General features: G+C 39.0%; 1 protein-coding gene and 1 pseudogene across 4 annotated transcripts; both read left to right on the top strand.

Annotated features, from left to right (window-relative positions):
• The first annotated feature begins 57,413 nt into the window (after window positions 1–57,413).
• Window positions 57,414–213,161, top strand: ST8SIA1 (ST8 alpha-N-acetyl-neuraminide alpha-2,8-sialyltransferase 1). Of its 4 annotated transcripts, none has more exons than XM_004270924.3 (5): window positions 57,414–58,141; window positions 114,745–114,889; window positions 146,449–146,558; window positions 153,173–153,265; window positions 204,078–213,161. In XM_004270924.3, exons 1-5 carry the CDS (start codon window positions 57,906–57,908, stop codon window positions 204,562–204,564), a joined length of 1,071 nt encoding a protein of 356 aa, XP_004270972.1. In that variant the 5' UTR covers window positions 57,414–57,905; the 3' UTR covers window positions 204,565–213,161. The 4 variants fall into 4 exon arrangements, with proteins under 4 accessions (XP_004270972.1, XP_033286142.1, XP_033286141.1 ...); XM_033430251.2 differs by lacking the exon at window positions 204,078–213,161 and adding an exon at window positions 179,342–181,006 and having other exon boundaries at window positions 57,467–58,141; XM_033430250.2 differs by lacking the exon at window positions 204,078–213,161 and adding an exon at window positions 173,336–175,919 and having other exon boundaries at window positions 57,467–58,141.
• On the top strand, window positions 209,906–229,604 carry LOC101276936 (28S ribosomal protein S24, mitochondrial-like; annotated as a pseudogene).
• Window positions 229,605–265,604: the final 36,000 nt, after the last annotated feature.

The raw sequence follows: 265,604 nt of genomic DNA, 5'->3' as shown, positions 1-265,604 counted from the left end.
TCAAGTTCTTTGCTCACTGACTTTCATTTTGGAGGCTCACCATGTTCAAATTCTACGTGGTTTTCTTTGGCTTCTGCACGTGTCATGCACTTCACTTGGAGTGCTCTTCTTCTGAGGAAATACGCATTCTTCATTTTTGTTCCCTAACGTAACTCAAAATCTCTTTTGAGACTATAGGGACTATTGCTATTCTCTTTATTCTGCATATCCCTACACACAATGATCTCCTATAGACTGTATTTTCATTCATGTTTGTTTTGTTTTTCTTTCTCTTTGCTTTCTCCCACAGAGTCAAGTCCTGAATATTGTGAATATTCAATTAGACTGCTAATGACTGGAATTTACCGGAGGGGCTGTGTGGTGTTGTAGGTTAAGAGCATTGGTTCCAGACCCAAACCACCCAGGTCAGGATAGTGGCTCTACCACTTGCCAGCAGTGTGCCTAGAATAAGCTACCTACTATCTGTATCAGTCAGGGTTCTACTAGAGAAACAGAACCACTAGGAGATATACACCCACACCCCCACACACAGAGATTTCTTTCAAGGAATTACACAACTGTGTGGTTTTGGCTGGGCAAGCCCAAAGTCTGTTTTCTTGCCACACCAGCTGACCAGATCCCAATCCTAGGCCACTCTAGCCATTTACCCTTTTCTTGCAAATTGGTGCCGGAACAATCTCTGTTTGACAGTAAGCCATGTGTAGGAGGCCTCATCCAGTCTCGGGTCTGCTCTCTCTCCCCTTCCTCCCAGTAGCTATTTTCAACCTTGTCTCCTCCTCTCTACTTTGTCAGAGGAAGGGAAATCCCGTCTCTTTTTCTCAGGCTAGTTTCTGTAACACAGTTTTAAGTCACATCTGTGCAGTTTCCCCCTAAAACTTCTCCAAATTCTAGTCCATCTCTTATTTTCAAGCTCTTCACTCTGCTTGTTCTTAAAATATAAACGTGTTCCTACTCTTCCCTACATCGGACTTTAGCTACTGGGCCTTCCTTTGTCAAACAAAGTTCTTTTTTCTCCCAGCTTTATTGAGCTACAACTGACATATAACATTAACATGAGGTAAGTTTAAGGTATACACATGTTGACTTGATACATTGAAAAATGATTACCACCAGGGGTTAGCCTACACTTTCATCATGTTACCTAATTACTATTCTTTCTTCCAGTGAGAACATTTAAGATTTCCTCTCTTAGCAGCTTTCAAGTATTTAATACAGTATTGACTATAATCACTATGCTGTACTTCAATCCCCAGAAATTATTCATCTTATAATTCAAAGTTCTTGAGAAAGGCATATGATTTGCTCTTTTTGCATCCTCACTTGTCATTCACTCTTCCATGCACTAAAATCTGACTTCTACCTCAACCTTTCCATTGAAACTGCAGTCACAAGGTTGATGACCTAAAGCGTGGCTCCAAGAGATGACTAGAAAGCATCTTCAGCAATTTTGTTCAAATCTCTGTAGCTCTAGACAGTGCTCACCACTCTACTCTGCTTGAACCCCTCTCTTCTCTTGGCGTCCATGACACTCTTCTTATAACGCATATCCCGTTAATATTTATAATTTCTCAGTCATCCATTTGCTCATATCAATAAGACTTTATGTATTTTTCTCATGTTCTCCAATCAAATGTGGAAGAACCTGCAGTTAGTCCAAAGGGGCCAGTCCCATGAAGTGTCAGGTGAAAAAGGAACTAAAGACTCTGATCAACCCATTGGGAAACCAGTTTTTCAGCTGCTATTATGTCTGTCACTTCCTCTCAGCGTTAGTGTGGAAAACCCATGAGATGTGAAGCCTTCAGTTCTCTTCTGTGAACAAAGAAAATGCTGACCTAGTTGAACAGGTGGGTTTACCTAGGCATAAAAGAGGTTGGGAACTTATATATGGCCAATTAAAAAAAAAAAAATCTTGCCTAACTGGGCATCATCACATTTCATGTAGAAGTTATTTTTCAATTATATGAAAATATAAATATTTCTCAGAATTTAGTCACTTCATGTAGGTTGGACATATAAAATCTATGTTATTTTATATATTTTGGGGGGGCAAACTAATTCTATTAGCATTAACTCCTTTGTTTATTATTTATTGACTGTGATTTCAACAGTTCCTGGCTTATACAGTGTTATTGGTGTTAAATTTGTGGGCTGTAAGCTTAGGGGATACATTTTGTAATCCACCATCTGCTATGAAAATGTGTGATAGTTTAGGGATGTCAAACTATCAAGTATAGAGGAAGCTAAGGGGCTATATAACCACTGCCTCAACTGGCTAATGGGTAGCTGTAAAGAAAATGCGATCAACAAAAGGGGGTGTGAATGCCTCGAGGTAAATAGGATGAGCCAGTAGATTTCCTGAAGACCAAACAGGAAGAAATACACTGAAATCATAAGAGAAGGTAGGACACCAGCTCCATCTGTGTTGTTCTTCATTTCCACTTGAACAAACCACAATAAAAACAGCTGACATTTCTAGCATGCTTCTTATATACAGATACTACTTCGAAAGCTTTACATCTATTAACTTTTTAATCTTCATGCAACAATCCTGTGAAGGACAAATTTTACTCTCCTCATTTTTTATTTTGTGGACTCCATGAAACACAGAATAATGAACTCTTTTCCCCAAAGTTACACAGCTAGCAGTGGCAAAACTGTCATTTCAATTTAAACTCTCGGAGCACAACATTGCAATAAACCTGGACAAAACTCTCTGAATCCATTTCCCCAATATGAGCGACGACCGCTGTTTCTGTTTTTCTTTTAATATTTTTTTATATCACTTCCTCTTTTGCCACAAGAGAAGAACAAAAAGGGCAAGTGATACTCTAGAACAAGGAAGTGCTTCTCCCCTTTGTACTTCTTATGATCCCCAAAGACAATAAAAACAAGAAATTCCTGCTGCTACTCCAGGGGCATCAAGGAGGTGCTGGAGGGCAGCGGGATGGCGGGCCTGGGAGCCAGGGGAGGGGCATGTGAGAGGGTCGGAGTGTTTTGAGGGCTTCTCCCAAGTCAGCGGTATTTTGGGTATTTATAATCCTTAGAAAAAGAAAGATGCACGTCTTCTTCTATTCCACTCTAGATTATTGGAAGCTGCTAAAATAGAAATAACTGCAAATGCTCAGCAAATGTTGAAAAAGAATCTTCTGATGGCCTTTTACTGGCTACATATAAAGTCATGTCTTGCTGATACTCCTTGTGGAGACTGAGGTGCTTTGATATTTATGTTGTTGAGGTTATAAAAATAAAGAAGTGGAAGAACTGTTGAAGTGAATCAACAAGACCACTTCCTAATATGGAACATATTCCCATTCTTATGGACAAAACTTTTTTTTTTTTTCGGTACGCGGGCCTCTCACTGTTGTGGCCTCTCCCCTTGCGGAGCGCAGGCTCCGGACGCACAGGCTCAGCGGCCATGGCTCACGGGCCCAGCCGCCCCGCGGCATGTGGGGTCTTCCCGGACCGGGGCATGAACCCGTGTCCCCTGCATCGGCATGCGGACTCTCAACCATTGCACCACCAGGGAAGCCCCAAAACTGTTTTTTGAATGACATGATTTTTCTTCCGCAGATCCAAAAGACTTATTTTTGTCTTTTTGCTCTTTGGACTGTAGATCTTGGAAAAAGGGAATCTATTTTCACATTTCAATCTATTTTCACATTTCAATAATAAGCCTCACCAGCCTCTGTTTAAATACTTCCTGTGACAAGAATGGTACTACTCACAAGACAGCTTATTCTATTTTAAGAAATACAACTCAGAGTATGAGAACATTGATATTGACAATCAGTAATTGTCAGAAAATGTTTTCATGATGTGTAAGTACAAAATATTCCTCATGGTCTGTGGCTGAGAAAAAGTCCATCTGACAGAGGTGTAGTCAGAACGTTGTTTGGGGTCTTTACCAGTTTAAAAGACTCCTCAACTCTTCCTTATCTCCCCAATCCGTGTCTGGCCCCGTGGTTGCCCCCGAATGCTAGTGTTCATTCTCCATGCTCACCCCAAGCTGGGACCTGAATCTAGGGACACGTTTTACTGCAGTCCCGTACTCGGCGGCACCACCCGGCTGAGTTCTGGCACAGAGCAATCCTCCCAGGAGAATTTTTAGAATAGCAAACCTCTGCGATTCTATTTCCTAATTTTCAACTTGAGACAGCTTTTAATTTTTCTGACTTGAAGAGCCAGACCTCTAGCACAAAGAGCAACGTTGTTTCAAAATAGCATTGAAAAACTGTACTGGTAAACAAGAAAATTTCCCCTTTTAATTATATACTGACATGAACAAGTTAAAACTCGAATGAGACAAGAGTTATCTTTCTAAAAATAAAATAGCCACATTGAAGTTCCCAGTGTGGCTCCATGACAATGGATACTACTCAACACTCGTCTGGGAAAAAGAGTCGGAGAAGTAATTACTAGAAGTTGATTGTGTAATATTGGATTTGAAAATCATCCAAGATGTGAGTGTTGTCCTGGAATGGAAAGTTATGATAGCCCCAAACACCACACGGTAATATTTGTTACAAGTGGTCCTGAAAGAATATGTATTGGAAGGAAACATTATCAATATTTTTAGCTGTTTTCCTTCAAGAGTGAGAGTGTAACAGATACACACTTGAAACAGTAAAGTGATGTATTTTTCTTCCCTTTAAATTGTGGTGTCCTGGGACTTTCCACCCAATGAACCAGTGGGTTTCAGTGCTTTGGAGAAAGGACAGAACACACTATTTATTGCTCAGATGCATTTAGGACTCAGGATCTTTAGAAGCAAGTTTTAAAGAGAGAGAGAGAGACAGAGAGAGCCTTTCTACATTTGCAAACTCCTTAAAGCTTGGTCGTGTGAACTTCAGCTTTTACTAGGAATTACAGGAAGAGGGAGCAGACAGACTGTGATATAGGAAGGATGTTGATCTCATAGGGAAGAATGGGAGATCTCCAGGGGTGAACAGAGAAGAGGAAACAAAGAGTACATGGTCAGATCTATAACTTCTTCCTCCCTGCTTCACATCAAGGCTTGAGAGTGAGGCGTTAAAAACAACCAGACAAGGTTTGGGCATATGGGAGGAGGGAGGCTTTCTCTCCATTTTCCTGGGCACAGGCTGGAATTTCAAGTCCCCTTACGGAAGGAGAGCAACTAGAAAGGTACATCCAGGTGACAGGTTAGAACAGTTGAGGGGAGCTCTGTTGACTTCTCTTCTGTCCAACCAAGGCCAAGTTCAGTCATCGTGGAGACAGCAGCACAAGGATCTGGCCAGGAAAGAGAAAAGACTGCACGTTTTCCTCCCTGTGACTTTTAACAGAAGATACCAGAAAAATGCCCAGTGTCCAGGCAGGATGAGAAACAGCCTCACCGAAGTCAAAGAGGGCCAGGGGCACAGTGCAGGACCCACTCCCAGACCCCAGGATCCTTTTCTCCTCACCTCCACACCCATGCATCCTCTGATAGGGGAGACACTCTGAATGCCTGAGCAATTACCTGAAATAAAAGAAGTTAAACCCAAGTAGACTTTTAAAAATTAGGGGAGCCCAAGTTATCTTTAACTGGCGAGTTTAATTGTCCTTTGGTTTCAAGGCTTTGCAGATCAAGATGGGAAAGCCTTCTTCATTCTCTAGAAAAATAGTGAATGCTACACCTTTCTTGTTTCTTTCCCTCATTTGACAGTAATGTAGAAATGCTGATTCCTCCACACACAAAATACAAAGCTCTAGATGTAATTGTTAACCTTATATGGTCCAGGCACTAACTCCAATTGAGTAAATTCTAAAATTCCAAAAATGATTTCTATTTTTCATTATCACACCAGACTGGTGGACTCTGACAAGCAGATCCCTATATCCTTTCCAAGACCTGTTTCCTTTTTCTCCTGAGCACACAGTTAAATAATTCTCAGCTTCCTGTTAATAAGATGGGGTCATACGACTACACCTGAGTCAATGGAATGTGGATGGAAGTGATTTATGCTGCTTCCAGGCCTGGGCCCTAGAACCTCCTATGTAGTCCCTCTTGGTCCTTCCCTCACCTGTCAGTTAGATGCTGAATAGGTGGGTGAGGACTCTGGCTGGAAGAGCTAATAGCTAGTATAAGCCTGGATCCCTGAATGATTTTGTGGAACAGAGCCCCAACTTCCACCTGTCAAGAATTATGAAGGATCTGGGATTTTACTCTACTCATAAGATAACATGTGCACCTGTTACGGTTTCATGGACCTTGGAAGAAGACACAAAACTCCTGAGTCAGAAACAGAAGACTTTATTATTCCTGACAAAAGTGGTAGCCAGAGCTTCATGTTGGTTTGCATCTATTCGTCTTGTCTCCCAAGTTCCATTCAGTCAACTCAGGACACAGGAGAGATGTCTCCACAGGCAGTGGGCTATATTACAGGAGAGGACCACTGAGCTTGGGGAATTCACCACTTTTATTGTAAGCAGAAGCAAGCCTGTCCTTGCCCATGGGGAAGACGTTACTTCATCCTTCAAGGCTGATCACAGTAACTATAACCCTGGGAATGGCCCTGGTAAAGAATGTCAGGGTCTTGACATGACTAGCTGAAACTTGCAATGATTCTCACAGTCCAGGCAGGACTGGGTAGTAAACAAACTTCTGCAAGGTTAAGCCACTGAGATCTTGGGTTGCTGTTGCAGTTAGCCTATTCTACTTGATACATGGATTCACTTGGAAGGAACCTTCCTTGCTCATCCCAGAAATTTAGCAGTAATTCCTCTTTTTCTGCCTCTTTCCATATGCTTCATTTTCTCTATCTACATTTGATAAGCAGCCAGGGGCTATATTTTTTAGACTAAAGAAAGTATCCATTTTTTCTAAGGTAATTTTTTTTCCTCAAAAATTATGACTAGAATACAAGTATCAAGGTTTCAGTTTAATTAGATTCAGTGTTCATTTTTTAATTTAAACATCTACATTTGAAAATTTTGATTGGTAGCAATTTGGACAAATTGGCAAAGGTCTTCAAGGTATCCCAGTTAATGAGCCATCACTAAAGAGAATAAATAAATACTATTACTTTTATTATACTGATATTTATATACTAGTGGTAATAGTATTTACACTATTACTATTATTATTAAATTTTTTGTTATTAACTTTTTAATAGTTATTTCTTTAACTCACAAAGGAAAAGTCAAATGCTAAAAATATTGTAATGACGAGTTATAGAAAAGTACAGACAGAATGACATTTTGTAATATCAAGGGCAAAATCATTAGAATATATTTCTTCTCCATGAGCTACTATGGTGAGTTCCTTTAATGTTTAATGTTGAGCTAGGGAAATTCCAAAGAATACACAGTTTTCGGTGTGAGTTAAATTGTTACTAGTTTCCACATGACATATTGGGTTGGCCAAAGCCTTCAATCGTTTTTTTTTTCCATAACATGGCTCTAGTAGCACTTAGTTGTCTTTAACCTCATTTGAAACAATTTTGTTAGATTGTATTGTGACAGTTGTCATATCAGCATTAATTTTAAAAAACATCAAAATTGGTGAATTTTTGTGTAGCCATTTTAATATTGAAGATAGAAGAAAAAAGCAACATTTTCAGCATATTATGCTTTATTATTTCAAGAAAGGTAAAAACCCAAATGAAATGCAAAAGATTTGTTCAGTGTATGGAGAAGGTGCTGTGACTGATCAAACGTGACAAAAGTGGATTGCGAAGTTTTGTGGTGGAGATTTCTTGCTGGACGACGCTCCACAATTGGGTAGACCAGTTCAAGTTGATAGTGATCAAATTGACACATTAACTGAGAACAGTCAATGTTATATCACACAAGAGATAGCCGACATACTCAAAATATCCAAATCAAGTGTTGAAAATCATTTGCACCTGCGTGATTATGTTAATCGCTTTGATGTTTAGGTTCCACATAAGTTAAGCAAAAAAAACCTTCTTGACCATGTTTCCACATGAGATTCTCTACTTAAACATAACAAAAACGTTCCCTTTTTAAAACAAATTGTGATGGGTGATGAAAAGTGGATACTGTACAATAATGTGGAATGAAAGAGATCATGGGACAAGTGAAATGAACCACCACCAACTACACAAAAAGCCAGTCTTTATCCAAAGAACGTGATGTGTAAATGGTGGGATTGGAAGGGAGTCCTCTATTATGAGCTCTTTCCGGAAAACCAAATGATTCATTCCAACAAGTACTGCTCCCAATTAGACCAACTGAAACAGCACTAGACAAAAAGCATCTGGAATTAGTCAACTGAAAATGCATAATCTTCCATTGGGAAAATGCAAGACTGCATGCTTCTTTGATGACCAGGCAAAAAATGTGACAGCTTGGCTGGGAAGTTCTGATTCATCCACCATATTCACCAGACATTGTACCTTCGGATTTCCATTGATTTCGGTCTTGACAAAATTATCTTAATGGAAAAATTTTCAATTCCCTGGAAGACTGTAAAAGGCACCTGGAACAGTTCTTGCTCAAAAAGATAAAAGGTTTTGGGAAGATGGAATTATGAAGTTGCCTGAAAGATGGCAGAAGGTAGTGGAACAAAATGGTAAATATGTTGTTCAATAAAGATCTTGGTGAAAATGAAAAATGTGTCTTTTATTTTTACTTAAAAACTGAAGGAACATTTTCGCCAATCCAATAAAAGTACCTTGTCTCATATCAAAAGTAAAAGTTATATTTCTTGAAATAATATTTAACATTTTCCAACACTTATATGAGTTACAAGTATCTGCTGTGTTCATGATTGGTTCTCGCTTGTTTTAAAGGTGAGTCTGCAGACCTGCCACCTGCAGAGTAAGCCATTTGAATAGCTTTCCAGGAATAGAGGTAGATTCTTACATTCCCAGTGCCCTCCCTTTTTGGTCCTATTTAAGGGCAAATTGCACAATGTAGACTGAAAACAAAGAAAATTGGCCCACCAGGGATTGAACACAGAACTTTGACCTCAATTCTTGTACATTACCACCATTTTCTACTCAAAAGTGCAACCCTTGTCACAGATTCAAGGTCCCTGCCACTGTAACAAGTATATTCTTTATCAATTTTCTGTTTCCACAGGGTTCCATGAAGGCTGCACTATGACTCTATCACACTGAGTTATATTTCTGTTCAAATATAGAGGCATAATATATATATTTTTTTCTCCTAGAATTGATCATTCTGGGACTTGATGTATTATGAAGATAGGAATTCCCTACCTGTATTTCTGGATGACTTAATTTATGATGATCTAACCAACTTCCATGGCAGATAAGTGCTGTGGCAAAACTAGTGACTGTCTGTACTGATGTATGGATGGATGCTATTTCCTGAAGTGATTGGTTGATGTTTGTTTCCCCAGAAGATTTATGTTGTCTATTAAGTCTTCCACCACCATCTGGTATAATTAACGATTTGTGAAACTTGTCTCTTTTAGCACAAAATCCATTGCTTGGCAGATAAGGCAGGTGGGCATTCCATGAGATGAGCCAAGGTTTTGAACATAAAGTCTTCCTCAGCCAGCTGAGAGCAGATATATGAAGAGCCCTTGCCACCTGGAATTTATTCTTCTCCATTCATTGTCCTGGAACACAGGGCAACAGCTAGAATTTAACTATAACTGAAACTGAAACTTAGCAGCAGTATAAGCCCAGCCCAACCTATGTCATCATCCAAATGTTGACGTCAGACTTTATTGTTATTTGGTAGAACCTTTGTTTTCTTGTTCTTTATTCAGAGCTCTTTCCATTGCTCTGTGCTCTATTCCTTTTATCTCTTCCCTGACCTGACAAATCACCATTTTCTTCTTTCCATCTCATTTTTTTTTCAGAAATAATACATGCCCATGATAAAAAACATTCAAACATTAGAAAAGTATTATAAAGCAAAAGCCTGATATTATGCAAAAGAAGTAAATATTGATAATAATTTCTTTTATTTCCTTGGATAAATTTTCTATGCATATTACAGTGTAAATAATACATACATGTTTTGTTTTCTACAAACAGAATCATACTCTATGTACTATTTTGTATTATTTCCCTACTTAAAATATGTTTCATGATCTCTTTGAATTAATATATATAATATTACCCCATTTTTATACAATGAGGGACGTTTATTATGTTAGGCAAACCAGAAATCCTGAGATAAGAAATCTCCAAGGCTTTACTCAGCTATCATTGGCAAGTTGGCTTTCCCCTCCAGGTTACACAATGGCAGTAGTAGTAGCTGGAAATGTATTCTGATATAGCAAAGCAGAGAATTAGAAGAGGGACTGTCTTTTCTTGTCTTTTTTAAGAGTGAAGAAATTACCTGTACTTCAGTTAAAAAAAAAAGAGTGAAGAAACTTTTCACCCAAAGCCTGTAGTAGGTTCCCCCTCATACATCTTTGTCCAGATCACACCAAATGCCCACATCTAAGCAAAAAGAGTGGGACCACAGTGATTGCCTAAGACCATTTACAATGTGCCCTAGGAATGACATGAGAATGGGGCATTCCTTCAGTCACATAGAAGGAGGTGAACACAATTGGAGCTCTGCTAATAAGAAAGAATGGGGAAATGGTTGCTGTGTAGACCACTAAATATGTCAGTTATATTTTTACCCTCCTTTTTTCAAAATTGTGTCAGTTATCCTTAAACGTTTATTCCTTCACTTAAATTTGAGAATCTGTTTGTCATATTTTCTCAAAGTCCACCTGAATTTTGTTTGGGACCACGAGGAATTTATGGATTATTTTTCTTTATGTGTTTGTGTGTAAGGAAAAATATCTTTGCAATCTCATGTTTTTCAAGATGAACTTGGTTATCTCTTCATTTATTTAGTTCCTTTTCTAAGTCCTTAATAGAGTTTAAAGTTGTTCTTCATGTAATTCTATATATTCTTTGTTAGATTTATTCTTTGCTAGACATCTTATAGTTTTATTGTTATTGTTTAGGGTATCATATTTCCTCTTACATTTTCTAGTTGTTTATTGCTGCTGTAGAGGAATGTTGTTGATTCTTATTTGTTGACCTTGTGTTGAGCAAACTGGCTTCCTTATTCTAATGAGATTCTCTGTATCAATATTGGTTATTTTGTCTCTTTCCTTCCAATTCTTATACCTACTATTTATTTTTCTTGTCTCATTATGTTGGCCAGGACTTCTAATACCATTTTAACGAATAGATGGGATAGTAGATGGTGTCTTAGTCACAATTTTAAACAGAATGTATCTAAAGTTTCTTCATGAAATCATATGATTGCTGTGGCATTGCAGTAGGCAGATTCTGTTAAATTAAGGAAGTTCCTTTTCTTAGTTTTCTAAGAGAAGCACACTTATTAATGGCTGCCTACCATTCTTTTGCAAAAATACATCATAATCCATTTAAGCAATCTCTTACTGAGAAACGTTTGGATTATTTTCAGAATTTTATTTTTTCTATTACAAAAAAAAAGCCACATCAAAAATATTTGTACATATTTCTTTCCAGAATTGTATATGTGTAGAAAAAATTTCTAGAGGCATAATTGCTGAGTAGAAAGATATGTTCCTTAAACTTTTTGATAAATGTTATCAAAGAGAGAAAGAGTTAAGCATTTATTCATCTTGTTCTGTGCACCATTTCAAGCTAATTAAAGAGCCTTAGTTGTTGAGAGTGTAACAGAGAAAAACAAACCTGACTCATATTGTATCTATTCCTTTATCTCTAACCTTTGAGCTCTGCTGCCTGTGCTTAGTCATGCTGGCTTTGCACCTTCTGCAAAAGAATGTTGTCTATAGCCTGAAATATACATGATAGCCCATTCTCAAGACTCTGACATTTAAATGTAAACACTTTTCCATTCATATAGTGATAAAAAGTTGCAGAACAGAAAATAACAATTATCTTGTTGAAGGTTTACAGGAACATTGTGACCAAACCTACATGGACAGCTGCAAGAACAACACCAAAGAGTTTGCAGCAACCAGCCACACCCACTCCCTCTTTAGTATAAAAGACGCCTGAATTCTAACTTGGGTAAGATGGGTATTTGGGACGCTAGTCCATCATCTTCTCAGTCTGCTGGCTTTCCAAATAAAGTCACTATTCCTTGCCCCAACAATTCATCTCTCAATTTATTGGCCTGTTGTGCAGTGAGCAGTACAAGTTTGGACTTGGTAACAAAAGTAGTTGGTTTTACAGAAGAATTCCAGATGAAAACATAAGAAGGATGATAGCATTATAAATGCACCATTATATGACTTCTAAAGTAATAACTGATTCAAACAGTAATCATTAATGGATGTCAAAACATCAAGAGGAATGTTGATGATTATAATAGAAGGATCAGACAGCCACTCTTGAATTTACTTGTTAGTCTTAACAGCAACACAGCTAAACAAGCAGACATTATGAAGTATTGTACACAGCCCAAAATATGAAGTATTCTTGCAAAAAAGCTTGAACCTGACTGTAACCGAGGTTATCAATCTAACTTCCAGTTTAATGGAAGGAGAAGAATAGGGGAAAAGTTAAATCGCACCAGGGGGAAGCAATTAGGCACATTCAGAAGGGGGGCATTCTACAGAAGAACCATCTTATTTCATCCATAAGTCAATGAGATGAATATAGAAGGGAGGGGTGACTGTTCTAAACTAACAGAGACCTAAGAGATGTAATGTAACCATCAAATGCCATGTGTGGACTTTGTTTTGTTCCTGTTTCAAATGAATCTGCAAAAGATATTTTTAAGAAAATTGAGGAAATATTATTACAAACAAGGTATTAGATAATACCAAAGAGTTATTATTAATTCTGTTACAAAAGAAAATAGGATTGTGGTTATGTAAGACAATGCTCCTATTTTTTTTTTTTTTTTTTTTTTTGCGGTACGCGGGCCTCTCACTGTTGTGGCCTTTCCCGTTGCAGAGCACAGGCTCCGGACGCGCAGGCTCAGTGGCCATGGCTCACGGGCCCAGCTGCTCCGCGGCATGTGGGATCTTCCCGGACCGGGGCACGAACCTGTGTCCCCTGCATCGGCAGGCGGACTCTCAACCACTGCGCCACCAGGGAAGCCCGCTCCTATTTTTTAGTGACACCTATGGACGTACCTGTGATTTTAAATAAAGTAATACCAGGGATTTTCTCAAAAATACTAAAGCACCAACTCCATCCCCCCCAGCCCCTGGCCAAACCAAAACAAAATGTTTGGTTTGGCCAAACCAAACCAAAACAAAACAAAACAAAGAGGAAGGAAAGAAAGAAGAAAAGAAAGATCAGTTGAAAAGAATATCTTTTAAAATGTTGATAATTGTTTAGTCTGAGGAATATGCAGGTCAGTTATACTATTATCTGTACTTTTGTGTATGCTTGAGAAATTTCATCTTAACAGGTTTTTCTTTTAATTGTTGCAAGTTACTTAAGTCCAAGGGATTTAAAATCTGAAACCAAATTATTTTGCTTTTGTGAGTTATAAATTAAAAAAAATTAAGTCCTAATCAAATTTTCTTGATCTTTGAAAGTCCAAAGAAATTATAATCCAAATTTCTTAAATTAAACCCCCAAATTTCCCAGTCGTTTTTCTGCTTAGTCTCAGCCAGGTGAATCTCACTCCAATTGCTTAAGTAGATATAGCATTTTTTGTTTTTTTTTTTAATACAGTGGTCCTTAATCTGATGTTCAGGTTTCTCCTCCAGAATTTCTAATTTCATTTGCTTGAGATGAGCTAGGGCAGTGGTTCTCACACCTTTGTGTGCCTTAGAATCCCCTGAAAGGCTTAGTAAAACAGAGATTGCTGCACCCTACCCCCTGGTTTGCTTTTCTAGCAAGTTCCCAGGTGATGTTGATGATTCTGGTAGTGGTCTGGGAACCACACTCTGATAATCACTGGGCTGCGGAACTAGCAGTTTTTAAAAGCTCTGAGTTGATTTTAATGCCAGCCAAGGCTGAGAACCACTGAAAAATCTTCAGCAGGTACTGTCTTTAGCAGATATGGGTGTGGTTCTTTCAGGATCTCAGAAAGTTACATATGCCTCATGTTTAAATAACAGGCTACACAAGATAATCACAGTTTCAGCCCCCCACACTTACCACACCATAAAATTTTTTAAAAATCCCAAGTTCCTAGAGAAGAGCTATCCCAAGCAAAATGATGTTCCCCAAACCTAGTACTTGGTAAACTCCCAAAATGGGACCTCTGTGGTAATTGAATGAAAGACATCAGTGGAGAAGAGAAAACCTTGATTTCGGGCTCATCAGGATGCCGGTCCATCCAAGTAAGTTGTTTGTATTCCATGGTTTGTCAATGTCAAGTCACCAGAGGTTATCATTGCTAATGTGTGTTTGCACCTGAGGGGAAAAAATCCACCTGTGTATATTATGTTCTCTCTCAAGAATGCAGGCATTTCAATGGTTGCAATCCCAGTTACCAGGTCTTTTGTGGATCTCTATTTTTGCCTCAACAAGAATATCAAAAACCTCTTCATTTCCACTGACCCTTTGAATGTGGGCATTTTGCACTGCCTGGGCTTTTTAGGGCTACCCTTAAGGATGTGACTTCCAGGAGCTTAACTATCCTAAATTATTTGTTTGGAGCTCGTAATTATTAGTTTCTTGTTTTGCACGTAAATAGCACATGTCTGCAGATAGAGTAACATTACATAAGGTTTAAGTGATCTCATCTCTAAGCCTCATCCTATCAATTTCAGGAAGGGCCACTTTGTCTTTCTAGGTGAATGAGGAAGACCCCTGGTCTTACTGTCCATCTACCTGCAGGAGAGATGATCTGTTTTTCCATGAGGCTAATCACAATTACTCGTTCTAGCCTGCATCTGCCTCTCTCACTCTTGGGCACTGCTTTGTTTCTTCAGTTTTTCTCTGACGCTCTCTTTTTAAATTGGTTCTCCCAGCTTGGCTGTGTACAGGCTCTGTACGTGCAGGGATGTGGGAACCTCACAGTTTTGCTGGAGTTTGGGTATCACGCATCAACTTTCAGTTTGAAGATCACTCTCTCACCCCTCACTTCTTCCAGACTCCTGGTATCTGAGCTTCTGATGCATGTTGACTAACTGAAAATATATATTTTTCTTTGATTAGTATCACTCATTTAATATCCCTCTCTCCTTTTATGAAAGAATGTAGGAGAGGAGAATTCAAACTTCAATTTTTTGCTAAACAATTCAGAAGCTACAGAAGATGTGGCCTCAAGCCAAACTACCTAAGCCATATTATTTTTCCTCATTGCTTGAAATGTCAGTGAGGTCTGGGTATGATGCCAGATTATTTCTGTTTTTTAATTTTTAATTTAATTTTTATTTTATATTGGAGTATAGATGATTTACAACGTTGTGTTAGTTTCAGGTATACAGCAAATGGATTCAATTACACATATACATATATCCATTCTTTTTCAGATTCTTTTCCTGTATAGATTATTACAGAATATTGAGTAGAGTTCCCTGTGCTATATGGTACATCCTTGTTGATTACCTATTTTATATATAGTAGTGTGTATGTGTTAATCTCAAACTCCTAATTAATCCCCCCCCCTCACCTTTCCCCTTTGGTACCCATAAATTCGTTTTCGAAGTCTGAGTCTGTTTTTGTTTTGTAAATAAGTTCATTCAGATGGTTTCTGTTATAGTTTATGAAGACCATCCTTACATAACCAGATTTATACCTGAAATAGAAAAGCAATAAAATAGAAATATTTGAAATAATAAAAGAGTAAAATAATAGAAAAATTTAACACTTTAGTGTCTCAGTATCATTTTTTAATTTAGTAAGATGGATCTCCCTGCAAATGATGAAGCTTATAAATGTCTCAAAGACATTTAATCAGATAATATACTATTTTGCTTGGCCCAGATAATGTAAAAGCAAAGTATTAAAAGGAAATTATGTTCTGTACACGATGGCAATGAAAGTTTCAGGGATCTATTTAATATCTAGTTCAAAGAGAGAAATATTTCTAAGGCTCTGTGTTTAAGCAACAGATTTTTCTTTGAATCTAATTTGGTTGTTTAAATCTTAGTGACTCAAGCCAAGATTGCCAGTAAGGAGAACAATTTTAGTACACATTTGAAAGAAGTTAGTTGAAAATATGAATTTATGAACCAGCATTTGAACTAAACTATTTTCCCCATAATTAGCCTTTTTTCATTATTTTCAGATATATAATATGTATTTATCATTTAACATTTTAAAGTAGAAAGACTACTTTTTTCATAGTAAGAGGCAGTATTCCTCTTGGAGGCAGATTTCTGGTGTGACCTGACCCTTTTCCTCTCCCTGACATGTATACACCTTGGGAAGTCACTTAGCTTTCTTTGTGCCTGGGTTTCCTCATCTACAAATTGGGTTAAATAACAGTAATCCATTTCCTAGTGTTGTGAATGCTAAGAGAGCTAACATACGTAAAGCATTTGGAACAGCTCTTGGTATAGTAAGCATTGTGTTACCTGCTACAATTATTAACATAAAAAAGCATTTTATTAACCTTATTGTTTCATATAAGCAAGTTATTATTACTGTAATAAAAGTAATTTTAAAAATGTTATATTCTATGGCTACCACAGGGGATAGTGAGGTGAGGTGAGGAGATAAATTAGGAGTTTGGGATTAACATATACACACTACTATACATAAAACAGATAACCAACAAGGACCTCCTGTATAGCACAGGGAACTATATTCAATAACTTGTAATAAACTGTAATGGAAATGAATCTGAAAAAAGAATATATATATGTATAACTGAATCACTTTGCTGTATACTTGAAACTAAAACAACATTGTAAATTAACTGTACTTTAATAAAAAATATATGTTATACACTCAGAGCCACAGGTCTCAGCCTTTTTGGTGACGTCTCTGTCACTGTCCTGGGAAAGCTTCTCAACTTCCCAGTGTGTAGCTTCTTCATTCACAAAAATGGAAATCACACTAGTGCCCACTTACAAGGATGTTCTGAGGACCAGTTGAGTGAACATGAGTGAACAAATACCCAAAAGAGGGTGTGGTGTACAGTAAGCATCCAACAAATGAGAACCATCCCCACATCTTTGCCACCATCACTGTGAATGTCCGTATGTCTCCTTTCATTCTAAATTTTATCTCATTCTGATCCAGTCAGTTATTAAACAGAACTCATTGATATATCTTATGTTCTATTTTCAACCCTGTACATTTTGTATTTGTGAAATGCACTATTAGAACATTTTACTAAAAGTAACAGTATGTTTCTTTCACAGTTTGGTGAAGTTAAATAAATACTTTGAAAATTTTTTGGCCAGTTTTCCTTCTGATTTTTGGGATTGGGTCTCAAATGTAAAAATAATCAAACAACAACAGCAACAACAAACCCCTGACAATTCTAGGAGACAGGGAGAAAGTTTACAGTGTTTCGAGTAATATAATAATGCTATCCATCTTTCATGTATTATGCCCAGTCCTTAAAAATGTTATCTCATTCTATCCTCATAGTAACCCTATAGGGTAGCTTCTATTGTTATTCCCATTTACAAATGAATAAACTGAGTCAGAGAATGGTTGAATAAGTTAAATAATTTGTCCAAGGTGACACCGCTGTTAAATGGCTGAGCCACAGGAGTTGAATCCATGAAGTCTGGTTCTCAAACATGGACTCTTAAACGTACTGTTATGATTTGGAGGAGGGATTTTATAATGGGGTAATTTAATCTTTCCTGACAGGTGCTTTCTCTCAGTGGGTTTTCTCTTCTTATGACATTATAATCAGAGAGACCTAAAGTAAGGGCAGACAGATACCAAGTGATAATTTGGGAAGTGAGCAGTTTTCGGGAGGGCTTTTCATGTATGTAGAGGAAACTTCACTTTTATTTGTATGTCATTTAATGTTTGTTTAATCCTTAACACAAAATTCTCCAAATATTCATAAACTTTTTTTACAACCAAAAATAGAAACTTATTTATGTAGTCAATTAAAATTTCCAAATACTTAAACATAGATTGTAATTGTAATGTTTTCATAAGTCTAACACAGCAGATTTTCTTAAATCTTTTAAAGTCTTTTAAAAATGCACTTAAAACAACAAAATGATGACAAATTTTTTCTTTGTTTTCATACCCAAATCAGCTTTTAAATATCAATATCGTGGCTCAAAATGTAGCTTTATCTTTTGACTCTTACAGAGAGGATTTGCTACATGCAAACTAGAGAATTTTTCAGCTTTAACTCCCTCCCCCATACTGTAGCTCTTTTGTTAGAGTAAAAGTTTTGTTTATTTAGACTTTCTCAGTTTAAAAAAATGAAGATTTTTCTCTGATTTATTTCATATATAAATCATCTGTCCACTTGTCAGGGTGAACCTAAGTTTTGTACTTTCAGTGCCTCTCAGAGATGAACAGTATTACCTGAGTCTGAAGATCCATTTAAGAGTAAATTGAATTTGCTAACTTACTATCATTCCTGGTAAAGAAGTACCCATTTTCCAAGCATTTGAAAATATGCTGGTATTTCACACCTAAAGCTAGTGTCTATTTTTTCTCCCTTTTGCTATTATTTTTAAGAAGCGCCACAGGAATATTATTCCTTCCCGAGCGGAGGCCAGCTGCGCAGTCTTCAGAACTGTGGGAGTTTCCATTCCCAGCCACAGGATCTGTTCCTCTTCAGAATTTATGTGGCTACATAAATCAGGGCTCTGCCGCTCGAGTCAGAAACTGACTGCCAATGGTCAATAGTACTGAAAACATCTTTTCTTAAGGTCTCTGAAAAGTCTGCTAATGGATCCTGTGGTCTCTTATCCAGAACAAGCGATGCTTATCAGAAAACCCCAAACATCCAAAGCTACAAAAGCCACCAGAAACCCAAACAAGTACTCGGTCTAAAAATAGATAAGGATGTAGATGTTGGTAGATATAGATGAGAGTTTTCCAACATTGGAACTCTTGATATTTTGGACTGGATAATTTTTTATTTTGGAAGGTGGTCCTGTGCATTGTAGAATATTTAGCAGCATCCCTGTTCCTGGCCTCCACCACTAGATGTTAGTAGCCCCCTTCTCTCAATTATCATAGCCAAAAATGTCTCCATCCAGACATCGCCCAGTGTCACCTGGAGAATAAAATCTCCTTGGTTGAAGACTACTGATATACATATGTCATAATCCAATGTAGGCTGCTGAAGGGAGAATCAGATCCAAGTAGAAGCTTTTTAAAAATCTTCTCTCAGCTTGATATAGCTGATGGGAGGTGAGGAACAGAGGCTCTCCATACTCTTCTTGTCTCTTTCCCTACTCACTTTTGCAATTAGCTGCCCTATCTACTGGCCCTTCACTCTTCCTGCTGGTTTTACTGGTTGGTTTTTGTTTGTTTTTTCAGGAATTTGAATGATAAATGGAGAGAAAAACTAGTTTATAAACTTTATTAGCCTGGGTGCTTTCCATGAGACTTGGCAGATCCTTAACTCAAACGGTCTAATAAACATAGTACATTTATTCTCTCAAAAACTGAAAGGTTCAAAGGTAGAGCTACAGAAATAGATCCAGAGCCATACGTGATACCGTCAGGGCCTCAGTTTCCACATATTATATATCTGGAATCTCTGCTTTCTCTGTGTTGGCTTCTCTCTCAACCCTCTCCATATGGTAGTCAGATGGATACCAATATCTTAAGATGTATACTCTACTAGTTCCACTTTAGTAGAAAAAGAGCTTCACTTTCCCAACAATTTTTTTTTAAAGTCCTAAAATACAGTCTTGTTGCCTCTGGTTGGCCCGGGTTGGGTCAGGTGCCCATTCTTGAACCAATCCCCATAGTAAGGGGAGCCTCCTACTGTCCATACTTACTTCACAAGCCTAATCCTGAAACTGGGAGAGTCAGCTTCACTGCAGTTACATGGACAGATATTAAAGAATGTTTGGCTCTCACTGTGCTAGGACCAGAAGAAGGGGAATTAGAGGCTGGCAAGGCAAAAAACCTAAGATGTCCATTCTAATTGTGCTCACTGGAAATGCCAGGAAGAAGGTTCTGATGTGTTTGGGTCCAAGGTTCAAGACTTTTAATAATTCATCCTGATAGACAATGTATTTAGTAGAACTTCTCAGAATTTGATATATTTCTTCTCTTAGCTTTAATTTATAGTGCTCTTGGCAGTCTCTCTGTATACATTTTCATTGGCATTTTAATGAATGAATACAATTTGATTGCTTTGTAAGGGCTTGATGTTTTATTTTAAGGAAAGGGGTTATTCCCTTATGCCATGAAGATATCCATGCCACATTGCACTACTGTAAATGTTAAAACACCACATAGTTTATTGATAACTTTGGCAGTCTTATAAGTTGATTTTAATGTTGTTTTCAACTTAACATCTACGGAGAAAGCAGTTTTCCTATGTTTAAAGAATACGAGAACCGGCAACAGAGATACTCATAAGAGAACAGTAAGACAATTTCATTTTCTGAGAAACACAGTGATATTTTACACACCAACTCTAAGGCAGAATAATTGACAATATTTTTATAAAAAAGAAGACTTTTAGCAATTACTTTTAGTGTGTGAGAAGATTAATTCAAAGCCAAAAATCAGTAACACTTTGTACCCAATTGATGTTTTTGCTTTTGTATCTACATTATGGGAAATGTATTCTGCATAAGAAAGATATAAAGATCTCATACACTCCCTATTCCATTTTATTTTCCCCCCTTATCTTGTCTTCCCTTTCCAACTCTACCTCTTCTCCCTTTTTACACTGCCTTGTACTTTTCATTTCCTTTCTGCCTATTTCCTTTGGCTTAGTTTCTTCATCTCTTAATAGTTTATTGAACAGCCTGCAATGGCTTTACTGAGTTTCTATATGGATGAGAGAAATGCAGTAATTGTTCAATTCTACTGTCTGCAAATTTTTAATCCTCTCATCATTTCTTTTTAGGGTCTGTACAAAAAGGTTTTTCACTAGCGAAGAATTCCATGCAGAATTAAACTTTCTATGGTGGACACTACTGATTGTGCACGGAAGTCTGTTCTCCCCTTATAACAATTATTGCTAGAAACAAGCACCCAGGCATAATAAAAGATACTTGGAGATGGGATCTAACAAGGTTTTATTTTAAAATTTATTTTTATTGTAATTTTTTGATTTTACATACAGCAAAATTTACACTTCTTTGTGTACAGTTCTATGTGTTGTGAAACATGCATGAAGTTGTATAATCACCACCATCACAATCAAGAAACATAACAGTTTCATCACCTAAAAAAAGGTTTCTCATGCTACCCCTTTGTAATCAAGCACTCTCCAGTCCCCAAACCTGCAACCACTGGTTTGTTCTCTACCCCTACGGCTCTGTCTTTCCTACAATATCATATATTTCGCATTGTACAGTGTGCAGCCTCTTGAGTATGGTGTTTTAAACCTAGCACGATGCATTTGAGGTTCACTCCTGTTTTTGTGTATCAATAGCCCTCTTTAAAAAATTGCTGAGTAATATTCCTTTTTATAGATGTAACAGAGTTTATCACTCACCAGTTAAAGGACTTCTGGATTCTTTCCAGCTCTTGGCAGTTATAAATTAAACTGCTATAAACATACTGTACAGATTTTGAGTGAACATAAGTTTTTATATTTCTTGGATAAATATCTAGGAATGGGATTGCTGAATCATACAGTAAGTATATATTTAGCATTATAAGAAACTGCAAGCTGTTTTCCCAAGGAACAGTATCATTTTGCATTCCCATCAGTCATGTATGAAACTTTTCATTGCTGTGCATCCTCAAAAGCATTTAGTATTGTTAATGGCTATTAATTAAATTTTATTAGTTAATTAATCAATTAACATATTTTAATAGATGTGCAGTGATATTTACAATAGTTTTAAATAGTTACTCATTATTCATAATACATGACAGACACCTATTCACGTGTTTATTGTCCATTTGTATATTTATTTTTCTTCTTAACATTTTACAGGAGTATACTTGCTTTACAATGTTGTGTTAACGTCTGCTGTATAACAAAGTGAATCAGCTATACGTATACATATATCACCATATCCCCTCCCTCTTGCGTCTCCCTCCCACCCTCCCTATCCCATCCCACTAGGTCGTCGCAAAGCACCGAGCTCATCTCCTTGTGCTGTGCAGCTGCTTCTCACTAGCTATCTACTTTACATTTGGTAGGGTATATATTTCCATGCCACTCTCTCACTTCATCCCAGCTTACCCTTCCCCCTGCCCATGTCCTCAAGTCCATTCTCTACATCTGCGTCTTTATTCCTGTCCTGAACCTACTTTGTTAGAAGCTTTTTTTAAATTTTAGATTCCATATATATGTGCTAGCATATGGTATTTGTTTTTCTCTTTCTGACTTACTTCACTCTGTATGACAGACTCTAGGTCCATCAGCCTCACTACAAATAACTCAATTTCATTTCTTTTCATGGCTGAGTAGTATTCCATTGTATATATGGGCCACATCTTCTTTATCCATTCATCTGTCCATGGACACTTAGGTTGCTTCCATGTCCTGGTTATTGTAAACAGTGCTGCAATGAACATTGTGGTGGTACATGTCTCTTTTAGAATTATGGTTTTCTCAGGGTATATGCCCAGTAGTAGGATTGCTGGGTCGTTTGGTAGTTCTATTTTTAGTTTTTTAAGGAACATCCATAATGTCCTCCATAGTGGCTGTATTAATTTACATTCCCACCAACAGTGCAGGGGGGTTCTTTCTTCTCCACACCCTCTCCAGCATTTATTGTTTGTAGATTTTTTGATGATGGCCATTCTGACTGGTGTGAGGTGATACCTCATTGTGGTTTTGATTTGCACTTCTCTAATGATTAGTGATGTTGAGCATCCTTTCATGTGTTTGTTGGCAATCTGTATATCTTCTTTGGAGAAATGTCTATTTAGGTCTTCTGCCCATTTTGGGATTGGATTGTTTGTTTTTTTGATATTGAGCTGTATGAGCTGCGTGTATATTTTGGAGATTAATCCTTTCTCTGTTGCTTCGCTTCCAAATATTTTCTCCCATCCTGAGGATTGTCTTTTCATCTTGTTTATGGTTTCCTTTGCTGTGCAAAAGCTTTTAAGTTTCATTTGGTCCCATTTGTTTATTTTTGTTTTTATTTCCATTTCTGTAGGAGGTGGGTCAAAAAGGATCTTGCTGTGACTTATGTCATAGAGTGTTCTGCCTATGTTCTGGAGCTGTCCAGTTATCCGAGCACAACTTATTGAAGAGGCTGTCTTTTCTCCATTGTATATTCTTGCCTCCTTTATCAAAGGTAAGGTGACCATAGATGCATGGGTTTATCTCTGGGCTTTCTATCCTGTTCCATTGATCTATATTTCTGTTTTTGTGCAAGTACTATACTGCCTTGATTACTGTAGCTTTGTAGTATAGTCTGAAATACGGGAGCCTGATTCCTCCAGCTCCGTTTTTCTTTCTCAAGATTGCTTTGGCCATTCGGGGTCTTTTGTGTTTCCACACAAATTCTGAAATCTTTTGTTCTAGTTCTGTGAAAAATGCCAGTGGTAGTTTGATGAGGATTGCATTGAATCTATAGATTGCTTTGGGTAGTATAATCATTTTCACAGTGTTGATCCTCCCAATCCAAGAACATGGTATATCTCTCCATCTGTTTGTATCATCTTTAATTTCTTTCATCAGTGTCTTCTGCATACAGGTTTTTTGTCTCCTTAAGTAGGTTTATTCCTAGGTGTATTATTCTTTTTTGTGGCAATGGTAAATGCGACAGTTTCCTTAATTTCTCTTTCAGATTTTTCATCATTAGTGTATAGGAAGGCAAGAGATTTCTGTACATTAATTTTTTATCTTGCTACTTTACCAGATTCATTGATTAGCTCTAGTAGTTTTCTGGTAGCATCTTTAGGATTCTCTGTGTATAGTATCATGTCATCTGCAAACAGTGACAGCTTTAGTTCTTCTTTTCTGATTTAGATTCCTTTCATTTCTTTTTCTTCTCTGATTGCCATGGCTAAAACTTCCAAAACTATGTTGAATAATAGTGGTGAGAGTGGGCAACCTTGTCTTGTTCCTGATCTTAGAGGAAATGGTTTCAGTTTTTCACCATTGAGAACGAAGTTGGCTGTGGGTTTGTCATATATGGCCTTTATTATGTTGAGGAAAGTTCCCTCTATGCCTACTTTCTGGAGACTTTTTTTTTTTATTATCATAAATAGGTGTTGAATTTTGTCAAAAGCTTTTTCTGCATCTATTGAGATGATCATATGGTTTTTCTCCTTCAATTTGTTAATATGGTTTATCACATTGATTGATTTGTGTATATTGATGAATCCTTGCATTCCTGGGATGAAACCCACTTGGTCATGGTGTATGATCCTTTTAATGTGCTGTTGGATTCTGTTTGCTAGTATTTTGTTGAGGATTTTTGCATCTCTGTTTATCAGAGATATTGGCCTGTAGTTTTCTTTCTTTGTGACATCTTTGTCTGGTTTTGGTATCAGGGTGATGGTGGCCTCGTAGAATGCATTTGGGAGTGTTCCTCCCCCTGCTATATTTTGGAAGAGTTTGAGAAAGATAGGTGTTGGCTCTTCTCTAAATGTTTGATAGAATTCGCCTGTGAAGCCATCTGGTCCTGGGCTTTTGTTTGTTGGAAGATTTTAAATCACAGGGTCAATTTCAGTGCTTGTGATTGGTCTGTTCATATTTTATATTTCTTCCTGGTTCAGTCTAGGAAGGTTGTGTTTTTCTAAGAATTTGTCCATTTCTTCCAGGTTGTCCATTTTATTGGCATATAATTGCTTGCAGTAATCTCTCATGATCCCTTGTGTTTCTGCAGTGTCAGTTGTTACTTCTCCTTTTTCATTTCTAATTCTCTTGATTTGAGTCTTCTCCCTTGTTTTCTTGATGAGTCTGGCTAATGGTTTATCAATTTTGTTCATCTTCTCAAAGAACTAGCTTTTAGTTGTATTGATGTTTGCTATCATTTCCTTCATTTCTCTTTCATTTATTTCTGATCTGATCTTTATGATTTCTTTCCTTCTGCTAGCTTTGGAGTTTTTGTTCTTCTTTCTCTAATTGCTTTTGGTGTAAGGTTATGTCGTTTATTTGAGATTTTTCTTGTTTCCTGACATAGGATAGTATTGTTATAAACTTCCCTCTTAGAACTGCTTTTGTTGCATCCCATAGATTTTGGGTCATCGTGTTTTCACTGTCATTTGTTTTTAGGTTTTTTTAATTTCACCTTTGATTTATTCAGTGATGTCTTGGTTTTTAAGTAGTGTATTGTTTAGCCTCCATGTGATTGTATTTTTTACAGTTTTTTTTTTCCTGCAATTGATATCTAGTCTCATAGCATTGTGGTTGGAGAAGATGCTTGATATGATTTCAATTTTTTTAAATTTACCAAGGCTTGATTTTTGACTCAAGCTATGATCTATCCTGGAGAATGTTCCATGGGCACTTGAGAAGAAAGTGTATACTGTTGTTTATGGTTGGAATGTCCTATAAATATCAATTAAGTCCATCTTGTTTAATATGTCATTTAAAGCTTGTGTTTCCGTATTTATTTTCATTTTGGATGATCTGTCCATTGGTGAAAGCAGGGTCTTAAAGTCCCGTACTATTATTGTGTTACTGTAGATTTTCCCTTTTATGGCTCTTAGCATTCACATTATGTATTGAGGTGTTCCTATGCTGGGTGTGTAATTATTTACAATTATTATATCTTCTTCTTGGATTGATCCCTTGATCATTATGTAGTGTCCTTCTTTGTCTCTTGTTATAGTCTTTATTTTAAAGTCTATTTTGTCTGATATGAGAATTGCTATTCCAGCTTTCTTTTGATTTCCATTTGCATGCAATACCTTTTTTCATCTCCTCACTTTCAGTCTGTATGTGTCCCTAGGTCTGAAGTGGGTCTCTTGGACACAGCATATATACAGGTCTTGTTTTTGTATCCATTCAGCCAGTCTATCTTTTGGTTGGAGCATTTAATCCATTTACATTTAAGGTAGTTATTGATATGTATGTTCCTACTGCCTTTTTCTTGATTGTTTAGGGTTTGTTATTGTAGGTCTTTTCCTTCTTTTATGTTTCCTGTCTAGAGAAGTTCCTTTAGCATTTGTTGTAAAGCTGGTTTGGTGGTGCTGAATTCTGTTAGTTTTTGCTTGTCTGTAAAATTTTTAATTTCTCCATCAAATATGAATGAGATCCTTGCTGGGTAGAGTAATGTTGGTTGTAGTTTTTTCCCTTTCATCACTTTAAATATGTCTTGCCACTCCCTTCTGGCTTGCAGAGTTTCTGCTGAAGGATCAGCTGTTAACCTTAAGGGGATTCCCTTGTATGTTATTTGTTGTTTTTCCCTTGCTGCTTTTAATATTTTTTCTTTGTATTTAATTTTTGATAGTTTGATTAACATGTGTCTTGGCGTGTTTCTCCTTGGAGTTATCCTGTATGGTACTCTCTTCACTTCCTGGACTTGATTGACTATTTCCTTTCCCATGTTAGGGAAGTTTTCAAGTATAATCTCTTCAAATATTTTCTCAGTTCCTTTCTTTTTCTCTCCTTCTCTGGGACCCCTATAATTCGAATGTTGGTGCATTTAATGTTGTCCCAGAGGCCTCTGAGACTGTCCTCAATTCTTTCATTCTTTTTTCTTTATTCTGCTCTGTGGCAGTTAATTCCACTATTTTATCTTCCAGGTCACTTATCCGTTCTTCTGCCTCAGTTGTTCTGCTATTGATTTCTCCTAGATAATTTTTAATTTCATTTATGGTGTTGTTCATCACGGTTTGTTTGCTCTTTAGTTTTTCTAGGTCCTTATTAAACGTTTCTTGTATTTTCTCCATTCTGTTTCCAAGATTTTGGATCATACTCACTATCATTACTCTGAATTCTTTTTCAGGCAGACTGCCTATTTCCTCTTCATTTGTTTGGTCTGGTGGGTTTTTGCCTTTCTCCTTCATCTGCTCTGTGTTTCTCTGTCTTCTCATTTTGCTTAACTTACTGTGTTTAGGGTCTCCTTTTTGCAGGCTGCAGGTTCATAGTTCCTGTTGTTTTTGGTGTCTGCGCCCAGTGGCTAAGTTTGGTCCAGTGGGTTGTGTAGGCTTCCTGGTGCAGGGGACTGGTACCTGAGTTCTGGTGGTTGAGGCTGTATCTTGTCTTTCTGGTGAGCAGGACCACGTCCAGTGGTGTGTTTTGGGGTGTCTGTGACCTCATTATGATTTTAGGCAGCCTCTCTGCTAATGGCTGGGGCTATGTTCCTGTCTTGCTATTTGCTTGACATAGGGTGTCTAGGACTGTAGCTTGCTGGTCATTGAGTGGAGCTGGGTCTTAGCATTGAGATGGAGATCTCCTGGAGAGCTTTCCCTTTTGATAGTATGTGGAGTTGGGAGGTCTCTGGTGGACCAATGTCTTGAACTTGGCTCTCCCACCTCAGAGGCACAGGGCTGATACCCGGCTGGAGCACCAAGACCCTGTCAGCCACACGGCTCAGAAGAAAAGGGAGAGAAAAAGAAAGAAAGAAAGAATAAAATAAAATTATTAAAATAAAAAATTGCAAAAATTATTAAAAATAAAAAAATTTAAAAGTAATAAAAAAAGAAAGAAAGAAGAGAGCAACCAAACGAAAAAACAAATCTACCAATGATAACAAGTGCTAAATCTCTACTAAAAAAAAAAGAGACAGAACCCTGGGACAAATGGTAAAAGCAAAGCTATACAGACAAAATCACACGAAGAAGCATACACATACATGCTCACAAAAAGAGAAAAAGAAAAAGATATATATCTATCTATATATAAGTAAAAAAGGAAGAGAGCAACCAAATCACTGAACAAATCTACCAATGATAATAAACTCTAAATACTAAACTAAGATAAACATAAAACCATAAACAAATTAGATGTAGAGAGCAAACCCAGAGTCTACAGTTGCTCCCAACGTCCACCACCTCAATTTTGGGATGATTCATTGTCTATTCAGGTATTCCTGAGAGATGCAGGGTACATCAAGTTGATTGTGGAGATTTAATCTGCTGCTCCTGAGGCTGCTAGGAGAAATTTCCCTTTCTCTTCTTTGTTCACAAATCTCCTGGGGTTCATCTTTGGATATGGCCCTGCCTCTGTATGTAGGTCGCCTGAAGGCATCTGTTCCCCGTCCAGACAGGACGGGGTTAAAGTAGCAGCTGATTGGGGGCTCTGGCTCACTCAGGCTGGGGGGAGGGAGGGGTATGGAATGCGGGGCGAGTCTGCGGTGGCAGAGGCTGGTGTGACGTTGCAACAGCCTGAGGCGTGCCGTGTGTTCTCCCAGGGAAGTTGTCCCTGGATCATGGGACCCCAGAAGTGGCGGGCTGCACAGGCTCCCGGGAGGGGAGGTGTGGATAGTGACCTGTGCTTACACACAGGCTTCTTGGTGGCTGCACCAGCAGCCTTAGCATTTCATGCCCATCTCTGGTGTCTGCGCTGATAGCCATGGCTCGCGTCCATTGCTTCAGCTTGTTTAGACAGTGCTCTGAATCCCCTCTCCTGTGCACCCCGAAACAGTGGTACCTTACCTCTTAGGCAGTTCCAGACTTTTTCCTGGACTCCTTCCCAGCTAGCTGTGACGCAGAAGACCCCTTCAGTCTGTGTTCACGCAGCCAACCCCAGTCCTCTCCCTGGAATCTGACCTCCGAAGCCCAAGCCTCAGCACCCAGCCCCTACCCACCCCAGCATGTGAGCAGACAAGCCTCTCAGGCTGGTGAGTGCTGGTCTGCACTGATCCTCTGTGCAGGAATCTCTCCACTTTGCCCTCTGCACCCCTGTTGCTGCACTCTCCTCCATGGCTCCAAAGCTTCCCCCCGCCCACCCACCCCCGTCTCCACCAGTGAAGGGGCTTCCTAGTGTGTGGAAACTTTTCCTCCTTCACAGCTCCCTCCCGGATGTGCAGGCCCTGCCCCTGTTCTTTTGTCTCTGTTTTTTCCTTTTTCTTTTGCCCTACCCATGTACGTGGAGAGTTTCTTGCCTTTTGGGAAATCTGAGGTCTTCTGCCAGCGTTCAGTAGGTGTTTTGTAAGAGTTGTTCCACATGTAGATGTATTTCTGATGTATTTGTGGGGAGGAAGGTGATCTCCATGTTTTCCTCCTCCGCCATCTTGAAGGTCTCCTTGGTAGTGTTTTCTTATTACCTTTTTAGTGTCTACATGGTCTGTAGTAATATCCCTTTTTCTTTCCTTATGTTAGCAATGTGTATCTTCTCTCTTTTTTTTTTCCTGACCAGACTCGTGAGAAGTCTATCAATTTTATTATTTTATTCAAGTAACTGGCTTTGGTTTCATTTATTTTCTCTTAAAAAAAACCCGAAACAACTATGTCATCGATTTCTGCTTTTTGTTGTTGTTGCTGTTATTTTCTTTGTTTTGAATTCAGTTTGCTCTTCTTTTTTTAGTTTCTTAAAGTGGAATCTTAAATGACTGATTTGAGTCCTTTCTTCTTTTCTAATACAAATTTTAAATTAATTAATTAATTATATATACATCAAATGTTAATAATATAAGCAAATTGTGTATGTATATATTTTCCCCTAATCCCTGATTTAGCAGCCCGCTACAGATTTTCATATGTTGCATTCTCATTTTTATTCAGTTTAAATGACTTTTAAACTTTCCCACAACTTCTTCTTTGACCCATATGGCATTTAGAAGCAAGTTGTTTAATTTCTAAATATATGAGGAAATTTTCCATATATCTTTCTATTATTGACTTACAATTTAATTCTGTTATGTCAGAGAACATATTTTGTATAATGTAACTTCTTTCAAGTATGTTAATGTTTGTTTTATGACCAAATATATGGTCTTTCTTGGTGAATGCACATGTAAACTTGAAATGAATGTGTTGTGTAGAATATTCTATATTCTTTTGTTGGGCAGAATATTCTATAGTCTGTAAATGTCTATAAATGTAAATTAGGTCAAGTGGTTGGTAGTTTGTTTAAGTCTTTTATATTCTTGCTGTTTGTCTGTCTTCTTGTTATATCAGTTACTAAAACAGGACTTTTAAAGTCTCCAAGTATAATTGTGGATTTGTTTACTTCTCCTTTAAGTTTTACAAGTGTTCATATATTTTGAAGCTCTATTAATAGATGCAAAACAATTTAGGATTGTTATATATTTTTGAAGAACTGACCTTTTATCTTTATGTAATGGCCCTCTTTATCCACACTTTCCTTCTTTATATGAAATATACTTTGTCTCATATTAATATAATAATTCTAGTTTTCTGTTGATTAATATTTGCATGGTATATAATTTTTCATCCTTTCACTTTTAAAGTATCTATATCATTATGGTTAAAGTGAATTTCTTGTAAACAACATTATAGTTGGGCCTCATTTTCTTAATCCAATATGAAATTTTTTATATTTTAACTGATATGCTTTTATTATTTATGTTTGATGTACATATTAATATGCTTGGGGTTTTTTTTTTTTTCCTTTGTTTCCCATTTTCTGCCTTCTTTTGGATTGTTTCATTTTTTAACATTCCATTAATTTTATTTTATTATTTGATATATATCTTGGATACCATATTGTTATTGGATATATATCGTGTGTGTGTGTGTGTGTGTGTGTGTGTGTGTGCGTGCACTCTAGGGATTACAGTATACCTACCTACCCTGTCACAGTCTACTTAGAGTTAATATTTTAGCACTTCAAGCAAAGGAACTCTCTCTTCCTTTTATGTTATAGTTGTCATACGTTTTACATTTAATTAAGTGAAAGCCCACCACTAGAAAATGTAACAATTTTTTTTTTGCTTTCAATGGCTATATATATTTTAAAAACTTAGGATGAGAAAATATTTATCTAGATATATACCTATTTATGTTTCTCTTCCTCTATTCCAGTAGTTCCAAATATTTCTCTGGTATTATTTTCCTTCATCCAGAAGAACATCTTTTACTATTTATTTTAAGCAAGTCTGCTAACAACAGATTCTCTTAGCTTTCCTTCATTTGAGAATAGATTTATTTTGCCATCACTTCTGGAGGATATTTTCACTGGACATTGAATTGTGGATTGACAGTTCTTTTCTTTCAGGACTTTAAAGATATTGTTCCACTGCCTTCTGGCCTCTGTAGTTTCTGATGAGAAATCCATAGTCATTCAAATTGTTGTTTCCTTATATGCAATGTGTCCTTTTTTTAATGGCTCCTTTTAAAGCTTTTCTTAATTTTTGGTTTTCAGCAGTTTTATTACGATGCATTTGGGCTTGGTTTTTCTTTGAGTTTACTTGTGTGTTGTTTGCTGAGGTACTTAAATATATAGATTCAGGCCTTCAAATTTGGGAAGTTTTCAGTGTAATTTATTTAGATATTTTTTCCTTTAATAATTGTTTCTTGTCTTCCTCTGTGACACCAATGATATGAATACTAGACCATTTAATACTGTTTCACAAGTCCCTAAGACTCTGTTAATGTACTTTCCATCCCTTTTTCCTTCTGTTTTCTTCAAATTAGATAATTTCCCTAAATTTATCTTCTAATTCACTCTTCCTTCTGTCATCTCCATTCTGCTATTGAGCACATCCACTGATATTTTTATTCCCAACATTGTGGTTTTTGGTTACAAAATTTTTATTTGGTTTGTTCTTATAGTTTCTATTTCTCTGCTGAAAACTTCTGTCTTTCCATTTATTTCAAGAATTTTTACCTTAACCTCATAGAGCATAGTTATAATGGTTACATTAATGTATTTTTCTGATAATTCCAATATCTAAGTTATCTCAGGGTTGTCATATGTTGATTGTCTTTCCCCTCAGTAATTAGGCACATTTTCCTGGATTTTGGTACTTTGAGTAATTATAGATTGTACCCTGGACATTTTGAAAATTATGTTATGGAATCCTGAGTCCTGTTAAAATTCTCCAGAGAAACTTGATTGTTCTGTTTTAAAAGACAACTAGGTTTCCTCTGGTGGTAAGATAATATGGAGGGAACAAACTTCACCCTAGTCTTTCTAATAAGTACAGCTAAAAATCCTAGACAGTATATCTAAATCAAACATAGAAGACTTTGAAAGATAGAGAGAAAGAAGAAAAACTAGGGAGTTGGCAGAGTCCCTGGCAGAGTTCCCTTTTGTTATTGTTATTGTCATTGTTGATTTATACACCCTGGACTGGGCGCTGAAAGAGGCAACCTGGAAACATCAATTGGCATAGCCAAAAACATCCCAAGAAAAACTGACTCTCTCTAGCTACAGGACCAGGAAAGTGGAAGCCTAGCAAGAAAGAAGTCTTTTAGACACTAACCACCCTAATGCAACCACTAGAACTCATAATAAATAGTGGCCATATCCCCTTTCTCAAAGGCTGAGGAGGCTAGTCTTCACCATTATCCAGATGTAATGACACTCCCTCTTCCCTCCACTCCCAGTGGTATCAGTAGAGAACATGGGGAATGTGGACTTCAATGCCCACCTGGGACTAATGGGAAAGTTCCCCCTCTCTCCAACTGGCATGGTGTCAGATAATGTCTGCTAAATAAGATTTAAATAAGAGTCTCATGACAACACTCAAAAGGTCCAGGATACTATCAGAATCACCCATCATCCTAAGAATCAGGAAAATCTTAACTTGAATGAGAAAAGACAATTAACCAATGCCAACACCAAGCTGATACAGATATTGGGATTATCTGACAAGGAACTTGAAGCAGCCATCATACAAAGTCTTCAACAAACAATTACAAACATGTTTGAAATAAATGAAAAAATAGAAAGTCTGAGAAAGAAATAGGCGGTATAAGTAAAGGTCTATTTTTCTGGTCCTCTGGCAAGAAAAAGAGGATTTCTCTTTGAGTTTCTGTTATCTTCCCTGATGTGCTGTGGGCCAGCCTTGGGTCAAAGTATGGTGATAAAGGAGAGGAAAACATCAGAAAATTCACTACCATACTGATTATTTGATTTCTCTTCCCAATCTCCCTGCTACTTTTTAATTTTCAAAGCTCTCAGGTGCTTTTGTATCTTGTCCAGAGTTGTAATTAGGTTAAAGTAGACTTACACCCTCCTGGCCAGAATGGAAATCTAACAACATTTTGAAGCTAGGGTGTTAGTCAACCCACCCTAGGTTTGAAGTTGTGAAAGATCTGTGACAAATTACCAGGGACAAATGTTATCAATGGAATTTGGATGCTAAAACTTTGACTTTTGAGGAATTGGCAAAATGCGTTGAGAAGGAGAGGTAAAATGAGGAAGACGTGGCCAGGAATACAATCCTCTGGTTACAGCAAACTGCTTTCGTAAAAATTAAATCACTGATGGGGCTAAGGAAAAATAATATCAGACCACATAAAGTAGGTATCTGGAAACAAAAGAAAAATGTGTCGACTTTGCACATTACCAGATTGCACATTATTGCTAGTTGGGAGGAAGAAAAACTCCTTCAGTACAGGTGACCACCTTGCCTAAACGGTCTTGTCAAATTTTACTTTATTTATTCCAGCTTGGATGAATTTAAATCCAGTAGTACTGATGGGGAGTAGAAGAAGGATGTGTGAGGAGGGTGCTGAGTTTACTCCATCTGTTAAGATGGTGAAAGAAAAGATGATTGACTTGAATCCCATGGGTGGGGGATTGAAGGCTATATGCTATGTCTAAACTGAATAGCCTTGGGGTGATGGAGTTATAGCATACTGGTGAACAATGTACTGCAACACCTGCCATAGAGTGGTAGGAAAACTCAGGAGACCTAAAGCAAATCTTCAGGGGTATGGTGATGTTATGATGTGAAGTACTAGCGTTATGGCAAAACCATTATTTGGAAAGTGAGAAGGTAAAGAACAATATCAAAAAAACCCCAATAAAGCCTCCCAAATGCAAAAAACTTGTAGTGGCATTACCTATAATACCTGAGTGCATAGTTGGAATACATGTGATTGTGAATGGAGTGCTTTGCCATTGTGGGCAATATCTTTTGCTTGATTTTAATTGGTCATATCAATTAGGAATTTTTAGAATTGCCTGCCCCCTCCTCCCTACCGAATACTAAACAGTACCAAGTCCCAAGAAAATAACAAGAAATTTTAGTTTTAATTTTTTTTAATTTAATTTAAATATTTAAAAGGATACTAATTCCCAGCAGCTTGCTCTGCAACCATCCTCTCTGGCCTGTGGGGAAAAAGTAGGTGATTCATGGAAATGAAATGCTATTTATTGTGGTTAAATCGAGTAGTTCCACTGATCACTCCTACCATGTCACACATGGGGACAGCGGTTCAGAAAATCCAGTAAGCTAAGATGACTGGGATGCTGTGATAGTCTTGGCTAATACTTTCTATACTGCCCCAATCTTAGAAGCAAGTCAGGCAGAATTTTCCTTTTTCGTGGGAATGACTGGTAAACCTTCACCATCCTCTCCTAAGGGTAGTTGAGTTTTCCAGTGTCTTTTGACAACCTGGTGAGGTTTAGACCGGATCACAGTCAAATGCAAAGTTAACATATGCGTTAATGATAGTATGAAAGTTTCCCTCTCAGAGGAGGAAGCCCCCAAGATTTGAAAGCAACACTGGTCCATATGACTAGTTGATGATGGTTTATATGTATGGCTAAGATAAAGAGCTGAGTTCAGTCAGCTAAATGCTTGGGAATTACTTGGGTTGGGGACCATGAGAGACAGGCCACCCAAAGCAGGGAATAAACTGATGTATTTGCCACGCCCTTTTAATAAGAGAGATACAACTTGTGGGGCATTTGGGGTTTAGGAGACACCATACACCATTCCTGGGCATCTTGCAAGCACTAATATATTGAGTGACAAGAAAAAAATCTGAACTTGAATGAGATCCAAAACAAAAACGGGCTTTGAGAGACTTGCAGAGGGCTGTAGCTTCAAATAGTACCACTTAGGTTGGCCTAATGCATAAATTATTGTGAAGCCTTTTGCTAACTGGACACACAGACTGGAGTCTCTTGAAGAAGTGTTTAACACTATCCTTCCCTCCCCAAGGAGCAGCTGTTGGAATATTGGATTCAAAGTTCCCTGATGTTGAGAAGAGATATGACCCCTTTGAAAAACAATTACTGGCCTTTTACTGGGCTTCAGTAGATACTGCTCCCACTGCTCAGGGATTTAAAATAATTCTGAGATCCATAATACCTTTATGTCTTGGGCAATGTCAGATTCATTCATTCCCATAAGGAAGGAGCAGCTCAGAAGACCTCTGTGTAAAAGTGGAAATTATACATATATATGAATGTACCACAGGCTGTGGCCCTGGAGATGTATATTGTATCCATAGTTATAGCTCCACCCTGCCCTTAGGGCCAACCACAGGAACCCCCCAAACTGGCAGCTCTTAGTGCTAAATGGTTTGAATCATAGATTCCTCTCCTTATTAAAGCAAAGTAAGTTTCCTGGTTTACTGATAGAAGTTCCCAAACTGAGAATGCTTTACAGTCTAGAAGTTTACCCCATTTGATCCGTGGGTCATAAAACCTTGGCTGAAGAAGCAAGGGTGAGTTTGAACAATGGTCAATATTGAGGGCAGTGTATCTATAGTACAGCAAGAACTTGACCTAAGTTCTTAATGCATAGTCAGGCAACGCTTCACAGAGAATGCAATTATAGAAAAACCTGTAGGAATTCCAAGGATGAATTGAAGTGAGCTATGTAATGCCAACCAGAGAAGCCCAGTGGGTGGCTCAGAAGGGGACTGGGAATGTAGAGACTGTCCTTGTCCAGCCACTGGAAATAGTTACCCAGGTACTTGAACTGAGCTGCATGAAGATGCTCAAATTATGAAACGCTGGTGAAAAAACGACAGATTCCTTTGCCTCCTGCTGAAGCTGCTAATGAGGTAAAAGACTGTAGACAATGTCAAGAAGAAAAGAATCACTAAAGATGGCTTTGCATAAGGGTCTTCAAGTTTAAGAGCCAGCATTTAGCCGGCAAGTGGATAATATGAGTAGCCCTAGCTGGCTTCCAATGAGTCCTGCCTGGAGTAGACATGTAATTTACTTTGGTCTGTGCTTCCCCAGTGACCTCAACAATGGCTGAGAAGATCATTTAAGGTATGAGGCACGAGTTGTCCATTAATTGGTCCCCCAGATTTCACTGGACCAAGGTATGCATTTAGCTGCTGGTTAGGTACAAAACTGGACTAAAGAGAGTAATAACATATGGACAAATATCCCTAACCACATGCAGAGGAGAAGTTTGGTTACTAGCTACAATGAGCAATTAAAGTACCTATCAATAAGCCTGGGGGATGATAAGGCAGGAGATGATGGCTGACTCACTTGGGTGAATGCAAGTTTCATCTGATTATATGGGTAGTAGAGGGGACACATCTTTGGACAGGTTTCTGGAATGGGGATTGCGAAGAAAGGAGTGGGGTTTGATGCAATCACAGCAATTCTGTATTCTTCCTATCTCCCATAATTTTTCTTTTGTTTTCCCACGTTCAGATGTGCTGGTTCTGGGGCTGCCCTTGTGTGTCTGGAAGAGGAAAACAGTGTTCAGAACACTATTTTAATTCTTCTGAATTTGACTCAGTGTATTCTTAAGGGAACAGTGAGTTGGATGACATGTCATGTGCCTAAACTAGGTTTGACGGTCAGTGCTGTCTCACTGCCTAGTGGTGGAAACAGTCTCATCGTCCTTAATCTTTCAAAATGCTAGTCTTGTCTCCTGGGCAGGGACAGAAGAGGAAACTCTGGCAAGGCTGGGCCTGAAGCTTGCTCTGTGGTTAGGCAGAGACTCTCAGCCTGGAAGTCTGAAACAAGGTAATAAATGGAAGCAAGTGGAAACTGTGGGAGATGGGAAGGGAGTATGTAACTGGGTGATGGTGCTAGGAAAGGGCACCATCCCATTTTCCTGAGAGAACATCTCAGAACAAGAGAATCAATACTTTAGGCTGTTTCAGACGTGATGTTGAGTTATAGCCAATGCTAGGCAAAGCCCCCAGATTTGTTTTCCCCTGAGAAGGAGAACTGGATTGAAGCCCTACTATAAGATTCATCTGAAAAATGTACTTGGGAAACTTAGAGAAAAGATATTAATCAACAGCATTTCATGATGACTCACTTGAATAAGAGCAGGTTGCAATTGCCATTTGGGTAATGTTTTGTTGGTTGTGCTTATCGTATTGATTCTTCTGCAGTTTCTAGAAGAATCCTAGCTTTGAACTGGAGGGGAGATTGCAGATTTGGCATCTGTAGCTGATACTGTGCCTTGCTGTGAACCAAGATGACAGCCTGCTAAGGCAACTGGGTGTGATGGGAGATGATTTGCTGCAATGCTGCCTGCCTTGGATGTCAGGATCTACTTTGCTCTTTTGACAATGCCAGATGTGAATGAGATCAAGTGCTTTACAAGCCCGTCTTGATGGAATCAGGATGGTGCTCCAGAGGTTGAATACTGGCTTGATATGATTATCATATATGATTGGTAATTCATGTCTGGAACTTCAAAAAGAAAAATTATGGGAAGTTTTACGGCTTACTCAAAATGAACTGCATCTAGGAGTTTCATAGTCTCAACTAGCACAACTTCTGAATTTCACTCAAGCCACAAATACACAGTGAGAACATCTGTTGTGCCTTGATCAACATTGGCCACAATATACTAAGAGGGACTTGGCGCGTCTGGGGAGTTGGACTTGGTATATGAAGACAAGCGGAGATAGATAGCTTTTTTGGAGTCTCACCATCATGGTGGAAAAGACCTGTTAAACCAGAAAAGGACAACTAGTGAGATAGCTGCAGACTTGTTGGTGTGTCTGGAAAGATGATGAAGTAATAGGAGAATGGACTTAACCTATTACTAAACTGATAGAGGATTGGGCTTGCTAACATCTCTGAGGAAAGGCATGAGCCCTGACATATTGCTTGCAACAGAATCTGATATACTTTAAAGGGCAGTGCCCAGGTACAATGGAGGCTCAGGCTAGGAGTGTGCATTTGTGGAAAAACTGAAGCCAGCCTAAAATGTGGCTGAAGCCAGACTATGGCAAAATGTCGCTGGTAAGTGGGTTCTTTGTTTTGGTTCCATAACACCCACAGTGCCATAAATTAAAAAGATATTTATAGGGCTTCCCTGGTGGCGCAGTGGTTGAGAGTCCGCCTGCCGATGCAGGGGACACAGGTTCGTGCCCCGGTCTGGGAGGATCCCACATGCCGTGGAGCGGCTGCGTCCGTGAGCCACGGCCGCTGGGCCTGCGCGTCCGGAGCCTGTGCTCCACAACGGGAGAGGCCACAACAGTGAGAGGCCCGCGTACCACAAAAAAAAAAAAAAAAAGGTATTTATATTCCCTATGGCACAAATTGGTTAGGTTTTGACACGTCAAGGATCATTGCTTGCCATATAGAACAGCAGGCCCCGAATCAGAATCTGCATTTTAACGAGATTGCCAGGTGAGCCGTATGTACAATAAAGTTTGGGAAACACTGGAATAGGCTTTCTTTATCCTTCTCATGGTGCAGGATTGCCTCTATTTCTGTCAGTAGATCTGAAAGAATAACTAGGGACTTTGCCTGGTTTTGATATTTACAAATATATTATCTTGCATAAAAGACATTTGTCAAATGCCAAATGTTTACCCGCAACCCCCAGGTTAAGTTTTTGTTGCTTCATTTGCACCCAAACATTTCTATCAGTAGGTGGCTGGGGGCAGCTCTAGTAAGGATAATAGGAGCTACATCTAAATCCCCCTCTTGGCCCCTTTGACCTCATCTTCCCGCGTCTCATTTTCATTTTACAACCTGTATTAGTTAGAGCTCTCCAGAGACATGGAACCAGTAGGAAATACATGCATACATATATAAATATATATAAAATGAGGAATTGGCTCACGTGATTATGGAGGCTGAGACGTCCCGCGATCTGCCATCTGCAAGCTGGGGATACAGGAAAGTTGGTGGTGTAATGCCAGTTCGAATCTGAAGGCTTGAGAACCAGGGGAGTTGATGGTATAAATACCACTGCAAGGGCAGGAGAAGACGAATGTTTCAGTTCGAGCAAGTAGGCAGGAAGAAAAAGGGACAAATTCCTCTTTTTTCTGCTTCCTGTTCTATTCAGGCCCTCAGTGGATTGCACGATGCTTACCCATACTGCGGAGGGCAATATATACACTTTCCTGAGTCTGCTGATTCAAATGCTAATCTCATGGAGAAAAACCCTCACAGACACACTCAGAAATAAAGTTTAACCTGGGCACCCTGTTGGCAACAGTCAGGTTGACAAGGAAAATTAACCATCACACAACTAAAGAAATTTTTTTGTTTCCCATCCTTTTTTACATTCATCACTCTGATTCTAACTCTAGGTGGTGTGTATGTAAGAATAATTGTAGAATTTTATAATTGGAGGGAACTTCAAGATTATCAAGCATAATTCTCTAATTTTAGGAGAGAGAAATACGTGGCCTAGAAAAATTAAGTGACTTTGTAGTCTACTGTGGGTGGAATTTCGTACAGTATACATATTGACATTTGGGAAAAATAAATATATTATGCCAGATGGAGTGGGCTTTTAGTCTCCACTGGGTCTCATAAAATAGATTATTTTACAAAGTACACAAAGAATTTATTTGAACATGGCTCTATGATAAAAATCACCCTGGGCCACTGAAACCGGATTCAATACAGGTTTGCTTCTGGATATTTTTACTGACAGGAGCAAAGGTGTTTGACTGTGGAAGGCAGCTATGCTCACTACTATACCACCAACGCTGTAAGGTATTTGACTGTGAAAGACAGGAAATTTCTTTGCTTTAGGCTGTGAATTTGGGAATACAGACTTGTCTTGATAAGCTTTTTATTTCATGTTCCATGGGCACTTTGTACGACATAAAAGTCTGTTTTGTGATATGCTAGAGGAATTATGGGTAGGCATAGTCATTAAATACAGTTTTATCTCCATTAATACACAAAAGACGATTAGTGCAAAAAAGGATGGGCTTTAAGCAATGTGTGAACTGGGACTGCGTCTGTCTCGCCCATAGTTGTATTTTTATACCTACATAGTGGTTTGGCTTTAAAAGATGGCCTTTTAGTTGTATTTGATGGTGCCTGCTCTAAGTAGTTTAAAATCTAACTTAGAAGGCAAATCATGTAAATTCAATATACAGAGAGGAAAACAAAGTAAAAGTTCAAACCCTGTTGCAATCATTCTATAAGCTCTGCTAAAAGAGGTCTATAGATACTGGCATAAAATCAACGAGGGGAGATATGACCATGGCTTGGAATGTTGTGGGGAAAAATAAGCATTCACAAAAAGGATGGGATTTGAAGATGGGTGAGATCAGTACAGGCAGAGTGTCAAACGAAGGCTTATATAAATGAAGCAAGCACAAGAAAGGTAGGGTCATGAACTAGAATGACTTGGTTGGAGGCATGGCTTGTATGGGGATATAAGCTTGAGAAGAAGGATTGGTGAGACTGTGGTACATCCTGCCTGACAGACTATGGATTTAGTCACACATATGTGGGAAACTGGGAGTCCTTGTTTAACGGCAAGATGATGCAATTAAAAGAGTTTCTTAGAAAGGTAAATATGTCAGTGGTACACAAAATGGATGAGCAAAAGGATTTCAGGCAAGGAGTATGTTCGGAGATAAAAGAAAATCAGAAGCAGACTTGAGATGGTAGCAACACAGGAAGATTGCATTCTAAAGACACAAAAAGAATTGGCTGAACTTAGCACTCATTAGATGGGATACATTCACTAATGCTTCATGCTTTCTTCCCATAACCTATGGACTTAGGATTTTCTTCATTTAAAGTAAAGATGGATATTTACCGTACGTAAAGTTAAACAATAATATAGTCTTTTCAGTGTGAACAGATTAACACGTTTTATTAAGCAATCTCTGAATATATGTAGGAAGAATAATACCCCAAGACACTTCAGTTCTGCTGCTTAGGGTTACTCCACGAGGGAACGACCCATTCTTTTTTTTTTTTTTTTGCGGTACGCGGGCCTCTCACTGTTGTGGCCTCTCCTGTTGCGGAGCACAGGCTCCGGACGCGCAGGCCCAGCGGCCATGGCTCACGGGCCCAGCCGCTCCGCGGCATGTGGGATCTTCCCGGACCGGGGCACGAACCCGTGTCCCCTGCATTGGCAGGCGGACTCTCAACCACTGCACCACCAGGGAAGCCCATGACCCATTCTTTAAAAGTTTTTCTCAAGATATTTCTAGGCAGAACTTGAAAAAGAATAAAATGTTGTAAATCGTTGACCCTCTACACGCGTCAGATTGCTCCTTTGAAAAATGGGGATAACAACACACAGGGGCTGTCGAGTATTAAATGAGTTAAAACATGTGAAGTGTCACACAAAGTGTCTCAGGAAGTCTTAGCTCCCCTCCCATGCTCTTCCTCCTTCTTATGTTTAATGCATCTGAAATAGCCATTTTTGAAACCACGCAACTGTTGCTGTACACCAAAGTGGACATTTCCTCCCAAATATAATCTGCTAAAATTGTATAGTTTCAAAAGGATTAACTATCAATACACAAAATATTGATATTCCATGACCAGATTTCTTGGACCACCTCAAAAGGACTTACCACGTGAAGGAAAATGTATTCTTTTTTTGTACACTACTGATCAGGTCTTCCTCTATTCGCATACTTTATTCTCCTATACCAGACTCTCTGGGGTTTCATTGCACCTCTCTGGCCGATCCTTTTCTAACTCTTTTACACACTCTCTTCTATCGGCCGCCTGAATGCAGAGTATTCATCACTCAATCCTGGACACAGTTCTCTCCTTCCTGTGTTTTCCTTCACTAAACAGTTTCATCTATGTCAGCGTCTACAGGTCCATGATTCCCAAGTATATATCATGCCCAAACCTCTCCTCTGAATTCCAGATACAAATGGGTCCCTGCCTAGATGATATTTCTCCTTGGATTTCTCAAAGGCACCACAAATCCACATGTCCAAAACAAAACATGTCCTCAGACTCAACTTGCTCCTCTTCTAGTATCTGCTGTCTTTAAAAAGAGCACCTTTTATTATTTAGCCAGAAACCTATGAGCTGCCCTCAACACTTACATCGCTTTCATGTCTGTTTTCAAATTCATTGCCAACTGCCATCGATTTTATCTCCTAAATGTTTCTCTAATCAGCTCTCTTAATCTCTGCTGCACGCATCCCGGACTCAATGATCTCCCTGAACATCCTTTGGCTCCTCTACTATTTATCTTCTTTCTTTTAAAAATTTATTTTCCACTTTACAAAATGAATAAAAACATACTTTAAAACATCAGGTAGTAGCTTAAAACAGTAAATAATTTTAAAAAACAAATAAACAAGCAAATAAATAAATAGTGCTCCATGCTCAGTCTGTTATTCCTTACTCCACAGAGTAAGTCACTTTCAACTTTTTTTGGTTGTGTCTTTAGATAGTTACTCCATAATTCTAAATAACGTACTTATGTTGCCTTTTCTTGATCTTAAAAAAAATGGTATATATTGTATTCTCTCTAAGAAAGATGAGGATTTTGTTATCTTACATCCCCCATTTTACCTCAACCTTAATATCATTGTACCACTTTTTGGGTTAAATTAGTATTTACTATTTATTTTATTAAGATTATGGATTGAATGTATCAAAATATTTCTTTTCCTGTGTAACTTTTTGTTTTCATCAGGAGTTAGTTATTGCCTTATTTTCACATTGATTTAGTTTTTTACATACCTGTTAGTATTTCAGTCCCAAACTAGTTAACACAAGTGTCTAACCTCAACACATTCAAACGTAACAGAAGGTCTCTCAGTTTCTTTTTCTCTTTCTTTCTTTCTTTTTTTTTTTGAGAACTCCTTTCTCAGGCCCTCTGTCTTCCTACTCCAGTATAGATTGACTGCTCTCTTTCCTTCTCTTTTCCAGCCCTCTGTGGTTATAATTGAGCATTTTCTCTCCTCTCTTAGCATGTCAGTTATATTTCTTTCTAAAAATTCTTTAGTTGTTACCCCAGAGACACAATATACATTTTTGGTTAGTCTCAGTCCACCTTTAAATAATGCTATGATGCTTCATGTGTAGTGCAGGTACCCTATACCAGTTCCTGCCTCCTGATCCTTCTTATGACATTGCTGTCATTCATTTTGCATATCTATTGGCTATAATTACCTTATGTATTGTTACTGCTCTTACTTTTACAATTATCTTTTAGATAAATTAAGAATAAGAAAATAAAAGATTTTTACTGTACCTTCATTTATTCCTTCTCTGATGCTCTTCCTTTCTTTATGTAGCTCTGAGTTTCTGACCTATACCATTTCCTTCTCTCAAAGAACTCTTTTTAATATTTTTTGCAGGGTAGATCGGCAAAAAATATTATGAATTTTCTCAGTTTTTGTCTGGGAAAGTCTCTCCTTTTTTTTTACTTTTCAAGAATACTTTCACTGGATATGCAATTCTAGGTGAGCGATTTTTTTCTCTCTCAACACTTTAAATATTTCACTACATTATCTTCTTGCTTTCATAGTTTCTGATGAGGAATTGGTTGTAATTCTTATCCTTTTACCTCTTTGGATAAGGCAATTTTTCCCCTCACTGGCTTCTTTCAAGATTTTATAAGAAAATGTCTTTGATTTCTGTAGTTTGATTATGATAAGCTTATGTGCAGGGTTTTTTTTTTTTTGTATTTATCTTGCTTGGTGTTCGCTGAGCTTTCTGGATCTGTGGTTTGGTGTCTATTATTACTTTGGAAAATTCTAAGCTATTATTACTGCAAATATTTCTCCTGTTCCTTTCTCTCTTAATTTTCTTTTTGGTATTCCAATTAAACATACATAACATCTTTTTAAAAGTTGTTTTTGGTTGTTTGTTTTTTCTTCTGTTTTTATTGAGATACAATTGACATACAGCACTGTATAAGTTTAAGGTGTACAGCATAATGATTTGACTTACATGCATCATGAAATGATTATCACGGTAAGCTTAGTGAACATCCATCATCTTGTACAGAAACAAAATTAAAGATATAGAAAAAAAACTTTTCCTTGTGATAAGAACTCAGGATTTACTCTTTAAACAACTTTCATATATAACTTACAGAAGTGTTAATTATATTTATCATGTTGTACATTATATCCCTAGTATACTTACTCATCTTATAACTAGAAGTTTGTTCATTTTTGACCAGCTTCATCTAATTTTTCTCCCCCCTACCCCCGCATCTGGTAACCACAAATCTGATCTCTTTTTCTGTGAGTTTGTTTGTTTTTGAGGTATAGTTGACCTACAACACTGTTAGTTCCTGTTATACAACATAATGGTTTGATATTTCTATACATTTCTATACAAAATGATCACCTTGATGAATCTAGTTACATATGTCTCCATACAAAGATAACATAATTATTGACTATAATTACCACACTGTACATTTCATACTGGTGACTCATATATTTTGCAACTGGAAGTTTATACCTCTTAATCTCCCTCACCTATTTCTTTCCTCCCCCACCCACCTCCCCTCTGGCAATGACCTGTTTGTTCTCCTTATCTATAAGTCTGTTTCTGTTTTGTTACATTTGTTCATTTATTTCGTTTTATAGTGAAATAATACAGTATTTGTATTTCTTTTCTGATTGTTTTCACTTAGCATAATACTCTCTAGGTCCATCCATGTTGTTGTAAATGGCAAGATTTCCTTCTTTTTTATGGCTAAATGGTATTCCATTGTGTATATGCATATTATATATATAGATATATATATAGATATATGACATCTTCTTTATCCTTTCATCTATCAGTAGACACTTAGGTTGCTTCCATATCTTGGCTCTTGTAAATAATGTTGCAATGAACATAGGTAAGCATATATCTTATCTAATTACTGTTTTGGTTTTCTTCGGATATATACCCAGATGTGGATTTGCTGGATCAGATGGTAGTTATATTTTTAATATTTTTGAGGAATCTCCATAGTGTTTTCCATTGTGACTGCATCAATTTACAGTTCCACCAATGGTACACGAGGGTTTTCTTTTCGCCACATCCTTGCCAACACTTGTTATTTGTAGACTTTTTGATAATAGCCATTTTGACAGGTGTGAGTTGATATCTCATTGTGGTTTTGGTTTGCATTTCCCTGATGATTAGTGATACTGAGCATCTTTTCATATATTTGTGGGTCATCTCTATGTCGTCTTTGGATCCTCTGCCCATTTTTTTAACTGAGTTTTTTATTTTTTTGGTGTTGGGTTGTATGGGTCCTTTGGATATTAACCCATTGTCAGATACATTGTTTGCAAATATCTTCTCCTATTCAGTAGACTGCCTTTTCATTTTGTTGATAGTTTCCTTTGCTGTGTAAAGCTTTTTAGTTCGATGTAGTCCATTTGCTTATTTTTGCTTTTGTTTCCCTTGCATGAGGAAACATATCCAAAATATATTGCTTAAGACTGATGTCAAAGACCATACTGCTTATGTTTTTCTAGAAGTTTTATGTTTGTGTCTTACATTTTAGGTCTTTAATACATTTTGAGTTTACTTTTGTATATGGTGTGAGAAGGTAGTGCAGTCTGATTCTTTTGCATGTAGTGGTCCAGTTTTCCTAGTCTCACTTATTGAAGATACTGTCTTTTCCTCATTTTGTAGTCTTTGCCTCCTTTGCCATAGATTAATTGCCTATATTAGTGTAGGCTCATTTCTGGGCTTTCTATTCTGTTCCATTGGTCTATGTGTGTGTTTTTGTGCCAGTACTATACTGTTTTGATTACTGTAGCTTTGTAGGACTGTTTGAAATCAGGGAGCACGATACCTCCAGCTTTCTCAAGATTGTTTTGACTGTTTGGGGTCTTTGTGCTTCCATACAAATTTTAGAATTATTTCTTCTAGTTTTGTGAAAAATGTCATTGGTATTTTGATAAGGATTGCATTGAATCTGTATATTGCCTTAGGGAGTATGGCCATTTTAACAGAATTAATTCTTCCAATCCAAAAACACAGTATATCTTTCCATCTGTTTGTCCATTTCTTCTAGATTGTCAATTTTATTGGCATATAATTGTTTGTAGTAATCTCTCATGATCCTTTGTATTTCTGTGGTGTTGGTTGTAACTTCTTTCATTTCTGATTTTATTGATTCAGGCCTTCTCTCTCTTTTTCTTGATGAGTCTGCTAACAGTTTATCAATTTTGTTTACCTTTTCAAAGAAGAAGCTCTTAGTTTCATTGATCTTTTCTAATTTTTTTGTCTCTGTTTCACTTATTTCTTCTCTGATCTTTATGCTTTCTTTCCCTTTACTAACTTTGGGTTTTGTTTGTTCCTCCTTTTCTAGTTCCTCTAGGTATATGGTTAGGTTTTTATTTGAGATTTTTCTGTTTCCTGAGGTAAGCTTGTATTGCTATAAACTTCCCTGTTAGAACTGCTTTAGCTGCATCCTTTAGATTTTGCATCATTATGTTTTTGTTTTCATTTGCTTCCAGGAATTTTTAAATTTTTCTTTGATTTCTTCAGTGATCCATTTGTTGTTTAGTTGTGTACTGTTTAGCCTCCACTTTCTTGTGTTTTTTACAGTTTTTTTCTTGTAGGTGATTTCTTGTGCCATAAGGTTGTCAGAAAAGATTCTTCTTTTTTTTTTTTGGCCATGTGGCATGTGGGATCTTAGTTCCCTGACCAGGGATTGAACCTGTGCCCCCTGCATTGGAAGCATGGAGTCTTAACCACTGGACCACTAGGGAAGTCCCAAGATTCTTGATATGATTTCAATTTCCTTAAATTTACTGAGACTTGTTCAGTGTCCTAGCATATGATCTATCCTGGAGAATGTTCCGTGTGCCCATGAAAATGTTGTGTATTCTGCTGCTTTTGGATAGAATAATATATATATGTGATATATATATAAAATGATATATATATATCATATATCTCATATAAATTATATATATATAAAGTTATTCTGGTCTAATGTGTCATTTAAGGCCAGTGTTTCCTTGTTGATTTTCTGTTTGAATGATCTGTCCATTAATGGGATGTTAAAGTCCCGTATTATTGTTGTGTTACTCTTAATTTCTCCTTTTATGCTTGTTAATATTTGCTTTATATATTTAGGTACTCCTATGTTGGGTGCCTATATATTTATAATTCTTATATCTTCTTGGATTGATCCTTTGATCATTACACAATGTCCTTCTTTGTCTCTTATAACAGTCTTTGTTTTATAGTCTATTTTGTCTTATGTAAGTACTGCTACCCTACGTTTCTTTTGATTTCCATTTGCATGGAATAACTTTTCCCAACCCCTCACTTTCAGTCTGTGCTGTGTCTTTAGATCTGAAGGGAGTCTCTTTTATGGGTCTTGTCTTGGTATCCATTCAGCCAGTCTATGTCTTTTTATTGGAACATCTAACCTATTTAAACTTAGAGTTATTATTGAAAGGTATGTACTTATCGCCATTTTTGTTAATTTTTTTCGGCTTGTTTTTGTAGCTCTTTTTTATTCCTTTCTTGTTCTTTTGCTCTCTTCCTTTGTGACTTGATGACTATCTTTAGAGTTATGTTCAATTTCTTTTCTTTTTTTTGTGTGTTATCTAATATAGATTTTTGGTTTGTGGTTACCATGAGGTTTATATATAGCAATCTCTACATATGCATGATTATTTTAAGTTCTTGATCTTTTTTTTTGTTGTTGTTTGTTTGTTTTTTGCGGTACGTGGGCCTCTCACTGTTGTGGCCTATCCCGTTGCAGAGCAACAGGCTCCGGACGCCGAGGCTCGGAGGCCATGGCTCACGGGCCCAGCTGCTCCGTGGCATGTGGGATCTTCCCAGACCGGGGCACAAACCCGTGTCCCCTGCATTGGCAGGTGGACTCTCAACCACTGCGCCACCAGGGAAGCCCTAAGTTCTTGATCTTTTAAGTTCAAATGCATTTTTAAAATTCTGTATTTTTACTTCTTCACCCATGTTTACTGTTTTTGACATCATATTTTACATCCTGTTGTTTTGTGTATTCCTTAACTACTTGTTGTGGGTATAGATGCTTTTACTACTTTTGTCTTTTGACCTTCCTACCAGCTATATAGGTGGTTGACTTACTACCTTTTCTGTATATTTGCCTTTACCAGTGAGTTTTTCTTCATGTAATTTTCATATTTCTAATTTTGGCCTTTTCTTTTTTTTTGCTTAGGGAAGTCCCTTTTAACATTTCTTGTAAAGCTGGTTTGGTGGTGCTGAACTCTTTTAACTTTTGCCTGTTTGTAAAACTTGTGATTTCTCCATCAAATCTGAATGAAAGCCTTGCCAAGTATTCTTAGCTGTAGGCTTTTCCCTTTCATCATTTTCAATATATCCTGCCACTCCCTTCTTGCCTGCAGGGTTCTGCTGAGAAGTCCGCTGATAGCCTTATGGGAGTTCATTTGTATATAACTTATTGTCTTTACCTGGTTGCTTTTAATATTCTCTCTTATCTTTAACTTTTGCCATTTTAATTACAATGTGTCTTGGTGCAGTCCTCTTTGGGTTGATCCTGTTTGGGACTCTCTGTGCTTATTGGACCTGGATATTGCTTTCCCAGGTTAAGGAAATTTTCAGTTACTACTTCTTCAAATATATTCTCAGCCCTTTTCTCCCATCTTTTCCTTCTGGTACTACTATAATATGAATGTTAGACTGCTTGATGTTGTCTTTGAGATCTACTAAACCATCCTCATTTCTTTTTTCTGTTCAGCTTCAGTGATTTCCACTACTCTCTCTTCCAGTTTGTTGATCCATTCCTCTGTATCATCTAATTTACTGTTGATTCCTTCTAGTGTACTTTATATTTCAGTGATTATATTCTTTATCTCTTGTGTTTCCTCTTTATATTTTCTAACTCTTTGTTAAAAACTTTTAACTTCTCATTCTCTTCATCTAATCTTCTTCTGAGTTCTTTGAGTATCTTTATGATAATTACCTTGAACCCTTTATTGGGTAGATTGCTTATCTCCACTTCACAGTTCTTCTGGGATTTTATCTTGTTCCTTGTTTTGGAATATATTCCTCTGTTGCCTCATTTTGCCTAATTTGCTGTTTTTATTTTTATGTATCTGGTAGGTTGGCTATGTTTCCCGACCTTGGAGAAGTGGTTTTTTGTGGGAGACATCCTATACACCCCAGCAGTGTACTCCCCTCTGGTCATCAAAAGTATATGCTCTAGAGGTGCTCTCTGTGTGGTCTGTGTGTGTGTGTCCCTCTTTTGTGGTGGGCTGACTACCATGAGCTGTCTGATACATGTGGCTGGCTCTGGTTCAGTTGATTGCCAGGTCCCATCTTGTGCAGAGGCTGCTGGACCCTGGTGGGTGGTGCTGGGGCACAAGGTGGCTTGCTGCAGAGCCCTATAGCATCTCAGGGCTAGTGCTGGCTCACTGGTGGTTGGAGCCAGGTTCTGCAGTAAGTAGCTGTGGGGTCAGGAGTTCTGGATTTAATTTTGTCCTGCTGGTGGATGGGTCAAGCTCATGATATATATAAATATATATATGTGGCATCTGGGGTATCCCAAAGCTTGTGTTCCTCTCCTGGTGGTTGGGGTCAGATCCCAAGGTGGGTGGTTGAGGAACCCAAGGTATCCCAGAGCTGGTGTTGACCTATTAGTAGGTGGGCTGGATCCTAACATGGCAGGCTGCAGGGCTGCCATAGTCCTGGGGCTGATGTCTGCCTGTTGGTGGTGATGTCTGCCTGTTGGTGGTGGGGCTATGTCCCCACCTACCTAGTTGCTTGGCCATAGGAGGTTCAGTGCTGGTACCAATAGGGCAGTGCGTGGGACCATGTCTTGGCAGAAAAAAGCTAGAGGGAAGATTCCAAAATGGTGGTTCACAGCAACATTTTTCTCATGGTAGAACAAGCTGCCCAAAATTGCTGTCACCAGTGTCCTTGTCCCCAGGATGAGCTTCAGTATCTTCTTGCCTCTCTGGGAGGCTCTCCAAAATCATCATGTGGGTCTGACCCAGGCTCCTTTCAAATGACTACTTCTGACTTGGGTCCTGGACCATGTGAGATTTTGTGTGTGCTTTTTAAAAGTGGAGTCTGTATTTCCCACAGCCCTCTGGGTCTCCCCTCCCAGGAGTAAGAACTACTAACTTTCAAAGCAAAATGTGCTGGTGGCTCATCTTCCCAGTGCAGGAGCCACAGGCTAGGGAGCCTGATGTGGGGCTTGGGCCCCTCTTTCCTTGGGAAGAACCTCTGCAATTGTAATCATCCTCCTGTTTTTGGGTCACCCATCTGGGGTATGTGTCTTGACTATATTGTGTCTCCACTCCTTCTACCCATCTTGTCGTGGTTCCCTCATTATACCTTTAGTTATAGAAGATCTTTTCTGCTAGTCTTCTAGTCTTTATTATCAATAGAATATTGTGTATAGTTTTAATATATGTATATATATATGTATATAATATTGTATATAGTTGTAAATTTGGTATGAGTATGGGAGGAGCTGAGCTCAGTCTTCTTACTCCTCAGTCTTGGCCATCCTCTAGGAAGCTCTGTTAACACCTTTTGAATTAACTATTTACTGCCCCACATTTTAGCTTGGGAATTTTCTATTGACCTGTTTTCTAGCTTGCTGATTCTCTCCTCAGCCATATGCAGTACTGATGAGTTCATCAAATACATTCTTTATTTTCATTATGGTTTCTGTTTTCCAGCATTTCCATTTGATTCTTTATTAGAGTTTCTATTGCTCTTCTTACATTAGCAATCTGTTCTTGCGTGTTGTCTACCTTTTTCATTAAAGCCTTTAACATATTAATCACAGTGATTTTAAATTCTGTCTGATAATTCCTACACTTGGGTCATATGTTCTTTGCTGTGTCTGGTTCTGATCCTTGCTCTGTCAATTCACACAGTTTTTTTTTCTTGTCTTACAATTTTTTGTTGAAAGCCAGACATGATGTATTGAGTAATAGAAATAAAGATAATTAGGCCTTTAGTGTAAAGTTTTATGTTAATTTGTCTGGGTGTTTGCCTGTGTTTAATGCTCATAGTAGCTCCAAATTTCCATAGGCTTCAAATTTCTCTAATATCACTTGTTTTGACTCATCTATTGACTTTGGGCTTCCTAAGTGCTTTCCTCAGAGAGAATATGCATCTTGTAAATTTTCAGCTGTAATCCTCTGTTATTACATTGGAAACTTATTAGCCTGGAGGTAATGTGTGTAAGAAGAGAAGTGTTCCATGATACTATGGTTAAATTTCAGACTTTTAGAAGGCCTGTGTCCCTGGGCTGTGAACTTCATAGGTGTTTCATAGTTTTATTTTCTCAAATTAATTGAGGCAGGAAGACACCTGTGGGTTAAAATAGGAGAAATGCCCTTCCTCCAGATGGGATAAGGCTATTATAAGGTCTTTTTCCTTAGAAAGTAGGACTTTGCTATGCAGGATCTTCTGAGCATATTTTACAATGATTTCTCTTCTTTACCCTAACCAGAGCCCTAAAAGGATCTTTCTCAGTTTGTCACCCTGAGAACCTGGTGGGACTCCAGGTTACTCTGAACTGTTCCTACCAGTTTATGGCTCCACATCTTCTGCTCCAAATAAACAGATCTCAGCTCTGGCTCTGGATCAGACTATGTTTCAAGATTGGTGGTTCACCTTGTGACCTCAGTTCTCTGATGGTGCAAGAAAAGTTGTTGATTTACAGCTTGCTCAGTTTTCCTGGAAGGATGGGAGTTACAATTTTCAATTAATATTGAGCTAAAATCAGAAGTTATTGATTATTCTTTTGATCTGAGTCTAAGCTGTTTCCTTAGGAATTTCCTTTGTCCCTCTCCTGCATGAGAGCCTTGAATTCCTGGATCCTTCATTCATTTTTTCTTGGTAAACTTCTTATTTTAGTGGAGTCTTCCAGTATTTTCCCAGGAAAAGTGCATGGGAGTAAAGTTTTTAAGACTTTGCTTTTGAAAAGTATATTCTACCTTCAGGTTTGAGTCATATTTTGACTGGACATAGAATTTTTTTTTAACATCTTTATTGGAATATAATTGCTTTACAATGGTATGTTAGTTTCTGCTTTATAATAAAGTGAATCAGCTATATGTATACATATATCCCCATATCTCCTCCCTCTTGTGTCTCCTCCCACCGTCCCTAGCCCACCCCTCTAGGTGGTCACAAAGCACTGAGCTGATCTCCCTGTGCTATGCAGCTCCTTCCCACTAGCTATCTATTTTACATTTGGTAGTATATATAAGTCCATGCCACTCTCTCACTTTGTCCCAGCTTACCCTTGCCCCTCTCTGTGTCCTCAAGTCCATTCTCTGCATCTGCGTCTTTATTCCTGTCCTGCCCCTAGGTTCTTCATAACTTTTTTTTTTTTTAGATTCCATATATATGTGTTAGCATATGGTATATGTTTTTCTCTTTCTGACTTACTTCACTCTGTATGACAGACTCTAGGTCCATCCACCTCACTACAAATAACTCAATTTCGTTTCTTTTTCTGGCTGAGTAATATTCCATTGTATATATGTGCCACATCTTCTTTTCCATTCATCTGTCGTTGGACACTTAGGTTGCTTCCATGTCTTGGTTATTGTAAACAGTGCTGCAATGAACATTGTGGTACATGACTCTTTGTGAATTATGGTTTTCTCAGGGTATATGCCCAGTAGTGGGATTGCTGGGTCGTTTGGTAGTTCTATTTTTGGTTTTTTTAAGGAACCTCCATACTGTTCTCCATAGTGGCTGTATCAATTTACATTGCTACCAACAGTGCAAGAGGGTTCCCTTTTCTCCACACCTCACCAACATTTATTGTTTGTAGATTTTTTTGTTGATGGCCATTCTGACTGGTGTGAGGTGATGCCTCACTGTAGTTTTGATTTGCACTTTTCTAATGATTAGTGATGTTGAGCATCCTTTCATGTGTTTGTTGGCAATCTGTATTTCTTCTTTGGAGAAATGTCTATTTAGGTCTTCTGCCCATTTTGGGATTGGCTTGTTTGTTTTTTTAATATTGAGCTGCATGAACTGTTTATATATTTTGTAAATTAATCCTTTGTCCGTTGATTTGTTTGCAAATATTTTCTCCCATTCTGAGGGTTGTCTTTTCGTCTTGTTTATGGTTTCCTTTGCTGTGAAAAAGCTTTGAAGTTTCATTAGGTCCCATTTGTTCATTTTTGTTTTTATTTCCATTACTCTAGGGGGTGGATCAAAAAAGGTCTTGCTGTAATTTATGTCAAAGACTGTTCTTCCTATGTTTTCCTCTAAGAGTTTTATAGTGTCTGGCCTTACATTTAGGCCTTTAATCCATTTTGAGTTTATTTTTGTGTATGGTGTCAGGGAGTGTTCTAATTTCATTCTTCTACATGTAGCTGTCCAGTTTTCCCAGCACCACGTACTGAAGAGACTGTCTTTTCTCCATTGTATATCCTTGCCTCCTTTGTCATAGATTAGTTGACCATAAGTGCGTAGGTTTATCTCACTGTGGCTTCTGCTTTGTCTTTGGATGTGGGGTATCTTCTGTGGTGAGCTCCAGTTTCTTTCTGTCCATGATTGTTCAGCAGTTAGTTGTGATTGCGGTGCTCTCGCAAGAGGGAGTGAGAGCCCATCCTTGTACTCTGCCATGTTGAACCAATCTCCTCATTATAATTTTTATTCAAGATACCTTATGTTTTCTGCATTATTCTTTCCCCATCTGGGTTTATTTTTTTTGCAATTTTTTGTTTGCTTGTTTTTTCTTTGCTTTCATGTTGAAGATTCTTCAACTGTCTGGGATCCTTGACTCCCCACTCTTATTTAAGACTGAGGCCTAAAAAACAGGCCAGTGGGTCTGTGTGAGTAGAACTTGTCACTGATGGGCTTCACCATAGGGTGTGACGCAGGGATATGGCTGTTTGGATGGAGACCTCCTGCATATATCACAATCTGTAGGTTTTCTCCTTTGTGCTGGTCAGTCTCTCTAGAGAGGTAATCTCATATGTGAAGCCAGGCTAGAGGATAACACTGTTCTTAGAGATATCACTGTTCCTTCTAAAGACTTTCAGACAAACCTCTTATTTTCTTTCATCCATCACCTCCATCTTCAGAGGAACCAGATACTTCTAAATTCTGAGCCTTTCGAGAGCTCCATAGTGCAAATTAGCTTGATTCTTGTTGGCTTCAATTTATACTACCCCATCCTGTGTGAGTGCGTGCACACACACACACGCACAAACACACAATATCACCTGAAGGCCCAGGGGTTTCTCCATTCTGATCAATCAGTTATCACTCTTCAGTTACTTACCTGCTTGTGCACTTTTTGACATAACTTGCCTGCTTATGCGTGCTTTCCTTTTCTCTTGTTCTTTTGAGTTTTTGCCTCTTTTTTTCCTTTACTGTCCTTTAAGTGGGGTCATAAGAGGGAGTGGAGATAAGCAAATGCATTTATTCAGATAATCTATATTCAGAGTCTTTCTCATTTTACAACCCTATTGCTTTAGTATTGTAACTGGTTGTGAAAAGGGCATGGTTTTTTTCTTCTTCACCTCTCAATTCCAAGTCATTCTGACAACAAGAACTTGAGAGGAGACTGAAGAAAGGGTGATATTTTTGAATTTTGTAATCTCAACTCATTGACAATTCTCTTTAGTCTTCTAATGAGAAACTTCTACGTGACTATTAATATTTGTCTACACACTGTCAGCATCCTAGCTAGCTTGTAAATTGCGTGTGACCCATTCACTCTGATCATCTCCCTGCATCTTGGTTTCTCTCAACTTTTCAGTGTGAGGGGCTCCTTTTCCTTTCTTTTCCAAAGCTTCAGTTCTGTGGTGTCTTCATCTCTTAGATGAGCTTTCCCCACAACTCTGATGTCACAAAAGTGCTGCCCATCGAATTTACTTATGGTATCAAGTAGTTTTGCACATCATGTTGACTGGTCCGGCAAAAGACATTTATAGAGCAAACCCTGCTTGTGTACTCAGATGCAGAACTATAAAACAATACCTAAACTACCTACTAAAAGTTGTATAAACCAGAGAGCTAAATATCAGGTAACATATTTTATTTAAAACATTAAACACGGGGGTATATACGTGTCCTTAGCAGTGCTGCCTGAGCAACAGCCCAAATAAATTTGAGACGCTCAAATTCTCAAGCAAACAACCAAGCAACAATTGTTTGTTGAGTACGTATGTACTCTAGCCTGAGATTGTACCTGGAGGAATATGAAAAAAACATAAAATATTGTTCCTGCTCTTCCCCCAGGCATGGAGGCACGTCATGTGGAGTCCTCCATTGGATCAAAAGCACAGGCTTGTCATTTGACATATGGGACGAAATACTCTTACTGCCCCATTGCTGAGGCAAAGCTACATGTAAAAAATGCTAGCAACATAGCACTGCACATCTAAATGTTTAATTATCTGTCAGAGCCAGCAAATACTATAGACATTCAGATCAGGAGGTCAAAGGGAATAGAAGCAGAAACCGGAAACATTTACTGAGTTCCTACCTATGAAGCCTATGTTTTAGGTGGTCTGGGAACACATGGAGGGAGAAATTCCTAGCCACTTGGTTTGGCCTTGAATCATGTGCTGGATTTGTATGGAGGGAGAAAAAAGGTATCTCATGAAAGAAAAACGTGGACCACAAAACACAGTGACAAAAGTGATGCCTGTGTGACTTGGAAGGGGAAGGGCAATGGTCTGACTGGATTCGGTGTTCATGCTCCAGAGAAGCAGGGAATGAAGTTGGATTGTAGGGTAGGGCAGGAGTCAACAAGGTAAGAGAATCTTAGTTTTCAGAAGAAGGAAAAACAGCACATTGCATCACAGAAAACCCTTGGTTTAAGGCACAACTTTGCTGCATTTTTTTATGACATTAAATGGGGAAACATTTATATAACCCCTTCCTAACTGCAATATTTTTGGTTGTTGTTTTATTTATTTGTATCTCTTGGACTGGGACAGGAGTACCCCTTGGACTAGGGGAATAAAAGAGAAATTAGATAGTTTGTGTTCTATTTAAATGACTGGAACAAAGGAGGCAGATGATTTATCCACAGCCTGGCAACTATGGGAAAGATTTCCCTGGCCTCTTGCACCCCTCCCCCCCACTCCCCCACCCCTCGTCCCTAACAATCCTCTTCCCAGAACAGAAGAAGGTGGTTTGGGTACTTTGCAGGACTACTTTGCAGGTAACCATTATTTCAAAGAATCTCAATTAAGCTCCACTGTATAGGATGTAACTTTGGGATTTTATGCTTTCTCATCTCCCCTGATTCACCCAAGTAGGAGGGATTCCTGGGGCATGCTTGCAGGCCGGAGGGCAGTGGGCCGTTCTCCTAAGAGGGAGGAATGAGACTTTGGTGGTCTTTTTTGGTAAATAACTTTCCATCAACTTCTCAAGTCCCATCTCTCAGTGGAGAAAGATGCACCAGGCCACATAAAACTCAGTGTAGGTCCGAGGGAGCTGCAGCTTGGTCGGCTGAGCAACTGAAGTTATGGCCCTAAATTTTGGTTTCGTGATGATGAAGGCGACCTGGTTAGTAGGCTGCTGGATTTCTTTGTCCCTGCACACATCATGCTTGACGAGACGCTTAAACAAATAGACTAGGCAACCGCTAGGAGGTAGCCGAGCTATTCGCCGGCCGCCGGGGTAGCAGAAATGGCTAACTGTGTGTCCCTGGGCTCGGCCGGTCCAGGCGGGTGGCGCTTTTCCAAGGTCGGGGTTGCGATAAGCTGGTCGGTGGAGAGAGAAGGACGTCGAAGAACAAACGGCCCTTGCATCTAAAAGGCAGAGGAGGCTACAGCGCCTCCAAGGCATTGTCACGTCCCGAGGTCTGTTTGCTGGGCCACCAGCTGCCTGCACATCTGGATGCAGCAGCGCCTTTCCCTGCAGGGCGGAGGCGAGGCGGAGGACCCCGGTGTGCACGCACCTCCTCGTGCGCGCGCGTGCGGGCCCGCGAGCGTGTGTGCCCGTGTGTGTCTGCGTGTGTGCCCGCGAGCGCGCGCGCGCACGGGTGTCGCTGGAGCCGCGGCTCCGGGACCGGGGAATGGGGGTGGGGGCCCAGGAAGGAATCAATCTCCGCCGGCCTCCTCGCGCCTCACTGCGGGTTAATAACCAACCAGTTAGAGAGAGCCGAGGGTGACGGCGGCAGGGTGACAGCCCCGGCGCGCCGGCTGCGTGTCGGAGGGTCAGGCTTTCAGCCAGTCTCGGCCACACTCAGGGATTTGTGTATACACATTTTAGGGGAGGGTTATTTTCATTATTGTATTGTTTGCCTCTGTCTCCGGGGGACCAGGGCGGGAGAGAGGGGCGCGCTCTCCAGCCGAGCGTCGCGCATCTGAACGGGTCGAAGGAGGCAATTTCGCGGGTGGGGGAGGGAGGGGAGACCTTGATTTCCACCAATCCCCGGGCGTTTGTCTGCGAAGTCCCGGGCGCCGCGGAAGGCTGCGGCGCGTCGCTGAATTAACTGATGAAAGCGAGTTCTTTTCTTCTCCGGGAGGGGTGGGAAGCAGGGGTCCTGGCGGGGGAGGCGGAGAAGCCCGGGGCGGGCTAGCGGTCCCGGGCCGCCGTGGAAATTTCCAGGGACTTGGCGCGGCGCGGGGAGCGCGTCTGGCGGGGGGGGGGGGTGCCTGGCAGCGCAGTAGCGCGGGAGGCGGGGAGAGGGGGCGAAGGGCGCAGGAGCATCGCTCAGAAGGGGGCGTCGCGGACCAGATGTCTGCGAGGGAGCTGAGACTCTCCCCGGCCCCACGCCGAGGGCGACGGTAACGCTGCAGAACCGGCGGGAGCGACTCGCCGCCGCCGCTCCCCGCGCTCTCGGAGACCCCGGCGCCCGCCTTCTTCAGGGGGAGAGACCATGGCTGTAGCTTGTGACTTGCTCCCGGGGCACTTCCCCTAGAAAGAAATCCTCGAAAAAGTTGCATTGGAAAAAATCCTTGCGCCGACCTTTGAAGCTGTGGGCGCCGAAGGAGCGTGCGTGCGAGTGCGAGCACGAAAGCGAAAGGTGTGTGTGCATGGGGGGCCGGCGGTGGGGGGATCCTCCGCTGCCCCTGCGCCTAGCCTAGTGCTGAGGCTCCGGCCCTCGACCGCCACCCTGGGCCCCGGGGGCTGCAATGAGCCCCTGCGGGCGGGCCCGGCGACACACGTCCAGAGGGGCCATGGCCGTCCTGGCGTGGAAGTTCCCGCGGACCCGGCTGCCCGTGGGAGCCAGTGCCCTCTGCGTCGTGGTCCTCTGTTGGCTCTACATCTTTCCCGTCTACCGACTGCCCAACGAGAAGGAGATTGTGCAGGGGGTGCTGCAACAAGGCACGGCGTGGAGGAGGAACCAGACGGCGGCCAGAGTCTTCAGGTACTCCTGCCCTCGCGGCTCCACCCAGCTCGTGTCCTTTCTTCCCGGGACGCCGAGGACAGGGTCACCAGCGAGGACCGCCTTGCAGAGGCCCTTTCATCCCGTCCTTCTTGTCCTATTCCCTTTCTTTGTCGTTCCCAACCTGGAGACATTAGTCAGGGGCCCTTCCCCAGCCCTTACCCCGGGAGATGTGCAGACACCTGCTTTGGCCGTGGAAAGTCTGTACGCATTTCTTCCCAAGCCTGAGTTGTATTCAACGATTTGCCGATAACCGGTGGGAAGAAGAATCTAGGCTAACTTTGTCCCTTAACTTAATGAGAATTTATCTCGGGCTCTGCAGACATTCGAAGCTGTAGAGAACTAGAAGCAGGTACTAGGCGTCTTCCTGGGGTTTGGTGCATGGCTGGTAACATAAGTCACTAATGAGGGAGTCATGGGCAGTGAAAACATGGACATCCAGCCTGGCTCCCGCTGCTCTGTGCAGTATGCCCATAACAAACGCAAGGCACTTACTGATGCCCTCCTAAAGAGCCGGGGACTGAGTGATTTTTACTGGAGTTTCACCGACTTTCTAATAACAGACATTAATATCCCCATCTTACCAACCACAAACTGAATCTTCAGAGGAGAAGTTACTTCCCCAAGGTCATGTACCTTTGCAGGGTCGGAGCTGGGCTTTTGGTCACATAAAGCTCTAAAGCTCCCAGCTCTTTTGCTGGGCTTACAGTGGATGCCTTCTGGAGGCTGGGAGATGTACTTTAGGTGGGGACTTGAAATCAGAAAACAAACAAAAAAACCAAAACCAGGTTGGAAATCAACCTCTGAGCATCACTCAGAGGTTGTAGTTTCCCTTCTTTTCTGGGAATTTCAGTTTAAGGGTCTAAAGATGAGTTCTTGGCAGGGGTTGTGCGGTGAGATTGGAGGTGAGGCAAAGCTGCTTCCGCTTCTTCTCTGCCTTCCTGATCGTGCTGAAGGGGCGCCCTGGTGCTTCTCCCGCTGTCAGGAGCCCCTTTCACCTTCAGTCCCTTCAGCTGAAGATGCTGCGGTTGGCGCTTCCTGTGATGGTTGTGGTCTGGAGGTGCAGAGGGGGTACGGAGTGCTTTCCTTTGCCCTGCATAGGATCTTTCCAAGCTGTATATGGCCAGGTGAGAGCCAACTTCACTACTGTTAGTTACAAATGTTCAGAAATATCTGTAAATTAAAAAAACAAACTTTTAAAACATATGGTTTCCTTCCCTTTCTCAGGCCTGCTCTTGGAAAGGTCAAAGAGATAATAGCCAAACCTTGCAGGGAAAGGCAGCTGAATTCGCCTTTAAACTGCGAGGGAAGACGTTCCTTCTGTCTCTCTGTTTAGAATTCTGCTATCATTAAGTTTAAAAATAACCCCACTCCACTTAAAAGTATATAAGAGCTAATTTTCTCTTACCTTCATGGTATTGATTTTTCTACTCAAAAGGCATAGCGTGCAGCCATTCTTTTCTCTAGAGACAGAAGGTACTTTCATTTCAAGTAATGTAAGGAAATGAGTTAAGAGCTTCCCATTGGTTTGCAATGAAAGAGTACATTTTTTTTTTTATAGGAGGAGCAATCATGAAGCTCTTTTAGAGAATAGATTTCTTTTGGAGGACATAATTGAGTGGAAAATGCTTCACATTCTGAGAAGCCCAGGCTGGTTGTTTCTGAGACACACTTGCCTCTTGTTGTCTATAGCCTGGGGGTAATCTTCAGTGTGCTTGGCTGGCGTTTGGTCTAGTCTCTCCGTGCAGAGAAATACTTATGAAAATCCCCAAACTGCCTAAACACATACCCCTCAAAGTTAGTGTCCGTAAGACTGTGTGAGTGGCACCATTGCGCATGGAAAAGAGTTTGGGCTTTGGAGGAGAATCCTGAATTTTTAGACTGACCGTGCCATGACTACGGAAACAGCAGAGGATCTTTGGCAAGTTACTCTATCTCTTTGAGTCTGAGTTTCCTTATGTATAGATAGAGATAATAGCATCTACCTTGTAGGGTTGGTGCAAAGTTTAAATAAAAAAACTGATGCCAAGTGTCTGGCACATATAACTAGTCAGTGGTGTCATTCTAATTGTTAGACAGTGTAAATGATAAGTTAATATACGTTACAACTTTAATAAGGACCTTTGACCAGGCCATAGGAATTTGGAATGTTTCACTTGCCAGATTTGCAGCTAATCATTAGTGGTTCAAATTCGCCCGTCCGCACGCCTCCCCACTGAAGCTAATGAACAGGGATGAGGATTTTAAAAGATAGTCAAAGTATCATGGTTTGTTGAGGATTTTAAAAGATAGTCAAAGTATCATGGTTTGTTAAGTCAAAAATCGTTTTTTACTCTGCATGCTTAATTGTTTTTTAACATCTAGATTGTTAGTATGTGGGTAACAGAGTATGATTGTTAGCTATTAGGTCAGCCAGAGGCCTTTATTGTGTTAAGGAGACACAACTTTGGCAAACAGGTATTTGTGTTTGCCAGTCTGAAATATCTTCTGCACAAATACAAACACACATACATAAATGTACAATATGCACTTACGTGTGGGGATGTATACACACTTACCCATAAACCACGGAATGATGTATGTATATGTATAAATATATGTATATTCATACATACATACATACAAATAATTGCAGCTAGTCAGTCAGCCCATATTTAATGAGTGACTACAATGTACCAGGTATGAGTTAGGCCCTGGGGGATAGCAGTAAACAGGATGCATGGATTGCTTCCCCTGAGACAGCTTACCTCCTCCTAGGGCGTGACTGACAAAAACCTATGAGTTAAGGAAATGTGATGGTTTAAAGTCTTGTAAAATCCTGTGAGGACAAAAGAAAGTGTTTCACTAGGTTTATAAGCATCAGAATTTCAGATTCCGTTTTGCCCTCAGTGCTTCCTTTTACTTTTGTGATTTTCTTCTTCTCCAACCTTAGAACTTAAGTGCTGACTTCTCAGAGGGGAATTTTGACAGATTGCTTGGGGTGGGGGTGGGGGCAGCAAGAAAGTAACAAAGTTGCAAGGGTTTTGCTAAATAGGAAGTTTCCCTATCACCCACATAGTCTAAGAAAGATAAAGAAGTCAATTCACCCTATCATAGAAACTTAAAATTATTATAAAACTCTTGCTGCTTCTGATTGAGTAATCAAGTAGTACAAGGAAATGCCAAACCAAAGTGGCATTTGTCTCTTCCGTCAGGTCCTTCCCCATTTTGGTTGTTCCTCAGAAATAAACTCCTGTTCACAGTTTATGTGCAAGGCACCTGACATGGTAGCAACAACAAAACCAACAAATTATTAGGCTCTTGTTATGTGCATGGCACTATGCTAAGTGTTTTAAATGTACTGTCTGATTTAATTCTTCTAAGAACGTTGTATGGGTACCTTGTTATCCGCGTTTACAAAGATGACTATGCCCTGGTCCCTGTGACAAGTGTATATGTATGTAATCAACTAACCACCTGGCAATAGGGTCGTTAAATAGAGGCAGCACAACAGAGTGAAAAACTTAGGAATTGGAGACCTGTCAGTACATGGTTGGAGTTCCCTTTCTAGTTGTGTGACCATTGGCAAGTTCGACTCTCAGAGCTTCACCTTCCCCATTTGTAAAATGGGGTTTGTTATCATTTTTTACAGGTTTATAGTGAAAATCATATGGTAGCATACAGATAGCATTTAAAAGGATGCTTGCTTCGTACCTCTGTTTAATATGTGGCCCTTAAACAACTGAACCACAAACAGAGGCCTGGGGAGATTCATAGAACGTGGCACTTGATTCTGGGGAAGGAGGGAAGTTGGAGAGGAGGTGGTATTTGTACTCAGCCTTGAAGGATGGTAAGATGGGGGAGTAGTGAGAGGGGAGTGCAAAGGATGTTCCAGGCAGACAGGACAGCAACAGCCAAGACAGGGAGGTGGGCAAGGGTCTGGTGTGCTTCCTGTGGGAAAGTTCTTAAGTCGCCCACAGCGAGCACAGCAGTAAGCAGACTGGGAGGCAGGGGGGAGCCAGGTCACAAGCTCTGAATGGGCTTAAGGTGCAGCTCATGAGAAATGAACAGACATCAAGTATCCAAGGGCACTGGCCATGTGTCGACATCAGCAGAGGTGGCGCATCACTGTTCCTGGTGGATCTGGAGAAAGGGGATAACACCGAATGCTGTGAGCATCCTGTCTGTTCACTGGCTGGGGGCCATCAGTCTAAGTAGTCCTGTTTCTCTTTCCCTTTCTAAATTCTGAACGAAAAACACTCCTCTAAGCAGTTCTAGTTTTATGTAGCTTCCTTTCTGTCCCTATTTTAAATCTGTGGTTACCAGAAGCTTCGGGTGTTTCCACAGCTGCCCTGGTGGCTGCAGAAGGGCGCTGGGTGCGGGGGGGAGGGGGAGCGGTGCAGCCATCTGTGTATATGGGATGTAAGTTTTATGTTTGTTAAGTGGGGAATTTGTGGAATTCACTGTAAAAGTAGTTTAGGAAAAAGCTGGTTTAATGTGGTGCTTACGAAAATAAGCTACCATTATGCTGCAGATTTACACATGTGAAAAAACTCCACCAGCAATAATGCAGTAAAAAAAGTAAGTCATTAACATTGCTTGGACTCATGACACGTACCAGGTCCAGTTCTTAGTGCTTGTATTAGTTACGTTTGTTCCCACAGCTATTTTATAAAGTACATATTTGTATGTTCTTTGTCTTACAGTTGAGGAAATGGAGGTTCAGAGAGAACCACTAACAAAGTGATTGGGTTGAGTTTCCACCCACAGCTGTTAGACTCGAAGCCTTACACTCATTCCCTGACCATCTCGGGGAAATGAGGCATTGCTGATGTCTCTTATGATCTGGCCATGATTACTTTTCCACCATCATCTTTCATCAGTGTTCCTCCTTATGCTTTAGTCGTATTGGTAAAAGTTACCTGAAATAAGTTACCTGAAAATAGTCCCTGAAATAAGCCAGGCTGTGTTGGCTCTGCTTGCGCCATTCCCTCTGCCCGAATGCTTTTCCTTCAAGGCCACAGGGCCCGCCCTTCACGGGGTCAATCCTTGCTCATCTCTCCACAGTGCAGTTGCAGTGGTTAAGAACAAAGTTTCCAAAGTTAGCTGTCCTCAAACCCTACTACCACTATTTGTTGTGTTCTGGAGAAAATCAGACTTCATATCCTCGTATGTAAAATGTGGCTTCTTCTAGGAGTGTTGTGAGCATTAGAATAGGTAATACGTTGAAAATGCTGAGAACCGTTTCTGGCACATAGAGTCGGCCCTCCGAATCTGTGGTTTCCGCATCCGCGGATTCAACTAGCCTAGGAGGGAAATTCGAGATCCGCAGTTGGTTGACTCCTCGGAGGCAGAACCCACGGATATGGAGGGCATCCTGTACTAGCCATTTTATATAAGGGACTTGAGCATCCGGGAATTTTGGTGTCTGTGCGGGGTGGGAGGGTGGGGAGATGGGGTGGAGTCCTGCAACCATTCCCTCAGGGACACCGAGGGCCAAGCGTAATTAGTGCTTAATCCGCATTAGCTTTCCTCAAGGCAGCTTTCCTTCCTTCCTCCCCAGGATGTGTTAGAATCTCCTCCTTCAGGGAAAAAAAAAAAAAAAAAAGCCTTGTGCATGTTATTTCATTTTTTCATTGATCCAAAATATCTACTACTGTATCTACCACTATTATCGTAAAAGGGGCTGGAACCATAACAGTGAACTTAACAAAACCCTTACTTTCTTGCAATTTATAGGCTAACGAGGGGAGACATAATAAACAGGTAAATATAGAAATAGCTGGTAATGACAGGTGCATTTCTCAAGCTGTGTTAAAAGTACCGGTTTACTTGTCTGCCTTTCATGCCGACTCATTCATATTTGCATCCCCGGAGCTGAGCTGTGGTTCCTGGCACACTCATTTTTGTTGAGTTACTGCGTGACTGCACGTTTTAGAATGGAGTGGGACCAGTTAGCTAGTGAGCCAGCAAGGACTTATCGAGGTCCAGCACTCTGCTTGGCTGTTTGGGGACCGAAGGAGTAAATGGCATCCTCTCCAAGAGTTCCTACTCTAGGACAGAGTCTCCTCACCTCAGCACCACTGACATCCTGGGCTGGATAATTCTTTGTTGTGAAGGGTTGTCCTGTACATTGTAGAGTATTCAGCAACACCCATGGCCTTTGTCCAGTGACCATCCACAGAATGAAACAACCATATATGTCCCCAGATATATCTCCCAGGGGGCAAAGTAGCTGCTGGTTGAGAATCACTGCTTTAGAGAAACAAAATCAGTCCAATTGACAGGATTTAAAACACCCAGAAAATATCATGCCATTAACAGCTACATTTGGAAACGACAAACTGTAAATGCTTTGATGACTGGAAGAGGAGTGAATGAATTGACTTTGATAGATGGCCAGGTCTTGGTTCTAGGGAAGGGTAGGGAGAGGGGATGCATTTGGAGAGATTTATGATAAGTTTCTATTGAAAGCTTGTGTGTGAGCTGATCAGTGCCCCCCCCCCCTTAGACCTTGGCAAGAGAAGCCCATGCTTTGTGTCCTGTGTTTTAGGGGGGAGCTCACTTTGCTCCTCCTCTGGTCTCACCCCTTGTCAATCAGGCAAGGCTCAATGGGGCCTTTGTAGACCCTGGACTTCCCAGCCCAGATGACTCAAGCCCACTCCGTAGCCTGCCTGCCTTTATGTAGTGTTCCCCCAATTCCTCCTCCTGGGGGTGGCTTGTCCCACTGCTGTGTGCACTCCTAGGCCCAAGGGTTGGCCAAGGAACAGCTCTTTGCGAGAATGGGAGGCAGTGAGAGGAAATTGGGTGTGGGATTGGGTGGATTTCACGTGTACACATGGGGAGGGGTGGCTCTTTCTGCGTTGCCATGTTCTAGTACCAAACTTGCTGGAATTTGAGAAGCCTCAGTTTGAATCAGGCATTCCAGATTGTTATACAGGTCTGTTTGTCCAGGGAAAAGGATAGGAGGAGAGAACATATATTTTATCTGTTTGTTAATTTGCACTTTTGTCTTCTGCCTTGCCAGTAGGGTTTTTTTTTTTTTTTTTTTTTTTTTTTTTTTTACCATGTGGGAGCCTATTTGACTTTGTTTTGTAGAGGAGTGTTAAGGCAGCTAGTTGGATCAACTGAATAATTACATATGTTAGTGTAGAGTATGGCCACTTTGTCTTTTGACAAAGTTCTGTTAGGAAGCCAGAGCTGTTATATCAAACTAAAAACATGCTGAATCAGGAGACCCAAGCTCCCCACTGTGGGGATAGGTACCTCCCTCAGCGTCCAGTGTCCACTTTGGGGAGGTCAAACCCGTGGTCGTATTGATTGAAGACTCGGTTTTAATACACTCATACAAAAGAAGTGGAGTCTAGGATTTGTTACTTACAGATCCCAGAAGCAAGGGGGAACAGTGAGTTTGGGGAGGGGCACCCTCTGTCCCAGGCCAGGAGCTCAAGAGTGGGAGACAGGAAGTAAGGTAACAAACGCCTATTACTTATAAGGTGGTTGGGGCAGAGGTCTGGAACTTTTTGTTGGCTTAACTCTAAGTTGTTATTTTAAAAGGTGCCTGGGGAAAAGCAAAGAGGGAACTTAGGGCGGGCGTCCTAAATGCGAGTCCTCAGCAAAATGTCCGGACTCTGGGTGTGAGCAGGGTTATCATACTGTAAAATGCCTAGGCAGCAACTCAGTAAAGCAAGCTTTTTTCTCAAAGCTTGTTTTTTCTCATCGTAGTTGTGAATCATTTCGGAAGTGATGCTGACTGTGTATCATTAATGCAGTCCCTTATGGTGAAGTTGATAGATTTCTAGTCAAATACTTTCTAGCTTTTCATTCTATTTTGGCTCTTTTGGGAGCTCTGTGACCTTGGGCAAGCTGCTTAACCTCTCTGTTCCTTTGTTTTGTCATCTGAAACATGGTATAATATGCCAACTCACTTCCTAGGTTTATGATGATGATTAAGGGAGATGATTAGTGTGCAAGCCATCGTCATTCTCAGGCTGGATTGGTGAGATGACAAGATGATTGTTCCCACCTAGGAAGAGCCTGGACTTCAGGGCCCCATAGAATCAGGTGTTAATACGGGTTCTGTCATTTATTAACTTCGTGACCTTGAAAAATTTACCTGGCTTTTCTGAGCCTTAGCTATGGGTGGCATTTCTTACCTTGGGAGGATTAGGTGCTGAATAATTGCTAATTATTAAGCCATAATGATGAGAAAAGCTGCTTCCTGGGACACATCCTATGCCTATTATTGCACTTTTAGTAATGGAATGTATGACAATGAAATGTGACCTTATGACACACTTCTTCCTCCACAGTGTTAGTACTAAGGATGCTGTAAAATGGCCAGCAGAATTTTAAGGAAGAGAGCAGACCCCAGTCATAAATCACCCATTCATTCATTCATTCAGTCAGTCATTCATGTATCTACATTTAGTAAATGCCTCTTGTATGCCAGTTAGGTGCTGGGATACAGTGATGAAAGTTAGACATGGTTCATGATTTTATAGAATTTATTGTCGAGTCTAGTGTCATTAGTTGAGTCGATAAGAAACTGAGTTCTGTGTTCCAAGGGTGAGAGTTTGTTTTAGATAATCATGCTGAGTTTCGAAGCAACCGATTTTCCCCCTTTCTGTTGGACCGTCTCCTAGCAATGGCACTGCATGAGAGGGAAGCTGCCAAAGCCATAAGAGTTGTGCCACTCCTTTAATTAGGTGCCAGAAGGAAGCTGAAATGAATTCAGAGTTCCACGGTCTCCATTATTCAGGGCTTGAGTAACAGACCAAAAACCAGAGATTTATTTCCAAGTGAGTGTGATGAGAAAGGGCTTGTTTTGAACAAAGTGCTTGTTTCAATTATTGATAAAACAAATATGTACGTGATTTTATGTCCCTCACGCTTATTTAAAAAATATATAGTGTTTATTATTTGTCTGATTTTGGAAGTAATAGATACCTATTATAGGAAAATTTTAAATGTAGGAAAAAGGAGAAAAAAAATATCACTCATAATTCCGCTCCTCAGAAGTGCTCATTGTAACTGTTTCTTTTTGTGTATTTGTTTGCATGTGTATTATTACTAAATTTTATGTATTTTGTGTATTTAGTTTTATATCCTTTTTAATCATTCAACATTATAGCTTTAACATTTTCTCATATAATTAATTTTTAACTTACAAGCTTGTGATAAAATAGATTTATGATTTTCATTTTGGAAAAAAAATTATTTACCATGAGTTTCTTTTTTAAAAAAAAAATGTTACCCCATTGGAACAAATTACTTTCTTCAAAAGGATCCTTAAAAAGGATATTGAAAAGATATGTTGGCCAAAAGGTTCATTCGTTTTTTCCCATAAGATGGCTCTAGTAGCACTTAGTTGCCTTTAACCTCATTCAAAGCAATTTTATTAGATTGTATATGACAGCTGTCATATCAGCATGCATTTTAAAAAAGACTTATAAAAACTGGTGAATTTTTGTGTAGCCATTTTAATACTGAAAATGGAAGAAAAAAAGCAACACTTCCGGCATATTATGCTTCATTATTTCAAGAAAGGTAAAAATCCAACCGAAACGCAAAAAAAGATTTGTGCCGTGCATGGAGAAGGTGCTGTGACTGATTGAACGTGTCTTAAGTGGTTTGCGGGGTTTCGTGCTGGAGATTTCTCATGGGACGATGCTCCACGATCGGGTGCACCAGTTGAAGTTGATAGTGATCAAATCGAGACATTAATTGAGAACCGTCAACGTTACACCACATGGGAGATAGCTGGCATACTCAGAATACCCAGCTCAAGCGCTGAAAATCATTTGCACCAGCTTGGTTATGTTCATTGCTTTGATGTTTGGGTTCCACATAAGTTAAGCAGAAGAAACCTTTTTGACCATATTTCTGCCTGCGATCCTCTACTTAAATGCAATGAAATTATTCCGTTTTTAAAACATTGTGACGGGCGATGAAAAATGGATACTGTACAATAATCTGAAAGGGAAGAGATCGTGGGGCAAGCGATATGAACCACCACCAACCACACCTAAGGCTGGTCTTCATCCAAAGAAGGTGGTGATGTGTATATGGTAGGATTGGAATGGAGTCCTCTATCATGAGCTGCTTCCGGAAAACCAAATGATTCATTCCAACAAGTACTGCTTCCAGTTAGACCAACTGAAAGCAGCACTCCATGAAAAGCGTCCAGAATTAGTCAACAGAAAACTCATAATCTTCCATCAGGATAATGCAAGACTGCATGTTTCTTTGATGACCAGGCAAAAACTGTTACAGCTTGGCTGGAAAGTTCTGATTCACCCACTGTATTCACCAGACATTGCACCTTCGGATTTCCATTTATTTCAGTCTTTACAAAATTCCCTTAATGGAACAAAGTTCAATTCCCTGGAAGATTGTAAAAGGCACCTGGAACAGTTCTTTGCTCAAAAAGATAAAAAGTTTTGGGAAGATGGAATTATGAAGTTGCCTAAAAAATGGCAGAAGGTAGTGGAGCAAAAGGGTGAATACGTTGTTCAAAGAAGTTCTTGGTGAAAATGAAAAAATGTGTCTTTTATTTTTACTTAAAAACCGAAGGCACTTTTTGGCCAACCCAATATTTGGCAAATACTGAATAAGAGAAATCAAAGAGCTTCTTTAAAGAGTTCTTTTCTCAAAGTTGGCATTTAATATAAGACCAATACTGTTTTCATTTGTAAAAGTGACTGACATTTATTCACCCAGAGAGAAACATTGCTAATATTTTGGTATGTATTCTTCCAGACCATTCAATGCCTCCGTGTTTGTATATAATGAATTTGACAGTATGTCGTGAATATTTTTGTAGTAACAATATATGTAGATCTACATCATCGCTTTTTTTTAACGTCTTTATTGGAGTATAATTGCTTTACAATGGTGTGTTAGTTTCTGCTTTAAAACAAAGTGAATCAGCTATACATATACATATATCCCCATATCTCTTCCCTCTTGCATCTCCCTCCCTCCCACCCTCCCTATCCCAGCCCTCTAGGTGGTCACCAAGCACCGAGCTGATCTCCCTGTGCTATGTGGCTGCTTCCCACTAGCTATCTACCTTACGTTTGGTAGTGTATATATGTCCATGCCTCTCTCTCGCTTTGACACAGCTTACCCTTCCCCCTCCCCATATCCTCAAGTCCATTCTCTAGTAGGTCTGTGTCTTTATTCCTGTCTTACTCCTAGGTTCTTCATGACATTTTTTTCCTTAAATTCCATATGTGTTAGCACACGGTATTTGTCTTTCTCTTTCTGACTTACTTCACTCTGTATGACAGACTTTAGGTCTATCCACCTCACTACAAATAGCTCAATTTTGTTTCTTTTTATGGCTGAGTAATGTTCCATTGTATATATGTGCCACATCTTCTTTATCCATTCATCTGTTGATGGACACTTAGGTTGCTTCCATGTCCTGGCTATTGTAAATAGAGCTGCAATGAACATTGTGGTACATGACTCTCTTTGAATTATGGTTTTCTCAGGGTATATTCCCAGTAGTGGGATTGCTGGGTTGTTTGGTAGTTCTATTTTTAGTTTTTTAAGGAACCTCCATGCTGTTCTCCATAGTGGCTGTATCAAGTTACGTTCCCACCAACAGTGCAAGAGGGTTCCCTTTTCTCCATACCCTCTCCAGCATTTATTGTTTGTAGGTTTTTTGATGATGGCCATTCTGACTGGTGTGAGGTGATACCTCATTGTAGTTTTGATTTGCATTTCTCTAATGATTAGTGATGTTGAGCATCCTTTCATGTGTTGTTGGCAATCTGTATATCTTCTTTGGAGAAATGTCTATTTAGGTCATCTGCCCATTTTGGGATTGGGTTGTTTGTTTTTTGATATTGAGCTGCATGAGCTGTTTGTAAATTTTGGAGATTAATCCTTTATCAGTTGCTTCATTTGCAAATATTTTCTCCCATTCTGAGGGTGGTCTTTTCGCCTTGTTTATGGTTTCCTTTGCTGTGCAAAAGGTTTTAAGTTTCATTAGGTCCCATTTGTTTATTTTTGTTTTTATTTCCACTTCTCTAGGAGGTGGGTCAAAAATGATCTTGCTGTACATCATCGCTTTTTAATGGCTATAAGATTTTCCTTTTTCAGGATAGTTAATAATTTATTTAAGTAATCCACTGTTATTGGATATTCACGTTGCAGTTTCTTACCTTTAGAAATAATGCTTTTATGAACATACTTGTGTATACATCTTAAGCATTTGTCCGTTTATTTTCTTAGTATAAATTTCCAAAAGTAGTTTCTTGATGGTTTTTTTTTCCCCACCATCAGTTCTTTATAACAGGTTTCTTTGGTTGTTCATAGAAAATCTTTGACTTTGGCTGAGGGCAGATTTGAGGTTTCCTCCATTGCAGTGCAGATAGCGGTTGCGTAAATAGTCAGACATACAATGATTGTTAGCATTAAATGATGAAATTGGTCAAGAAGCCAAAACAACTAAGAAAGATTCCCATAAAACTGGATATGTACAGTGGCAGTCTCCCCTCAATTTCAGAGACCTAGCTATGAGGAATTTACTTAGTGCTATGTAACATGTACCTTTATCTGTGACGGTTATCTTCCCCATTAGCATGGTCTGTCATCTACATTTAAAAGGCAGTGCCGGGCTTCCCTGGTGGCGCAGTGGTTGGGAGTCCGCCTGCCGATGCAGGGGACACGGGTTCGTGCCCCGGTCTGGGAAGATCCCACATGCCGCAGAGCGGCTGGGCCCGTGAGCCATGGCTGCTGAGCCTGCGCGTCCGGAGCCTGTGCTCCGCAGCGGGAGAGGCCACAGCAGTGAGAGGCCCGCGTACCGCAAAAAAAAAAAAAAAAAAAGGCAGTGTCTTATTTTGTAAATAAGTTCATTTGGGTTATTTTTTTCAGATTCCCTAGATAAGTGATATAATATTTGTCTTTCTCTGTGTGACTTCACTTAGTATGATAATCTCTGGGTCCATCCATGTTGCTGAAAATGGCAATGTTTCATCCTTTTTATGGCTAAGTAATATTCCTGTATATATGTGCCACATCTTCTTTATCCGGTCATCTGTCGATGGGCACTTAGTTTGCTTCCACATCTTGGGTAGTGTAAATAGTGCTACTGTGAACATTGGGGTTCATGTATCTTTTTCAGTTAGAGTTTTCGTATTTTCAAGCAAATGGACTCACAGACATAGAAAACAAACTTATGGTTACCAAAGGGGGAAGGTGGGAGGAGGGATAAATTAGGAGTATGGGATTAACAGATGCATGCTACTGTGTGTAAAATAGATAACCAACAAGAACTTATTGTACAGCACAGGGAACTATATTCAATATCTTGTAATAACCTATAATGGAAAAGAATCTGAAAAAGAATATATCTATATATTTATATATATCTGAATCACTTTGCTGTACACCTGAAACTAACACAAGATCATAAATCAACTATACTTCAGTTTTTAAAAAAAAACAGTGCCTTTATGGAACCATTTGCATCATTTTCCCAGGACTTAAGCAATTAAATAAAACTGTAATTTAAAAGGGAAAATGAACTATGCTTCACTATAAGGTAGAGATTTCAAGGAAAACTACAACTGTCTTAAATTTAAAAATTGTGTTTTCTGACTCTGTTAAGAGTCTTTTTCCTGTTTACTGAAATTAAAACTCTTGAACTTGACTCTGGAACAGATTGTACCCACTGAGTGGGGGGTGAAGGTGCAATAAAAAGGCACAAAAATCCCATGATGATATTTTGTTGGGTTGGGTTTTTGGAGGTTGGGTGTTGGTGATTGTGTTGACATTGGCCTATGTCATTTCTTCCTATGTCCTTCTCCCCTTGTAGCTGTTTGAAGCAGCTTATACATACTGTTGCTTTGGTGCTTTAGGGTCAAAGATTCAGTCTTGTTTTTGTCTGTTTTAGATCCCTCATCACAGTCTTATTACTAAGTGTTTAAGGAGTATTTGTTGTCTGAATAAAGACACTGGATTATCTGAAAGGCCTGTCCACAGCTGTTGGAATACCTTTCAGGGGTAGTTTCTTTTGTTGCCTAATATTAAGACTCCATGCCATAAATATTCACTCCCAATTCATTCATTCCCTCCTCCACTCATTCCTTCATTCAGCAAATATCTCTTCAGTGCCTTCTATGTGCCAGACACTGTTGCTAGGCCCTGGGAATAAAGCGGGTAGCCAGGAGGACACGGGCCTTCCTGCAGAGAACATAGAAGCACACAGTATTTATAGGAACAGTTATGTGCTCCAAAAAGCCTCTCAGCTCCTTTTTATGGAGGAAAACCAAGCACAGGTTGACCTTCACTTTCAGAACTGAGCTGTGTGTGTCTGTATTTGGTGGAGTCCAGAGAGGGCCCAGGTCCCTCCTTTGGTCCATTGAGGTTTTGGCCTGCACGGGGACTCCACGCAGCTCAGTGGTATAATATCTTTCGACTCTGGGTAACCTGTGCAATATGTGAGATATTAGAGAGAAAAAGCCCTTTAAAGCATTGCTAAAAGATACATGAGTCCTTGGGGGAAAGCAAAACTCAATTACCAGTGGAATAAAAGAGATGGAGAAGCCAGCCCGGTTTGGAGGGGGATCTCTCACTTGGTGAGCTACTGCTCTGCACTCCCCCAGCCAGGCTGCCATAGTGAGAGGGAGCTCAACAGGAAGCAGAGAGGCGGGAAATAGGACGCATCCACCGGGAATTGGGGAGCCTCAATTTTGGGGTAAAAATGCAGTCATTTTATTTCTTCCTGGTAACTGCTCCAACTATGCCTTGTCAAACCTACCTCCTGACCCTCACCCCTTACTCCCCTTTATTGATACTAATGGGTCTGTGACCAACTTGGCCAGATTTTATCGATTTACCTCCACCTTGATTATTGGGATAGTCTTATCTTGGTACTTAGCTCAGTTGTGTTGATTTTAAAGCACAGTGAAAACTCTCGTGTGTGACCCCGCATGCATCTCCAGCACCTGGGCTGGAAGTGTGAAGGGCGCCTGCTCCTTCCCCACTGGGCAGGGAGGAAGGAGATCATTCACAGTCTTTCCCTTGGTGACTACTGCTTCTCAGGTGAACCCTGACAGCCTGCCCACATTTCCTAAGAGCAAATTGTCCTAGTTCCTTGGCCTGCTGGACAGCCTTCTCAGGTGGAGGAAAGATGCTGTCCTTGCCTCACCAAAGGGAATTTCACTGCCCATCGCCTCAGCCTCACCATCTCTTTCCACGTCTGTTTCTTCTTCCCAGACAGTGCAGGGCCAGCACAGCAAAGCACCAGAGGATTCAATAACTGTTTCTCTTTAATGCAGACCCTCAGCGCTTTTATAAGTGGGTTCTTTTGGAACTTCCCCCATCCCCCTTCTTCCCTAGTTGGCAGGGCGGGAGAGCACTGTCTCCTCTCTCCGCAGGATGGAGAAGCAATAGCATCGCGGCAAAAACAGGGCACTCCCGGGGATGCTCATTCCTCCCAGGCCTTCTTAGTATGGATCAGCTGTATGGTGGTGGGGGACTGTTCCTCGGGTCGCGTACCACCACTTAGAAGACTTGCAGAGAGGTGGCTGGCTCCAACTTCTGGCAGCTTTCTGAACTTAAAAGATGGGGTACTTAGCACATATTGGTCTCAATTTGGGGCTATGACCACAGTTCCCAGATGTAAGAAAAAAAGCCTCATATTTTGTTATACTTATCCCCTGGAAGAGTTTTTGTATCCTTCTAAGACTGTCATTGTGCACTGTTTCTTAAAGGATCCCTATGGGCCCTAGGATCAGTGAAATGCTCAACTGAGTCAGTTCACTTTCATCTTGAGCAGGTGATCAAGGTCTTACATCCCCAAAAGTCATCCATACTCCCCACAACCCCATTTTGGGGGTTTACCATGAGTGTCTGCAACTGTTGCCTCATCATTTAGGGTCACTTTCCTACTGCTGATTCATTCTCATTTCCTTTTCTTTCCACTTAGGAAGCTTGGGGGACAGACCGACAAGGGTGGTGCCTTAAGCCAACCATATGGAAGGATACCCTGCTGGCCAGGTACCCCCAGTCTTAATTCTGTTGGGTTCTCCCTCTTCTTTGGGGAAGGGGAGAATCCCCACTCCTCAACAGACTTCTCCAGCTCCCAGTTTTCTCTCTCTCTCGTTTTTTTCTTTTTGTTTTTTTGTTTTTTTTTTTCGCGGTACGCGGGCCTCTCACTGTTGTGGCTTCTCCCGTTGCAGAGCACAGGCTTTGGACGCGCAGGCTCAGTGGCCATGGCTCATGGGCCCAGCCGCTCCGCAGCATGTGGGATCTTCCCGGACCGGGGCATGAACCCATGTCCCCTGCATCGGCAGGCGGACTCTCAACCACTGCGCCACCAGGGAAGCCCTCTTTTTTTTCTTGAAGTATAGTTGATTTACAATGTTGTGTTAGTTTCAGGTGCACAGCAAAGTGATTCAGTTATATATACATATATATATATATTCTTTTTTCAGATTCTTTTCCCTTATAGGTCATTATAAAATATCGAATACTGTACTGCTATACAGTACACAGTATACAACAAGTACAGGTCCTTGTATATATACATATATATATATATTCTTTTTTCAGATTCTTTTCCCTTATAGGTCATTATAAAATATCGAATACTGTACTGCTATACAGTACACAGTATACAACAAGTACAGGTCCTTGTTGGTTATCTATTTTATATATAGTAGTGTGTATATGTTAATCCCAAACTCCTAATTTATTCCCCCCCACCAGTTTTCTCTTTTTATGACCATGATTGGGGGATAGTAGTGGTGGTGGGGTCTCGATTGCTAATGAACCTCCCTCAAGCCCTCCTGGGGGACTGACCGCATATCCAGTGCCTCTCTCAACTCAGAATATGATGTACTTAGCATCTTTGTCTCCAACTTTGGACTTCAACCGTAATTCCAGCATATAATCCCACTGAAAATCCTGTTACAAAAGGAAAGGACCTGTGGAGAAGCCAGAAGATTGCTCCTGGCATATCAGATTTCAGGATTTATAACTTTTAAGCATTCTGAAAAATGTTCTTTACATTTTGAAAATAGAGATGCAATACGGAAAATTAAGTTTATATTTAATTAGCATTTATTGAGCACCAGTTACCTGCAAGCACTGTGCTAGATGGTCTCCATGTGCAATATATCCATCTAACCCTGGATTTTAACATCAGCTCCATTTTTCAAACAATAATGATGATATTTTTAGTAGTATAGTTATTTATTTTGTGTCTGCCATATGCCAAGCCCTGTTTTAAGCACTTTACGCCGTGTTATGATTTAACATTCACAAGTGCTCTGTGAGGGAGATATTATTATCCTTATTTTATAAAGAAACAGGCTGTGAGTAATTATTTGCCTAAGGCCGCTTAGGTTGTAGGTGGTTCTGAGAGCTAGCATTTAATGAATGCTTACTATGTGTCAGATCCTCTTTTAAATACTCTGATGGATGTTACCATCATCACAGGAGTTTTGTAAGATAGTCCTTCCCCACCCCCAAACAACACAACTGTATTATTTCACATTTCTGCAGAATAGAAGTCTAACGTGGGCTTCATCTCAGTGGGCTGAAATCAAAGTGTCTGCAGGCTGCATCCCTTTCTGGAGGTTCTAGGGGAGGGTCCGTTTCTTTCCTCATCCGTGTTGTTGGCAGCATTCACTCCCGTGTGGCTGAAGGATGGAGGTCACCGTTTCTTTGCTGGCTGCCAACTGAACGCCGTCCTCAGCTTCCGGAGGCCACCCTCATTCCTTAGCTCATGTTTCCCGTCTTCCTCCTTAAAAGCTCCCAAGGGCCGGTTAGGCCCCTCACCGTACCTCTGCCTCCCTGTGCCTTTTTTAAGACTTTATTTTTAAGAGCAGTTTTAGGTTCACAGCAAAACGGAGAGGAAGGTTACAGAGATTTCCTATATACCCTCTGCCCCACACATATGCAGAGCCTCCCTCATTGTCAACATCGCCCCCTAGAGTGGTACATTTGTTGCAATTGATGAACCTACCTTGACATAATTACCCAAAGTCCATAGTTTATCTTATTAGGGTTCACTCTTGGTGTTGTACATCCTATGGGTTTGAATAAATGTATAATCGCACATATCCATCATTATAGTGTTATACAACGTGTTTTCAGTACCCTTAAAATCCTCTGCCTGTTCATCCCTGCCCTTTTCCCTAACCCTGGCAACCGCTGATCCTTTACTGAATCCATAGTTCTGCCTTTCCCAGAATGTCCTATAGGTGGAATCCTACAGTATATAGCCTTTTCAGATTGGCTTGTTTCCCTTAGTAATATGCATTTAAGGTTCCTCCATGTCTTTTCACAGCTTGATAGCTCATTTCTTTTTAGCACTGAGTAATAGTCCGTTGTGAGAATCTACCACAGTTTATCCATTCACCTATTGAAGGACATCGTGGTTGCTTCTGAGTTTTGGCAGTTATGAGTAAAACTGCTGTAAACATGTGCATGCAGGTTTTTTATGTGGACATAGGTTTTAAACTTTCAGGGATTAAATACTAAGGAGTGTGATTGCTGGATTGTATGGTAAGAGCATGTTTAGTTTCGTAAGAAACTACCAAATTATCTTACAAGGTGGCTGCACCGTTCTGCATTCCCATCAGCCATGAATGAGAGTTCCTGTTGCTCCACATCCTCACCAGCATTTGGTGTTGTCCGTGTTCCAGATTTTGGCCATTCTAATAGGTGTGTAATGATATCTCATTTGTCGTTTTGATTTGCATTTCCCCTATGACATGATGTAGAGCATCTTTTCATATGCTTATTTGCCATCTGCTGAGGTGTCTGTTAAGGTCTTTGGCCCATTTTTTTTAACGTGCAATCTAATTGACATATACCATTATATTAGTTTTAAGTATATAAAATAATGATTCAATATTTATGTATATTGTGAAATGATCACCACAGTAAGTCTAGTTAACACCCAACACCATACATAGTGACAAAGATTTTTTTCTTGTGATGAGAACTTTTAAGCTCTACTCTCTTAGCAACTTTCAGATGTACAATACAGTATTACTAACTGTAGTCACCATGCTGTCCCTTACATCCCCAGGCCTTATTTATTTTAAAACTGGGCATTTGTACCTTTTGACCACGTTCACCCATTTGACCCACCTCCACCCCCCAGCCTTTGGCAAACACCAATCAGTTCTCTGTATCTATGAGTTGATTTTTATTTTTATTTTTTTTAGTTAAAAGTTGGGTTATTATTTTCTTATTGTTGAGTTTTAAGAGTTCTTGGTATATTTTGGACAATAGTCCTTTATCAACTGTGTCTTTGCAGATATTTCCTCCCAGTCTGTGGCTTATCTTCTCATTCTCTTGACATTGTCTTTCACAGAGCAGAAATTTTTAATTTTAATGGAGTCCAGTCAATTAGTTGATAATGTCTATCAGTTATTTCTTTCATGGATTGTGCCTTTGGTGTTGTATGTAAAACATCATTGCCATATCCAGGGTCATCTGTGTTTTCTCCTGTGCTATCTTCTAGGAGTTTTATAGTTTTGCATTTTACATTTAGGTTTGTGATCCATTTTGAGTTATTTTTTGTGAAAGGTATAAGGTTTGTGCCTAGATTAATTTTTTTGCAGGTGTATTGTCCAGTTGTTTCAGCACCATTTGTTGAATAGACTAAGATAGTCCAGTTTTCTGATGGAGAAACTGAAACAAAGAGAGCTTACGGACCTCGCTCAGGCTTATGAAGTTAGTAAAAAATCTGTCCGGCTCTAGGGTTCATGGGATCTAGGGCTCTAAGCCTCCTTATTATGGTGGACTGCTCCCTTTGCTGTAGGACCAACATTGACTTTCAGGGCTTCAAGTTAAAGCCTGCTACCTTTTTTAACACAAAGGAAAGAATCTCAAATGGTAAAATTTCAGTCTGTGAAGGTGAATTAACACTTGCTGTATTTTTAGTTATCCAAGTATCCAAGGCTGTTTTTACCACCCACCCCTCAAAGATCCTGCAAATCAAGCAAAGATCTTGGGTTCAAGTCAGTGGGAAGGTGTCTCCATCCTTTCTGTCTCTGCCTTACATCTCTTATTCACCCCAGGGGCTTAGCTTTAGGGTTGTTTGTTTTTTTTCCCTCTCCTATCTAGCTGTCGTAACACACTTTCTTAATTCTCATTTATACCTGCGAGATGGATGCTAAGAAATGATACCAACTGTGGGGTATCAGGAGACTGAAGTCTGTAAAACTGCGAGAAACCAGAGTGGAACAGCTAACTGCATGGTGACCTTTCCTGTGTCACCTGAAAAGGGAAGTTATTCTCTCTCTTCTCTCCATAGCTGAAATCCCCAGAGGCTTTTCTTTCGGCGTCAGTCTCTGTGCCTGAAATGGAAGCCATGTGATAATATTTTGAGTTATTCCAAAAGATCATATAGAGATCTAATGTGTAATTTCTGTTTCTTGAAAAGTCTTCATCAAGGTAATGCATTTTTAGTGTAAAAGTTAAAACTTACAAGTGTGTATTAAGCAAACATAGAAGTCTTCTCAATTTCATTCCCTCTAAGAGGTAAACAGTGTTAATGTTTTGATGTGTATCCTTTCAGATGTTTCTTCTATTCAGAGTATAATTTAGTATTCAAACTGGGATACTTGAAGTAAAATACTATCATTACTCCAAGGCAGCAGCAATAAAATAGAACTATTTCAAACAAACTGGATGTATTGATACAATCCCCCTACTTTATAAGTGTTTTTATCCATATCTATATAAACATCTAGACATACTCCATATATATATATATATATATTTATAGTATAGTGATGGCTTCTAAGATGGCCCCCAATGGTCCCCACCTCCTGGTATTCATGTGCCATCCCCTCCGTTTGAGTGTAGGCTGGGTTTAGTGACTCACTTCTAGAATAGAATCAATTACTGCAGGAGTGATGTTATATCATTTCAGAGATTAAGTTATAAAGACGATGGCTTTCATTTTGGGTGTTCTTTTTCTCTCTCCACTGGGTCACTTGCTCTGGGAGAAACCAGATGCCATGTTATAAGGAACTTGGGCAGTTCATGGAACTGAGGTAAGAAAGTGGTAAAGGACACATGGCAAGGAACCAAGGTGCTTTGTCAACAGCCAGTGAGGAACCAAGGCCCCTGACAACCACAGAAGTGAGCTAGGAAGTGGATCCTCCAGCTTTAGGTGACAGTAGCCAACAGCTTGACTGCAAGTTCATCTGAGACCCTGAGCCAGACCAATCCAGTTCAGACACTCCTGACCCTCAGAAACTGTGTGAGAAGTATGTCTTTGTTGTTTGAAACTGCTGAGTTTTGGAGTAATTTGTTAATGTAGTAATAAATAGCTAACATTTATCAAGTAATTATCAAATCACATAAAAAGTATTCTTAACAACATCCGTCTTTTCCTACTCACAACATATCTGTCAGTAGATACCTCATTTAGTGTGTGTAGCACAAAGCAGTACTATCTCATTAAACAAAAAAGATGGAGAGAATATAAAATTGCATTTTAGAATTGACCATGGTGAGTTTTTTCCTTTGTTTTTTAAACCAAAACTGCCTTAACAAACATCCTGGAAATAGAGGTTTCTGCTTCTGCAATTATCTCCACAGGATAGCTTCTTAAACTGAAAATTTCAGGGTCATGAAGCAACACATTTGATTTTAGACAGATTGATATTTACAAATTATCTTCCAATGGAAGTCATCTGTTTTGTGACTAAAAGGAGACTGTTGGTCTGTCCAAAACTGAATAGTATTAACTTTAAAACATTTTGCGATATGTGGGTGAAAAATTATAATTTTAATGACTAGTGAGACTGAGCTTCATTTTACTGTTTTTTAAAAATTTTTTAAATTTATTCCTGAGGATTTCCTTTCCAGGGAAGGGTACTTCATGTATTTTGCCTACTTTCTTCTTGAGGTGGTCATTTTTTCTTTTTGACTTTGCTTATGTTAATGTTTTAAAAAGGTTTTAAAATCTGCTGTAATAAAAGTCTACCTTTTGCAAAAAAAGAAATAGGTAAAAGTTTTTTTTTTCTGTAAAGACTTAAAGAATAATCAGGCAATCAACTTCATCAGTTTTTTCTTTTATGGCTTTTGAACCTTTGTGTCATGAATCCTGCAGCCCAAGATATTTTCATTTGGTATTTTCTTTTAATTATTCCTGAGATATATATTTTAAAGTAATAACTAGAATTAAGACTTATAACATTATACCAGAACATATAAGATTTTTAGAAATTTCATGTAATGTCTGAAACATTTTTATTAACATATTTCCATACAAATAACCCAAAGAAAGTTTAGTATTAGTTGTTGTTTGTTTGTTTGTTTGTTTATACAGCAGGTTCTTATTAGTCATCAATTTTATACACATCAGTGTATACATGTCAATCCCAATTGCCTAATTCAGCACACCACCATCCCCACCCCACCGCGGTTTTCCCCCCTTGGTGTCCATACGTTTGTTCTCTACATCTGTGTCTCAACTTTGGCCTTACAAACCAGTTCATCTGTACCATTTTTCTAGGTTCCACATACATGCAATAATATACGATATTTATTTTTCTCTTTCTGACTTACTTCACTCTGTATGACAGTCTCTAGATCCATCCACATCTCAACAAATGACTCAATTTCATTCCTTTTTATGGCTGAGTAATATTCCATTGTATATATGTACCACAAGTTCTTTATCCATTTGTCTGTCGATGGGCATTTAGGTTGCTTCCATGACCTGGCTATTGTAAACAGTGCTGCAGTGAACATTGTGGTACATGTATCTTTTTGAATTATTGTTTGCTCGGGGTATATGCCCAGTAGTGGGATTGCTGGATCATATGGTAATTCTATTTTTAGTTTTTTAAGGAACCTCCATACTGTTCTCCATAGTGGCTGTATCAATTTACATTCCCACCAACAATGCAAGAGGGTTCCCTTTTTTCCACACCCTCTCCAGCATTTGTTGTTTGTAGATTTTCTGATGATGTCCATTCTACTGGTGTGAGGTGATACCTCATTGTAGTTTTGATTTGCATTTCTCTAATAATTAGTGATGTTGAGCAGCTTTTCATGTGCTTCTTGGCCATCTGTATGTCTTCTCTGGAGAAATGTCTAGGTCTTCTGCCCATTTTGGGATTGGGTTGTTTGTTTCTTTAATATTGAGCTGCATGAGCTGTTTATATATTTTGGAGATTAATCCTTTGTCCATTGATTCATTTGCAAATATTTTCTCCCATTCTGAGGGTTTCTTGTTTATGGTCTCCTCTGCTGTGCAAAGGTTTTGAAGTTTCATTAGGTCCCATTTGTTTATTTTTGTTTTTATTTCCATTACTCTAGGAGGTGGATCAAAAAAGATCTTGCTGTGATTTATGTCAAACAGTATTCTTCCTATGTTTTCCTCTAAGAGTTTTATAGTGTCCTGTCTTACATTTAGGTCTTGGATCCATTTTCAGTTTATTTTTGTGTATGGTGTTAGGGAGTGTTCTAATTTCATTCTTTTACATGTAGCTGTCCAGTTTTCCCAGCACCACTTATTGAAGAGACTGTCTTTTCTCCATTGTATATCTGTGCCTCCTTTGTCATAGATTAGTTGACAGTAGGTGCGTGGGTTTATCTCTGGGCTTTCTATCTTGTTCCTTTGATCTAAGTGTCTGTTTTTGTGCAAGTACCGTATTGTCTTGATTACTGTAGCTTTGTAGTATAGTCTGAAGTCAGGGAGTCTGATTCCTCCAGCTCCGATTTTTTCCCTCAAGACTGCTTTGGTTAGTTGGGGTCCTTTGTGTCTCCATACAAATTTTAAGATGATTTGTTCTAGTTCTGTAAAAAATGCCATTGGTAATTTGATAGGGATTGCATTGAATCTATGGATTGCTTTGGGTAGTATAGTCATTTTCACAATATTGATTCTTCCAATCCAAGAACATGGTATATCTCTCCATCTGTTGGTATCATCTTTAATTTCTTTCATCAGTGTCGTATAGTTTTCTGCATACAGGTCTTTTGTCTCCCTAGGTAGGTTTATTCCTAGGTATTTTATTCTTTTTGTTGCAGTGGTACATGGGAGTGTTTCCATAATTTCTCTTTCAGATTGTTCATCATTAGCGTATAGGAATGCAAGAGATTTCTGTGCATTAATTTTGTATCCTGCAGCATTACCAAATTCATTCATTAGCTCTAGTAGTTTTCTGGTGGCATTTTTAGGATTCTCTATGTATAGTATCATGTCATCTGCAAACAGTGACAGTTTTACTTCTTTTCCAATTTGTATTCCTTTTATTTTTTTTCTTTTCTGATTGCCATGGCAAGGACTTCCAAACCTACTTCCAAACCTATGTTGAATAATAGTGGTGAGAGTGGACATCCTTGTCTTGTTCGTGATCTTGGAGGAAATGCTTTCAGTTTTCCACTATTTGAGAATGATGTTTGCTGTGGGTTTGTCGTATATGGCCTTTATTATGTTGAGGTAGGTTCCCTCTATGCCCACTTTCTGGAGAGTTTTTATCATAAATGGGTGTTGAATTTTTCAAAAGCTTTTTCTGCATCTATTGAGATGATCATATGGTTTTTATTCTTCAGTTTGTTAATATGGTGTATCACATTGATTGATTTGTGTATATTGAAGAATCCTTCCATCCCTGGGATAAATCCCACTTGATTGTGGTGTATGATCCTTTTAATGTGTTGTTGGATTCTGTTTACTAGTATTTTGTTGAGGATTTCTGCATCTATATTCATCAGTGATATTGGTCTATAATTTTTTTTTTTATAGTATCTTTGTCTGGTTTTGGTATCAGGGTGATGGTGGCCTCATAGAATGAGTTTAGGAGTGTTCCTTCCTCTGCAATTTTTTGGAGGAGTTTGAGAAGGATGGGTGTTAGCTCTTCTCTAAATGTTTGATAGAATTCACCTGTGAAGCCATCTGGTCCTGGACTTTTGTTTGTTGGAAGATTTTTAATCACAGTTTCAATTTCATTACTTGTGATTTGTCTGTTTGTATTTTCTTTTCTTCCTAGTTCAGTCTTGGAAGGCTATACCTTTGTAAGAATTTGTCCATTTCTTCCAGGTTGTCCATTTTATTGGCATAAAGTTGCTTGTAGTAGTCTCTTAGGATGCTTTGTATTTCCACATGTCTGTTGTAACTTCTCCGTTTTCATTTCTAAGTTTATTTATTTGAGTCCTCTCCCTCTTTTTCTTGATGAGTCTGGCTAATGGTTTATCAATTTTGTTTATCTTCTCAAAGAACCAGCTCTTAGTTTTATTGATCTTTGCTGTTTTTTCTTTGTTTCTATTTCATTTATTTCTGCTCTGATCTTTACGTTTTCTTTCCTTCTGCTAACTTTCGGTTTTGTTTGTTCTTCTTTCTCTAGTTCCTTTAGGTGTAAGGTTAGATTGTTTACTTGAGGTTTTTCTTGTTTCTTGAGGTAGGCTTGTATAGGTATAAACTTCCCTCTTAGAACTGCTTTTGCTGCATCCCATAGGTTTTGGATTGTCGTGTTTTCATTGTCATTTGTCTCTAGGTAGTTTTTGATTTCCTCTTTGATTTCTTCAGTGATCTCTTGGTTATTTAGTACCGTATTGTTTAGCCTCCATGTGTTTGTGTATTTTACATTTTTTTCCCGTAATTCATTTCTAATCTCATAGCGTTGTGATCAGAAAAGATGCTTGAGATGATTTCAATTTTCTTAAATTTACTGAGACTTGATTTGTGACCAAAGCTGTGATCTATCCTGGAGAATGTTCCGTGTGCACTTGAGAAGAAAGTGTCATCTGCTGTTTTTGGATGGAATGTCCTATAAATATCAATTAAATCTATCTGGTCTCTTGTGTCATTTAAAGCTTCTGTTTCCTTATTTATTTTCATTTTGGATGATCTGTCCATTGGTGTAAGTGAGGTGTTAAAGTCTCCCACTATTATTGTGTTACTGTCGATTTCCTCTTTTAGAGCTGTTAGCAGTTGCCTTATGTATTGAGGTGCTCCTATGTTGGGTGCATATATATTTCTAATTGTTATATCTTCTTCTTGGATCAATCCCTTGATCATTATGTAGTGTCCTTCCTTGTCTCTTGTACTGTTCTTTATTTTAAAGTCTATTTTATCTGCTATGAGTATAGCTACTCCAGCCTTCTTTTGGTTTTCATTTGCATGGAATATCTTTTTCCATCCCCTCACTCTTAGTCTGTATGTGTCCCTAGGTCTGAAGTGGGTCTCTTGTAGACAGTGTATATATGGGTCTTGTCTTTGTATCCATTCAGCAAGCCTCTGTCTTTTGGTTGGAGCATTTAATCCATTCACATTTAAGGTAATTATCAATATGTATGTTCCTATGACCATTTTCTTAATTGTTTTGGGTTTGTTTTTGTAGGTCCTTTTCTTCTCTCGTGTTTCCCACTTAGAGAAGTTCCTTTAGCATTTGTTGTAGAGCTGGTTTGGTGGTGCTGAATTCTCTTAGCTTTTGCTTGTCTGTAAAGCTTTTGATTTCTCCATCGAATCTGAATGAGATCCTTACCGGGTAGAGTAATCTTGGTTGTAGGTTCTTCCCTTTCATCACTTTAAGTATATCATGCCACTCCTTTCTGGCTTGTAGAGTTTCTGCTGAGAAATCAGCTGTTAACCTTATGGGAGTTCCCTTGTATGTTATTTGTTGTCTTTCCCTTGCTGCTTTCAATAATTTGTCTTTGTTTTTAATTTTTGCCAGTTTGATTACTTGTGTCTTGCTGTGTTTCTCCTCGGGTTTATCCTGTATGGGACTTGCTGTGCTTCCTGGACTTGGGTGGCTATTTCATTTCCCATGTTAGGGAAGTTTTCGACTATAACCTCTCCAAATATTTTCTCTGGTCCTTTCTCTCTCTCTTCTCCTTCTGGCACCCCTATAATATGAATGTTGTTGCGTTCAGTGTTGTCCCAGAGGTATCTTAGGCTGTCTTCATTTCTTTTCATTCTTTTTTCTTTAGTCTGTTCCTCACCAGTGAATTCCACCATTCTGTCTTCCAGGTCAGTTATCTGTTTTTCTGCCTCAGTTATTCTGCTATTGATTCCTTCTAGTATATTTTTCATTTCAATTATTGTATTGTTCATCTCTGTTTGTCTGTTCTTTAATTCTTCTAGGTCTTTGTTAAACATTTCTTGCATCTTCTCGATCTTTGCCTCCATTCTTTTTCCGAGGGTCCTGGAACATCTTCACTATCATTATTCTGAAATCTTTTTCTGGAAGGTTGCCTATCTCCACTTCATTTAGTTGTTTTTCTGGGGTTTTATCTTGTTCCTTCATCGGTATATATCCCTCTGCCTTTTCATCTTGTCTGTCTTTCTGTGAATGTGGTTTTTGTTCCACAGGCTGCAGGATTGTACTTCTTCGTGCTTCTGCTGTCTGCCCTCTGGTGGATGAAGCTATCTAAGAGGCTTGATGGGAGGGACTGGTGGTGGGTAGAGCTGACTGTTACTCTGGTGGGCAGAGCTCAGTAAAACTTTAATCCACTTGACTGTTGATGGGTGGGCCTGGGTTCCCTCCCTGTTGCTTGTTTGGCCTGAGGCAACCCAACACTGGAGCCTACCTGGGCTCTTTGGTGGGGCTAATGACAGACTCTGGGAGGGCTCACGCCAAGGAGTACTTCCCAGAACTTCTGCTGCCACTGTCCTTGTCCCCAGGATGAAACAGAACCACCCCCCGCCTCTGTAGGAGACCCTCCAACACTAGCAGGTAGATCTGGTTCAGTCACCCCCCGGGGTCACTGATCCTTCCCCTGGGTCCCGATACGCACACTACTTTATGTGTGCCCTCCAAGAATGGAGTCTCTGTTTCCCCCAGTCCTGTCGAAGTCCTGCAGTCAATTCCCACTAGGCTTCAAAGTCTGATTCTCTAAGAATTCCTCCTCCCGTTGCTGGACCCCCAGGTTGGGAAACTTGATGTGGGGCTCAGAACCTTCACTCTAGTGGGTGGACTTCTGTGGTATAAGTGTTCCCCAGTCTGTGAGTCACCCACCCACCAGTGATTTGATTTTATTGTGATTGCACCCCTCCTACCGTCTCATTGTGGCTTCTCCTTTGTCTTTGGATGTGGGGTATTTTTTCAGTGAGTTCCAGTGTCTTCCTGTCAATAATTGTCCAACAGCCAGTTGTGATTCTGTTGTTCTTGCAAGAGGGAGTGAGAGCACGTCCTTCTACTCTGCCATCTTGGTTCCTCCTCCTAATCTGGTATTTTCTGATTTAACTTTTTGCTTTAAATTTTAGATCTGTCTTTGACTTATTTTAGTATAATGAGGTAGAGAGCCTGTATTTTCCCCATATGTTCTAGCATCACTACTTAAAAACAAAACAAAAAACTTACCTCACTGCATGGATTTGAAATGTCAAGTTTATCCATGCTAGATAATTCTGTATATTCAGGTCTATTTTGGAAGTTCCACTTTCTTTGCATAGCTTTGTCTCAGTAGTTCTGTTCTATAAACATACTGTCTCAAATACTGTAGCTTTTTAGTAAATTTTAGTATCTTGAAAGGCTAGTCACCATTTCTGTGTCAGAATTTTCTTTGCAGTTCTTTCATATTTTTCTCTTAGGTGTAATTGAGATTGCTTTTCAAGTTCAAGTGATTCCTGTTGATATTTTCATTTGAATTTCATTAATTGATATATTGTTACAAAACTGACATTTTCTATCAAAGAATAAGATATATTTACTTATAAATTCAATCCTTATTTTATTTCCCAAAACAGAGTATTTAGTTGTTTTCTCTTAGATTCTATACATTTCTTATTGAGATTGCTCCTAGTTATTTTATGTTTTTGATGCTTCTTTTTTCTGCCTAGTAGTATTTTCTTTTCATAATTATTTCTGTGATTATTGTTCATATATAGGAAAGTTATTAATTTTTATTTATAATAATCCACCTTATTTAAATTTCTTAGTGTGTGTTATTTATTTATTTTTTTGGTTTATCCTCTTGGGTTTTCCATATATGCACTTGCATTTTTATATATCTTATAAATAATGATAGTTTTGCTCTCATTTTTAATATTTACTTCTTGTGATTGGTGTTCTTTAATGGGCCTGCTTTCAGTGTTTATTTAATGAGTTCAGGGCTGGACTTCTTTATCGTTCCTCTCCTCTTTCTCTCTCTTTCTCTTCATTTCAATCTTACCCCTCATCAGTTTCGAGCTCTGTGACCTTGGGCAAGTTTCTGATGTGTGAAGACAGTGGGGCTCAGAGGGGTAGTGAGTGGCTGAGCCAGGATGCAGACTCAGGAATCTGACTTCAGGACTACTCTCTAAGACTATCCCTATACATGGCCTCAGAAATGATTTTGGAAGCTTGTTTGCTGCCTGTCTGTCTCTTCTCTTCCCCTTCCCTCTCCCCTCCCCCACCGCCCCTCCCCCCACCGCCCCTCCCCCCTCCCCTTCCCTTCCCTCCCCTCCCCTCTCCCTCCTCCTTGTCATCCTCCTTCTTCCTTTTTTTTTTTTTTTTTGTGGTACGCGGGCCTCTCACTGCTGCGGCCTCTCCCGTTGTGGAGCACAGGCTCCAGACACGCAGGCTCAGCAGCCATGGCTCACGGGCCCAGCAACTCCACGGCATGTGGGATCTTCCTGGACAGGGGCACGAACCTATGTCCCCTGCATCGGCAGGCGGACTATCAACCACTGCGCCACCAGGGAAACCCCTTCTTCCTTCTTTTTTTCCTCTCCTCCTCCTTCTTCTTCCCCCTCCTCCTCCTTCTCCTCCTCTCATTCCTCCCTCTCCCTCTCTCTCTCTCCCTTTCTCCCTCTCACTCTTCCACTGTCCCTCCCTCCCCCCTGCTTATTTGCTTATAGATCCTCTAAATATAGTCACCAAACCTCATCCCAGATTGCATTCTGTTGGAATAATTGTGGTGGAAATCTGCATTTGATATAATAAATCTGCATTTGCTATAATAAATCTGCATTTGATAAACCATTATGGTGACTGGAAACAAGGTAAGATGGACCTCTGGCTTGAAGAAACAGCAGATTTCATCATATACCATTGCCTCTCTGTGAAGGTCTCTTTGGAGGGGGGTTCTGAGTTGGTTGGTTTGTTTGCCATAACCAGTTTCGTCTTTTCCAGATTATTCAAAGTCCTTATTTCTTCACTCCTTCAAGGACTCTTGCTGCATATTCTCCTCTCAGCCTTCACTACAGTAAGGTCCTCAGTTTGAGAGGGAAACACAGCTCACTGTGAGAGGCTTAAATGAATCTGGTTTCTGGAAATGTCATTATTTTAGGAGGGCACATAGGAGGGCGGGCAGGAAAATAGTTTAAATTTTTGTGGGGAAATGGAAAGCAAGAGCCAAAACAGAAGTTCTGTTCAGAAGAGAGGAAATTGATGATAGGTTTTAAAAATTGGTGTGTGTTAATTTTGCTATATTTTCTCTGCCTGTATCTTACTTCAGAGACAGATTGTCTGCTGTAAACCAAGTTTTTTGTTAGTGGAGCTCAGGTCTATCATGGGTGGTTAGGATGGGGCTGGGGTAGGAAAAATGGCAAAAATACAAACTTCTTGCTTTCAAGTGAGAGAATTTCAACTCTGCATAGTCCATCTTCTTTTATCCATTAAATCATTGTGGAGCTCTTACTATAATGACGGCTTTGAGGCGGGATACAGAGAAAGGGAATGGCATAGTCCCAGACCTCCAGGTGCTTGTAGGCAATGGGTCAGACAACTAAGTAATGATGTTTAGGAGAAGAGAAGAGTGCTGAACTTATGCCTGAAGGATGAGTGGGATTTGAAGTGCCAGAGAAATAGTAATGGCACATTCTGAGGCTGAGAAATGGTTTCTGGTTGTGAGCTAGTGCTGAATGGTTGGTTTCAGCAGAATTATGTGAGCGTGAGAATGGAAGAAAATCTCAAGCAGTTCGGACAAGGTTCAGTAGGAGTTTGAGAGCCACTGTAAGCTCCTGGGTGTGGAAGTAACTCGGTAACTGTGACTAGGAGCCGGCGTCTGGTAGAGGGGTGGGGGCGGATTGTCAGAGGCAGGGATGTGAGTTAAGAGACCGCCGTGCCAAGAGCCCAACGTTGAGTGCAGAGGATGGGGCTGGAGTAGAAGAGGCAGATCTAAGACACCTAGCAGAAAACCCCCCAGTGAAAAAATGATGTAGTAGAGCTAATGGAAGAGGGGGAAGATACACGATAAATCAGGTTGGAGCCTCAGGTGCTGCTGTTTAAAACTGGACCGACAGGCCAATTTGGCATTAGCTACACACTCTCATCCTGAGTCATGGAGTCTGTGCTGGAATCGAGTTTTCTTCTGCCCATTGAGCCAGTTATCATTTCATTTTTCTTCTTTAACTCTTTGCCCCGTTCATTGTTCGATGGGATTCTCAATGCATTCCCATAGCTCTTTCATGGGTTATGTGTTGACTTGTCCTCAAGTGATCCTCCAGAAGATGCCCCAGGGAGTGAAAAGTCAGAGCTCTCACTATGATGGAATAACAGAGGGGGAGTTAGGAACTTCTATTAGGAGACACACGGGCTGGTTTCCTTTTCTTCTTTGATACTATGGGGTAACTGCGTTTGAGAGCTCTTTGATGACTGAAAATCTACAATGAATGCTGATACCTCAGTGATCACGGAGGAGGGAAGGGAAGAGTGTAAGGCTAGACCAGTTCCACATTAGTCACTTGGTCAGTTGCTTGCTTCTGGTCCGTGTGCAGTGGGTGTTTGTGCACCAGGTGGGACCGAGCTAGCAGGGGTCTGGATGGATGGCAGAGGCAGACATCCTGACATATTTATTCCCTTCTTTTATCTCTCTTCAGATAAACCAACTCAGTGCTTGAAGGATCACAAAGCACTTATTCCAAATGCACCCCTTGCCTTGCAGCATACCCAGACATAGGCGGGTGCGCGCACACACACACACACACACACACACACACGAAGCAAATACAGCAAAAATATCTTTTCACTAGACAAACATTTAATAAAAATGAAAATCTTTAGATTTGCATTGTGAGCAAATACCAAGGCATAAATAGAGCATGTCTGCTGGTGCCAGGTGTCTGACCATTAATTGGTCAGCCCATATGGCCTAGGACCTTCCTGCTGGCAACACATGCCCTTGGCTTCATGGACATCCCTAGCATATTCTGGATATAAAAGCACCTGTGTGAGAAGTTTAAAGTATTTTCCATAAAAATTGAGAATTTGCGCTTAGATATACATTCATCAATTTTGGTACAATTTAGTGTACATTTCAGTAATTCTATTTTGTTGTTGATCATCAGGGGTATCTGGCTTAGTTGTCTATATTCACTGGAATAGGGTGACATTTGTGGACAAGTGTTTACCCAAGCCCTTTGGCACAGGCTGGAATTCTCTTGCTTCTCATTTTCTCCTCCCTTGGATATTATCCCATTTTCTATTCCTGATGGTTTCTGTGTGGAAATAACTCCTCCATCATTTGTTCTGCATTTTTCCTGTTTTCTTTGTTGGCAAAACTCAAGTGTGTTTATTTGGTCGCTTTAATGCATGAAGTCTTCTTGTCCTTCTTTATAACCTAGTTTTACTTTATGTAGAAAAGTGAATTAAAATAGTAATAATAATAATGGCTAACTTTGAGCAATGTGACAGGTTCCATGCAAAGGAATTTCTATGATTGATCTTATTTCATTTTCTCTACTAAGCTATCAGGTAGATACTGTTTTACTCCTATTTCCAGTTGAGAAAAATGAAGCTGAGAGAGTTTACGGAATATAGCCAAGGTCTCATATGTATTAAGAGGTAGGACCAGAATTCAAATTCAGGTTAGCTTGCTCCCAAAGCTTACTAACCACGAGCTATGCCTATACCAGCACATTGATGGATGGTTCATATTTGAACTGTAAATAATACAGATATGTCTCAAATTAAAGTTACTCGAAAATTATGCAACATTCTTAATGTAAATACTCATCACTTACCTGCCAAAGAGTTAGTCTAATAATGCATAAGAAACTAAAATTGTTTGTGAAATTAATCAAAAGTTCTGCTTAAAACTTTTAGAGGCTGTAACCATTGAAAAGAATATGGGATACTTGGTTTAGCAAAGTTTTTTGAATTTGCCCATGATGATTATTTCAATGCTTTATAGGAATTCAAGTATCAAGTTATTAAAAAATTTTTTTTTTCCATTTCTGTGATGCCCTTACTTGGTTGTCACACCATATACAAATATATCTGCCTTTTGGTGAATCCAGCAATGACTAAAGTAATTTATATGTACAAACAAGAGCAGTAGCGGTTGAAAATCACAACCAGTTCCCCACAACACTGACGATGCGCTGATACAACACGTCTTTTCTAACAATTGTGGGAACTTCAAAACTGCATGTGTCAGGCACAAAGGAAGCATTGTCCTGTAGCCAAGTGTGACACAGCAGCCAGGCTTCTTTGTAGAATGTTGAGTGGGAATTCTTGGTAAACTCTAAAAATGTTGTAATTCTAGTATTTGAATACTAAATTTTTCATAACTCTAAAAAATTAACTTGGTAGATTGTTAAGAGGTGGTCCTTTGTCACACATAAAAATCAGAGTCTGTGCAGAGACGTGTCATCCGTCAGTTAGAACTCAAGAAGTGTCTTACCGCTTTTGACACTTCATGTCCTATCAGTAAGACCTGTTGGTTCAAAACCTCGGCCAAAAGTGATGGGGGTAGGGGTGGGAGTTTAAAACTGGTTAGTTTAAATATTTATTTAGAGAAGAGGGAGGATCTTATTAATATTAACCCTTTACCTTTGGAATATACCCTGGAATTTATGGAGTATTTCATCAACTTGTCTTATTTTGATTTAAGCACCCATGAATCTGGTAGGTGTGGTGTGGTTACCAGCATCAGCATTTTCCAAATAAGCAACAGAGAAGGAGAGTAAGTGACTTGTCCAGCATCACACTTGCTAATTCCTTTCTCTTTTGAATGTCACTCCCCTCCTTTTTGCCTATGGGATAACGTCTAAACTTATTAACCAGCTGTATAAAGCCCTTCATAATCTGGTCCTCGCCTACGTTTTGAATTCAAATCTCCTCTGGAAACAAATTCATGCTTATTTGCCATGTATGTTTTGCCTCCTCATCATGCCAAGTACTTGTGGCTCTGTTCATCGTGTTCCTGCTTTCCCAAATTTAGGATCTAACGGGCTAGAAAATTACCAAAGAAATTAAGAAATGGACATTAATAAATGGATAATTTTGTATTGTGGCAAGAAAGGAAATTATAAGATACCACCATTTCATTAAAGACTTTACACGTTACCATCAAAATGTAGGAAGGACATAATCTCAGGAAAAAAGGCTACTAATTAAAATAAAATATGAAAGCCTCACTCATTGCCTGCATTCTCCTCATTTTACCAGAGATGGTTGAAAAAAATTGTTCTGGACTGGCCCTGGCCTGTGGGATTTGGGAACTTGGTGCCTTTGTACCCGCTGTTTTCTTGGTCAGGAATTCTTTATTTTTCTCATGCCTCTAGCTTTTGGCCTGTCTGGCTAAATCCTCTTAGTCCTTCCATTCTCAGTTTACATGTTGACTTTAGAAAATCTTTTCCCATCTCCCTCCACCTGTTCTCTCCCACCCGAGCCAGTCCTCCAATTATCTCCCCTCGGTGGCGTTCTGTGCCTCTTCCTCCAGACACTGATAAATGGTGACAAGGTTGTTTATTTGCTGCTCTCTCTTACCACAAGACCATGAGATTTTAGAAGACAGAGACCCATCTTATTCACCCGCATTCCTAAGGTTTAGCATAAGTCTTTTGCACAGTGTGTAATACGCATTTAATCGATGAATGAATGTATGAATGAATAAATATCTGGGTCCCCTTCATGACCTTGGCTTGTGTCTTGTTCGTCTTCTGTGGCCTGCAGTTTCAAGCACAGAGGATTTATTCAAACAAACACAAGCGCTCATTGAATTGAATTAATTTATGGATTTTTGACCTCATTGGTTCTTCTATTTTTCTTTGTCAAGGAAAACTAATTGTGTTCTCCATTATCAGAGTGTCTGGGAGCAGTCTGCAGCTGCTGTCTGAAATACTTCCATGGGCTATAATGCTTCTCTCAGCTTTTGTGGTCAGTTTGTCTTTTTCTTGTAGTCTGTTCGCTTTTGGTTTACCAGGTTGATCATCACATTTTTATGTATTTTTATGGCAAAGGAATGTTAAGGCATGCTATAAAGGAGGTATGGAGAATATTCAGCATTTATTGTAGTCTGATATTTCTAACTCCACAGGGGCTTATGATGCTTTTCCTTTTTGTTATTGTTCCTTTAAAAAATACATACCTTTTTTTTTTAAAAAATTTTGTCAAAACGATTTATCCAGAAAGGATAGCCACAGCTTGTCGTAAGATTTATTAGTGATGCGAGCACTCTCTTTTGGGGGCATATGATCTCTAGTCAGTAGGAGATCCTAGGTCGAGCATTTTTCCAGCTCACAAAATGACTTTGACTCGTGTTATTTCACTGATTCTTGCTCAGTCACAGTGGGACCCACTTCTTGGCGCTGCTCACAGAGACGCTCTCTGTTGATGGCGAATTGCTGAGATCTCTTCTCTAAAACTGTGCAGCCATGAGAAACCTAGAGTTCCGTCTGGGCTTGGGTCTATGCTTTAGAAAAAACATTACCTCTTCTTCTTGAAACTCTCTTCCTTTGCTTCCCATTGCATTCTCTTTTGTTATAAAAATATCCCGTCTTTATAATAGAGTCAGAATAATAATAACCACAACTACTTACGAGCACTTCCTATGTACTAAGTACCTTATACATCTTATTTACAATCCTTTCATTAGTCATCAACTAAGTTTGTCCCCATTTTGTAAATGAGAAACCTGAAAGCCAGAGTGTTAAGTGGTTTGGGTAAAACCACATGGCAGTAAGCGGTGGAGTTAAAGCCATGTGACCCCAGAGTCTCTGTTCTTTACATTACACTGTGCTTCTTTCCTCATCAGACGACCTGGATCATAGCTATGTGGTTTTTGTGCCCCTGCTTAATTCTTGTAAAGAGAAATAAAGTACGTGACTCACGGGATTGTGTCAAGAACTAAATGGGGCAGCATATATTTGAAAGGACCTGGCATTGTGTCTTGTGCATTGCAAGAACTGAGTGTTTTTCTTAATTCCTTCTTTTTTCTCCGTATCCTCCTTTTTCCATTAGCCCAACCCTGGCCACTCAGTTTTAGATATCTCCTGATGGTCTGTTCTAGGTTTTTTCTCTTTTGTATCTCTATACGAGATATTATTAGTTTTTTTGGTTGAGCGTAAGGAATGTGACTGTGACTCAATGTTTCATTACTATTAGCATGAGAAAAAAATACTGCGAACCAAAGTTGAGCCTCGGGACATAACCACATTTAGGTGACGGGAGGAAGAACTGCTGTTTTGTCAGGAAAGAGAGAAAAAGCAAATAGGAGGTGGTTAGGTGGGTTGATACACTGCCATGGATATCCAGGGCAGAGAAGCTTATAAGAAGGAAACAGTTGGTCAACAATGCCGAAGGCCAGAGTGGTCATTTGGATGAGTAAGAAATGAGGAAAGGCCATCTGATTTGATTTGGTCATTTGGATGTATTTGAAGCCCTTGGAGAGGGCTGTTTCAGTGAAGGTGATGAACTGGAAGCAAGTAGAAAAGTTAATGAGGAAATAGAAGCAATAAGTGCTTTGAGATGTTTTGTTTGTAAAAGTCCTCAGAGAGATTTTAGCATATCTTAAAGAAGGTGGCATTTTTGAGGAAATTTTTCTTTGGCTTAGGATAAATATAAGTATTTTTATGGTCAGAAATTAAGGATTTAGATAAAAAGGAGACTTTCAGGATGCTGGAGAGAAGGGGTGTTTAGTAAGTGTAAATTAATTTTAAAGAAAGCCCGAGATTATGGCATTAAGATCACTGGGAGAAAAAAATATTAATTGTACTTTTCTCAGTGTGGTTGTATTGCTTTTTAACTTTTAATTTCTCCTCTGTCCTTTTAAATATTTATCAGATTTTCTATAACAAGCATTTATTACATTAAGTTTTTAATAGTGCTAAAAAATTTATCAAATTTAATATGATAAAGTAATAAAATGGTAAATATAAATACATAATATGAATGAATGAATAAAAATAAATATGACAAGTGATAAATTGATAAAATAATAAAAATGATAACTTTCACAGCACTAAAAAGGTATAGAAACATATAAGATGAATATTAAAATCCCTACATATCCTAATACCCTCCATTTCCATTTCTTTAAAGCAGCCATCATCAGAATCGTTTTTCCTGGCAGCCTTTTAGTTTTACACACATATGTTTTCAAATCAGAAAACATTATTGAAAATCACCAGTAAAGAAGTTAAACTGGAAAAGGATAATACCACCTGGCTTCTGGTTTTCTGACTCCTCTTGAAAGACTAATAAATAATAATAGAGGAATATAAATAAGAATGAACTTGTAACAACGAAGAAAATGGAAGAGGCTACAATAGCAGACAAAAGACATCAACAGAATTTTAGGAGATGAAAAGCAGATGGCTCAGTCACGTCTGACAACATGTAGAGTACAGAAGTTGGAAACTTGAGTGTTTGCAACAGGGTAAGCCAGCAAGAAGGAAGCCAGTTTATGTTGCAGAATTCCCAAAAGACGCAGCAATTAGAGGTGAGTGCTGATGACACTAAAAGCAGGAAGATTGGTTGGAAGTGTTCCCGATCTCCCCTTACCCACAGACACAAGGAGTTGTCTTTGTCCACGTGTTAGAAGACTGGAGATGACACAGAGTGACTCTGGACTTGGGACATCAACTGAAAACAGGGAAATTAAGAGAAAGGTTATATTCTGAAGAGTGAGACCTCAGCCTTCTCTTTTCACTTAGCTCCCAGAATGTTATCAACCAGGCTTATACCTTATCAAGAAATTGGAAGATTCCTCAATGGGAAAACTGACTAGTACAAGAGAAAAAGATGTGGATACTGACATTTGGGGATCCTGTCATGAAATGGCTGTTGGATTACACTCTGATGAGGCCCAGCAGTTGGTAATTACTACCCAAGCACAGAGCTTTTATTCATCTGTTTAGTACCGCATTCTTAAACATAAACAGAGAGCTATAGAACTTTATTTAGAAATAAAAATATTTCTAAAATATTTTTAGAAAGCCTCTAACATGAAAGACAGAGACCAAAGTAAACCAATAGAAAAAACACACATGAAATGGACAATAAGAAAGCAGAAAAATATATAACAAATTATATGGCTACGATTCTCACAAAAAATTATATTGCATTCACAAAAGTTAGGAAGCTATGAATATAAAACTTTTTGAAAATAAGATAATCAGAAATAGAGACACAGACGTAGAGAACAAACGTATGGACACCAAGAGGGGAAGGGGGGAGTGGGATGAATTGAGAGATTGGGATCGACATATATACACTATTGATACTATGTATAAAATAGATAACTAATGAGAACCTACTGTATAGCTCAGGGAACTCTACTCAGTGCTCTGTGGTGACCTAAATGGGAAGGAAATCCAAAAAAAGAGAGGATATATATATATGTATAGCTGATTCACTCTGCTGTGCAGTAGAAACTAACACAAAATTGTAAACCAACTATACTCCAATAAAAATTAATAAAAAGATTTTTTTGAAGATCAGAAAGAACTTTTTGATATTAAAAATATGGTAGTGGAAATTAAAAGTTCAATAGGTGGATTTGTAAAATAATGTTTAGGAAATCATTCCTCCCAAAATAGAAAAGAAAAATAAAACAGTGAAAAAATGGAAAAAAAGGTGAGAAGTTTGGATAATAAGAATTTCAGAAAGAGAAATATAGAAGAAAAGGAAGTTATTAAAGAAATAATAGAAGGTTGTTTCCAGAACTGAAGGACCTGTTTCCTGGTTACAAGGGACCACCAAGTGTCTAGCACAGTGAATGCAAAAGACCTATTCAAGCCATATGATTGTGAAATTTCAGAATCCTTAATTTAAGATCTTAAAAACCTTTTATGATGAAAAATGATTAAAATCAAATGATTAGAAATAAGAATGATGCCAGATTTCTCAACAAAACACTGGCAGCTAGAAAGCAATGGATAATGCCTTCAAAATCTGAGAAAATTTATCTTTTTTTTGAGAAAAATCATTTTTAAATTAGAATTTTATACCCAGCCAAACTGAGAGTATTTTCAACATTCAAAGACTCAAAAAATGTACTTTGCTTGCACCCTTTCTCGAGAAGAAAATAGAGTATATGCTGTACCCAAATGAGAATACTAAGAAAGAGACAATATGGATAAAGGAAACTGAGTAATACAATACAGAAAAGAGGTGAAGGCAGTTCCCAAGATGACAGGTGTTCATCAAGGCTAGAGAGAAGGCAGCCCAGATTATAGCCAGAGGACAAAGGCTCCAGAAGAGATGTTTCCAAGAAAAAAAATCAAACTGATTAATCTCTTGATGTGTTTGACCACACTGAGAAAATTTTACAGTTACTTGAAGAATTAGAAGGGGAATTATTGGAAGGCACATGATAAATGAAGCAAATGAAAATAGGCAATAGTTAACTCCAGGAAGAGCAAATTTTAGAAAGCCTACAAGAAAGGAAATACAGTGATAGTACTCAGCTATGAAATCATACTTAGGACTCATAATACTAAAATAATGTTGGTTCAACTACAATTTTTTATGTAATTCTTTGGGGAATGTGGAATGAAGAAAAGTCTGTGCGTGTCTGTTTGGGGTAGGATTGGATAGTGATATCTTCATCTTCCTTAGTAGTAAGTCAATTGATAGTACAAATAGTTGGAAAATAAAAATAGTGCTATTTGAATGAATGAAACCATTGCCTTTTGGTCTAGACATGGGTGTGGGGAATATGAAAGGAAACAGTAGTTTAAACTCTGTTTGTATTTTGTATAACATACTTTTTTGAAGCAAGAGGAACCTCATTAGTATATACCCTTTAATTCAGGAAATACTTCTAAAACTTTATCCCAGGAAAACAATCATGAATATGTTCACAAATCTAAGCATGAGAATGTTTACCACAGTGTTGTTTGTAGCATCAACAAATTGTAAACAGACTAAATTCCCATTTCAAGAGGGCAAGCGCTGAGCTCATTTTGTTTACTGCTGTGTCTTCAGTCTCTGACACATACTAGGTACTCAATAAATATTTACTGACTAAGGGAATAATTGAATTAATGCATAGGAAAAATACACACCAAACAATCTATTAACAATGGTTATCTCTGTGTGGAGGGATTATCTGTGATATTTATTTTTGCCTATTTTTCTAGTTTGTATTTTTGAAAATTTCTAAGATTAACATTTTTAAATTATAAATTTCTATAATTTAAAAATATAGTACATTTTAAAAAACAACCATTAATATTTTAAAAATAACCACCAATCAAGAGAGCAGTTCATAGGCTTGAGGCTGAAATGGTCTTATAACTGCACTGTATTTGCTTCTGAACTTCCTGATGACTCAGTCCAAAGGACCACTTGATGGGTCAAAGTAATTCTTATTGTTTGATAAGTAGAAACATAACATTTTTATGTAATTAGAAAAAAAATTTCCTGACACTAAATTCAAGGAGAAAATTATCACATAAATAAACGAGACCATGAATATAACAGGCATTACCTTCAACTTCAGTTTTAAAGAAAGTTGGATGCTATTCTTTTTTATTTTAATTAATTAATTTATTTTTGGCTACTTTGGTTCTTTGTTGCTGTACATGGCTTTCTCTAGTTGCGGAGAGCAGGGGCTACTCTTTGTTGTGGTACGTGGGCTTCTCATTGTGGTGGCTTCTCTTGTTGTGGAGCACGGGCTTCAGGCGCACGGGTTCAGTAGTTGTGGCTCGAGGGCTCTAGAGCACAGGCTCAGTAGTTGTGGCGCACAGGCTTAGTTGCCCTGTGGCATGTGGGTTCTTCCCGGACCAGGGCTCGAACCCGTGTCCCCTGCACTGGCAGGCGGATTCTTAACCACTGCGCCACCAGGGAAGCCCTGGATGCTATTCTTGATGTAACTGTTTCTTATACTGACCCTCAATAAAGGCATAGCTTTGTAATGTAACTTGGTTGAAGGCGTTTCTACAGGATGGTTAGTTTATTCAGAGACCTCTCTACTTTTCACAGGTTACTGTTCCAAAAGTTGTTTTCAAGTCCAAAATGACCAAGAGAATTTTTGACCTTGCATTCCTCAATACATTTCTACCAAGTAGAGTGTGAGTCTGTCCTTTGAAAGTATGTTATTCTGCTTTTTGGTTTTATAGCCAATTAAGTTACAGTTTCCCCAAATGGTTAGGTTTTGTCTGCACTGAAGGGTTTTGAGGTAACTAAGCATTTTCCTTGATCTCTTCTGATGTTGTGAGGGATTCCTTAGCAGGTAACCCATAAACACTTGCCTTTGTCCCCTTTAATGGGCAGATTCAGAGTGGCCTTGAACATCAGGAAACATACATTTTTGTATTTCCCCCAGTTGAATGCAGTCTTGTTTATCTCTAAGCACTGAAGACATCATAGTAGGCTTATCAGGTCTCTAGTTTTCAGCTTCTGTTTATCCTTTATTGACAAACTAAAAACAAAAAAAAATTCCCTTTCATCTATTATTTTCTTCTCTTTTTTCAATTGTTTCTTTATTCACTCTGTCAAATGACTCATTCCATCTACACTTGTAATATCCTTTATTTTCTCAATGCTTTCAGTTTTTAAAATTCATCTCCACTTTTGTTTCCTTTTTAAGCCTACTCTTCTCCTTAATTGTTGCTGTCAACTGTCTCAATACTTTTCTATCTGGATGGGATCAGTGATATTCACAAAACAATTCAAAATTAAGTACAAATGTAGCGAACATAACAAACAGGGTGAGGGATGATAGATGGATGAACTGAGAATACCTTCCTGATTGTTTTCACAACATGTTGGGGGTAAACTGAATTGACACATTTGACCTGGAGAATAAGCTGTGTTCTCATCTATGGAAGTTTATAGGATGGGCATTTAAAAATAGCTACTAGTTATGCGAATAGCTGAGTTGTTCCTGGTTTGATTTGATACAGAGAAAGAAAATAAAGAGTCGAACTCCTAGGAGAAAATCCACTAAGACATCCGTTTGTCTCTCCCAAATACCCGTTCCTTTAACCACACATTTAATGGGAACTAGATGACAGTAAATTAAAGGTTATTGACAACCTGAATGGCTGATACTCTGTGCTGAGTAAAGAGAGACCCATATGTTTTAGACAAGCAGGTGGCACAGTTAATATTCTGGTAAGAAAATTGAGAATCCCTGGTTTGTTTTGTTGCACAGAATTCTATCCTGTGAAAATGGGTCATAAGGAAATGCCAAAATTTTTCCCAGAAAATAATTTTGAGTATGTTGAAATACTGGAATGGTTACTCACATAAATACCAGAAGTGTGTGCCATACATCATGGAAGAGACAAAAAAATTTCAGGACTAATGCTCCAGTCCTGCATTGAGTAGGCAGTAGAGCTGAGTTGAATCCAACAAACTTGACTCCTGGGTTTGAACCTCTAAAATTTACCACTTAGGTCATCTTATGTTTGTTGGTTCAGTTTCCTAGTTTAGAGAAATCTGTATAGTTTGGAAAACCCATGTGGTTTCTATCACATTTGTCTCCTTTTTGTTTGTTTTGCTTTCCACTAACTTCTCATCTTCCACAGAAATAATCTCACACCTAGGTGTTATTAGAACAAGAAAAGAAAAAATCGTTCTAAAGAGAGTTCTTTTTTTCTTAATTTTTTTCAGCATAGTGACTTACATACATCATGAAATGATTATCACAAGAAGTTTAGTGAGCATCTGTCCTCTCATAGAGACACAACATTAAAGAAACAGAAAAAATATTTTTCCTTGTGATGAGAACTCAGGATTTACTCTCTTAAAAGCTTTTATATATAACATATATCAGTGTTAATTATCATGTTGTACATTACATCCCTTATAACTGGAGCTTTGTACATTTTGACAACTTTCATCCAGTTCCCCCCTCCCCCTACTCCATCACCTATGGAAACTACAAATCTTATCTCTTCTTATATGACTTTGTTTGTTTGCTTGTTTTTGAAGTATAATTGACCTACAATGCTATGTTAGTTCCTGTTACACAGCATAGTGATGTGATATTTCTATACATTTAAAAATGATCACCGTGGTAAGTCTTGTTACCATCTGTCACTATACAAAGATATTACATAATTATTGACTATATTCTCCACACTGTACATTATTTTAAAATTTTTTTTAATTGAAGTATAGTTGATTTACAATGTTGTTTTAGTTTCAGGTGTACAGCAAGCTGATTCAGATATATATATATATTCTTTTTCAAATTCTTTTCCCTCATACGTTATTACAAAATATTGAGTATAGTTCCCTGTGCTGTACAGTAGGTCCTTGTTGGTTATCTATTTTATGTATAGTAGCCCCACACTGTACATTTCATACCTGTGACATTTATTTTGTAACTGAAAGTGTGTACATCTTAATCTCCCTCACCTATTTCTCTCTTCTGCTGACCACCTTTCCCCTCTGGCAACCACCTGTTTGTTCTCCATATCTATGAGTCTGTTTCTATTTAGTTATGTTTGTTCATTTGTTTTGTTTTTTATATTCCATATATAATTGAAATAATACAGTATTGTCTTTCTCTGTCTGACTGGTTTCACTTAGCATAATACCCTCTAGGTTCATCCATGTTCTCACTAATGGCAAGATTTCATTCTCTTTTATGGCTGAGTAATATTCCATTGTATAAATACAGCATATCTTCTTCATCCATTTATCCATCAATGGGAACTTAGTTGCTTCCATATCTTGGCTACTGTAAATAAGACTGCAGTGAACATAAGGGTGCATATATCTTTTAGAATTAGTGTTTTCATTTTCTTCGAATAAATGCCCAGGAGTGGAATTGCTGGATCATATGGTAGTTCTACTTTTAATTTTTTGAGGAATCTCCATACTGTTTTCCATATTGGCTGCACCAATTTATATCCCCATCAACAGTGCACGAGGGTTCCATTTTCTTCATATCCTTGCCAGCACTTGCTATTTGTTGTATCTTTGATGATAGCCATCCTGACGGGTTTGAGGTGATATCACATTGTGGTTTTGATTTGCATTTCCCTGACAATTAGTGATGTTGAGCATCTTTTCATGTGCCTGTTGGCCATCTGTATGTCTTCTTTGTCAAAATGTCTATTTGGGTCCTTTGCCCATTTTTTAATTGGGTTTTTTTTTTTTTGATGTTGAGTTGTATGTGTTCTTTGTGTACTTTGGATATCAACCCCTTATTAAATATATTGTTTGAAAATATCTTCTACCATTCAATAGGCTGACTTTTTGTTTCACTGATAGTTTCCTTTGCTATGCAAAGCTTTTTTTTTTTTTTTTTTAGTGTGCTGTAGTTCCATTTGCTTATTTTGGCTTTTGTTTCCCTTGTGTGAGGAAATACTGCTCAAGACTGGTATCAAAGTGTTTACTCCTGTTTTCTTCTAGTTGTTTTTTGGTTTTGAGTCTTACATTTAAGTCTTTAATCCATTTGTACTTTATTTTTATATATGGTGTGAGAAAATAGTCCAGTTTGATTCTTTTACGTGTAACTGTCCAGTTTTCCCAACACCATTTAATGAAGAGGCTGTCTTTTCCCCATTGTATATTCTTGCCTCCTTTGTCATGACTAATTGATGATATAACTGTGGGTTAATGTTTGAGCTCTCTATTCTGTTCCATAGATCTATGTGCCTGTTTTTGTGTCAGTGCAAAACAGTTTTGATTACTGCAGCTTTGTAGTATAGTTTGAAGTGAGGGAGTGTGATACCTCCAGCTTTGTTCTCTTTTCTCAAGATTGCATTGGCTGTTCAGGATCTTTTGTATTTCCATACAAATTTTAGAGGTATTTGTTCTAGTTCTGTGAAAAATGCCATTGGTGTTTTGTTAGGGGTTACATTAAGTCTGTAGATTGCCTTGGGGTGTATGGTCATTTTAACATTATGAATTCTTCCAATCCATGAACATGGTATATCTCTTAATTTGTGTCATCTTCAACTTCTTTCATCAGAGTCTTATAATTTTCCAAGTACAGGTCGTTTATCTCCGTAGCTAGATTTATTCTCAGGTATTTTATTCTTTTTGATATGATTGTAAATGGGACTTTTTTCTTAATTTCTCTTTCTGATAATTTATTGTTAGTTTTTAGAAACCCAACAGATTTTCGTATATTACTTTTGTATCCTGCAACTTTGCCGAATTCTTTGATGAGTTCTATTAGTTTTTTGGTGATGTCTTTAGGATTTTTTATGTATAGTATCATGTCCTCTGCAAACAGTGACAGTTTTACTTCTTCCTTTTCAACTTGGATTCCTTTGATTTTCTTTTTTTCTTGTCTGATTGCTGTGGCTAGGACTTCCAATACTGTGTTGACTAAAGGTGGCAAGAGTGGACATTCTTGTTCCTGATCTTAGGGGAAATGCTTTCAGCTGTTCACCATTGAGTGTGATGTTAACAGTGGTTTTGTCATATATGGCCTTTATTATTTTGAGATATGTTCCTTCCATACCCACTTTGTGGAGAGTTTTTATCACAAATAAATGTTGAATTTTGTCAAAAGCATCTATTGAGATGATCATATGATTTTTATTCTTCAGTTTGTTAGTGTGGTGTATCACATTGATTGATTTGTAGATATTGAACCATCCTTGCATCCCTGGGATAAATCCCAACTGATACATTAAAAGGAGTATGATCCTTTTAATGTATTGTTGGATTCAGTTTGCTAATATTTTGTTGAAGATTTTTGCACCTACATTCATCAGTGATATTAAAAATCGGCAATTTCTTTATTTGTGATATCTTTGGTTTCAGTATCAGGGTGATGCTGGCTTCATAGGATGAGTTTGAAAGTGTTCTTCTGTAATTTTTTTGGAACAGTTTAAGAAGAATAGGTGTTAACTCTTCCATAAATGTTTGGTAGAATTCAACAAACAATCTGGTCCTGGACTTTTGTTTGTTGGGGTTTTAAAATTACTGATTCAGTTTCAGTACTGTTAATTGGTCTGTTCATATTTTTTATTTCTTCCAGGTTTAGTCTTGGGAGATTGTACATTTCTAGGCATTTTTCTATTTCTTCTAGGTTGTCCATTTTACTGGCCTATAATTGTTCATAGTAATCTCTTATGATCCTTTGTATTTCTGTGGTGTCAGTTGTAACTTCTTTTTCATTTCTAATTTTAATTGTTTGGTCCTTCTTTTTTTCTTGATGAGTCTGGCTAAATATTTATTAATTTTGTTTATCTTTCCAAGAGTCAGCTCTTAGTTTCATTGATCTTTTCTGTTTTTATTTTTTAGTCCCCAGTTCATTTATTTCTGCTGTGATCTTTATGACTTATTTCCTTCCACTAACTTTGCATTTTGTTTATTCTTCTTTTTCTTGTTCCCTTAGGTGTAAGATTAAGTTGTTTATTTGAGGTTTTTCTCATTTCCTCACGTAGGCTTTATTGCTATAAACTTCCTCTTAAAACTGCTTTTTCTGTGTCCCATAGATTTTGAAAATCATTGTTTTTTTGTTTTCATTTGTCTCCAGGCACTTTTTTATTTCCTCTTTGATTTTTTCAGTGACCAATTGCTTGTTTAATAGTATATTGTTTAGCCTCCAACTGTTTGTGTTTTTTGCAGTGTTTTTCTTGTAGTTGATTTCTAGTTTCATAGTTGTTGGGAAAGATACATGATATAATCCCAATCTTCTTAAATTTACTAAGACTTGTTATGTGGCATAGCATGTGATCTATCCTGGAGAATGTTCCATTTTCACTTGAAAACGATGTTTATTCTGCTGCTTTTGGATGGAATGTTCTATGTATATCTGTTAAGTTCATCTGGTCTAATGTGTGGTTCAGCTGAATAGAGTTCCCATATTTAAAACATAATTTCTCTTAGTGCTATTCAGGAACACCATTAACCATGATTACATAAAGAAATCCCTGCTGCATCCCCCTTTACCGTGTAAACTTGTGCATTGGAGAAACAGCTCAATTGTAAATCAGTGTAACTCGTGATTTGAGTGGCAGATTTGGCATCTGCCACTTGGGCAGAAGTTTAACACTCAGTATACTGAGTGTGGTGGTTTACGTGGGTACTGGTGCTTCTGATCTAGACCTCATTTTCAAAACCTCATGTTCTCATGGATGACTGCCCACTTATTTCTCTGAGGGGATGCACTTGCCCCTTCCCTATGCTCCTACCCAAGCTTCCAAAAGTGAATTTGTTGCATTCCTCCAAACCCATGTTTTTAAGTTTCATACCACTAAAAATATATTATCCAAATTTGGTATATATCCATTTAGCTGTTTTGTCATGATCCTGGTAAGAGACCAAGAGAGAAATATCTTTATTCATAAAATTAAACATATACAACAGGAAAATTTTCTTTGTCTTTCAAATCCTTCCATTCTTCAAAAGAGAGAAAAAAAATCCAAAAAGAGTATGTATAATAGGTCTTTTCATACCTAAGTTTGATGTTAAATGATTAGAAAGGGAGTCAAAATTAGAGGGCTTCATCAAGTGAAGTTTCTCTGGATAAGAGAGAGAGGTGATGGAGAAAAGGCTGGCTTTGGGGATGGTTAGAGGAAATGATAGAATTGTATCCAGGGAAAAGACAGATACTCACTGGGAGACTTTAAGAAGTTTTTGTGGTGTGGTGACCCAACCCCCTCCATTACAATTTCAGGAAAATCCAAATGTCTTTGTGTGATTTTGGAGTTGGATTTATCCTTGAGGGTCTATGGATGATGCCACAAGAAGTTTGATGGTGAGGGCAGATTCTACTCTTTTCACTGGAGTAAAAACCACATGTGCACAGCCCTGCATGATCCTCTCCCTGCGACCCGCCTTCCCCGCACCATGCCACACTCTCCTTACTCTAGCTTCGCTGGTTTTCTCCATGTCCTTTGAACATACCAGGGTCACTCCTGCCTTAAGGCTTTTGTACTTGTTTGTTCTCCCTGAATGCTTTTCTCTGGAATAGCCTGGATATCTACATTGCTTACTTCCTTACCTCCTTCTGAGTAAACTCAAACGTCACCTACCCCGTGAGGACTTACCCAGCCTCCTGTTGAAAATTACACCCCCACCCCTTACTCACATACTTCATCTTTTGTCTGTCTTCTCCATTAGAATTTAAGAGGGCAAAGTATTCCAGGCTCTCCTTCTCCTGGCCCCCATTCTGTCCCTAGTGCCTGGAACAACACTGGGCACATAGAAAGTTCTCAATAAATATTTATTGAGTGAATCAAATAATGAGTGCTGTTCAAAGGAGCCCAGTCAGTTTCAGTTACCAAAAAAGCAAACCGGTGATTCTCAAAGGATAACACTAGAGCTTTTCTAGTTGTATAGACAGATAAGCATAAGTAGGAAGACTGCAGGTAAGTGCTTATTGAAATCCTTCCTGGAAAAATGTACGCTCTTCAATTCAAATAATCAAGTGTACTTGTTAAGTACACTACAAAACAAATATGTGTTAGGGAAAACCAGATCATCTTTGAAATACTTGTTTTCCAAAAGTTTCTCCTGTAAGTCTGCTCTGCCTGTGGTAGAGAAATGCAAATTACACGGGGCACATATCGACCTCTCTTTGGAATACTTTTTCCTTATAATACAGTCATTTCAAATGTGAAGAATAAAATGCCACTAAATAAAAGATTACTTGCTGTCTTAAGTAGTATGCAAGAGTTGTTTTTCTCCGTTTCTGTAGTCCTGGCAAATGATCCAGAGATTAATCTTTGAAAAGCCTTTTTTATTATATCTGTAGAAAACATTATTTTAAGTGATAATCTCATGAAACTAATTCTCCTCCATACCATTCAAGGGAGTTTTACAGAGAAATAAGATGAATACAAATCTCTACCCTGAATCGAGTGTGTATTTTGAATCTCTTAGGTCAGGGATGTAAGCCATTGAGGGGACAATACTGTGGACAGAAGGTGTGGCCTTTGCCACAGAGATGGTATTGTCACCACCTGCTCCCAAGTCTCCTACAGGCAGGGCCCTGCTGTTCATTCACTTCAGAGCAGCTTCTGCTAGTGCTTGTTCTAGATCCTGGGCCCTCAGTCAACTGTGACTCCTGACTTTTATACTTGCTTCAAAATGGGTGATTTAAGACAAAGATTCCTTTAAGTTAGGGTGAAAACCAACTTCAGGATGGTACAAACCCTACCTGCCATAATCTCTGTGAAATCTGCCGTTTCCATATTTAGAATAAGGAATTTCTCACCAGAGTCTTCACTTAAAGAAGAGCCCTCTGTTTATCTTCTACTCTTAATGGAGTGAACATATAATTTATCATCCAAATAGGGACATGTTTGGGAATGGAAGGGGGGAGGTAACTATTAATAGTTGTATCTGGGCAACAGTCATAACCTAGGATGGTGGGAGGCAAGCAGAATCGAATGGTGCCTGAATATGAAGGAGAATGAAATGAATACTTATTGAAACCATATAATGTGCTAAGGACTTTATATATATTATCCTCTGATGTGGTATGTGGGCATGTTTTCAACAGTGAATCTGGAGTTACATTAACCAAGGAGTTGACATATACCAGTCTAACAGGAATTTTAGGAACTTAACTCAGGACGGTTTACAACAAGAGCTATCGATTGAACTGTCTGGAGGAAACGCGTTAGATACACATTTTGGCCAAAAGTCAAATGTTAAAATCGGTACTTGACTGAAGTCAGGCATCGCTAGACTAGAAGGAATCTTTTGGAGGCAAGATGAAATCTGAAAACTTGTCTAAAATTTTATAAGTTAAACTTTGAAAGTTTGGCACTGGTGAAGGAAACAGAATTTATCAGTGCCATCCGCTGGTGGACCGCTCCTGTGGTGCCTGTGCTGCAGGCCTGCGATCCAAAAGGGAGGCTCGTTTTAATCACACTAATGTTTAGTGCACAGTGTAAGGAACTTGGGATTCACCACTCAGCACATCTTCAAAATCCTGGATCTGCTACTACTGAAAATGTTTACCCACCTATAGCAGTTATTTTGACAAGAGTCTTTTGTCTTTTGGTGTCCATAGACTGCAAGTGTAAGGAATTTACTTCTTCAATTTGAATTTTGATGAGTGAGGACAAAATGTGCGTTGAGGTTCTGTAACATGTTCTTCTTTTCTTCCAACTTGTAATTTGTTCATCCAGTTGATCAACATTTATTAAGCACCAATTCAGTGTCTTAGCCACCATTTAAGGGGATGGGGACAGAGCAGTGAACAGAAGACAAAGGTCTTTGCCCTCATGGAGTTTAAATTCTGGGACTTGGGGAGACAGACAATAAAAGTATAGATAAAACGTATAGCATATAAATAGCATAAGTGCTATTAAGAAGAATAAAGCAGTTAAGGATATGAGGAACTTTCTATTATGACTGGGTCATGATGATTTTTCATGGTGTTGTTTATAGGGTTTTTTATTCTCATGAAATTTTTAGGGGCAGATTTGGTGTTTAACTATTAATCCCACATATGAAGAGTTCCCAACTAGGACTTTTTTTTCCCCCTGAGCAACTCATTGTCTAAATGGAATTAAATAACTGAAAATTAAATAAAGTTCTTAAGGGTTATGTGTTTAATATTTTTAATGCTAGTATATCAACTAATTCTACAAAGATTAGAATTTTCATGTAATCTCAACTCTGTTATTCTTCCTTATATTATTGCTTAAAATTTTATATATATTGGTAAAAAAATGACGCAGTATTTTTCCTAAGGTTTTATGCTAAGCACACTTAATATTTCCTTTAACTGACAATTTATTCTCCTCTGTAGTTGAAGATCCTTCATAATTTTTATACATAAAATTAATAGCTTTCACAATAAGTTTATTATTGCAACATTTTCCTTTTGAAGTATTAAAGATACATTTATACTTCACCTGATGGATAGAAATTCAACATAGAAAGCATATAAGGAGATTTTTCACTCCATCTACTTCTAGGCTACTTATCAGAATTTTAAATTACACATTCAGTTGTAAACAGCAAACTTTAGTGACATTCCCTGTCTATGTTACTAACATCAACACCCTATTTAGATACGATGGTGAAGGAAACGATCACACAAGCGTTTGTCACATACGTGTACAAGGAGGCCAGAAATGGCATTGAATTGGATGTTTAGCTGAGTCTAAAGCTGGAGTGTGACAGCAGAGTTTGGCCAAATACTGAGACCAAAGTGAAACTCTCCTTCACCTCTGCTTTCTCAAATTCAGTTCTTCCTCAGAAGGGGCACGATAGTGTCAGTCACTGGAGTGACAGCCTCCCAACCTCCTTCATGTCTGGTGACCAAAGTGATGAACATGGCATCCAAGAGAGTTTCAGCAAGGTTCATGCTGATACTGGGCATTATTAACTGAGTGGTTGGGTTTCCACCCTTATTTGTCTGTTTCGTTTCACCAGAACCTCAGTCTTCCTGGCACAATAAGCCAGTGAGGTCTTCTTGGCTTAGTTGATATGCATGGCTTTCACTGGGAGGGGATGAGAACCTGAGTGAGTTTTTAGCAAGTGGCTCCCAGGCTTCCTAAATACTTACCTTCATGATGCAATTATAGCATCATTTAGCAGGAGCTCTGCTGAAGCTTGAATTCAAATAATAAAAAGCATTTACATCTTAACTCCAATACTCAACTCACATTTAACTGAAACATAATAACCTGCAGATTTAAACTTGAATTTAAAAATGGGTTTACTTTTTTAACTCTGTGATTTTATTGCCTGCCACAAATAATGGGCAGCATTAATGCAAAGCATGAGAAAGGGGGTGGGAACCAAATTTTCTAAACATTCTAAAAGCTGGTATGTGTCTTCTCTCCAGGGTCACCTGCAGGTTGGATGGAGGTGAAATTCAATTTTATATCTCCCAAACCTAGCACAGTGTTAGGCAAGCACTCTGTAAAAACCATTGCTACTGCTACTACCACGATTACCACTTCTACTGCTGGGAGTGCTATTTCCACTACTGCTTTTGCTTCTGTGGTTGTAGCCCATACAGCTGGTGAGCTCGTGTGGGCCCTTCTCAGGCACGGGGGGTGAACATACTTCTACGTTGTGGTCCCTTTTCAGCCACCCTCCAGACATGCGCATGGCAGAAAGGAGATGGGAAGGCACTCTGGATGGAGGGAAAAGTCCAAAAGTTTATAAGAAAAGCACTCCCATATTGCAAATGGTGCTATGATTATTTTGAATTTGCTGTAACTCTTAGATTTTTAAAAGTCTTTGTACACATGTGACACTTTCTATTCTCTGTCGAGTATTTGGTTTTCCCACTCAGGGTATGATTGCCCTGAGCAGGATGATGCTGAGGGAAAACATGTGAATTTGAGTCCATCTAACACACATTTAATCAATAATTAAGCAAACATTTATTAACCTCATGAACTTTTTTCCCCACATCTTTATTGCAGTATAATTGCTTTACAATGTTGTATTCGTGTCTGCTGTACAACAAAGTGAATCAGCTCTATGTATACGTATATCCCCATATCCCCTTCCTCTTGAGCCTCCCTCCCCGCCCACCATCCCATCCCTCTAGGTGGTCACAAGCATCGAGTTGATCTCCCTATGCTATGCGGCTGCTTCCCACTAGCTATCTATTTTACATTTGGTAGTGTATATATGTCAATGCTACTCTCTCACTTCGTCCCAGCTTCCCCTTCCCGCCCTGTCCTCAAGTCTGTTCTCTACGTCTGCATCTTTATTCCTGCCCTGCCACTAGGTTCATCAGTACTGTTTTTTTATAGATTCCATATATATGCGTTAGCATATGGTATTTGTTTTTCTCTTTCTGACTTACTTCACTCTGTATGACAGACTCTAGGTCCATCCACCTCACTACAAATAACTCAATTTCGTTCCTTTTTATGGCTGAGTAGTAGTCCATTGTATATATGTGCCACACCTTGTTTATCCATTCATCTGCTGATGGACACTTAGGTTGCTTCCATGTCCTGGCTATTGTAAACAGTGCTGCAATGAACATTGTGGTACATGTATCTTTTTGAATTATGGTTTTCTCAGGGTATATGCCCAGTAGTGGGATTGCTGGATCATATGGTAATTCTATTTTTAGTTTTTTAAGGAACCTCCATATTGTTCTACATAGAGGCTGTAATCAGTTTACATTCCCACCAACAGTGCAGGAACCTCATGAACTTGACTTGAACAGGTCTCTTGCTCTGAGCTTCAGTTCCATTGTCTGTAAGTTTAAGGTAATGTAATCAGCTCTATCTTAGTTTTTTTGGGGATGAATAGAGGAAGCCAGTGCAAAGTGATATGTAAGCTGCTAGCTTAATAAAGATTAAATGGGGTGTCATTATATGGCTGGGACAAATTTTTCTTCTGAATTTCATGTAGCACTTTGTGCTCAATAGCAAGTTTAGTTTGGTTTGGAGCTGAGAGCTGTGGTCCGGCTGGAAGTAAGTACCAGATATGAAGTAAAAAGACCTGGGAGCAAAATCATGCCCCACCACCTCACTAGTGATGTGCCCCAAGTTAAATTACTGAAAAAAAGAATCCTAAAGCTGTGTAGCTCCAAGGTCACTCACTGTGAGAATTAAGTGGGAAAAGATCTAGGAAGGCACCTGGTGTGTTGCAGGTGTTTGGCTGGTGTTTGGAAAGCATTCCTTCAGGAAAGAGAAAGGTAAGGGTGAGTCAAAATGGTCCTGAACAGGCAGCATGCAGAGAGGAAAAAGCATGTCCCGTGGTGGCCCTAATACATTTCCTCAGATGTGAATTAGGAATAATAATGATAATAATTCCCTTAATTATCTCTTAGGGTTACTGTAAGGACTAAAAGTGGTAAGATATCACCAGAAATGGAATAGGGGCTCAAAAATTGACTCACCCCCAAAAGTTGAGAGTCATGCTTAAGATAATTCTCCTCGTTTTTAAAGACAGTCTTAAGCCATGTCTAGTTCTATGTTGACTGACTGTAGTACCTAGGATGTTTTTTTGAGAAAATGTAGGCAATTCACTGTAAAACTTTCCTGCCTCTGTTCAGGCTGCCTTTTGGGTAATGAAACACAATAAAAATTACCAAAGATGGAGGAGGCAAGGAAAGAGCAGCTGATGGAATCATGACGTAGAAGCAAGAGGGACGCACACTCTAGCAGCTTTGAAAGATGAAGGCCATTTTCCCGAGCCCCTCTCCCCTGTCCTTTCTGCTGAAACTTTTGTGAAGGGGAAGCCAGCCAGAAAGCACCAGGTGTTGGGAAGAGTTCCCGGCACTGACCCGATTTATTCATCTCTGCAATGAGGTCAGACTTGTACTACATGCTTCACCTGTGCATTCTCAGGGAATTCTCAAGAACAGTCTCTGAGGCCGTTTCTGAAGCCCAGTAACATTCCTGGGTTATGGAGTCAGTACGTGGCAGAGCCAATAGTTGAACCCAAGTACAGTTGCCCCCAAATCCTCATCCTCAGATTCTGCCTCTGAGGATTCAACCAATGGGTAGATGGAAAGTATTTGGAAAAATGAAAACTTCCAGAAAGTTCTAAAAAGCAAAACTTGAATTTGCCTCACACTGGCCACTATTTACATGGCATTTGCATTGTAGTTATAGCTATTTACATAACACACTGCATTAGGTAGTGCACTAAAAAGTAATCTAGAGATGATTTAAGGTACACGGGAGAAATTGTATAGGTTGTCTGCAAACACTGTGCCATTTTATATAAGGGACTGAGCATCTATAGGATTTGGTATGGGGGGGTGTCCTGGAACCAACCTCGAGGAGACCAGGGATGACTGTACTCTAGTTCCTCATCCCGTCAGCTCTAAGCTTGGGTACCACTCGTGGCCAAAGATATCTGAGCAAGCAGGTCTATTTAGGGGCGCCATTCAGAAGTGGTTTATGTCAGCCATTTGTCTCATTGGTCCTTCTAGACGTGGGACTGGGCAATGAGTTCTTTTACTCCTGAAGGCTCAGTGAGGAAATGGAATTGGTTTCTGACAGGTTTTGAATTCGAGGAGAATGTGAAGCTTAGCCTATAGAATAGTAACATGGCCACCATGTGAGGGGCAAGCAGAGGAGCGCCAGCGAGCCAGCCCAGGACAAGGGGAGGAGACCCAGGAGACCCTGGTGTTTCAGACACAAAGAGAGTGAGGAGACCTTCGCCAAGTCCCGGTGCTCAGCTGTGTCCCACACTTCTGAGAGATCAGACAAAACGAGAACCGGAAAGGCCCGCAATTTGCCAGTTGAAAGGCAGGTTGCTTCACTGGTGCCTGAAATCACATCCTTCCTCTCATTCTGTTTCTACTTAAAAGGATTTCCCAGGGGTGGTTCTTTGATCATGCCCTCAGTTTGGGGGGACGTGCACCCTCTTTGGGGCTCCTCTGTGTATTCCCTACTCCGTACAGGTCACGTAAAGTCCGTGGTCCCCAAATGTAACCATCTGATTGTTAAATCACCATGAAGATGCATTAGCCATCCAAGCCTTTTCTGCTCCTGGACGTTTAAATCCATCAATCTGTAATTATAATGATTATTTTTGTCTTTGGACATATTTCAACTGCATGTGAGAGCTGATGTTTTCCTTTCTTTTTGTTTAGTTATATCAGTTTCAGGAGTACAGCATTATAATTTAACATCTGCATACACTACAAATTGATCACCACCATGTGTCTAGTTACCATCCATCAGCAGACAGTTGACCTCTTCACCCAATTTCTCCCACCCCCCAACCTCCTTCCCTTCTGGTAACCACTCGTCTGGTCTCTGCAACTATGAGTTTGTTTTTGTTTTGCTTTGTTTTGTTTTCTTAGATTCTGCATATGAGTGAAATCAGACAGTCTTTCTCATCTGATTTATGTCACTTAGCATAATACCTTCAAGGGTCATCCACGTTGTCAAAAATGGCAGGATTTCATCCTTTTTCATGCCTGAGTAGTATTCCGTGGTGTATATATACCACATCTTCTTTACCATTCATTCATAAATGGACACTTAAGTTGATTTTATATCTTGGCTAGTGTAAATACAGTTGACCTTTGAACAACATGGGCTTGAACTGCACAGGTTCACTTATACATGGACTTTTTCAATAAATACATACAGTACTGCACAATCTGAGGTTCGTTGAATCCGTGGAGGCAGAACTTCAGATACAGAGGGTCGATTATGGGACTTGAGCCTCTGTGGATTTTGGTATCTGAGGCAGGTCCTGGAACCAATTCCCTGCAGATACCCAGGGACAACTGTAATGCTGCCGTGAACATGGGGGTGCATATACCTTTTCCAATGAGTGTTTTTGTGTTCTTGTGATAAATACCCAGAAGTGGAATAGCTGGGTCACATGATGGTTCTAGTCTTAATTTTTTGAGGGGTCTCCATACTGTTTTCCATAGTGCCTGAACCAATTTACAGTCCTACCAGCTGATGTATTTTTTTTTAACTTTTTAAAAATTATGAAATATTCCAGTCATGCATTCTGATGGCTGAAAGAATGAATTAATAGTAGTCTAATCACCCTGGAGACACAGATGCTTTTGTGAGCTGGCACTGAAGTAAGGCTGCACATCTCTGTGGGAATGACAAGTGAATGAGTCTGCTGCTCACTTAACCTGCTGTTCTTTTCTCTCTCTGTTTTCTCTCCTAGGAAACAGATGGAAGACTGCTGTGACCCCGCCCATCTCTTTGCTATGACTAAAATGAATTCCCCCATGGGGAAGAGCATGTGGTACGATGGGGAGTTTTTATACTCATTCACCATTGACAATTCAACTTATTCTCTCTTCCCCCAGGTTAGTACAGAGTTTGTTGCCTTTCAATATAGTCTCTTCTATGTCTTGATATCATAGGAAAGGGATAATTGATTTTGCCTAACTAATCAGATCTACTTCTTTTCATCTTCTTACTTTTCTGAATTAGAAATGCTTCCCTTTATACTGTCATTTTTTCGTGAAGAAATCAAATAATGTTGTGATGCAGGGGCAGCAGTAGGATATTACAGAGTAACAGATTTCCTAGCCCTTCTGATTTGAGTCATGTGAGACTGAAGAAAGCAAGCAGAGAAGGAAGCAAGATCAGGGAATTGTGGAATTCCAGTGCTTTGAGGTTGGCTCTGGTATGATCTTGAAGATTTGCAACACTGGAATGTTTTCTTAGGGCTGATACTCAGGGAGTGGGGACCATATGGTCAGAAGTTGCTTCTTAGAGCTTGTGAGTCTTAACCCTGTGGTTAGATTACTGCTATAAAGTGTAGGAGTGGTGGAGATGGAGAGAAAGTATTTGACCACTTTTGAAGTGGTCTGAATCAAGCTTTGCTTCCTTAGTGTTTTTCTTTGTGGTTTCCTAAGCATTGAAATCAAATGTTTTACTAAAATATATCTATGTAGCTAGTGGGGGGGAGAAGGAAGTCTTTATTTCTAGGGAGCCGTAGTTGGAGATGGGAAGTGGATCTTAGGTGAAATTGCCGTTAGGGAGAAATTGAGAAATGAATGTCGGCTTCCCCAAGTCTTCACGCTACTCTTGGTTTGGCCAGATGATTGTGCAGAAAGAGAATTCATGGTCAGAGGTGGAAAACATATGTCTGTATTAATAGCAAAGATTCTACAGAGGAGGCATCTTATAAAGTTGGAGGCACAGGCAGTACCAGATCCAAAGTCACATGCTCTGTGAGATAGCTCCCATTTGCTAGCTCATTCTTAGGTGTTTTCATCCAATTTAACGGTTTTAGAGTATGTGCAATGATACAGTTGAAAAACTTTATTTTAAAATAGGAAATAGAAGGTTGAATTCATGGCCAGCATCCTTGTGCTTTTTCTCTCTTCTTCATTTGCCCTTGGGAGCCTTCCCTATGTCAAAGCAAATGATTAACAGTCATAAAATGTAGAATTGAATTTTGTCTCCATCTCTTCCTAACTAAATGCCTTGCTAAGTCACCCAACTCTTCTGAGGTTCAGCTTTCTCATTTGTGCAGTGGCGAGAGCAGTCCCTGTCCACTCACAGAGTTGAGGTCAAGGACATGTCATATAATGCATGTCCAGGTATGCTGCAAACTACAAAGCATTATGTAAATGTTTTAGGTTGATTAATGTTGTCCTGGTTCATATACTGCATCTTTAGACTGAGGAATGAAGAGTATAATTGCATTAGTCAGAAATCTTCCTAGGCGTTTTTTTTTTTTTTTTTTTTCGGTACGCGGGCTTCTCACTGTTGTGGCCTCTCCCGTTACAGAGCACAGGCTCCGGATGTGCAGGCTCAGCAGTCATGGCTCACGGGCTCAGACGCTCCATGGCATGTGGGATCCTCCCGGACCGGGGCACAAACCCGTGTCCCCTGCATCGGCAGGCGGACTCTCAACCATTGTGCCACCAGGGAAGCCCTTCCTAGGTGTTTTTAGCAGAAGGATATTTCATGTTGGGCATTAGGCACTTAAAAAATCGTTAGGCGAATAGAGGAGTTGGAGTCAAGAGGTGGCTCCTGGAATTACTTAGCCCAAGAACTTTACTGCCATAACTGTGGTTTAGGGATTAGAAAACCACCGTGGCCACTGCCATTGGCAGAAACAGGGCCAGGAAGATGGGTTTCAACTCACCTCCTCCCTCCAAACCTCCCTCAAGTGCATCTAGTGGGTAAGATTAATTTACATCCAGAACACTAGTTGCAAAGAAGTCCAGGAGGGGCAGTTTTTAAAGCAATCAAGCTTTAGCAGGAAGCTACAAAAAGGGTGGAATTGAGGTTGAGTAAGCCAATTCACAGCATCTTCTTTGTACAAATACTGATATCAACTTGCTATGAAATGAAGAAGAGATAAGGAAGCAATCTCCTTTAACAGCTCATCAAATAGAAAAGATTTTAAAGAAACCCAAAATAGGATTTTATAGATGAGGACTTTCAATCATACTAACTGACTTTGTGCTAGAAAATAGGTTTGAAGAGAAGAAATGATTAAAGAAATACAAACTAACTTCCCATCTTATCCGGTAAGTTGCAGCAGTAAGATAGCAGGAAACATTTTCTTTTTCAAGTGTGTGCACATGAATTTTGCGTCTCTGTGTACCAGCTGCAAGACCAAGGAACCATCCCTGAATAATAAAGGAAAAATGCTTTTTTCTTAGAAAGTGAAAGTCATCACATCACTCTGTGTGTGCACAGTCATTACAAAGGGCTGAACCAGTTCAATGGGTAGACTTGAAAAAAGGTTACCTGTGTATTCTTCTGAAGAGATTCTGAAATGACTAACTAATTTATAGAAATCCTGGAGAATCAGTTTGCATCAAAGGGTGTCTATACCCGGGCCCTCTTATTTCTCAGTGAAAGATTTCTAGCTTGTTATCAGGAAGCTAAGTTGTCCGTTAATTGTTAGGCTTCATTCATGCTCCCTGTGGGAAGAAAGTGGTGTGTGTTGATTGGGCAGAAATGCAGGTGAGTGAGCTGGGCTCTGTGTTGTCAGTTGAACAAAGCATCCCTCCACTCCCTGTTTCAGCAAGATAATGCTAAATCACTCCTTTGCTAACTCAGATGTATAACTTTATATCACACTTTTAATTATATATTTTAATGTATTTAGTTTAATTATATATTACACTTCTCCCCTAAATGCTCCATATATGTCAGCTGTCATTATTATTGGTATTACTCCTTTGCCTATTTTAATCACTGCTTTTGTTGTTGTTGCCAAGATGCAATCCAAGATTCTCTGTGTGATGTGGAAAGTTAACAGGTCCTGAATCAAGGCTGGAGGGTCCACAAGGGCCCTAGTGAGATGCTGTATACTTTGTAATTACAGTCAGTTGCTTCTTATTTGGACCTCCTATGACTTCCCATGGCTTTATTATCAAATTTATTCAGTTCTGCCTCCTATGCAGTTATTTGCCTAACCACCTATCACAGTTTTCTAAAAGTCTGTATCTGCTGATCTCAATACCATCTTGTGAGCTTTTGAGGAAACTCATTTTTGTGCCTCGTGCAGTGCTTCACACTTAATATAGATGCTCATTTCCAGCTGCTCTCCCTGCCTATGTATGTCCCACCTGGGCTCGACCACTGTTGTGCCCTGGCTTGAACTATAGGAGACCAAGCAGGACAGTTTGATGCAGCTGTTTTCAAATGGCTCTATAAATGTATTTTGGTGAAATATTTGTTGAATATTACTAGGCATGAAGGGCCGAATTTGAATCCTCATGGAGGTTTTCTAGAATATGCAGTGCATGTGTGTGTGTGTTTGGAGGGGGCAGTGTGATGGTAGGTGTTCCCACTTTGAGAATACTTGAGGATACCTCCATCCCCTAGGCTGGGATCAGCTCTTTCCTGCTCTGCCTCTCCCTTGGAAGCCTACATGGTCCCACATTTGTATATAATACCGAATAAATGCTATTTTGGCCTAAGACATATTTTTACCCAGAAAGAGCATAAATTTCCTTGGCAATGAGTGAGGGAGTAGCAGGAATGTTAGAAACCACAACTGTGTTGATATAATTTAATAAATATTTTCTTTGGTGTAATAAATACATGGTCGGCCCACCATTCTCTTACATTGTGCTGGATAGTCACGTGAAATACATCACAAACTAGACGAGTCATTTTTCCTCAAAATATCTACCCAAGGCCATATGTAAAGAATCACAAAATATCATTAATGCACCACAGACAGACATTTCCAGCTGCTCTGGTCGCCATAAACTCCCTGACATCTTCCACTTGGCGTGGGCCCACAATGCCCTTGGCCCAGGGGAAACCCAGCAGGATATTTTGAAGTAGTTTTGTCAAAATGACTTTGTTAGAATGAAAATACACATTTTTTTTTCACAGTAATGTGCTTAATAGAATCCTCTGAGCTCCTGGGTATTCCCGAGTCTCAGAGCAGTTTTTTTCTCCTAACGAAATTTAGATTCTACTATATAATCTACATCATTTGGTAGCTTGCTTTTTTACTTAACAATATGATTGTAATCATTTTCCAAACATATACCTTTTCAACTAGAAGGAAACTGAGGGGACTGTTTGGTGGGCATAGATCTTTGCCAAGCCTGTGTTGGTTCATGTTGTCAGACTTGTGTTTGGCTGAGACCTGACACAGGAGCTTAACCAAACAGGTATTTATTTATCTCAAGCAATAGTTAGGAATTAGGAGGTGAGTAGCTTAGAGCTAGATGGTGGCTACACAGCGCCATCAAGTTCCCAGGCTCCTGCTTGAACGTCTTTAGCTGGTGGCCAAGGAACCTTCTAGTTTTGATCCAGGATCCCAGTAGGACAGAGAGGAAACAGAAGAGGAAATCTGGACAGACTCCTGCTGATGTGTCAGTGGCCAGGACTGAATCTCATGGCTGTGTCTAGCTTCAAGAGAGGCTGGGATATTTCAGTATTTCAGCTGTAAGGCAAATGCACTCCATGTGCTGACCTGGACAACTGCCTGCCTTAGTTTCTTCACAGGTTATCTCACTCTGTTCTTATAGCAACTCTGTGTGGTTGTTACTCTGGTCTTCATTTCATGGGTGAAACTGAGACTGAAGAGGGTTAAATATCTTATTCAAGGCTCTAGAGCTCGCAAGTGGAGGGCTGGCATGTAAAACGTGGCCTGTCTGATTTCCAAAGTATTATTATTCTTATTTTAAATTAATTAATTAATTTTTGACTGCGTTGGGTCTTTGTTGCTGCGTGCGGGCTTTCTCTAGTTGTGGCGACTGAGAGCTACTCTTCGTTGCAGTATGTGGGCTTCTCATTGTGGTAGCTTCTCTTGTGGAACACGGGCTCTAAGTGTGTGGGCTTCAGTAGTTGTGGCACTTGGGCTCAATAGTTGTGGCGCACGGGCTTAGTTGCTCTGTGGCATGTGGGATCTTCCCGGACCAGAGCTTGAACCTGTGTCCCCTGCAATGGCAGGAGGATTCTTAACCACTGCGCCACAAGGGAAGTCCCCCAAAGTGTCATTGTTTATTATCTTGTTTCTATATTTTTCTTAAAAAGTCATGGGTTCTGGGGCTTCCCTGGTGGCGCAGTGGTTGAGAGTCCGCCTGCCATTGCAGGGGACACGGGTTCGTACCCCGGTCCGGGAAGATCCCACATGCCACGGAGCGGCTGGGCCCGTGAGCCATGGCCGCTGAGCTTGCGTGTCCGGAGCCTGTGCTCCGCAACGGGAGAGGCCACAACAGCGAGAGGCCCGCGTAGCACAAAAAAAAAAAAAAAAAAAAAAAAGTCATGGGTTCTGGTGGATTCATTGTTAATTTTTATCACGCAATCACCTTGAAACCATTTTAAGGTTTTTGCTTCCCTTATATAAATACTCTTAGAGGAAATGGAGAAATTCTTCCGTAGCTATCTGAGAGGAAAAAAAGTAGAGTACAGATATGCAGGCTCTAGGATCCTATACAGCACTGTAGTTGCCCTTTGACTTTGAGTGCCCTAGTGGCCCACTTTGGAAGGAGAAATAAGACCAGTTCCAACTGGTTTCTATTTTGGTTTCTATTAAATGGGTTCTGGACCCAAATCCAATGTGTGTGTGTGTGGAGACTATGTGGAGACTTTCCCATACCACCAAGCACTTCTCACACACCAGCTGGGAGTCTTACAATTCAACTCAATTTTGACACTACCTACCCGGAGTTAGCATCAGATTCCACAGGTAAAGGACTCAGTCCCACAAGACCACACTCCACTTCAGACATCACTCATGAGCCCAGGTTATTACTTGTACTTTTGACCAACCGGCTACAAATGGGAAGTTCCAGTGACTCCCCCCAACTCAGGATGCCAATCGCAAATCCGAGTTGTCACCTGTACTTCTGACCGAATCAGAGGTTTCCACGACCTCCTTCTTGGGTTCTATTAGTTTGCTAGAATGGCTTACAGAACTCAGGAAACCCGTTTACTCACTAGATTACTGATTTATTACAAAGGATATTAAAGGATACAGATCAACAGCCTGATGAAGAGGCACATAGGGCGAGGTCCCCAACAAAGGAGCTTCTGTTCTCCTGGACCTTGGGGCCCTGCTTCGTGGCAAGTGGAAGCGCCCTGTTTCCCCAACCTGGAAGCTCTCTGAACCCCATCCTTTGGGTGTTTTAGGGAGGCTTCATTATGTCAGCATGATGGATTAACTCCTTGACCATTGGTGCTTGATTCAACCTGTAACCCCTCTCCCCTCCCTGGAGATCAGGGGGGTGGGACTGAAAGTTCCAACCCTCTGTTCATGATTGGTTCCCCTGACAACGAGCCCCCATCCTTAGATGGTTTCCAAAGTCACTTACATTAACATCAACCCAGATGTGGTGTGAAGGGGCTTGTTATCCGTAACAAGACACCATTTTCACCTTTATGGCTCTGAAGGATTTTCAGGAACTGAGGACAAGAGACCAAATGTTATAAAAGATGTTCCCTTTGCTCTTACTGTTCAGGAAACTCCAAGGGTTTTGGGAGCTGTAAGTCAGGAACTGGGCATGAAGACCAAATATATTTGGGAAACATATTTTTGTCATCTGAATGTTCCTTATAAATCACAGCATCGCCTCCGTGATAGAGAAATCCAGGTTCTCAAAGGAAAGCAAATTATTCTTTGCACACTGGTTCTGTATTATAGAAATCCAGAACATGATCCCACTACCATTAAATAATTCAGAGCATTTACTCCTATCGTCCTTGGTTAAATGGCAACGTTAGAGAAATATGTAGGGAATGGAGTCTACAGATCTGGGTTTTAGACCTGGCTTTCTATGATGACATTTATGATCCCAGGCAAATCATGTAACTATTCTCAGCCTGAATTTATAATTTTCAGTTCGGGACTAATAATACCTGGTGTTTGTATTTCAGTGTTATTATGAGACACCAAGTTAAAATGAGATTGGGGTGTAAAAGTGCTTTGTAATGAATGCACTGTGCAAACATATAATAATGTTGCTTTTTTTATCTGCTTAAGCATTTATGGCATGTAAGCATTTCTTAGGCATTTTGGGAACCAATGGGGGGGGAAACTCTAGAAAAGTGGTCAAATCAATTTTCCATGCTGGTGAGTGGTGAGAAGAGATAAATCTGTTGAGTCTGGGATTTAGGGAAGTATAAATTAGTTATGGAGAATGCCTCAGGCTGTGCCAATTGGACATTTGTATCATTATAGTTGGATAATAATTATGATACGCTGAAAGTGCAATGTAAGATACATTATTAATTTCTAGTGAATTAAGATTGTGTAGCTTGACAATGGATTAGTAGCGTCTGTTCCTCTCATTGTCCTGTAACTGAGCAGCAGATGAGGAGAGTGGGTCATCACAGGACTTGCAAATACCTGTTATCCTCGGAGGAAAGGAAGGCACACGATTAGAAGTTAGTTGCCCCACGGAGTAGTTGAGAGTAAACTGTAAGACGCCTTTGTCTTTCAAACTTAGAAATAATTACAAATTAAGACCTTTCTCTAAAGAAAATTATCACAGGTTGTCTATGGTTGAGAACAAAATGAAAATGAGTTGTAAGGAATGGTGTGTCTCGCCACGGTGTGGACCTTTCTAACATATGTGACAGTGTGTAAAATTTAGTACAAAGGCTGATTATGGCTCAGGCTTAAAGCTTGCTGGGAACAACTGAAAAGGTTGCATGACACCAATTACCACTGAGTCAAGTCTCATCCCGTAGGTCTGATGGGAGTGATAACTCTTTTCAGGAGGTGTTAATGTTCCACAGAACATTTTCTTCTTAGATTTGGTTCACATGACAGGGTGTTTTCCTGGAGAAAAAGCTGGTATATCTTTGTTTTTCTTCAGTTGGTTTCTTCATCTTGGTCCTTCTTACTGGCAAATGTCCAAGTGTAGAAAGGCATTTCTATCTGATTTTGACTTCGTTTTGAGCTTTTGTTTTCATACCAGGAGGCCTCTGCTCTTGATATGCTCATTTGTACTCCTTAAGTCTATTAGAGATCTCTTAACTGCATAAAGATACATTTGATTAACTTAGATCATATCAACACTGAATTTTCTCTGGCTTAATTAGTTTGGTCAGGGAATAAAAAGATACAAAATGAGTACAGAGAACATTTTCTTAATGTTTGTATTTGTTCAAATCAGTTTACTCTCCTTCTGCTAATTGGCCTGTAACCTTTAGACCCCATGGGAGCTGGCACAATATTCTTGACATCCCTCATGGCCTGACATATCCTCTTATCTGTAGGGTCAGAACTTCTGGGTGAAGAAAGGTTGGGGTGGGGATAGAATAGGGAAGCTAATTTGGCTGTGGAGGGTAAAAGGCGGTCCAGCTAGTAGCCAGAAAGGGTTATTAAGATTCTCACCCTAGGTAACTGTTTCCAGTAACCAGAAGATAATAAGGAGTAAAAGAAAGATAACTACCATATGGGATCACTTATATGTGGAATCTGAAATATGACACAAATGAACTTATCTACGAAACAGGAACAGACTCACAGGCATAGAGAACAGACTTGTGGCTGTCACAGGCGGGGGGAGTGGGGGAGGGATGGAGTGGGAGTTTGGGATTAGAAGATGCAAACTATTATTATATATAGGGTAGATAAACAACAAGATCCTACTGGATAGCACAGGGAGCTATACACAATATCCTGTGATAAACCATAATGGAAAAGAATATGAAAAAGAATGTATAACAGAATCACTTTGCTCTACAGTAGAGATTAACACAACATTGTAAATCAACTGTACTTCAATAAAATAAATTAAAAAGAAAAGAAAACAAACTTATGGTTACCAAAGGGGAAAGGGGGGAGGGAGGGATAAGTTAGGAGTTTCGGATTAACGTATACACACTACTATATATAAAATAGGTAAACAACAAGGACCTATTGTATAACATAGGGAACTATATTTAATATCTTATGATAACCTATAATGAAAAGAATCTGAGAAAGAATAGATATAGATGTATGTGTATAACTGCATCCATTTGCTGTACACCTGAAAGTAACAAAACACTGTAAAGCAACTCCTTCAATTAAAAAAAAGAAAAAAAAAACGATGTGCCAGTAGTGTGCAAAGCTCAGGCATGAAGATTGGGGGAGGGTGGAGCTATACCCAGAGAGCCAGGTTAAACAGTCATTGATTTCAGGTTCCCAGCCACTAGGCGGGGGGTTTTGGCGACTGGCAGCTTTGGGGAGGTACTGGCCAGAGGAAGGCAGGGTTCCATCCTTCTAGAGGCTTGGAAAGCTGATCATTTAATCCAGGCAGGGACTCAAGGGAACAAGGTGGAAGTTTCCAGCCTGGGGGTCAAAATCAGGCACCATTTTTGAGAACAAGGCTGAAGCACCTTTCTGGAAGTGAGTCTGAGCTGGGCACCAGGAATCTGGAAGGGCAACCTGGGGCTGTGTTTTGAAAATAAGACAGAAGCCGAGTTCCCAGAGCCATCCCCGAAGGCCAGGGTCAGAAGACTGCAGGTGTAACTTGACGGTGATACCCACAGCTTTGGGTGGCCACTCCCCCAAATCATCCCCCTGAAGCCAGAGCTGCTCCACATTTCCCAGGGCTCAGGCCGAATCTGCAGTGGCCCCGATGTGGGTTCAGGCTGAGAATTAGGCCTGATAAAGAAGAATTTTTAAGACAAAAATGTTAGGTTCTTATCCTTTCCTGTGTCACCTCTATGGAGGCTGACAGGACAGAGGACGCAGAAGCTAAGTGAAGGAGAGAATCTGGGCAAATTGTGAATTAAGGCAATATGTTAGCAGCTTGACAGAAAGATAGGTGAGGGGATAAGTGTGCTGGAGAAATTCAGGATAGCGTGTGGGTGTGCTGTCTATAATGGAAACAGAAGTGCTTTTTGAGGATAACCAACGTTTTATACTCTGAAAACTATTTTTCATAAAATTTTTCTTGCCGAATTTTATTTTTCCTGTTTACCGAGACTCAGACCTTCTAACTCTTTACGAAGAAAAAAAAAGGTGCTGAGAAAAAGACAATAGCAAATTAAATTCACTCAGTAGTGTCTTTACTTGAGGTGGTCTGCTGTTAATAAAGCACGGGCTAGCAGCTCCTTATATGATTATTTTGCTTAAATTTTTCTCTCTCTAGGGTTTGGTCTACTCTGCTTTTATATACATTTTGGGTCTTATCTACTATTCAGATGATAGCACATTCACAAAGTATTGTTAATTTTGGAGCCATAAAACGTATACATTTCCTAATTGCTTTTTCTTGTTAAAGCCTGACATAGACTTTGACTGTAACGCACAAGGTCATTAAGAACTGAAGTAACTACAGTTGGCAGGCGCTTCCAGATGAGATGGGGATTATTGGAGGACTTCTTCAAACCCAAAGGCCAGTGATATGTATGGACTCAAGAAAAAATATAGTACTTCTTTTTGTTTTTATAAAATAAGCTTTAATCGTAATTTTATTTGTATTTACTTGTTTATTTACAAGTATCTATTGGTCCTGTTCAAATGTGATTTTTTAAATTGAGGTATAGTTGATTTACAATATCATGTTAGTTACAGGTATATAGCACAGAGATTCAGTTATACATACATATATATACATACACATATTCTTTTTCAGATTCTTTTCCCTTATTACAAAACATTGAGTATAGTTCCTTTTGCTATACAGTAGGTCCTTGTTGGTTATTTAAAAAATATAGTACTTCTATATGATCCGTAAAATTTAGTACAAATCAAGAATCAATAAAATATAGTCAGAGTTGAGTTAAAATTTAAAATAAGGCTCTGATGCACCAGAAATTCCCTTTCACATGTGTTGGACTTGCCGCCAAAATAAATATGCCCTGCAGCCAGCGAAACTATGCTTTCCTAAAATTTTGGTGATTCTGTATAAAATGAGTTCACCCATTCATTCATCAAGCATTTATTAAGCACTTTGTGCTGTGTACTAGGGACAGTGCTAATTCTGGGGAGGTAGTGGTGAGTAAAGACAGACCCATTCTCTCCCCCCAGCGGGTACTGTCTTCAGTGTCCCAGAGGTTCCTTACCTTCCACATGTTCAAAATTAAATGCCCTCTCTCCCCAGCTGGCTTCTCTTCTCTGTTTCCTGCCTCAGGTAATGATACTATAGCCCACGAATCACTAGAGCTGACACCTGGGTCTTATGTTTGAATCTGTCCTCTGTACTAACCACTTACCCAATGTAGTTTTATTTTGTAAATATCTCTTGACTCCATCCCCTCTTCCCTGACCTCTCTGCCACTGTGGTAGTTCAGGGTTTATCCTCTGTTATATGGGCTCATTCATGAACTTTCTGACAGGTTTCACTCTTATGAACTTGCCTCCCTGCAACGCCCTCCACCCTGCTGCCAACGGCTGTCATTATAAAACGTACATCCGGGCTTCCCTGGTGGCACAGTGGTTGAGAGTCCGCCTGCCGATGCAGGGGACACGGGTTCGTGCCCCGGTCCGGGAAGATCCCACATGCCGCGGAGCGGCTGGGCCCGTGAGCCATGGCCGCTGAGCGTGTCCGGAGCCTGTGCTCCGCAACGGGAGAGGCCACAACAGTGAGAGGCCCGCGTACAGCAAAAAAAAAAAAAAACCTTAAATCTGTTTGTGTAACTTCCCTTAGGTCGCTCCTCTCTGCCCGCCGTGCACACAAGAGCAAGTGGCCTAACGGCGCACTCACCACGTCTGCTGGAGCAGTGTCAGTGGAGGAAGCTCACAGAGAAGGCCAAGTAGCGGCTGGCAGATACTCTGCTGCCTTTCCATAATTACAAATTATGAGATCCTAGACTTTCTGGACTCCAGGAGAGGGACCCTTAAACTAGGCTGACATATTAGTCGTCTAACTAGGTGTGTGTGATTCAAAGACTGTGATATTAAAGTATTAAGATACGGCAGAGCCTTGGCTTTGGTCTGTTTTATCAGCTCAGTGCTTGTGGGTGATGGAAAGCCCTCTGCAGTCATGATTGGCAGCTAGAGGACAAGCCTTGCAGACACAGGTGAGTGACATAGCTTGCCAGAAAAGGATTTATCAATCAGCTCATGGTTCGGCAAGAGCTAGCCTCTTCCCTGGCATGATGGGAGGGCCAGGGATCCCGGTCTTGCTATTGGCCAGGATTGAGGGAGAGGCCACTTTTCTTTTCTGCACCACGGGGGATCAGTCTTGGTCAAGTTAACCCTGCCTGATTACCACCTACAGGATAAAGTTCAAACTTCATATGGGGGCACACAGGCCTTCAATATCTGAACTCTCAGAGAATGTAAAATAATATAAGCTTAGTAATAGCCATCCACCTTCTTTCTCCTGCTTCTCATTGCTTTATACAGTTGATCCTTAAACAACATGGGTTTAAGGATGGGTCCACTTATACGCAGATTTTTTCCAGAGGTAAGTACTAAAGCACTGTCCCATCTGCTGTGGGTTGAATCATGGGTTCAGAACCATGAATACAGAGGAACGAGTATAAGAAGGGCTGATTATAAGTTAACAGGAGAATTTTTGACTGTGCGGAGAGTCGGGGTCCCTCATCCCCCCACTGTTCAAAGGTCAACTGTACTCTGTAATTACCACATGACTTGCATTTCCCCCCAAAAGTTGTGCTTTTTTTATTCCCTCTGCCCGGAATATTCTTCCTTTCCTTGTCTGATGAATTCTTATTTTTCAAGATCCAGCTGAAGCATCTTCATGTCTCAATAACCGTCCCAGTTCCCTCTCCCAAATCTCCATTGCCTGCCATATCAACTAAATATCTGTCCCCTGCCCCCCCACGCCACGCAAATTTGTATATATATCTGTCACCATACTATCGAATAGCAGTGATTGGTTCACGTGCTTTCTGCGCGCCAGACTGTGAGCTCCTTGAAGGCAGCACCTAGACAGGGCCTGGCGCATAGCATAGCAGGCGGTAAATGAAAACGAGCTGAATGAACAATAGAATGGATAGCTATTCTTCCAAAGCCTTTGCAACCACATGACAGCAGCCTCCTTCTTTTGGAAGGAGATGCTGCCTGTGCTAGAAGGACCCAAGATCATTCCCATGAAGGCTACAGCACTGGGAGAAGGAAAGGGTGTGGGATGGTGTGTCTGAGACCACCTTCTTAGCGTTCAGAACTTCATCCTAGTCTCGAGATGAAATGATCATACAGTTTTAAAGTGAGCCACAGTATTGGTGCCGGACATGTATGTAGTTGTTATTTTGGTTTTGTTTGTTTTGCTATTATTATTAATCACTTTTCAAACACATTATTCTTGAGAAATTGTTACCGGGTATTGCTGAAGGACATTTTGATGTTTGTGAAGATCGTTTCTCTCTCTTTATCTCTATTCCTTATTTTCCACCATTGCCTCTGCCATCCTCTTCCAGATGACAGTGGCCTCTTGCCTAGCATTTTACGGTAGTCTCTTGTTGGCCTTCTTGTATCTAATCTGGCCTCCTCACCGGTCTGTTTCCACATTGCAGCCTGAGTTATTGTTTTAGAATGCAGATCAGATTATGCCATCACATTGCTTAAAATCCTTGATTAGCTTCCCATTGATTTCAGGATAAGACAGCCTTCTTAGGCCCACAAGAAGACCCTGGTCTGGTCCCTGCCTGGGGCTCCAGCATCAGTTTCCATAGTGTTCCCTTTCACCCTTTACACTGCTTTCAGTTCCTCATAAACACTAAGCTCTGTCTTTCTATAGAGCTTCTTGACTCTCCCTTTCCCCGGGAGACTCTTGTCTCCTCTTTTCTAGTTCACTTATGTTAATACCTTGGATCCTGTTTGAGTATCATTTCCTCTCAGATTAAGTAATCAACCACAGAATGATTATAACACAATAAAGTCTCTCCCTTGGTATGTCTGAAATAGCTGTGAGAGTATATAAGGAGATTTCCACTCTGTTTTTCTTATGGAAATGGATGAATACTTACTCAGTTGCTAACTTTTATTGATATGACCCAAGTTGTTAGGGCACACTGGGGTCAGTGAACCTGGTACAGTTTTTCTGGTGAGAAATTTTGCAGTGCATATCAAAAGCCTTAAATATGTGCTTCTTATCTGACCCAGCGATTCCACATCTAAGGATTTACCTTAAAATAACTGATCAGGTTCTCAAGGTTGTATGTATCAGGTCAGTAACAGCATGAGGAATTCTGCGTGGAATGGGTTAGGGATGGAGTCTTGCTGAAAGTGGTCTTGAAGAGGCTCTTGCACGGAACTTTACATAAAATTAAGCCAACCTGATTGTTTATACCAAAGGAGAAAATAGAGTGGGTTCATCCCTCCCTCCCTCCCCATCCACCTTCCTGGATTTGCCACAATCCAAAGATGTTTATAACAGTGTTGTTTATCATAGTGAAAAATTGGGAACCACCTAAAATATTCACAGTAAGGAATCGATTAAAGTATGAGCCACCTATCCAGTCAAATAGAATGAGGGTATTAAAACAACGGTGGAAAGATGCGCATCATATCTTGTTAAATAAACATGCATGTTGCAACAGCAAGGATAAGATGATCCCATTTTGGTTAGAAAACAAACAACTGTTTAGGATGAGACTATCTGAATATGACTTAATATTATTTTAAACTGATATTAGGGAGACTTTTCAAAAAACCTTTGATCTGTTCTTTGTCTCTTTGAATCCTGAATTTTTCACAAACTGCCTTCTAAAAGGACCTCTTTCTTTAGGTCCTGGAAAGGGAAGGAGAGTCTTCCCCAGTCTTTGGCTAAAACTTCCCTAAAACATGCATTTTCCTATATCTTTCTGGATAATTGAAGATTCACACTCATCTCTTACCTCCTACTCTTTGGGTTTTTTTTAAGATTATATAAATATATCTTTTAAATTTATGTATTTATTAATTTTGGTTGCGATGGGTCTTCATTACTGCGCACGGGCTTTCTCTAGTTGTGGCGAACAGGGTCTACTGCTTCATTGCAGTGCGTGGGCTTCTCATTGTAGTGGCTTCTCTTGTTGCAGAGCACGGGCTCTAGGTGTGTGGGCTTCAGTAGTTGCAGCACATGGGTTCAGAAGTTGTGGCACACGAGCTTAGTTGCTCCGCGGCATGTGGGATCCTCCCAGACCAGGGCTCGAACCCGTGTCCCCTGCATTGGCAGGTGGATTCCCAACCTCTGCACCACCAGGGAAGTCCCTAACCTCCTACCCTTTGAATAAATATAAGTCTGCTAGGGCCCTGCCTGGGTTCTAGAGGAGAAAATGCTATCAGCAAGCCAAACCTGGCCCTCAAATGTCTTTTGTTTGGCTTCTACTGTTTAAAGAAAAAAGTCATCTGAACTATATTGCCAACATTAAAAACTAGATCTCATATAAAAATCTGGATTTTTAGTATTGCTTAGAAAAAAAAAATCAGTATATCTGGCAGCAGTGGGTCCCAGTGCTCATAACAGGGTATGGATCAGTTCCTGCTCTTTTTGGTTTGGTCAGGTGGCCTCTGTTTACCATAGTTCTTAGCACTCCCTGTTGTCTTCCCTCCACTCTGCTTGTGCTTCCTGCCTGGATTCTGTAGGCATTTGATTTTGTAACTCTTGTGTGCTAGGCTCTTTTAGCTCAGCTGAGTATCCTTAACCTCTATACCAGTAGTCTGGAAAAGTTAACAGATTTGCTTTATTGGCTTATATTCCTAGCATCTCTGGGTAAGTCAGTCAATGAATGAATGAAAACTTTTATGTACTTGTCGCGGTCAGTATATAATGTCTGAGGACATAAGGAGTTACAAGACATGCTTTATACTCTGGGGCAGCTTATTCTCTGTTTGTGGAGGATGGGTATATACACAAAATGGAGGCTAGCAATTGGTGCGAAATGCTAAGTGTCTAGAGTGTTTGGTTAGAGGGAGTGACAGTCGGCACTGTAGCTCTTTGGTGGCAGTGGGCAGGATGGTGGATGACGATCCCAGAAGATGAGATTGGTCAGGGAAAGTTCTAAGGAAGGAAGACCTTAGGTTGTATCTGAGGGTTGGTAGGATCTGGTGGGTCACAGACTTTATTGTGCACGTGAATTGTGTAGGAGAACTTTAGCTTTTCGTGCTCTACTCAGAGATTGTGATTCGAGAGGGCAGAAGTGGGACCAAGAATACTCATCTTTAATATGCACATCAGGGTGATTCTGATATACGTGGGTCACACTGAAAAAAGGGGAGAAGTTGGTAGGGTGAAATAGGTAGAAGTAGGGGTGTGAGTGGGGACTTCAGAGGCTATAAAATTTAGCTGATTGGAGGTTTGTATGCTGGGAGGTTTGTATGGCGGTGCCCTGGGAGATGATGAAGGGAGCAATGCTGGGAAGAAAGGGGTGCTCTGGAAACAACTTCTTTTCCTTTTTTTTCTCACAAGAAAGGATGACAGATAATTTATTATAAAGTTGGGGGGAGGTGGGAAGCCTCAGGAACCAGTTAATCTCAAAAAGAATAGTCTCTGATTTCTGCATTAAAAAAATTTATTTTTTAAATTGGAGTATAGTTGATTTACAATGTTGTGTTAGTTTCTGAGTACAGCAGGGTGAATCAGTTATATATATACATACATCCACTCTTTTTTAGATTCTATTCCCATATAGGTCATTACACAGTACTGAGTAGAGTTCCCTGTGCTATACAGTAGGTTCTTACTAGTTATCTGTTTTATATATAGTAGTGTGTGTATGTCAATCCCAATCTCCCAATGTATCCCTCCCCCATGATTTCTTCACTTTTTAATGGAATAGTTATATGTGGGACAGTACTGGGTTTGCTTTCTTTAAACTTAATAATTAATTTAATAGTTAATTAGCAGGCACTTGATCTGGTTCTGCTAGTTCAGGTACTTAATCAGTTAAATTGGATTAACAGTTTAACAATCTGCTCCATTACTGAGTAATTGCACACTATTTATAATTGAAAACAAAACAGATGTCTTAATTCCCACCACATTTTAGTGGGATAAACATAGAGCCAGGGGGTCAGGCTTTTTGCCCCAATATGTTGTATAGTGACTGGTGTATGATGGGTTGTCACTCAGTAAATACTTGCCAAATGTCCTTAGCTGAAATGTGTTTGATGTTTGTGGTTTTTCATTTCTGGGAAAAAAGAAGGGAATTTGATTAGGTTAGTAGTTTTCTACACCATCAAATTCCTTGGGGTGTCTCAGTGTCAGTTTCAGGAATGAGAGAGACCAAGAGGTCGGGGAGGGGAGGGCGCCCACTTTGACCTCAAACAACATCTTCTCTTTTGTTTTCCTATTTTTGTTTCTTTTTACGGGTTTTTTCTGCATACAGCCTTGTTCAAAAAACAAGAGACTTCCATTTCCAAGCACGCAGAATAATGACATCAACAGTAATAAGTTTAAAAGTCTCTGACGTATTGAAGAAATGATTTGATTCAATTCCACATATACTTACAAGCCACCGTGCACAGCTTTAATACCTAATTCTCATGACTCATTGAGCATAAATGAATCCTAACGTTCCTCTGATCTGCTTCAGTTTTTGAGCATTTCCTTGAATTTGTATGGGATCTTACTGGACACAATACCTGCAGACACTTCATAAATCTTAAGAGCGAAAAACAATTTGGTTGGTGGATAATTGAGTAGGGAAGGGGGGAGGGGAAGAGGCACTATAGCAGCCTCAACAAAAATATAGGAAGACAAGAAATTTAGGTTGTATTGGAGGCCAACCGTTGTAAACAAAATGGTGTGGAGAGAATATTGGGTGTGAGCATAGATGATGTGGTTTGAGAAAAGGATGAGCAGAGAGTTTGGGATGTTGGTGGGTCCTGAGTGCCTCTGTGAAGATCTCAAACGTTTTTGTCGGCAGACAACATAGTACATTTTGTACTTTTCTGGTAGGGGAGTGACTTGCATTAGCCTTTGTTTGTTTATTTAATGATTTATTGAGGGATAATTGATACATGTATTTAATGAGCATTATTTGACCACTTGGACATACTGCAAACACCTGTGATACCATCACCTTTGTCTTAGAATAATAATTAGTATATGAGAGTGAAGGAGGGATGGGGGATAAGAACTAGAAGCCGACTAATAGTAACCAGCCATTGTAAAAATATTTACAATGAAAGTGGAAAGAGAAAAAGCATAGAAGAGCTTTTGAAGAGGTAGATGTTAGGGTGATATTGAGAGATGAGCAAACATGACTCCAAGGTTTCTAGGCTTGTTGCTGAGAAAATCTGGGTCCATTAAAAATAAAAATAACAGTTACTGATCACTTAGCTTGTGCCAGACAGAACTCATTTAATCCTCGCAACAGCTGTACAAGGTGGATACCATTATGACGAGTGAGAAGAGTAAGGCACCGAGGTTAAGTAACTTGCCGGCGGTTATGGAAGAAACGTTAAGCCAGGACTCAGGTGCAGGCAGGCAGGCTCTAGGGTAAGGCTCATCAGCAGGAAGAGGAACTGTGCATATTTGCAGAAAAAGAATCCTTCGGTGGTTTTTCCACCTTGGGAGCTGAGAAGACAAAGTCTCGCCATGACATGAGGTATAGTTTCTGCTGCTGCGGCTGCCACTTTCTGCTTCACTACTAAGAATCACTGGCCATTACCTTTGCAATGTGCATGCCCTTCATATTTCCTTTCCTTTCCACCATAAAAAGCCCCCCAGTTTTGAGAATTTTTGAAATGTGGTCAACCTCTGGCTTAAAGCACAGGCTCAGCCTTCCTACGGCTTTATTTATTTTAAAAAAATATTTTATTTATTATTTATTAATTTAGGCTGCGCCAGGTCTTAGTTGCAGCATGCGGGATCTAGCTCCCCGAGCAGGGATCAAACCCAGGCGCCCTGCATTGGGAGCTCGGAGTCTTACCCACTGGACCACCAGGGAAGTCCCCCTTATGGCTTTAGCATCCGTGGGTCAGAAACAAAATCAGTAACTAACTTCAGTTAACCAGGAATTGAATATGAAATATTCAATAAATCTGATGAATGGTCATCTTGTTACTGACAGCAAGTTTGTGTGCCTGACACACAGTGAGGCCAAACAAACTGAAACATTGGTGCTTGGAACAGAAAAAGGTTTATTGCAGGGCCATGCAAGGGGACGGGTGGCTCTGTGCCCAAAAAACGTGAACTCCTCAAAGGGCTTCAGCAAAGCACTTTTTTTTTTTAACATCTCTGTTGGAGTATAATTGCTTTACAATGGTGTGTTAGTTTCTGCTGTATAACAAAGTGAATCAGCTATACATATACATATATCCCCATATCTCCTCCCTCTTGCATCTCTCTCCCTCCCACCCTCCCTATCCCACCCCTCTAGGTGGTCACAAAGCACCGAGCTGATCTCCCTGTGCTATGCGGCTACTTCCCACTAGCTAGCTATTTTACATTTCGTAGTGTATATATGACCATGCCACTCTCTCACTTTGTCTCAGCTTCCCTTTCCCCGTCCCCGTGTCCTCAACTCCATTCTCTAGTAGGTCTGCGTCTTTATTCCCATCCTAGGTTCTTCATGACCATTTTTTTTTTTAGATTCCATATATATGTGTTAGCATACGGTATTTGTCTTTCTCTTTCTGACTTACTTCACTCTGTATGACAGACTCTAGGTCCACCTCACTACAAATAGCTCAATTTCGTTTCTTTTTATGGCTGAGGTGAGTGAGAGGCTTGGTTAGTTGTTGCAGACTTCTTGGGGTCGGAATCCTTTGTTCTTGCAGCTGTCCACATAGGTCATGATGTTCTTGCCAACTTCCAGCAAGATAAAAATTATTCTCTGTTCTGCATCTTTTTATCTCTGTATGAATGGACTCTTAAAGATTAGAGCCCTGAGAATAGGCCATCCTGTATATTTCAGGCTATAGGCAACATTCTTTTACAAAAGGTGCAGAGTCAGCATGACTAAGCACAGGAAAAGGAACAGATCTAATAAGGAGTCAGATTTGTTCTTACAGTCTGAACTGATGTTTTATTTTTGGCTTCCAGAAGTTATGTCCAGAATAATAGATATGTGAAAAATATATAATATTCCTTGGAATGCTTAAGTGTTATTTTTTTTATAATGGATTGAGTCAGAAAGTTTAATAGGGAAACAGTACCCAATATATAAATATTCACATCATTCAATTTCCAGAGATGCGTCCTATGTAGAAAGACTATTAATACTGAACTAATCTTTTTTAAAATCATAATTTTATTAGTGGAATGGGGAATACGGATTTAACAACAACTTTCTGGAAATTCATTTTGTATAATTGAAGAACAGTTAACCTTTTTTGAGTGGTAGGGATGTGCAAATATTCTGTAATTAGTATTTATAAATATATATCCCCAGGTAAAGTTTTGGGTAATATCTTTTTAAAGGGTTCAATAATTAAATATCTGTAATGAGAAGCATTTGTCTCTGAAATAAATTAATTGCTAGATATTTTCATCATAAAAATGCTTAAACATGCAAAATAAGAAAACATCTGAAATTTTAATTTGGACTTCCAGTGGGGCTGGTTAAATAACCAAAAAAGCAACTATTGGAAAAAGCTTATTTACTGGAAAGGACCAAAGCTGCTTTTGATTCAGCTGCATCTTGTCATTATTTTGCCTGTTTTGTTGGGCGCCATACTTACTAGGAACTTGCTTGTGGGAACTTGCCAGTCTTTAGTTGAAATAATAAAGTGGGATACAGAGATAAAGAGATGTGCATCTGAAGAATATGGTTGAAGGGCTGGGGGCTTCACTGATTCACTGGTTAGAATGTAATTAGGTCCTTGAGCAGGGCAGTGCAACTAAATAGTCCAGGACGGCATAATTAGATGGGTGGCTGAATGGTGTAATTACATTCAGAAGAGGGGTGCTGTAATTAGATGTGAGGCGGAGGGGGGGTGTATTTAGATGCCTAGGTTGAGGATACAATTAACATATGGGCGAGAAATTAAATTATGTGTGTGGGTGAAGCATAATTATGTGTGGGAGTCCATGCGGATACATGGGTGAGGGTACATAGAAATGAATGGGTTAGATGCAATTAGATGTGTGAGCTCATGTTCTTATGGACAAAAACTTGATATTTTCATCAATAAGGGCGAGCATATGTTTTGACTTCATCACTAATGGCAACTGGCATAGAGTGACAGCCTTTCAGGCCTATCTAAAGGGTTGCAAATCAAAATCCCTGCTTTTCTGTTAGGACTTGAGACCCACATCTAACATTGACATTGATTCCTCTTCTTAATCATGGCACTTGGTGGTGTTCTAAGTACTGAAAGGTTTGGTAATTTTTCTAGCTTGAAAACTGCATGACAAGGAAGACTTACTCCTCCTTCCTATAAAAGAGAAGTCTGGAGGGAGTAGCAGAGCAAGACAAAGATTTTTCCTTTGAATTGTGAAGCGTGAAAATAGAATTGCCAACTCTTCCAGCTTAAAGTATCAGCATAAAGTTACATGTGTAACAAAACCAGCAAAACTTAGCTTGACAGACTCACTTTTTTTTTAGTTTATGAAACCATGTTTATTCAGCAATATTTATGGCATTTCTCCCCTTCCTCCCAAGTATAAAATTAGGAAGGCGAGGAATGTAGTTTATGGGTACAGTGGAAACAGAATGATAGAAAGGAGCTAGAGGAAGAAGAATCTAGAACAAGTTAGGTCCAAAAATCACCCAGTGCATCTGAGAAACATATTGAATTAGTGAAGTATGGTGAGAGTTGTAATAATCTGATATGTCCTGTATTAAATTTAAAACAATGGAGTCTTTTGTTACCATCTTCAAAAGCAGGAGAGCATTTTAAAATACAAATTCACTGCTTACAGAAATTCTTGATCTTAAAGTTATTTAATTGGCCACTCGTCTGCTTAATCTGATTCAGTCTGTTACTCAGTTCTCCTAATGCTGGACACCTTAGAACCTCCTCTCATCTGTTTGGGGCTTAGGTTGTATCTGGTGGAGCTTCACCGTGGATAGAATCCAAGTGGGTCGCTTCCAGGATTTCAAACTTTTTGGCTTCCTGGTGCTCCCAAGAAACCTAGATTTAAGGTGAGTTATTTTTATTACCTGGATGTAGGGACATTACCGCCTTCTCCCTCATCTCCAGTTTTGTCCTACAGTGATTCTGCAGAACATTTTTTGTTCTTTGGTTCTGATGCTAAGTTTTTACATTGTTAGACATGCCTAAAAGATACCCTCTCTCTCCAAGAATATTGGAACTTCGTTTTTTCAGGCAAGGCTTTATTGGGGCCCCTGCTGCAGCAGGGTGGGGAGTGAGAACAAACAACAGGTTCCCTTGCTTGCTTGCTTCCCCAAGGCGGGGCGAGCTTGTTCCTTACATGGGGTGAGGGTAGGGGTGTGTCCAGGCGTTGGGCCGGAGTGGTGGCTTCGGTGGTCTGCCCACCCCCTTGTGGTGTTTTGTTCAGGGCGCATGCGCACTACTCTGCTTTTGCTCCAGGCTCTTCAGGAGTGGCAGTTGCGTTTTTTGGTCTCTTTTTTGTCCATAATTTTGCCCCAACTGGGCGTGTACACAGTTATTTTTAGTCCCATACAGTTTCTTTGTATTTTGTTGCTGGAGGAGAGGTGTGTCCAGGTACAAGCTCTGCAGCACTGCAGCAAAGGGTCCCAGGTCCCAGCCTGTTTCATTCCCCCCTGAGAGACTCTACACCCTCATTCTTTTTTTTTTTTTTTTTTTTTTTGCGGTACGTGGGCCCCCCACTGCTGTGGCCTCTCCCGTTGTGGAGCACAGGCTCCAGACGCGCAGGTTTAGCGGCCATGACTCACCGGCCCAGCTGCTCCGCGGCATGTGGGATCCTCCCGGACCGGGGCACGAACCCGTGTCCCCTGCATCGGCAGGCGGACTCTCAACCACTGCGCCACCAGGCAAGCCCTACACCCTTATTCTTAAGGGGTAAAGGGCCGAAAGTCTCTTCTTCTGAAACGTCCTCCTGCTGGACAGGGGCCGCAGACCCTAGCCAGAGGTGTAGCACTCCCTTGCTGACTTATGCACTTCTAATTTGTGATCAGAGGTGCTGTTACTAAAATGTTGTGTATTCCTGTGAAAATAGTTACCACAACTTTGTTTAATCCAGTTCTTTATTTACTAAATGGTTCGCACGTTTCTTTTTTCCCCACACCTGTCCTTCCTCCCTCCCTGCAAGGCCAGCCCAAACTCTAAGAATTAGAGATTGACGGTGGTTAACTCAGTCGCTCATAGAGGTAGTGTAACTATCATTGAGGACATCTAGTTATGTCTATGTGATGGAAGATGAGTAGGTGATCAAGGTCACTGGGTCTTACTACTTTGTTGTCTTGTGTGGATTGCCCATGAAAAGGAAAAGGAAGTGAGGTGTTTGGCTTTGGAAATGACTTGGTAAATAGGTCTTTATTCACTTAATTATGAGAGCCATTCTGGGACGCTTTGGAGCTATTTACATAAGACAGAAAGAACAGGGTTTAAGTTCTTCAGTTTTTAATAGCCTTCTTCAAGGCATATTCTCAGCCAGGAATATTTTCACAGTTGGCATTTGTAGTTTGTTTCTGAAAAAGTCTTCCAACCTGTAACAAGTCTTTTCACTTTCATTCGTTCCATAAAACATCAAAGACTCTAATTTTTGTCTTTTTTTCCTCAATCTTCCTAAGATGATCTATTAGGCCGAAATCTCAACTACCTTTCTTATGCCTAAAAACTTCAGATCTCAGGTCCCAGTGTCAGTTCCTCAGAGAGATTTTTCCTAACCTTATAGCATTCTGTACTTTCCTATTTGTTAAACTCTGTTTTTCCTGCTTCCGGGAGCAGAGTATCTGTCTATTTTGTTCCCCAGTACATTTCCAGCATCCACAGCAGCTCCTGGCGCATATCAGGGCTCAACAAATAATTGTTGAATGAAAAGGGAAGTCAGGCATCAGGGCTATTTAAGAAGAGGCACAGGCAGTGCAGGCTGTGGACCATAATAAGGGTAAGGGTGTCTCAGAAGCAAGATTCTGAATGGCTTCGTTAATCGGCTCATGTTTAGAGAGTGGTGGGTCTCATGTTTGTTCTTGAAGTTTGGAGATTATATATCCATTATGGCAGAAGACCTAAATAGACATTTCTCCAGAGAAGACATACAGATGGCCAAGAGGCACATGAAAAGATGTTCAACATCGCTAATTACAGTAAGTCCCCTATGAACGAGTTCCATTCTGAGAGCTCATTCGTAAGTCCAATTTGTTCGTAAGTCCAATAAAGTTAGCCTAGGTACCCAACTAACACAATCGGCTAAGTAGTACTCTACTATAATAGGTTCATAATACTTTTCACACAAGTAATACATAAAAAACAAACACGAAAAATAAAACATTTTTAATCTTACAGTACCGTACCTTGAAAAGTACAGTAGTACAGAACAGTAGCTGGTATACAGGCTGGCATCGAGTGAACAGGCAAGAAGCGTTACTGACTGGAGGAGCGAGAGGACATGGGAGATGGTAGAGCTGAAGGATCATCAGCAACAGGAGATGGAGGGCAGGCTGCAATTTCACTCACGCCTGACGTTCATGACACAGGGTCTGGTTCCTTGCTGGATTCAATTCTATCTACCCTCTTGAAAAAACGATCTAGTGATGTCTGGGTAGTAGCTGTTTTTTTCTCGTCATAGATGACACGGTAGCACTGGATTGCATTCTGAACGGCTGCTGCAACCTTCGTGTACCATTCTATGTTCCAGTCCTGTGCTTCAAATACTAACAGTGCCTCCTCAAATAAAGAAAATCCCCTTGCCATTTCCTGCATCGTGAATCTCTTCGGTTCTTCAGTTACTTCTTCTTCCTCTTGTCACTCTACCCTCTCAATTATTGTCACTTCTGTTTCCATCGTTATCTCTTGGTGCTTCTTAGCAGCACTAGCTACATCACCGCTGCTTTTACGCCTGCTGCCAGACATCCTGGGCTTGAAATAAAGGTACTGTACTACTGTGCTCTATACAGTACAATACAGTAAAGTACACAAAAGCACAACCACTCGTAAAGGATGCACGTACGTGACAATGTACACCAGACACGTGAACTAACTTATGTGATTGGACGTGCGAACGCATGTTCGCATCTTTGAAAGTTCACAATTTGAAGGTTCGTATGTAGGGGACTTACTGTATTAGAGAAAGGCAAATCAAAACTACAGTGAAGTATCACCTCTCACCAGTCAGAATGGCCATCATAAAAAAGTCTACAAATAACAAATGCTGGAGAGGGTGTGGAGAAAAGGGAACCCTCCTACACTGTTGGTGGGAATGTAAATTGGTGCAGCCACTATGGAAAACAGTATGGACGTTCCTCAAAAAACTAAAAATAGAGTTGCCATATGATCCAGCAATCCCACTCTTGGGCATATATCTGGACAAAACTTAAAAAAGATACATGCAGCCCTATATTCACAGCAGCACTATTCACAATAGCCAAGATGTGGAAACAACCTAAATGTCCATTAACAGTTGAATAGGTAAAGAAGATGTGGTGTATATATAGAATGGAATACCGCTCAGCCATAAAAAAGAATGAAATAATGCCATTTGCAGCAACATGGATGGACCTAGAGAATTATCATACTGAGAGAAGTAAGTCAGACAAAGACACATACATGATATCACTTTATGTGGAATCTAAAATATGACACAAATGAACTTATCTACAAAACAGAAACAGACTCATGGGCATCATCAGAAAATCTACAAACAACAAGTGCTGGAGAGGGTGTGGAGAAAAGGGAACCCTCTGACACTACTGGTGGGAATATAAATTGATACAGCCACTATGGAGAACAGTATGGAGGTTCCTTAAAAAACTAAAAATAGAATTACCATATGACCCAGCTGTCCCACTACTGGGCATATACCCCGAGAAAACCATAATTCAAAAAGACACATGCACCCCAATGTTCATTGCAGCACTGTTTATAATAGCCAGGTGATGGAAGCAACCTAAATGCCCATCGACAGATGAATGGATAAAGAAGTTGTGGTACATATATACAATAGAATATTACTCAGCCATAAGAAGGAACGAAATTGGGTCATTTGTAGAGACGTGGATGGTCCTAGACTCTGTCATACAGAGTGAAGTAAGTCAGAAAGAGAAAAACAAATATCGTATATTAACACATATATGTGGAATCTAGAAAAATGGTAGAGATGAACGGTTTGCAGGGAAGAAATAGAGACACAGATGTAGAGAACAAACGTATGGACACCAAGGGGGGAAAGCCGGGTGGGGGGGTGGTGGTGTGATGAATTGGGAGATTGGGATTGTCATACATACACTAATATGTATAAAATGGATAACTAATAAGAGCCTCCTTACAAAAAAAATAAAATAAAATTCAAAACAAAAGCAGAAACAGACTCACAGACATAGAGAACAGACTTGCGGTTGCCAAGGGGGAAGGGGGTGGGGAAAGGGTGGATTGGGAGTTTGGGATTAGCAGATGCAAACTATTATATACAGAATGAATAAAGAACAAAGCCCTACTGTATAGCATAGGGAACTATATTCAGTATCCCATGGTAAACCACAATGGAAAAGAATATAAAAAAAGAATGTATATATGTGTATAACTGAATCACTTTGCTGTACAGCAGAAATTAACACAATATTGTAAATCAACTCTATGTCAATAAATTTTAAAAATAAATAAACGAATAATATATCCATTATAACATTAAGAAAATACCTTTAGGTCAGACACTGCTTAAGATAGATTGGATGCTCAATAGAAATCTGCAAATTAAATAATTATTGAACAAATTGTTGATTATCTGATCTGTTCTTAGTTTGCATATAGAACAGTGAGCAAAAAAGATATGATACGTGGATTGATTCATATAAAAATGTGCATTTAAAAATGCATTGATTGATCAGAGTAGTAGATATACCCTCTAAGGGCCAATGATTAGAAAATATTCTGTTCAAAATCTATGTAAACCTTTGAAATTGCAAGTATCTCACACAAAGGTAAACTGTATGTAATAGTAGTGCTTTAGCAATGTAATGATAATTTATCCCCAGATAATTTAATTCTTTTAGTATTTAATAATGTACTAGTCTCATATATTTATATGGGACTTCAGAGCTTTCTGATAATGTTCAACACAGCTGATTTTAATTCTCATAATCATACTGGGAGACAGATGGGATAGTTATTATCATGCCTGACTTCCAGTGAGGCACTGAGAGTTTGCAGGGCCTGGTAAACCATAATCTGAATCCAGATGGTTAATATAATAGAGTCATTAAGAAGATGGCCATTAATAGATGGAACAATGATAGGTGAAAAAACCTGGACGATGATTTATAAGGTGAACTGGTGGTCAAGCAATATTTTGAGACCATGGCTGTAGTCAATCTGCCTAATCCAGCCTTTCATTTAGACTAGTATTTTTTAAGGTTAACAGGAAGAGTGTTATAGTATAGTACTATATTCTAAGACCCAGCAGATATTTTCTTACATGGGTGCAAGGAGATACCTTTGAAAAGAAAGGATGCAGTTAGTGCCTTAATAAAAATACTCCTTGACAGAATCATAATATTTCTGTGGAAATGAATGACCAAAATTCTTTCTATGTAATATACACCAAAAGGAGGACGCCTTGTTCACAGATCATTCTGGTAAGCATCGACCATTGCCAAATTAAAATATTTTGTGCCTAGAATAGAATAATGATAGTATTATCTCAATTAGTTAAAAAAATTCCGCAGTATTTTCTCAATTAAGTTTCTTCTCTGTAAAACTTTGGTCAGCTCCTTTGTTCACTGGCATATTACCAATGCCCAGAAGAATGCACCCAGATACCAGAGAAACAGTTATTGAAATGAAGTTGCTTGTGTGAGGGCTAGCATTGACCAAATGAAGAGGAAATAAGCAAATATTACCAGCACAGAGTCAGAAATGGCTTCCTCCTCAACTGGGCTTTTGTTCAAAGGCTTAAAAAAGTGTAACGGTGTGTGTGTGTGTGTGTGTGTGTGTGTGTGTGTGTATAAAACATATATACACATATGTTGTATATGACATATGTATATATAATGTAAGAACAGGTAAATACCATATAAAGTAGGTAAATTTTCTGCTAATAAAATTATTCCAGTTGTTAAGATAGAGTGTGATAAATCACTATCTTACCATGTTTCTCCCAGACGCATGGAATCTAAGGATTTTGTGGCTTGAGCAAATCAGTGGACTCTGCTAGAAGGAGGAAAGAGATGAAAGAAGAGGGGAAGGATAATGGGAGGACCACCATGCTAGTGGCTCAGTGAGATGCTCTATGTACATCATCTCATATAATCTCATATAGTCCTGGGCAGCATTATCCCTCTTTAGAGACAGGAAGCGGAACGCCCACGGGTCCCACAATCTGGAAGTTAGGAGGTAGTATTTGTACCCAGGTTTATGCTGCTACTGCTGCTGCCACTTCCCAGCTCTGCTTGTTCTGTGCCCAGATTCTTGCTTGGAAAACTGGTATTGTCAGTCGATGTGGTCCAGGGACTTTCCTTTAACAACAATGAGCGGGGGTTAAGCTGGCTTTTACAAATAGAACTAAATATTAGTAGAGCATGAGTGAGCCCACACTTCTGACATAAACTGTATACAGATAGTCGTATAACTCACTGAACTCAGATCAGGCTTCCATCCTCACTCCTGAAGCAGGTCTGTCCTGAGGAAGGTTACCAGTGACCTCCATGTTGCAAAATCCCGTGGCAATTTTCCGCACTTATCTTACACAATCTATCAATAGCGTTTGCTGCAATTTTTCACCATCCTTCTTGAGTATCTTGAGATATTTTTTTTTTAAACTTTGCTTGCAAGATACTCTACTTTCCTGTTTTTCTCTCCCATTCCATTGGCCACTCCTTCTCTCTCCTTTACCGATTTCTCATCAGTCTCCTGACTTCTTGTTGAAGCCTCCCAGAATTCAGTTCTTAGACCTCCTCTCTTTCCTGTCTGCACTCATTCACCAGCTAGTCCCCTGGTTTTAAATACCTCCTATATGCTGATCACCTCCATCATTCTGTCTCCAGGAGAGACCAGTTCCCTGACTGTATTCTCATATATTCAGCTGCCTGCTTGACATTGCCACTTAAATGTCTAATGGGGATCTCACACTTGACATATTTAAAATTGATTATCCCCCCCAAATTATCCCCCCCCCCACCAAAACCTGCTTCTCTGTCATCTTCCATGTCTCAGTAAATGGCAAGTCCGTCTTCACAGTTGTCCAAGCCCCAGACTTTGGCATCGTTCTTGATTCCTCTCTTTTTCTCTTATCCTATTTCCATTGCATCAGCAAATCCGGTCAGCTCTTCCTCCAAAACATCTCCAGAATCTGATTACTTCTGACCACCCCCACTGCTCTCACTCTAGCCCAGGCCACCAAAATCTCTAGTCTGCTGTTTCAGGAGACTGGTCTCTTTCTTTCTGTGCATGACATCTTACAGCCTATTCACACAGCAGCAGAGTGATTGTTCCAAAACATGTTATAGCATCGCTCCTTTGCTCACCCTACTCCTACCTAATCTCCCCTCCTCCTCTGTCCCTTGCTTACTCATCTCCAGACACACTGGGCTCTTTCCTCTTCATTTCACACCCCAGGAGTGTCCCCTCCCGGTGGTTCCCACAGGTACCTGTAAGGTTCACTACCCCCTGTCCTTCAGGGATTTGCTTCCATGTCTCCTGACCACCCTATTTCAATGGCAAGTCCTCTTCAAAAGTATTTCCTCATCTTCTCATGCCAATGATTTTCTTTCTCTCCACAGCCCATGTCACCATCTGATACTCTGTTTATTTACTCATTTGTCTTATTTATCATCCATTTCCCCGCTAGGATGTAAGCTCCTTGTGAACAGGGATTATTATGTCCCTGTCACCCAGGACAGTGCCTGGGACATAGTAGGTGTTTAATAAATACTCGTGGAATAAAAGAACAGTTAATTTGAGCATAAAGACTTAAATCTACATCTAAAAAATTACAGATCTAGCCCATGTGTTTGTTGATTTCAAAACTGCCTCCCAGGAGTGACTGAGAAAAATGCCACGTGTCATCCTGGGTTATCCTGGGCGTGTTGGGATGCTGGCCTTTGCCTGACACTCCTCTCTCTATCCTGATCTAGAGGTCACTGGACAGTCTCTGCTGTAGTGTTACGAAGGGAAGTCTTTCCCATCTGCAAATGCTTAGACGCTACAGTTTCAGTACTGTATCTTCATCAGCTATATTGTCATAGCTCTGGCTAGTCCTTTTACAAAATAGAAATCAAGGAAGTGCGATTCCCTTCTTGTGCTACAGTGAGTGCCCCTCACCTACCAGTGATCACTCACACCCCTGGAATTTCATTTTTCTGCTTTAATTAATTAATGTGCACATATTCGGGTATTCATTTATTCTTTTGGTGTAATCCATATTATGCCCTTCAGATTCATCAAGGATGGCTGACTTAATATCGGCGTGGTTATTGTATGTCCCAGTTATGCAGATGTAAGGTGTTCCCCCAGAGAACACCAACCGCTGTGCTCGGTTTCAGCAAGCAGGAAATGCTGTGTCTGGTGGTTCCTGCTGACCCAGCTAAAAGAGACCGAATGTCGCATTTCACTTCCAGGGGCTAGTGCTGGGTTTTGATATTCCCTGGTACTATAAATAGCACCCCAGGGAATGTTCAGGTACACGGAACATTTTCTTTGCAGTCCAGTTCAATGTCTGCAGAAAGTCATATGCTGTCTGGATGGACACACGTCACTTGTCCCTTAGTGCCTCCTAAGTTCTAGACAGACCCGCCCAGAGTGTTCATGTGCTCATAAACACAGCGTTTGCTCTCAGCGTACTTCTGTGCCTCTGTTTATGCTGCTCCCTCTGCCTGGCAAAATCTTACTCATCCTTAAAGATTCATCTCGAGTAAGAAAGCGTTCCCTGAATCAGCTTGACAGACGTGTCTTCTTGCCCCTCTCTGGATTCTCCACAGCATGTGAAACATACCTCTTCTACAACAAGTTCAGCATTACAGTAGGGTCTGTTACGTAAGTTTCTGTGTTCACACTCTCCTCACATCCCAAACTGTGAATTCTGAGACCTGTGGTTTCTCTGTCTTCTGTTTATCCCCAAAAATTAGCATAGGAAGCACCAGCAACGTTGAGTGAATGACTGATTGTATGAATGAATGAAATTGCATCCAAACAGGGGAATAGAATTCATTTGAGTTTGTTCCCAGCTTAATGCCTTTAAAAAGAATCCTAAGAATGTTTAGTGGGGATTTTTCCATTTTCTTTAGCCGTCACTCCCCACTGTGTGCACGGCCAGTTTGATACCAAAAAATGTTATATTGAAATACACTTCAGGGAGCTAAAAAAACCCCGTTTATTTCAAAGGAATAGGCTTGTTTGTTCCTTGCAAACTTCCTGGCATCTTTCTTTCTACATGCGCTTTTCCCTCTGCCCCGTCTTCAGCCAAATTCTCTGGCCGGGTCTGCTGTAAACAATGATTTTGTGAGTGGTTGTGTGTTCTCTGCAGTGAAAACCCGCCTTGTTTTCTGTTGCTAGGCAACCCCATTCCAGCTGCCCTTGAAGAAATGCGCGGTGGTGGGAAATGGTGGGATTCTGAAGAAGAGTGACTGTGGCCGTCAAATAGATGAAGCAAATTTTGTCATGCGGTAAGAGAGCTCCCACAGCGCGGCTTCTGCCTCCTCTCTTCTCCCCCACCCCTCCTGCCAGCCCCGGGGCCTTTGGAAACCAGTCACTGGTGATTAATCAGAGGTAGCTGCTCTTCAGCCGTCCCTTCAAGTTCACATAGAAGTGAGTTGAGGAGATAGGCCAGGGGAGCCAGGGAACGGGCCCCAAGAAAGTGCAAAGCTGGGAGAGCTTCAGAGGTCGTGGGGAGACCCCCAGAGTGGAAACACTCATTCAATTTTATTTTACTTTATTTTATTTTATTTTTTATTTATTTTTTTGCGGTACGCGGGCTTCTCACTGTTGTGGCCTCTCCCGTTGCGGAGCACAGGCTCCGGACGCGCAGGCTCAGCGGCCATGGCTCACGGGCCCAGCCGCTCCGCGGCATGCGGGATCCTCCCGGACCGGGGCACGAACCCGTGTCCCCTGCATCGGCAGGCGGACTCCCAACCACTGCGCCACCAGGAAAGCCCCACTCATTCAGTTTTAGACGATACAGTTGGATGACTCCAACTTTAAGACTTGTTCTTAAGACAAACTCTCTATGAATAAACATTTTCATTAATTCATTTCATTCTACACACTCTGCTGCTTTGTTTTTCACAAAAGCATTTGGAAGTAGTGAGTAGGATTTGAAGAGGGGTTGGATCTGGGCAGCACTAAGAAAACTGGGAGGAAGGAGGGGGATTACATTTCGAGCGAAGAGGAAGCTTGGTAAGGAGACTGAGCAGAGTGGTGACGTGATCCTGCAGGGGTGTGTAAAGGAGCTGCTAGGACACATCCAGCCAAGAGTAGAGACCATGACACTGAAATGGCACCAACATGCACCCTTGGGTAATTTTGACCAGCAGGGAAGATAGTGAGTGATTGGATAGTCACAGGCTTGGGATTGTCTGGTGGAGAGGAGAGAAGGGTGGGAAGGGACAGCATGGAGGGTCCTGGCTAGAGAGAGTGTGAAGTGACACACTTTGAAGTCTCGGCTGGATGGGAAGTGGGCCCTGAGAGGTGTGAAGGAGAAAGGAAGGGGGCCAGTGGGACCAAATGATGGGGTTCTTCAGAGCTGGAGGGGGCGGTGGCGGGAAAGATGAGAGAAGGTGGGAAAAAGAGAGCTAATGTCAAAGAATGTCCCACTGGAGAATGTGACTTCACCTTCTCTGGGGGATGAGCAGACGTGTTGTAGAAAAAAAGGACATTTGTTACTGAAGAGGTGTAGGAACCTGGAGGCTGTTCTGGGGAGGGTCTTTCAGGTGCGCCCCGAAGTCTCAGTGAAGTGGAAATGACTATGAACCAGGGGCCAAAACGCTCTGGGGCCAGGAAGGCTGAGGTCTCCAGCAACAAAGAGGGCAGAAAGCTGAAGGGGGGTGGCGGTTGTGGACGCGCAGGCTCAGCGGCCATGGCTCACGGGCCCAGCCACTCAGCGGCATGTGGGATCTTCCCGGACCGGGGCATGAACCCGTGTCCCCTGCATCGGCAGGCGGACTCCCAACCACTGCGCCACCAGGGAAGCCCCCTGTGTTCATTTTTAAGGATAAATAGATAATGATCTAGAAGTAGCAAAAGTTAGCTGAGAGAACACTGAACCACCTCTGGGCTCTGAGCTAAGTGGAGTAGGGGAGAGTAAAGCCTGTCTGAGAGTGTTTCAAGGAAGCTGTGTACTCAGGGGAGGGTCAAGTTCCCTCTCAGAGAGCAAGGGTTGGGCTCCTTGAAAGACTTTATCTCACTGGTGAAGCCTGCTGCAGAGTGGGAGTGGGGTCCTTTTCTATCTCTCTTTCCCTTATGGAGTTGCCCTGCCCTAGTTTTTCCAGTGTAAGACTCTGTTTTCCTCTCCATTGCCATTCTTATTTTTTGTGATATATACAAACCATAGAAACATGGAGACAATAAAAATGTAGTTCTCTTAATTCAAGTCGACGTCAGTTTGGTGAGCACCTACTTTGTATCCGGTCTTCACTGGGGTTGGGAATGGTATGTTGAACAATTCCCCTCATGGACTTAAAACCTGGAGATGTGCCAGTGCTGTGACTGGGGTGATTCAGAAGCAGATGATGAGTGAGTGGGGACCTTCTGAGGGCAAGTGGCATCTGGGCAGAGCCCTCTCTCTATTCCATTCTGGACACAGGCCACCCTGTCCAAGCTCTAATGTAGGAAGGACACCAAGTGCTGCCACAGGGTTGTGAGCCATGGGGAGAGTGCGGTGAGATGGGATTTAAGCTGTAGAAGTGGGGACAGTTACCTGAAGAGCAGAGGTACCCCCGCTAATACATTGGTGTTAGGTGGAGGCTGAAGGGCCAGCAAAGAAAACAGGGAGGTTGGAGGACCAGCCCTTGCTGCAGACTCACTGTGTGACCCACAGTGCACCATTGTACCTTTGCTGCAGCTCAGCTTTCTAATCTATGTGAGGAGGTGGCTGCAGACAATACCACAAGCCTTTCCATTGTAGAAACTCTGATTCTGTGATGATGTGACTATCACACCACTGTCACACATTCACGTAGTCTAGTTTAAATTTTCATATTGCTCTCGAGTATAAGCTGATTTGCTTTTTCCAGAAACTATGTAAGGAAGAAAGAGTGGAAATGTTATACTCACAGACTCAGGAAAGTTAAGTGATTCCAAGAGGTCTGAGTGCAATGTGGAAGGAGGCATTAGTACAATAAATGTATTTTTTTAGTATTCCTGAGTGGGTGTGTGTTTGTCACTACATTTAGGAAGATGGATATTTTAAACTTAATGTGCACGAGATCAGGCCTAAGCATCTTTGGGGGTTACCTATATTATTTATTACAAATAAGCAAGACTACATTTGTGTTGTATACGATCAATACTGATATATTCAAGTTCAGAATTAATGAGTACTTGTGATTAGGGTGCACAGCACAGGATTAAACAGATGTTCATGGAATGATGAGGGAGGTGAGGACTGAAAAAAATTCAAAGAAGGTCGCATCAAAACTAGATGTGCATGTGCCTTTGATTCAGTTTCAAGAATGGCGCCATTATCATAACACCTTTGAATTTTTAAAAAGCCTTATTAAGGGTTTACAATGTGGGAGTAATTAAATGTTGATAAATTGTTTATAAAGTATTCTTATTTGACCATTTATATATCTATTTATGCACGGTTGCTTAATACACATTTTGGGGGCACCCTGAGGAAATGGAGGTAATATCATATGTTCAAAATTAAACATTTAGTGAGTAAATGTGATTGGAAAGCACATAGTATGTTCCTGGACTATAGGGTCCATGGACAGTTACATTGAAAGATGAGATCCCAAAACAGCCTTACCTGTACACAGTGGTATACCCAGTTACAGTTCAAGATGTTTTCCAGAATTAGGATATAACAATGGCATAATTTCCTTTGCTTGGACATTTTCAACTACGTCTTCTAATGCTAGAAGTCAACTCCCCGTTTTTCAAAGTAAACATTTGCTCTGTAACCAAAAGCAATACTTTAAAAAATAAAATTGTTGAATAAAATGTATCTGGGAGTTGTGCAAGACAGAGATAACTGTGTTCTGGAGAGGAACTGGGTGGGTCAGGAATATGAGCGAGGACAACATAATTTTGGTGCCTTTGAATTATTCTCAATTATATGTGTTTCACATATTTAAGTGGACATACAACTTAAAAAGGAAGTTTAGAATTTATTCTATTTAAAGATTCCTCTCCAGACCCACATCACCCACCCACCTCCACTCCCCACTTCAAAGAATATTCATTCCTCATCAATTCTGTGATCGTATCTTCTAGGATCACGAGTATAGTTATTAAGACACTTCAGCCATTAATATCCGTTCATTGAACCAACAAGCGTTAATGCAGAGTTTGAAACACTTTTACACAATATGCCTAATTGGAAACAATTTGACTGTATTAAATGTGCCTTTTATGTAAATCTATGTAATTATCAATTTAGGAGTTGCGGAGCTAGAATTATAGTGTGCTTTTTTTCGAAGAGAAGAGCTACAGGGAAGTATCATAGAAATTTGGACTTGAAGAAAGTTTACCCAGAAGAACAGACATTTACACCAGCACACAATGTCATTATTTTCCAGAAATGAATGTATAAAATATTATCTTTATTGTTTTAAGCATTTCCCTCTATTGCAGGATTTGGCAGTTAGTGTCCGGAAGTGTTTCTCTGAGCTTTTGTTTTGTGATAGGAGGTGTGAAGTGGACCCAGACATATGAGCCATGGATCAATCTACGAGGAATGCACAGAAAAAGTATTTTTTCAGGAATACCAACTAGTTTCATTTAACGATGACAAAACAGGTTAACCTCACTTTCCGGCAATATTCAGAGTTTACAGGTTTAATATAATGTGGTTGATTCTCAAATGTTATGAAGGGCCATCAGGATCAAAGGGGAAGTGATAAATTAGGAGATTGGGATTAACATATACACACTGCAATATATAAAATAGATAACTAGGGCTTCCCTGGTGGCGCAGTGGTTGAGAGTCCGCCTGCCGATGCAGGGGACACGGGTTCGTGCCCCGGTCTGGGAAGATCCCACATGCCGTGGAGCGGCTAGACCCGTGAGCCATGGCCGCTGAGCCTGCGCGTCCGGAGCCTGTGCTCCGCAACGGGAGAGGCCACAACAGGGAGAGGCCCGTGTACCAAAAAAAAAAAAAAAAAAAAAAAGGTAGCTAACAAGGACCTACTGTATAGCACAGGGAACTCTACTCAATGTTCTGTAATAACCTATATGGGAAAAGAATCTGAAAAAGAATGGAGATGTATATATATATATGGATATTTATATATGTGTGTGTGTATGTGTGTATAACTGATTCACTTTGCTGTATACCTGAAACTAACACAACATTGTAAATCAACTAGACTCCAATAAAAACTAAAAAAAAAAAAAAAAATTACATTCATCAAAAAAAAGAGAGAGACAGATGCCCAAATTCTAGTCTGTGTTTTATCCTGGGAGTCCTTTCCATCTTTGCGAAGGTCGGTTAAATCACAAGAGCACAGTCAGCACCATGGCTGGATGAGCCTGGCGGTTAATAAGCTCGCTCCCCGACATGGTCTTCGGAAACCTCTTGGGATATGGTGCGACCACTAGACTAGAGATGCCTTAAGTAGGCTCTGTGACTTGGCTTCCCCCAGGCTCCCCACCATGCCTGTTGTGTTTGTTCCCAATGGGCACTCAACTGGCTGACATTAATCTGTGGGGAGCTGCCAGAAGAACCAGAATCTTGTTACCAAAGAACAGGTGGAAGGAAGATTCCAAATCAACTGAGACAAGTTTCTGCCTGGGATGCCCTGATGTGGTAGGAGTCAAATACAGGGTAAATACGAGACGACATCAAGGAACTTGTGCTGATCAGCTGAGTCGGTGCTCAGACAAGTCCATGTCCTGGGGGAAATTTGTAGGGAAATTTTAATAGTTGGGGAATGGCCGAGACCTTAATATTTGTAAGATGTCTACCGGCAAAAAAACGATGCTTTGGTTTGCTGAAGTAAGAAAAACTTAGAGGTGCCCTGCTGTGGAGTCAAGACATGGGTGGACAGGAGCACTTAGGACTCAGTAATAAAAGAAAATCTAATGGAAGCTATAGACTCATTTGGGATGGTCAGAAGTAATAGATATATATTTAGTTATATTTATATGATATTTCTGATATGTGACATATTTGAGCTTTTACTAGGTATGAGGCATCAAGGTAGGGACTTTTTATACATTTCTTACTTTAATCCTTGCAACCACCTTATTGGAGAGGAAAAGCCATTATCCTCATTTTGTGTAATGGGGAAACTGAGGCAGTTGACAACTTGGCTAATGTCTCACTGGCAGAAAGCCATGGGATTTGGATTTGCAGTTGCAATATTTTCCGTTGTAAGCATTCATAAGATGTTGCGGTAGAGGAGAGCATCCAGGGCTGTGTTGTGTGTGTGTGTGTGTGTGTGTGTGTGTGTGTGTGTGTGTGTGTGTGTGTACAAGGGAGGAGGAGCTATTTCTGTCACCTGTACTCTTCCCTTGCCTAGACTGGGATGGTGGAGAATCATTGCATTTCTTTAAATGACAGATTATTTTGTCTTCACCAGTAGGCAACCATACATTGGTCATGTACCCAGAAGTCGCACATGCATCGATTTAGGTGGCAGAGTTTGCCTTGAATGTACTATTATAATTTAGAATTTGGGAAAAGAATGAAAAACACAAGCAAATACAATTCTTCCTTTTCTCTTGAAGTTTGTTGGTATCCACAGAGAACACTGTAGGTCCTGTGTCTTCTAGGGGACTACACCCTCCTGAGCACTAATTTCATATATACCCTGACTTATCACCTCAAAAATATTTTGAATGGAATAAATTCATTTTAGTTATATCTCTTTCCTTTAGTAAATCCCTTACCTCTCTAGCTGACATTTTCTTTCTTCTAAAACAGAAACAGTTTTTATGACAGCATTTTGAAGATGCTAAGAGTTAGTCATCTAATGTCTATTAAAAGGGAGAGGTGATAAAAACAGTTATTTGTGAATTGAGCTAGACTTAGTAAAATTCCTATTTGCCATGATAACTGACCTGATTTAAAAGTATGTAAATCATTCTGAACTGCTTGTTCTTGTTTCTCTAGATGCAATCTTCCTCCTTTGTCAAGTGAATACACTAAGGATGTTGGATCCAAAAGTCATTTAGTGACCGCTAACCCCAGCATAATTCGGCAAAGGTAAGAGTTTATGACTTCTCTTTGTGAGGAATTAAAAGGAAGGCTTTCGAAATATTTAACATCGTAAAGGCAGTGAACATAATTCAGTTTGGGAAACAAAGAAGAAAACCATCTGGACAGGCAGGAAGGATGAAGGAGGGAATTGTAAATAAACTAGACAGGATTATGGGAATCCAAACACTATTTCATGCTTCCTCTGGGATTCCGTTTCTTGCCTTTAGAGATGGTAAAAATAACATGTGAATCCATCATTTTGCTCAAAGAAGTAATATTATATCGTGCTTACTCATTACTACTACTTTCCAATTTGTTGGCTTCAGTCCCAACTCATTGATTGGCACTGATTGGTGAACAGAAGTCATATCAACTTTATTAAAGAGTAAAAACAGAGAAGTGACCACTTTACTGCATATGCACGCATGAAAGTAGCAATATTGTGGGAATGTACAAGAATGTGTGATTATATGATGTTACAATATAGTACATCACATGATATTCAGTCAGATTTGGGAAAGCAGATGGAAAATTCTTACTCTAGTATCGATTCCAGAAATCTTGGCAGTTGCTGTGGGAGCTTCTGGGGGTCGTCGGTTTCTAGTTGATGAAGCCCAGCGGTAAGCTGTGAGCTGTTTATCCAAGGACTGTTCATCGTAGAGAATGACTCAATCTCTGTGAAAAGAAGAGTCGAACATTGCCCTTATGCTCTCCCATGTACACTAGCAGTTAACAGTGAAATACCCAGATATTCTAAGCTCAGGCATTTGCCACCTAAGGAAGTCTTATCCAAGTGAACAGCGCTTGTGTGTCACTTGATAAACAATGCTACACTACTTGTTTTGGTTCATAAGTAAGTATTCCCATAAAATAGATGTTGGGAAACACAACCAATTTTTAATTTGACAGATACTGTGAAATTACACTTCCAAAATGTACCATTTACTTCCTCTTCGGTCATGGATCAGACTGCCTGTTTTCCAATACTGAAAACACTATGTGCTGTTCCTCTTTTAAATTTTTGTCAGTTTGCTAAGTTAAAAATGATACATTATTTTTTACTTAATATGTATTTTTTTAATATAAGAAGGGCTGAGTGGGTATTGACTATTAGTATTTTTTCTTCTGTGAATTGCCTGTTTGCATTCTTTGCTCATTTCATACTTTTTTTCTTTTTACAAACTATTTTCCTGTTGATTTATAAGAACTGTATAGATATTAAGTCTTTGTTTGCTATATATGGAGCAAATATTTTCTTCTAGTCTGTTTAACTTCTGTCCTATCAGAACTCAACATTTTTATACAATGAAACTTGTTAGTCTTTTCCTTTTTTTAAAAAAAAAAAAACTATCTTTAGACAATCTTCCTTACCCACATCTCCTCCAATGAGAAAATATTATCCTGTATATTTTTAGTGCATTTATAGTTTCCTCTTTCATACTTAAGGAATTTAATCCATGTGACTATCTTTATTTTTATAAGACTGATCTTAATGTTTTTCCACAAAAATATATGTTCGTTATAAGAAATTAAGAGAGAAAAATACAAAGAAGATGGTAACAAAAAGAATCACCCCAAACCTCACCATTTGTGAATAACTATAACTAACACGAGGTACACTTTTTTCAGATATTCCATATATTCTTCAGAACTTTGAAGATATTGTTCCATTATCTTCTGGCACCCAGAGTTGCCAACCAAAACTCTAATGGAAATTTATTCATTTCTTTGTTTGAGGGAAATCTTTCTTTCCTTCCTCCACTAAAACTTATACATTTCTTTTTACCATTTGAATTCAGAAAGTTTACCAAGATATATCTCAGAGTGGGTCTCTTTTTTCATTAATGTTGCTTGGCACATTAATGAGAGGTCTTTTGAGTTGGAAGACGTGGAGGTGTAGTGGTTATGAGTCTGTCCTCTAAAGCAAGATGACTTGGTTTTCGCTTCCTGCTCGCCCACTCACAGCTGTGTGAGCTTGACTGAGTTACTTAACACTTCCTCCTTCAGTTTCCTCATCTGTAAAGCAGGGATAATAATACTTAGTTTAATTCATACTTGCAATGAATTAAACTACATATATATGTAGATGTATATATGTGTAAATATGTGTGTGTGTATATATGTATATTATAATTATATATATGCTTAGAACAGTGCCTGGTATATTGTAAGCACTATATAAACGTTAGCTATCATTAGTATTGCTTTTCATCTTTATGAACATTCTCTCTCTTATATGCCTTATTATTTCCTCTTCTTCATTATATTTGCTCTCTCTTTCTAGTCCTCCTATTAAGTGGATATTAGAACTTCTAGATATTTCTAACCCTTTCCTTGTACCATGTAGCTTTGTGTGTGTATATGTGTGTTGTGTCCCAAGAATAACCCCTTTCAGCTCAGTAAATCGTATTTTAGTTGTGTTCATTCTGCTATGTAGTCTACCATTTCCACTTCTTAATTGTATTTTTATTTTTTGTGAGCTAAATTATTTTTCTCATAGCAGCATATTTTTTATGGATATAATATCCTCTTAGGTTTCATCAAGACTGTATAAATGGACTTAAAAGTTTTGTATTTTTGTTCTTTCTATATTCAGATTATTCTTCCTATTTTTTGGACTTAATGCTACATGTATGATTTGACATTTTCCAAAATGTGTACTTTAGTTTTCTGTTCATTTTTGTATGGTAAGCCTTTTTGCTGTCAGTGAATATAGTTTTATAGGTATATTACTTTCATAATAAACAGTTCGTTTAAAAAATGTCACTGAAAACCAAAAATGTCAGTCAAATTTGTGAGTTAGTATTGAATAACTTAAATGAATGACCAAAAATCAGTGCTCTATATTTAATTTTTAGTGTGATTTGTTTGCTGACATAAACTAATGTAGCATAGCAAGGAGTTGGGAAGAATAAGAAAACAAAACAGTTCTCTTTTACAGTTTAGTTATTGACTCTCACTCAGTCTTGGGACTTTTGTGGGTTTTTGTGAGAGGGCTTGGGGGTCTGATCAGGAAGATGTCAGAAAATCAACAATGATGATGATGTCTCTTTAATTCAATTAAGTGGATTGGGGTTCTGGAAGTCATAAAAATGTGCAATTTTTAAAATTGGGAAGGGTTCATATCAGATTCAAGAGAATGAGCAAAAGGTCAAGAGAACACTTACAGAAATATTTTTCTTTGATTATTTAAATTTTTTTAGATAATTTCAGATTCACAAGAAGTTGCAAAACAAAAAAAAGTACAGGAAGGTCCTTTGTACTCTTCATCCAGTTTACCCCATTGGTAATGTCTTGCATAACCATAGTATAATACTTCTCCGTTCCTGGAGGGGAATGAGACATTCAGTACATTACACTGAAGGACAAAAGAGTCTATTTTTCTACCTGAATATGTGGAGTTGGTGGTAAGATTTTAAAAAGCTCGGGAAAACGAGTGTTTATGTAGAACAAGACAGAGCAAGAGGAAAGAGAAAGTGAGATTGTGATTTTGAGAAAAAATATAACTACAGAAGGAGAAAGGAAAGGATCAATAATTGTTTGAAGGGAAAAAAGTTCAATATAAAGAATTAATGCAAGGCAAGCAAGAGTCATTATGATTAATGCTGGGTCAACATTTAGTCAGTGTTTCTATGTGCTAGGTTCTATGTTCTTTATATGCATTACCTCATTTAATCTCAAAATAATCCTAATAAGGAAGTATTTTAATGTGTGTTTTTACAGAAAAACAAACGTGACATAAGTTTTGTCATCTGCTTATATTCAGAGCTGCTGGTCATCAGTCTGGGACTTCACCCAGACTTGTCTCAATCCAAAACCCATACTCTTAACCAGTGACCATCGCACACCCCATCTTTCCAGGTGATCCATATGTTGCACAAGGAGACAATTGAGTTTCCACAAGTGATAAGTCATTTTGGAAAAGGGAGTGAAGGTTTTTTCACTTAACAAAGTATATTCAATGTTGCAAGGTTTTTGAATACAAAATTAAAATGCATATAACAGTTCCATTTTGTGAAATATGGAAAAATATATCCCAGTAACATCAGACACTTTTATATACTTAACAGTTAGACAATGGGAATTCCCTGGTGGTCCAGTGGTTAGGACTCGGCGCTTTCACTGTTCTGGCCAGGGTTCAATCCCTGGTCAGGGAACTAAGATCCTGCAAGCCACATGGCTCGGCCAAAAAAGCAAACAAATTAGACAAAAAAGCAAACCCTCTATAGAAAAATTACGGAATTTTATTGAGGGACATTTTGGACAACCTAAATGTCAAATAATATTAATTCTAATGATTCTTGCTTGACCTTGTGCTAATTCTTCATATTGAACTTAATGTTAACGAACAGGTTTACTTTGCCTCTTAAACATTTAATTTTTGACCCTTTCCTTTCTCCTTCTGTAGTTATCAGATTCACGTATATATAGACCCTTAATATATGACAGAGGTAATATTGTAGATCAGAGAGAAAAGGACGAGTTTTCCAAAATGATGTGGAAACAGTGGTGTCTATGACACCATAGACAGAGGGTCTATGAAATTATACCTCTACCTCATACCTTATACCAAATATCATTTCCAGATGCTTAAGACCTAACTTTGAAAAGCAAAACAAGCAAGCTTGTAGAAAATAACATAGGTCTTGTGATTTCTTATATAAGAATCACATAGCACTAAATAGAAGGGAAAAGACTGATAAGTTTGATTTATTAAAATTGGGAACTTTTATTCATAAAAAGACGTGGTAGAAGTAGGGCAAATACAACCACATTTTAGAGGAAGACAACTAACAAAGGACTTGGATCCAGAATATACAAATAATTCTTTTACGTGTAATTTAGAAATAAATTAATTGAATATGAAAAACAGAAAACCGGTAGGAAAATGAGTCAAAGAGTTGAACCAGACTTCATAGAACTCTCCAAATAGCCAATAAATGAATGAATACATGCTCTACTGCATTAGTAATCAGAAAGAATGCAAATAAAAATCCTTAGGAGATATCATTACACATCCATCAGGTTGGCAGAACTTATTCCAACTGTTAGTGAGGATGTGGACCCGAAAGTACCATATATGCTATTTGGAGGGAATATGGTTCCAACCACTCTGGAATGTGTTTTGACGTTATGTAGTAGGGTTGAAGATACACATGCTCCATGCCCTATCAGTTCCACTCCTAGGTATATACCCTAGAGAAAAACAGTATTTATAAGAGAGAAATGTATAATAACGTTTATAGTAGCTAAAAATTAAAATAGTTGATTGTGAATTCATGGTGGAATGAATCAATGAATTCAGGTATGTTCACATAGTGGAATGCTTTACCGCCACCAACTATGACTACCCACAATAAAGTGGGTGAACTTCAAAAACCTGATATTGACAAAAAGAAGGGAGTCATAAAAAATACAGTAGGGGGCTTCCCTGGTGGCGCAGTGGTTGAGAGTCCGCCTGCCGATGCAGGGGACACAGGTTTGTGCCCTGGTCCGGGAAGATCCCACATGCCGCGGAGCGGCCGGGCCCGTGAGCCATGGCTGCTGAGCCTGCGCGTCCGGAGCCTGTGCTCTGCAACGGGAGATGCTGCCACAGTGAGAGGCCCACGTACAGCTAAAAAAAAAAAAAAAAAAAATACAGTAGGATGTTCATATAAAGATAAAAATAAAACTAATTAACAGGATGGTTTAGAGACACGTCCATAAAAATTCGGAGGACCAACAAGTGGTTCCTTCTCAGGGGAGGAGAGTGTTGGATTCAGGAAGTTTTTTATTCAGATCTTGTAGTCTCCTCCCAAAGCTTTGCACACCCAAGATGCTGGCAGTGTCTTGAACTTTCATGTGACTAAAAATCAAATTCGTTGGGCAAAGATGTGCAGTGGAAATGCCTAAGTACCACTGATTTTCATGGCTGTCCTCCAGATCCTTGATTCTTATCAAAATATTCCACTGAGAGTTATAAGCACTATGAGTTTTCACTACAAAATTCTCGTAGAAAAGATATCGGTATCAAGATAAAACAGGCGTGAGGAAGTTCAGTATATACGAGAGGCACCCATAATGATGATTCACACATTATATATGTATAATTAATGTGTATATATATATATTTATAATCTATACATTATTCTGCCTGTAGGAAAAATAAGGTTAGAGAAGGTAATATTCGTTGATGTAGTTAGTAGAAGTTCTCAGTAAGAAGGGGCTCTGCTATAGCCTTTGTTAGGATATCTTGTCTAGAGTACATTTTCAGTTTTTAAAAACAGCTTTATTGAGGTATAATTGATATACAAAAAAACTGCACATGTTTAATGTGTATAATTTGATGAGTCTGGGCATACACATACACCGATGATACTATCACCATCATCAAGGTAATAAACATAACCATCACCTCCAAAAGTTTCCTTGTGCCCCTGTTTTTTTGAGTGTGTGGTAATAAGAACACTTAAGATGAGTTCTTTTCTCTTAACAGATTGTTGTTCAATGGGTATATAGTGAACTATTTTTGACAGCACCTAGAACAAAAAGGATTAGTTAGGGTGCCCGGGACACAGATTAGAAAGGGCTTTGCAGTCTCATCCAACTTCTGATTGCATTTTTATGGGTTAGAGAAGTTATTCTAATGTGACAGCAGAGTCTGTTGGATCTTCACACCCACTGCTGTTGTCCTCTTCCTTCCTTTGCTGGGTTTTGTAGGTGGATGGCAACAAGGATCCCTTCACAGGGTTGCCCTTCATTAACCTGCACCAGCTCTAACCCATTGGTCCGCAAACATTTTTGTTCAAATACCCTTTAAAAGAATTTTTAAAATCCGTCATTATTTCCTTGATCTTTTAAAAGTTACCTAATTTTTTTTGGCATGAAGTTAAATTGTTGCCAAGCATGAACTTTCAGAGCTTTCTACATTGTGCATATTTAAATACATATTGTCAAAGTCTCAGAAGTGCAGATTTAGCTTTTTGGATGTTCCATGTCCTCATAGCAAAGCCAGTGCGCTTTGTCAAATTAGTTCATTAAGTTGAGTTGACTTTCTGTCAGAAAAAGGCAGACTACATTTTATTCAATTAAGTGCTAAAATGTAACCCCATATAATCATCTCACTTCTGAGTTCTAATTATTCAACATATAAGTAAGGTATAGGAGTTGCCAAGAGTTTGTCCCCTGGATAAAATAAGGCACAGCCTCCATCTATTTCTTATGAAGATCTTTTTGCTTTTTCTCAGGGGACACTTCTTCAGAAACGATGCACCTTACAATGTTTCTTTGTTTGGTTGCCTGGTGGCTTTTACACTCTGGGGCACTGCATCATTATAATATTTGGGGTAATAGGAGGTATGTCTTTTGTGAAGTGGAAAAGGGAAAATTATGAAAGTAGAGTTTGGAAAATAGTTGCTTAGGCTATCAGATTAGTCTTGAGTAAATGTTTTAGAAAAGTGCGTATGTGGAATTTGAGGATTTGGAAATTCATGGGGGAAGAGGGAGATTAAAATGGGAGCGTCACAAGAACAAAGTTACAGAGGTGCTCATTCAACAAATATATTTTGAAATCTACTCTGAGACAGAGAGTACAAAGTTGAAGAAAATACAACTCATACCCTGAAGTTGCTTCCAGTCAACAGACATTCTGTAGTCTTGGAATCCATAAAGGGGGTCCAGGGGACCCTGAATCCCTTCTGAAATTTATTTTTAAAATTTTATGTATGTGTATTATGTATTTTTTAAATCCGATTTTCCAAGGCTTTCATTACTCACAATAGGTTTAAAATTCACTGGCCCAAACTGAGTCATTCTATCAAGTAAAATTAGAGATTACAGTTCTCAAAGCTTGTTTCTTAATTTTTCAATAGAACTGAAAACTCAGTTAGCCATTTTGCCCATATCAGGTGTTCAGTACATATTTGGGCAAATGACGGTTAAAAAATAAAAACTGGAACTTAATTGATTGTCCTGTTGTTATATTACTTTTGAGCTTTGAGGCTCCAGCTTGGGCAGTGATTATTCTATGCAGCCACAAAAAAGAGCATCAGTGTTCTGAGTGTGTGCTTCCACGTGGGCATATTAGAGGCAGTAGTATCAGTGTGAACAGCTTGGGGTCAAGAATCTTTTATCTGTGCTTTGAGACCCCAGCATGTTTTTTTGGCATACAGGACATGCACAGTAAATGTTTAGGGAATGAATGAAGAAGTGAATATATATATTTTAAATATCCTTCAAACTGAATTTCTGGTTTAAATTGTCTTTAAAAAGGAAATTTAATGAATTTTTTGGTGTCAGTTAAAATGTTTCTATGGTCTTAAACTAAGGAGATAAATTTTTTAGTAACAGATATTTCAAAGCAGTATTAATGAAATGCTTAGCAGGGAAAACTTGGTTCCTCTTTTTTAAAAGAGTTGACATAAATTAAGGAAAAAAAAGGTATCAGAACAAATGGAGTACAAATCATGGTGGAGTTAACCTTTTAAAATTTGTAAGTGTGTAGCTTTTAGTTGACTGGAAGGACTTGATATAAGACGCAAATATTTATTTTGAAGTTTCTAATATCAGGTAGAAACTGGGTAATCTCTTTTCATACAAGTGAAAGAGACTGTCCAATGGTTATCACCTCTAATTTTACTGAAGGCACTTGGGAGTGTAGAGGTATTATCTGGGAGAACAATTGCTTATTTTATTGATGTACTTTTCCAAAAATAATTTGAGCTTTGAGGAGAATGACTTGGATCCAAAGAAGGTTTATAGCAACTTCTTTTTAACATTCTACATGACTCATACCTCAGACTGTGTTCCTAAACATCTCCATCTCTTCTGCCCGCTGACTTCTTTTTCCTTTTCTCTCCATACTTAGAGCAGTTTATCAGTGTTTGCACCAAGGTTTGGCAGTCACTGATAGCCATTCTGCCTAACATCTGCTGTGATAGAAGGGAATTAAAAGGCAGATGCTAAAACTGGAACTAGAGAGAGCAAGGAGAAGACAGAGAAGAGATGCCTCTAAAAGGGTGTAGATCTGTATGGAGTTTGTGTCTGGATGAAGTAGTTATCCAAGTTTTGGCTTTAAACAGACTTTGTGTTCAAATTCCAGTGCCACTGCTAGTAAGTGCTTCATACTTGCTAGCTATATAAAGTTAGTTACTTAACCTCCCCCTTATGAGTTGAGAATAGAATTATTTACCTTGAGGATTGTTGAGAGATGTAAATGAAATAATGTAGTTGTGGCCAGTAGAAGCTATTTTGATTAATACCCAGAATAGCTACTCAGGAGGATTCTCCTGTTGGAATACATCTTGTTCTTGGTTAAAGCATATTTTTAATGCATTATTGGGCTCATCGAATTTAGGGAATCTCCAAGAGTATCTGCATACTTCTCCCCCAAACAAACAAAAAACCCCAAAACACAAAACAGAAAATCATGAACCTAAAACCAGACCAAGCATTGTGAACTATAAAATTCTGATACTAAAGCTGAGAACAGGAGACCAAGCCCTGGATTCACCATGTTAATGTGTGCCCCATATTAAGCCTTGATAAGGGACAATGTAGTCCCAAGTCATATTAGCAGTCTATGGCTTCTAATACAAGCAAACACAAATTTCTTCTAGAGGAAAGCTCTCAGAATACCACCTTCAAACAGATATAAGCTCATAAGGAAACACTGAAATTCACAATATTGAAAGTCCTCAGAGATAAAAAGTAAACAAAAATTGTGGATAGACACGCCTGAGAATTTACTGAAATTGTCAGATGAAATATATTACTAAGTATGAAATTCTTATAGAAAAATAAATATGAATCAAAATTCAGCAAGAAAATATCAAAATTTCCTAGATAGCTTTAAAAAAGAACCAAGTAGGAATTTTATTTTATTGTTTTAAAAATATTTATTTATTTATTTGGCTGCATTGTGTCTTAGTTGCAGCATGTGGGATCTTTCATTGCGGCATGGGACTCTCTAGTTGTGGCCTGTGGGCTCTAGAGTGTGTGGGCTTAGTTGCCCCATGGCATGTGGGATCTTAGTTCCCCAACCAGGGATTGAACCCTCCTCCCCTGCATTGGAAAACAGATTCTTAACCACTGGACCACCAGGGAAGTCCCCCAAATAAGAAATTTAGAAATGAAAATATAATTGTTGAAATGGACAGACATCAGATTAGACATAACTGAAGAGAGAATCAGTGAACTGGAAAATAGAGCAAATAATTTTTTAGATACAAAGATATAGAAAATATGAAGACAAGACAAAGAAACTTGGAGACTGGAATAAGAATGACTACCAGTCCAGTCTTTCTTTAAATGGAATTGTGGAATTATAAAATAGAGGTAAAAGTTGAGACTTCTTCAGAGTTAAAGAGTAATGTAATCTATGAATACAAGAAACAAAGTATCAAACATGAATTAAATTTTTAAAAAATGCAAACCTAGACCATTTTAGTAAAATTGAACTAAAGATAGTAAGAAGCTTTTAAAAGCAGCTGGAGAAAAAAGACATTACCTGCAAAAGAATGATCATTACACTAAAAGCAGACTTCTTCCAACAGTAAAAATGGAAGTCAGGAATCAATGGGAAAAAACAAATGGAATCTAATTAAACTTAAAAGCTTTCGCACAGCAAAAAAAACCATAAGCAAAATGAAAAGACAGCCCTCAGAATGGGAGAAAATATTTGCAAATGAAGCAACTGACAAGGGATTAATCTCCAAAATATACAAACAGCTCATTCAGCTCAATATCAAAAAAACAAACAACCCAATCCAAAAATGGGCAGAAAACCTAAACAGACATTTCTCCAAAGAAGATATACAGATTGCCAAACAGCACATGAAAAGATGCTCAACTTCACTAATTATTAGAGAAATGCAAATCAAAACTACAACTAGGTATTGCCTCATACCAGTCAAAATGGCCATCAACAAAAAATCTACAAACAATAAATGCTGGAGAGGGTGTGGAGAAAAGAGTACCCTCCTACACTTTTGGTGGGAATGTCAATTGGTGTAGCCACCATAGAGAACAGTATGGAGGTTCCTTAAAAAACTAAAAATAGAACCACCATATGACCCAGCAGTCCCACGCCTGGGCATATACCTGGAGAAAACCATAATTCAAAAAGGTACATGCACCCCAGTGTTCATTGCAGCACTATTTACAATAACCAGGACATGGAAGCAACCTAAACATCCATCAACAGAGGAATGGATAAAGAAGATGTGGTACATATATACAATGGAATATTACTCAGCCATAAAAAAGAACAAAATAATGCCATTTGCAGTAACATGGAGGGACCTAGAGATTGTCAGACATAGAAAGATAAATATATGATATCACTTATATGTATAATCTAAAAAAAAAGGGTACAAATTAATTTATTTACAAAACAGAAGTAGAGTCACAGATGTTAAAACTTATGGTTAGCAGGGGATTGGGGGTGGAGGATAAATTGGGAGATTGGGATTGACATATACATACTACTATATATAAAACAGATAACTAGTAAGAACCTGCTGTATAGCACGGGGAACTCTACTCAATACTCTGTAATGGCCTGTATGGGAAAAGAATCTAAAAAAAAAAAAAGAGTGGATATATGTATATGTATAACTGATTCATTTTGTTGTACGCCTGAAACTAACACAACATTGTAAATTAACTATACTCCAATACAAATTAAAAAAAAAAAGAAATCAGTGGGAAAATATCTTCAAAATGCTGAGAGAAGAAACTATCAACACAGGAGTGTGTACAAATTGTCTTTCAAGTAAGAAAAACATTTTCTGTAAAAACAGATTATTTACTAGCAGCAGACCTTCACAGAAAGAAATTCTAAAGAATGTATTTCAGGAAAAAAGAATGTTACTTTAGAAAGAAAATCTGGGATGGCAAAGAAGTTGGTAAACATATAAACAAATCTAAATGAACCTCACCCATATGAAACCTCAAATCTGCCCTCAGCCAAAGTCAAAGATTTTCTGTGAACAACCAAAGAAACCAGTTATAAAGAACTGATGGTGGGGGAAAAGAAAAACCATCAAGAAACTACTTTTGGAAATTTATACTAAGAAAATAAACGGACAAATGCTTAAGATGTATACACAAGTATGTTCATAAAAGCATTATTTCTAAAGGTAAGAAACTGCAACGTGAATATCCAATAACAGTGGATTACTTAAATAAATTATTAACTATCCTGAAAAAGGAAAATCTTATAGCCATTAAAAAGCGATGATGTACAGCAAGATCATTTTTGACCCACCTCCTAGAGAAGTGGAAATAAAAACAAAAATAAACAAATGGGACCTAATGAAACTTAAAAGCTTTTGCACAGCAAGGGAAACCATAAACAGACGAAAAGACCACCCTCAGAATGGGAGAAAATATTTGCAAATGAAGCAACTGACAAAGGATTAATCTCCAAAATTTACAAACAGCTCATGCAGCTCAATATCAAAAAAACAAACAACCCAATCCCATAATGGGCAGAAGACCTAAATAGACATTTCTCCAAAGAAGATATAAAGATTGCCAACAAACACATGAAAGAATGCTCAACGTCATTAATCATTAGAGAAACGCAGGTCAAAACTACAATGAGATATCACCTCACACCAGTCAGAATGGCCATCATCAAAAAATCTGCAAACAATAAATTCTGGAGAGGGTGTGGAGAAAAGGGAACCCTCTTGCACTGTTGGTGGGAATGTAAATTGATACAGCCGCTATGGAGAACAGTATGGAGGTTCCTTAAAAAACTAAAAATAGAACTGCCATACGACCCAGCAATCCCAGTACTGGGCATATACCCTGAGAAAACCATAATTCAAAAAGAGTCATGTACCAAAATGTTCATTGCAGTTCTATTTACAATAGCCAGGACATGGAAGCAACCTAAGTGTCCATCGACAGATGAGTGGATAAAGAAGATGTGGCACATATATACAGTGGAATATTACTCAGCCATAAAAAGAAACGAAATTGAGTTATTTGTAGTGAGGTGGATGGACCTAGAATCTGTCATACAGAGTGAGGTAAGTCAGAAAGAGAAAAACAAATACTGTATACTAACGCATATATGTGGACCTAAGGGGAAAAAAAAAAAGGTCATGAAGAACCTAGGGGCAAGATGGGAATAAAGACGCAGACCTACTAGAGAATGGACTTGAGGGTAGGGGGAGTGGGAAGGGTAAGCTGTGACAAAGTGAGAGAGTGGCATGGACATATATACACTACCAAATGTAAAATAGCTAGTGGGAAGCAGCCTCATAGCACAAGGAGATCAGCTTGGGGCTTTGTGACCACCTAGAGCGGTGGGATAGGGAGGGTGGGAGAGAGAGAGACGCAAGAGGGAAGAGATATGGGAACATATGTATATGTATAACTGATTCACTTTGTTATAAAGCAGAAACTAATGCACCATTGTAAAGCAATTATACTCCAATAAAGATGTTAAAAAAAAAAGAACATGTCTCTATTAAGTTTCTATTACTAAATTGCTTTAATTTGTTTACTAGAACTTTTTAAAAAAATAAGAGCTCTGCTGTTTGATTGGATCTATAAATCGTGATATGCATTTTAACTTAAATGCATATCTGGATATGCTCTCATATCTGTATTTCTATATGACGCACACCTGCCCACAAAACAACAACCCAGGAGGACAGGCATCTTAATGATCAGGGTCAGGATGTAAATTATTGAGGGAAGAATATAAATCGGTGGGTCAGATAACATATTTGATAAAGACTATTGCAAGTACTAATGAAGGGAAAGGCAGAAGGAAGAGATGCTTACAAGATAAAAGTAACATATTCTTTTGATCAGGGGAGTAGTTTCATATTATAGCATTTATGAGACTGAGCTGCCTTTTACAGCCTCTGGTGACCAGTTAGAAGCTGAGGCATAGTTGACACTGCCTGAGCAGGGTTTGTGCATTGTGGGTACTGCACATGTTAAATTTGATTGACATTTAAAATATAACCATAATGATGGAATATCTATTGTGTATAAAGAAAGGCACGGAAACAGCAGTGGGGTGCCAAGTTGACTTATAAACAAATTATTTCAGAGAAATGATGGAAGCAACTCTATATTTTCTTGTAAGGCAGCAAAATAAATATGAAGGAAGAAAATACCCACTAGTAGATGAAGCAGTATTATAAATAGTTTCTAAGATGTGTGCAGAATGATCGTCTCCATTTCAAAAGTCAAACAGTGCATGTGAAAGTAGGAAAAATTGATCAGTTCCTTGGAATGGATGAAAGAAATGTCAAAGCAAGAAGAGGCTAGTGCAGGACTGTCCATAGCACTATTGTAAAATCATTGAGTCATAGTTTCATTGGCAGTATTCTTTTTTTCCGTATTACTGATAAATTGTATGATAGCATCTTAGATCTGATGGCATATAATTTCTTTTAAATAAGTAATACCTGCCAATTACCCAGAAATAAAAATAATTAGGTAGAAAAAAAGAGTGAATGTTTGGAGGCAGAGTGACACATAAAAGAAAGAAACACTAAGCGTTGTGTAACCATTATGTACACGGGAGCGACATATGGAGAGGCTAGTAATGCAGGTATTAGCATCATCCTGATTTTTCTGTGACAGTCTTTGTGACAAGTTAAGTGATTTGCTTCAATCAGATATTGTGTCAGAATTGGCTTGAACCTAGGACTTTAGACTCTCTTTTCTTTTCCTGGGGAGTAGTTGGAGAACTATCACCTAGGGGTTTACAGTTGCTATCACAGCTTATATTTAGTTGTTATCTCTGGGAGAGAAGAGAAGAGAAAACTCCAAGAGGCCAATAATGAGTCTACCATTTAAAAGGGAAAGGGAGAATTTTTGATGAAGAGACAATTGGGTGAAACTCCTGAGGAGACAAAAAAAGTGATTTATGACTTTGTAATACTATATTACCAAGATTCTGACAGCAGGAGGAAATGGAAGAGAGAAACAAAAACAAAACCAAACCAAAAAACAGAGGAAGCCACAGATTACTACTGAAACACGAAGAGTCAGCAGGAAAAAGACCCAGGCCACTGCAAGTTAATACAGAAAACCTTTTTATTAAAGTTGAATTTACCATCACTCCTATTTCCAGTTGTTTTTTTTGGAGCTGTTTAAAAGAGAAGCATCCCATCACTAAATACTTGCTTGTTGTAGTAGCTTTAAACTCACCCCTTAGTATAATATTTCCCTTCTGGGTAAAAGGTAATTGATTACTCATTTTCATGATAAACTGTGATTACCCCTTACCGGGTTCTCTGCTTCTATTATCTTCCACCTTTTTACAATCAATTCTCACAGCCAAATTGCCATGTGATATTTTAACTGTGACACCTTCTTTCAGTTCTTCAAATTGCTTTCCTTCAAATGAGGCGGCATCATCACCTTCTATTTCAAACCACTTCTGCAGTGTGCGTTTTGGGAATACTCTTACACTGGGCACCGCCTGCTCTAGACCACTCCTGCCAATTCTCCATTGGAGTTGACCTCTGCTGTTCTTAATGACCACTCAGGCTTGTGGGCCACACTCTCTGCTTGGTGTCTTTTTTTCTCATATTGGAGTAGTTTCTGTTCTTTCTGGCTGCTCTCACCTTTCATTAGCTAAGTTTATCAGGCCAAAGAAACCAGCTCTCTCATATGCCACTAAGAACTGGTAGACAGTTCCACGGCATTTTTCAAGTCCCTTCATTCTCCCACTTCTAGATGATTATATGCTGTCTTCTCTCTCAAACTTCCAACATCGCCTGCTCATCCCTATTCTCTGAGGTGATAACCTTGCTTTCCACTTTCCAGAGAAAATAGAAGTGAGAAAAAAGAAACATCCCTGCTCTCACTCCACAATCCCAATCCCTCCTGCCTGGAGTTAATTCATGTCTTATTCCTTCTTCTTTTTTTTTTTTTTCTAAATGTACCTGTTTGTAGTACAACTTCCCAAATCTTAACCAGTTGTTGAAATGACACTCAGCTGTATAGTCAATTTCAGCTTTTTACAGAATGAGTCTCGGAATCTTCTCACGTGTTCTAATACCTACCAGGCGCAAGACTGGTATCCTGGAATCTTCCCTCACCATCATCCTAGAGATTCCCTTCCCCTTTCACCTGTATTGATCTCTGAATTCACATAACCTGTATCATCTTCTTTCTTGGATTTTTTTTTTTCCATTTTACTGGTGCACATCCTCCAATGGCTTCCCAAGAAAAGGTACAAGGGAATTAAAAGTTTTGAGATCTTGTGTGTCTGAAATTATCTTTATTCTACCCTCAAACTTGATTGATATTTTTGGTAGGATTTTACTTCTTGTTTGGAAATCCTTTTCTTTTAGCATTTTGAAGACATTTCTCCAGTGTTTTCTAGATTCCAAAGTTGCTTTTGAGAAAAGTGATGTCATTCTGATTCCTGATCTTTGTATGTGACCTGGATTTCTGTTTCCCCCTGAGTTCCAAACTGGTCTTATCTTCACCTCCTTCTCTTCCTGCACCCCCAGTATTTTGAAATTTCACAATGATGTTCCTTATTATTGGCCTATTTTCATTTATCATGTTAGAACTCAGTGGACCTTTTTAATCTGCAAGCACATGTCCTCCCACTTTGGGAAATTTTCTTGGGTTATTTCTTTAACTCCTCATTGTTAATTGTCAGTTCTTATCTTACTTGACCTATTAGTACCATGTGACACACTTGATCCTTCTCCCTCTTAATGCATTTTCTCCACTTAGCTTCCAAATCCACACTCTTTTGATTCTCTTGCTGTTTCAGAAGCCACTGCTTCTTAGTAGCTTTTCCTGGCATCTCAACTCCTAAACCTGTGAGCATTGGAGTGCTCCAGGAATCTACCCTCTAACTTTTCTTTTTCTCTATTTGTTTATTCCCTACAGGATTTCTTCCAGTCTCATGGCTTTAAATACTATATATACTCTGATGACTCCTAAATTTATACTGCAGCCAGGACATAATTCTTTATCTCCATGCTCATATACCCAACTCTCAGCTTGGCTAATCTATTAGGATATCAAATATGAATTTCAAACTTAAAATAATCTGTACAGAACTCCTATTTTTTTCCCCTTTAAAACTCATGGGTTCTGCCATCTTCTCCATCTGAAAAAATGGAAACTCTGTTTTTCCAGTTGTTCGGTTCAAAAACCTTGGAGTCCACCTTGGCTTATCTTTTTCTTTCATACCTTATATTTGATTAAATCCAGTGCCAATTCTGATGAACCTTCTCTCAAATATTATAGCCATTTCTCACCTTCTCCACGGCCACTACCCTGGTCCAAGCCATCATCATCTCTCTCCTGAATTACTGCAATAGTCTTCCAACAAATTTTTATGCTTCCGCTCTTACCGCTTGTGCCATTTAGTAGGTTGTTGTCGCTCAGCTACAAACACACTTTCCTTTACAGTGTTTTGTGATGTTGGACAAATCACATTTTTCCTTTGCCACCTGGTTCCCTGTGAGGCTTTCCAATAGGGGGCATTAGACGGAGGCTGGCGGAAGAGGAAGGGGGCCTTTCTGCTTCCTATTGGCATCCTGTGGATTTCCTGTCTACATCCTGTGGGTTTCCTGTCTCTTTATGGGTCTTACGGCATCACCCTAGCAACAGTCCCTTTCCATAGCAGTAGCTCAATCCAACTGGCAGTTTTTTCCAACACATTTAAAACAGTCAACACACAGATGAGAAATTCTTATTCTTCTAGTAATTTGGCATTTGTAAAACCACAGCAACCCAATCTAAGCAATAAAGCCTGTTGTAAATATTAGCATAAAATAGAAGAATTAGTCTGTATTTGGCCATCCCAAATTCTTGTTTCCTTATTCTCTTTTCAGGCATTTTCTTACCACATGGGCTGGTTTTTCTGGTTTAAAGTTTTGCTTCAGCCTATAACAATTCTTTTCTATGATGCTCTCCAGCTCAGGGAGGAAAAATGGCCAATATTAGTTAATTTGACCAATTGCTTGCCTCTTGCCTGTCTTGGAGTGCACGTGTTAGTGACAGGGGTAGTGGTGGTAACGAAGACGGTACGTTAAGTCAGGATCTCCGGCAGGACATGGGTCTTTGGAAAAACATGTGCAGTATTATAATATAATTATATATTGAAATATTTATATTTGGAAATTTTAAGAAACTTCCTTATAGTTTTCACAAATTATAGGAAATCATGTTCAGCAACATTTTCTTTTGGTTGTTTGGGATTTACAGATTTGTGATTCTTAGGGGAGGTCACAGCCACCTTGGGAAGTACATCAGAATCTGGAGGAACAGTGACAAGATAAGAGATCTTAACATTTATTAAAGAGAAATTTGGGTTCTGGAGGGACAGCGACATAAGAGATCTTAATATTTATTAAAGAGAAATTTGGGTTAAAAAAAGTCTGAGAAACTCTGCTTTACATTGTCCCTTTCCCTTATTTAAGCATCCTATCTCCCATTCCCAGTGACATGGTATTCCTTCTTTACAAGAGCCCTGTCCTAGAGGCAGGGCCCTATGACTCAAGTCTTCTCAATGCCCTATAGCAACTCTTTTTTTCCTAAGACAGTAACAAGTCATTTGATGAACAGGTTTCTCTGTTGACATATTAATGGCTGATAATGAGTTCATGTTTTACTCCTCTCAGTGTTTTTATGCAACCACCTGGAGGAATCTAAATGCTTTAGCAAATTAGAATAATTCTCTAACTAGAGAAATTGCAGACACCTTGGCTGTCTTAGGGGTAGGGGCTGGGGAGGTATTTTCAGTAATTGATTGGAAAGGAATCTTTAGTATTGTTTATGTCACACCATGTATATGGCTAGTTATTCTTAGAGCTGACCCTGCTGCCCACAAGATTAATGATGGCGTTCGGAGAGCTAATGGGAAACAGACTCCACTTTTCTGTATCACAAAGCCCCGTAGAGGGCAGGATTCAAACTCTACTGCTGTCTTCTAAGACCAGAGGCTCTTGGAAAGTTGTATCCTTCTTGGGTTACCTCTCAGCTCATCACTGCAACAAATTCTGTGAAACAAAAAGGCTACATTTCTCAAATCTTTGCTAGATAATAACCTGTGCCTGATATAGCTAAAAAGCCCAGAAGGCAGAGGCTTCCTAATACAAATTCTCATTAGATGGAAGAGTTTTCTGATTAGAAACACTTGTGTTATTATACAAGCGCTTTCAGTTATTATTTGTTTCAACATTTGTTTTTCTGCTTCTTTGAAATTTTTTTCTTTTTTTTAAAATTGAAGTATAATTGATCTACAATGCTGCGATGTGTTACTTTCAGGTGTACAGCACAGTGACTCAGTTATACATAAATATATAGATATATGTATATATATATTTTTCAGATTCTTTTCCCTTATAGGTTATTACAAAATATTGGATATAGTTCCTTGTGCTACACAGTAGGTCCTTGTTGGTTATCTGTTTTATATATAGTAGTGTGTATATGTTAATCCCAAACTCCTAGTTTATCCCTCTCCCCACCCTTGAAATTCTTTGCTCCCTTGGGTCCCAACACATCTCTTTTTCCTGTTTCTTGTTAGCTTCCTTTGCTGGTTTTTCTTTCATCTACCCTCCCTCCTTGATGTTGGTGCTTCCCAGTGTTACCTCTTAGCTCTCTCTCTTTTTTTTTTTCTCACTGGATTTGCCTTCTCTTGGGGAAAACATCCACAGCCTCCTCCATCAGCCATAACCGCCACTAGCGTAGATCCGTCCCAGACCGCGATTCTCTTCTTGGCTTCAGACAGCTATGTGTCCACTGGCTGCCTCCATGGAGAAGTCCCATAGGTATCTCACATTTAATATATCCCCAGGGTGAATTAATGATCTTTCCCATCACATCTTTCTTGTCCCTGTATCCCTATTACAGTTATTAGCCCTATCCAGCCAGTCACTGAGGTGACTAACCTTTAAGTCTTCCTTGCACCTCCTGGCTTCATCCTCTACCTGTAAAGCCCTGACAGTGTTACTTTCACATTATTCATTAACTTTGTACTGTCTCATTATTTCTTATGCCATTGCCCTTGTTCAAAGGATAACAGCCTTTGTCAGAGCTCAGACAGTGTCCTAAGACCTTCCTTCAATCTGTTTTCCCCTACAGTACAGATACATCTTCTGAAATCCAAAATGAAAATTCTTGACTGGATCCCCATCACTTTCTCAATGAAGTTGCAGCTCATCATCCATCCCTCACCACCTCTCCCATTTGCCTCAGACTCCAGCGTCATTCATCACTCCCCAGAGACTGCGCTCACCAGCACTGCTGCACTCATGGAGTGCCCTCTGCCTGGATGGTCCTCCTCATTTTCCCTTACAAGGCTTAGCTCTCCAAAGGCTGGGCACGGTCTCTTTCATCTTTTTATAACCAGAGTGTTTGACACACAGAGAGTGAATCTTCAGCAAGTTAATATGTGCCATTCTGCATATTAACATATTAACATATATTAACATATAACATATAAGTTAATATGTGCCATTCTGGTGAAATACTTTATTCCAAATTTTAAATTAAATCACCATAAATAAATAAATGAACCAAAAAAATCTACATGGTAACTGAAAAATAAGGATAAGAGGAAATCAAATGCTAACATCTTTATGGAATTTCCACTAACTGTAGGGAGGAGAACGTTGAGTTGAGAGTCATAATCCTAAACTAATCCTACTGAACCAGAGGAGCACAGAAATCTGGGAAGAAGATGGGAAAAGACTATGACTCAACCCCATTCTATCCACTAGCCAAGAAACAGAAAAATTCCAAAGCCATGTGAACTCTTTTTAGACTGATATTGTCATGCCCTTCCTTCTCCCTGTCAGTTCTCTTTTTCGTCCACTTGGAAACCATACTTCACAATACATTTGCTGACATGGGTAGAGACAGTAGCACTTTGCAGGCTGAGATGTGTAAAAGCTTCAGGAAAATGTTTACAGAGGGAAGATGAAGAAGGGAGGAAGAGCCCTAAGAATAGTGCAGCTTGAAGTACAATTTTTACTTCTGTCATTGACTGAAGAAGAACTAGAGCTTGCCTATGACTTCCTAGCAGTCAGTCAACTGGCCAGTTGGAGTGGAACATCCCCCCTGAGTCCAGTAGAAACAAGAGATGAATGTTTACAAGACAGTGGAAACGAGGTCCAGGGTTCAGCACTCCAGCGTTCTCTCTAGGAATAGATCCAAAAAAGACAATGTACAAACACCTAAATGACCAGTAAGAGGGTAAGAGGACATCCTGCACCCATTCTGCAGCCAAATATTGTTCTGGATCAGGTTAGTGGTTGTGTGCATGCATATGTGCATGTGTGTTTACTGTTTATGGAAAATAATTTTAAAATATTTGGTGTAGATCCCCCCAAATATTCTGCAGCACAGAGAAAAGTGACTTAAAGGCTCAGAAGAAAAAAAACAGAAAAAAATTTTTCCAGAGGAAATAAGAAAAAAACTTTCAAAGCCTTAGCTTGATGTACTTAACAGGAATTGACTCACTGGGTACAAGGGGTATTTAGGAGAACAGAGAATGAGCTGAAAGTACAGATGAAAACAGAGATGGCTGAGAGCAGGCAGAATTGCAAAGAAAGCAATATGTTTCACATTGGATGCAGCAAAGAGTGCAGACAGTAAAGTCTGTAATATTTAAACTTGAATGTAGAGGGGAAAAACAGAGATGTACATGACAAGAAATAAGGTTGAGGACAACCCAATGTTTATAGCAGCACTATTTACAATAGCCAAGACATGGACGCAACCTAAATGTCCATTGACAGGTGAATGGATAAAGAAGATGTGGTACATATATATAGTGGAATACTACTCAGCCATAAAAAAGAGTGAAATAATGTCATTTGCAGCAACATGGTTGGACCTAGAGATTATCATACTAAGTGAAGTAAGTCAAAGACAAATATCATATGATAGCACATATGTGGAATCTAAAAAATGATACAGATGAACTTATTTATAAAACAGAAACAGACTCACAGACATAGAAAACAAACTTATGGTTACCAAAGGGGAAATGGAGGGGGGGAAGGGAAAAATCAGGAGTTTGGGATTCGCAGATACAAACTACTATGTATAAAATAGGTAATCAACAAGGTCCTGCTGTACAGTACAGGGAACTATATTCAATATCTTGTAATAAACTTAATGGAAAGGGATCTGAAAATAATACATATATATACTTCAATAAAAAATATATACTTCAATATAAAAGTTAAAAGAAATTTTAAAAAAGAAATAAGATGGAGGAAAAAGAAAGGAGAGCCGTGTAAGTTTCAGGTTTTCTGCAGAAGAATCAAGAGAGAACAAAAATAAGCAATCATTAGACCCAATCAGAAAAAAATGTTAAAGAATCTTTTCTGAAACAGGACCTGGTCCACAGATTAAAGGCACTTGTCACATTCCAAGGTCAACTTAATGGGAAAGACCCCCATTGACATATTCTGACAACATTTTTACATTTCAAGGATAAAGAGAAAAATTCTGCAAGCACCGAGTCAGAGAAACATGGTTCACTTACAAAGGAGTAAGAATAAGTGTGGTTTAAGACTTCTCCATATCATTGAACTTCAGGAGCAGTGTCACAGTAGGTACAGAGATTTGAACAGCAGAATTCCTTCTGCAGCCAAGTTGTCTGTTCATATAAAATACAAGGGCTCAGAAAATATATTTCTCAAATACCTTTCTTGAATTACGTGATTATATAATATGTTCTCTGTGTGTGTGTATATATATACACACGCATACCACAGCAGAGTGCCAAATACTCAAGGAAATTTGCAGTATAAGGTACTAATAGTAAAATCCAAAAGCTGTTAAAAATGTAGGGACTGACCAGTGGTATGCTGGTCAGTGTTTTAAAACCACCTGTAGGGCTGTGGGGGAGCAACATGATTTGTAGAGTTTGCCAACGTTCATGGTGTAAGAACGGCTACTGTGTCCGATTTCAAGCTACCAGTGTGATGCCAGTGTGGAATTGAGAAGTGCAATTGACTCTCACATGCCTTTAGGAGCTGGCTTCAGCTGGACCAGTTATCTGCAATTTGAGAAAAAAAATAAAACATTTTATCTGAGACCATATACCCAAACCAATTGTATACTCCTCGTATTAGTTTCTTTGGGCTGCAGTAACAAATGACCATAAACTGAGGGGCTTAAACCAACAGAGGTTTACCGTCTCACGGCTCTGGAGGCTGGCAGTGTGAAATCCAGGTATCGGCAAGGTCGTGCTCTCTTTATGTCTCTAGGGGAGGATCCTTCCATGCCTCTTCCTAGCCTCTGGAGGCACCAGCAATCTTTGGCTGGTAGACTCATCATTACAATCTCTGCCTTCGTCATCACATAGCATTCTCCCTGTGTGTTTCTGTGTGGCCGTGTCTGTTTTCTCTTCTTACAAGGATATCAGTCATTGGATTAGGGCCCATCCTAATCTGCTATGACCTAATTTCAGAGTAACTAATTACATTACAAAGACCCTATTTCCAAATAAGGCTGCATTCTGAGTTTCTGGGTGGACAAGGATTTGGGGATGAACACTATTCAACCCAGTATAAGAATGAACACAAAACGTAAGAAACAAACCACACAAAAAATAACATTGATGTGAATACCTATTTGTTCCGAGGATGGAATACTTTGTGCTACAGAAACCACAGGAGGGTGATTATTTGACTCCAAAAATTTTTAATTTCTTCTGCCCAAAACATGAATAAAGTTGAAAATCCAACAATAATTTAGGGGAAAATTATATCAGCTATGAAAAGAAAAATGGTAAATGTCTTTCATATATAAAGATACTATGTAAATAGATATGAAAAATATTACAGCCCAGGAGATAATTGGATATAAAGGTGGAAAAGTCACAAAGAAGTATATGCAGATGGCTCATGAAATGAGTAAGTATTCAACAATATTAATAATTAAATACAATTACATTAAAATAGCAAGTTATCTATTTTTAACCGTCGAAGTAGCAAAAATAAAGAGAAAAGATAACAATGACTGTACATTCTTATGGGAGAATAATGGGGGACTAAATTAGTGCAATCTTTTCTTCTAGAAAAACAGAAGAATTGACATGTATCAAGAACCTTAAAAATGTTCCTACCTTTTGAATTATGAATAACACTCTGAAAGTCAATCTTACAATGGTAATCTTGAAATCTGTATAGCATAAAGTAGAAAGCAAAAAAAAAAAAGAGGGGTATCAAAGAATTAAGTATTATCTTGAACAATTACAAATACTCTATTGTTGGAGATTTATGGTAGAGAATGTAATCCATACTAGGTAGTTTAAGCATAAAGGGATTGATTTAACTGGATTTTAAAATCGTTGGGAGGTTGATGAAACATTGAAGAAACAGAGAACGACTCCAAAGGCCGCACTGCAGAACTTACTGTGATCAGTAGAGGGCAGAGCAGGGAGCCATCTGCCACAATGAGAAACTACACGTCAGCTGCTAGCTCCAGACGCATGCTACTTGAGTCAGAATCTGACTTTAAAACAAAAACACTTGTTTCCAGTTTCATTCTGCACTCTCAAGACTGAAGTTATAGATTTGGCTGCATTTCCACAGGAAATGATCAAGCAAAGACACCCAATTGGAGTCAGTTGAGTTTCTGCAGCCTCAGTGGGGGCCCTTCCAGTCTTTTCTTCCACTTCTGCAGAATTTCCTGCAACAAATACTTCTTTCTCCTTGCTTGCCTTCACTATGATGTTTGGATAAGAGATGGCCACTGGAGAATATTTGTCTCTTAAAAACAAAAACAAAAACTAAACAAGCTAAAAAGAACCTAGAATCTTCAACTGAACAGTCCTTATGAAAATTGCTAATGGTGCCAAGGCCAAGGAAAAAGTCACAGAAAATGAGTGTGGGAAGGAGTGATCACCCCCAGAATGCAAAATCACAGGAGTGTTATCTGGTGCTCGAACAAGGAGCTCCACTTAACAACCATTTTTCTTTTAGGACTTGTGAGGGATGCAGCCACAGGAAATCCATCCACAAAGGATGCAGTGCCCCAACTTGTACCGCACCTGGATAGTTATGTGATCATTTACTGAAGAAATCTAGTGTACTTTAAATTTTTTTCATAAAAGTTTACATTGTACTATAGGTTAATATTAAATGTTTTACAACAAAAATTTCAAAAACAATTCATTCAACTCAGTTCAGAATTCAAGACACACAGGTGCATTTCATTGGCTGAACCTACATCACAGCTGGAACCCTAGCTGTAAAGAAGTCTGGGAAATGCAGTTTTTAGTATCCCAGCTTCTGAGCAGAAGGCACAGAAAGAGGTCGGAATGGATACTATGTGAGGACGTTGATAAAATTGCCACACCCTAAACATGCAAAATGTAAGAAATGCATTCAGTAGCTTTTTAAAAATAAATTTATTTATTTTATTTATTTATTTTTGGCTGTGTTGGGTCTTCATTGCTGTGTGCAGGCTTTCTCTAGTTGTGGCAAGCGGGGACTACTCTTCGTTGCGGTGCACGGGCTTCTCATTGCGGTGACTTCTGTTGCGGAGCACGGGTTCTAGGCGCACGGGCTTCAGTAGTTGTGGCACTCAGGCTCAGTAGTTGTGGCTCGCGGGCTCTAGAGCGCAGGCTCAGTAACTGTGCATACGGGCTTAGTTGCTCCGCGGCATGTGGGATCTTCCCGGACCAGGGATTGAACCCGTGTCCCCTGCACTGGCAGGTGGATTCTTAACCACTGCTCCACCAGGGAAGTCCCCATTCAGTGGCTTTAAATGATTTTGGAAATACTTTTGCTTTAATATTTTTTAAAAAAGCATGGAATAGAAGATATATGTAAGATCTCAACTTGTGAAAAATATATAGGGGACAAAACACTCTGGAGAAATATGCCAGTGCATTCAGCACTTGCATGAGTCTATGAGGGATTTCTTTTTCTTAAGTATACCTTTTACCTTTTCTACAGTGACCATAATTAATTTTATAATCCTCATTCCCCATCACAAGTCAACAAACATTTGTTAAATAAATGCTGGAATTAGTGACATGAATGAACAGACTATTTGTTTTGCTCTTCTAGGCTTTAAAGAAATAAGAAAGAGCTTGTTAATGTCCCTCTAAACTTGGCTTTTCAGAGCAGCCGTGAGTTCTGCCTGCTGATACAATAGTGTGGGTAACACCGTCTAGCCATTTAGATATAAATTTAGGTACGTGCGCATGTCTTTGTCTTACGTTATTTATGTTAAAGTATATGACTATTGTATTAGTTAGGATTCTACAGAGAAACAGAACCAATAGGATAGATAGATAGATAGATAGGTAGATAGATAGGTAGATAGATAGATAGATGAAGAGGCTTATTATAGAGGATTGATTCATGCAACTGTGGAGGCTGAGAAGTCCCATCCTCCGCTGTCTGCACGCTTGGAGACTGGAAAACTGGTGGTTTAGTTCCAGTCCAAGTTTGAAGGACTGAGAACCAAGAATACATAGTTAGGTTCTACTCCCTGTCCAAAGGCCTCAAAACCAATGGTGTTAAGTCCCAATCCAAAAGCAGAAGACCAACGTCCAGCTACAGTAATCAGGCAGAGAGAATGAGTTCTCCCATCCTCTGACTTTTTGTTCTATTCGTGCCCTCAGTGGCTTGGATGATGGGGAGAACTACCTGCTTTACTCAGATGGATTCAAATCCTAATCTCCTCTGGAAGCAACCTCTCGGACACACCCAGAAATAACATTTAACCAGACACCTGGGCACCCCGTGACCCAATCAAGTTGACACGTAAAATGAACCATCACTACTATATAGACTTATTTACTATTAATATATAAATAAGCTAATTTTAGTTCTCAGTCATAAATAAATCAATGAGCTGTAATAATTGCTTGCAAAGAAAAATAAAACCCAGAAAGACAGTATGTATATGGTCTTTTCCTCGTTAACTAGCAATAATATTACTTTTCTTTCACACAGAGTGCTCTACTTTTAATTAAAATTCCTTTGGTATTTTGAATAATTTTTACCAACTGTGACAAAAACATAAACTCTTCGGTATCATTTCTCTCCTCCTTAAGTATTAGAGATATTCCTTCTGGAAAATTAAGGATTTTCTCATGTAAATCGATTCCTGAAATAAAATTACTCAAGAAGAGCAAAAAGTTGTTTTTTTTTTTTTCTTTCTACAGTTCCTTCTTGTGAGGCACCTTCTTCTGCTGAACATCTGTCTGGACCATGCTTTTCCAACTTAGCATATGACCTAGCAGAAGGCTTTTCTCAGAGATTCTAAGGAGGAACTTAACTGCCCCACCTAGTTCCAGGAAACCCCTGCAGGATGATGCTGAAAGATAGAAACTCTCACGTTAAAAATAAATTAATCCAATAACAGATATAATAAGTCAATGAACTTTTTTCCCCAAATTCATCCTTCCTATAAATATATTTGGTCTGTTATCCTAACACACTGTGATTATAGAGCATGGTACTAAGAAGATTCCGATATATGTGCTGTTCTGTTTTTTTTTTCAGCTTTCTTTTCCATTTTTGAGCAGTGGGAGAAGAAGGTTGGTATTAACCATGTTTAGAGAGATAGGAGAATGGCTTCTGGGTATATATAACATATAAAATTTGTTATCAAAATACTTTCTAGTGTAGACAGGCAGTGACTGAGGACAGATAGAAATGGAAGGAGTCGCTATTTGCCCGCACATCTAATAGAAGTGTAAGTGGGGAAGACGGTTTACTTTAAAAGCTGATGTAATCCACTAACACTTGAATCACAACATGAAATAAAAATAGATGTTCTGTTTTCAACAACTGTAATATAATTAACTCTTAGCCTCTGTTTTTACCTCGCCACAGAATCAACTGTTTTGCAGCTTACCGAGGTTTGTCTGGGGCTGTTTGCAGTTCATGATTTGAAAGAATTGGAGGTGAGAGGAAATGGGTGTATAATTAGTCCTTGGAGTTGAACAGAGCAACTGAGACACACCTCACCTCCTCTTCTTAGTTACTTTCTTCACTTTGCTATTTCCCTCTGCAACTTGGTTCACTGTGGCAGATGGAGAATGGAGTCGGTGACAGGGAAAGAAGTGAAATGATTTTTGTTCCTTTTCTCTATTTGTTTCTCAAACTCTGTACCACACAAGTTTTTGATTTTGTCTTTCCATTTGTTTTTGACAGTACTTTTTATTTACCTCCTCTTCCTGGTGTCCCTTTGTTTCCTATTCTTCTGTTTTCTCTCTCTTTTTCCTTTCTTCCCCATCTGTCCTCATGCCTCCTCTTCTTTTTTCCAGGTGATAGTATAAATTAGAGTTAGGGTATTAATAGTGTGAATGAGCAGGGTGTGTGTCTGAAAGGACTATGTGTCTCTCCAAGGAGACTGGGAGCCGAAGTGGAGTCCATCTCGGTGCTGGGAGGTAAATAAAAAATGGCTAAAAGAGAGTGCCCAGGGGTGGGCTTGAGATGATGTCTCCAGTTCTCCATAGCCTGCATGTGATATTTTGAGAATCACAACATTTCCATATTTCCAGTAGGAAGATACAAAAACATTAAAAGCACCGATGGAGGGGGAATTCTCTGGTGGTCCAGTGGTTAGGACTCCACTCTTCCACTGCAGGGGGGCATGCGTTCGATCCCTGGTTGGGGAGCTAAGATCCCGCATGCCGTGCGACCCAGCCAAAAAAAAAAAAAAAAAGAGTACCGATAGAGAAGAAGAGGCCCAAGGTTGGGGAAGGGCAACCATGGATTACCGGGACAGCAGAGGGGACCACAGACTTGAGTACTAGTGGCCAGCTTGGTGTCCAGAAAAACCAGAGATACTGACCATATCTGAGAGACACCAGAGCTAGACCCCAAGGACCAGACAAGATAAACTACAGTGCATTAGAGATGGCCAAAGGATCCACCAATTTTATGAGGATCCAGAGGGGAGAGTAGGAGGAGAGACCTCCTGAAAGAGGAAAAACAGCTCTGGATGAGTTGTTTTTTTTTTTTTTGGTTTTTTTTTTTTTGTGGTACGCGGGCCTCTCACTGTTGTGGCCTCTCCCGTTGCGGAGCACAGGCTCCAAACGCGCAGGCTCAGCGGCCATGGCTCACGGGCCCAGCCGCTCTGCGGCATGTGGGATCTTCCCGGACCAGGGCACGAACCCGTGTCCTCTGCATCGGCAGGCGGACTCTCAACCACTGCGCCACCAGGGAAGCCCCAACTCTGAAGGAGTTTTGCATTTTAAATGGATGAAACATTTAGTCCAAAGACTGTTTTACTTCAAAAGACACTGAATGACTTTAAACTGACAAATGGAAGGTTTTCTCCATTAGTAAGAATGGGAACACCAGAACAAGATGAAGGCAACTGTAGAGGGAAAAAAGAAGGGAGAGTTCTGAGTTGTGTGTAAATTTCAATCCTGCTTTTAGGGATGTGTGTGTATGTGTGTGTTGAAAGATGGAAATCAGTATGTTAATAGAAGTCAACTCTGGTGGAATTGTGTGATTATTATTTTATTTTTCCTTCTTTCTATCATTCAGCATATATTTACTGAACATTTACTATATGCCAAACACACTTCTTTGTGCTTATCTTCATTTCTTAATTTCTCTACAATTATACAATTACTATGTATTGGTTTTGTAAAGAGGAAACCATAATTCAATGCTATTTAAAAATAAGTCTGTCCAGTTTACTCATTGTGGTATTTGAATGATCCATGTCCCACCATGTGAGTTGTAAATAAGGCCTTGGAGTTCATTCTTCTGTTCCTTAAGTATATGCTTTTGAGGTTGGTTAGTTGTAAATTCCAAGCGTCTCAGGAATCATTTTGTTGAGTTTATATAGAGCTTAATTCTCAAGCAGACCTTTTTATTTACAATTTAAGACCTACCATGTTGCAATTATATACAAACTAGCGTTCTGTCTTGATCTTCAGAAGCAGAGCAAGTTTGCCAAGTAGCATGCTCAAATGATCGTACCCAAAAATGGATTAGAAAGGTTCAGTGAAAGTCAAATCTGATAGTTGATTACGTTTTTGAGATAATGACCTGTCTATATAATGACCACACCAAATGCAATGGGTGTTCTTTGCAGATGAGTCATGGACACCATGACGGGTCTTGTGGCAGCCTGCAAAAGTAGACTTTGCAAGTTACAGGTGGCACATCTAGTGAGATATTTCCATATGCTTTCCCATGATTATCAAATACACTCTCTAGTGGCTTTTGGGATTTGTAAATGATTAGTTAATAATGATTTCATTTTTAAAAATTCTCATCAAGAGGTCTCCCCAGATTAGTCATATTTTTGAGGCAATATCAAGCATTCAACCTGCCTAGTCATCCAGCTAAAGGCAGGTGGAACATTTATTCTTCTATTTCTTCAGATCAGTCAGTGGGCTGCACAGTGATAGCAAGTGCCCTTTGCCCTCAGCTCTTTCCTGGCTCTCATCCCTCTCACCACCCCCTTTCCAGAACCTAGTAGAAAAGGATCCCTTCATTCACATCCTCCCCACATTTTCAGTTTGAGTTGAGTTTATGCCACAGAAGAGAAATGCAAGTTATTTTCTTGCATATTTTCTTGCATTACTTCACAACCTTTCAATTGTGAAGTAATCAAAGAAATAGAGACTCTAATAACATTAAAACATATAATTTAGATGTATGATAATGATTTTATTGGCAAAATTCTAAACTGAATAATAATTGAATAATGGAATATATCATTAAATAAATGTGATACCTAGAATAAATGTGCAGTACATTAAAAATGTTCATGCAAATGCAAATGATTCCATTAATTGTTTTAAATTACATTATGGAGGGCACAGATAAATTCTTTGTGATAAAATAATTTTACAATATTTTGGAGAGTTATCATTCTCTTATAAAACTTTGATTATATTTAGCTTTTTTCTTTTTTATTATAGAAACGATTCTTTGATAGTCCCTTTCTGCTCTCAATAAATCTCTGGCAAACTACATGAAATTGACCATTTTCACTGACCCTTATTCTGTTATTTCTAAGTGTTCACTGATAGTTTGGAATATCAGTCACATATTTAATTTTTTTCACAAAATAAAGAAAAATGACAAATGTACAGTTATACTCATTTCAGTATTCTAGCAATGCCTGGATAAACACGTGCTAGCCATATCCTGCCTAGGAAGTGGCTTTTCTGTTCATTTATAACTTGTTTCCTTGACAGTAATGTTTACTTCTCTAGAGTTCTTTAAGAATCGGTTTCTCATTACTTGTTCTTGCAGAGAGGAGAGGAAGAATGGTGATGGTGAAGATGCTGATGATGGTGATGATGATGATGGTGTTGATAGTGATGATGATGATAATGGTGATTATGATGATGATGGTGATGGCGATCATGGCGATGATGGTGGTGATGATGATGATAAAGCAAAAATTATAAGAATTCTTATGTGCCGGGCACTATTCAAGGTGCATCACGCGTATGAACTCACCTAGATCTCACAGCAACCGTATAACTAGGTGCTCTTGTTATCTCCATTTTTTCCAGAGGAGAAAAATTGAGGCATAAAGAGATGAAGTAACTTGCTTAAGGTTGCGTAGTTTGCCTGTGGAAGAGGCTGAATGTTCAGTCTTCTCCAAGTACCCTCTCTACCATTGGAAGCCACATTTGAGACCACCATCTATATTAAAATTTTTTGTGAGACACAAATACGGTAATATCTATTGGCTTCTAAAATGGGATCTGTTTTTTAAAATATAAGATTATTGCTTTGTGCCAACATTGCCCTATTTTTTTACCTAAAAGGTGACATTCCACAGATTAGAATATACCTCACCTAATTTTATATGTCTTAAAATAAATCTATATCTGTTTTTAAAGTTTACTGTGGCTTTAATTTCATATGGAATTTTAAAGAAATAAATATAATTGCTCTTTTGAGAACTACAAAAGGGAGAAACCACAAAAGAAGAACACCTATGGTCAGAAAAACAAGCACAGTTTTATTTGTCTCGAAAAACAATGAAATTTTTCTAAATGCTTCGTGAGATTGAAAAATGATTATATGATTCTTAGAGGGTTTGATGTTTGTTGAAAATGATCATATTCTGTTTACAAGAAAATGACCTAGCTTCTAATGAGAGATTTGTATTTAAGAGTGCTATTCATTTTCTAATTACCCATTTTCCGGTTTAAGACTGGGGTGAGGCGGGGATGGTTTGCATAAAAACCAGTGAAAGAAGATGTTGCTTGACAAATGTGAAGGCAATCAAAAGTATCTCTTGTATTTTCTTAGTATTCCTGGGAAAAAAAAATTTCCTGGGAATAATTTTGTGTTTTGTCCTGTAGCATATTTTGGAATGCATTCTGTGACAAAGATGCAAAAATGCTTAAAAATTCACTCATTCCTGTATGCATTTATACAGAATGAATGCCTACACTGTGTCAGGCACAGTATTTGGCTTAGAGAATACAAAGATAAAGGAATTAGCCTTTTTTGAAGGAATCAGTAAAGGAGCCGTAAGGAGAAAATTACATGACAAGGTAGTAAGTACCTTGATAAAACTAAAGTGCTAAAAGGCACAAAGTTAGCTACCTAATCCCGGCTTGGGGTCATGGAAAACTCTCTAGCAGGTGCCATGAGTTGATTCCTGAAAGATTACTAGGAATTAACAGGGCAATGGGGGTGTTCACTTCAGACAGAAGGCATAACATGTACAATGGCTTGGAGGCGTGAGTGGGCATGGCCCATCTGAGGAACAGCAGGTAATTGGGCTGGGCTGGGCAAAGGCAGAGAGTGCTGATGAGCAATAGCAAAAAAGAGAGGCTGCAGAGGTAGGCAGGGGTTATCCAGAATTGCCTGGACAAGTTGAGGGCAAGCCATTGAAGAGCTCCTCCTTGACGGGGGATTGACATGGTCAGGTTGGGGCTTGGGACAATGACTTGGGGAGCCTTGAGAAGGATGTGTTGGAGACTGAGAGATCAATTTGGATGTTGTTGCTATGATACAGAGGAAGATTGAGGATGATCTGAAATAAAACTGTGGCATTGAGGATATGCATTAGTTAGGGTGGGCTAATTGCTATAAAAAACTACTGCAAATCTTCATGGCTTGATACAATAAAGTATCCTTTCTCACTCACATGTAATTTGAGGGCACCTGAGGAAGAGGAAGGGTTCTGCTCCATGCTGTCATTTATGAACCTAAACTTCTTCTATCCAGTGGTTCCACCATTCCCCTGGGGCCATAGAGTCCTTGACTGTGTCTGCTTTATTTTGTGTTACTGACAGAGGAAGGACTAGGGCAGGTGGATATTGAATATTGGGGAGAGAGATTTTAGGGTCCAGGCTGAAGTGTCATACAGCAGTTCTGTCCAGAACACATCACATGGCTCTGCCCAGCCACAAGGAATTCTGGTAAGTAGTCCTCTTGCATGCTCTGGAGGAAAACAAGATGGTTTTGATGAGCACATGCCCATGTTCAACTGTTTTTGATCTGTAGAATGTCCGTTTCATGTGGCTCAACCTGTAAGTAATAGAGACAAGAAAGTACACTCAAAAGATGTTATAAAAAGGAAACTTAGTGACCAGTTGGGTACAGAAGCTGTGAGAAGGGGAAGAATACATGTTTTAAGGCTGGGTTCAGTCACTGGTGAATGGTTGTACCATTTGTTCAGTTAAGGAATATGGTTGTTGCAAAAGATAACAGAGGGAAGATGCTGAGTTTGAGATGCTTCCTGCAGATCTCCACAGGACTTGCTGCCTCATTTTCTTTAGACCTCTGCTAAAATGTCACTCTAAATAAAATAGCAACACCTCACCCTCTCTTTCCTATCATCCTACTTTATTTTCTTCATGGAACTCCCCAAATCATGTTCATTTTTGTTTATTGGGTATCTCTTCTCACTCAAATGAAGGATCTTAGGGAGCAGAGACTTTGTTTATGTTGTTCACTGCTCTATCCTATATTGCATAGAACAATGCCTGGCACATAACAGGTACTCAATAAATAATTGTTGAGTGTGTAAATGAATCAAAGTGGAAATGACCAGCAGTCTATTGGTTGTAATAATAAATGCTAATATTTATTGAGTGTTGACAATGGGACAGATACGGTTCTAAATACTTTGCAAGTATTAATTCATGTGAGAAAGCATCCCTATAAGCTAGATACAACTAATATCTCTGTTTTACAGATGAAGAAACTGAAGTACATACAGCTGAAGAAACTAAACCATGCTCACAATGTTAGTTAGAGAGGAGATTCCAATGTAGGTGTTAGGGCTTCAGAGTTTACGCTCTTAACCATTATGCTGTTCTGCCACATAATTTTGGAATGTTTGAGTACCGGGCTGGAGCCAGAGATCAGGAAATCATCAACATGAATTTAGATGTGAGTAGAGGTCAACCTATCCCTTGAAATTTTTTTTCAGACTGACCTGCAACTCCTATCCTGTATCAGCCAGAGAGTTCAATGCTGTCCCCAATATTTTGGGAATTTCCATAAGCTTAAATTTACATGATCATTGTTTATTGCAATTACCTGTTTCCTTCAGTTTACTTGTCACCTCATCTCATCTCCTGTGACTGGTCTCTTGCTGCTCCACATCAGTGTAGACATGGATTAAAGCTTTCTTTCCTTAACTTTTCCAAAATACTGTTCCCAAAGGCATAATGCATGTGTAGCAAAATGTATAGAAGGTTTGAGGTACGAGAGCGGAGACACTGAAAAACTATCAAGCAAAGAATATAAAGATGGAACATCTGACATTTCTGTGCTTAAAAGTATTTGACCAGGGGCTTCCCTGGTGGCACAGTGGTTGAGAGTCCGCCTGCCCATGCAGGGGACACGGATTCGTGCCCCAGTCCGGGAGGATCCCACATGCTGCGGAGCGGCTAGGCCCGTGAGCCATGGCCGCTGAGCCTGCGTGTCTGGAGCCTGTGCTCCACAACGGGAGAGGCCCACAACAGTGAGAGGCCCGTGTACCGCAAAAAAAAAAAAAAAAAAGTATTTGACCACCATGTCACTGGGAAGGTCTCACTTGGTGTGTTACTGCTACTCTCTAGTATCCTGGGATGTTGTTACTCCTCATTTCTTTCTCCCTTCATCTCACCCTTTGGCTCTCCCTGCCCCCAAATTCCCATTAATTACGTATGCAGGAGTGGTTAGTTATCACTTATTTCCCTTTCTACTCCCAGGACATACTCTTAGAATTTCACCTTCAACACCCAAAGCACCCTCTACACTTAAACAAAGGGAATTCTGTTTCCAAAAAGGACTCTGGCATCAGTTGTTAAAATAGTGTTTTCCACCCATTACCAGTTTGGGTCCTAGTTTGGGAAATGAAAGTGAATGAAATCTCCCAGGGAGTATGGGTGACTTGAGATAAGAAGAAATCAGCTAGGCATGGAAAGAAAGAGATCAGGAAGCAGCTAGAGAAAGATGTACTTCTGAGAAAATTTTTGTTTGTTGTTAGTTTGTTTTAAGTGAGGAAGACTTGGCCAAGAGCTCACATGGGGGAAATGGGCCAGTGGAAGGGAATGGATGAAGATAAAGGGGATAAAGAGGGTAACATGGACCAGATCTTTGAGAAGGTGAGGAGTGTATCCCAGATCACAGGTGAATGAATTCATACGGGGCGGGAGGCATACATCTTCCCCTTAAGGAAAAGCTACACAGTGTGATTTAAAGAGCGTCGAATCACCAGTCAGATTGAGCTGAGTTGGAATCTGGAATCTACTATCTGCATTCCAGCTAGGAAGCTTCTCTAAAAGACTTAACTGCTCTGTTCCTCAATTTCCTCCTCAGCAGAAAAGAGATAATGCCCTCTTCATAGAATTACTACAAGGCTTAAATAAGATAACACGTGTTAAGCAAGAACATGATAATAGAATTTGTTGATTATTTCTGTAATTTGATTATAGGTCTTCCAATTTCTTATCTGAGACTATCACTCATTTCATCAACAAGAGACCAAATCTACTACATTTGTTTTTTCATCTGCTTCAAAGGGATTTTGTGGTTTCATGGTCTCATTGTCATTTGGAATTTTGATTAAGTTTTGAGGGTTGACTTGTTGTCAGCGGGCCAGACCTGGTCTGCATGACTGTTTAACTTAGCCATTCTTTTTCTTTTTAATTTGAAATCCTTTAGATGGGACACGTACATGCTATTTCTAGATCCGTTCCCTCTTGTCCTGTCCTTGGCCCCTGCGTATATTTTCCTAATCAGCTTAGCCCCTGGACACACTTGAGTTTTCAACCCATGATCTAAATTGATTTCTACTAAAATAGCTGATGCCACTGAAAACACGTGTGTTACTGAAACTCCAGGTAGCATTTTCTATCTTCGTTTCACTAGATCTCTTCTCAGCATCTAGCACTGTTGACAAACTTCTGAAACTCTTTTCTCTTCTGTTATTGAACACTTTCCTGGTGTCCCCTCACCTCGCTGCCCATCTACCTTTTGCTAGAATTCTACCCGCTTTGCCCACCATTTAAATGCTATATTTGTCAGTGTTTTATATGTTGGCCCATTGCTCTTCTGGGTGATCTTATGTCCAGAGCTCAGAAGGTCCAAAATTGAGTAATAATCTTTCCCCTCAAACCACCTTCTCTTGTGTTTTATATCATGATGAGAGGAGCCACCAGAATTGAAAACACCCTCGCACCTAGGAGGGACACAGATCTAACAACTGGTGCAGCATTCATACTAAATCAGCATGGACACTGCCCCTAGACCTCACCACTGCTTTCTAGTGATGTTAAGCCCTGGTCCTCCCAGTCACCAAAGTCAGTTTCTCTTTCCTCTCTTATAGCCCCTGGGGGAACACCCTTATCATCTCCCTCACAGAGGAAAAATGCTCTCCATTTTTCCTTATGAGTAAAATCTCAACCTTGATTGGCAGTAGGTCAATCTTTTTTTTTTTTTTTGCGGTACATGGGCCTCTCACTGTTGTGGCCTCTCCCATTGTGGATCACAGGCTCCGGACATGCAGGCTCAGCGGCCATGGCTCACGGGCCCAACCGTTCCGCGGCGTGTGGGATCTTCCCGGACCGGGGCACGAACCCGTGTCCCCTGCATCGGCAGGTGGACTGTCAACCACTGTGCCACCAGGGAAGCCCAGTAGGTCAATCTTTTATACTGCCCTGTGCACCAAGCTAGCCTCATCGCTAGCTACTCCCAAGGTGCTAAAGCTCTACCATATTAAATTATTTGCATTTTGCAGAAGTCCTCCTCTCTCCCCTCTGTGCCTTTGCCCACGCTGCTCTCTCAGGCAGGAATGCTTTCTCCTCAGTTCCATGTACATAGCCAACTTCTGCTCAGTCTTCAAAATTCAGTTCAGATATATCCGTCTCTGAAAGGCCTGTCCTAAATTTCTCTCCTCTTAGCCACATCCCCAGTTTAGGTTTGGAAGCTTCACCTTGCAAATATTTTTTAAAGTTTGCATTCTTAGGGCACGTTTTAATATGTACTATGTATGAAGGGAATAGCTTGGTATGAAGTGTTGTTTGCAATCTGGTAAAATATTTTCTTGTGGAAGAGGCACCCCTGTAGGATGAGAAGGTCCAGAGGAGGAAAGTATAGTAAATCAACACAAAAATCAATGTTCGTTGACAGAGGAAAAGGAAGCAACAGCTGGGTAAACAAACAGCTGCGCAAAGAGACAGAAAAATGACAGCAACCATGAACATGGCAGATAGTCCAAAATATTAAAAAAGCAAGTAAATAACAGGAGGAAATGAGTTAACATACTGGAAAATTGCTGAAACATTTGAACAGGAAGTAACTAATGAGAAAAGTGTTCAAATAAAAGTTACAGAGAAGAAAATTAGAACAAATATTCTGTGTAAAAGAAGTGAACTTTTAAAATGAAATATACTTAAAAGATAAATTGACTTGAAAACTTGTGACTCTTTTTGTAAATGTGGTTTATATGGTACAGACAACATTATAATAATATTAAAAACTTAAAAAGAATAAAATTACACCCTAGGCCTAATTTACTGGTGTGTTGAAAAAAGTAAACTAAAAACTCACAATTGTCTTACTTTACATTTATATGAATATTAAGCTGCCTGACCTTTCAAAAGGAAATATCTAATAACACAAGTAACACATAAATATATTCAGCTTCTAAAGAACAGAAGCATTCCAGATAAGGCTGGACCCTCTTTTACTGCCCTATACCCACTGCTCTCCCCAGAGGTAACCACTGTTTTGAGTTTATTGTGTATCCTTCCAACATTTTCCCATACATTTATATACATATGTGAAAATATGTATCTTTATCCTGTATGATAATCCACTATACAAATTGCTGTAGTAATTCTGCATCTTCATCATTTTCATGTAACATTTTGTCCTGGAAATATTTCTGCTTCCTTACAAATAGAGTCATGTTATTAAAGAATTGCCTTGTATTCATAGAGTGGACATACCACTGTTTTGCCATTCCCTGAGTGATGGACACTTAGGTTGTTTCTGATTTTCTGCATACTTCAGCAAACATTCATGAATATTAACTTGGTTCCATGTGCCAGACACCCTGTGCTCTAGATTTAGGGGTAGACAAAATAAAGTCCCCTTTATATACATTCAAGAGGATACAAACAATAAACAAAGATATATATATATCTTTGTTTACTATATATATGTAGTAAAATGTCATGTAGTGATAGGTATAATGGACAAATGCAACAAATGTGAGAGAGATGGGGGTGGTCAGGAAAGATTTATTTGATGTGCTTTCATTTGAGCCAAGACTTAAAAGAGAAGTGAGGGAGGTTCTATAAATATCAGAAGCACCCTCAGAGAAACGGAAGTGCTGGATCAGTAGGTGTGCATGTTGAAGATGCCAAATCACCTTCCAAACTGTAACAATTCATACTTCCATTTGAAGCATAAAGTACCCCTTTTTCATACTCTTTCTAATACGTGTTATTATCATGTTCCTTAACTTTTACCGATTGGATATGTAGAAAACAGTTATTTCACTGTAGTTTTAATTGTTACAGTTTTTAAAAATTGATATAAATGTATGATTTGAATGCTAGTGAGGTTGTGCATATGTTAATATGTATGTTGGCCCTTTGAATTTCCTCATCTCAGACTCGACAGCTCATTGTGCATTTGTCTATTGTATTATTTGTATATTATTGATTTTTATTGTTTGTATTCTGGATATTAATCCTTTGGGGGGTTTTTTGCTTTTTTTAAACATCTTTATTGGAGTATAATTGCTTTACAATGGTGTGTTAGTTTCTGCTGTATAACAAAATGAATCAGCTATACATATACATATATCCGCATATCTCCTCCCTCTTGCGTCTCCCTCCCACCCTCCCTATCCCACCCCTCTAGGTGGTCACAAAGCACCCAGCTGATCTCCCTGTGCTATGCAGCTGCTTCCCACTAGCTATCTATTTTACGCTTGGTAGTGTATATATGTCAGTGCCACTCTCTCACTTCGTCCCAGGTTACCCTTCCCCCTCCCCGTGTTCTCAAGTCCATTCTCCACATCTGCGTCTTTATTCTTGTCCTGCCTCTACGTTCTTCAGAACAACTTTTTATTTTTTCTTAGATTCCATAAATATGTGTTAGCACGCGGTTAATCCTTTGTTATGCATGTTGTAAACATTTTCTCTCAATCTGTTGCTTGTCTTATTAATTACATAACCTTTATCTTATAGAAATATTTAATTTTGAAGCAGTCATGTTTATCCATCTTTTCCTTTATGGATTTTGCTTTTAGTGCCTTATTTAACAAGGCCGTTTGTATCCCAAGGTCTTAAAAGTATTTTCTTATATTTTCTTCTAATTTTAGAATATATTTTTATTCCATCTGGAACTTAATTTTCTGAACACTATGAGGGAGGAATTTATCTTAGTTTCTATTATTTGGCTTGCCAGTTGTCCCAGTACAATTTATGGAAGTCAGTTTTTATGAATTGGTTTGAAATGTCACTTTCATCATATAGGAAATCCCTAAATATGCCTAGTTCCATTTTTAGACTCTTTATAGATTGTCTGCTCTTTCATGGATTCTGTTGTGTTTTTATTACTATAGTTTTATAATCAGTTTTGATATTTGGTAAGTTAAGTCCTTCCTGTATTCTTCTTTTATCTAAAATTGCCTTGAGTATGTATACTTGATTTACCTTTCATGTGAATTTTAGATTCATCATATAAAATTTTATTTTAAAATAATATTGGAATTTTGGTTGAGATTGCATTGAACCTATAAATTTATTTGGGGAGACCTCTTTCAGTATTCATTATTGTCTCCATAAAAATGTTATATATTTATTTTTAGGTTTCTTTCAAGGTGTTTGGGGACATGTTGCTATTACAAATAAACCTTTGATACTATGGGTTTTTTTAATATATGCTTGCTCTTGTGTAGGGAAACTATGGATTTTTTAAAGACTTTATTTTTTCAGAGCGGTTTTAGGTTTGCGGCAAAATTGAGAGGAAAGTACAAAGATTTCCCGTATGTGCCCAACCCCACACATGCCTAGCCTCCCCCATTATCAACATCTCCCACTAGAGGTACTTTTGTTACCATTGATGAACCTACATTAACACATTATAATCACCCAAAGTCCATAGTTTGCATTGCAGTTCAGTCTTGATATTGTACATTTTATGGGTTTGGACAAATGTATAGTGACATGTATCCATCATTACAGTATCATACAGAATATTTTCACTGCCCTAAAAATCCTCTATGCTCTACCTAGTCATCCCTCTCTCCTCCTCCAACCCCTGGCAACCACTGATCTTTATGTTATACTATATCTGTAGCTTTGCCTTTTCCAGAATGTCATGTAGTTGCAGTCATACAGTGTGTAGCCTTTTCAGATTGGCTTCTTTCACTTAATAATCTGCCTTTAAGGTTTCTCCCTGTCTTTTAATGGCTTCGTAGTTCATTTCATTTTAGTGTTGATCATATTCTGTTGGATTGAAATAATAGTTTCTTTATTCATTCACCTAGTAAGGACATCTTGGTTGCTCCCAAGTTTTGACAATTACGAATAAAGCTGCTATAAGTACATGTGTACAAGTTTTTATGTGGACATAAGTTTTCAACATCTTTGAGTTGAAGGAGCATGATTGCTGGATGGTGTGGTAAGAGTACGCTTAATTTTGTAAGAAACCACCAAACTGTCTTCCAAAGTGGCTGTACCATTTTGTATTCCCAACAGCAGTGAATGAGAATCCCTGTTATTTCACGTCCTCACAAGTATTTGGTGGTGTCAGTGTTCTGGATTTTGGCCGTCCTCATAGATGGGTAGTGGTATCTCATTGTTGCTTTCATTTGACTATTCCTGATAATGTGTGATGTGGAACATCTTTTCATATGATTATTTGCCATCTGGTGAGATGTCAGAGTCTTTGGCCCATTTTTTAATTGAGTTGTTTGTTTTCTTATTGTTGAGTTTTAACAGTTCTTTGTATATTTTAGATAACAGCTCTTTATCAGCTGCGTATTTTGCATATATTTTCTCCCAGGCTGTGGCTTGTCTTCTCATTCTCCTGACATTGTCTTTCACAGAGCAGAAGTTCTTAATTTTAATGAAGTCCAGCTTATCAATTATTTCTTTCATGGATTGTGCCGTTGGTGTTTTATCTAAAAAGTTATCGCCATACTCAAGGTCATCTAGATTTTCTCTTGAATTGTCTTCTAGGAGTTTTATAGTTTTGCATTTTACATTTAAGTTTATGTTCCATTTTGAGGTTTTTTTTTTTTTTTTTTTTTTTTGCTGTATGCGGGCCTCTCACTGTTGTGGCCTCTCCCGTGGTGGAGCACAGGCTCCGGACGCGCAGGCCCAGCGGCCATGGCTCACGGGCCCAGCCGCCCCGCGGCACGCGGGATCCTCCCAGACCGGGGCACGAACCCGCGTCCCCTGCATCGGCAGGCGGACTCTCAACCACTGTGCCACCAGGGAAGCCCCATTTTGAGTTAATTTTTGTGAAGAGTGTAAAGTCTGTGTCTAGATTCATTTTTTGGCATGTGGATGTCCACTTGCTCCAGCACCATTTGTTAAAACGACTGTCTTTGTTCCACTGTATTGCCTTTCCTCCTTTGCCAAAGATCACTTTGCTCCTTTGTCAAAGACCCACTGTATTTATGTGGGTCTATTTCTGGGCTCCCCATTCTGTTACATTGATCTATTTATTCTTTTACCAATTCCATACTGTCTTGATTTCTGTGCCTTTATAGTAAGTGTTGAAGTTGGGTAGTGTCAGTCCCCCAACTTCATTCTTCTCCTTCAATATTGTATTGGCTACTCTCAGTCTTTTGCCTCTCCATATAAATTTTAGAATCAATTTGTTGATATCCACAAAAGAACTTGCTGGGATTTTGATTGGGGTTGCACGGAATCTATAAATCAAGTTGGGAAGAACTGACATCTTGAGAATATTGAGTCTTCTTATTTGTAAACATGTGATGTCTCTCCATTTATTTAGTTCCTCGATTTTTATTTAGTTCATTAGAGTCTTGTAGTTTTCCTCGCACAGATCTTGTACGTATTTTGTTAGATTTATGCCTAAGTATTTCATTTGGGGGGTTGCTAGTATAAATTGTATTGTGTTTTTTATTTCAAATTCCACTTGTTATCCTGCAGCCTTATTAGTTCCAGGAGCATTTTCAATTCTTTCAGATTTTCTACATGTCATCTGAAAAGACAGTTTTATTTATTCCTTCTCAATCTGTATACCTTTCACTTCCTTTTCGTATCTAATTGTATTAACAATGACTTCCAGTATAATGTTGAAAGTAGTGGTGAGATCCTTGACTTGGAGACATCCTTGGCTTGTTCCCAACGTTAGTAGGAGGCCTTCAAGTTTCTCACCATAAAGTATTATGTTAGGTGTAGGTTTTTTATAGATATTTTTTAATCAAGCTGAGGAAGTTCTCTCCTAGTTTAACTATGGATTTTTAGAAGTTGATCTAGACTTTATTGGTTTTAATAAATAATTTTTCAGTTGGTTCTCTTATATATTCTAGACAGGTAATTATATCATCTGTAAATATTGACTTCCCCTTGTAAACATACTTGAAATATGTTTTCCAGTGCAGTATGTATATTTTTATGTGGTTGATGATCTGGACTTTATGATAATAATTGTTTTAATATATTTATGTATATATATCATACTATATATTTTCTTGTGTGACACAACGTGGTCATTTTAGAAACTTTCTATTCATGTTTAAAAATAATAGACATTTTAAAATTAAAGACTTAATTATGATTGTGGGTTTGTGAACACCTATCTATCTGAATTTTAAGCAGTTTTGCTAAATATATATATATATATATATATATATATATATATATTTTTTTTTTTTTTTTCCGTACGCGGGCCTCTCACTGTTGTGGCCTCTCCCGTTGCGGAGCACAGGCTCCGGACGCACAGGCTCTGCGGCCATGGCTCACGGGCCCAGCCGCTCCGCGGCATGTGGCATCTTCCCGGACCGGGGCACGAATCCGTGTCCCCTGCATCGGCAGGCAGACTCTCAACAACTGCGCCACTAGGGAAGCCCACTAAATATATTTTGAAACTATCTTGTTAGGTGCATAAAGTTTCTGGACTGTTACACTTTTGGGTGGTGTTGTTCATTGGATCAATAGACATTAGTTTATATTTTTAATTTATTTTATTGAAGTATAGTTGATTGACAATGTTTGTTAATTTTTGCTGTACAGCAAAGTGATTCAGTTATACACATATATATATTCTTTATTTTCTATTTTTATGATTTAAAAAATTTAATATCTGTTTTACCAAAATATTATGTGTATAATACATAGTTTTCAAGATCAAATAATATGACTGCTTTCAAATAGAAAGCAGGAATCTCCTGTCATACACTCCCACAAGAAATGTTTCAAGGCCTTCAACTTCTCTAGCTGATATTTCTCTTGTTACGTTTTAAAGCAGCATGCTTAATTGCAATTAAAATTTTTTTCCATTTATCTATAGATATTTTATGAAAAAATTAAGATTTTTCTCTCTTAAAGTGCTCCTCACAGCACCACTCCCCCATACACACTTACACTTTCTTGTTCTCTCAGTACAGATATATCACAATCAAATCAATAGTCAGTGCTTACCTTAGTGTCTATCTAAGTACTGTTCACATCTGAGACAAAAAGTCTATTACAAGTATTTAATATCCGCTTCAACTTTTAATTTTTCCCCAGAGTAAATAAAGGCTTTCCATGCAGCAGTCACTAATTCATCTCCAGACTCCCATTAGAGCTGCAAATCTTCTTTCATTACTGCCTACATGCTAGTCTGTCAGAGTCACTATTTTGTTGTTGAGACATCCTTTTATTTATTTATTCATTTATTTTTTTGTTAGCATGCGGTATTTGTTTTTCTCTTTCTGACTTACTTCACTCTGTATGACAGACTCTAGGTCCATCCACCTCACTACAAATAACTCAATTTCGTTTCTTTTTTTCTTTTTTGCCCTCTTTATTTTTGATTTTTTTTAACATCTTTACTGGAGGATAATTGCTTTACAATGGTGTGTTAGTTTCTGCTTTATAGCAAAGTGAATCAACTATACGTATACACACATCCCTATATCCCCTCCCTCTTGCGTCTCTCTCCCACCCTCCCTATCCCACCCCTCTAGGTGGTCGCAAAGCACCAATCACCCTGTGCTATGTGGCTGCTTCCCACTAGCTATCTATTTTACGTTTGGTAGTGTATACATGTCCATGCCACTCTCTCACTTTGTCACAGCTTACCCTTCCCCTTCCTCATATCCTCAAGTCCATTCTCTACATCTGCGCCTTTATTCCTGTCCTGCCCCTAGGTTCTTCAGAACCTTTTTTTTTTTTTTTTAGATTCCTTATATATGTGTTAACATACAGTATACGTTTTTCTCTTTCTGACTTACTTCACTCTGTATGACAGACTCTAGGTCCATCCACCTCACTACAAATAACTCAGTTTCTTTTTATGGCTGAGTAATATTCCACTGTATACATGTGCCACATCTTCTTTATCCATTCATCTGTCGATGGACACTTAGATTGCTTCCATGTCCTGGCTATTGTAAATAGAGCTGCAATGAACATTTTGGTACATGACTCTTTTTCAGTTATGGTTTTCTCAGGGTATATGACCAGTAGTGGGATTGCTGGGTCATTTGGTAGTTCTATTTTTAGTTTTTTAAGGAACCTTCATACTGTTCTCCATAGCGGCTGTATCAATTTACATTCCCACCAACAGTGCAAGAGGGTTCCCTTTTCTCCACACCCTCTCCAGAATTTATTGTTTGTAGATTTTTTGATGATGGCCATTCTGACTGGTGTGAGGTGATACCTCATTGTAGTTTTGACTTGCATTTCTCTAATGATTAGTGATGTTGAGCATCCTTTTATGTGTTTGTTGGCAATCTGTATATCTTCTTTGGAGCAATGTCTATTTAGGTCTTCTGCCCATTTTGGGATTGGGTTGTTTGTTTTTTTGATATTAAGCTGCATGAGCTGCTTGTAAATTTTGGAGATTAATCCTTTGTCAGTTGCTTCATTTGCAAATATTTTCTCCCATTCTGAGGGTTGTCTTTTCGTCTTGTTTATGGTTTCCTTTGCTGTGCAAAAGGTTTTAAGTTTCATTAGGTCCCATTTGTTTATTTTTGTTTTTATTTCCATTTCTCTAGGAGGTGGGTCAAAAAGGATCTTGCTGTGATTTATGTCAAAGGGTGTTCTTCCTCGGTTTTTCTCTAAGAGTTTGATAGTGTCTGGCCTTACATTTAGGTCTTTAATCCATTTTCAGTTTATTTTTGTGTATGGTGTTAGGGAGTGTTCTAACTTCATTCTTTTACATGTGGCTGTCCCAGTTTTCCCAGCACCGCTTATTGAAGAGGGTGTCTTTTCTCCATTGTATGTTCTTGCCTCCTTTATCAAAGTAAGGCAACCATATGTGTGTGGGTTTATCTCTGAGCTTTCTATCCTGTTCCATTGATCTATATTTCTCTTTTTGTGCCAGTACCATACTGTCTTGATGACTGTAGCTTTGTAGTATAGTCTGAAGTCCAGGAGCCTGATTCCTCCAGCTCTGTTTTTCTTTCTCAAAATTGCTTTGGCTATTTGGGGTCTTTTGTGTTTCCATACAAATTGTGAAATTTTTTGTTCTAGTTCTGTGAAAAATATCATTGGTAGTTTGATAGGGATTGCATTGAATCTGTAGATTGCTTTGGGTAGTAGAGTCATTTTCACAATATTGATTCTTCCAATCCAAGAACATGGTATATCTCTCCATCTATTTGTATCATCATTAATTTTTTTCATCAGTGTCATAGTTTTCTGCATACAGGTCTTTTGTCTCCTTAGGTAGGTTTATTCCTAGGTATTTTATTCTTTTTGTTGCAATGGTAAATGGGAGTGTTTCCTTAATTTCTGATTCAGATTTTTCATCATTAGTGTGTAGGAATGCAAGAGATTTCTGTGCAATTTTGTATCCTGCTACTTTACCAAATTCATTGATTAGCTCTAGTAGTTTTCTGGTAGCATCTTTAGGATTCTCTATGTATAAACATCCTTTTAGAAACTATCTTTTTCTCTCATAGAATCTGATTGATGGCTTTCTCAGCCTGCTGTGTAAACTGTCTTCCTGGAGATTTCCTTTACCAGAATCCATCTGTTGTTATATGTTCTAATTACTAACAGCTCTTTCTTATTACCTAAATTTTTTTTTCATTTTATAGCATCTAAGTCTTAGTTCATGGGTGCAAATATTAACTAATAATTAATATTTCTAAACAAACTAATTATAGACTTTTAAGAGTTTTCTTCTGCCTCTTTAATGATCTTGTTTTTTTCTGAGTTCTTTCGTTCTTCCATTCTGTTCTCTGACTTTCATGTTGGAGGCTTTCCTTCAATGTCTTCTGATCTTGACTGTCTGTTCTTGTTTGGAGACTGGAAGCTCTGTGCGGGGACTGGACCTGTTGACAGGTGGGCTTCACTCTCAGTTGAACAAAAGGTGGCAAGGTGGCTTTCTCTTGGGTGACTCCCAAGTGTCATAATCTACAGGTCTCTCTCTTGGCCCTCCATTGGCCTGGCTGCCAACACTGTATGAATTGAAAAGAATCCCCAGTTTCCTGTTGGCTGGGCCAGGTATCATCTGGGCACACAGCCACTGTTCCTCCCTAGAGGCTGACACTACCTCTCCACTACACACAGTGATAATTGGCCAGTGCAGGATTTTAGGGTTCGACCCACCTGCATGTTCCTGCTGCCCTATAATCTGAACAATAACCTTGTTGATTGTTCCAAGACACCCACCTTCTCCAGTATCTCCTGCCTTAAGGAATAGGGCACAACTATCTTTTAGAGTAATGCTTGGTAACTTAGTTTATGTTCTGCCTTCCTTCTATAAGCTTTCTGTTTTCAGAAGTATTCCAGATGTGGGGATTGACTGAAGGTTTGCCTTCTTTTCTTTTTTTTAGGATAAAGGTAGATTTTTTTTAAAAAACATCTTTTCTCTTATTTCTAGAGATTTGCTGGGGGGAGAGCTGGGCCCTTACCTTCCCTGATTCTATTCAGTTTGCACCTTGACTGGCAACCTGAAGCTGAACATTTTAACCTTTTATTAATCACAATTCCCTTTTATTGTCTGTATTTTTGTCCATTTTCATGTCAATATACCAATATATTTAGACTATAATGTTGTCAGTATTAACATTCTGTTTGTCATGTTGGCTGAAAATATTTTTTGGAGTCATTTCCTTTTTTTATTTCAGTTATGTTCTTTTTTGTCGTAATGAAATTTCACATCTTAACATAATCAATTTTGTCAATATTTTCCTTTGTAGAAGATATTTTGTAAATGATAAGTTCACAATTGTTTTCGTTAGTTTTTCTTTTCTTTATGTAGACTTTAAATATTTATCTTACGTATCTTGAAATTTTAAAGAAATTTCTTGTCAAGTATGAATCTGTCCCCCCTCAAATTTTCAAATTGTTAACTAGTTATCTTGACGTTGTTTATTAACTAATTTAAAAAATTTCATCATTGTTTCTATTATCACATATTAAATTCATTTGTAAAATGTGCTATATTTCTGTACTTTGTGTTATATTTTTCTATTGTGTGCACATATTCTTTATATATTAATCACTTCTATTTTTAATACTTTATTGACTGGTCAGTTTCATTTTTCTTCTTTTTCAATTATTATTTAATAGTTTTCCATTCATACAGTATAGAACAATTCTGAGCTATTCTGAAGAATGAGGTAGATAAAAATAATAAAACATAATATATAAGCTGGTTTTTTAACCATGCCAATAAAATTAGGAGTACAGTAAATCCAAGATGTGTGTTCCTTTTCAAAGTTAAAACTCAAGGAAGGAAAACTGCCTTCTTCAAGAATAATCAGTCAGCTTTAAGACAGGGAACATAAAATCAATTGCCTTGATTTTATTGGAGCTGTCTGTAATTCTCATTAGTATGTAGTCCACTACAAAAATAAGGAGAAGTTCCTTCAGCCAGAAGAGCCCTGTGGAATAGAAACCATTCTGCACAGCAGTAAGGAGGGAATGGAAGCAAGAAAGGGAATAAGCAGAAGTGTAGTAACTGTTCTAGGATGTTGATGGTGAAATGAGAGAACTAGAGGGTAGCTCTGGGAACACTCTAGGCATATGTTGAATTTTCTTTTATTAAGTTAGAGCCATGTTTAGAAGATAGAAGGGAATAATTCAGCAGAGATGGAGAGGTTGATTGTTTTAAAGAGGGGAGACCCACTAGGGAATGTGAAACAGCCTGTTTCACAGAGGAGAAGACTCAGAGAGGAAGAAGGAGCAAGGACAAAATTAGAAGATGTAAAGAAAGAGATGCTGAGGGAAAGGTGCCGAGAGTTAGATAGCTTACATTGATGGTGTCGATCTTCTAAATAAGTATAGCCTCTGGACACGTGCATCAGAATCAGCAGGGAATGCTGGGTAAAAATTCAACTCCCTGTATCACTCTCATCAGAATCTAGGAATCGGTGATACAGGTTATTCTAACTAAAGTTTGAGAAGCATAGTTCAGATGAAGTAGGAAGTTATCTGCAGGGTGTATCTACACGATTGGGAAAGTGTTAGCGAGCAGCAAATGTGGGCGGGCAGTGGAGAGAATAAAAGAATTATTAAGCAGAGCCTATTGAAGTTGGGAAGCAGGAGCCTGTGTTGGAGAGGCTCGCCCAGCTCCACAGTAGGGATCAGTGTCTTCCATGCCTTCTTTTAGGGTAAAGTTATTGCACCTAAAAACCCTGTTGTCGCTCCTCTGTCAGAGCCCAGGGAAAATTGCTAAGGCAGGCTGCTGAATCGAGGACATGAAGAAAACTTGAGGAATTTCCCTTCCTTTGGGCTTAAGAAGAACATCTTTCTTGGCAGGCAGAGTTCATAACACTGAATGCGACATAAAATCCTGTGGATTTGTGTATTCAGAGTTTCAGTTTCACATATTTCTGATGAGCCCTGCCAACCTGTCAGGCCAGACTTCCCTCCGCTGGTAGTGGCTCAATTCCATTCTCAAATGCTGCTTCTTCACCTGCACGTAACCCAAGACAGGTGACTTCCGTTTGTGAAAGAACAAGAAGTTACATGGCACTCACTGTCTTTTTGTCTTTTTTCACTTGAGCTACGTCAGCAGCCTCTTAACTGGTCTCCAGGCCACCAGCCTCTTCCTTCCCCAGATCACCAGAGTCACTTTTTTTGACACAGATTGACAACTAAACAAATGATGAAATATTTGTAATCCAGATAGTAAGTGCTCTAAGTACTCACTTCTGTGAAGGTTCTCAGTCATCACAGAGTGCAGCCCAAACAAATTAGAGACACAAGGGTTTTTGCAACATACCTCATCTCCCATCACTGCCTCCACAATCCCTGTCTCGCTCGTTCCAGGGACACAGAATACTCATCATTGTTTCAGGACACTGCACCCTTGCCTATGACCAAAGTGTCCTTTATAGTTTAGTGGTTGTTCTTCCTGTTGTTCCCCTAAGGAGATGTATTTAAATGTCATCCCCTCTCTGTAGCTTTCCTGGAACCCACTCTGTCTCCCAAGGCAGAATTATTTTTTCATCTGTATTCCATAGTAATTTATACAAATATCAACGGTTGTACTTAGAACATTATATTGTGCTCACTTATATTTTTGTTTCACAATTGGACTGGAATTTCCTGAGATCAAAACTTGGGTCATTAAAATTTTACTTCCCCAATGCCTGATGCATAGGATGTGTATCATTAATTTTAGCTGAATACATTTGAATCAGAGATCCTCTTTCTATGTAATCCAAACTGAAAGAACATAGGAAAGCATTGGAGCAAGCAATATGGGCAACGCTTAGTAGCATTTTATAATAGAGACAAGTCTTTCTTTTTCCATGTATTATTATAATATAGCATTCACTGATTAAGCTGCATACTTATAGAATTTCAATGGTAAGAAGTATCTTAGAAGTGATTCCTTTGATTTGCAGATGAGAAAACCAGTCCTGTGCTTACGTCTACCACACAAATAGCTTTTATCAAAAGCCTATGCAACAACCAACAATCTTTGTGAATTCATGAATATTAAATCATTTTTACATTCCAGGCAAGTAAATTCTAAAAGAGAACAAAAATGTACAATGCATTTTAGTTCAGAGGGCATCTCATTAAAGAATCTTAACTGGAGTTTAAGATGTTGCGGTGGGGAAAAGTCAGGCTACTTGATGAGAGAGAACTGGTAAGTTCAAGGTGGATTTTAAATACAAGAGAAGTGTTTTTCTTGTTTTTTGCTGAGATGATATGAGCTATCAGGGCCATCAGAAGAACAATAGAGTGGGTATTGATGAGTTTCTTTTCTCCAGGTTTAATTGAGCTTCTTCTTTTTGATAGGTTTCAGAACCTGCTATGGTCCAGAAAGACGTTTGTGGACCACATGAAAGTGTATAACCACAGTTACATCTACATGCCTGCCTTTTCTATGAAGACGGGAACAGAGCCATCCCTCCGGGTTTATTACACACTGTCAGATGTTGGTGCCAATCAAACAGTGCTCTTTGCCAACCCCAACTTTCTGCGTAGCATTGGGAAGTTCTGGAAAAGTAGGGGAATTCATGCCAAGCGCCTGTCCACAGGACTCTTTCTGGTGAGCGCGGCCCTGGGCCTCTGTGAAGAGGTGGCCATCTATGGCTTCTGGCCCTTCTCTGTGAATATGCATGAACAACCCATCAGCCACCACTACTATGATAATGTCCTGCCCTTTTCTGGCTTCCATGCCATGCCGGAGGAATTTCTCCAACTCTGGTATCTTCATAAAATTGGTGCACTGAGAATGCAGTTAGACCCATGTGAGGACACCTCACTGCCACCCACTTCCTAGGGACTGTGGAAAAAGAAAGGACTGAGCCAGGGTATTTTTGTTAGGTTTTCTACGTGACTCCAATAGGGAATGGTCAGGTCGTTTCATGGATTTGCGTGGGCCACTTGGAAAAAACGACAACAAAAACTCAAGGGGAACTCTACTTTTACTGTTGGCTGGAAGGAAAAAAAAGAAGTGAAATGTCCTATGAAATCTTTTATAGCACATGGTGGATATGCAACTAGTAACCTGCTGATGAAATGATGTTGGTAAAGCACATTTTCATGCTTCAAATAGAGATGACCCAGTTCACAAACAAGACAAAACTCTAATGGTTGAAGCTGAGGAATTAATCAAGGTATAGTAAATGAAATGCCGGGATAAAAGTGTTAGTGATTATCAACATGAACTGGCTTAATTAAAAGAAAACTATCTTATTAAGACTAACATTAGAGCTATAGGTTTTTAAAAAATTATTATTTATTTTTGCCTTATTTAAGGGCAGTGAGTAGGTGATGGGGTAGATTTTTAAAATCCCTTACTGAATAATATGGACCCAAAATGCTACAGCTGATTATTGTGATTTGTTGAACCAAGTCTATGTTAACTAGCGTTCCCTTCCCTTCCATTTAGAAAATGCTAAGTAAGAATGACCTCCTCCCCTTTTGTTGGGTCTACTTAGACAATGTGAAGCATTGTTGAATTTAGTCTGGGTTGATTGATTGTCAGGATGAAGAGCCACTTTCCCTCCTCAGAATTTAGGGCATAAACTCAATTTTAGGTGTGCATTATGTAACCTGTTTGCATTATTATTATTTTAGTGCCCAAAACTGCAAATGTGAGTGCATTATTTATTTGCAAATTGTCAGAATTGTCTTCATAATTTAATGTTTGGAGATGAAGTAAAGCACAATGACATAAAGCTTAGTCTCTGGAAGATAGATTGGAAGGCATATCCTTTTCTATCTGCCATGGTATGTTCCCTCCAAGATAAAGAATATGCATGCACACATAAAAGAATGCATATATTTGTGTACCCTCATACATAGTCTCTCACACACACACTGTTAAACAAAGCTCATTCCTGTGTGACTATGAAAGCCGAACCCACATGACCTGGGATGGCAAAAATCTGTAACTGGTGTTGGAGAGCTACAAATGCATTAGGTACTACCTACTACACCTTGATAGGAGAGAAGCCAGCTTACTGCATGCTGCTGTAATGCTCAAACCAGTATGAGATGCAAGCCTTACCCCCAAATCACTCCAAATGAGCAGAATTGGTTTAGTCAATGTGACTCTTCCCAACATCTCATGAGTAAGTGCTGTGTTAAGCATGGTCATCAAGGCATGGTTCACACCAGTAAAGGGATGTGAATTAGTAGCTGTTTATTCCCTTAGTAACAGGTAGGACTGCTTAGAAGGCTTGTTACCTCAACTTCGACACAACTGCACACAAACTCTGTTGACAGATTACAAGCAGTCAGATGTGTTTACATATAAGAGAAAGGTAAAAGAAACCTCACATGGTCTTTGGGCTTTGGGATGCCTTAATCTAAAAGGAGACAGTAGAAATCACTAACTTTACTTTTAAGTGTCACCAAAATGTAGGTAAACTGTACCCAAAAGTTCTGCTTCATTTTTAAAGGTAGAGACTTGGTATACAATATAGACTAAAACAGTTAAACAGGTGGCAGTTTTTGGTGGGTTAATTTAAAAGATACCAAGATAACAAAGCCTTGGAAAAATTCTACATCGTTGGAATAGCCAATTTCTAAAGATGATTGAATATTGAGATTATTATAGAGATCAGCAGTTAAAATACAGCTGGTTGACATAACACAGAGTCTGTTGATACTTAGAAAGTTAAGAATTTGAGAGTATTGATTCTCTGCAGATCTCATTTGCTCTTTTGATCCTATTTGGCAGCAAAAATGTAATGAGAATGTACTATGAGGGAGTTGCATTAAATATTCACTGTGTGTACAACCCTGAATATATTTCCTCTTTTGAGCTATTGTTATTACTTAATAACTACCTTAAAAAGAAATATATTTTTAGGTATATGTTTCATCAAAATATAAAAGGCCTAACAAAAAACGTACATAAAAGTTAATAAAATATGTATCACTCAGATTAGTGCTTTAAGTATTAAAACTGTTCAGGTGTAACTAATGAGCTCCATAGAACGCACGTGTCACAGTTCCATTGGAGACGCCTTCTGGAAATTTTACATCTTATGATTCCTGGGCTATGTTTATGCAATAGGTTTGTACAGTGGTTAGTCTATACATTTGGGGTTTCTGAAAGGCAACACAGAAATGGCCCAAATCGATAAAGAGTAATTAGATCAGGGCTTCTTAATGGGGTGATTCCCCTCCCCCATCTGCTGACACTTGGCAATGTCTGGAGACATTTTTTTTTTTAATTTTTATTTATTTATGGCTGTATTGGGTCTTCGTTTCTGTGCGAGGGCTTTCTCTAGTTGCAGCAAGTGGGGGCCACTCTTCATCGCGGTGTGCGGGCCTCTCACTATCGCGGCCTCTCTTGTTGCGGAGCACAGGCTCCAGACGCGCAGGCTCAGTAGTTGTGGCTCACAGGCCTAGCTGCTCCGCGGCATGTGGGATCTTCCCAGACCAGGGGTCGAACCCGTGTCCCCTGCATTGGCAGGCAGATGCTCAACCACTGCGCCACCAGGGAAGCCCTGGAGACATTTTTGATTGTCGTGATTTGGAGGGTGCTGCCAGCATCGAGTGGCTAGAGACCCGGGATCCTGCTAAACATCCTACAATGCACGGAGCAGCGCACCCTGCCCCCCCAGCAAAGAATTCCCCACTTGAAAATGCCAATAGTGCCAAGGTTGAGAAACCCTGGATTAGACCAAAGTGATATTTTGATTGTTCCATATTGTCTTCAGTTAAGGATACACATACATGCTCACATCACTCAAAGCAGGACTACAATTTAATGAGAATGTTTTCTTAGAGTAGGTTACAGTTTGGCATTATTTTATAGTGATAATCCTTAGGTATGGCGTACATATTCCCTTTTCTGTGGTTAGATAGATGTATCTAAACCTAGGAGTTTTGAGTGTCTGTGTGTGTGTACGTGTGTGTAGCATGAAGTTATATATACCCATCCTTATTGAAATATGTGTTTTCCTAAGTGAGGATCTTTCTAGAATTATCTTTCAGAGTACTCTGGCATACTCCATTACTCTTAAGAAGTTGAATTCTTTTTAATTTTTTTCATCTTCATTGGAGTATAATTGCTTTACAATGTTGTGTTAGTTTCTGCTGTATAACAAAATGAATCAGCTATACGTATACATATATCTCCATATCTCCTCGCTCTTGCGTCTCCCTCCCACCCTCTCTATCCCACCCCTCTAGGTCATCGCAAAGCACCGAGCTGATCTCCCTGTGCTATGCAGCTGCTTCCCACTAGCTATCTATTTTACAGTTGGTAGTGTATATATGTCAGTGCTACTCTCTCACTTTGTCCCAGCTTCCCCTCCCAACCCCCTCCATGTCCTCAGGTCTGTTCTCTATGTCTGTGTCTTTATTCCTGCCCTGCCACTAGGTTCATCAGTACCATATTTTTAGATTCCATATATATGCATTAGCATACTGTATTTGCTTTTCTCTTTCTGACTTACTTCACTCTGTATGACAGACTCTAAGTCCATCCACCTCACTACAAATAACTCAATTTCATTCCTTTTCATGGCTGAGTAATATTCCATTGTATATATGTGCCACATCAAGAAGTTGAATTTAAACTCCCATTCTTTTATTTTGTTTATTTGAAATTGAGACCTTCAGCATTGAACCTCTTTCTTTGTCAAATTTGGTTGATTACATTTTAATATTACTGACCTTTAAGATGCAGCTCAGAAGAGATGCAAGTTATGGCAGACACATTTAATACGAAAGTATTTCATCATTTTTGATGCATCTGCCAAGAGAAGGTGTCACCCTCTGACATCAGTGTAATTTTTAAATTGCTTTTTAGTGACAAAAATTAGGTTGCTCCATGGGGATAAAAGAGGGGTTGAAGAGACTGAAAATGAGTACCTGATGCGAATTTTTGTTTTTATTAGCTCCAACTGGAGAACTGCACTGATGTTAAGGATCATGAGTAAGGATGACCTCTGTTTGATTTTAATCAGACTTTGGTCAAATAAAGATGGCTAAAGGATTAAGTCATTCCATAACAGAAGTAATTTTTTATGAAATTTTGAAAGTATGAAAGATTTTTTATGAAATTTTGGAAGTATGAAAGATTTTTATATGGAAGAGGACACTGGACACATATGCTTTATATAGAGTATTTGACCAAGTTTATACAACATTGTGCATCTAAACTGTAAGTAACACAGGAAGTTAAGGAGTGCTTCCTAGATTTTGTTTCTATAGAATTCACTTTTAGCTATTTTAACAAGGGCAAATGATCCAATGATCCAAAGTGACAGATGTTCAAACAGTACTCTGTGTTTGGCTTTGTGATGATTTATGCCCTTTTCTGGGGTAAAAACCTTGTTTAGGTTAAATATAACTTGTACCTGAAGCAATGGGCAACATGGCTTAAATATCTACATGGAAAATAACTGGGAAAATCCTAGGACTCTGAATTTGCCAAAAGTATTCTGAGGTTAGTCAAAAGATTTACAGGAATGTTACAGATAATTTCAAATAGAAATGATATCAGTAACATTTCTTCTTGGCAACTATGGTAGGTTGTAATTTTATTCTATACCACCTCCTATTTCTCTGTTTTGAAAATCAGCCACCTAGAGTTTTCATTTCTATGTTTAAAAATACCGACTTTGTGAAATTTTTAACTGATAAATCCTTGTTAGGAGGGACCTAAGAGGAAAAAAATATCACAGTCCACTGAAAGCTTCAGGAAATTCTTACTGTGTTGTATAAAAACTTTCCCACCAGAACCAGGTAATAACTGCTCTCTGTCTGTAGAGTTTCAAAGATCAAGAGCTATAAGGACGTTTGTGGGAACTTGAGGATGAGCATGTAGAGGAATAAGTGTTGAGAACAATACTGTGCTTTTTTTTTTTTTTTTTTTTTTTGCGGTACGCGGGCCTCTCACTGTTGTGGCCTCTCCCGTTGCGGAGCACAGGCTCCGGACGCGCAGGCTCAGCGGCCATGGCTCACGGGCCCAGCTGCTCCGCGGCATGTGGGATCTTCCCGGACCGGGGCATGAACCCGTGTCCCCTGCATCGGCAGGCGGACTCTCAACCACTGCGCCACCAGGGAAGCCCCAATACTGTGCTTTTTATTTCTTCATCGTCCCAGTGTAGAGGTCTCCTCTGAGATGATCTGATTTTAGTGGGCACACAGCAGGGATGGAAGCGTGCAGACAACTCCGAGGCACCTGCAGCATAGGTCAAGCCTCTTACAAAGTGAGCAGTAACAACAACTAAACAGAAGGAGCAATTTTGACAGCTTCAGTGAATTGAGTGCTGGGACAAGGAAGAGGCAAGTCGGAAGGAAGAACAACGCCACAGTCCCCACGCTTTCCGGATACAAAGGGGCAGAGAAGTCTCTGCCCTTGGCCTTGGCTTTCCAGCACTCTCTATCTCTGTCCACTACCAAGGAAGCTGGCCTGGCTCCGGGGTCGAGCTAGTAGCCTTGAGACTAGAGAGTTGGTGTGGAAATTTGCTGAGATGCTTAAACTTGTGCTTTCTAAATTTGGGTGTCTTGTGACAGAATTCTGGTCATCCCTGACCTGATTATGGCTTTGCCAGTGTTTATTAAAAATAGAGCTTTTTTTTCTCTACTCTGATGCATTTTCTGAGTTCTTGAAGCTGGGAAGATAGCACATATCCTACTAGTTCTCTAGTAGCCTAGAGAAAGTTCTGTAGCCTCTTTGAAAACCCTGGAGACTCATCCAAAGGCATCCTGAAGCCTAGACGGTCTGTTTATAAAATCCTAGATGTGAAGCCACAGTGTTTAGGTTGAGCATCATAAAATTCCTATTCTGTAAGTGAAAAGAGATTTGTGTGAATCTGCAATTGCTATACCTTTTTCCTTCCTAGCATAAGAAAATGGATACTACTGGCTTTGCCCCCAGCCTAGGCTTCTCTGAAGTTTTTACCTGCATCCTAGGGGTGAGAGATTGAAATAAATACAGGAATGGAAAGTTCATTCAAACATAACACAAAAATTCTGCTTGTCATTGCAATAAAGAAAAAATATATGCTTCTGTCTCCTTCTTCTGATTTTCTGGTGCCAGCATTTCTGATTTCTTCCATCTCTAACAAATAAGGAGTAAATAACTTACTATAAATTGACTTACAATACCTGTGAGCATTTGTATGATAGCCAAAGCCCATAACTATAACTTTGTAAAGCACAAAAGAGGAATTATATTTTGGTTATGGTCACTAATTTACCTACCTCCTGTGTTTGTATTGATCTCTACATTGTGCTAAAATTCTTTCTGATTTGCTTTCCTATTGAAGCTGTGGGATAGAATCAATGATACGAAGCTATCTGGGAGTTTTATAGAATAGTATCTAAATATATTGATCATGTCTCTTTCTGCTTCTGTGTAATTAGATTTTCTCCAGTTATTTGTCATTTTAAAAGCTTATGTTTCACATGATACCAATAAACATCTAAGAGATGTGATTTTTATCCAGGGCAGAGAAAGTCAGGAGAGAGATATGTCTGTTTTTCTCTACATAGGAAGAGAAATGGAAAATTATAATCTTAAAAAAGAGGTTTAACCAAAATGAAAAAGATACAGATAAAAATCAGGGCTTTCATGGAGAGGGGCCGCTGGGAAGGATCTTAGTGTGCAGCAAAGAGAGAGCACAGAGGCTGCTGTCCTTGTGTCAGCCTCAAGAACCTTTTCAAAACATTTTAAAAGAAATACATTGTCATGCGGTTGTTACGGCTAATGATGGAGAGACACTAGAGAAAGCAGCGTGAGACTGTGAGACGCTTAGGGAAGAAAGCAGAAGTGGCGCTTATTTACCTACTTGGACCCTCACGGTCTAAATGCTACCCCCCTTTCTGCCTTCTCCAAGTTGGGCTTTCCTTGGTGTTTGAGCCTGAATATGCAAACACTCCCATTCTCACACCCCTCTTCCATCTCCACTTTGATGCGTTCTCCCAAAATAAGATTATTTAGATCTTTGGTCATGATGCAGCAGCGATAGTAGGAAGTGTTACCTTGAACTTGACCCTTTGAAACACGATCACCCTATGCTATGCACAGAGTTAGCTTTAGTCCACTGCTTCCAAAATTATACCTCAGTAAAAAGCTTTTATATTCATGATTACTTAGGCAGACATAGATGTATTTTCTCCCCGGTGTTCTAGTGCAAACACACACACACCCCTTGCATTAGTTATGCCCATTGAAAAGAAAAAGATGGCTGACCTGGTGGGGGGTGGCAGAGGGTGCCTTAACTTTTTCTGACTTGGCTCCCACTTCCTTGTGTATTTCCTTCATGTACCCCATCACTCTAGAGGTGTAACCATGTTTGTTCCAAGTTGTATCTTTATCATCAGCAAGAACTCTTGTAAGTGTAGTGAATGTGACTATTTTATATAAATGCACAATAGTATATAGGCCTTGGAGACGTCTGATAACAGTATGTAAATATCCTTTGTTGAAGTAGTAGAACCTTCTCATAGGGAACGCCTTAGGTGATAGCCACAGGGGGACACATAGACTAAAAATATTTGTTTTTCCAGCAAATTCTAGCATTCGTGGAATCAAGGAAACAATTTTTTTCTGTTTCTCGTTCATTCTTTAGCACCAATCCTTTGGACTTTCTTGTTGGTAGGTTACTAGAGACAACTCTTTCATAATATATAGGATTCACAATTTGTGACGGTTGATGGCCACTGGGATACATCAAAGTCAGAGACACTAGAAGGAAGGGGGCGAGAACAGACAAGGAGAGCTCCACTGAAAACTTGCCTAAATTTTTAAAAGTCTGGAACATGATTAGAACTCCAGTTAACCATACAGCATAGTTCGTCTGACAAGCTTTGAAAAAGAAAGTTTCTCCTTAACTCAATGACTGCACATTATATAGTATTCCACATGTATACAGGCTGTCTTTCAAGAGCAAATTTGCGGACACTGGGGCTAAGAAAAAATAGAAAAATTCAAATATTCTTCCTCATACAGTAGTCTAAAAGTCCATAGATGCAGTAATTCTAGAAAAGAGTTAGATTAGACCATAAAATTGAAATCACTTTTGAAGTGTACCTGGAATTACTTCTTCCTAATAAAACCAAACTCCACTGGCAGTAGGTGTGGGGAAAATCTGTGCTCTTCATTTCTTCTTTTTTTAGTTTCATAGAATATGTAGCAGGTAAGAAAGAACTTTAATTGGTACTTTTTATAATATGACTTGAGAAAAACAGTATCTCTGTTGGTTCTGCTGAGTTGTTCTTTCCACAGAATTTAAATGCAATGTCATAGGAGGAGGTTTGCTGTAAAAACATGTCTTTTTCTTTGCTGTGTTCATTGTAATTATGGCTGGTACTGGGAAGGTTCAGTAAGTCTCAATTTCTCTACCTCCCTTACTTGGAGAAATTTTGGAAATGTACCCTGTGAATAAAATGATTTTTTTTATAGCTTGTGAAGTCTTTTTATTTCCCAGAAGTGTGTGGGTAATTCTATTTCCTTTTCTTTTCTTCCTTTATTTTGTATTCATATCAGCTACACTGATTTTTTTTCTTCTGGGTGAAAACTCATACTACTTGTAAAATTATTTTAGAAATACGGAAGTATAAATGCTATGAATAGGATATAAGACATTATTCGTACTTCTTATGCAGGTGAAAGGCACTATCTACCGGGCAAAGTAAAGTAGAAAGAAAACTGAGCATTTATTTAACACGGTATATGTACATGAGCCTACTTTTTCCAGGGATAACATTTTTCCTTCACGCAATGAGTCAATATCGGTATGTGTGCCCTAGAGATACTTTAACAAATTTCTAACAGGATTCAAAATATTTAGGTTCAGTGACTTTGACAAGCCCAAGTGTGCCTTCTTGTCTGACTTATTTAGATAATTGCTTCAAACTCCCATTTACCTTGAACTCTCGTGGCCCCATTCTGCCACTTTCTCAAGAGGGAGAGATATCAGGAAAAGTCACCTTGGTCCATCCTTTACCATACATTTCTCCTCAGAAATTGGTCAAGGTGCTTTGTGCAGATCTCCTTATTAATTCTCTGAACTTCATTCTCACATAACAGCTTTTTTGGACTAAAGCTATTTTAGGAAAGGACATTCTATTACCTAATGTTAAATCTTCATGAGGTTTAGCTGAATCATTTGGGGGAAAAGGGCATAGCTCCAGCATAAATGTGGGTTGCTCTAATCTATTCTCAGATCACATGAGGAAAACAGATCTCACTTGTTTTCACCAACTATCATTAAGTAAAAAAATCTAGGTATTACTGAGTCCTGCTGTTCTACTTTATTTTGGTTTAAGTGTTCAAAACAGATATTAAGAATCCAAAGGCATTAATTACTCAAGAATTCCTAAACCTAAAAGAAGTGTAATTACAAGTCACAGTCTATATTTTTGTTTGAAAACTTATTATTTGAATATACAGTTAGATTCTTGATGGTATGAAGGACTAAAGATGTAGGATGATTGAATTGAATCTTGTGAAGTTTATTGTGAGTGATAAACTCAAGAACATAACAGTGTAAGTTTACTTGGCAGTCTCTCATACAAAATATATTTCAGAGTAACCCCAGTCTTTTTTTTTTTTAACATCTTTATTGGAGTATAATTGCTTTAAAATGGCGTGTTAGTTTCTGCTTTATAGCGAAGTGAATCAGTATACGTATACACACATCCCCATATCCCCTCCCTTTTGAGTCTCCCTCCCACCCTCCCTATCCCACCCCTCTAGGTGGTCACAAAGCACCTAGCTGATCTCCCTGTGCTATGCGGCTGCTTCCCACTAGCTATCTGTTTTACACTTGGTAGTGTATATATGTCAGTGCCACTCTCTCACTTCATCCCAGCTTAACCCTTCCCCCTCCCTGTGTCCTCAAGTCCATGCTCTATGTCTGCGTCTTTATTCCTGTCCTGCCCCTAGGTTCTTCAGGATCATTTTTTTTTTTTTTTTAGATTCCATATATATGTGTTAGCATACAGTATTTGTTTTTCTCTTTCTGACTTACTTCACTCTGTATGACAGACTCTAGGTCCATCCATCTCACTACAAATAGCTCAATTTCGTTTCTTTTTATGGCTAATATCCATTGTATATATGTGCCACATCTTCTTTATCCATTCATCTGTCGGTGGACACTTAGGTTGCTTCCATGTCCTGGCTATTGTAAATAGTGCTGCAATAAACATTGTGGTACATGACTCTTTTTGAATTATGGTTTTCTCAGGGTATATGCTCAGTAGTGGGATTGCTGGGTCGTATGGTAGTTCTATTTATATATATATATGTTTTTCGGTACACGGGCCTCTCACTGTTGTGGCCTCTCCCATTGCGGAGCACAGGCTCCGGACGCGCAGGCTCAACGGCCAGGGCTCACGGGCCTAGCCGCTCCGCAGCATGTGGGATCTTCCCGGATCGGGGCACAAACCTGTGTCCCCTGCATTGGCAGGCGGACTCTCAACCACTGAGCCACCAGGGAAGCCCGGTAGTTCTATTTTTAGTTTTTTGAGGAACCTCCATACTGTTCTCCATAGTGGCTGTATCCATTTACATTCCCACCAACAGTGCAAGAGGGTTCCCTTTTCTCCACACCCTCTCCAGCATTTATTGTTTGTAGATTTTTTGATGATGGCCGTTCTGACTGGTGTGAGATGATACCTGATTGTAGTTTTGATTTGCATTTCTCTAATGATTAGTGATGTTGAGCATCCTTTCATGTGTTTGTTGGCAATCTGTATATCTTCATATTGGTGCATGCTATTACTGCTTGGGCACTCAGCAGTGGTGGAAGCCAGGTTATTGATTCCATGCATAACGTCCATACCTGCTAGCAAAACAACTCTGTGTAGAAGCCTATAGAGAAAGTAGTGGGGTAACTGAGAAAAGAGATTAACTGGTATCTATTCAACATACTGTTTTGCCTCGATCTCTTATAAAGGTTAAGACTGAGATAGGACAGTTAATGCCTTGAAAGGTCAAGAGTGGTTATCAGTGCTTTCCATCGTGGAGATGCAGCAATTTTTTCTCACTGAAATAGACACTTATTCTGGATTTGTCTTTCCTGTCCTCAATGCTTCTGCCATCACCACCATGACTTATGTACACCACCATCTACAGAAGGACTTATGTACCATATTGGCATATACAACACACAACATCCTTTTGACCACGGACACATTTTATAGCAAAAGAAGTATAGAAATGAGCTTTTGCCTATGGAATTAACAAGTATTGCTCTTTACCATATCATGGGGAACTCTCATTCTCAGTGGGAGTGACACGGCCTCCACAAAAGGCAAAAGATTGTTTTAAGGGGCAAAAAAATCGTAGATATTATAATGATTAGGGGCAAAATTTTTTTAAATTTCCTTGGAATAAGGGTCGGGGGGATAATGAAAAAAGTTTGAGAAACACTGACCTAAAAGCAGTTGCCTTACAGAAAGCTGGCAGGGCCTAATAGAGATTCACTTTAAGGACCGTCTGAGAGACAGTATCTTAGGAAGTTGTGGTACCATCTTACAAGACGTGGTGTATGTTTTGGACAGTAACCAGTTTCTTTTATATTTAGATATTTGGATTGTATTTAGAATATTTGGATCTGGGGAACCAAGGAATGGAAGTAGAAGTGGCCACCGCAATTGTGATATGTAGTGCTTGTATTACTGTTTAATTCAAAATATTTTCTAATTCCCTTGTGATTCTTCTTTAACCCATGGGTTTTTAGAAGTGTATATTTTAATTTCCAAATATGTGTAGTGTTTACTAGTATCTTTTTGGTATCTCTTTCTGACTTAATTCTGTCATGATCAGAAAATATACTATGTATGATTTAAATTTTTTGAAATTTATTGAGCCTTGTCTTATGGCCCAGCTTCCATGAGCACAGTTGTTGGCAGGAGTGTGCTAAAAATGTTTACTAGGTCAAGTGTATCCTTACTGACAGTTTTTTCGGTTTGCTCCTTCAATTACAGAAAAAAGAAACGTTAAATTCTCCAAGTGTATGCCCATTCTCTTGTAAACTACATACCCTGAGGAGTCTGACTCCAGGTCAAACGACTGTCTGATCCTTCATGCCCTGACCACAGGTCATTCCAAGGCTTTGCCCGGCAGGCCTCGTGGGGACAAAGCTGTCCCGGCCACACCAGGTTTGTACAGAGCTGATGCATTGATTTTCTGGAGTGAATTGCAGTCAGGGGCTCAGGACCTCCTGGGACAACCATTCTCAGATGCATGTCTGCATTCCTAGCCCAGTACATATCCTCCTAATCAGGGATCTGGGTTAAGGCACTTTCTCCGCTTTAACTCAGTGCCTTTCTGCTCCTAGCCCTTCTCTCTCTCCCTCCTCCTGGCCCAGAGGGACATAAAGAGGCAGAAGCCTTTTGCTTAGGGCTCCTTGGTAGTGAGATGACTCCCCCATCTGCACTGCATCCATCCGACTCTCGTCCAGTGCCGTCCCATGAGGAAAAGTGAAACCCTTAGGAACTGGTACTTGTTTTTGCCTCTTGTTTGCGATGACACAATAAGTGAATAAAGGCTTGCTTGCTACTTTCAAGTTGGTTCATTGTCCTAATTGATCACCTCTGCCGCTGATTGCTTGAGAAATAGTTTTTAAGACTGTTACGTTTTCTTCATGAATTGACCCTTTATTACAGGCTTCCCCTGCTCTCCAAAAGCAGAGCATTCTTACGAAACCTTTTGTAATCAGAAATGGCATGAAGTGAAGACGCAATTCCCTTAGGACACATCTTGAAAACAGATGCACAAAATAAATTGAGATAAAGCTCAGATGCTCACAGACATAGTTCAAAGCTATGGCAGCTTGATGCTGAGATGTTGAGTGTAGTTCCTGGAGAAGGATCTTGGAGGTGCCACTGTCAGTGCCCGGGGTGTGGGCAGCCTCTATAACAGTTCACTGCAAAACAAAAGGAAGCAGCTGCACGGCACAGGGAGATCAGCTGGGTACTTTGCGACCACCTAGACGGGTGGGATAAGGAGGGTGAGAGGGAGACACAAGAGGCAGGGGATATGGGGATATACGTATGCATGTAGCTAACTCGCTTTGTTATACAGCAGAAACTAACACAACACTGTAAAGCAATTATACTCCAATAAAGATGTTTAAAAAAAAAAGACAAAAACTGAATGTTATTTTTAGTTTTTGCCTTTTTTTTTTGTAAAAGCAAAAATTCTCTTCAGAATTCCTTCCATTAGCGAAAACAGGTACTAATATATGTCTTTCATAGAAGCAAAATGGTGTAAAGCAAATTTTTGAAAAGTGGGGGATACCTGTATTAACATTTATAACAATATAAATATTATGCTCTAAATAAATATCAAGATAAATATATCAATAAAATGTTGTCCTTTACTTCTGGTCATAAACCTTGTTTTGAAGTCTACTCTGTCTGACATTAATATAGACTCACAAGATTCCTTATGATTGCTATTTTCATGGTATATCTTTATCCATTTTTTTACTTTCCTTATTGTTATATTTATTTTTAAAATGCATCACTTGTAAACAACTTATAGTTGGGTCTTGTTTAGCTTTGTATCTATTTTGACAATTCTATCCTTTAATTGGAATGTTTAACCCCTTTATACTTAACGTAATTGTTGATATGGGTGGGTTTAAGTCTGCCATCTTGCTATTTGTTTTCTGTTGGCTTGCTCTGTTCCTTTTTTCCTTCCATGTTGCTTTCTTGTTTTCTTTTAGATTAATCATGTGTTTTCTTAGTGTCTTATTTATCTCCCTTATCGGATTTCAATCTATGCTTTTATTTTAGTTGTTGCTCTAGGAATTATAATATGTACCTTTAATCACAGCATAACTTGAATTAATATACCACCTTATATATAATATGAGAAGTTTGCAATAGTATAAGTCACTTTACTCTGTCTCTCCTGTCTTTTTTTTCCTATTGTTGTGTGTTGTGAAGTAAATGTTTACATTCACCCAAAATTCATACATTGAAACTCTACCTGCGATGTGATGGTATTAGGACGTGGGGCTTTTGATAGTAATTAGGATTCAATGAGGTCATGAGGGTAGAGCCCTCATGAATGGGATTAGTGCACTTATAAGAGCCACCAGAGAGTTTGCTTCCTCTCTCTGCTATCATATGAAGACACAACAAGAAATCAGAAATCTGAAACCTGGAAGAGAGGCCTCACCAGAACTTGACCATGGTGGCACACTGATCTCAGACTTCCAGCCTACAGAAATGTGAGATTTTTTGTGTGTAATTTTTTTGTTGTTTATAAGCCACCCAGTGGTGGCTTAAAAAAGCCACCCAGTCTATGGTACTTTGTTATAGCAGCTCAAACTGACATGAAGACAACATGTGTATTATTACCATGTATTTTATAAACCCTGTAATACAGTATGGTTGTTTTGCTTAGTCTTTCAAAGAAATTGGGATATTAAAATATGCTTTGCTTGTTTACCCCCATGTACTAATTTCATGCTTTATCATCCTTTCTGTAGAACTGGTATCATTTCTCAACAGCTTGATGAAATTCCTTTAGCTTTTCTGGTAGTGCTGGCAGTAAAATCTCTCACAGCTTTTGTTTATCTGAAAATGTCTATAGTTCATTTTCATTTTTGAAAGGTGTTTTACTGGGTATAGAAATATAGCTTGACAGTTTTTACTTTAACATTTAAACTATGTCATTCCATTGTCTTCTGGTTTGCCTTGTGCTTGATGAGGATTTTGCTAAAATTATTGTCATATATGTGATTTCAGCTTCTTTTTCACCCTCTAGTTCTTTTAGAATTTTTTTATCTTTGAGTTTCAGCACCTTGACAGAGGTTTTACCTTTGGATTTAGCAGCAGCAGTCTCCAGTTCTAGGCATCACCAGAATGTGCAAAACTATGTAAGTTCTTGTGTTTTTCAGGCCCAGCTTAACTAACCTTTTCACATCAAAATGGTTCTTATGGTGGTTTAGTAAGCAGGGAGATGTCAGGCCAAGTAAATTATTGTTGCACCTGAGGATTTTTCCAGTCCCCTCTGCTCCGCTTGCTAATAGCTTGACAAGTTTTTTATTATTGTTGTTATCATTATTATTATTTAATAGACAAGCTACCCAAGATCTGTGTGGGACATGAACATTACACTTTAGTTAAAACAAAATTAGGTTGCTAATAAATTAGGTTGCTAATAAAAACAATTTTATTTTGGGGTATTTTATGTACCACACAATTAACCTGTTGTAAATGTACAGTTTGATGATTTTTAGCAAAATTTATAGTTGTGAAACCATTATCAGAGTCCAATTTTATAACCCTTCTATCATCCCCCAAAGTTTCCTAATTCCAGTAGTCAACCCTGGCTCTCAGCCCTAACCCCAGACAACTGTGGATCTGCTTTCAGCCTCTATAGTTTTGCCTTTTCTGGAAACTTCATATAGATGGAATAATACAGTATTCAGTCATTCATGTCTGGCTTCTTTCATTTATTAGAATGTTTTTGAGATTCATCCCTATCATTGCATGTATCAATAGTTTGTTCCTTTTTATTGCTGAATAGCATTCCATTGCATTCATTTAACAAATTTTGCTTATTAATTCAACAGTTGATGTACATTTGGGCCAGTTTAGGCCCTTGGCTATTTTGAATAATGCTGCTATAAACACTTGTGTGTATATTGCTGATCCACATGGTAAGATTTTCCTTTTAAGAAACTACTAAAACTGTTTTTCAAAGTAGTTATACACATTTTACACACCCAACATAAATGTATGATTGTTTCTTCACATACTCAATAAGAGTTGGTATTGTTAGTCTTTTTAAAAATATCCCTCTTCTCAATGGGTATAGAGTGAAAAAGTTCTAGAGAACTTCTGTACAACATTGTGCCTATAGTTCATAATATTATACTGCATACTTAAACCTCTGTGAAGAGGGTATATATCATTTTATATGGTTCTTACCATAGTAAAAAATTATAATGATAAAAAATAAAATAAATAAAAATATCCTTCTTAGTGTGTAATGGTATCTCTAGGGAGTTTTAATTTTCTTTTCCCTAATGACTAATTGAGTATGTTTTCAGTGCTTATTAGTCACTTATATATCTTCTTTGGTGAACTGTCTATTAAAATCCTTTGCATTGCACATTTGGAGGGGGGGAGTGTTTCCTCTTATTATTGAGTTCTTAGATTTAAAAAATATATTTTGTATGCACATCCTTTTTCAGATATAATATTTGCAAATATTTTTCCTTGTTTGAATTATTTCTTCATTTTATTAATGTCTCTTGAAAATAAAAAATTTTCATTTTTACGAAGTTGATTTTATGTTTTTCCTTAAAGATAGTGCTTTTGATGTCATCTGCAAGTGAAGACACATGTATTTCTTTTTTTCAATAAGTATGTCTTTAATTTTATTCTTGCCTTACTGAACTGGCTAGAACCACAAGCACAATGTTGAATAGAAATGCTGAGAATATACATCTTTGCCTTATTCCTGATCTTAAATAAAAACATTTCATCTTTCAGCATTAATACAATACTAGCTCTAGTTTTTTTTTGTATATGCTACTTATCAGAATGAAAAATTTGAATTCTATTCCTAGTTTTTTTTTTTTTTTTTTTTTTCTGTACGCGGGCCTCTCACTGTTGTGGCCTTTCCCGTTGCGGAGCACAGGCTCCAGATGCGCAGGCTCAGCGGCCATGGCTCACGGGCCCAGCCGCTCCGCAGCATGTGGGATCTTCCCGGACCAGGGCACGAACCCGTGTCCCCTGCATCGGCAGGCGGACTCTCAACCACTGCGCCACCAGGGAAGCCCTATTCCTAGTTTTTTGAGTGTTGTTACCATGGATGCCTATTGCTACTTACAAATGCATTATTGTGTACCTATTGAGATGAACAACTTTATTTTCTTTATTTTATTAATGTGGTGTACTAAATGAATCAAGTTTTAAGATATTAAACCAACCTTGCATAACTGTGATAAACTCCACTTTCTCATGTCGTTTAAAGTTTTTATGTGTTTCAGGATTTGGTTAGCTAATATTTTAGTAAGAATTTTGTTTCCATGTTCATGAAGAATGTGTTCATTTGGATGTTTGCTTCCTTGTGATATCTTTGTCTGGCTTTGATATTAGGGTAAAACTGACTTCATAAAATAAGTTAGGATGTGTTTCTACCTCTGCTTTCTGAAAGCAGAAGGAGGTTCTTTAAAAAACAAAAAATAGAGCTACCATATGATCCAACAATCCCACTCCTGGGCATATATCTGGAGAAAAACATAATTCGAAAAGATACATGCACCCCAATGTTCATTGCAGCACTATTTACAATACCCAGGACATGGAAGCAACCTATGTGTCCATTGACAGATGAATGGATATAGAAGATGTGGTACATATATACAGTGGAAAGTTACTCAGCTATAAAACAAACCAAAACGAAATAATGCCATTTTCAGTGACATGGATGGACCTAGAGACTGTCATACTGAGTGATGTATAAATCAGACAGAGAATGACAAATATATGATATCACTTATATGTGGAATCTAAAAAAATGGTACAAATGAACTTATTTACCAAAGAGAAATAGAGTCACAAATGTAGAAAACAAACTTATGGTTACCAAGGGAGAAAGGGGTGGGGAGGGATAAATTGGGAGATTGGAATTGACATATACACACTGCTATATATAAAATAGATAACTAATAAGAACTTAATAACTAATAAGGAATGCTACTCAATACTCTGTAATGACCTATATGGAAAAAGAATCTAAAAAAGAGTGGATATATGTATAACTGATTCACTTTGCTGTACAGCAGAAACTAACACAACATGTAAGTCAACTATACTCCAATAAAAATTAGTTTAAAATAAATAAATAAAAATAAAATAATTTGAAAGGAAAAACAAAACTCTTCTTTTAAAAAATGACAGGAAACCCAAAATTACCAAATTCACCTACCAATATTTGACAAGTTTAAAAATTAATGCAGAAATCTAGCAAGGTTACCAGATATAAGATCAACATATGAAAGTCAATTTTATTTTTTATCACTACTACTTTCTAATAGCTAGAAAATACAATTTGAAAAATAAAATTACTTTATTTCATAGCAACAAAAATAATGAAATGTCAATCCATGACAAATACAACAAAAATTTCAGAGGTCTTTTACAAAGTAATTATAAAATTTATTGACAGTAAAGAAGATCTACATTAATTGAGAGATGCACTATATTCATGAACAAAAAGATTCAATATCTTAAAGATGTCATTGCTCCTAAAATTGACCTAGACCTAGAGAGTTTGTTGTGTAACTTAACTTGTAATTTATATGGAAAAAGAAAGAATCAAGAATAGCCAAGGCAACTCAAGTTAGTTTTCAATGAGCTTCTCCTTTAACCATTAAGATACATGGGCATGAAATGCATCAGAAATCAAACTACTGTGTGAGTTACGGGTAGCTGTTGACACCAATTCCAAGTAACTTTTAGCTAGCCCACCATTAACTCAACCATTATCCATCCGATTATTTTGCCATTTATACATAATGCGCTTTTGGAGAAGATCTCATTGTTAGATTTCATGTTGTGGCTTAAATATATGGAAAAATTGTTCAGTCATCAGTAATTATGCATATTATCATAGTGAAATGCTGATTTTTTCAGTTTATTGAGAAATAATTGATATACATCACTGTATAAGTGTATAGCATACAGCATGATGGCTTGATTTGCATATATTGTGAAATAATTAAAATAAGTTCAGCTAACATCCATCTCCTTATATAGACACAATAAAAAGAAAAGAAGAAAAGAAGAAAGGAATATAATTTTTCTCCTTGTGATGAGAACTCTCAGGATTTACTCTCTTAATTTTCCTATATATGATGTTAGCTATAGTCATATGTTACATACTTAGTACTTACTTATCTTATAACTGGAAGTTTGTAGCTTTTGACCACCTTCCTCCACTTCCCCCTCCCCCTCCCCTCCACCTTTGGTAACCACAAATCTGATCTCTTTTTCTAAGAGTTTAGTTTTCTAGGTTTTTATGGGGTTTTTTTAGATTCCACATGTAAGTGAGATCATATAGTATTTGTTTTTCTCTATCTGACTTATTTCACTTAGCATAATGCCTTCAAGGTCCATCCATGTTCTTGCAAATGGTAGAGTTTCCTCGTTTTTGTTGTTGTTGTTTTTATGGCTGAATAACATTCCATCATATATATATATATGTATATATATAACATTATATATATAACATTCCATCATACATATATATATACATGTGTGTATATATATATATATATATATATATAAAATATATCACAACTTCTTTATACATTCATCCATTGATGGACATTTAGGTTGTTTCTATGTCTTGGCTATTGTAAATAATGCTGCTATGAACACAGGGGTGCAAATATCTTTTCCAGTTAGTGCTTTTGTCACCTCTGGGTATATTCCCAGAAGCAGAATTGCTGGATCATATGGTAGTTCTATTTTTAATTCTTTGAGGATCCTCCACACTGTTTTCCATAGTGGCTGTAGATATGCTGATTTTTATTACTTGTGCTCACTATCTTGATCTCTTTAATACTTCTAACATCGTCAATATGATTTTGAGAAGTGTTTCTACCTTGAGATTCACCAGGATTTTCAATTTACCATTATTACTGTTTCCATTTTTACCTCAAATGAATCATGTATCATTTACAAGTAAACCACTTCTGTTCCAAAAAATCAGGAAGGTGCTGACAAGTTAACATTTTACTGATAGTCTGCGCAATGCGCAAATAGGTCACATCAGTCACTCATTACTTTGGAGTTTCTTTTATCTATTCAGAGGGAGAGTTGCAAATTTTCCCACTTCTGGCTGCATTGCTTGGCACATAATAAGCAATCTTTTTGCATGTATCTCAGTAATAGAATGCAACACAGCTCTATCGATTTCTGGGTCTCTTCCCTTCTTAGGCCTTGTAGGAAACTTGTTGTTTTGCAGCACAATCTGGAATTCTTTCAAAAAATAATCAATTTACACGAACTGATTTACATCCCACTACATAATTTTCTTGCCTTTTTTGCATACACAATAGCTTTATGTTTTAAAGCCAAGTATGGCTCTGTCTTTCTATGTGTATGTGTATGTGTGTGCATGTATAAATATAGATATGCAGTTAGTGTATCTTAGTATATATCTTTTAAAATATATTCAAGCGACAGTTAAATTTAACAAACTTGATAGAAACAATGCTCATAACTGATGTGAGGAGTGCCATAACCGAGTGTGCACACATGTAGGCAGTGGCAACAATGCCATGATGACTGCTTAGCAAAGAGTGACCTTGAAAGGCATCGATAAGACGCTGTTTGTCAGAAATGTTAAAATGTGAAAAGACGTATCTTAGAATCAATGCCACACTTTATCTTCCATTAATGGGTTGAATGAAAAGGCCTTTGGGAAGGAGTCTGAAGCATAGTCAGTGCTGCTGTCCTGGAGAATTAATGAGTTTTAATATTCGAAAACTGATCTTTCCCCTCAGAAGAATAAATCAGAGAGATAAGAAAAGAAAAGCATCTTGAATTAAAGAAGTGAGTCCAAGATCATTCCCTTGAAAACTTGCTTAAATTCCTGTTGATCTGGGCTCCTTCACACAGCTCTTTTTGCCCACTAGGGGACTCTCACACACAACAACACGTCAAGTGAAATATTGATGGCCCAGATTTTTTTGTTTTTGTTTTTTTTAATGTCATGTTCCCTCAATAAATATTTATTGAGCATGAGTTGTTAGGCATTTTACTGAACTTTTTGAGGAGCATAAAAATTACTATGTTCTGCACTCAGCCTGTAGCAGATCTATTGATAAGGGAGATAAAACATGTATAAAAATTAAAATAGGGCTTCCCTGGTGGCGCAGTGGTTGAGAGTCCGCCTGCCGATGCAGGGGACGCCGGTTCGTGCCCCGGTCTGGGAAGATGCCACATGCCGTGGAGCGGCTGGGCCCGTGAGCCATGGCCACTGAGCCTGCGCGTCCGGAACCTGTGCTCCGCAACGGGAGAGGCCACAACAGTGAGAGGCCCGCGTACCGGAAAAAAAAAAAAAAAAAGAAAATTAAAATAAAGGGAGGCATGAGACAAGTGTTGACAAACTAGAACAAAGAATTATAAAAATTCAAAGGAGTAGTGAGCCCTTGCCCAGTTTAAATTTCTTTGACTTGAAAAAAGTGTCATCTCCCTAATGCAGTAGCCAGCCCCTGTGTTTCAGGCAATCGTCCTCTCTGAGGTTTGTGGGAGGGGTAAGAGCAGAAGCAACCACCTCTTGCTAGTGCCTTCGAGGGGCAGCTGAGGTAGTGCTGGCAGCACGTGCTTATTCTTGTCTTTCTCTCCCTTCTTCCCTTTTTTTTCACAGAATTCCCTTCTATCTTTGTCTTCTTTCTTGAGATATTCCAAACCATAATGATCTGTCAGCAACTCTAATATACAGTCTTAATCTTAAGGGTTGCATTGTGGACTAAAGAAGTTGTCCAACCCAGTTTCAAGGTAAATTCTGGAACATGTTTTTCTCCCCAGGGAATTATTGTGGCCATCAACACCTCTTACTAATATTACTGTATGTACATTTTCCAGTGTTGCCAAAATTGCAATGAAATGTTCATAGCCCCCTGAATTAGAGAAGCAAACTGGCAAAGCAGGAGCAGAAATAAGCCTGCAGAAATACTGTCCTCCTTCCATTACCATCATGCATATGCATTTTTACCCACTTTCTACCCAGGCTATTTTCTGGCCTTACTTTCTGAGCTCCTAGACACACCCCAAAGCTATAATCTTTGGGACATTTTGAAGTCTTTCCCGAGAATCCAAGAGGTCGACTCAATTCTAAGAGCCCAAGGAAAAAAAATTCTCTCCTTTCTCTTTTGGCTTTCCTTCTCAATTGAGAAACTGCTATTTGAAGATTCATTTTAATTATTTATTTAAAAATCCAAATTTAAAAGAACCATCGAACTTAAAAAGTTGTAAAAATCTTACTCCCATATAACCTTTACTCAGAGACAACAGTCATTAATGTTTTGCCCGTATCTGCTTTATTTATCTCTCTAATCATTGCCACTATTATTATTAATGAAATATTTGAGAGTAAATTGCAGACACAATAATCCTTTAATCCCAAATTCTTCAGTGTATATCTATCTCCTAACAACAAAGGCATTTTCCTGCATAACCATAGTGTAAAGATAATTTCAGAAATTTAATGTTGATATAACAGCATTATCTTACATAAGTTTCTCTTCATATTTTATCAATTGTCCCATTTGTGTCCTTTATAACTGTTTTTTTTTTTTTTTCTGTTCTAAGATCCAATCTAGGAGCACATATTGCATTTAGTTGTCATAACTCTTTAGTCTCCTTCAATCTGGAACTATTCCTCTGTCTTTAACATTGAAAAATTTTAAGAGTTCAGATCAATTGAATGTCTCTGAATTTGGGTTTGTCTGATAGTCTTACATGATTAGATTCTGTTAATGCATTTCTTGGCAGGAAGGCTACATATTCTGCAACTATTGTATCAAGAGGCATATGATTCCCCTTCTTAGGGCTTCAAAAGTTTTTTTCTTCCCTAAGCAATGTGAGAGTGTTCATTACCTCACAACCTCACCAAAAAAGTGTGTTGTCAAGCTTTTGAATTTATTGCCAATGTGATAGGTAAAAAATGGTATCTTAATATAGTTTTAAAAATCTTTTTTGAAGTAGAATTTAAAAGTAATAACATGAATACATTTTAAGTGCACAGTGTGATGAGTTTTTGACACATGATGTAAGGTATAGACTATGTCCATCACTCTAAAAAGTTTCTTGTTCTCCTTCTCAGTAAATTCCCCCAATCCTGGCCTCAGAAAAACACTGTTTGCTTTCTGAAACTATAGGTTAGGTTTTTGTACTCTAGAATTTCACACAAATGGAATCATATGGTATGTACACATTTGTGTTTGGAAGGAAGAAAATACTGGTAGTATCCCTATGGTAGATTAGAGATTTCTCATTTTTAATATAATCCAATTCAGGATAAATGGCCTGAATATATATAGATTATAAGTAAAACTGAATTCCTCTAATTTTAAATAAAATGCAATTTCTAGTTTGACTTTTAAAATTGGTCTTCTTACTATGCCAATGTACTAATTCCCAAAGAATGGCAGAATTATAGCATCTGTAGGAATCGCAAGACATCATTTTTATAAGTTCTATCCTTACTGTCAAATAATTTTTTGTAAACCTTCTGTGACAAGGATTCTGTACCTTCCAAAGAAATTACTCTCCATTTTAGAGTAAGCTTCTTTCTCCCTTGGAAAGCTATATTGGGATCAGTGGTTAGTTCTTAAAAAGAAAAGAACTCTGAGTTCAAAGTTTAACTCTACCTTTCCAAATAAATGTATTCTGAACAAGTGTTGTAAGTGTTATATAGGGGAGGGGTATAAATGCTGTCATTTATTAAATTGTCTTTTCTCTCTGGGTTCTTGATTTGTCAGGGGGCACATCGCGCCAATGATTTTATTAAAGAGTTGATCCCATACCGTCTTAACTTTTCACTGTGTCATAGGTGTCTCTTCCAACGTTTAGGAGAAAAAAAAGTAACTGCATCTTTGATACTTAATTTAGCACTGATTTCACTCTGTGTTATGGCTACTTTTAGCAACCTTTGAGACTCTGTGTATGAGCCCGGTGTACAAACCGAGCTGATGAAATAAAGTAAAATCCACGTGATTGAAACATCTAATAACCCTGGCACAAATCAATCCCTACCATACTTGTATTCAAAGCTAAGCTTCTGGGCTTCCCTGGTGGCACAGTGGTTGAGAGTCCGCCTGCCGATGCAGGGGACACGGGTTTGTGACCCGGTCCGGGAAGATCCCACATGCCGCGGAGCGGCTGGGGCCGTGAGCCATGGCCGCTGAGCCTGCGCGTCCGGAGCCTGTGCTCTGCAACGGGAGAGGCCACAACAGTGAGAGGCCCGCGTACCGCAAAAAAAAGAAAAAAAAAAAAAAGCTAAGCTTCTTGGTTGCTATGAATCAATACATGTGAGAGATTCAAAAGAATCAATACATGTGAGAGAACAGCAATTAATCGTCAGTACTAGAGAGATATTCACTGTTCCGGTATAAAACACTTTCCAAAACTGAACCTCATCTGCATGAAGTGTTATTTCTGATTCAATGGCTAAATGAGGAAATAAAGCCCTGATATTTAAAGTCAGTGATGCTTTGGTTCAGTTTGCTTTTCAGATGGTACTTTTTTTTTTTGGTTGATAGAAAATAACACACGGAAAGGACACGGGGAGGAGAGGAGCGTGGCAGACCCGGAAGGTGGAGAAAATAAGGGCATATTTAGCCCCTGAAAAGACAAACATTAAAAAATCGATAACTTTAGGGTCCAAGATGGCGGCGCCCATATGCACTCTAGAACTGGAAGCTGCCGGGCGTCTCGCGAGACTTGAACACCAGCGAGGTCGGCGCCGAGAACCGGGTGGCTCGAGTCCGACTGGGCAAGGGGAAGAAGCTAGTGAGCTGCGAGGAGGCGCACGCGCCTCACCACGTCACCCACCGCAAGGACTGGCTATCACTGCACACAGGTAACGTGGATGGGGAGGGCCAGGCTACGGAGCGAACGGTGGAAGATGTTTTCCTTCGCCAGTTTCTGCTGGGGGTCTTCCCCGGCTGCCTCCCTGACCAGCTTATTCTAAAGCGCCAGGCTAACCAGGTGGAGATTTGTGCTCTGGTCCTGAGGTAACTGCCTGTGCACAGGTTCTACTTCCTTGTGGGCTACGGTGAGACTCTGCTGTCCCACTTTTACAAGGGTCCTGTGCATCTCCAAACTGTGCCCTCAAAGATTGTGTATATCTAGGACAACTGTCTTTTTTTGCGTCAGGATCTAGCCTGCAAAGGACAGAAATTTGTGGAAAAGGACTGAAGTAGAAATAGGGGAAATATATCCCCTCAGACTACTGAGGGGATGTATTTGTCTTCAAAGCGGCTGTTGAATAAATAGACTCTCCATGTTGTCTTGCCTCTGGGTCTGTGTAGAGAACTAGAATAGGGTTTCTTTGAAGATGCTCCAGCGTTCCCAGGAAGGCTGCCAGTTACCTGAGGTTTAGGTAATAGCTACAGTTCAGTGAGTGTCTTGTGCCAGTCACTGTGTCAGGAACTTTACCTGAAGTTCTTTGTTTTCTCTTAAAATGGAAAGATCCGTTTTTGGAGATTATAAAGCATGTTAATTTTTAAAAATAAAAACAGTAGGGCCATGTATTAAATCAGCCATGGAGCTTGTAATTCTACCCCAGAGAGAACCACTGTGAATAATTTGTTGTATTTTATTTCCAGATGAACTTTCATCCCCCATACTGTACTGCATATTCATCATTTACTTAAAAAGCTTTTAACTGTGCAAATAATAATAACTTTAGCAAGAAAGACACCAACATAATTACATGATATTCCAATAGTATGGCCTTATTAATTTTAAAACTGCTAATTAAATTTCTAAATAAAAAACTTTTAAACAATTTATAAAGATAAGTGATTTATCAAATAATTTCAGTAGCATTGGGTCAAGACCCACTTCATATTGAAAACACACTCACATTAAATAGGAAAGAGTTTGCAGTAATCTTTGATTTCAGATTCTGGATATAGAACTATTTTCCTCGATAATTTTAACAGCTTCATTGAGGTACAATTGGTATACAGTAAATTGCACATATTTAAAGTATACAGTTGGCATATGTACACACCTGTGAAAAACATCACCATAACGAGCATATTAATCACACCCAAAAGTTTCCTTGTACCCCTTTCTATGGCTGCTTCCTGCCTCTCCCCACCTCCTTCCCAGCCCCAGGCAAACACTGATCTATATTCTGTTATTATAGACAAATTTACATTTTTTAGAACTCTCTAGAAATAAAATCACACAGTATATACCCTTTGTTTTCTGACTTTTTATCTAGCAAAACTATTTTGAGATTCATCCATGTAGTTGCATGTATCAGTTCTTTGTTCCTTTTTATTGGTGAATAGTAGTCTGTCATATGGCTATACCATAGTTTGTTTATGCATTTGCCTCCTGATGGACATATGTTGTTTTGTTTTTCAGTTTTTGGCTATTACAAATCAAATCACTATGAGCTTTATGTATATGTCTGTGTGGATGTTTGTTTTCATTTCTCATACCTACATGTGGAATGTCTGGGTCATGCAGCAGGAATATGTTTAACTTTTTAAGAAACTACCAAACTGTTTTACATCCCCATTGCTTCTTAGATCTTCTACTATTTTGTTCTTTATTTTTTTTCATAATGGAAAAGAATATTTATTTGTTTATTTATTTATTTATGGCTGTGTTGGGTCTTCACTCTGCTTGCGTGCTTTCTCTAGTTGTGGCGAGCGGGGGCTACTCTTCATTGCAGTGCACGGCCTTCTCATTGTGGTGGCTTCTCTTGTTGCAGAACACTGGCCCTAGGGCACACGGGCTTCAGTAGTTGCAGTGCGTGGGCTCAGTAGTTGCAGCACATGGGCTCAGTAGTTGTGGCGCGCAAGCTCTAGTGCAAACGGGCTTCAGTAGTTGTGGCTCACAGGCTCTAGAGTGCAGGCTCAGTAGTTGTGGTGCACGGGCTAAGTTGCTCTGCAGCATGTGGGATCTTCCAGGACCAGGGATTGAACCTGTGACCCCTGCATTGGCAGGCAGATTCTTAACCCCTGCCAGGAAAGTCATATTTTGTTCTTTTGTTTCAAGTTGAAAGTAAGCCAGCTCCCATTAACTCCATCTTTGCCAGAAGCCTCCTTCAACTTATATTAAAGGCAAGAAAATGCTCCATGAGAGAAAAATAAAACAATGAAGTAAACAAATAAAAACAAATATTCATGTGCTAATACTGCACTGTAATAATCTGAGATCAGCTGAGAATTTGTCCTACCAGTGAGGACAGTTTAACAGTGTCAGAACTCTCTCAGCAAATTCCTCAGTATCTGTACTCCTTGGCCCAAGATAATTTTCTTTTCACTTAGACAACAGTATGGGTTTAGACTCTAGATGAGGACCTCCTCTTGAATGTGGAAAATGGAAACTGGCCCCTCACAGAGAAACCTTTCCTGACCACCCAAATTAAAGTAACCCCCTAGTTATTCTATATTGCATCACTGTGGTTTTGTTATTTGTATTTTACTTATCATAACTTGATATTTTCTCATTGTCTTTTTTTTTTTTTTTTGCGGTACGCGGGCCTCTCACTGTTGTGGCCTCTCCCGTTGAGGAGCACAGGCTCCGGACGCTCAGGCTCAGTGGCCATGGCTCACGGCCCCAGCCGCTCCGCGGCATGTGGGATCTTCCCAGACTGGGGCACGAACCTGTGTCCCTTGCATCGGCAGGCAGACTCTCAACCACTGCGCCACCAGGGAAGCCCTCATTGTCTATTTTTAAAAAAAATTATCGGTCTTCTGAACTAGAATTCTCTCCATGAAAGTATATACTTTACAATCATATTCAGATTCTATTTCCTGTAGCCAGAATAATGTCTGGTGCATTAGAAGTGCTTGATAAAATATGTCAAAGGAGTATTTTCTGACTCTGACCTTGGAACAACTGTTGCTTTAAAAGAAAGTGTTCTAAAAGAAAAGGAAACATAAAAAAAATTAATATCACAAGGCAGCTCCATATTCACTGACGTCCACATTCCTTGTGACTTCGTTGTTTGTATTACCTGTGAACCTTTCCTGAAATCTTATTCTTATCTGATATCTTTCTGTCTGTTACTGTTCCTGTTGCGTCACATTTCCTGTTCTGGGGTTTGTTTTATCCTGGCACTTGAAGTCACTGTCATACCCTCCCTTGGTATCAACATCGTGGGAGAAAGAAAAAGAAATCTTTTTCCTTGAGATTTTTATTACTGTAAACAGCCACTGCACTTCATGTTGTGTTTTGTTTTTTGTTTTTTTTACTCCCCATATCCTGCTACCAAATTGCAGACCTTCTCTCTTTCACAGTCCTATACCTGAAAACACATTTCCATTTCCTCAGCTTCCTGCTCAGTTCAAGCCAAGCTTTTTGAAAGATGCCTTAATTGGTCTATCTGCTTCGAGTTCTCCTTTTTCTTTAGTTAATTTCATATATGACCCCCAGATAATATTCCTAAAGTAAATTCTAAATGTATTATCCTTCTATTCAAAAAACATTAATTATTTCCTAAGCAAGGTGGCAAATTAGGAGCCCACGGTTTTAATTTAGATGGGATATATGTTTTGTTTGTTTGGCTTACTCAGTTTTTAAAACACATTTTTTAGCCATTGTTAAATAATCAAAGGATTTTATATCAAAATCAGAATTTCTAATTTTCACGAAAACCTAAAAGATCTGCAAGTACTGGGCCCAGTCTCTCATGAGGCAGTAAGGAGCTGAGTGTTGAGTACCTCCAGAGACAAAGCAAATCCACTCCAGTTTGTCTGAGTCCTCGCTCTCCCTATCTATTCCTGATGCTGGGACCAAGTGTAGTTTGTTATTTATGGTTGTGTTTGTGCTGTTGTTTTTCTTAGAGCGGAGAAATATTTCTCTTTCCTCATATCGATTTCAAACATAAGAAGATGAAAGATAACCTGAGAAACTACATATTTAAATTATAATTGAAAGGCAACATATTTGCTTAGGGAAGTGAAGATAATTTCTAAGTGTTTAATATAAATTAAGTATATGTCTGTGTCTTATACTTGGCCCTCTTTGCCCACATACTTTACTTACCTGGCCTCTGTGAGGGTGAGAATTTGAGACCCTTTCCTGTTATATTTCAGATTGAGAACAGACTCCTCACTTGGGCATCCAGGACTGTCTGGGGCAGAGACCTGGACAGTCTGACTTTTAACCTCATCTTCTACTGCTCCTATCCTATCTCCAGCCCAAGTTGTTGTAGCTGCACTTCTCAGCCACTGTCCTCTAGGCCTAAATCTCCCTCTTATCCCCAGTACCCCCCACCCCACCTCCTTTCCGAAATCCTGGTCCACCTACCCTTTGTCTGTGAAAATCTTCGAGTCCCTGGTCAAAGGCCACCCTCTCCAGGAGCCGTTACTGACTGTTCATCAGATGTGCTCTCCCTTAACTCAGCTGACAGAGCACCGTGTTTCTCCCTCACTTATGGAGCCTGGATCTGCTCTTGGTTTTAGTTCCCCACTGGAGGTCATGTCTAGGCTTCTGGAAGGCCCCAAAGATGCAAATCTTGCTTTCAGAAATGGAGAGAATGAAGAGAAGTTACTTATTAGTACATTAAATAGCAGACCAAAATTCTGATATTTACAGACTACTGAGGACATTTTACTCATACATGAGCACAGACGTGCACACACACACACATATACACACACACTTTCTCTTCCATGGATACGACTAGGAGGGCTACCACACAATGATTCAGAGCATGTGCTTTCAAGTTAATCATATTTACCACTGACTGTGCTATTCTAACTAAGTGTATCCTTACTTAATCCCATGGAGTCTGTTTCTTTTCAGTAAAATAAATGAGTTTAATAATATTTCTTTTACAGTGTTGTTGTAAAGGTGTGCACATAGAACACAGTACTGTGCCTGGCGTGTAATAAGTACACTGTAAATGGTACTTGTTGTGACAGGGGTAACATTTTAAAAAATAATTTCTATACTTTCCTCTTTTGACTTTCTATGCACATGAACTTTACCTCAGTGCTCTCAGAGGTAGGAAAAGAGAATTATGCTATGTTACAAAAGAAAGCAAATAAAAGATCATTTTCCACATTCGACATTGAAAATAGAATTATGCATTAAGACATAACCTAGTGAACCAGATTATCATTTTGAAAGAAGGCTTAAACGTTTCCTTAATATTCTTCCCTCCCCACTTTTTTTCAGCTGTGCCATGCAGCTTGCAGTGTCTCAGTTCCCCAACCAGGGATCGAACCCCGTGACCTCAGCAGTGAAAGCGCAGAGTCCTAACCACTGGACCGCCAGGGAATTCCCAAGGCTAGCTTCTTTATCTTCCTAACCAAGCCTTACAGGTTAGGGTCTTCCTTAAGGGGATCTAGACAAGAAGACTAAGGAAGAGGGTCTGCCCCTTTCTGGCCCCAAGGGATTATGGGAGGAAGGAGAGGGAGTGAGAGAGGAGTTCAGGGTTTGACATGTGTTGCTGTTGGCAGTTGTCATTTCTCAGTCATCACTGTCACACACACTGATACTCTCCCTCCCCTCATTCCAATACTGCTATTGGCTCAGCCGTCACACCCACAAGCGTTCCCAACCCTCTCTCAGGCAAGAGGAAAGCATTCCTCAGTATGATGCTGGAAGGCGTTTTCCTTCCCAAACAATTAAGAGCTATTTTGGCCAACTTTCAGTTCTTGAGCTATCAAGGCTCTCTTGCAGGACCACTCAGTACTGCATCCAAGCACATTTCTTGCTGATGGTCAACCAGGCAACCTTTCAGACCTTTTCTATCTCAAGATGTGTTCATTCAAAATTTAGCCTTCATCTCCTCAATTTTGAGGATATGAGGATGTTGTCTGTAAAAAAAAAAAAAAAAAATTCAAGCCATCATTAACATGTATGTAAGTAAGAAACTGATACTTGAAATTCCTCCAGACTGAGATAACTACAATTGAAATTTAATGCTTCTCCTTTCATATATCTCTTTCTGCATATAGACACACATATATGTCTATATAATTTTACATAATTTATATCATGTCATGTTTGCTGTTTTTCTCAGAAACAATCTTCTTGTTCTTTTTTAATTACTTCTCCCTCCCTCTTTCTTCTTATGCAGTCATAACGTCCATGTGTCATAAATTTTCATATCTGTCTTTGGCTCATATTGTCATATACAGACAAATACATATGTGTAGCCATACATACATGTGGAGAAATGTAAGGCTTTGGGGAAACTGCTTGCTTTATAAAAATGGGATCATAATGTGTACATTTCTTTTTATGCTGCTTATGCCTGTAATGTATCTTTTTAAGGTAACATAATATTTCACAGTATGACTGTATCCAAATTTATACAACCACTTCCTTTTTGATGGAAGTAAGGCTTCTATTATATATTTACTTTGATTTGGATCTGTAGTTTGTCTCATGCTTTCTGTCAATTTTTCTTTTTTTAAAATCAATTTAAAATCTTTTTATTATAGATAAAAATGCTATCTGCCATAGTGTTTGGAAATATTTTTCACTATCTTAATTTATCTTGTAATTTATGATGGCTTTTCCCATTAAACATTTTCTATCTAGTCAAATATGTCTACTTTTTCTTTTACATCTTGTAGTAAACTATTAAGCCTCCTGGATCTGCCCTCCATTTTTATTATTAATGCTTTATTTCTTTTAATTTTTGCTCTGCGTTTTGTGATTTTTCTTCGAGTGGCTCTTACAGGTCACCTGTTGGTTATTCATCAGGAACCAATCTCTCCTTTGATTTACTTGCTGACTTTGTAATTGTGAATCATTTTTAAAGGTCTTTTTAAAAAGGTTTTAATAGAATCTCCCTAAATGCTCTTGTTATTTATTTTCTAAATTTAAGTTGTCACTTATATCTACCAGCAATTCTAATCCATGAAATTCTTCCAAGTCTGGGAGTTCTGTTCGTTATTCTTCTTTCTGGCTGCTGGCTGATGGATTGTAATTATCCATCACTTATTCATGGTTTTACAGCCTTAGGGCTCAAACCAAGCTTTAGGGATCCCATGTGGCATAAACCTACCAGTGGTGGGAGATGCAGCATGCTCTGCTCCTGTGGGCCAGAAACACACCTGCTGACAAATTGTCAACATCTGATCAAGACACCAGGATGAGGCCTCTCTCCTCCCAAGTTTCCTCACTGCAAAGACTAAAGTCTCAAAGTATCAAAGAGAGAGGAAGAAAGGAAAGAAGGTGGAAGGGAGAAAGAAGGAAGGTAGAGGTAGAGGTAGACAATAGGCTTTTAAGAATCTTAAGGGCGTGACTCTCTTATCTGCTAGACAAAAAGCCTTCTAAGAATCTCAAAGACATCATCTCAAAGCGCTGCTGTTCCTCATTCCAAAGAAGAATGGGGCCTATCCCGGAGATATTTATGGGTGTGTCTTTTTGTCACATGGACAGAGCAACAATAATAATCACAGAAAGCTTACACCATTTTTTAAGAGCATTACGTTGGCAAAAAAAAAAATCAAAACCAAACAAAAACAACCACCTACTCAGACTTCAGGGACAGAGACAGTTCAAAAGAAAAAGAGCCCTTATAACCCCTGACCTTCTACAGACACGAGTCGGTCTGAGAAATATGCTCAGCTGTGAAGAGTGCTATTTCTTAAGGAGGAAAGATGGCTCAGAGTGCAGAACCGAGAGCCCGGGAAGCAGAGCCCAGAACTTCAAAGAATCACTTATAGGGAGGAGGATTGGACTCAACAAAATTTCCCTAGCTCACTAACACTTATGTGCTTCCTATTCTTCTCCTTTTTACATAGAAATGTCTCCTACAGTTATCTTCTCCCTGTCTTAGCATTGTACATTGGGTGTGTATCAGAAGATAACCTGTCTCTTTAATTCACAGGTCTTCAGATTAAGAGAATCATGCTCTAGGAGCTACACTCGGGGACCTTCAGTAGAGGGAGCTGTCCCCAAGGAGCTCCATTTATATTTAGACCTGATTTGGGTAATGAGATCACAGGCTTCAAGCCTGACCTTGATGACTTAATAGAGTGAGGATTTGGAGGTCTTAGGAAGGTTGTGAGAGCATTTTGTTGCTAGATGGGAAATGAATCATGGAGGTTAGAGGAAGACGGTAAGAACCAGTTTCCCATGACGGCCCCCGTGAACTACACTTCCCAGTATTCAAGTTCTGTGTAGTTCTCTCCCCACTGAATCTGGGCTGGCCCTATGTAGCTCATAGAATGTTGTTGAAGTGTTGCCACATGACTCGCAAGAGTCTGTCATAAGAAGCCTTGTAGTTTCTGCTTTGGTCTCTTGGAACACTCATTCTTGGAATGCTGTCTCTTATAATCCAGCTGCCATGCTGTAAAAAGCCTGAACCGCATCGAAAAGCACATATAAGCACTGTGATAGAGAGCCCCAGCTAAACTACAGCAAACAGCCAGATCAGCCGCCAGCCATGCGAGCAAGCTGTCTTCTATGTCAAGCCCAGTTAAGTCTTCAGAAAAACCCAGCGCTTACTACCATCTGACAGCGACTACACCAGAGGCCTAAGCGAGAACTACCCAGCTGAACATGGTCAACCAACAACAGATGGTTGCCTTTAACTCATTACAATTCATAGTGGTTTGTTACCAGAAATAGGCAAATAGAATACAACCAAACACTTTTCCAATATGTTTGCAGCCAATTGACATACTCCTAATCAAGTGTGACAGTATCACATGCTGGCAAGGATATGAATCAACTAGGATTCTTATATGTTGCTGGCAGGAGATTCTAGGGGATGTACAGTCCTAGTTGTTTTTCTTAATATGACAGATTTATTTATATAAAATCACATACCCCAGAATCCACCCGTTTAAAGTGCACAATTCAATGGTTTATAGTATATTCACAGAGTTGTGCAAGCAGATCACAGTCAGATTTGGAACATTTTTATCATCTCAAAAAAAGAAATCCCATATGTATTAGTAGTCACGCCCCATTTCCCTCCAACTTCTCCAGCTGAAGGCAACCACTAACCTAGTTTTGTCTTTGTAGATTTGCATGTTCTGGGCATTTCATATAAATGGAATCATAAAATATGTAGTCTTTTGCAAATGCTTTCTTTCAGTTAATGTGTTTTCAGTGTTTACCCACGGTGAAGCATGTGTCAGTATTTAGTTACCTTTCATTGCTGAATAATATTCCATTTTATAGTGTGATAGATGGAATAATGGCACTCAAAAGATGTCCATATCCTAATCCCCAGAACCTATGCATATGTTGCCTTATGTGGCACAAGAGAGTTTGAAGAAATAATTAAGTTATGGATCTTGAGATGAGGAAATTATCCTGAAGTATTTGGGTGCACCCACTAGAATCACAGGAACATTGTAAGAGGGAGGCTACAGGGTCAAAATTAGACAGGAAGTGATGTGACTATAGAAGCAGAGGGGGAAAAGGTTTGAGATGCAAGGCCATGAGCTAAGGAACGAGGGAAGTCTTTAGAAGTTGGAAAGACAAGGAAATGGAATTCCTCCCCACAGCCCCAAAAAGGAGCACAGCCTTGAGAACATCATTTTAGGACCTCTGACCTCCAGAATTAAAATACTATAAACTTGTGTTGCTTTAAGCCACTGTTTACAGTGTTACAGCAGCAACAGGAAACTAATACATACAGATATACAGCATCATACATATATGTGCATGTATACATCTATCTCTATACACACACGTTTATATTCATATATATATATATATATTCATTAGTTGATGGACATCTGAGTAGTTTTCACTTTACGGCTACTGTGAATAATGCTGCTGTGAACATTTGTTTACAAATTTTTGTTTGGACATGTTTTCATTTGGGGGTATATAGTTAGGAGTGGAATTGTTGCATTATATGATAACTCTATGTTTACCATTTTAAGAAACTGCCAGACTGTTTCCCGAAGCTTTGTACCATTTTATATTCCCGCCAGCAGTGTTTGAGGGTTCCATGCTCTCCAAAATTGTCAACATTTGTTATTATCTGCCTTGTTTATTATAGGCATCCTGGTGGTGTGAAGTCATCTTACTGTGGTTTTGATTTGTATTTCACTGATGGTTAATGATGTTGAGCCAATTTTCACGTAGTTATTATTCATTTGTATATCTTTGGTGAAATGTCTATTCAGATTTTTTTCATTTATTATGACAAAAAATTAGAAACAAAGTTTCTACAGTGAGAATTGATTAAATACATTAATTAAATACAACAGAATACTAAGGCTCCACTAAAGATTGTGCTTACCATATTTATAGTGTGTTACTTGTATTTCCATATTTATAGTGATACTTATAGTTTTGTCAAACAGGTTGCAAAAAAGAATGGTAACATTTTTGTAAACACACGCATATTACAAATAGCCATAGGAAAAAAAAGTCTCAAAGGTGTATATCAACTTCTAGCTGTTACCTTTGGATGATAAAATTATGAGATAATTTTCTGGGGTTTTTTTTTAGCATTTTTTAATTTCTCTGATAAACACATATTACTTGTATTTAGAAAAGAAAAGGGTTGTTTTTCTTTCAAGCATATTCTGTGTTTTTAAACATGTAGGATACATTGTAAAATTAAAAATAGATTCTTCCTGTGTTAGTTTTCTTTAAAAATATTTCTCTAAGTAATTAAAATTTTGCCCTCTGTGTATAACTAGGTTCCCAAATTCTTCATATTTTCAAAGCATAATAGTCCCAACAAATATAAAACTGAAATCTAAACTCAAATGCACAAAGAAATTCTGGTCTCAGATATATTCCATCAGTCCAGAGAGAAAACAACAAAAAAACTTCAGAATTACAAACTGTTCTACCATCAAGATTTTCTTCAATAGTCATTTACCCAGTCTATTGCCAAATGTAAAAGACCACTTGAAAACTCTGCTTTGTTGTCATTACAATAAGGAAAACTTTGCATAGCTCTAATGACATCTAATCACTGTAGTTTTCCCTGGGATTTCATTCTTAGAACCCAATTACCAAAACTGAAGAGATCTATTCCCACTAAGCTGATGAACTGCCTCTCTAAGCTGAAACCAGCAGGGCTATTTTAATATTCATCTGTATTAAATATATAAATATGTTCAATATTTATACTTAATCTATAGTCCTTGGACACAGACTCACTAGCAACACTTGAGAATCTTAGGACATGATCAGTATTTCCAGATTGCATTGGCTCTCACATCCTTAGGATTTTCTAGATACAGGATCATGCCATCTCTAAATAGAGATAGTTTTATTTCTTTCCTTTCCATCTGGAAAGTTTTTTTTTTTTTTTTTCAATTTTCTTGCCTAATTGCCCTGGCAAACACTTCAGTACAATATTGAATAGAAGTGACAAGAGCAGACATCTTTTTCTTGTTTCTGTGGGAAAGCATTAAGTCTTTCACTATTATACATGACGTTAGCTGCTCATTTTCTTGTAGATGACCTTTGCCAGATTAAGTTCCCTTCTATTCCTAGGTTGTTTTTCTTTTTTATCATAAAGGGATGTTGGACTTTGTCAAATGTATCTCTCCATCTGTTGAGAGGATCGTATGGTTTTTGTTTTTATTCTATTTAAATGGGGTATTAGGTTAATTGATTTTCAGTTGTTAAATCAATTTTGCATTCTTGGGATAGCTACCAAGAATTTTGTCACAGTGTATAATTCTTTTGCTGGATTTGATTTGATAATATTCCATTGAGAACTTTTACTAAGGGACATTGGTATGTAGTTTTCTTGTGATCTTTATCTGATTTTGGTATCAGGGTGATCCTGGTTTCATAGAATAGTTGGGAAGTATTCCCTCCTCTTCTGTTCTTTGGAAGAGTTTATGAAGAATTGGTGTTAAGTCTTCTTTAAATGTTTGGTAGAGTTTATTACTGCAGCCATCTGGAATTTTATTGGTGGAAAATTTTTGATTACAAATTCAATCTATTAACTTATAGTCTACTCAGATTTTCTTTTTCTTCTTGAGTCAGTTTTGGTAGTTTGTGTCTTTCTAGGAATTGGTCCATTTTATCTAAGTTAACTAATTTGACTGAAAACAATTTCATAGTATTCCCCTAGAATCCTTTTTATTCCTTTAAAGTCAGTTGTAACGTTCTGTTCCTGCCATTGCCCACCCCTCCCCCCATCAGTTCAGCTAAAATATGCAAGTTTTGTTTTTATTGATTTTCTGCATTTTTTTGTTATTCTCTATTTCATTAATTTTCACTCTAATCTTTACAGTTTTTTCCTTCTGCTGCTTTTAGGTTTAGTTTGCCTTCTTTTATTTAGCACCTTAATGTAGAAGTTTAGACTACTGATTTGAGATCTTTTTTCTTTTATCAATATGTATTTATAGCAATAAATTTCCCTGTAAGCACTGCCTTAACCGAGTCCCATAAATTTGGTATTTAAAAAAATTATTTTTTAATGTTCTTTTAATTTCTTTTTTGACCCAACTTTCTTTGCCCCATTGCTTAGTTAGGAATGTGTTGTTTAATTTCTAATATGTGTTAATTTTCCAGCTTTCCTACTATTACTGATTTTTAATTTAATACCACTGTGGTCAGAGAACATACTTTGTATGATTTTAATACTTGAAAATTTATTGAGGCTTGTTGTATAGCATAGCATATGGTCTATACTGAAGAATGTTCCAGGTGTACTTGAGAAGAATGTGTATTCTGCTGCTATTGGGTTAAGTGTTGTATGGATGTGCATTAAGTCTAGTTGGTATATAGTGTTGTTCAAACCTTCTATGATGTCACTCCTCAGAGGGTGCATCCTTGGGCATGTACACAGTCACTCTGGAATGACAATGGTTTTAGCAGGGCTCTTTTTGACTGTCTCTTACCTTGATCTTTCTGTTAAGCTGTCTGCCTCTGTTGGCATCACACCCAGCTATTTGACTCCAATAACTGCTAGCTGGTTGCTCTATTGTTTTCAGCAATGCCTCAGTATATAAATTGATCCACAGTCTAATCCAATTAAATTTGGGCCTCTTGTGGAGGTAGTTTTTCTATCCCAGGAGATCTTTTTTTTTTTTTTTAACCTCTTTCCCTGGTTCTCTATGATAAACAAGTTAGTGTACAATTTATTTTATTGCTTTCGTGGAGCTAATTGCTTACTACAAAAATCTCCGTTGTTTTCTAGAGCATTTTTATCCTTGAATTCCCCCTCATTCTTTTCTAAATAAAGTCAGTTTCTTTAGGAAGAGCTTCAGAGCTCTTTGTTCTAATGCCCAGCTTCATGCTTTGGGGAAAAAAAATCTCTGAACCATTTACTGTGGAGTTGGGTGTGAGGACAGTGGTCCATTTCTCTTGGAGTGACACACCTTTTTTTTTGTGCGGGGATTTGGTAAATGATGAAAGCCCCTGGTCTTCTTGGCTTTCCTCTCCTGATATGGAAGCTCTGACCTATAAGCAAGCTGGGCCAAAGGCAATCAGGGCCCCAGTGTTTTTAGCCTGACACACCAGCAGGAGGGCCTCCACCCTATGAGTGGGAACTGAATGGAGGAAGGAAGCCCTCAACCTCTTGCCTGCAGTCACCTGGAATTTAGATAGAGTTGGAAGGGATGAGAAATGTTGGTGGCTTGCTCCTCTCAGGGAAGTACTGGGGAGGTATTTTTAGGGATTTTTTTTTTTTTTTCCAAATTATTGCCTAGAAGCCAGGGGAAGAGGAAGCCCCATCTTCTTGGCCGTAACTTCTTGGAGTGGAGCTTTGATGCTTAGCTGGCAGGGGCAATGGAGGTAGGGAACCAATTGTTGCTCAAGTGTGATAGTCTGGCTGTCCTTATAAATATTCAGTGCATTTTTCTTGAATAACTATTTCTTCATTTGCTGTATGCTTTTAGGACAGTTTCTAGAGATTTTAAATATTTATTTATTTATTTGGCCACATTGCATGGCATGTGGGGTCTTAGTTACCCGACCAGGGATCGAACCAACACCCCCTGCATTGGAAGCTTAGAGTCTTAACCACTGGGCTGCCAGGGAAGTCCCTATTTATTTTATTTTAAAAATAATTGTCACCATTCATGGTTGTTTTTTCAGGGAGTGGATCCACAGAGCTCCTCATGCCAACATTCTGGAAGTGGATCCCCTTACGAGGTTCGTTTTTTAAAAAAATATTTATTTATTTATTTATTCATTTATTTATTTATTTGTCTGCGTTGAGTCTTAGTTTTGGCACACAGGGTCTTCACTGCAGCATGCGGCACCTTTCGTTGCAGCATGCGGGCTTCTCTCTAGCTGTGGTGTGTGGGCTCTAGAGCACAGGCTCAGTAGTTGAGGAGCCTGGGCTTAGTTTGCCCCACAGCATGTGGGATCTTAGTTCCCCGACCAGGGATTGAACCCGTGTCCCCTGCATTGGAAGGCGGATTCTTAACCATTGGACCACCAGGGAAGTCCCACGAGGTTCATTTTAATTAGCATTTCCTCAACAACTAATGATGTTGAAAAATTTTCAAAGGCTTATTCAGGTCTTTTGCTCTTTTTTGTGTGTTGAGTTGTTTGATTATTAAAAAAATTGATTAGTAGGAGTCCTTTAAAGGGTCTAAAACTGAGTACAGTATTGAATATATGTATCACAACACTTTCTTCCAGTCTGTGGCTTACCTTTTTTACTCACTTAATGGCGACTTTTAATCAACAAAGGTTCTTAATTTAATGAAGTCAAGGTATAATTTTTTTCTTTAATGGATAGTTCTTTTGTGAATCATGTTTAAGAAATCTTTGCCTTCCCAAAATCATGAAGATATTCTCCTACATCTTCTTCTAGAAACTTTTTTTTAGTTTAATTCTATGATCCATCTTGAATTTTTCTTTGTGTATGATAAGAAGTAAGATTCATTCTTTCCCCCAATATGGATCCCATTGAATAAGCACCATTCACTAAAAAAGACCATGTTTTTTTCTCTTTACTGAATTGCACCTTTGTCATGAATCAAGTGAACATTTATGTGTGGATCTTTTTCTGTACTTTTTACTTTGTTCCGTTGATCTACATATGCAGCATTGGGCTCAGACCACATTATCTTAATTAGTGCTGTTTTATGGTAAATCTTGAAATCTGACCATCTAAGTCTTATAGCTTTGTTCTTCTTTAAGAGACCATTCTGGGACCTTTGCACTTCCATACAAATGCTTATCAATTTATACACATGCACACACACAGAGACACAAAGACACATACACACGCCTGTTAGGATTTTGATCTAACTAAATGGACTTCATAGACCAATAAGGAGAATTTTGACATTTTATTTTTTTGTTTGATTATTTTTTGGTTTTTGGGGGGTTTTTATTTGGCTTCATCCCGCGGCATGTGGGATCGTAGTTCCCTGACCAGGGATTGAACCGGCGCCCCCGGTATTGGAAGCACAGAGCTTTAACCACTGGGCTGTCATGGAAGTCCCTTGACATTTTAATAATATTGAGTCATCCAGTCCATGAACATGATATTGTTCTTTATTTACTTAGGTCTTCTTTAACCCATCTCATTAATGGTTTGTAGTTTTCAGTGTCTTTCACATATTTTATTAGATTTATTTCTAGAGATTTAATTTTTTCATATTATTATAAATAGTATTGTTTTTCAAATTTTATTTTTCAATTGGTTGTTGCTAGAATACATAAATACAATTTACTTCCATGTATTGCCCTCATAATCCAGCAACCATGATCAATTTACATATTCATGTTAATTGTTTGTAGATTCTTTGAGGGGTTTTTTGGTGTATAATCATTTAAAATTTTATTTCTGCTCCCATCATTTGTATCTTCTTTTTTTTTTAAACATCTTTATTGGAGTATAATTGCTTTACAATGTTGTGTTAGTTTCTGCTTTATAACAAAGTGAATCAGTTATACATATACATATGTTCCCATATCTCTTCCCTCTTGCGACTCCCTCCCTCCCATCTTCCCTATCCCACCCCTCTAGGTGGTCACAAACCACCCAGCTGATCTCTCTGTGCTATGCAGCTGCTTCCCACTAGCTATCTATTTTACATTTGGTAGTGTATATATGTCCATGCCACTCTCTCACTTTGTCACAGCTTACCCTTCCCCCTCCCCATACCCTCAAGTCCATTCTCTAGTATCTTTATTCCCGTCTTACCCCTAGATTCTTCATGACCTTTTTTTTTTCTCTTAGATTCCATATATATGGGTTAGCATACAGTATTTTTCTCTTTCTGACTTACTTCACTCTGTATGACAGACTCTAGGTCCATCCATCTCACTACAAATAATCTCAATTTCATTTCCTTTTATGGCGAGTTATATTCCATTATATATATGTGCCACATCTTCTTTATCCATTTGTCCGATAATGGACACTTAGGTTGCTTCCATGTCCTGGCTATTGTAAATAGAGCTGCAATGAACATTGTGGTACATGACTCTTTTTGAATTATGGTTTTCTCAGGGTATATGCCCAGGAGTGGGATTGCTGGGTCATATGGTAGTTCTATTTTTAGTTTTTTGAGGAACCTCCATACTGTTCTCCATAGTGGCTGTATCAATTGACATTCCCACCAACAGTGCAAGAGGGTTCCCATTTCTCCACACCCTCTCCAGCATTTATTGTTTGCAGATTTTCTAATGATGGCCATTCTGACCGGTGTGAGGTGATACCTCATTGTAGTTTTGATTTGCATTTCCCTAATGATTTGTGATGTTGAGCATTCTTTCATGTGTTTGTTGGCAATCTGTATATCTTCTTTGGAGAAATGTCTATTTAGGTCTTCTGCCCATTTTGGGATTGGGTTTGTTTTTTGTTATTGAGCTGCATGAGCTGCTTGTAAATCTTGGAGATTAATCCTTTGGCAGTTGCTTCATTTGCAAATATTTTCTCCCATTCTGAGGGTTGTCTTTTGGTCTTATTTATGGTTTCCTTTGCTGTGCAAAAGCTTTGAAGTTTCATTAGGTCCCATTTGTTTATTTTTGGTTTTATTTCCATTTCTCTAGGAGCTGGGTCAAAAACGATCTTGCTGTGATTTATGTCATAGAGTGTTTTGCCTATGTTTTCCTCTAAGAGTTTGATAGTGTCTGGCCTTACATTTAGGTCTTTAATCCATTTTGAGTTTATTTTTGTGTATGGTGTTAGGGAGTGTTCTAATTTCATACTTTTATATGTACCTGTCCAGTTTTCCCAGCATCACTTATTGAAGAGGTTGTCTTTTCTCCACTGTATATTCTTGCCTCCTTTATCAAAGATAAGGTGACCAGAGATGCATGGGTTTATCTCTGGGCTTTCTATCCTGTTCCACTGATCTATCTTTCTGTTTTTGTGCCAGTACCATACTGTCTTGATTACTGTCACTTTGTAGTATAGTCTGAAGTAAGGGAGCCTGATTCCTCCAGTTCCGTTTTTCTTTCTCAAGATTGCTTTGGCTATTCGGGGTCTTTTGTGTTTCCATACAAATTGTGAAATTTTTTGTTCTAGTTCTGTGAAAAATGCCAGTGGTAGTTTGATAGGGATTGCATTGAATCTGTAGATTGCTTTGGGTAGTAGAGTCATTTTCACAATATCGATTCTTCCAATCCAAGAACATGGTATGTCTCTCCATCTGTTTGTATCATCATTAATTTCTTTCATCAGTGTCTTATAATTTTCTGCATACAGGTCTTTTGTCTCCTTAGGTAGGTTTATTCCTAGGTATTTTATTCTTTTTGGTGCAATGGCAAATGGGAGTGTTTTCTTAATTTCACTTTCAGATTTTTCATCATTAGTGTATAGGAATGCCAGATTTCTGTGCATTAATTTTGTATCCTGCTACTTTACCAAATTCATTGATTAGCTCTAGTAGTTTTCTTATAGCATCTTTAGAATTCTCTATGTATAGTATCATGTCATCTGCAAACAGTGACAGTTTACTTCTTCTTTTCTGATTTGTATTCCTTTTATTTCTTCTTCTTCTCTGATTTCTGTGGCTAAAACTTCCAAAACTCTGTTGAATAATAGTGGTGAGAGTGGGCAACCTTGTCTTGTTCCTGATCTTAGTGGAAAAGGTTTCAGTTTTTCAACATTGAGGACGATGTTAGCTGTGGGTTTGTTATATATGGCCTTTATTATGTTGAGGAAAGTTCTCTCTATGCCTACTTTCTGCAGGGTTTTTATCATAAATGGGTGTTGAATTTTGTCAAAAGTTTTCTCTGCATCGATTGAGATGATCATATGGTTTTTCTCCTTCAATTTGTTAATATGGTGTATCATGTTGATCGATTTGCATATATTGAAGAATCCTTGCATTCCTGGAATAAACCCCACTTGATCATGGTGTATGATCCTTTTAATGTGCTGTTGGATTCTGTTTGCTAGTATTTTGTTGAAGATTTTTGCATCTATGTTCATCAGTGATATCGGCCTGTAGTTTTCTTTCTTTGCGACACCTTTGTCTGGTTTTGGTATCAGGATGATGGTGGCCTCATACAATGAGTTTGGGAGTGTTCCTCCCTCTGCTATATTTTGGAAGAGTTTGAGAAGGATAGGTGTTAGCTCTTCTTTAAATGTTTGTGTGAAGCCATCTGGTCCTGGGCCTTTGTTTTTTGGAAGATTTTTAATCATAGTTTCAATTTCAGTGCTTGTGATTGGTCTGTTTATATTTTCTATTTCTTCCTGGTTCATTTTTGGCAGGTTGTGCATTTCTAAGAATTTGTCCATTTCTTCCAGGTTGTCCATTTTATTGGCATAGAGTTGCTTTTAGTAATCTCTCATGATCCTTTGTATTTCTGCAGTGTCAGTTGTTACCTCTCCTTTTTCATTTCTAATTGTATTGATTTGAGTTTTCTCCCTTTTTTTCTTGATGAGTCTGGCTAATGGTTTATCAATTTTGTTTATCTTCTCAAAGAACCAGCTTTTAGTTTTATTGATCTTTTCTATCATTTCCTTCATTTCTTTTTCAATTATTTCTGATCTGATGTTTATGATTTCTTTCCTTCTGCTAACTTTGGGTTTTTTTGTTCTCCTTTCTCTAATTGCTTTAGGTGCAAGGTTAGGTTGTTTATTTGAGATGTTTCCGGTATCTTAAGGTAGGATTGTATTGCTATAAACTTCCCTCTTAGAACTGCTTTTGCTGCATCCCATAGGTTTTGGGCCGTCATGTCTCCATTGTCATTTGTTTCTAGGTATTCTTTGATTTCTTCATGATCACTTGGTTATTAAGTAGTGTATTGTTTAGCCTCCATGTGTATATATTTTTGACAGATTTCTTCCTGTAATTGATATCTAGTCTCATAGTGTTGTGGTCAGAAAAGATACTTGATACGATTTCAATTTTCTTAAATTTACCAAGGCTTAATTTGTGACCCAAGATATGATCTATCCTGGAGAATGTTCCATGAGCACTTAAGAAAAATGTGTATTCTGTTGTTTTTGGATGGAATGTCCTATAAATATCTATTAAGTCCATCTTGTTTAATGTATCATTTAAAGCTTGTGTTTCCTTATTTATTTTCATTTATGATGATCTGTCCATTGGTGAAAGTGGGGTGTTAAAGTCCCCTACTATGATTTTGTTACTGTCGATTTCCTCTTTTATGGCTGTTAGTATTTGCCTTATGTATTGAGGTGCTCCTATGTTGGGTGCAAAAATATTTACAATTGTTATATCTTCTTCTTGGATTGATCCCTTGATCATTATGTAGTGTCCTTCTTTGTCTCTTGTAATAGTCTTTATTTTAAAGTCTATTTTGTCTGATATGAGAATTGCTACTCCAGCTTTCTTTTGATTTCCATTTGCATGGAATATCTTTTTCCATCCCCTCACTTTCAGTCTGTATATGTCCCTAAGTCTGAAGTGGGTCTCTTGTAGACAGCATATATATGGGTCTTATTTTTGTATCCATTCAGCCAGTCTGTGTCTTTTGGTGGAAGCATATAATCCATTTACATTTAAGGTAATTATCGATATGTATGTTCCTATTCCCATTTTCTTAATTGTTTTGTGTTTGTTATTGTAGGTCTTTTCCTTCTCTTGTGTTTCCTGCCTAGAGAAGTTCCTTTAGCATTTGTTGTAAAGCTGGTTTGGTGGTGCTGAATTCTCTTAGCTTTTGCTTGCCTATAGAGGTTTTAATTTCTCCATCAAATCTGAATGAGATTCTTGCTGGGTAGAGTAATCTTGGTTGTAGGTTTTTCTCCTTCATCACTTTAAATATGTCCTGCCACTCCCTTCTGGCTTGCAGAGTTTCTGCTGAAGGATCAGCTGTTAACCTTATGGGGATTCCCTTGCTTGTTATTTGTTTTTTTTTCCTTGCTGCTTTTAATATGTTTACTTTGTATTTAATTTTTGATAGTTTGATTAATATGTGTCTTGGCATATTTCTCCTTGGATTTATCCTGTATGGAACCCTGCACTTCCTGGACTTGATTGGCTATTTCCTTTCCTATATTAGGGAAGTTTTCAACTATAATCTCTTCAAATATTTTCTCAGTCCCTTTCTTTTTCTCTTCTTCTTCTGGGACGCCTATAATTCTAATGTTAGTGCATTTAATGTTGTCCCAGAGGTCTCTAAGACTGTCCTCAGTACTTTTCATTCATTTTTCTTTATTCTGTTCTGCAGTAGTTATTTCCACTATTTTATATTCCAGGTCACTTATCCGTTCTTCTGCCTCCATTATTCTGCTATTGATCCCTTCTAGAGTATTTTTAATTTCATTTATTGTGTTGTTCATTGTTGCTTGTTTCCTCTTTAGTTCTTCCAGGTCCTTGTTAAATATTTCTTGCATTTTCTTTATTCTATTTCCAAGATTTTAGATCATCTTTACTGTCATTACTCTGAATTCCTTCTCAGGTAGACTGCCTATTTCCTCTCCATTTGTTAGGTCAGGTGGGTTTTTACCTTGCTCCTTCATCTGCTGTGTGTTTTTCTGTCTTCTCATTTTGCTTATCTTACTGTGTTTGGGGTCTCCTTTTTGCAGGGTGCCGGTTCGTAGTTCCCGTTGTTTTTGATGTCTGTCCCCAGTGGCTAAGGTTGGTTCAGTGGGTTGTGTGGGCTTCCTGGTGGAGTGGACTAGTGCCTTTGTTCTGGTGGATGAGGCTGGATCTTGTCTTTCTGGTGGGCGGGTCCATGTCTGGTGGTGTGTTTTGGGGTGTCTGTGGACTTATTATGATTTTAGGCAGCCTCTCTGCTAATGGATGGGGTTGTGTTCCTGTCCTGCTAGTTGTTTGGCATAGGGTGTCCAGCACTGTAGCTTGCTGATCGTTGAGTGAAGCTGGGTCTTGGCATTGAGATGGAGATCTCTGGGAGATTTTTGCCGTTTGATATTACGTGGAGCTGGGAGGTCTCTTGTGGACCAGTGTCCTGAAGTTGGCTCTCCCACCTCAGAGGCACAGCCCTGACTCCTGGCTGAAGCACCAAGAGCCTTTCATCCACACAGCTCAGAATAAAAGGGAGAAAAAGTAGAAAGAAAGAAAGAAAGAGGATAAAATAAAATAAAGTAAGATAAAGTAAAATAAAGTTATTAAAATAAAAAATAATTATTAAGAAAATTTTTTTAAAAAAATGTAAAACAAAACCAAAATCGGACGGACAGAACCCTAGGACAAATGGTGAAAGCAAAGCTATACAGATAAAATCTCATACAGAAGCATACACATACAGACTGACAAAAAGAGGCAAAGGGGAAAAAAATCATAAATCTTGCTCTCAGAGTCCACCTCCTCAATTTGGGATGATCCGTTGTCTATTCATGTATTCCACAGATGCAGGTACATCAAGCTGATTATGGAGCTTTAATCCGCTGCTCCTGAGGCTGCTGGGAGAGATTTCCCTTTCTCTTCTTTGTTCGCACAGCTCCGGGTTTAGCTTTGGATTTGGCCCCGCCTCTGCGCGTAGGTCGCCTGAGGGCATCTCTTCTTCGCTCAGAGAGGACGGGGTTAAAGGAGCCGCTGATTCGGGGGCTTTTGCTCACTCAGGCCGCGGGGGCGGGGGGGAGGGAGGGGCATGGAGTGCGGGGCGAGACCACGATGGCAGAGGCCGCGGTGATGTTGCAGCAGCCTGAGGCACGCCTGGGGAAGTTGTCCCTGGATCTCGGGACCCTGGCAGTGGCGGGCTGCACAGGCTCCCCAGAAAGGGGGTGTGGATAGTGACCTGTGCTCACACACAGGCTTCTTGGTGGCTGCAGCAGCAGCCTTAGCGTCTCATGCCCGTCTCTGGGGTTGGCGCTTTTAGCCGCGGCTCGCGCCTGTCTCTGGAGCTCCTTTAAGCAGCGCTCTTAATCCCCTCCCCTCGCGCACTAGGATACCAGAAAGTGTCTTGCCTCTTCGGAAGCTCCAGACTTTTCCCGGACTCCCTGTGGGGTAGCTGTGTTGCACTAACCCCTTCAGGCTGTGTTCAGGCAGCCAACCCCAGCCCTCTCCCTGGGATTTGACAGAAGCCTGAGCCTCAGCTCCCAGCCCCGCCCGTCCTGGCGGGTGAGCAGACAAGGCTTTCGGCTGGTGAGTGTCGGTCGGCACCGATCCTCTGTGTGCGGGAATCTCTCCGCTTTGCCCCTGCACCCCTGTGGCTGTGCTCTCCTCCGGGACTCCGAAGCTTACCCCCTCTGCCACCCGCAGTCTCCGCCAGGGAAGGGGCTTCTAGTTTGTGGAAACCTTTCCTCCTTTACAGCTCTCTCCCACTGGTGCAGGTCCCGTCCCTATTCTTTTGTCTCTGTTTTTTCTTTTGCCCTACCCAGCTACGTGGGGGGGGGGTTCTCGACTTTTGGGAGGTTTGAGGTTTTCTGACAGCGTTCAGTGGGTGTTCTGTAGGAGCAGTTCCACGTGTAGGTGTATTTCTGATGTATCTGTGGGGAGGAAGGTGATCCCCGCGTCTAACCCTTCCGCCATCTTCCTCAACTCCATTTTTATCTTCTTCAATTAGTTCTTTGACAATTGACCTCTACTTTTTTGTGCTCAACTAAAATTCTGATTATTTCTTTGTTGGTGCGCATTTCTTTTTAATGTTTAGACGAGCAAACAAAAAAGATTCAAATGTGGTTCATTGAAGTAACTGGGCACTTCATTGCTATATCTAATTCAATCCAGAATATAACAATATTGGTGACAGAAGCTAAGAATGACTCAAACAAGAGTTTATTATTTCAACCAAAAAACTTCCTGTGTACATCAAATCTCAAGATTTTTGTTTGTTTGTTTTTTGCTTGGGTTTCCTGATTCCCATATTATCTTTTGTACTTTTTATTTAAAGTATTTCCTGTGGGGTTTATATTTAGTCACAGATTTATCTGCCAATTCCTAGAAAAATTTATATTTTCTTACTCGATTCCTCTTTTCTTCCTGAAATGCAATACTAGCTGCTTCCTCTACTGTGTGTTAATATTAGCCAGAAGAAGCTCAATTTTTCCAGTCACTTCCACAATGATATAATCCATATAGCCACTAAAAGTCTCTCCTTATTTAGGACAAAGGATTTGATGAACCTGAGTCCCTTAATATAATGATTACACTCTGATAACTTGATAGCTGTGTATGTAAACTATCTGAGTCAAGTTGGAGGGAATATTTTGTAACGTGTGTTATCAGCAAAATTAAGATAACATCATTTTCACAGTAGCCTTTGGCTCAGTTATCGTTTAAAAATTACTCTTGTGAAGAATTGCAAAAGATATATATATGTTCCTCTGATTGGAATGTCAGCTCAATGATTACATTGCCAGTGAGCTAGGATTAAAATCAAGGACAACCCTTGCTCTGTGCCTTGTGTAAAGTTAGTGTTTAGTAAATACTTTTTGATTGATTTGATGAAACATGACATCCGAGAGCCAGTTGAGTGTTCTTCATAAATTCAAGGGAATCCTCTTTTCTACTATGTCTTCAGAAGAACTTTTAAATTCCCTGGATTCTTCTGAGACAAGAGAAGATGATGTGTTTCTGGTGTCCTATCCAAAATCTGGTAAAGCTTATTTTAGTGTATTTTATAATGTAGAAAAACAATAATAATAATACACATAATAATAAATTTTATCAAACATTTATTTTTCAGAGTTTTTCCACAGGAAATTAGAGTACCTTAAATGCTTATTTTAATGAAAAATCTTGACATTAGAAAGCCAAAAGATGTGCTTTGAGAAAATTCAACTGGAGAAATTAGAGCTTTACTACACTTTCATTTCTATTTTATTCATGAAGACATACAGATGTTAATACATATGATAAGCATAATATCTATAACATTATGAATTCTCTTCATACTTTGAGCCAGGCATAGTGATAAATAAATAGTTTTTGTTCAATTTGTACTTAATGATTGATTTATAAATAATTGTTTTCTTCTGGGCTGATAAGAACAGGTGGCTAATTTATACCATATACAAACAACCATATTTAAGGCTTCCACTGGACGTATTGGTGCCTATAAATTGACATCTTCCACTAGTTGCCAGGAGGTCCCTTTCAACAACACAAAGCTGTGTATTCTCTCTTCTTCATCAGAATAAATCAGTATGTTTAATTAAAATAATGCAAATATCACTACTATATGAGTCACATGTATATGACTATTATAATTATACATATTTAAGACTTATTAACATTATAATCTAAAATTTTCTTAAATTTAAAACATATAGTGTTAAAGAGAGCACTGCTTAAATATTAGTCAATTGTAAATTTGTTGATATTGTATCTAATTGGACTTACAATGAGATAAATGGAAACTAGGCCTCATTTAAACCCTTTATGGGCATTGCTTTCAAATTAGTGAAACACCCTCCCCACCCAAACTTCTACCTCTTCGCTCCAATTTACTGTAGTCTACAGCACTGGAGCATATCTTCATTTGCTTTAGGTAAACATAAAGTGATATTTCTTCCAGACTTCATGGTAGTAGGTATGCATCTCCATGACCTTTGAATATGGCATTCGTTCATTGTTCAAATGCTTTGTTTGCGCAACTACTCTGTATTTGCATACAAACAAAGATAAGATCCTGTGTCTATATTCAAGGGGGAAATAGGGAGACCGACATGAATGCAAGCAGTGGCAACTCTCTTCTGGTGTGTGCTGCTTCCAAGGGACAGAAAGAGAGAGCAATTCTGAGAGGGGAGTGGGGATTCAGAAGACAGATTTTAATACAGCATGAGCTTGCAGGACCGGTAGGAATCGTGAATGAAAAAGATCTGTGTGTTTGTGAATTAGAGAAGGTACTAGAAGTGAGTGGTAACATAGAAGAGTATTTCAAGCTGAGGAAACAGTATATACAATTTTCATAACTCTTCATGCTCTTTAAAATGTGATTCCTCCTGTAAAGTGAATTAACATCTCAAAGGTTTCAACAGGTTTCAGTTGGTGTCAAGAGGTGATAACTATTTATAATAAAATTAATGCATTCATTGCTTTTATAACCTCATACTAATTTTCTATATTCATTTCGAGTATCACTTAATTATAAAATACATTTCATTTTATTTTCTTATGAAGGCACTCACTGGATTGCAAAAACCATTGAGAATATTACCAAGGCTAGAATAACCCTAACACCTCTATTGAATTGGGAGACATTTCTAAATTTGAAGAGCTAAAAATGTACTGTGAGAAGAGTTATCCCACCGCATTTGAACTACAACGTGCTACCAATGAATATTAAACAAAAACAATGCAAGGTAAGTTCAATGGTTAAGGGCAGGGGCTCGGGGTTACACAAACCTGCACTTGGATTCTTGCTGTGTCACTTTCAAGCTATATGACCTTTGAAAATTGCTGATGCTCTCTGAGCTTTGGTTTCCTCATTTAATACAGGGGTAATATTCATCTCATATAGTGTGATGAAGATGAAACAAGATAATGAGTGTATAGGTGTTACCACAGTATCTAGCTCATAAAAAATTATTATCTTTCAGTAATGAAAGAAATCTGAATCAGTATGTCAACTGTAATTACGCTAGACAATGTCTTATTCTATTCTGAATCTGGTTTGAGTCATTTTACTTTAAATATTGATGTCTAGAGAAAGAAAAACTGCCTTAATAATTTTATTTTAATTATTTTATCTATAATTTTTGCAAAAGATTATATAGGAAAAGAAAAAATAAAACTATAATATAAAACACTAAAGAATATTTACCTCAAGCCGTTTTTAAAGTCCCCACATTATTATTTTAAGTTACTTCTGGGACTTCCCTGGTGGTGTGGAGGTTAAGAATCTGCCTGCCAATGCAGGGGACACAGGTTTGAGCCCTGGTCCGGGAAGATCCCACATACCGTGGAGCAGCTAAGCCAGTGCACCACAACTACTGAGCCCACGTGTTGCAACTACTGAAGCCCGCGCGCCTAGAGCCTGTGCTCCACAACAGGAGAAGCCACGGCAATGAGAAGCCCGGACACCACAAGGAAGAGTAGCCCCCGCTCGCCGCAACTAGAGAAAGCCTGCGTGCAGCAACGAAGACCCAACAGAGCCAAAAAAAAACCAAAGAAGTTACTTCTAATTTTAAAGAATATCTCTATCTTCATATACTTCTTATTCAAATTTGTTTTCATGGAGAAATGCATGATCAGAAAAAAAAGAGAATAATATTTGTAAAGCAAAGGCAAGATACATGTGTCCACTGTGAACAATTTCCCAGTAATGAAGCCTCTTTATACAATGTCAGCCATATTCCCAGAAAAACAAAAAAACCCCTACCAAATGTGCATAAATTGAAGCAGATCTTCTGATGATTATAACTCTGCGACCACAGTGTTTCCACGTGCATCATATCTACTCTTCCACCCAAATAAAGTAGACACAATGAGAGGCAAATGCCGTGAAGTTTTGTTTTTATCCCAAGCAAATCTATCAGAACAGGTGAAAGTATACTAACCTGAGTACATTTTGACTCAACGGAGCATCTTCATTTCAAACAGACTGTCCCTAAGACAAGGAGAGAGAGATTTGGGGAGGAAAGGAGTCTGATAAGCTCAATTACCCTTACTCAGGGCAATACAGTAAAACTGATAAAAAATGCTACCAGGGATTAAGCTGTGCTTTATAAACATTACAACAATGACAAGAGTAGGTATTTTTCCTCTTATAAGTAAAGAAACTCAGATAGGTTAGGGTGTGTCTTAAAACCACCACACTAACAGTACAGCCTGAAGGTACAATCATTTCAGTGTGACCCTTAATGGGGACTGACACTGTCTGGTTGCCCTTGGTCTCCCTAGAGGATGACCTGTCCCCTCTTGTTGATGGCCACGCCCTGAGAGCTTGGGGGATGGACAAGCCTTAAATGCCCCAGGAGGGCCAGTCAGAGAGTAAGTTCCTCCTCCGATCTTTCCCTATCAGCTCTTGACCCTACTTGGCCTCCTATATTTTATTTCTAACCTTTGTCTCTCCTTTAATAATGTTTCCCAACTTTCTTATGTGAAATTTATGTTTTCAGCTCATTTCATGATAAGTTAATATTTAATTTTTTTGAATAGAATTTTAATTTTTAAAAAAATTTAATTTTTTAAATATTTAGTTAATATTTAATTTTTTCTCCAGAGTACTATTCTGCCTTCCCTTCATATCCCTCAACCTCCCCCTAATGTTTCTTACAGTTTCTTAGAGTACATCCTTGATGTGTGTGTGTGGTTTTTTTTAAATTTAATTTTATTTATTTTTTTATACAGCAGGTTCTTATTAGTTATCTATTTTATACATATTAGTGTATATATGTCAATCCCAATCTCCCAATTCATCCCATCACGCCCCCACCGCTTTCTCCACCTCCCTTGGTGTCCATACATTGTTCTCTACATCTGCATGTTTATTGAGTGTAATTGACATATAACAGTATATTAGTTTCAGATGTATGACATAGTGATTCCATATTCATGTGTATTGCGAAACTATCACCACACTGTCTACTTAACATTCGTCACCATGCATAGTTACAGAACACATTCTTTTAACCTCTTTTGGTAAAATATGTGTTAATGGGTTGCACTGCCCTTCCCACTGGATCGTACTGACATGCAACTTTGAGGGAGGGTTCTCCAAAGGCCCTAAAAAATTCTTCTCTCTACCAAAAAAAAAAAGTCTCCATCTGGATGTCTAAGGTTTAAAATTTGGCCATTTATTCCTTTTTGTTAAGGCAGTGGATTTTTAAACTGTCATCTCTGGGCCTTGGGGTTTTGTGAATCTGCTCAGGAAGCTTAGGGCATTTAGAGGAAGCCTGAGGTGCTGGGTTACTCCACAATTATCTCTTGGGATGAAGAGAAGATAATGGTGGGGTTAAAGGTGGCTCTTCATTCCTGCGTGTCATGGTCTTTGTGTATCTTTCAAGTAAAGAGCAGCAGATGCTGTGCATTAGGGTCACAACCTGGACTGTGAACACAGTAGGGAAAGATATGTATTAAAAATGACTCAGTGAAAACTTCCTTATCTAAGTAAAATGCGTCCACCTTGATTTTCACTTAAAAAGCAAGTAGAGTATCTGGTACTCAAGCGATGCTGACCATGATTGAGGACAGTCTTATTACATCCAGACTTCTCACACTGGTTCCCAGAGGTTTCTTACATGCTCCTAAAGCTCTCTGTACTTCGCTGTTATAACCTTCGTAACACTGCACTGTCAAGAGTGTGTTTAATTATCTGCTTCCCTTACTTGACTGCAAGTTTTGAGAGGGCTGGAATCATTTCTGTCTTGCTCATTATTCCTTGCCTCTGGAACACTGCACACTACCTGGTATACAATAGGTACTAAATTAATATTTATTGAATCAAATTAACTTGCAGTTGCAGTATTTGTATAAAGTGGGAGGGTATCACAGATTCCCTGCTCTTTGGAGGATCAAATTGTACAAAAAGGAATTCCAAAGCATTCTTCTTCCTATAAATATGAACAATTTGTAAGAAATCTTCTTGTACGTAAATCATGTTTTGTAATACATGGATATTAAAAAATTAATCTCGTCCTTCAAATGAGTAGGGTCTCTCAAGTCTGCCACTAAAATATTACTACAAATTTTGTCACATAAATTCAGAAAGTGTGGTCAGTGGGCTGGCAGCATCAACATCGCCTGGGAGCTTGTTAGAAATGCACAATGCCAGGCCTCATCCTGGAACTTCGGAATGAGAATCTGCATTTTAACAAGATCCCCTGATGATTTTTATGCACTTTTTGCACCTTAAGTTTTGAGAAACACTGGTCTAAGTCTGTGTTTAATAATCAGCTGAAGCTACCAAAAAGTTGTGACTTGCACAGGTGAGTTTGGCTGCTACTTTCTTTTAGGAAATGTTTTGTGTTGGGGCTATTTCCCTCCAAAAATAAATGGATATTTTTTTAACAGATATCTACATCACTAGGAATCCAAAAGATACAGCTGTTTCACTCTTCCACTACTACAGAGAGAACCCTAATCTCCCTGGCATTGAAACGTGGCATGAATTGTTTGAGCTGTTCCTAAGAGGAGATGGTAAATACAACAATGATTTTTATTCATAATATACAGGGAATATTTCTGCCCAAAATGAAAGCATTTTCCAAAAGTTCAAATGAATCCTAACTGCCTATTTTCAGAAATAGATTTGAATAGATTATTCTTTTGCTTCTTCTAAGCAAATTCTTTCTCACTTTGCTCCCTCACAGTTTTTCTAATCACCAGTGGGTAGTAAGTACATAAGAGCAATGACTTATTAGCTGGTTTTAATGTCTTCAGAACAGATTAATTCTGATCAAGCATTTCTTTTTTTCATATACCATCAGTCTTTTCAGTGAAGTAATTATTCACTGATTAGAGTACAGTGAGATACAGCTGAAAGCTAGACAGGTAGTTTGAAACATGCCTTATATATACCTGCACAGAAAATAAAACAAGTCAAACAGTACACACACACACACACACACACACACACACCCAATTCCCCAATTATAACAAAGAATTTGCCATCTTAACACTTGGCAGAAAGTAATTTATTCTGAAAACACCACAGTGATACATCATTTATTGAGCTGCGCAGCACATGCTGGGCCTGCCACCATGTGTGACCTTTGGATTTATTCTTTTTTCCCTGACTCAGTGGTGCCTGGAGCACTTAAAGAAAACAAAGCAAAACAAAAACTCTTCTGAATTCCCAAGGCTTTCATTAAACAAAAATAATATACCAAGATGATGCAGAATCTAGAAGAGACATGATTTAGATTTGGTGTGTTCCCTGAGGATCTTCTCTCTCACTGGACTTAATCGCTACTTTCACTATTTTACTTGCAAATTGTTAAGCTTTTACTTGTTAATTTAAGAGAGGCCACAGCAAGCATAACCTTAACATGAGGACATTGGAAACTCACCAGCAACTGGGTTTTTTTTTTTTTTTTTTTTTTTGGCTGCGTTGGATCTTTGTTGCTGCGCAGGCTTTCTTTAGTTGCGGCGAGCGGGGGCTACTCTTCGTTGCCATGTGCAGGCTTCTCATTGCAGTGGCTTCTCTTGTTGCGGAGCACGAGCTCCAGGTGCATGGGCATCAGTAGTTGCAGCACGCGGGCTCAGTAGTTGTGGCGCATGGGCTTAGTTGCTCCGTGGCAGGTGGGATCTTCCCGGACTGGGGCTCAAACCCGTGTCCCCTGCATTGGCAGGCGGATTCTCAACCACTGCGCCACCAGGGAAGTCCCAGCAACAGGGTTTAATATTTTGTTTTGCTGTAATCCCTAAGGAAGAATATACTATGCTCACACTGTTTCAACTCCTCTTTCTATTTTGCTCCCTATCTAATGGCACATATTTGATAGAACCATCAAATTTCAGAAATAACAGGTATATTAAAGGTCATCTGGTTAAAACACCCACCTGATGTTTGAATCACCTTTACAACATCCCCAGGAATTGTAGAGGCTAAGCTTGAACTTCTTACCCTCGACAACAAGTTCACACCCCTCCCTCTTGCCCCAAAGCAACACATTCAATATTGGTACTGCTAAGATGTTTTAAAAAATCTTACCATGTGATATAGATTGTGCACGTACCATGTGATACAGCCATTCAGCTAAGTGCTATGCAAACACGATCTCATTTCATCCTCACTAGAACAAATGAGGTAGATCTTATTATCCTCACTTTACAGGTGAGGGGAATGCAGGCCTTGGGAGGCCAAATATCTTATCCACAGATGCATAACTAATAAGGAGGAGAGCCAAGATATAATTCAAGTGTGAGCTCCAAAATCTTTGCTCTGACCGCTGTGCCTTAACTCGTCCAGCAAAAAAACTGTCCCCGATCATTAATTCATCTTCCACCTGATCGCCTTCTAAATATTTGAAGATAGTTAGCATGCCTCACTCTGCCTCAATTCCATTTTTGGAATAAGCAGAGTTTAAATACATAAATTATTTTTTAAAAAACAGATCTTGAGTCTGCTTTTCCTCAAAAAAAGAAAAGCTGTGTTCATCTCCAACTATTACAGACTGGTTCACCACCCCTTAGCACTGCATGAGCTCTCCTTTGGCGATATTTCTATTATTTTGTCGTGCCGGAAGGCAGAGCTTCCTCTGGGTATGGTCTGACTAGGGCCTGCTCCTGTTGTAGAGAGTGTTTGTCTATGAGGGCAGCCACAACCCAGGCCACACGCAGGGAAGCAAACTAGCGACCACGGAGCATCCACCTTTGCTACCATTGTCAGGAGTCCTGGCAGAATATCTGGAAGGGCAGAGTGTAGTCAGAAAAAATATTTCAGATGATTCTTTCACACCTTCTTCGCTGAGTTCATAGGGATTTGACTTGTAAGTATTCTACAGTCACGTAATCCAGTCTAGGCCAACTGTGTCACAAGACGAATAGTCACTGAACCGCTAAAGCTCTAGTTAAATTTATTTGAGTGGTAGCTTCCCTTTTTACTATTTATAAGATAGGGTATTTGTTTTCCTGTGTGTGCGGGGTAGGGGATGTTTGTATGTATGTGATTACGTGTCAGGGATGTTCTTCAGTGTCTATTTGAGGGGAGGGTTACGTGCAAATGACATGATATATTAGAAAGAACAGGCTACGGAGACAGAAGAACTGGGATGAAGTCCTGACTCTATTTTATTCCCTGTATGGCTTTGGACAAGTAGCTTAGCTGTTCTGAGGTTCAGATTCCTAATGTAGAATAGGACTAACAAAACTATCTATTTTGTAGAATTATTTAGAGGTTATAATTATGTGATGGCTAAAGTTTCCTGTAGAAACCTACTCACTTATTCTATTAAACGTAGACATTTAAACACACACAGACTTACATAGTTTCACATTAGGGTGGAAATGTTACAAGCAGATATTTATCCAGAAAGATTAATTTATGACTGAGGCATCATGATACCCTGTACCCAATTCCAAACCATAAACATAAATACACATGATATGACAAGACAGGACAGTAAAGGTATACATAGCTACACATTTGTCTAATCATTTAATTTTCTCTTTCAGTTTACAAATACGCTTTAGGTTTTCAAATTACATAATAACTATGAATTGCGTTCTGGCAATATCCTGACAGATTAATCTCTCAATGCAGTATTAGCATTTTACTTTTTCCCCCTACAGCCCCCTGTCCAGTTTTATATTAGAACTGGAGACAACTTTAGAACTTTATATTTCCTAGGCCACTTCATCCCAGCGAGTTTTGTTTTCTGCACAGTTATCTATCATCAGAGTACTTTCTAGAAACTAGAAACTAAGATCCTCATTATAACTGGATATAAGAGTAGGGCACAGGGTTTGCAGGAAATGTGGGAGGTTTGAAATAGCTGATGTGAAGAATAAGAGAATGTGTTCATGCAGGACAAATAGGTTTGCCAGGCAGCTCTGGAGCCCTTCAAGTTGGAAAAACGAATTTGCAGTGGTATAAATACATAGAGTTGTGTAAATTTCTTCAGCAGAACTCAGCAGCAAGGAGAGAGAGGAAGAGAAGAGGAAATGCTTTAGTTTAACACTGGGTGCTTTTTGGTGGTTGAAATAAACAATTAGAGGGCAAATAAGAAGGTATTGGCAAGTCAGTTGTTGAGGGGATGAATAAAAGGAAGAAAGTGAAAAAAATGGTCAGAATAGGAGATTGTAGAAGTTACCCATTAAGATTTTGGTCGAAAATCAGAATCTTCAGTGACTGTGGGAGAGAGATCCCAAGGCTGATTTCTGACTGAGACAAGGATGGAAAGAGTAGTATATTCAAAAACATGATTCCCAAAGGAGCCTGGATTCTGTAGGAGGGAGGCGTTCTAGAAGTGGGTGGGAAGCAGTGAGATTTCTGACTCACTCTCCAGACCCTAAGACACACGGGTTGGTTGAGAAAGAGCAACTTCTATTTAGGGGCATTTCAGAGGAATGAGTAATTTTGGATAGCAGAAGAGGGGCCATCCAGGCATGTGTTAAGGCCAGGAGGTGGTGGAATAATTCTGTAATTTTGTGAACAATGTGCAGAAAAACATTTTCCATTAAAGGAATATTTCAAATCTGTTTTAGAAGCTGTATTTTCTTTAAAGCCATTGGTCTACTCATGACCTAGACAATGAGGATTCTGATTAAAAAATGAACCAAAACTGTAATTCCCTATATTAGTAAGGCAGCCACAGGCAGTGAATTTCTTTAGATTCTTTTGGCTGGCTTAAGTCCTTTTGGAACAAGGTGGAGAATAAATTAATTAGTCAGTAGAATAGCTGGGTCTCAAATTATGATCAGGCTATTATGCAAAGTTTATTCTTAAATCTATTTCGGGCATGTTGGAATATATTTCCTACTGAAAAACCATAATGGACAAGGTCAATTACATCTAATCACTGGGTATGGCACTGGGTCTCTATCCCTCCTCAGCCTCCTGGCTATAGAAGCATGGGCTCCCCTGACAGTATTGGGAGCTTCCATAGCATCAGCAACTCTAGGCAGTGACATTAATCACCAGGGCTGGGCTGTAGCTGCTGAGGGGAGGTGGAGAGGCGGGTTGAGACTATGAGCATAGTCTGGGGTTCTAGAGACTTCCTAAATTTGAGAGAAAATCAATCTTTCTCCTACCATGTGTTTTGTGCCTTGGAAAAGGTTGGCCATTCTTAGAAGATAAAACTTCTTACCACTGATATGGTAATTTGGGTAATTCTAAGATAAAGTATTATGTAAGTCATTGAAATAGCAGTGAGATTGCTAGTAACTGAAGATTGTATCAGGGCAGCTCTTCTTGGCACCGATTCTTATTACATAGTCTTCTGGGCCCATGGAGCAGAAAATTGGGCTAACACTATAATGATACCACTGTAGTCCTGGAAATTCTTGTTTTAAAAATACATTATGGGACTTCCCTGGTGGTCCAGTGGTTAAGACTGTGCTCCCAGTGCAAGGGACAAAGGTTCGACCCCTGGTCAGGGAACTAAGATCCTGCATGCCATATGATACAGCCAAAAATAATACGTTAGTTTTTTGCCCTTTGCTTCCCCAGGAGCTGAAGTCATGAAAAACTGCAGTTGGTTTGGGTTAATTATACTTCAATTTATTCAAAGATTTAATGTCCTAAACGTATAGCACAATGTTTGGAAGACAATAATGGCTTAATAAATGTTTATTAAAATGAATCAGCAGTCAGCAGATCTTCAGGAAATCACTAGTAGAGTAGCTCTTTTATGATTGAGGCATTAGCTAGTATTAAATCTTTGGGTGATAAGGAGATGTCGACAAAAAAATAATCAATAGCCTAAGAAAAAATGGAAAATTTTATTTAAGCCAATCTGAGGATTAAAACCCAGGAGACAGTCTTTCAGAAAGCTCTGAGGACAGTTCCATCCGTTAGAGGTCAAAGCACAGTTATATAAGTTTTGAGACAAGGGGTTATATGTCAAATGACGTATTATTGATAGTTTACAGATCCAGATCTACATGTACAAAGTGAGTCATGAGTCATCATGACTTCTTACAAGATTAAGAAGGAATGTTTTCTCCTAAGGATGTCTGGTTAATGCAGACACTCTAAAGGGGAGGGAGGAGCTCCAAACAGGCAGAGAAAACTTTTATGTTTAAATTTTTCTCATCTTGCCATAAAATATGAATTTTAATTCATCAGTTTCCTGCTTTTGATAATTAATCTTTTAATAGAAAGCATTAGGTAATCATATATTTGGTCCCTTGATGCCAGGGTGGTTGCTTACCTAGCCTGAGTCCACCATGTCCCTTGATGTCAGGTCTTAATAGCTCGGTTCTTTCTTTCCTTTTAGGGGGTTGTACTAGTAAGATATATGACAGTCAAGAGTAACAGTCAATTCCAAGTTGTCCAATAGGACTGGTGCCAATTTTACCTTGCATGTGCATTGTGCACATTCATTAAGTTATAGAGAACTATAGATATGACAGTTTCACGTTTAGATATCATTATCTTAGTAGAAGTTGATACACAGCTTGAGAGGCAAGAAACTATCGCTTTATAAATTACACAAACTGTAGTCAAAATTGCCAGTAGGAGTAACAATGTCATTAGTAAAGACTGAAGCCAAGATCTTCCTAAACCAAACCATTTCCCTAGTATTTCACTTAGATTGGGAAAAGGATCTTTCATAGGGGAAATTTGATTCTTCATGTGTCATAATACAGGTCACATTAGAAGACCCATCAGGTATAAAAACCCAACATTTAGTATGTATTATAGCACAAGTTCCCCCCCAAGAAGCAGTTAGAATATCCAGGGCCATGCAATCCTGTAGGACCACTTTTCTCATCATGGAGACTTCCAAATTGAGCAAGCTAATGGCTTGATTATTATCATTCAAAGCTTGCTGAGTAAATTTTGTTAAAGCCTACATGTGATTAATGATATCTTCTATCCCTAGTGAAGAAAAGAGTGTCACAGCCAAATGGTCATACCATTGGAAAACTCATCGAAACCCAGCATGCTCACATTAAAGGCAGATTGGCAGGGGCTGTTTCAAGGCTTCCTGTAAGTGACCTTGAGCCCAAAAGAAATCAGTTGTGCATCTTCCTAACCAACCTGGGGGAAGCCAAGGCCATAAACTTGTTCCATAAATCCACTGCTACCCAGTATTTAACATTTAGTGTAAAGGAGTATTTATGGCCAGGTTCAGAACAAGTGTCATTAGTTGGTCAGGTAAGAGGGTCTCACTTATTGATACTGGTGGTAGCATTAGCTTGCATGAAACTAGAATTTCTTTCTTCTAAAATAAAATTTCTAAGAGCCATCCAGTTAGAATCCTGGAGAAGATAAATCTACCAAGGTAAACTAGGAGTATTGGATACAGGCAGTTGGCCACAAACACAGCAATTGGATTAACTTTTTCAAATTGGAAAACAA

This window comes from Orcinus orca, chromosome 11, assembly GCF_937001465.1.
Source record: "Orcinus orca chromosome 11, mOrcOrc1.1, whole genome shotgun sequence".
Lineage (NCBI taxonomy): Eukaryota > Metazoa > Chordata > Mammalia > Artiodactyla > Delphinidae > Orcinus > Orcinus orca.
This window is presented reverse-complemented; position numbering and strand designations above follow the sequence as displayed.

What these genes read in the sequence shown, in the direction of transcription:
- ST8SIA1 (XM_004270924.3), top strand. Translation starts at nt 57,906, where the DNA reads ATGAGCCCCTGCGGGCGGGCCCGGCGACACACGTCCAGAGGGGCCATG. An exon ending in ACGGCGGCCAGAGTCTTCAG is followed by an intron (nt 58,142 to 114,744) that starts GTACTCCTGCCC and finishes TTTCTCTCCTAG; the next exon opens with GAAACAGATGGAAGACTGCT. An exon ending in CTTATTCTCTCTTCCCCCAG is followed by an intron (nt 114,890 to 146,448) that starts GTTAGTACAGAG and finishes TTCTGTTGCTAG; the next exon opens with GCAACCCCATTCCAGCTGCC.